This window comes from Mesocricetus auratus, unplaced genomic scaffold, assembly GCF_017639785.1.
Source record: "Mesocricetus auratus isolate SY011 unplaced genomic scaffold, BCM_Maur_2.0 Super-Scaffold_100006, whole genome shotgun sequence".
NCBI lineage: Eukaryota > Metazoa > Chordata > Mammalia > Rodentia > Cricetidae > Mesocricetus > Mesocricetus auratus.
Genome location: NW_024429190.1, coordinates 44,681,164 through 44,969,521, shown reverse-complemented (window position 1 = coordinate 44,969,521; position 288,358 = coordinate 44,681,164). Strand labels below are relative to the sequence as shown.

At 45.1% G+C, this 288,358-nt stretch overlaps 2 protein-coding genes, 4 long non-coding RNA genes and 2 pseudogenes across 12 annotated transcripts; 4 read left to right on the top strand and 4 right to left on the bottom strand.

Moving 5' to 3' along the window:
• The first annotated feature begins 2,775 nt into the window (after positions 1 to 2,775).
• LOC101825932 lies at positions 2,776 to 4,896 on the top strand (annotated as a pseudogene).
• A 17,111-nt stretch (positions 4,897 to 22,007) lies between these two features.
• Positions 22,008 to 37,089, top strand: LOC121140686. Its single transcript, XR_005877614.1, has 3 exons — positions 22,008 to 22,119; positions 35,727 to 35,811; positions 36,945 to 37,089. It is a non-coding gene; the product is annotated as an uncharacterized LOC121140686 (long non-coding RNA).
• Positions 37,090 to 62,101: 25,012 nt separating this feature from the next.
• On the bottom strand, positions 62,102 to 80,940 carry LOC110341694. Its single transcript, XR_002383673.2, has 3 exons — positions 80,499 to 80,940; positions 74,554 to 74,620; positions 62,102 to 62,545 (listed from the first exon to the last, which is right to left on the bottom strand). It is a non-coding gene; the product is annotated as an uncharacterized LOC110341694 (long non-coding RNA).
• On the top strand, positions 80,004 to 211,855 carry Rbm47 (RNA binding motif protein 47). Of its 7 annotated transcripts, XM_040747129.1 has the most exons (8): positions 80,004 to 80,127; positions 80,287 to 80,444; positions 138,051 to 138,133; positions 185,301 to 185,427; positions 201,985 to 203,147; positions 203,951 to 204,157; positions 206,217 to 206,425; positions 209,206 to 211,855. In XM_040747129.1, the coding sequence occupies exons 5-8, from the start codon at positions 202,016 to 202,018 to the stop codon at positions 209,434 to 209,436; spliced, it is 1,779 nt and encodes a 592-aa protein (XP_040603063.1). In that variant the 5' UTR covers positions 80,004 to 80,127; positions 80,287 to 80,444; positions 138,051 to 138,133; positions 185,301 to 185,427; positions 201,985 to 202,015; the 3' UTR covers positions 209,437 to 211,855. The 7 variants fall into 7 exon arrangements, with proteins under 7 accessions (XP_040603063.1, XP_040603067.1, XP_040603062.1 ...); XM_040747133.1 differs by lacking the exons at positions 80,004 to 80,127; positions 80,287 to 80,444 and adding an exon at positions 81,061 to 81,477 and having other exon boundaries at positions 203,954 to 204,157; XM_040747128.1 differs by lacking the exons at positions 80,004 to 80,127; positions 80,287 to 80,444 and adding an exon at positions 81,062 to 81,477.
• Positions 155,030 to 157,812, bottom strand: LOC121140829. The gene is made up of 3 exons (XR_005877757.1): positions 157,667 to 157,812; positions 155,273 to 155,626; positions 155,030 to 155,160 (listed from the first exon to the last, which is right to left on the bottom strand). It is a non-coding gene; the product is annotated as an uncharacterized LOC121140829 (long non-coding RNA).
• A 15,357-nt stretch (positions 211,856 to 227,212) lies between the features above and the next one.
• LOC110341695 lies at positions 227,213 to 266,017 on the top strand. The gene is made up of 8 exons (XR_002383675.2): positions 227,213 to 227,245; positions 230,599 to 230,767; positions 233,584 to 233,674; positions 235,411 to 236,165; positions 252,629 to 252,711; positions 253,065 to 253,120; positions 262,869 to 263,061; positions 264,345 to 266,017. It is a non-coding gene; the product is annotated as an uncharacterized LOC110341695 (long non-coding RNA).
• Positions 261,740 to 272,526, bottom strand: Chrna9 (cholinergic receptor nicotinic alpha 9 subunit). The gene is made up of 5 exons (XM_005074372.4): positions 272,382 to 272,526; positions 271,978 to 272,123; positions 270,677 to 270,831; positions 266,894 to 267,426; positions 261,740 to 263,113 (listed from the first exon to the last, which is right to left on the bottom strand). Exons 1-5 carry the CDS (start codon positions 272,524 to 272,526, stop codon positions 262,572 to 262,574), a joined length of 1,521 nt encoding a protein of 506 aa, XP_005074429.2. The 3' UTR covers positions 261,740 to 262,571.
• A 13,190-nt stretch (positions 272,527 to 285,716) lies between these two features.
• Positions 285,717 to 286,800, bottom strand: LOC101835691 (annotated as a pseudogene).
• Positions 286,801 to 288,358: the final 1,558 nt, after the last annotated feature.

Sequence of the window (288,358 nt, the reverse complement as noted above, 5' to 3'; positions counted from 1 at the left end):
TGAGTGGGGTCTGGTGCCCCTCCCACCATTTTGCCACTTCAATGCCTTTAGCCTTTAATTCACTAGCACATGCTCTTGGAAAAGAATTAACACCGCAGCCACCCCATACTATAGAGCAGAAGTGGGAAATACATCTGGATAAAGGCGTGGGTTTTACCAGCAGTGTCTTCCCGTGTTCAGACCAGAAGATGGTAGGACCGGCAATGGGAAGACAGAATGATCACCTGTTCAAGGAACCGGCCCCGGTGTAACCCAGTGGCTCAGCTGCGCGGTCACACCGCAGTTGTGGTTGTTTATAGTCCACGGAAAGGTCTTTCAGGTAAAAGTTCAGCTCGCTGTGTGGTGATTACTCCAGGTCTGTCTGGTATTTCTAGTTTGCTATGTTTATGGAATCAGAGTTTGAAGAGGGGGTGGGCACTTCCTTGTTTTTCTTACTTTGAACACAAATGCTGTAGATGAAAAGGAGTTGGCTTCCAAAGCCGGCACTACCTTTCTGATTAAATTTATTTTATATTTTTAACAGAAGAAATAATGAGTAAAAGGGAATTTTTAAAAAAAGAAGTCATGAGTTCTAACCCTGATACTTCATTCCAACCATCCACCACCACCCTGGATGGCCACTAAGTCGTGGCCTATCACTTGGTGTGTTGTGGTTTATTTTTGTAAATCATGAAGGGAAATAAAAGAAGTTGGATAGGAGAAAAAAAAAGCAAGCTGTTTTTTTTTAGTTTATTAAAGTTCAGTGGATATATTACTAGTGTTGAAAGTATTTTTTTAATTTATACTAATAACATCTTGACTTGAAAAGGGTCAGTGAATGATTTTCTGTATTTTCTTGATAGCTTCATCTCCCTATGTTGGGAGCACCTACTAAGAAAGGATCAGTTTTGGGTAGTGGTGGAGCATGCCTTTGATCCCAGCGTTGCCTTGGGAGGCAAAGGCAGGAGGATCTCTGTGAGTTCCAAGCCAGCCTGATCTACAGAGTGAGTTCCAGGACAGGCTCCAAAGCTACAGAGAAACCCGGTCTTGAAAAACCAAAATAATAATAATGATAGTAAATGAATAAAAAAAGAGAGAAAGAAAAGAGCATGATGCTAGCGGACTGTTGCCTGTGAGAACATGCTATTGTACTTTTCTCTGAAAGTGGGTATAATACTCCCTCTGTACCCTTAGGTTAAGCACCCAAAGTGCCAACTGATCAAAAACAGTTAAAAACATGGATCTGTGCTAAGCACGGATTGACTTTATTCTTGTTATCGTTCTCTGGAAAATATAACTATTCCCTGTATAATTCATTTTCCTGTCAGGTATTTTGAGTAACCTAGAGCTGATTTAAAGTACTGAATATGGCTGGGTGGTGGTGGCGCTCGCCTTTAATCCCAGCACTCGGGAAGCAGAGGCAGGCAGATCTCTGTGAGTTCGAGGCCGGGCTGGACCGACAGCCTCCAAAACAATACAGAGAAACCCTGTCTCATTAAAAAAACAAAAAACAAAACAAAGTACTGAATATGGGTACATGTGTATAGATTATAGGCAAATACTGTGTCATAAAAGACTTGGACATCCTTAGATCTTGGGACCTATCGTCCCCCATAGATGTCAGGAGGTTTGAATGAGAATGGCCACCATCCTCCTGCCTCCACTTCTCAAGTGCTGGGTTGTAAGTGTGTCAGCACACCCAGAGTTTGCATTACTAATGGTCTAAAATCATAGGCGGAGGGAAGGAAAGATTACTAATAACAAGTGTATTACATTTTTGCCACTTCATTATAACTAAGACAAAGTCACAATGGTAGATATTCCAACTTTCCTTTTGTTTAAAAATGTTTCAAAAATCAGGTGTGGTGGTACATGCTGGTAATCTCCGTACTGGGGTAGTGGAGCAGGAGGAGAATCAGGAGTTCAAGACCAATGGTGCCTGCATAGTGAGTTTAAGGCAATGACCACTGTCTCAAGAGGTAAAAATGTTCCAGTGTGATACCTTGTAACTATGCCAACAAAATGGGCCACCTCCAGAGTCACTGTCTTTACCCTGGATCAAGACTGTCAGTCAAATAAGCCTTTGTCTTTTTATTAAGGGAATGGGGGTGACAGGAGAGGCGACTCAGAGGGAAGATGTCTGTCGTTTGTGTAGAGGGCCCAGGTTCAGTCCCTAAAATTCCCATGGTGGCTTCCAAACATCAATAACTCCCTTCCAGGGATCCAAGGCCTCTTACGGCCTCCATAGGCACCAGGCACACAAGTGGTGCGCACACATACATGCCGGCAAACATACATGCAGGCAAACGTTCATACGTGTGAAATAAAAGGCATTTTAAAAATCATTTCATGAAAGCCCAAGTTCTTTACCTTACAATGCTCCTTCCCCAGAGATTGCTAAATTGACTTCGTATGGTTTTCCCTGTTCTCATTTCTTTAAAATAGCGTTAACCAAGTAAGCTGAAGAACCAAGAAGGAGGGAAAGGGAAGCCGGGTTCTTCATTCCTTAAGACTCTGATTTCACAGTCTAAGAACAGTGCTGACACACTGAGGACCAAACCCATTCTAGTCTCCATACCACAAGTTTTGATCTGACCATTTGCTTTAAAAAAAAGTTTCTTCATTTACTGTTGAAAAAAAATGACAATATTCTATCACATACAAATACATAAAATTCAGAGCTCCTCAAGGGACGCTCTCCGGGAAGGCCTCTCACTGTAGGGTGGCCTAAATGACCCAGGATGGAAGGAGGAGAGAAGAGTGGATGCTCCCCAGGGCTCTGGACCACCCTCGAGGATGACTTCTCGGCATCAGCTGGTGCAGCAGGTGCTGCGGGATCTGCAGGAGGCTGTGGAGTCCGAGGGCCTGGAAGATCTCCACGGTGCCGCCCTGGAGGCCAAGCAGGTCCTAGCTTCCTTCACCCTCCTGATCTGCCAGAAGGGTGGTCCTGGACCCCAGGTGCTGGAGGTGGACTCTGTGGCTCTGAGTCTATACCCAGAGGATGCTCCACAGAATATGCTGCCCCTGGTGTGCAAGGGTGAGGGTAGCCTGTTGTTTGAAGCAGCCAGCATGTTGTTGTGGGGGCACACGGGTCTCAGCCTGGAGCTGCGGGCCCGCACCGTGGTGGAGATGCTACTTCACAAGCACTATTATCTCCAGGGTATGATCGACTCCAAGGTGATGCTCCAGGCTGTGCGCTACTCCCTGTGCTCTGAGGAGTCCCCTGAGATGACCAACTTGTCCTCTGCCACACTGGAGGCCATCTTTGACGCAGATGTAAAGGCTACGTGCTTCCCCACCAGCTTCTCCAATGTACGCCCTTGCCTCCGTCCTTGAACGCAATATCTACTCCATCTACCCCATGCTCAATGTCAAGATCCGACCCTATTTTAACCGTGTTATCAGGCCTTGCCGCTGCACCCACGTGACCTCCATGTTGCACATCATGTGGGCTGGCCAGCCCCTCACCAGCTACCTCTTTCATCACCAGTATTTTGCTCCTGTGGTTGGGCTGGAAGAGATGGAGGCTGATGGTGCTGCTATCCTGGACCCCTCTCCTCCAATCCTGGGTCCTCTGCCACCAGCCAAAACCCTGGAGTTGCTCAACCGTGTACCTGGCCTCAGCTACTCCCACCTCTGTGACCGCCCCAACATCACCAAGAGCACCTTCTACCGCTGGCGGCGGCAGACCCAGGAGCACCGGCAGAAGGTGGCCACCTGTTTCTCGGCCAAACACTTCCTGCAGGACAGCTTCTACCGTGGGGGCCAGTTCCTACGAGATTCCCTGAGATCTCCCGTTCTACCTACTATGCCTGGAAGCATGAGCTGCTGGGCTCTGGTGCCCATCCAGCCTTGGTCCCTGCCACTCCACCCAGCGAGGCACTAATTGTGCCAGAGCTGGAGAACCTCCCAGGGAAGAAAGCTGCCGAGGACCTGGGGTGCTCCCCACCAGCAGTGGCGGTGTCTAGCCCTAGCATAGTCTTAATGCAGTGTGCCAAGTCGTACCTAGAACATTGCATCTCTCTGAACAAACTGGTACCCTATCGCTGCGTCAAAAGCAGCTTCTCTGGCATCTCAAGGTCCACCTAATACAATTGGAGGCGGAAGGCCCTCAGGAGGAGACCCAGTTGTAAGCTGGACCCAGTCCTTGCAACCACTGAGTCTCTGGCCCCAACAGATATTGGGGACAGGGCCCTACTCTCTTTGAAGGGTGAGGTGGGAGAAGAGGGGACAGGGAAAGCAGTAGGGGGAGACCCTCCTACTTCCCAGGGGCCCACATCTACAAGGATGCCCTTGTCTCGTTGGCAGAGGTGACAACACAGGGCTGCCTGCAAGCAGGTACTAAGTGGGCACCTGTCCTGTCGCTTCTGCCTCTGATACCTTAGCCTGTTACCTTCCACTTTTTGGGTGTGAAAAAGTCTTTCCCGGGGATGGCCCAGGATGCGGACCTTCTCTTTGGGCCAAAGGAGGCAGGAACCAAAGGAACAGCAGAAGCCAGCCGAATGGCAGGAGATGGAAGCTGTTGAGAATATAACCTCTGTGATGGATCCTCAGGTGGAAACGCTGCCAGTGACCACTTCTTCAGAAACGCCCCCAGTAGAGGCCCAAGGAGGGCCTTCTAGAGAGGGGGTCATTCAGGAGACAGCTATGACCCAGGGCCAACCCCACAGTGGATCCCTATCAAGCCATGCTGTGGCGTCGGCAGCAGGTGGCAGGGATGGCCAGGTGCTGGTCATGGACATGCTCACCACCACAAGGTTCACGGCCCAAGCCAAGCTGTTCCTACAGAAGCGCTTCCAGTCCAAGACTTTCCCCTCCTACAAGGAGTTCCAGTCTCTCTTCCCTCTGACTGTGCGCTCCACTTACTACATGTGGGAGCGGGCTCTCCTTGAAGGCCTCTCACTGGTTGATGGCTGATGGCTGAAGGGGAGGCCTGACTTGTCTCCTGACTTGGCCAGGATGCCCTTTATTCTGTCTTCCATAATGTCTCAGCTTGGGGTAGAGAAGTGGAAATAATGAAAGCTACAGGAGTGCCAATTGGCTCATTGTTGGATGGCCATGTATTTTTATTGTTTAGTTTTTTTTTCTGTTAAGGTGGGTTGGCAGGACCCCCTTGCCAGTGGTTGTGGAAGTTGTCATTGTGCCACGGATGCCTGAAGCTTTTCCTGGCCCACCAAATATTTTGGCATGGCCATTATCTTCTATCAGGCAGAATATGTCTTTACTTTTTTTTAAGGTGATGTCCTTTTTTCTCAAAGGTGATTTCCAAAGGGACAAGGGGACTGAATGTGAGGAAGGTGTGTGGCTGTCTCATGCTCCCAGTTGGAGAAGTTGCCAGGCTCTTCATGATCATAAGCTGGACTCCATAAAACAAACCTTGGTGGCCTCTAAGCCAGGGAAGGCCCTAAGCCCTGGAGACACTAGAGAGGAAGGCTTGCTCCCTCTGCTGGAGCTCTCTGGCTGGCTGTTGGGGACCTGCTTTTGGCAAGGCGTTACAAGTTTACAAAGCTGATGGGAGGCTAAATTTTCATTGTCCAACAGCAAAGTTCAAAAACCAAAGAAATAAAAGTGTTGTCTTGCTCACACACACAAAAAAATACATAAAATTCAAATTCCATACTTAATTTGAAAAAAAAACCTTTTTTGGGACATAGCCAGGGACATAGTCTTGCATTTTTGTTTTTCTAAGATAGGTTCTCCATATAAGGCCCAGACAGCCTTCAAACTCCTGATCCTCCTGCCTCAGCCTCCAAGTGAAATTACAGATACTTGTCACGAAGCTCGCTGTTAATGGAACTTGTTGTGTAGCTGTATTCATGGTACAGTGACATCAATGGATGCGTTGACAGAGACCATGTGACCCTTGAAGTCTGAAATATGTAGGAGAGCCTGGGGATGTGCTGAGCGGTGGAGCAGCTCGATGTTAATACACTCACCAGAGATGCTCAATAAAGGTTCTGGGTTCAGTCTCCAGCATCAGCACCCAGCGTGCAAAATTTACTGACTGGTGCCTTACAGAAAACACTCGCTGAGCCCCGTCATTCTATTCAACAGATGGAACGCCTTAGAAAGTGTCCAGAATGTGTGCCGGAGAGATGGCTCCGTGGTGAAGGCCGCCTGCTGCTCCTCCAGAGGACCTGAGTTCAGTTCCCAGCATCCATGTCAGCTCACAACCACTTGTAACTACAGTTTCAGGAGATCCAAAGCCCTCTTCTAGCTTCCATGACCACCCACATGACATGCCCACACATAAACGTAAGAATTTTAAATAAACATTTTTAAGATTGAAGTATGTCGAAAGTTTTAAATAAATAAAACCAATTGTAAGTATTTCCTGCAGGCCGATAATCCCTTAAAATAAACTTGGTAAGGCAAACACTCATTCTGATTCAAGAGCTGAACTACAGTCACGCAGCAAAAAGGCCTTGTGCTTTTTTGGGGCACTGTTTCCAGTTTTAAAATGGATATTCCTGCATTCTGATGACAATTATCTAGCTTCTTTACTATATTGTTTATTCTGCGTGGGGGATGCATGCACATGTGTGTGGCACGGAGTCTGTGTGTATATGTGTGAGTGTGTGTGTTTGTGTAGGTCATCTCTCTCTTTCTACCATGTGGGTCTCAGGGATCAGATTCAGGTTGTCAGACTTGGTGGCCAGTGACGTTGCCCACTGAGCCATCTTGCTAGCCCTATGTCCTGATTTCAATCAGTATTTCAACCAGCAAAAATTAAAGAAGAGTCCTAAGCAGTTCTGCCTGTAGTGAATGAGAATATAGTCCTTTTTTAATTAAATGAAATATTTTATTTTTATTTATAATAGTTCTTTTGTATTTTAATGGATACTCTCTGTGAATTGTCTTTTATAGCTCTAATAAGGTAAACAATATTCACCAAACATTGCCTATTGATATGATGTTATTTGATGAGTTTAACATACATGTTCATGTATGACAAAACTTATACTATCAAAAATATTAATATAAGGCCTGATATGGTAATAAACTTCTTTAATTCTAGCAATTGAGGATAGAGCAGGCAGAGATCTATTAGTTCTAGGCCAAATTGATTAATAGAGTGAATTCCAGACAAACCAGGGCTTCACAGAGAGTTTCTGTTTTGAAAAGATAAACAAAACAAATAAAAAACAGTTAATTTCTCATGACCTTACAATGACCTCCCCTTTACCTTTCCCGTGCATTGTTTTATGTTTTTCTTTTCTGAATTCTTCCCTTCAATCTCCCAATAAGTAAAGGAAAAACTAGAAAAACATCTATCCTTATAGGTTAATTTACACATTTAGAAATTTCAGAGAATATAGTCCTTTTTAAGTGATTTATTTTTACTTTATATGTTTGCCTGTGTGTACGTATGTAGGTTGTGTACATGCCTGGTGCCTGTGGAGGTCAGAAGAGAGCATTGGATCCCTGGAACTGGAGTTAGAGGTGGTTGTGAGCTACCAGGTGGGTGCTGGGATTCAAACCTGGGTTTTCTGGAAAAGCAGTCAGTGCTCTTAAACACTGAGCCATCTCTCCAGCCCTAAAGAATGTAGTTCATGAACCAATTAGGCTCAGGCTTCAATTCTGATAATTATGACTCAGAAAATACAGTGTCCAATTCTAGCTTTGTCATATATAAAATGGCAAAAGTCAGCTCTCTAAGGCCAAGCCCGGATGAGGGGGGCCACAAGTATTCATTAAATGACTTGCTTCAAACCACTATTCTTTCCAGATGAGTATTTGTGTAAAAATAAGGTCTTAGCCGGGCAGTGGTGGCGCACGCCTTTAATCCCAGCACTCGGGAGGCAGAGGCAGGCGAATCTCTGTGAGTTCGAGGCCAGGTTGGACCGACAGCCTCCAAAACAATACAGAGAAACCCTGTCTCGTAAAACCAAAAAAAAAAAAAAAAAAAAAAAAAAAAAAGGTCTTGCTTGGCAGTGGTGGCGCACGCCTTTATTCCCAGCACTCAGGAGACAAAGACAGGTGGATCTCTGTGAATTCGAGGCCAGCCTGTTCCAGGACAGGCTCCAAAGTTACACAGAGAAGCCCTGTCTTGAAACCACCAAAAAATAAAATAAATAAATAAATAAATAATGTCTCGCTGTGTGGCCCAGGCTGATCTTGAACTCCATCCTTTTTAACTCCACCCTCCCCAGTGCTGGGATCACAGGCCCGCACTACCACACCCAGCAGGAAGCATTCCCCTTACATCATCACTCATAATTTGTTAGTGGGAGTGAAGAGAAACTGCTTTTCTACCTACAGACCTGAATCCCTCATCATTTTCATGTTCAACATACTTCTTACATGGTGTCTTCGGTGCCTTTCCACTTTCTAGTTTTTCTCTATTTCACCTGTTCCTTTCAGATGCCAAAGGTTGAGTTAACTTGTAAGGATGTATTCATCAACTATAATTCAAATAACATTCTAAAGGTCTTTTTTTTTTCTATGTTATCAGAACATCCCCTGTCTTACTCCTTTCTATGTGTCTGTGTATAATTTTCTAAGCAGACCATTTCTTAGGAAATGAACTGGGGGAGGCTGGCTCAGTGGCTAAGAGAACAGAGACTGCTCCAGCTGAGGACCAGGATTCTGTTCCTAGAGCATCCCTACTGGGTGACTCACAACTGCCTGTAACTCCAGCTCCAGGCGGTCTGACAACCCTGCTCTAGAGCCTCTCAGGTACCTACAGTCTCACTCTCTCTCACACACACACACACACACACACACACACACACACACACACACACACACACAAATATACACATAATCGAAAGTAAAAACTAGTCAGGCAGTGGTGGTGCACACCTTTAGTCCAAGCACTCAGGAAGCAGAGACAGGTAGATCTCTGAGTTCAAGGACAGCATGGTCTACAGCCCAAGTTCTAGGACAGCCAGAGGTTAAAGGAAGTGAATTAAGGATTTTGTAATTTTATTGGTAAAGAATAAATTACTTTTCTTTGGAAAAGAACTCTATACCCAGACATTTTCTTGCCTCAAATTTCAAAATCCTCTGTCTTTAGGCCCTAGACTTAAATATCCTGTAGTGGAGGATGCATTTGAATGCACAACACTTCCAGACTCTGAAAAGACATTGTGCTCATCAATTTTTTATTATTACTGTTAAGTACCTAAGGCTGGGTATATTTGTCAGTTAATTAATTAGCTGTCAGTTCTAGAGGTTCAAGAGCGTGGCCTCCACTTCTGTTCCACTCTGATGAAAGCCTATGGCAGATAACATTGTGATGACAGGCTTGTGTGTAAGAAGGAAAGAGCATGTGGGGAGCAGGGGAGCCAAGGCTGGGGCATGGGAAAGAGGGCATCTAATCCTCTGGAACTGGAGTTACAGACAGTTGTGAGTCACCTGGGAACCAAACCGGGGCCCTCTTAACTGCTTAGTCATCTCTCCAGCCTCAGTAACAAATACATGTTTGCCAGGCATGGTGATCATGCCTGTAATCTCAGTACTTGGAGGCAGAGGCAGGTCAATCTCTGTGAGTTCGAGGCCAGCCTAGGCTACATAGCGAATTCCAGGACTATAAAGAGAGACCCTGCCTGGAGAAGAAAGAAAGAAAGAGAGAAAGAAAGAAAGAAAGAAAGAAAGGAAGGAAGGAAGGAAGGAAGGAAGGAAGGAAGGAAGGAAGGAAGGAAGGAAGGGAGGAAGGGAGGAAGGGAGAAAGAAGGAAGGAAGAGGAGAGGAGAGGAGAGGAGAGGAGAGGAGAGGAGAGGAGAGGATGAGAGAAGGAGAAAGAGATGACAACATCGAGAAAGGCATGAGATATGGCATATTCCACTCCCATCATTGTCAGTGTTTAATCAGTTCTTAGCCTTTGACTAAAGAAACATCACAGTGGTGTATTTTTTAAGACAGACAACCTGCTTTGACGTATTATCACGCAAAGTCCATAGTTTACATTAGGATTCCCTTGTGGTGGTGTGCGTTGTATTGGTTTGAGCAAATGAATACTAAGTTCACCATTATAGTATCCTATGGAGTATATTTTACAATCCTAAAAAGCTCCTGTGTGCTGTCTGTTCATCTCCCCCTCCCCAACCATATATGTAATCTTTCCAGATTTACTTCCCCTTTTAATTTGTACATTTATTTACTCGTGTGTGTGTGTGTGTGTGTGTGTGTGTATCTGTCATCTGCAGATATGTGGCACATGTGGAGGTGAAACAGAAACTTGCAGGAGTTGGCACTCTCCATTATGTGAGCTTTGGGGATTGAACTCAGCTGGCAGGCTTAGCTACAAGCACCCTTACCCACTGGGCCATCTCACTGGCCCCCAGATTGATATCTTTCCCTCATGAATATGCTTTTAATATTCCTCCACATCTTTTTTGGGAACCAGCTTATAGTGAATAAGAGTGCTCACATAATCTGTCATGACGCAGTAGTGTGAGAGGATGTGTTAGAACTAATGTGGTGATGTGTACCTTATGACCCCAAGCATTTGGGAAGCTGAGGTAGGAGCATTGTAAGTTCAAGACCAGTCTAGGCTACAAAGTAGCAAGACTGTGTCTCAAAAGTAAATGAAATCTCTGTGAGTTCGAGGCCAGCCTGGTCTACAGAGCGAGTTCCAGGACAGCCTCCAAAGCCACAAAGAAACCCTGTCTCGAAAAACCAAAAAAAAAAAAAAAAAAGGAAATGAATAGAGCCAGAGAGATTGCTCAACAGGTAAAAGCACTTGCCATATACCAGTCTGAGAGCCTGAGCTCAGGCTCTGGAGCTGGTGGTAGGAGAGAACTAACTTCTGAAAGTTGTTCTCTGATATCCATGCATGTGCCTATAAACACACACACACACACACACACACACACACACACACACACAGAGATAGAATCTAAAATAAGCAAACAAAAGCTGGGATATAGCTTAGTGGTAGAGTACTTGCCTAGCATTTACAAGGCCCAGGGTTTGAGCCCAAGCACCCTCCCCCCAAAACACAGAAACCACCAGTATTATAAACCGTAATTTATTGATATCATATATACTCATTACAAAAGCCATTGACATAATTTAAAAGAACACTGGGTAGAATTTCAGAATTATTCAAATCTGGTCTGTTTTCCAGAACATGTAACTCCAAATGGTGGATTCAGCAATAACTTCACTTTACCCACCACAGTTGATTGATGGAGTAGATCCAGCCGATTCCTAGAGCCTGTTCATCAAAGGAGAGTCAAGGCCGAGACACCTTGTCATGGGAAGAGCATACCAGGAAGGATCGTGGTCAGAGGAACGCTGTGTTCTAGGAAGACCTGAAAGACCTTGGCCCGGTGCCAAGGACTGGATGGAAAGAGGAAGACATGCAAAGCATGGTGGGAAACAGAGGTGGGCAAGGGCTAAGTCCCGGGCAGAAAAGGAACTGCGCTTTCTCTTTCGAGCAAGTAAAACCCATTAAAAAAATGTTTTTGGGCATTGGGAAAGAACAGTGCCGTGATGGGTTCCAACAGTTCGTTTTAAGCAACCTGATCATGAGTTGTAGGCAAACCGACTTGGAAAACACCAGGGTGATTGGGCCATGCAGGATCCTCCAAGAATAGGTTTTCATCAAAAGTGCATAATAAAGCCCCAAGGTGTTTTCCAACATGGTGGCCATCAGAATCTACCACTTCCCTGCTTAAAGTCCTCCAGTCCGCCCTGTGTCACCTGAGCCTAGTGTTGGCCCACAGGTCTGGTCCCATAATCTCTCCTACCTCTTCAGTTTCTGCCTCATGCCTTTTCAACGCTGTTGGTGTCCCTGAAAGGCACCATGCATTCCCTTGTGGTGAAGTCTTCACTTGCTGGTCTCTGTGCCTAGACCTCTGTGTCTTGCAAACATCCCCAAGGCTACTTCCCTCATTTCCAACATGTTTATATTCATATGGCTTCACCACACTAAGTAGCGAGATAGGCTCCTATCACCAGCCTTGCTATGGTGGACAGGGCTTGCCTTTGTCCCCCTAAAGACTCAGGCCCTGGAGATAGGCAGTGTTGGCAGGTGATGGGACATTGTGGGACTTGGTTTGGCTATTGGGGAAAGGGACCGGTGTCATTCTCTTGGGACTTGGAGTTCTGACAAATAATTCTTATAGAAGAGTAAGGCTAAACTGGGGGGTGGGGCTCAGTGACAGAAGACTAGCCTAGCATGCATAAAGCCCCTGGGTTCCAACCCCAGTAAGATATACATGGTCATAGCAATAGCAAGCTTCACCCTTGAATCACTCTCTGGCTCCTTCTCTTACCATGTGACCGCTCCTTCACACACATATGCTGGCCATTTTGATGTCAGCTATCATGAGGTTCATATTAAAAATGGCCTTTACCAGCTCTGTGACCTTCTGAAATATGAGCAAAACAAGTCCCTTTTATTTATTTGTTTGTTTTTATTTACTTATTTTTATTACTTATACAGTGTTCTGTCTGCATATTTGCCTGTATACCAGAAGAGGGCACCAGATCTCATGACAGATGGTTGTGAGTCACTATGTGGTTGCTGGGAATTGAACTCAGGACCTCTGGAAGAGCAGCCCAGTGCTCTTAACCTCTGAGCCATCTCTCCAGCCCACCCCTTTTATTTATAATGTTACTTATTTTTTAATATTTATTTAGTTTTTATTTTTATGTGCACTGGTGTTTTACTTGCATGCATGCTTGTGTGAAGGTGTTAGATTCCCTGGAATTGGAGTTACAGGCAGCTGTGAGCTGCCATGTGGGTGCTGGGAATTGAACCCCGGGTTCTCTGGAAGAGCAGCCATTGCTCTTAACTACGGAGCTATCTCTTCAGCCCCTATAAAGTTACTTATAAAGAAAACTACAGTATTGGAACATAGACTAGTATATGTCTCAGACACTCCCCTTTGTTCTACAGTGCTTGTCAACCACTGGTATAACATTTATTTTGATTTTATGTTTAATGCTTTTCTCTCCCCCCTAGAGTATGAACTCTGTGGAACAACAACCTTGATTGTATATCATCAATACTAGGTGTTCAATGATTGTTTGTTAAGTGAATGAATGAATGTCTTGATGGCCTCTCCAGGTTCCTCCTCACCTTACTGACTACAGTTTGCTGAACCAAGACTAGTACTTCGTGTCCTGGCACTGTTTGCAAAAGCTTCTTGGCTCCCTGCCTTGGGGCAAGTTCCAGGAATTGTGTCCAATCTCTCCCATCTTCTGCTTCTCTCTGCACCTCAAGTATCTACAAGGAGCTGTGCCAACCCTTCACCCCACAGCAGCTCTTCCCAGGCCACTCTTGTGTTCTGTCAGATAATAAGAACACGGCAAATACAGCCGGAGCCACAGGGCTGGACTGGAAGGAATATTTGGTGGCTGTGGCCCAACCACAGAGCTTTGGAGATTCTCCAAGCCAAGGAGAATGCACAGAGCAGCTACTGCCTCACTGTGAAATAGTGCCTCCCATAGCACATGGGCTCCTGCTGTCCGACATGCGGGGCCCACTGAAGAGGTACACACCACATTACCTGGTGAGCGACTTCGTTTTCTTTCAGAAAAGGAACCAGCAAATGTGCGTGTGGGCCTACCTTAAAGTACACTGGCATCTTCTTTTGTTTGGTTTTTGAAGTACAGTGTATAGACACGAGAGTGAATTAGGAAGAAGATATGAGTTTGTGTGTGCCACTACTGTGAATGAAAGCGTGGCAGGGAAGACAAGTCCTGCCCAGTGAGGCAAGGAAGCTCTTTGCACTTCGGAGCCTTTCTTTCCTATGGAAACCTTCAGTCCCTTGCCTGCTATCTCCAGACAGGGCTTCAATTACAGATGTGTTTCTATGGAGGGAACAAACTAACTACCAGAGTTGGGCAGTGGTGGAGCACACCTTTACTCCTAGGGAGGCAGGCAAATCTCTGAGTTTGAGGCCAGCCTATTCTACAGAGCAAGTCCCAGGACAGGCTCCAAAGCTACAGAGAAACCCTGTCTCAAAACAAAACAAAAAAATGTTCAATGCCAACTTGGAAGACAAACACTGTCTGGAAAAACCAAGTTGGGGGGTGATTACCAGAAATTATTTAAAGTTTCCTTTTAAAAAGGATTATTTTTAGTCTACGTATATGATTGTTTTACCCACTTTTATGTAAGTACACTGCATTGATACCTTGTGCCTGAAGAAAGTGCTGGACCTCTGCGACTTGGTTTCTAACAGTTGTAGCAGCCATATGATTGCTGGGAACCAAACCCAGGTCCTCTACAAGAACAGCAGCCTTTAACCCATAAGCCATCTCTTCAGTCCCTGAATTATCTTAATAATAGTAATAAACAAAAAGATGAATTCACAGATGTGATGACTACTCAAAGGTATCTCTAGACTGGGTGTGATTTCATATGCCTTTAATCCCAACACTCAGGAAGCAGAGGCAGGCAGATCTTTGTGAGTTTGGGGCCAGCCCAATCTACATAGCAAGTTCTAGGCCAGTAGGAACTATACAAACAAACAAACAATAACCAACTAACCAATCAACCAAACAAATTCCCAACAATGAAAATAATTTATTTGGGGGTCTAGGAATATGGCTCAAGGGTGGACTGCTTGCCTACCTTGCTTGAGACTTTGGGTTTGAACTCCAGCATTAATGAGTAAAATAAAATAACCGTTAAACGTGTAGCCTCTGAGATGCTCGGAGGTAAAAGCACCTGCTGCCAGGGCTGATGGCCTGAGTTTGATCCCCAGTGAGAGGAGGAAACCAATTCCCTCAAGTTGTTCTCTCTGCACACATATCATGGCATGATGTGCCCCACCCCCCATACACATACAGACACACACATACACAATACATAAATGGAAAATTTCTAAATACAAAAAAAAGAGATTGCTTTGTGTAATTCTGTGTATCCATCTGGGTATCTATCCACAAGCTGGGCATGGAGGCTCACCCCTGTAATCCCAACATGCAGGGGGATCACAAGTGTGAGCTACACAGCAAGACTCATTCACTCTCCCGCCTGTCTCTTCTCACATACATAACTGAGAATTGTGCCTAGGGGAGCTTGTCTAGCGACAAGCAAGCACTCTACCACTGAGCTAAATCCCAGCACAGCACCGTAGCAGGCTTTTTGGACCACCAGCCCCCAGTCATGACATGGAGACTTACTAGTTATGAATGCTCGACTTAGTTTAGACTTGTCCCACTAGCTCTTATAACTTAATTTAACCTGTTTCTCTTCATCTATGTCTCGCCTCGGGGGCTTTTTTCCTTTCTTTCATTCTGTATTTCTCCCCTGTTTTCTCCATGTCTGGCCATGCCCAGGCATCTCCCTTTCTTTCTCCCTTGTTGTCTCTCAATCCCAGATTTCTCCTCCTACTTATTCTCTCTGACAGCCCCACCTTTCCCTCTACTGCCTAGCTATTGGCCGTTCAGCTGTTTGTTAGACCAATCAAGTGCCTTAGGCAGGCAAGGTGAAACAAATGTAACACATGTTTACATAGTTAAACAAATGCAGCATAAACAAATGTAATACATCTTTACTTAGTTAAACAAATGTTCTATTCTACAGCACACCACGGCTCCCGCTACTCCACATAACTTTACTCTAAGGCAAATAAGTTAATTAAATTGATGTGATAAAGTACAATGTCATAAAAGAAAATGTCATCATCTTTGCTGAGGCGTATGAGCAAGACCGAATCCTAGTGCTTACTGGCCATTTGTAAGCATGGCATTGCTGTGTATATCTAGAGGAAGGCTGCAAACGCTCTGCTGCCTCTGGGTAAAAAAGTAGGTGGGCATGGGTGAAATCTGAGCTAAAAGCCCCACATGATCTGTGTCTCTTCCCTACGTGAAGACTCAAGACTATCAAGGGAAAGATCTGAGGTTACCTTGGGTGGTTGATTCTGAGAATTAGGAAAACCTGTCACCTGCGTGTCACAATAATGAAGCTTTCTGATGCACTCTGATGCCAGCTGTCAAATAATTATCCATCTGGAACCTGAACCATGGCCTTGGTATCTTCATTCCATGCTCCATGACTTAGTAGGTCTATTTGCAGGCTGTGGCTGGGGAAGGAGTTGTAACCTGCCTGGAAGGTAGCCCTTGGCTATGGGGTACATGGTTAACAGTTTTGGTGAAACCAATTTACTTCAACTAAATGGTTATCATAAAGACAAGGGGTTCTCTGAATCCAGATGCCAGCCTTATCTGCATAATGTGAAATGCCAGCATGGACTCATCACTGAAGCCAAGGCACTCACAGAGCTTTCTGAGAAACCAAAGAGATAGGAACTTCTTTCCTCCTGGGTAATGTTTGCAGTAGCTGGGAGTGACTGAAGCATAGCTCAGAGTCCTGCCTCTGTCACCTGAGGACATCATTCTGTCCTCAAGGGAACTGAAAATACCCTCAGACCTAAGCCTTGAGTCCTGATAACTCCTGTGTTTGGCATCTGGAAGCCTCTGTTGTCTTCCACGCATGTTTTGATCATACAACACACTAAGCCTATGAAATGGAACAACCACATTATATAAATCACAATAATCAGCCCTTGATAGATTTCTGCAAAATATTTGTTGATAACTTCCTTCAGTGTCCAGAGACATTTTACAAAGAATCATTGTCAGTGTTTCAGAGAGAAAGAAAAATGAGATAGTCATCTATAGTATTTCTCCACTCTAGTATTGCATGTGCTTGGAACCCAACCAGATTTCAAACAGGGCTTAAAATGTCAGCCAGAATGTACTGAATATATAGCGGAGGCCGGGATTAAATTTCCCTTGGCTTGCTAAAATAAGTTGAGCTTGGGGTTAGTGTGGGGGGAGGGGGAACAGTGACTGGTTTTAATAATATACTTCCTTGCCCTTCAATCTTTTCTTACTTTCTCCTTCTATTTGTACCCTTCTGTGCCTTTGTCCCCCTCTCCTATCCAGAGAGTTGGGCAATAATATTGTCTTGTTTGAAGTTCCTTTAAAAAAAACCATGAAAAGAAACCAGCTATCAAATCACATATATTTTTCTATACCATTAGGGGCTTGGGAGGAGGGGGGACCAAACAAAGTGATTCTCCTCATACCACAGTTCACTGTTGGAGATTTTTTTTTCTTGAAAATGAGCAAACATGTCAAATTCCCCCAACGAAACTAATTTGTTTGAATCATCTGTGAAAGCATTACTTTGGAACTTCAATGCACAGAAATATTTTCTTTTTGATGACTATGATTTCTGCTCTGAAGCTGGGGACAGAGCTGTAAAGCTAATGCATCTATCTTCCCCAGACCTACCCACCCACCCACCTGTGTATAGCTGCCTTCCAGGCACACGGAGCTCTTTTTTTTTTTTTTTTTTTTTTTTTTTTTGGCAGGGGGTGAGGGGTAGGGGGGAGTTCAAGACAGGGTTTCTTTGTGTAGCTTTGGAGGCTGTCCTGGTACTTTACTCTGTAGACCAGGCTGGCCTCAGACTCACAGAGATCCACCTGCCTCTGCCTCCCACTGGGATTAAAGGCATGCTCACACTGAGCTCTTAAGGCACTGAGAAGCACAGATATGGGTGCAGGGAGCCCAGGAAGCCTGGGGAGGGCCTCCCCCCACCCCCATCAGGCTGAAGGGACACTCAGAACTCTGTACCTGTCCTGCTGTTACAGTTAGCAGAACAGAGCTCTATGCTGCCGACTTTCTTCTTTTCCTTTCTTAAAAACAGAACAAAACTGTTAGCAGTTCTGGGGATCGAGCTGCACCATAAATATAGCCCTCTCTTTGCTTTGCTTTCTTCTTGATCTGCTGCTGAGAAATGCAGGGAGGAAGCTCAGCTGGTTGCCTGCGCCCCTTGCATGAAGCCCTGGGTTCAACAGTCAGCATTAGAAAACAAAACAATGACTGCTGGCTAAGTTGGGGCTCCCCTCTCTTTGCCAGGTGGCTTTCCAAAGTCTGGGAGCTCCCCTTCTTCTGCACTGGAACCAGGATTGAAACCCAGCCAACAGTGTGTTCGTGTTTCCTCAGCCAGCAAAAGATCACCATGGCCATATGCTTTTAACTGAGGAATTCCAAGCACCTTTAATATCCTTGGTTAATTTACAGGCAGAGTTTTATGTGTGGCTGAGCTGCTGCCACTATACTGCCATTACAGCTGATCATTGAATAGAATAAAAGGGTGTGAGGTTCATGGGCATAGGCTTACAGACTCCGGTGGGACACCAAAAGTAAGGTCCCACACCTCCGACCTGAGAAACATGTTAGCTGTCTTTCAGCGGCTTTAGGCGGATCCGGGAGATGGCATGAGGGCCTGAGTTCGAATCCTCAGTGCCTACATACAAAGCTGAGTGCATGCCTCAGTGCTGGAGTGTAGTGGTGGAGACAAAAGGATTGTTGGTTTCTAGTTAGATATTTCTGAAAGGACCTTTAAAGTCCAGTTAGCCAGAGAGAGGCAGAGCAGGACACACCACGTTCTCTTCTGGCCTCTACATATGCTTACATGGACAAGCACACAACGTGCACATACATCCATCACACACATACTAATCCATAAGTAAAAACAATATCTTAAAAACGTATTTATCTACCTGTACCAACTTTAGAAAAAATAAAAACAGACCCAAAATGGGACTTTAAACAAAAAGCTTTTTTTTTTCCTTTTTTGGTTCCTGTTTGCTGTTGAAGTGGGCCCTCCTGGGAAAACAAGGAGGTAGTTGCATTAGCTTTTGATGGAGACGAACCTGAAGATAAGTTAATCTGCATCAGCTTTTGAACACTCCTTCCCCTGGTGGAGACGAACCTGGAGATAAGTTGATCTGACCTCTGTTCCACAGAGGGGAAGGGGAGCCCACAGAGTTTCAAGAGTGAACATGCCCGTGTGTGATGAGGAGCGGAGTCTCTGTGGGCGGAGCCCAGATTTCTCCACACGAAATCTGCTTGGCACAGGAGCTATCCGAGGCTTACCTTACCTCGGGGCCACAGTAATGCCTGTCCCTCTCTACAGTATTGGACAAGGTGTACAGAGGCAAAAGCAGATTTCCCCCAGAATCCTTAGGGCATTTCTACACGTGAGGGAGGCTGTGGCCAGGAAGGAGGTAGGCTAGGGCAGTGGTTATCAAGTGCCTTCCTGGGCACACACAGTTGAACAAACAAAAACATTGCACGCCAGGGTCTACTTCCCATACGACCAAGCTATGAAAGTATTTGTATGTATATACATATGCACCTAAAAGTCAAAGGAAAAATCGTTTGCCCATCAGGTTGCAATGAATTCTGAGGTTTCATTAATAAATGCTAGTGACCCCTTGAATGGATTTTACTATCCTCTTTATGCATAGGACATGGTTCTGTGGCCTTCATGGCACTCTATCTGGACTGCCACCTCGTGTTCTCCTGCCCTTGTAATGCAGCTGCAAATCCCTGTTTCTTCACAGCAACACCCTACGGGATGCTTTACCAGAAATCAACACTGACATCACCCAGGGACGGTCTCGTGGGCCTACCCAGGATGTTTCCCACAAAAGTAGATGCTACTGGAAGACCAGGCTTGTATCTTCTCTCTCAAGACGGTAAATTGCCCCTATGAGTACCCTCTTTAATTCCCTTTTCAAATAGGAGTGGCCAATCAATGGTTACAAACCAACCCTTCTCCTCTGTGACCTCGGGCAAGTTGCTTACACTCTCTGATCCTCAGGCCTTGGATTTGTTAAGTTTTGTTTTGTTTTAACCCCTGCTGTTGTAAAATACAAAGAATGATAGTTAGATGCAGAGAAACTGTGAGAAGATAAAGGTGACATTTAAATGTGAAGCTGTCCTCTCAATTTTTTTTTTTTTTTTTTTTTTTTTTGGTTTTTACGAGACAGGGTTTCTCTGTATTGTTTTGGAGGCTGTCGGTCCAGCCTGGCCTCGAACTCACAGAGATCCGTCTGCCTCTGCCTCCCGAGTGCTGGGATTAAAGGCGTGCGCCAACAGCGCCCGGCTGTCCTCTCAATTTTAAAGTAATTGTTGGGTATAATTACACTTGTACTCACAACACTGTAATCCATGATGCAGTAGGATTAAAGGTACAAAAGACAAGTGAACAGAAGCTCTGGGTTCCAGATTCTTCTGTGACATCGATACTTGACAAACCAGCAAGCACATGAGTGCATTCTAAACGTGATTGCTAAACTTAGTGTTAAGTGATGTGCTGTTGCCTGGCAAACCACCTTCAAAGTGACTGACAAATTCGCAGAGACAGAAGTCGGGCAGTGGCCAGCAGGCTCCCGTGAGGGGCAATGGGGAGCTGTTGTTTCATGGGTACACAGCTTTAGTGTGGGATGATGGAGGGCTTTAAGATTGATGGATGTCGCTGTTGGTTGCAGGACAATATGAGTGCACCTGTTGCCACTCAATTGTAGAGATGCTTAAAACTGGGCTAGGGGATGCTCCGTGTTAGAGTGCATCTTTAGCAATGGTAAGAATTGTAAATTAAAAATGAAACGCTTTCAGAATCAAGTTGGGGGCAGAGCTCAGCAGGTTTAGCGCATCTCTGCCCTATGTGATGTCTTTTGGGACAGTGTGACAAGGAGTGGCCTTGTTTGTTCTGTTGGTGGGCACTCCTACCAGAAGGCCTCTCAGCCTCCAAGGCCCCTTGTCTACATGTGCTCTGTCTGTGGCTACATGACCTAGACACTTCTTTGTTTTCTTTTCCTGTGCAATGCTGGGAGCCGATCCAGGGCCTGGTATATGCCAGACAAATACTCTACTACTGAGCTACATTCTCATTCAGGTTTAGACTTCTTTACAAGGCAATGAGGATCTAAGAAAAATGGGCTTGAAGTCCCATAAAATTAATTTCACCTCATCTTCTTGGTTCAGTGTTGCCACAGATACTACATGGGAGCAAATGACCCAAGATATCAGAAGCCACTGGCTCCTTTATGGCCATTATATGATGATCTACACACACACAGAGTCTCTGCATCAATTTGTTATCCCGTCCCCTTACCTTGAATTCTGCCCTAATGCACCATCAAAGACTAGCAGGGTCATAACTATGAGGATGGACTCTGAGGCTTCAAACCTCAGCTCTGCCATTTGTTACAAAACCTGTATCGAGTGGTTCGTCCTCTCTGTGTTTCAGCTTCCTTGTTGAATTAAAAAAGAAAGAAAGAAAAGGAGGAAGGCATGACGACTCCTAAAGTAAGAAGGCTTTATTGCAGACATACCGGGAAAAGGAAGCAGAGGGAAGAGTCCAGGCTGACACGGCTGGCTGACTAAACTGGACCATGAGAGGAGAGACGGGGAGGGAGGGCTAGAGAGGACAGACTGACTGGGAAAGGTGGCCCAGGCCAAGAGACAGGCTTAACCAAAATGACTGAGTTATTATAGGGATCAGGCCTGGGGAAGGGCATGAAACCCAGGCCCTGGGAGGGAGTGGTTTAGGGTCTGGGATGGGTAAGAAGGGCTGGGAGGAGCCCGGATACTGAGAGAGACTGTCCCAGGTTTCTTGGAGAGTTAACACGTGTCTATAAAATGAAGCTGGCAATTGTATATATGTCATTGTGTTGCTGTGATGACTGATATGAATTAAAGACAAAACAACAAGACCTGAAAACAGCGCCCGAGTCAAGCATGGCGGTACAGCTCTGTAACTCCAGCACTCCGGAGAGTGAGGCAGAAGGATTGCCCCGAGTTTAAGACCAGCCTAGGCTACCCAGTGAACATCAGGCCAGGTACATATTAAGACCCCCTCTCAAAAACACAACAAAAGCCTGCCAGTAAGCATCCTCACTCCCCCGTGGCCTCTGCTTCATCTCCTGTCTCCAGGTTCCTGCCTCGAGTTCCTGCCTTGACTGCCCTGGATGATGGACTACAAACTGTAGGATGAAATAGACCCCACACAACACCACCAAATAACACAAAACTCTTACAAAACTGGTGCACAAAGAATGAACTATATAAGCCTTTGATATTATTATTGTTGTTGTCATTGTTGATGTTAATAAACACAGCCATCAGTGTGATCAGAAGGGAACTCTTAAGAACTGAGTAAGACAGGAAGTCTGGAAATTATCCAGGACCTCCCTGCCTCCCAGAGTTCTTACTTACTTTTAAATCTCCTGCTGACATTTAAGCCTCTTGCCTTTTGTTCTGCTCGCAGGAGACACAGAGACCAGCTGATCAACATCTCTGCAGGATAATCCTCCCAGCACCTGAAGACAGCTGTGGCAGCTTAAGGATCCGAGGCTAATCTGCACAGAGGTAATTGAGTTGACGCTATGTTCAAATGCATGTAAATCTTCACTGTCCTTGTGACTACACGGTTAGAAATGGGGGCAGCCCTTCCCTCCACCTCCATGGGTAGCTGCTGGAGTCTCGGGTCTTGTTTTCCTTGGGTCCCTAGGAAAGGGTCTTCCCTTTCTTTGACCTTAAACCGGAAATGGGCTTCTGAGGACCAGGGGCTCTGAGATGTGTGGTTCTCCTCTGACTCAAAATAGCTGGGGCAAAGAACCAGCCTTGCTGAGCAGCTCATTGGCACCTATTGTTTACTATGGAGTCAGTGGCTCTAAACTTTAGTTCAGCGAGCACCTTGCAAAGCTCAGCTTCCTGGGCTATCTGCAGTGCTAGCCTGTCCATTTGGAGGAAAGCTTTATGGAGTATTAGAGCCAGAGTACCTGGGTTCAAGTTCTGACTCTGCCTCTTACCACCCAGGTGACCTTGATGGAATCACTTAATTCTCAATTTCTTCATCTATAAAATGGTCTTGATAATAATATTATATTGTAGGGCTGATTGGAAATTTAAAAATACAAACATCTTGAGAGGGAATACACAAGTCTCAAAATATGTTTTCAAGAGGCTCCTGGAGGCCAGCACTATGGTTCAACAGGTAAATGGAGATTGATCCCGGGCAGAGAACTTACTCCTCGCATGAGCACACACACACACACACACACACACACTTCTGGGACACTTGGTTCCTTCCCTACCTCCTGGACCACTCCTGTGTCCATGAATTTGAGTCTTTGATCCCAAACTCTTCTTCATTTTATGTTGTTATAAGAACTCAGCCATAAGTCCTGACTCCGGGTCCAATCTCTCATCAACATTAATAGAGAAAGATCATCACACAAGAGAGATGGGAAAAATGAATTTATTTACAGTTTTAGTAAAAAGTGAGTAAAGAGAAACTCTCATCCCGTCTTCACCTTGTTACCGCAGTGTGAGAGATTACAGTAGAAGTGCCACAAAAGCCAGGAAATGCACATTTGTAGATAGTCTTTCTCCTGGGAGATACAAGATCTAGGGTCAGGGCTCCTGCGGGCAGCCCATTTTCACTCAGTGTGGAATTTTCCTAGAAGAATCCTAACTCCCCCCAGTTACAATATGACTTTTCATATGTTTCACACCCTTTGATTTAATTACCTACAAATCTCTATCTCTAAGCTATTTCTCCTTCTTCTCCTCATCTATACATTGATCTAGATGGTCCAAGTTTCCTATGTTTCAAAAGGCCCAAAACTTCTGCCTAGGATTTAATACTAATTTATGTAAGACTAGCTGCCCATCATTTAAAACCATCATTAGTTATCTCTTTGCACCAGGTTGGGGAAGGCAGGCAGGGAGAAGAGAGTGGTTGTGGAAGCAGCAGGGCAGGGGATGGGCTAGAGAAAGGGAGGGTGGACACAGTCTCACTAAATTGGACAGAATACCTGATTCAACACTTCAGGAACTGACCCATAGATAGGACAAGTCTGTGGTCCTTGAGAAGAGAAACTCACCCCAGCTTGTTGTCTGGGACAATTCCCTGACAGAAAAGCAATGAGTTGGAGGGAGAAGGGAACCTGCTGAACTCTAGATTAGGAGCCTTGTGGAAACTCCTTAGATGCCTGCTGCCCTTTGGAAGGATTATCAGCTGGAAGCTGAGCAGAGACACTGGAGTTAAGCATGGAGGAGCCCCTGGAAGTGTGGCTCAGGGAATGGAAAGACACATTAACACTTCACTGATAACAGCCTGGCATCCAGATATCAGAAAATGTTTGTCTTCGTGACTCCATTCCTGTTGCTGTGATAAAAGGACCCGACCAAAGCAGCTTCCCAATTGTAAGCTATTTGACTCCCAGTTCTTGGTTACAGCCCATCATAACCGGGAAGTCAAGACGGTAGGACCTGAAGCAGCTGGTCATGTTGTGTCCATAATCAAGAGCAGAGGGCAATGAACTCATGTGTGTGAGCTTATTGCCCATTTCCACTCAGCCCCGGGCCCATGAGATAATGCCAAACATTCTTGACGAGTCTTCCCACCCATGCCACGTGAGGTAGGGCCCATCTCTCAGAATCTGGTTTCAGTGAGTGGACAATTACTAACCTGCACGATGTTCTAGAGCAGTATCTCTTGCAGTGCTATCCCACCTGGAAATCTGTCAGACAGACTATTGGAAATGAAAACTCTAGGGCAAAGCTGAGCTCAGCACTGGCTGCTCCTGCAGAGGACCCTGGTTCAGTTCCTGACGCTCACATGTGCATTGAAACTATCCATAACTCCAGTTCCAGGAGCTCCAACACCCTCTTACCTTTGTGGGCACCAGGCATGCACACAATACACGAACATGTGTGTAGAGAAAACACTCAAACACATAAAAGTAAACAAATGTCTAAATTATCTTTTTTTAATTCAAGAACTCTACCTCAGACTCACTGAATCAGAAACTTAAAGAAAGAAGGCTGGGAATATATGCTGTAAAGAACTGTTTCTTGCAATTCTTTGGTGTTTTGTGAGATAGGTTCTCACTCTGTAGCCCTGGCTAACATGGAACTCACTAAATAGACTATGGTAACTTAAACTGACCCTCCTGCCTCAGCCTCCCAAGTGCTGGGATGACACTTGTGTGACACTATACCTGGCTTTCCTATTATAGTCCGACACAAACTGAAGTTTGAAAACCATTGCTCTAAGGAAAAGCCCACACTCGGTGCGATCAAAATCTAAAACAAAGCTTTGACAATATACAGAGAGCAGAGGCAGGTGTGGTAATAGCAACACTAGGAGACCAAGACAGGAGGGCCATGGTTTTGAAGTCAACAAGGCTGCATAACAAGACCCCACCCACCCACCCTTTAGAAAGAAAGGAAAAGGAAAGGTTCCTGGGACACTTGGCTTCTTTCCCACCTCCTGGACCACTCCTTCTGTGTCTCTTTTGTGCCTTGGCTTTCGTTCAGTCATGAATTTGGTGGTTTCCCCAAGAGTCTTTGATTCTGGACTCTGCTTCATTTTATGTTATTACAAGAGCCCAGCCGCAAGGCCTGGTTCTGGGTCCAAACTCTCATCAACATTAGTAGGGAAATAACATACTATATAGAAAGAAGAAAGGAAGAAAGGAAATGCAGAAAATGAGTCAGAGATTGGATTTAGTAGACAAGAACACTAAAAGCATCTATTGTACACATAGCCAATGACTTCAAGGAAAATATAATCTTACTGAACAAAGAGGCAGGGGTTTTGAACCATCACACTTAGCTTTGGGGAGGATTGAGGGTGATTGAAATAGAGTCTTGCCAGGCATTGGTGCACACACCTTTAATCCCAGCTCTTGGGAGGCAGAGGCAGGTGGATCTCTGTGAGTTCGAGGCCAGCCTGGTCTACAGAACGAGTTCCAAGACAGACTCCAAAGCAATACAGAGAAACCCTGTCTTAAAAAACCAAAAAGAGAGAGAGAGAGAGAGAGAGAGAGAGAGAGAGAGAGAGAGAGAGAGAGAAAGAAAGGAAGGAAGGAAGGAAGAAAGACAGGAAGGAAGGAAGGAAGGAAGGAAGAAAGAAAGAAAGAAAGAAAGAAAGAAAGAAAGAAAGAAAGAAAGAAGGAAAGAAAGAAAGAAAGAAAGAAATAGAGTCTCACTCTGTGGCCCAGGCTGGTCTTGAACTTGCACCAATCCTCCTACCTTAGCCTCCAAAGTGTGGGACTGTAGGCATGAGATACTATATCACTAACAGTTTCTCATGGGAACTCACTGCAGAGCTGTTGAGAACTCCAATCTGTCTGAAGGCAGCATCCCAGTGAGCTTAATTTCCTCCCACGAGGTCCCACCACTTCCCAACTCGGCTGCGCTGAGGACCGAGTGTTCAGTGCATGAGGCTTTGTGCACACACTCAGATCACATCTGTAAGCAGCCTCCTCATCTTCAGCGCATCAGTTTCTCCTGATGTTGAGCAGGGTCAGCTCTCCACAGCCTGGACTGGACTGTTTCTCTCGCTATCTTCCACTGATACCCAAAGGTCCGTAGGTTCCGCATCATTCAGTACCATTCTGCTCTTCTTGTGTTTGTTACATTTGTCATCAAAGGCTCTTCCTCTGTTGACAGCATCCTTTCTTCATCATTTGCCTGCCAGGTTGTCTTCAGAACTGCTCAAACAGGCTAGATAGCAGCTCAGTTTGTAGAGAGCTTGCCCAGCACGAGCCACAGAGCCCCTGGTTTGATCCTCATCGCCACATAAACCTGTGGCTGTCCCACACACCTGTGATCCCAGCACTAGGGATGTGGAGGCAGCATGAGGAGTCAGATGTTATCTTCATTACATAGCCAGTCCTCAGAGCCACATGTGAATGAGGCCCTGTCTCCAACAAAACCTCAGAAAAACAGCTCAAAGAGCACCTGCTTCGTGAGTCTACCCTAATGCTTTCCATGGGAGTAGGAAACACTCCCCAATTTTGTACTAATTATTTATTTGCCTGCCTGTTTTCATTAGGCTTTGGCCTTCAGTGGCAGGAACCCACCATGTGTCTTTGCATCCTCAGTGATTAGCATAAGCCAAACACAGCAGCAGCCAACCCTGTACTTAACCACTGTTTATTGAAAGAGTAGATAAACAAACACTTACTGAAATATCTATGTGGTAGGAGTTTCAAATTTTTCTTCTTATATACAACAAACCTAAAAGTAGAAAACAGCATCAAAAATAAAAGCAACGCACACTAAGATACTTTATAGCTCAGTATTCCTTATTTTGAAAATTACATCACTGACCCTAAAATGTAGACGTACAAGTAGTCATAACTGTCATTTAAGAGCAGCAAAATGAGGTAGGTGGGAGTTTGTAATCCCAGCACTTGGGAGGCAGAGGCAGGTGAATTACAGTAAATTCGTGGGTAGCCTAGGCTACATACTAAGTTCCAGGCAAACTTGGGTTATGTAGTTAGACTGCTTTAAAAGGCATACATGTACAAAGAGAGAGACACAGAGACAGACAGACACACAGACAGACAGACAGACAGACAGACAGACAGACAGACGGAGACAGCCATGACTAGAATACAATTTCGTTGATGGACTGGGGAATAAGTCAGTGGTGGAGTGCTTGGCTAAAGAAGGAGGACAGGGAGGAAAAGGAAAAGGAGGAGGAGGAGGGAGAAGGAGGAGAAAAGAGAACATGACTTGAAAAATTAAACATTTCTTCCCTTCCTCCCATCTCCAGCATTCTCAGAACTTCCTGTTGCATTCTCAGAACCTATTACCTCCACGGTCAGACTTAAGACTGGGGAAAAGACTAACTGCGATTTTTCCAATCAACTTTTCCTTCTTCACAACTTGATCAGTGTGGACCACAATAGCTTCTAAAATCTATATTGTCCACTGGTGCCAGATTACCATGATTCTACGTCTAATTATTAGCAGAACTTCTAAGTAAGGGGACTCAAGATCCCGAATGAGTGATAAATATATTCTCTAAGACTCTCAAAACCAGATGGAGATGAAGGGTGACCTGTAATAACTGAACCTGGAAACATGGTTTTAAATGGACCTGCTCACACCCTGTGCAGCAGAGCCCATGGGCTCACAGTGACATGGAGAAAAAAAGTCCACCCAGAAAACTGCCTGTGCTGGTTATAACTTCAGAACAAAAGCAATGAGGGCAGTGGCCAATCAAGAGTGCAGCTCCTAGCTGGCAGTTAGGGGAGACATGACTGTGTTCAACTTTGGAGACGACCAGATGGCTTGCTCCACGTTGGGCCAGTCCCTGGGCCTGGGAGAAGTCAGTAGCTGCAGTCAGCAGAGGGCACAGAGAGGCAGAACCTGCTTCTGGAAAGCAAAGATGCAAGATGACAGAGGCCTTTTTTTGGAGGGGGGGCAGGATTCTCAGTGACCTGAAACTTGTTATGCAGCCAGGCTGACCTTAAACTCACAGTGATCTGTCTCCTAAATACTAGGATCATAGGTGTGAATAGCCTTATTATTTTTTGAGATTATACTTTAATTATGTCACACCCTTCCATTCCCTCCCTCCAAGCCCTTCCTCTCTGCTCTCTTTCAGATTCATGCCTTTTCCCCGCATTGATTATTGTTTTCTTTTTTATTACTCCTTCCCCAAAGGCAAAGCCAGCTCCAGCCAATAGTGCAAAATACAAGATTTAAGATTACAAATAAGGAAGCTTGAGCAACCACACAGCCACGCTACTGTTGGTTGAGAAAACATGTCATATGATATGGCAAATGTACCTGTTTTAGGTTTGAATAGCTGTTCAACTATCCAGGAGATCTGGCCAGGGTTTAACATATTGTGTCTGTGGAAAACAAAACAAAACAAAAAAACAAAAACAAAACAAAAAACCCAACCAAATGCTCATTCCCAATAGAAAATGAGCTCGGAGTATGCTTTTCAATGGCAGTGACTTGAGTCAGGTGTGGCTGTACAGGCCTGTAATGCCAGCGCTTGGGAGGTAGAGACAGGAGGATCAGGCATTCAAGGTCATCTCCCACTACACAGTGAGTAGAATTCAGGTATGATTCAGTGTAGTTGTTTGTTTGTTTGTTTTTACTCTTTGGGGGCCACCACCCAGCTCCCAAATAAATACATGGAGACTTATTCTTATGAACACCCAACCTTAGCTTGACTTGTTTCTAGCCAGCTTTTCTAACTTAAATTATCCTGCTTCTCTTTAACTTCATTTTGCCTTTCTTTATACTATATATCTTTCTTTCTTCCTACATGGATGGCTGTGTGTCTGTGTGTCTGGTCCCTGGCATTCTCTTCTCCTTCTTCTGCTCCTTGATGTCCTCTTGAGTCTAGATTTCTCCTCCTATTTATTCTCTCTGCCTGGCAGGCTCTCTATCCCTCTCCTGCCTAACTATTGGCTGTTCAGCTCTTTATTAGATCAACCAGGTGTTTAAGATAGGCAAAGTAACACGGCTTTTCAGAGTTAAACAAATACAACATAAAAGAATGTAACACATCTTTACATTGTTAAAAAAATATTTCATAGCATAGACAAATGTACCACATCTTAAACTAATATTCCACAAAAACTCAGGTCATGCAAGCACCTTCCCTTGTTGAGTCATCTCACCAACCTCAAGATATGTATTGGGACAAGATGACTCAGTGTAAAAGTGCTTGGTGTGTGAGCCTAACAACCTGAAGTCTACCCTCAGAACAAAGGTAGGATAGAAGGAGAGAACCAACTCCACAAAGTTCTTTGAGCTTCACACAGACACCCCCTTCTCCTTACACATAGCACACATACATTAGTAATAAATACAATTTACCTTTTTTTGTTTTTTTGAGACAGGGTATCTTGATGTAATAGCCTGACTGTCCTGGACCTTTCTTTGTGGACCAGGCTGGCCTCAAACTCACAGAGATCTGTCTGCCTCTGCCTCCCAAGTGCTGGGATTAAAGATGTGTGCCACTATACATGGCACAATTTAACTTTTAACAAAAATGATACACGTTGAGAGCTGAGTATGTAGCTAATGGGTGCAGTGTTATGAGATATTTGCTCACTGTGAAGAGATATTGTTGTGATCGGTGTAATAAAGAGCTGGGGGATTTTCAGGCAGAAAGAGAGAATGAACCAGGTTCTCAGGAGATGGGCACACAGAATGAAAGAGAGGTAAAAGTCATGTGACAGAGCATAGCCTAACTAAATGAGTTAATTTAACTTATAAGAGCTCGTGGGACAAGCCTAAGCTAAGGTCAGCTTTCATAATTAATAATAAGTCTTCATGTCATTATTTTTGAGATGGCAGCCCAAAGGAAAACTAAACTAGCAGGTGATAGACATGTATCAGGCCTTGAGTTCAAACCCTAGCACCTCATTCAACCCAACTCTTTAAAAAGACTACTTTATTGTGTGTGTGTGTGTGTGTGTGTGAGAGAGAGAGAGAGAGAGAGAGAGAGAGAGAGAGAGAGAGAGAGAGAGAGAGAGAGAGAGAGAGAATATGTGTATGCTCACAAACATGTAGATGCCCTTGGGATCCAGAGGAAGGCATTGGCTCCCCTGGAGCTAGAATTATTGGCAGCTGTGAACTGCCCAATGTGGTGCTGGAAACTGTGCCAGGAACTGGTCTCTGTGAAAACAGAAAGTGCCCTTAACCCTTGAGATATCTCTACACACACACACACACACACACACACACACACACACACACACACCACTTATTGCCTCTAATCAATCATGTGCATTTTGAAGTTAAAACCTAATTGACTTTTTCCAGATTTAGAAAGAAATGAAAGATGATCTTTGTTCTGAGTTTTCCCCAGTGCTGAAGATCTCAGTTTTTTCAAAAATCATCTTGAATACCAAAAGCTGGAACCAATGGGCTACCTTAGCATTCAGAAATTCTCCGTGGTGCAGAACCAGGCCACCTTGAAATGCTGGTGTTGCTTGGTTTTAAAGAAAAGAACAAAAATAAAGGAAGTCCATCTTAAAAGTGTTGGACAATATTGTGCCTTTAGAGCAGGGGGAGGGGTCAGCGCAGCAGAGCACCAAGGGTAGCAACCACATAGCATGGCCTCTGAGTCAGTCATGGACACTCATGGGCTCAGCGTTTGCTTCTGTGACTCATCTGGGTCAAGCAGAGGGCAGGATATGGGGAGATGACGCTGGAGGGAACAGCATATAGTTATTAATGAGTATTTCTGAAATTATTATTGATTTTATGTACTTAAATATACAGTTGATCTTTAAATTTTCAATAATCAAGGCTAGAGAGACCTGGCTGCTCTTCCAGAGGAACCAGCTCTGATTCCTAGCACCCCAGGGTAGCTCACAATGCTCTATAAACCCAGAACCAGAGGCTCAGATGCACCCTGGCCCCTGCAGACACACCACACTTGCCCGTAGTACACAGGCATACATGCAGGCAAAACAATAAACTAAATTAAGTCTTTAAATAAAAAAGTAAAAAATTTCAAATAATAAGACATGAGGTCTTTCCATCTATTGAACGGATGAGTTGGTTAAAATGAACCACCTGTTATAGTTCAATTAGAATTTTATGCAAGATTCATGGTATCTATAATCATTTACAACTGTAATCTCAAGCCAGGGAGTGGCTCATGCCCATAACATTAACACTTAGGAGACTGAGGCAGGAGGATTGCAATGAGAGGCTAGCCTGAACTACAATGAGAGCTTATCTCAAAAACAAAAGAGAATAAAAAACCCTATGCTCTCAAGAGGAATAATAAGCATGCTCAGAGTATGCATATCCAACATTGTTTTCCTATTCAACTAATAATGAGCTTCAGTTTTTACTCTTAATCAAAGTAGTTACTATCTAGGCTAAGCTCAGTGATAAAGTGCTTATCTCAAATACACAAGAATCCGGTTTGATCCCGAATGTGTCACACACACACACACACACACACACACACACACACACACACACAAAATTACTTTAAAAACGAAGTTTTAGATTAATCATTTCATACAGTTCCCTTAATTATAATCTTCTTAGTAATTTCAACACATCTTTACTTCACTTGGACATTTAGTATTTATTGAGAAAATATGTAATGGAAAGAAGTCCTTATCAAGTATTAATTTATAACTTGTTAATTAATGATATTGTTAATAGTTAATGATTGTTGAAATTAACGATGTAATATTTTAAAAGATAATGGCTATATATGAGGCATGTTCAATCTCCTGCTTATAAACAGAGAACATTACCTAATGATCTTTTGGTTACAATAACAGAAATAGACTCTGGTCAGAATAAATAACAAGTAGCCAGGCATAGTGGTACTTTCCTGAGACTGAGGCAGGAGGATAGTATGTTTGAAGTCTGCCTGGCCTACATAATGAGTTTCAAGTCAACCTGGCCTGGGTGACAAGCTCCTGACTCTTGGAGTATAGCTTGGTGATAGAGCATATACATAGTATGCATCAGACCTTGGGTTTCAAATACCCCAAAGCAAAATAAAAAGTAAGAATTAAACACTAAATCTTGAGAATGGAAGGTCATGGTTATGTTGAAAGCCATGGCCGGGTGGTGGTGGTGCACGCTTTTAGTCCCAGCACTCAGGAAGCAGAGGCAGGTGGGTCTCCATGAATTTGAGACCAGCCTGGTCTATAGAGTGTTTCAGGACAGCCTTCAAAGCCACAGAGAAACCCTGTCTTGAAAAATAAAAAACAAAAAGAAAGAAAGAAAGCCATGAATATTGTCCTAGTTCCTGTACTCTCGGTCAACACCAGATTTCCTTAGGCTGAGAAGCCCATTGACTCAGCTCAAGTCAGTTATTAATTTGAGATCAGCCCATGCCAGAGGGGCAGTGAGCAGGCTACTGACATAATTGATAGGACATACTACACAGGATGCCTATGTAACTGCTGAAGACCACCTCTCCATTTGGGTTCAGTGTCTACATTTATTCATTTTTAATTACTTAATTAAATAATTAGACCTTACTGAGTAAGTCCCTCTGAGTAGGGACTCAAGACTGTCCTTTTGCTGGAAGGCTGGCTCAAATTGGCACTCAGAAAAGTTGAACCCCCTATTTCCTGTCCTGACACTTGTTCCTTGCTTATCCATTCTGCACATGTGGTCAAATTAGCAGAAGAACATGATTTCACCTCATGTGGTAGAACACTATATGGTGGAGAAACTTCCTTCTGAGAGATGAGAATGCCAGGACAATTGGCCGGGTATTTTAAAAGTAAATAATAAAGCCGGGTGGTGGTGGCACTCGGGAGGCAGAGGCAGGCAAATCTCTGTGAATTCGAGACCAGCCTGGTCTACAAGGGCTAGTTCCAGGACAGCCTCCAAAGACACAGAGAAACCCTGTCTCTAAACCACCTCCCCCAAAATAAATAAATAATAAAATAAAATAGAGGAATAACTTAGGGGTAAACCCTAACTGAATGCAGATAGCGCCATCCCATAAGCTGGTAGCTGGATAGGATAAAAGGGCAAAAAGACAGCGCTGGGGGGAACAGCCACAATAGCCCGAAATCACGAACAGAATAAACCCATCTCCCTTGAGTGGCTTGTGTCCGCTGTTTTGGCATAGTGGTGGGAAACCCATCTATGGCAGAAGACAGCATGCTATTCCTCTTGAACTGGCGTTTTTATAGTAAGTCCAAATCACCAACGCCCAATATTAGATGTGTGGTGAATACTGTAGATGCCTTGCCCAGATTCTCTTGATCTGCATGCGTGCATCCTGCCATCTGTTCAGAGTGTTGGCTCCTAATGGCTCAGACCTACTCCCTCTGCTGAAACTACCTTCAGTCAAATGTGGGTCAGCTCTCTCGGGTTACATCTTCTGACCAAGAGAAGATCTTTATGTTCAAAACATCAATACTTGGCACCGGTGGTGGCACACACCTATAACCTCAGGAAACAGTGGGGAGGACTGCCACAAGTTCCAGGCCAGCTTGGTCTATGTAGTGACTTCCAGGCCAGTTGGAGCTACACAATGAAACCCTGGATCAAGAACCAAAAATGTGACATTTGTACACACACACACACACACACACACACACACACACACACACACACATACACACACACACACGAGTGCACACAGATAAGTAATCGTAAGTTAGAAAATTAAAACAAAAACGGAGAGAGAAGGGAGTGACAGAGGGTATAGGAGTTGATGTGATCACAGTGCATTATACACAAGTAGGATACTGTCAAGAAAAAAGAGAGAGCAAATAAGGGGCTGGAGAGATGGTTCAGCAGTTAAGAGCACTGACTGCTCTTTCAAAGGGCCCGGTTCAATTCCCAGCACCCACATGGCAGCTCACGGCTGTCTGTAGCTCCTAGGGAGTCTGACACCCTCATGTAGACATGCATGAAGGCAAAACACCCATGCAAGTGAAATAAAAATAAATAACAATTTAAAAAAAATCAAACAACAGAAGATTGCTTTGCTAGAGATAACATAACAAAATGCCACAGTCTGGGTTGCTCCAACAGAAGAGGCATGCTTGTGACCCCTATGAATGTGTGTGGAGGTCAGAGGAGAATTCTGGGAGTCAGTTTCTCGACCACGCAGGTTTCAGGGCTTGAACTCAAATGCTCAGACTTGAAAACGAGTGCCTTTCCCTGCTGAGCTAAGTCAGTCTAATTATATAGTTGTTGTTTAAGACTTATTTCATTTTGTGTGTGAGAGTGTTTTCCCTGCATATATTAATTTATACCACGTGTATGCCTGATGCCTGCAGAAGAGGTCACAGGAAGGTGGCAGGTTCCCAGGAACTAGAGGTACAGGGTATGAGCGTTGGGAACGGAACCTGGGTCATCTGCAAGAACAAGATGTACTCTTAACCACTGTGCCATCTCTCCATCCCCTGAAAACAGTTCTGATGACTTGGAGTTGACAGTAAAACTCCAAACAAGCACTGACTTCAGAGCTTCCTGCTGCCCAGAAACACCGACCGGCAGAAGCGCTGCTTCAGCTGGCCCCTGATTTCCATGACTAGCAAACCAAGGCTGCCACGTGGTCACTTTCCCATCTGTGGGATCTTCCTGTAGGTTGTGCTGGCTGTCAGATGGGGCAGTTCATTTGTCATCCAAATCAGGAATAAGCAAGCAAACACTAGTGCACGTCTGGCTTCATCTAAATTCTCCCTATGCGTGACATGATATCAGTTCTTATAAGCTAAATGCCATCAATCATGAGAAGAAAGTTTGGAAAGTTTTATGTTATTTAATGAATGCTGGAGTAGACTCAAATCTCATCTGTAAAGGAAAAAAGAAATAGAGTTTTATTAAACTTCCATTCAAGTTAGATTAAGATTCAAAACAAAACAAAAAAAATATGAACTCTCAACTCAAAGAAAAATTTTCCAAATATTGATAAGCTCTTGCCGGCAAGGCTGGGAACAGGCTGTTGTGGCATCTGGGTATAATGAATACATCTATTTATAACACATGCATCTATATATAATGCATATATCTATGTGCGATGCATACATCTATATATGTAAAGCCAACATGGAAAAGCTATAATTTACACCTTGCAGCTTTTTACAAAGTGAACTTTAATCTGGCATCGCGTGTCTTTTTTTTCTTTTCTTTTTTAAAGCATGCTTTATTTTATGTATAGCAATAAAGTTTACACATTAAATGACACTTGTGGGTGGAGTTTCTCATCGGGGACCACTGGCTCCTCAAATAACCACACAGAGACTTATTAGTAATTATAAATTCTCGGCCACTAGCTTAGGCTTGTAACTAAATAGCTCTTTCAACTTAAATTAGCCCTTATTTTGTATCTACACTCTCCCCCACAGTGGTACCTTTTTTCAGCATGGCGTATTCATCGCCTACTACCTGTGCATTTGGCTGGCAACTCCACCCTTCTTCATCCCCACGCTCTTTTTGTCTGCAAGTGCCACCCAATGTCTACCTGATGTGCTAATTTGTTACATGGCAGTGATACACTGCAACAGCAAGCATTAGTACCGTGTCAGAGGAAGAAACTGTGGCTCAAATAACTGGTTAGATTAGGCAGATTAGCAGGAAGGAGCAGTTAGGGTAGGATGTGACACAGGTCGGCATCATTGCTAGCAAATGGTGAACGAGAAATAAAGCGCATCCTGACTGAAGAAGGGGAGACACATATTCCTACTTATTTTTAGATGCCAACATGAAACTATCGTGCACAATACCTTGGTTCTCTGCAAGGATGGGGATCTGTGGGCGTGGCCGTGTCGACTTGTTGAGGTGTGTGATTAGTCTCCCTTTTTAACTAAAGCACAAGGTTACTGGTTGTCCACACATGCCAAGCTAGATGGAGGCAGACAGATTAGCAGCAGGAAGCAGTTGGGGAAGCAAATGCCATGGCTTTATACACACACAAACACACCCAGAAAAGCCCTCTCCCCGAGGCCTCGCTGTGTCAATCTTGGGCTCCATGGAGACCTGTCAGTTTTAAAAGAGAGAACCTGCTACAGAGTTTGTCATCCCCACCCACTCCTGTGACCTTTCCTCCTTCAGGCTTACAGTCCTCCACTCCAGTCACATGGCCTCCCTGCTCTCCTTAAGTAGCCAAGCCTTACTAACCCAAGCCTGGAAGGAACACTCTTCCTCTAGTTTCTACCCTGCCTTCAATCTCTATTCAAGAGGCACCTTGGTTTTTTGTTTTGTTTTGGTTTGGTTTCTAGTTTTGGTTTTGTTTGTTTGTTTTTTAAGAGTGTGTAGCCTATGAATAGTGTTCCCTGCCTGTCTCTATCACCTCACCCTATTTTTAATGTGTGTGGGGTCTGGGGAGGGTGGTGCAAATGTATACGTTCATGAGTGCCCATGTGTGCCAAACAGGGTGACGATGGTGTCTTCCTCTATCCTCCACCAGGGTTTTTGAAACTGCTCTCACTGAGCCTAGAGGTTACCACTAGACTGGATGGCCGGTCAGCCCTGGATCCTCCAGTCTCCCCATCCTAGCGTTGGGGTAGCAGGCACTTTCTAGATGGGTCTGGACTCTGATCCTCTCTTTACTCCCTGAGCTGTCACCCTGTCCGATCTTTTTTATTATTATTATTACAGTGCTCTGCTGCTGAGATGTGTCCCCGACTCTCTGCTTGAGTTTTTCTTCCCTAGCACCTCGGCAGCCTGATATGCTTACATACAAAAGTGTACAGAGGCTAGGGCTTCATCCCCAGTACCAGAAGCTGCATATATTCATTATCAGTTAGGACAGCAGAGAGAACCTGTGTGTGTGTGTGTGTGTGCGCGCGCGAGCGTGCGTGCGTGCGTGAGTGGGTGTGTGGGGGGTATTTGTGTATATGGGTGGATGGGTGGACTGTGCACAGACCTGCATTTTTGATACTGGATTTCATTATGTTCCCTTTTGATCTCAGACTCCTGCCTCGGACTCTGGTTAACTGAGGCTGAAGGCGCACGCCACCACACCCACATTTCCTCTGTTCTCTTCATCGTTGTGTCTCCGGTGTCCAGAACAATGCACAGCTCACACTAGGGGCTCGGGACACACTGAATGAAGGAATGACTCAGAAACAATAAAAGCATTTGTATCTTTCCAAACAATTTATTTAATCTGAGCTATCCTCTGTTGTCTCTGCCCCCTACCCCCCAGTCCCATTTGGGGGGAGCAGTATTTACTAACCAGTGCAAAGTAGAAAAGTTCCTTTGCTTGGATGTATTTACAAAATTCAGACTAACAAGATTAAAATCTGGAGACAGCGTGGTACAGGAGTGAGGTCCCTTCTTGCCTTTAGCAGTCACGTGACAGGGAGAGGCCCAGACAGCTTGTCTTCCTGGGGAATGATGACTGGCCGTGTGTACGCAGCTGGGGCAGGGAGGTCTGGAGATTTCCTGTCCTCCAGTCCTTTGAGACTAGAGCCCAGTTGGTAAGGGAGTCAGGAAATATTGGTTTTAGCTATATTAAATGTACACTAGGTGTATATATCTAGGGAAGCCCTGTAAACATACCCATACCCCAGGCCTCCAGATAAACTGAAATCTCTTTGATGTCCCTCCTAGGTCAGATCTTAGCTCTCTGAAGGGCCGGAGTAGGAGCCAGGTTGGCTAACATCCTGGTGTTTGTGAGCCCTTACTTACTTAGTCCTGTTCTTTTAAGACCTGGACCCACCTGTTTTTCAATAGGGTGAGGCTTAAGACTAAAATACTGCTTTCAAAAATATTTTCAGAGCACTCTTTTAAAAATTTTACTTCTTTATTGACTCTTTGAGAGTTTCACATCACGAACCCCAATTCTGCTCACCTCCCGGTCCCTCCATATCCTCCCCTCAATCCTGCAGCACCGTCCCACCCAAAAGAAAAAATTTAAAAATCAAATCAAAGCCGGGTGGTGGTGGCACACACTTTTAGTGCCACCACTCAGGAGGCAGAGGCAGGTGGATCTCTGTGACTCTGAAACCAACCTGGTCTATGAGAGTGAGTTCCGGGTCAGCCTCCAAAGCCACAGAGACACCCTGTCTTGAAACTGCCCCCCCCCAAATCAAATGAAAGCAAAACAAAGCAAGCAAATAAAATAAAAACAAAACAAAGCAAGCAAATAAAATAAAAACAAAACAAACAAAAATAAAAACAACAACAAGAAGAACGAAAAAAACCCTCTTCACTTCTCCAACATTTCTTCATTTATCCTGGTGGCATTTGGAGTCACACGATGTTCACTCAGCTTTACATGGCAATGAGTCACTGGTCTGGTTCAAAGCCTCTGCTTCTGGTACACCATTCTCACCGGATCCTCCCTGAAACTCCTCTGGGACATCCTGTGGCCGGCCAGAGTCTTGGAGATCCGTCCGGTGTCATTCCACAGAACTTGTACCTTCATGAGTTCCATCAGGTCCTAGACGTGGTAGGTGCTAGGGTAGATCAACCCAAAGCTGGCCTATGAGCCTGGGTGGTAGCTGAGCTGGTCAGTCTGGGCCACTGGGCCACACCCACCTCAGGTGCGAAGCCCTCAGGGTCAGTTCACCCATGCCTGTAGTGAGGGGTGGGGCCATCTCTCCCAAGTGCAGGTGCCAACTCTCCTGTGCCGATCAGGGCCAACTCTTTGGCTGCAGTGTTCAGTCAGGGGCAAGTCCGGCTTTTCCAGGGCCAGTGGTGCTGGCTCAGCAAGACTCTCTGACTTCATCTGGTATGGTTCCTATGGGCCCCTGAGGTGACATGGGCCACAGACATCAACGCAGACCCCAGCTGCAGCTGGACCGTGGACCCAGATGTGGCCCTCGGCAGCAGCATCCTGGCTCTGGATGAAAGCAATGGCCACTCAGGTTGGGGTGGTTCTGATAGCAACATGGCCCCTGGACACCACCAAGTCCTCAAGTTGCAGCCCCAACCCTGGGATTCTATGTGACCTTTGCTGACAATACAGGACTCAGACTTCATCACAGACCCTAGCTGTAGTAGGTCTAATGACTTAGATATGGTCTTCAGCAGCAGCTGGGTCTGGATGTCACCATTGCCCCAGGTGGCAGTTCAGGTCACTCAGATCTGCCCTAGGGCCCCAGTGGTAGTGTGACCTCAGACCTCAGGTGTCTTTTTTTTTTTTTTTTTTTTTTTTTTTTTTTGGTTTTTCGAGACAGGGTTTCTCTGTAGCTTTGGAGGCTGTCCTGGAACTAGCTCTGTAGACCAGGCTGGCCTCGAACTCACAGAGATCCGCCTGCCTCTGCCTCCCCAGTGCTGGGATTAAAGGTGTGCGCCACCAACGCCCGGCTCCTCAGGTGTCTTCACAGCCTTCAATGGTGACAGGAGCCTCAGACATCAACACAGACCCTGACTGTAGTAAGTCCACAGACTCAGACATGGTCTTCAGCAGCAGCACTGGTCTGGACATCATCATGGTATTGGTAGCAGCACAGGCCACTCAGATCTGCCTGACCCCAGCTCTATCCTGGCCCTTGGACACCAATCTGGACTCAGGTGGCTGGTTGACCTGATCCTCACAGCCTGTAGTGGCAACAGGAGCCACATGCATCAAGCTAGACTCAGACATGGTCCTCGGCAGCAACCAGGACCTGGATGACATCATGACTCGGGCTGGCAGCACAGGTCACCCAGATGTGTATGGCCCCTGCTGCAGCATGGCCCCCAGACTCCAGCAAGGCCACAGTCTTTGGCTCAGATCCCAACCTGGGCCATAGACTTCAACACAGACCCCAGCTGTGGCTGAGCCATGGACCCCAGACATGGCCCCAGGTAATAGCTCAGCTCAGGCAACATCCTGAATCCAGGTGGAAACTCCAGTCACTCACTTCATAGCATTTTCTATGTACCATCTGCTGGAAACACACCCTCCTACATTCAAAAGAGATCATAAACTAAAAAATACAATAAATCAAGACCAGCAAGGTATTGTGATATATGAATTAGGTATAGAGGCTCATACCTGTAGGACCAGCACTTACAAGGTAAGGAAAGAGGATTGCAGTGAATTTGAAGTCAGCTTTGGCTACATGGTGAATTCCAAGCTAGCTGGGGCAACAAGGTAAGGCCTTGTCTCTAAGGAAGGAAGGAAAAGAGGGATGGATGGATAGAGGGAGGGAGAGAGGGAGGGAGGGACAGAGACTTGTTTTTTGTTGTTGCTTTAAAATTTATTGATTTATTTGTTATGTGCGTTGATGTTTTGCCTGCATGTATATCAGTGTTGGAGTGTCAGATCCCCTAGAACTGGAGTTACACAGTTGTGGGCTGCCCTGTGAGTGCTGGGTATTGAACTTGGGTCCTCCGGAAGAGTAGCCAGTGCTCTTAACCCTTGAGCCTTCTCTCCAGTCCTGAGAAGATTCGTAATCTTAGCATTGAGGACGTAGAAGCATGAGAACTGTGAGTTTAAGGCCAGGTTGGGCTATATAACAGAACTCTGTCCATATAAAACAAAGAAAAGAGGAGAGACAAAGGGAGAGACAGACAGAGAGAAGATGAGTGGTAATGATAGGCTTGGTCTGTAGCTCAGTGATAGACTGTTTGCATAGGTGTTCAAGGCCCAGGTTTGAACTTCAATGTTGCAAGAAACAAAAACAAGAAGGAAGGAACCCCACAACCAGATGTGGTGGAACACTCCTGCAGTCCTGGTACTCAGGAGGCTGAGGCAGAAGGATCACAAATTGGAGGGCAGCCTGTGCTACAAAATGCGAATCTTAGGGTTTCTACTGTTGTGAAGAGACACCTTGACCATGACAACTCTTATAAAGGAAAACATTTGCTTGGTACTGGCTTACAGTTTAGAGGTTTAGTCCATTGTCATCATGGCAGAAATCTCGGCAGGTAAGCATGGTTCTGGAGAAGGAGCCGAGAGTTCTACATCTGGATTGGCAGGCAGCAGGAAGAGAGAGAGAGAGAGAGAGAGAGAGAGAGAGAGAGAGAGAGAGAGAGAGAGAGAGAGAGAGAGAGAGAGAGAGAGAGAGAGAGAGAGAAGAGAGAGAACCTTTGGGCCTGGCTTGAGCTTCTGAAACCTCAAAGCCCACCCCCAGTGCCACACTTCCTACAACAAGGCCACACCTCCTAAAAGTGCCTCTCTCTGTGAGCCTGTGAGAGCCATTGTCATCCAAGCCACCACAGCGCATTTCAGGACAGTCTGGACTTTATGATGAGACCTGGTCTTAGGAAGACAGGAAGAAAAGTTACCACTGGGAGAGATTGGCCAGCAAAAGTAAGCCAAAGGGGAACCCCACACATCTGGTGTCAGATGTGTCCCTTCTGTGAGACATGAACAGGTGTTTTTCTTTCTACTGGTGATAAGAAATAGAAGAATTTGAAGGACAGAGGTTAGGAAACAGAGTTAACCTTTACCAGGGAAGACCTTTCTGAAGCATTTAAAACCGGTCCTTAGAAGATGAGACAAAGCCAGCCAGGGACAGACCAATCCCGGCAAAGGAAAGGGACAGCGATTAAGACCTCCGCTTGGGAAAGGCCAGGGTACTGTAGCTCCTGGCAAAGGTGGTGGGGGTAGCTACCAAGGAGACAGATGCATGCTTGTGCACTCACACACACAAAATAGGAAAAAAAAGAAAAGCAAAACCAAAAAACAAATAATCAAGTTAGCTGGCAGCAGCATGGCACATGCCTTTAATCCCAGCACTCAGGAGGCAGAGGCAGACCGAGCTCTGTGAGTTCGAGGCCAGCCTGGTCTACAGAGTAAGTTCCAGGACAGCCAGGACTACACAGAGAAACCCTGTCTCAAAAAAACAGACAAGAAATAGTAGTGGTGGTGCTGGGGACAGCAGATGGTCCCTAAGGGCATGTCCTCCAGGACCCATTCTTACCAATTGGTTTCAACCTTCTAAATTTCAGCTGCCTCCCAGTAGCCCATCAAACCTTGACACAGAGCCCTGGATCTGCCCAACATCCCATCTCTGAACCTGCCTCTTCAAGTTAAGCCTGGGAGCCCTGGGGAACATTCCCCACCCAAAACCTAACACTGGTGATCAGAGCACTTTGCAAGCAGCTAATTAGTCTTTATAATGATTGTTCTGTGTTAATTGCCTGAATCATGGTTAAAGGGGCTGAGAAGAGCAGGTGTCCACTGTTTGCCTAGAGCTGTAGCAAATTGTAGAACTAACAGCATCACCAATTAATTCCTGGAGTCTCACTCTGCCAGCCTTTAAAAGAATACTTACTTCGAGACCAGCCTGGTCTACAGAGCGAGTTCCGGGACAGCCTCCAAAGCCACAGAGAAACCCTGTCTCGAAAAAAAAAAAAAGAATACTTACTTACTATGTGTATGTGTGTGTTGTGTGTGCTGTGAGTGGGCAGATGCTCTCGGAGGGTAGACCGAGTGAGCTCCCCTGGAATTGGGGTCATGGGTCGTTGTGAGCTGTATGCTGTGGTGCTGGGAACTGAACTGTCGTTTGCTGCAAGAGCAGTCAGGGCTCTTAAGCTCTGAGCCGTCTCTCTAGCCCATCCACTCCCACCTTTTTATTTATTTATTTATTTTTGACAAAAATTTCCTTATGTAGTCCTGGCTAGCCTGGAACTCTCTGAGATCTGACTGCCCGTCTCCTTACACTGGTAATAAAGGTGTGTGGGTTTTTTGGTGGTGGTAATGATGTTGGTGATTTTCAAGTGAGATAGGGTCTCCTTTTGTAGCTCAGGGTATCTTTGAACTCACCATCCTCCTGTCTCAACTCTTGGGGGCTGCAATTACAGGCATGCCCTACCACGTCCAGCTCTGGTTAGAAAGGGGAAACCGAACAGCATTTTAGGTGAGAGTAAGGCGTGGATGTACAGGTTCGTTGACCTGGAGTCATGTTTGACATTGCCTCTTACTGTGTATGAGACACGGGCACCCACCGTAAATAAAAACATTCCTAAGACCTGAAATGAGAGTCAGTGGCAGAGTACCTGTCTAACAAGCACCCGGCCCTAGAGAGGATTTCAGCACCAAAAAGGGGGAATACTCTGGAGCCTCAGTTTCATTACTTACAAAATATTCTTTTCTAAAAGTTGTTTGTGGATTTTGTTGCCTGTGTTTTTGAAGAAGGGTCTCACTATGTAATCCTAGCTGGCCTGGAACTGGCTACGTGGAACAGGCTGGCCTCAGATGCGCAGAGACCTGCCCCCATCTGCGACCTGAGTGCTGGGATTAAAGGTCACTGTGCCTGACCCCTTAAAGGTTTGCCTCGTTATTTATCCATGTTGTGTGTGTTCGAGTGCCCACGTGAGTATGCACGTGGCATGCAGATGTGGATGGGAGCCAGCAAAGGGTATCAGATCTCCTGGCACCGAGTTGTGGTGGAGCAGCCGGAAATGGGTACTAGAAACTGAATCCCCGTCCTCTGGAAGATCAGCAAGCCCTGAGCCATCTGGAAAAGGCATGGGGGCTGGCAAGATGGCCTGGTAGGAAAAGCACTTGTCTGGTAAGGCTGATGACCTCAGTTGACCCCCAAACGCATGTAAGGGTGGAAAGAGAGAACTGACCCCACAAACCTGTCCCTCTGACCCCCACATAAGTGTTGACCTGCGCATGCCTGCATTTCATATACACATACATAAACACAGTATTAAAACATTAGAATTTGAAATATACATTTTTATTTTATTATATATGTATACGCTTATTTATTTATTTAACTATATCTAAAGGCCAGGCACAGTGGTAAATGCCTTTAATTCAATATTCAGGAAGCAGAGGCAGGTAGATCTCCATGACTTCCAGACCAGCCTGATCTACACCACCACATTACAGACCAGTCAAGCCTACACAGTGAGACCATATCTCAAAAAAGTAAAATTAAAATATATGATCTGGGCATAGTGATGCACACCTTTAATCCCAGCACTTAGGAGGCAAAGGCAGGTTGATCTCTGTGAGTCTGAGGCTAGCCTTGTCTACATAGTCAGTTCCAGGACAACCAGGCTACACAGGGAGACCCTATGTCAAAAAATAAACATAAAAATAAAGAGGAGCCAAACAGATGGCTTAGCAGTTAAGAATGCTTGCTGTTCTTCCCAGAGGACCTGAGTTCAATTCCTAGCACCCATGTCCTGTTGCTCACAACCACCTATTAGCTTCAGTTCATGTGCAAACACACACACACACACACACACACACACACACACACGGGGAGGGGGAATTTTAAAAAATATATAAATAAAACAAAAGGACATTGAAAGCTGGCTAATAATTATGAACTATTTTCTAGGACAGGCATAAATCTAGAATATCATAGAGGTTTGCTTATGTAAAAGAACATTTTTATGTTCTAATCTTACTAGCAATAAGAAATATGAACTAAGTAATCAATACAAATATGATCATTAATAAATGTCTTTTGGGGGGGTTCAAGAAGGTTTCTCTGTGGTTTTGGAGGCTGTCCTGGAACTAGCTCTTATAGACCAGGCTGGTCTCAAACTCACAGAGATCCGCCTGCCTCTGCCTCCAGAGTGCTGGGACTAAAGGCGTGCGCCACCACCTCCCGGCCCCAATACATGTCTTAGTTACTTTTCTATTCTCGTGACCAAACACCATTACCAAGGCTACTAAAAAAAAGTCTTTAATTTGAGGTTCATGACTCCAGTGGGGTAGCCACCATGACCATCATGAGAGGAGCATGACAGCAGGCAGGCATAGCCATGGAGCAGTAGCTTAGAACTTATATCTGGATTCACACACAGGAAGCAGAGAATTAACAGGAAATGGCATGGGCTTTTGAAACCTCAAAGCATGCCCCCCTCAGTGACCTGCCTCCTCCAACAAGGCCACATATCCTAATGCTGCCTAAATAATTCCACTTGGTGGCGCATGCCTTTAATCCCAGCACTCAGGAGGCAGAGGCAGCTGGATCTCTGAAAATTCGAGGCCAGCCTGGTCTACGGAGCGAGTTCTAGGACTGGCTCCATAACTACTGGGAAACCCTGTCTTGAAAACCAAAATAATAATAATAATGATAATAATAACAATAACAATAACAACAACAACAATAATAATAATGCAACAATAATAATTCCACCACCTGGGGACCAAAGATTCAAGTGTGTGAGCCCGTGGACGCCATTCTCATTTGGGCCATCACAATGAGATACCGACATCTAGCTTATTATCTTCTATTGCTATGATAAGACACCGAGACCAAGGTAATTTCTCAAAGAAAGTGTTTAACTGACTTTACCATTCCAGAAGGTTAAAGTCTATGATGGCAGAGCAAAGGCATGGCAACAGCTGGGGAAACGGCTCAGAAATCACATCTTGACCCACATCCACGAGACAGAGAGAGACACACACACTGGGAATGGCATGAGTCTTTTGAAATCTCAAAGCCCTTCCCTACTGACACACCTCCTCCAAGAAGGCCACACCTCCTAATCCTTCCTGAACAGTTCTACCATCTGGAAACCCAGTATTCAATCATATGAGCTTATGAGGGCCATTCTCGTTCAAATTACCATACTTATCCCTAAATGCTGTCCCCAAACTCAACCTCATTGCCAGGTCGGTGAACTTCAGTCTGCAGTAAGGACCAGACACCCCAACTGTGAGACTTCTATAGAACAATGTGCTGTTACTTACCACTAGCATCATGGTCACAAAGCCAAATAACAGGCTGATGCAACAACACTAGACACAGTGGGGTCAGTACCAGAAACTGACGAAATAAAGTTTATAGTTCACCTGAGAAACTTGTGTCTATGCTGACTTCCTGGCTTTCATCATCAAACTATAGTCATATATAGTGTGGACATTAGGGAAAGGCGGCTAGAGAGGACTCTTTGATCAGTTTGTACTGCGTTTTTGCACCTCTAATTGCTTAAAGGAGATCAGTGAGAGTGCAGGGTGTCAGGAGAGAGTGATGGGGTGAACATGGTCAGCATGTATATATTCATATATATGCATGAAAATGTCATGATGAAACCTGTTATTAATGTCATGATGAGACCTGTTATTATTGATGCTCTTATCATTTTGAAACACAACTTGCTCTATAGCCCAGTCAGACCTTGAAATTTCAGCCATTCTACCTCAGCCTCCCAAGTGACAGCCAGGGCGAGCCTTCGGTTTAACACCTGTAACCCAAGAACTAGTATGACAGACATGTGTCCCCAAATCCAGCTAGACATGGATTCTTCAGGCCCTAGGAAACCGTGGCTGTCTGGTAAGCAGTTCAAGCTCACTCAGTGCCTTGGATCTATGAAAAGGCACTTGAGACTTCGGCTTGCTTGGCTCACTGCCTTTGCCCCAGAAACCTGGGGAGGAAAAAACTCCTTTTCCAAGCCAGGGCTCAATTCTCTGTTTCAGGAATGGGTTTCTTTTTCTCTAAGCAGAAACAGAGGCAAATGTATGTTATGCAATCAGCGAGGGTGCAGAGCAGGGACCCCAAAGCGGGGACCCCAGCTTCCTGTCAGAAGGAAACTTGCAAACGGAGTATTGGTGAGTCTACTCAGCTAGAAAAGCAGAAAATATGCGAGAGGGGGAGGGGAACTAGATGTCTATTCATAAAGTCGGATTCATTTGAAAAAGAAAGTCACGTGCTACCAGACTGGGATTTGTGCTCGCCCGGGCTGAGCAGAGCCCAGAGCCTCTGTAGTCTCAGGGGTGACTAAGCCATTATTTCACTGCGAACACAAAGAACTCTTGCTTCACATGCCTCTCACTGTAATTAACTCAAGCAGAAGACGAAGAATTGAACCTGAGAGGTCTTTGGCTACCAGCCAAGCACTCCGGGTTATTTATTTTATTTTGGTTAAGGAAATGGAGAAGAGGGCCATGCCTGCTAGGCTTCTGCTTTGTGGGTCACTTGTACTGACTGAAGGGCAAGGAGATGGCACATTTTTCTGTTGGACGGCAAAGGGACTTTTCACTCAAGAGACATGGGGATGGCACATACTGTCGTAGCCCGTGGTGTGATGGTAAACACTTAACCGGCAGCTTGGGGGCATGGAAGGGATGATTTTCATGGTGTTTGTGGATTTCTGTGGTGAGACTATTGCTCTGCTCCCATCCACAGCCAATTCTAGGCTCCTCTCCCACCACCCCGGCACACAATTTCACAGTATTCCCACTCACATACAATGGAAAGCAGGTGACTGTGGTATAATAATAGGAGGTGGAAACAATAAACTGTTTTTCACTTCATTTTAAATGTAATTTATCTAACTGAAATTCGTATAATCTTGTTTTCATAATTACTGTGTTTAATTACTGGCTCATCAAATTCTTGGAAAATGTGAGAGCCAGCTATTATTCACAGACTGTCAGAGCTAATACCAGCCAGGTATAGTGTCACTACACATAGTTACAATTCCAGATAACAGAATGATGAGTTTGGGGTCATCTTGGGCTACATAGCAATTTCCAGGCTAGCCAGAAAAAGAGTGAGACCCAGTGAGTTAGTTACTCTCCTCACTGCTGTGATGATATATCTGACCAGAAGGGCCTGAACCAGGAAGGTGTCGTTTTGCTCACAGCTTGAGGGCAAAGCCAGACCATCAGAGAGGGACCTGCACTGTGGCAGGAACACCCAGAAGTGGTTACATTGTTTCTGACTCTGGGAAGCAAAGGCGATGAATGCTGGGGCTCAGCTGTCTTCTTTTTGTTCTGTTCAGGTCCCCAGTCCACAGGACGGTGTGACCCACATTAAGGGTGTGACCTTCCTGCTCAGTTAAACCTCCTGGAAATACCCTCATAGATACACTCAGAGGTATGCTTGCATGGTGCTCTGGTTTCCTTCAGTTGCTGTGATAAAATAGCCTGACCAAAAGCAACTGAAGGGAAGAATGGATTCATTTGACTTTCTCTTCCAGGTCAGAGTCCACCACTGAGGGAAGTCAGACAGGACCTGAGCTGCTTGTGATTTTATGCAGGACTATTACCTCAGATGAGGGAATTCATAGTTAAGGAAGCATAGCAGAAACCATGGAGGAACACTGCTTGACAGCTCAATCTCTGGCTTGCTCAAGCTCAGCTACCTTCGTTTTACAACCTAGGATTATGTGCCAAGGGAATGATACCACCTGGAGTGGGCTATGTCCATCATCAATTGGGAAGACAATTCCCTAAAGACAGGCACATAGGCTAACCCGAACTGTGCAATTCTCAGTGAAGACTTTCCTCTCCAGTGACTCCAGGCTGTGTGAAGATGACAATTAAGGCTAACCAGGACATGAGATGAATCTAAATCCAGTCAAGAGACAATGAAATTCACCACCGCCACCACCCTCACAAAAAGATCCAGCACAAGGAGGTTTAGCACATAACTGCTGTGAAGTCTGGGGGCAAGGAAGAGCTCAGCGGGAATGTGCTTCCAAACAGAACCCAGAGTTTTCATCAGTGTTGTCACTGATTATAGCCATCCATTATTCTCTAGTCAAAAGAGAAGACCACACCCACTACCCTGTAGGCTATCCCCCCCCAGGTGTCTGATTTTGTAAAGGAGGACTGGAAACCAGGACAGCCACATAGCAGCAGCAGCAGACAGTGAGAAACACCTACTACATGCAGCTGTTGAACCTCAAAACAATCAGATGCATATGGGCTATTATTAATATTCTCACTTGTTTTCCCTTTGATAAAACAGTTTATTTTATATTATGTTTATGTGGCTGTGGGTGTGTATGTGGGTAGTGATGCCCAGGGAGGTCAGAAGAGAATGTTGGTCCCCTGGAGCTAGAGGTTGTGAGCTGATGAACAAGGGTGCTGGGAACTGAAGTCTGGTCCTCTGGAAGAGCAGCCAATGCTCTTCACCTCTGAGTCACTTCTCCAGCCCCGTTTTTGTTTTGTTTTGTTTTCCAGATAGGATATTATGCAGCTCAGACTGACACTAAGTCACTGTGTGGTTTAGAATGGCCTTGATCTTCTAACGTTTCTGCTTCCACCCCTCCCCGAGGGCACTGGAATTACATACCATCTTTTGCCAGCGTGCCTCATTTATGTAGTGCTGGATGCTGTGCCCAGGGTGTTGTGCATGGCAGGTGACCACCTTGCCAACTGAAGTTCTCAGCACTAACATTCTCATTTTAGACATAAAGAAATCAACACACACCCCAGACTGACGGCTGGGAGGACAGCATGGGACTGATCCAGACCCCCTGAATGTGGGTGTCAGTGAGGAGGACTTGGCAATCTATGGGGCCTTGGGTAGAATTTATCCCTGACATACAAATGGACTTTGGCTGCCCATCCCACAGTAAGGGATGCTCTCTCAGCCTAGACTCTTGTTCCTGCCCTGGATGAAATGACAGCCTCACCCTCCCTGGGGATTGGAGTGGGGTCTGGGAGGCCTGGGGGGGCAGGGGAGGAGAGGAGGGAGAGGGAGCTGGTTTTGACATGTGAAGTAAGCTTGTTTCTAATTTAAATTTAAAAAAAGGAAAAAATGCCAAAAAAAAAGAAAGAAAGAGAGAAAGAAATCAATACAAATAGCTCTGAATCATTTTCTGGTTGTACTTCTACAAAAAAAAAAAAAATCACGGAATGGGAGCTCTGGCAGTTTGAGCAAATGCCGGTGCTCAGCACTGTGGTGATTGTGAGGATGGTTTGCAGCTGAGGCTGAGATGGGGTAAGAGACGTGTCAGACACCCATTTCCCAGCTCTCTGGCACAACTACTGAGAAAATGTAAAACGCTGGGCATGGAGGTATAAGGCGGTAATTCCAACCCTTGAGTGGGTGAGGCAGGAGATGGTGAATTTAAGATCAAGTTGAGCCTCATAGTAAGTTGTAAGCCAGTCTGGTTTAGATAGGCTGACAAAATCCTGTCTTGAAAACAAACACAAACCAAGAAAATATTTAAGTGGGGAAAAAAAATCAACGATTTTGGAAGCTAACCTATCATTCTAATTCCTGTTTCATCTGTGGCAAATAAAAGTTTTAGTTGTACATGGTGGCACATGCCTCCAATCCCAGCACTTAGGAGGCTGATTCAAGAGGACTGGGAAAAGTTTGAGGCTAGATTCAGCTAGCTACATAACGAATTCAAAGTCAGTCTGGGCAGTATAATAAGACCTTGACTCCCTCAGGAAAATAGAAATCAGTCTACCATAAGATCCAGCAATTTCACTGTGAGGCATATACCCAAAATATGTACACTCATACAATAAGGACATCTGCTCAACTATGCTCATAGCAGCATTATTTATAATAGCCAGAACCTGGAAGCAACCTAGATGTCCCTCAACTGAAGAGTGGATAGAGAAAATGTGGTACATTTACACAATGGAGTACTGTTCAGTGGAAAAAACAATGGAATCTTGAAATTCGCAGGTAAATGGATGGCACTAGAAAAAACCATCCTGAGTGAGGTAACCCAGTCACAAAAGGACAAACATGGTATGTACCCACTCATATATGGATTTTAGACATGGAGCAAGGGATTGCCAGCCTACAATCTCACTGCCAGAGAGTCTGGGAAGCAGGGAGGACCCTAAGAGAGATATGCATGGTAACCCAGAGAAGAGTTATGGGACGAGATCTCCTAATTGGATGGGGGGGGGCAGAATGAGATGGGAAAAAGAGACGGGGAAAAGAGGAGGGGAGAGGAGGACATGGGAGAGCAGGAAGGTTGAGCCAGGGTAAGAATAGAGGAGAAAAGAATGGGAGATACCATAATAGAGGGAGCCATTGTAAGTTGGAGGAGAGGTCTGGCACTAGTAAGATCTTCACATATCTACAAGAATGATACCAACTGGCATTAAGGCTACCTAAATGCCCTCCCATGACAATGAGATTGATGACTACCTTATGTGCCATCCTAAAACCCTCATTCAGTGGCTGACGGAAGCAGAGGCAGACACCCACAGCTAAAAACTGAGCTGAACTCCTGGAACCCAGTTGCAAAGAGGAGTGATGGCCAAAGGAATCAAGATCAGCCTGGCAAACCCACAGAGGTAGCTGACCTAAACAAGGGAAAATGCATGGACCGGTGACTGATGCCTAAGAGGCCAGCATGGGACTGATCCAGACACCCCCCCCCCCAACCTGGGTGTAGAGAAGAGGCCTCAGCAATCTGTGGGACCTTGGAGAGTAGAGCAGTATTGATTCCTGGCATACAAATAGACTCTGGGAGCCCATTCCACATGGAGAGATGCTCTCTCAGCCTGGACACATGGGGGAGGACCTAGGCCCTGCCTGGGATGATATGACATGCTCTGAAAATCCCTCATGGAAGCCCTTGCCCTCCCTGGGGAGTGGAGGGGGGATGGAGTGGGATGGGGGTTCAGGGGAGGAGGGGAGGGAGAGGGAACTGAGAGTAACATGTGTAAAAAGCAAAAAAAAAAAAAAAATAAGACCTTGACTGAAAACAAATATATTCTGGGGATGGGGTGGAGCTCAGTGGTAGAATTCTTGCTTAACATTCATGAGGTCTTGGGTTCCATCTCCAATACTATGTAAACAAATAATAAATTAACTAATTAATATTTAGAAGGCTGAGCATATACTCAGTGGTAGACTATTTGCCTAGCATGCACTAAGGGTCTGGGTTTAATCTCCAGTGTACACACACACACTCTCTCTCTCTCTATATATATATATACATATATATATATTAATATATAATGCATGTATATTCTTTGAAGAATTGAGTCACATTTTCAAATGGAAATGAGTGGCATAATCAGGAACCATGGACTTCTCATAGGAAAACAGAGACGCTTCCAGGTCCAGGCAACCTGACTATAACAAACACAATTACCGCCCCCCCATTTTTTTGTTTGTTTTTCAATTGTTTTCTTTCCTCTCTCTTTCTCTCTCTCTCTCTCTCTCTCTCTCTCTCTGTCTCTGTCTCTCTCTCCTTCCCCCCCTCCCTCCCTCCCTCCCTCCCTCCTTTCCTTCCTTCCTTCCTTCTGGTTTTTCAAGACAAGGTTTCTCTCTGTAGCTTCAGAGCCTGTCTTGGAACTCATTCTTTAGACCAGGCTGTCCCCCTGCCTCTGCTTCCCAAGTGCTGGGATTAAAGATGTGTACCAACAATACCCTGCAGTTGTTCCCTTTTTTAAACAGAGTAATATACTTCATGTTCATGATTAAGTAATTTGTAAATATCATCATTTCCAAAAGATGGTTTTCAAAGCTCATTTACAGCGTATATCCAAAGATGCTAGGTGCCCCATTAAACGCTACATGGCCAATAGGAGGGAAACCGATTAAACAAATTTTAACAAATTCACGAATGGATAGTAACAGCCTTTTGAAAGGCTGCATCATATGTACACACAGAAGTGAGTTACATCTTCAAGTTCTACTGTAACTGCAGAAAAGCAAGGACAAGTGTGTATGATGATACTTCCCTGCTTATGTGAAAGAGACAGCAGCTAAGTATACACGTCATTTGCTTGCTGAACGGTTTGAAGCAGCACACATGTCCCAGCACTGGCCACAGGTACTTACTTACCTCTAGAAGCCTGGGGGACTGCAGTGGAAGGAAGATGACTTTTTTTACAGGGTTACATTGTATACTTATTGAACTCCACCCTATGTGTGTATTACATATTCAAATGCAATCTTGAAAAAATCCCACTGACCCATGTTCTTGCCCACACCTGTAATTCTAGGACTAGCCAGGCTATAGCAGGTGGATGGAGGGTTTGAGGCCAGTCTGGGATGTATAATGTGACTTTATATTTTCAAACGAAAGTAAATTTCAAAAGAAAATCATGGTGGGGCTGGAGAGATGGCTCAGCGATTAGTAGCACTTGTTCTTGTAGAAGACTTGGGTTCTATTCCCAGCACCCACATGGAGGCTTACAACCATCTGTAACTTCAGTTCCAAGGGTTCGATGCCCTTTCCAACTTCTGAGGGCACCAGCCACTCCCCATAATGCACAAACATTCATGTAATCAAACACTCATACACATAAGAATTTTAAAAATATATATAAAAAGAGTTTTTTTAATAAAGAAAATAGGCTGGGGAGTAGTGCCACATACCTTTAGTCCCAGTACTCAGGAGGCATAGTCAGGCGAATCCCTGTGAGTTCGAGACCAGCATGAGCTAGTTCCAGGACAGCTTCTTTTTTTATATATATATTTTATTTTCCAGTTTAAATTTAGATAAGAAACGAGGTTGCTTCACAAGTCAGTTCCAGGTCCCTCTCCCATTCCCTCCCCTCCTCCCGTGCCCTCCCCTCAACCCCCCCCGTTATCCCCTCATTCCCCCAGGGAGGGTGAGGCCCTCCATGGGGGTGTCCATAGTCTGTCATTTCATATAGGGCAGGGCCTAGACCCTTCCCCAAGAGTTCAGGGTGAGAGTGCACCTCACATTGTTCTATGGGAGTCCAAAGTCCGTGTGTATACTTGGGATGGGTACTGATCTGCTGCCCAAGGCTCAATAGATTCCCTAGGCCTCCTCACTGACACCCAGATTCAGCGGGTCTTGATCAGTCCCATGCTGGATTCCCAGGCTGCTTCTAAAGCCACAGAGAAATCCTGCTTTGAAAAATCCCCCAAAAAGAAAAAAGAAAATAACCTTTTCATATATATATATATATATATATATATATATATATATATATATTTTACTTTTTGAATGGAGCAAATACAGTGTTTTGCTTTAAGACAGGGTCTCAACTATGTAGTACTGGCTGGCAAGCCTGGAATTCACTCTGTAGACCAGGCAAGCCTCAATTTCACAGAGATCTCCCAAGTGCTGGGATTAGAGGAGTGTGCCAGTATATATGTTGTTGTTGTTGGTTTTCTTTGTTTTTTTGTTTGTTTGTTTTTGTTTTTCGAGACAGGGTTTCTCTGTGGCTTTGGAGGCTGTCCTGGAACTAGCTCTCGCAGACCAGGCTGGTCTTGAACTCACAATGATCCACATGCCTCTGCCTCCCTCCCGAGGGCTGGGATTAAAGGCATGTTCCACCACCGCCCAGTGATGTTGTTGTTTTTAATAATGTAGATTTATTAGGAAAAAGTGGAGCAGGGTGGTGGTGGCTCTCGCCTTTAATTCCAGCACTTGGGAGGCAGAGGCAGGAGGATCTCTGAGTTTGAGGACACCCTGGTCTGCAGAATGAGTTCCAGGACAGGCTCCAAGGCTACAGAGAAACCCTGTCTCAAAAAAAAAGAAAGAAAGAAAGAAAGAAAGAAAGAAAGAAAGAAAGAAAGAAAGAAAGAAAGAAAGAAAGAAAGAAAGAAAGAGGGAGGGAGGGAGGGAGGGAAGGAAGGAAAGAAAGAAAGAAGGAAGGAAGGAAGGAAAGAAAGAGAGAAAGAAGGAAGGAAAGAAGAATGAAAAGAAAAAGTGAGGGGCCTGAGAGACGACTCAGTGATTAAGAGCACCTGTTCACCTGTTGCTCTTCCAGAGGCCCTGGGTTTGATTCCCATGTGGCAGCTCACAACTGTCTGCAATAACAGTTCCAAGGGGCTAGACACCCTCTTCTGACCTCCTTGGACACCAGTCAAGCATGTGGTACGCACATATACTGGCAAGCAAAACACTCAGACACATAAAGTAAAATAAATTATTTATGAATAAAAATGAAGGCAGTCATTGTGGTGCACGCCTTTAATCCCAGCACTCAGGAAGCAGAGGCAGGTGGATTTCTGAGTTAGAGGCCAGTCTGGTCTACAGAGTGAGTTCCAGGACAGTCAAGGTTACACAGAGAAGCCTGCCTGGGCAGGGGTGGAGGGACGGTGGAGGTTGGGAGGACGTTGGGGGGGAGTAGGGGTGGGAATGAAAAGAAAGGAAAAGGAAGAGTGAGGGGGCAGAGTGATATGGATCAGGGGTTAGGAGCCCGTGATTTTACAGATCTGGGTTTGGTTCCCATCACCTCTGTGGCAGCTCACAGTTGGCTGTAACTGACAGGGCAACTGACACCCTATTTTAGCTACCAGAGGCACCAGGCAAGCATTCAGACAAACACTCATACACAAAAAATACAATTTTAAACATCTTAAATTTTTTATGTTGGCTTTTTTTTTTTGAGACAGAGTTTCTCTGTGTAATAGCCCCAGCTGTCCTAGAACTCCCTATGTAGACCAGGCTGGCCTTGAACTCACAGAGATTCACCTGCTTCTGACTCCCGAATGCTGAGATTAAATTCGGGCACCACCACTGCCCAGCAAGAATCTTAAATTTAAAAAAATAATATGCCTTTAATCCCATAATTTGGGAGGCAGATATTTTCGAGTTCACGGTCAGCCTGGTCTACAAGGCGAGTTCAGGACAGAGAAAGCAGAAGGAGGAGGAGGAGGAGGAGGAGGGAAGAAGAAGGTCCGTGCACATCTGTCTCTCACATCTTCACTTGCTACAGAGTGGGCAGATAAGTTTTATTTCCAGTTAAGTAGGAGGGAAATAGAAGATCAGAAAAAAATAATTGGGCTCAGTGAGCACATGGTCATGGTCAGGTAGAAACTGCCTGTAGCTGTTAAGAGTAGGTAGGGCTGCATTCTGGAGGATTCCAGTCTTAGCCTCTTGTGACTTTCCCTCAGCTGATCTTTGATTAGTAAACATGGAAGTTACCCTATCACAAGCAGAAACTGTGGAATCAGGTGGACCTCATGTGAATCTGGCCAAACTACCTCACCTCACTGGGGCTCAGGCTGCATAGACCACCAGATAGACCAGCCATGGTGGTCTATACCTATAATCCTAGCTCTAGAGAGGCTGGCGCGGAAGGATCACTACATTTACAGCCAGACTTGGCTACACAGAGAGACTGTTTCAACAGTAAAGTAAAACAAACACAAAACAAAAGGAAGGGGGGGAAAAAAGGAGAGGGGGGGGGAGGGAAAAAGAAGGATGGATGAGGTGTAGGATGTAGACCACCATATCAACAAAGGAAAACCCTAGGTTTTGTTCTAGTTGGGTTTCTTTTTCTTCCCCTCTAATGAGTGGCATGGAACCCCACCATGCACATACCACAAGCTATGGCCCCAGACCAGCTCTTATGTACTTTACTGATTCCTATACAGGGCATTATATCCAATAAGCACACAATAAATGTTTATTTAAACTAGCTTCAAATATTTACTCCAGACCCAAACACACTGAGGTGCTGGAAAACACTGTCCCAATATTTTCTGTCAATTGCAGTAGGCTTTTAGGACTGTATCTCTTTCTCCCTTCCTCCCTTTTGATAGTGAAACACACATAATAAAAAATGACTGCTGGGAGGTGGTGGTGCACGCCTTTACATTCAGGAGGCAGAGGCAGGCAGGTAGATGTCTGAGTTCAAGGTCAGTCTGGTCTACAGTCTGAGTTTCAGGACAGTCAGGACTATACAGAGAAACCCTGTCTCAATGAAAAACAAAACAAAACAAACAAACAAACAAACAAACAAACAAAGCAAAATTACCGGGTGCTGGAGGGATCGCACTTGCTGTTCCTGCAGTGGACCAGTGTTCAGTTCCCAGCCTCCACATGGTGGCTCTTAACAGCCTCTAACTCTAGCTCTAGGAGGTTTGATATCCACTTCTTGAAGCCAGGGCCCTGCATGTGATCAGCAGGGAAGCACTCTTAGGAGCTGCAACCTCAACCCCGTAAAGGAATTAAGAATGGTTAAGGGTCTCTCTGTCTCTACCTGCTTTGGAAAGCATCAGGGTTTCTTCGCCAACCCATCCTGTCTCCCCAAGAATGTCTGCAATCATTTTTGCTGTAGCATGTATAGACATCACATGACGTCTGTGTGTCCCAAGATGGAATCTAGGGCCTTGTGAATGCCATGCAAAAGCTTTATAACTAGGCTATTATGTTCCTGTCTTAGTTAGGATTTCTGTTGCTTTCATGAAATTCCTTGACCAAAAAGCAAGTTGGGGGAGGAAAGGGTGTATTTTGTTTACACTTCCACATCACTGTTCATCATTGAAGGAAGTCAAGAACTCACACAGGGCAGGATCCTGGATACTGGATCTGATGCAGAGGCCATGGAGGAGCACTGCTTACTGGCTTGCTCCCCATGGCTTGCTCAGCCTGCTTTTCTATAGAACCTAGGACCACAAGCCCAGGGATTGCACCACCCACAGCTGGCTGGGCCCTCCCCGTATTATTCACTAATTAAGAAATGCCTAGCTGGGATTTAGTGGTGCACGCCTTTAGTCCCAGCACATGGGAAGCAGGTGGATCTCTGTGAGTTCGAGGCCAGCCTGGTCTACAGAGCAAGTGTCAGGATAGGTTCCAAAGCTACACAGCGAAACCCTATCTTGAAAGAAACCAACAAACAAAAAAAGAAAGGAAGGAAGGAAGAAAGGAATAAAGAAAGAAAATGCCTTATAGATTGTCTACAACCTGATGTTATAGAGGCATTGTTTTCATTAAGGTTCCCTTCTCTTAAATGACTTTAGCTAGTGTCAGGTTGATTATAAAACTATCTGGCACAGTTCTCTAGTGTAGAGCCAGAATTTTTTTTAAAGGAAACTTAAGAAATTGGAATAAGGTTGAGAGTAAACATCAAACTAAGGTCCTGGAGTCCATCCCCAACACCAAATAAGCAAATGAAAGTGGAGTCACCACCAGGGGTGGGAGGACTCATCAGCCGTGCTCTGATGCCTGGGTGAGGCCACACCTCCCAGGCTTGAGTCGGGTTCCCCACACCCTTGTTTTGCTTTCAGACCGGGTCCTCTATAACCCAGGCTGGCTTCAAACTCACTGTGTTTCCTTCACTGTGTGGGAGCCAGGGAATGAACTCAGGTCATCGGGCTATCAGGCTTGGTAGCAGGCATCTCAACCCATACTGGCCTCCTCCTGTGTGTGTGTGTGTGTGTGTGTGTGTGTGTGTGTGTGCGTGTGTGTGTGTGTGTGTGTGTGCGTGTGTGTGTGTTTAAAATTTTTTATGTTTTAAATTTTGTTTTTATTTTGTGTATGTATCTACCCCTGGAGGTCAAAGGACAACTTCTGGGAGTCAGTTCTCTTGGGTGATAAAACCCAAGTTGTTAGTTGTTGGGAGATGTCATTCTGTAAATATGTGTCTGATTGGTTTGAATAAAGCACTTTGGCCAATAGGGAAACAAGATAGGTGGGACTAGGAGTCTAGGAGGATTCTGGGAATTGTAGTGAGGAGAGCTCTCAGCATGTGATCTCTCAGGAGCAATGGGCTCTCAGGAGTGTGCCCTCAAAAAGATAAGTTCTTATAAAATATATATTAGTAGTTATAGGTTAATAATCAAGTCAGAGCTACCCAATAAGAAACCAAGAAAACAGCCAACAGCTTCATAATTATAGTGTTCTGTGTGTTATTTGGTGGCTGAAAGCAGCATCAGGAACTAGGCGGCTGCAGGAAGACTAAACGGTACATACAGTTAGTAGCCTTACTTGCACAACCATTTGCTGTCCCTCCCCATCCTACTCCTCTGCCCTAACTCTCAACATCATATTAACAAACTCAGTTCCCAAAAGACCAGAAGGCCGAGCATGATGCCTCACACCTGAATCCCAGCACTTGGGAAGCAGAGGCAGGAGGGTCTCTTGTGAGTTCCAGGCCAGCCTGGTCTACATAATGAATTCCAGGCAAGGCAGGGCTGCATAGAGAGACCAGTTTCAAAAACAAACTAAGAGGGAGTGAGGGCAGTAGGATTCTTTTTCAGCCTCGATGACTCATAAGGACAGCTTACGACTTGTTTATTTTTTTCTGACTACAACCCAGGTCACACTGATGGGTAAGTCAGTACATTGCTTGGTTTCCTGAAGTACAACTTGCCAGTTGCTAATATCTGGTAGTTTTCTGATTGGCTTAGCCAGATGTCACTTTCAGTGACAGAATTGTTCAAATGGATTTCTATGTATTCTCTCTACTGTTTCTCATGTATGTACATTTCTGCTTATGAACACACACACACACACACACACACACACACACACACTAAAACATAGACCTTCTATGATGGAAACCGATGTGGTCACTGCCAAAATCAGAATAACCGGGAATCATCATGTGGACCCCTTTAAGCAGACACTCAAATACAATTATATATCTTTTCCTTGGCCATGCTCACATTTTGGGGGGAAGAGGGTGAGAAAGGGCCTCACTATGTAGAACTCACTATGTAGACCAGGCTAGCCAAAAACTCAGGACTGATTTTAGGAGAAAAGGGACAGCCAAAGAAACACACCCTGTGCAGAGTCAAAGAAACACACTTTGGCCCTGCAACCAGAACCAAAGAAATGCACCCTGATCTTAAAACCAGTGCCAAAGAAACACACTTTGGCCCTGGAATCAGACAGTGAAAGAAATACACCCTGGCCCTAAAACTAGAGCCAAAAGACTAAAAAGGACCAGTAACAGAAACACACCTTGGCCCTGAAACCAGAGCCAAATCTGACCCTAAAGCTGTGCAGAAAACTAACCAATCCCTAAGCAGATCTAGTCATCCTAAATTCAGGGATTGAAATCTGACCCAATCCCCACCCTGGAAAAACCCCACCCCCTAAGAATCCCTATATAAACCCTGTGTCTGTTCTGCTTCTGGCTGTTCCAGTTGCCCGGCTATTCTCTGCTACCATGGCAAAAGGCAGCCGCTCTCCTGGATTCTTCCCTCCCAATAAATCCCTTGAATGAGGTTTGGGCGAGACCTTCTTTTGCCAGAGCAGAGACCACCCAGAGCAGAGTGGAGCAGGACTGTAACACTTTTCGCTGGGGAAACCTTCCCTGGTGAAGTGAAGTTGTTACACTCTGCTCTCTGGGGGACTGGAGCCCAACTGTAACAACTGTGCAGGGGAAACCCTCTTCTGCAGGAGCAGAGTTCATACACTAGGGGAGCCTTTCCCTGAAGCGAGGCTGTAAGCTGCTAGGCTTACTGTGACCTGTGGTATTCCTTGACTTCCAAGTGCCAGAATACCTTTCCATCCAAGCTGTAACACTCAGTATTCTTTGGCTCCCGAGTGCCATAATCCATCCCTGTCCATCCCATCCAATCCATCAAAATGCTGTAGCTGTTGGAAAGTCAGTGTGGAAGCACACATCTGTAATCCAGTGGTTTTACGGTGAGGTGGGAGGCAGAGTTCAAATCCAGCCTCAGACATCTATCAAATTTGAGGCTGGCCTGTGCTATGTGAGCCCCCATCATGGTAGTGGTGGTGAGGTGTATGTACCTAGCTGGATGAAACTGCCCCTCTGGTCTTCCCCGTGGACCTTCAAGTTGTCAAGCCTCAAGGTCCCCATCTATAAGATGGGAATTGCCATGTGTGAGTCACAATGTTGGGAATGAATCTACAGACAGCATGCTCAGTGCCTGACGCATAAGGTGCCCTGGGAAGCCCAGTGCAGTGAGCCTACATCTGGTTCAGATCCAGTGGGTTGAATACAAAGATTACAATTTTGCTCTTGTTTTTCTTCTATATTCCAAGCTAACTGCAAACTTGAATTCCTGATCCTTCTGCCTCTACTTCCAGAGTGCTAAGTTTACAGGCAGAGGATGCAATGCTGGGGATTGAACCCAGGATAAGCACTTTGCCAACTGGGCTACACTGTCAGCCTTTTTGTTTGTTTGTTTGAGACAGGGTCTCACTAATCGGTTTTAATATCAGCAGGTCACATAATGTGACCCTTGAAACTGTACAGTCCTATAACTCAGTAACAGGGCCTCTTTGGAAATCATTGCTTTCAAGACAGGAGTCTCCTCCCACGTTTCTGTGTGGGTCTTAGGACAGCAATAAGAGGCTTTCTTGTGACATAGCTAAGCCTTCCTGATTCAGACCTCAGAACTTAAAGTAGGGTGGTACTGTCACCCTCGATGCCTCTCACTGTGTCTTTATGGTCCTAACCAAGTATAGAAGTATGAGCCATCCTTATCCTCATTCCCCCTCCCTTCCTCTCTTCTTTTTGGAGATTTCCCCAGAGTTAAGTTTCAAGTCTATTCTTGTGTGCGTGTGTGATTCTGGGGCAGGAACCCAAGGCACTCTACCACTGAACTATAACCTGCCCTAAACCTGGCTCTGACAGATCGTCCTCTAGAGTTGTAGTGACTACCTTACAGCACACCCAAGGGCAGTGAGCTTCAGAAGCAAAGGGAGAAAATATATGTGCCCAGAGTTGAGTCAGGATCTTAGACACATGACCTAAATCAAACAGTGAGAGCTATCACGTGTTTTGTTTTGAACTGCATATGAACCATTTTGACTTAGGTTTCATTAGCTGGGAGGCCTGGGACAGGCCATTTAGCCTCTCTGAGTCTCTCTTTTTTCATTTGTAGGATAACTGTAAGAGCTCAAAGGCTTGACTTGGAGGACGGATGGCTGCTACCTGCTTGTCACATGGCAGCTCCTAAATGCCAGCCCCTCTTCCCTCCTAGTCACTTGCTCTGCTCCACTCTGCATGATTGCCTCCACCGACTCATTCTGCCTCTTCTAGTCCGCCCTGGTTCTTCCTTCACGTCTCCCACCAGCATGGCTGAACTCTGGCCGCCTCCCTCTGGCTGCCCATTTCATAGGCTTCAGGCTGTTTGTTCATTTCCATTTCTGCCCAGCAGGGAAGGCCAACTTTTCCTTCTCCGGGCTCTGGAGGCATGGTTTTGTTTGTTTGTTTGAAGTCTCCTGTTGCAGGGATGGGCCTATGCCATCCATCCCTACTGCTGGAAGTCTGCAGAGGGCGTCAGGTCTCCCTTGGCAGCAAACATTTAAAACAAGCCCCAGGCAAAGTTCAGAAAGTCAGCTGAAACCAGTGTGCGAACCTCCAGCTGCGGCTCCACCAACTGCTTTGGATTCCTCTCCAGGATTGCATCCCCTTGGGGCTATTTACCCAGCCTTCAGCTGATACCAAGAATGGGTTTTACCACCATCCAGTGATAAAAACTACAAATACAGCAGCTCCCTTGAGGACTGATGGCATCTAGAGATGCCTGAGTCTTATCTACAGTCATTTTCATAATGTGGGCCCACTGAGTTTGTACTAGCCCTCAGGCCTAGCTTCTCGTACCCTTACAATTTACTCCCTGGATTCTTGGGCAAGGCAGCCTGGAGACCCTCCCTGCAAGGAAGGGCAGGTCCTCACCCACTAAGATCATAGTGGCAGGCCCTGTGGGCGGATCAGCAGAGTTTGCTTAACCTCTTTTCCAGGCATGAGAAGAATTCCCCTGGCCCAGGTCTGTGGATCAGGAATATGGCTTCTGACTTCATTCTATGAGCATAAGGGTTGTCCAGGAAATCAGTGACGTTAGAGGAGGCCATTTATTCATTCATCAAATATTTATTAGGCTTCCACTCTGTATAAAGCACCCCTCTGAGGCTTTGGTTTACAAAGATGAGTAAGTCACAGTTTCTAGTGAGAGCAAAATCAAATCTGCCCACAGACAACTGCAGCTAAAAGGCTGGATGAAGGCCAGGACCTCAGGGGAAGGAGGTTCTCCTGCAAGGATGCTGGAACTTGATGGGTGGGATGTGATGTCACAGAAAAGGGGACATTTACAAACCTTCCAGAAGGAGATGCTCAGGAGGCAAACGGCATAAGGGCCAAACTGTGGAGAAAAGGCTGCTGGTTTGGAACCCCTGAAGAAGGTCTGGGAACAGGGATTTGAGTGCAGCGGCTCATTCAGAGATGGTCCCCGGAAGCAGCAGCTGAGAGTCACCACGGGGGAGGTGACAGGAGGTCACAGTCGGCAGGCTTTTGGGGAGTCATTGTAGAACACACCTAAGGATCACCAGGAGGGCAAAGAAAGCTGGGTGTGGAGTTGCTCCCAAGGGCGCTTCGCAAAGAAAGGCCGCAGGAAGAGCATGGGGACACCTCTGGCATTTCTTCTCTTTTGTGTGGAATGTATGTGTGCGCATGTGTGTGAAAGGAGGCCAGAGGTCACCACGTTTTCCTCCGGGCACATCCACCTTATTTCTTTTTTAAGATTTTTTTTTTTTTAGTTGGGTGGTGGTGGCACACACCGTTAATACCAGCATTTAGGAGGCAGATTTCTGTGAGTTCAAGGCCAGCCTGTTCTACACAGCTGGTTCCAGGACAGCCAAGGCTTGTTACATATAGAAACACTGTCTCATAAAAAGCGGTTTTTTTTTTTATGTGTATGTTTGTATGCTGATGTGAGTTCATGTGCACACACCAAGTATGTGTCTGCACAGGCCAGAGTCCCCCAGGCCTGGACTTAAAGTTGATTGTGGCTACTGGAAACTGATACTTTGCAAAAAACAAGGAGCCATTGCCCCAGTCCTCCCTCTGCTTCATCTTTTTGAGTCAGGTTTTTTGTTTGTTTGTTTGTTTGTTTGTTTTTGTTAGATTGATTGTCAGGAAGTCTCTGGGATCCTCTTCGTCTAGACCCCGGGATTAGAGTAACAATCACATGTGGAAATTCCCAGCTCTCTCTCTCTCTCTCTCTCTCTCTCTCTCTCTCTCTCTCTCTCTCTCTCTCTCTCTCTCTCTCTCTCTCTCTCTCTCTCTCTACCCCCCCCCCCCTCCACAGGTTCTCTGTGTAGCACTGGCTGTTCTGGAACTCTTTGTGCAGACCAGACTGGCCTCTTGAACTCACGGAAACCCACCTGTCTCTGCCTCCGGAGTGCTGGGATTAAAGGTGTGCGCCACCGCCGCCCATCCACCGCTGCCCATGCAGTTGCCTGCCTTTATGTGGGTGCCGAGGATCTGAACTCAGGACCTCGTGCTTGCACAGCGAGCACTTTCCTAAGTGAGTGCCTTCCTAGCCACTCTCAGCCCCCAAAGCGTGGTTTAAAGTGTAAAAGTATAAATGCAGCCAGATGTCAGAGAGGCTGCCACACTGACTGCTCCTAAGGAGAGCAAATGGCCTGTAGATGAGCGAGGGCACCATAAATTATGGGTTGGCCATTGAAGTGACAAGAGATAAAACTCTGAGGGAATGAAGGAACCTGGGAACCAAGCTACTAGACTTGCTAAGGAGCTGGATTTGTTTGTTTGTTTGTTTGTTCCTTTGTTTTATTATTTTTTTGAGACAGGTTTTCTCTTTGTAACAGTCCTGGCTCTCCTGGAACTCGCTTTGCAGACCAGCCCGGCCTCAAACTTCATAGTGAAGTAACAGCCCCTTGCTGCTCCTGTCCTGGTCACTAAGAGGTCAGACGCCCTCCTTGTAACAAGGAATCAACCAGAAGTTAGCTGGTGGGGCTATGCTTTACAGGCAAGAGCACAACAGTGACTTGCAGAGTGTAGCAACCGCCCTGGGAGGGCCTATGGGCCATAACAACCAGTTGACCAATCAACACAGGGCAGGTCATCCAAACCTGGAAGTGCACCAATCCTGAAGCTGTTTCATCCCCTAGACACTCCCCTTTGCTGCTCTTTAAGATTCCTCCTCACTGTTTCTCAGGATCTTTCTCCAGCCCCAGTGAATGAATGAAACGCCCCAGCTAATGGTAACCCGTTAAACAACTACAATAAAAGACTCTTTGCTTTTGCATTGAAATGGGCCTCTTGGTGATTTTGGGGTTCAGAATTTGAGCATAGCAATAGCAGGTAGTTGTTACTAAGGGATCTATGCAGCAGAGTGCCAAGTTCAGAAACACATAGGCTGTGTCTGGCAATGCAGAATACACACAGGCATTATCCCCACCAACACACAGGATGGACCAGTCGGTAGCATTTATAATATGTAAATGCTTTAGGAGTTCAGAAATCTCGGGCACTATCACTTGTCTGTGTTTATCCAACCAGAACAAGTGCTTATAAACTGTGATTTCTGGGTTGCTGTTGTTTTATTTTCTCCCTTGTTTTTATTGTTATTATTATTATTTTGTACTTATTTTGAGACAGAGTCTCACTATGGAGTTGCAACTAGCCTGAAACTCTCTATGTAGACCAGACTGCCCTTGAGTTCACAGAGATCTGCCTGCCTCTGCCTCCCAAGTCCTGGGAATAAAAGTGTGTGCCACTACACTCTGCTCTTTCTTGTTTTTAATTTTAACTTTGGTTTTTTGTTTTTTTTTTCTTTTTAGACAGGCTATGCTGGTCTTGACCTCACCAGAATCCTCCTGCGTCTGGAGTGTTAGCATCCCAGATATGTACCGTCACACTTAGTTTGGATTTTGATTACATTTTCCTGAGCCCAGCCTGCATTGAAGGGACTAGGGAAATTGCTGATAGGTCCCTGCTCCACGTGGGGTCCCTCACTGTGCACCTTGAAGGATTACCACTATGCCAAAGAGCACTAGATTACCTAATGTATGTGCATTTTGGAAGCGTCCTGGAAGGGCAGGGCTGACAGGAAGCAGTGCTGTGTAGCTCCTGTCCTTAAGCTGGTCACAGAGGGCCTTCCCTTTCCTCATGTAACGCCAGCAAGCCCTCAGTGGAGCTCTGCCTGACTGTCAGCTCCCTGCAAGGCCCTGTGCTATAGCTCTGGCATCATCAGAGGTGCCTGGACTTTCCCTCTGGCCTTGGCCAACTGAGTGACTTAGCCCCCTCTCTTCGTAGATGGATAATAGTTTGCTCTGGCTGCCAATGAGCCTAAGAAGCTATTGGTGTCGTTCAACAACAGGACGGTTTTCTGAAGTGGTTGTGTGGCTTTTCCAAAAAATCCCCATGGAAAAGGAAATATCCTAATGGTAAACAAGGGAACACTAGCATCCAGAGCACACAGATCCTTCCTAGAATGGAGCTACACACCCAGTGATTCTGGACACAGATCTCAAGGCCAGGGGATCTGGTAACAGGATTTTACTGTCAGAGTCCATGAACTCTGTGGGGGTGAGGGTTCCTGTAGGCACAACCAAACTTAACTCATTGAGTAGTTTTGGGGTTTTTGTTGTTGTTGTTGTTTTTGTTTGTGTTTTCATGATAGTGTTTCTCTGTGTAATGGCCCTGGCTGTCTTGGAACTCACTCTGTAGACCAGGCTGGTCTACCTGCCTCTGCCTCCTGGGTGCCCGAGATCAAAGGTGTGTGCCATCAACAACCACCAGTGACTGACGACATTGAGTGTCTGTACTCAATGATTTTAGGAAGAGATTCATCAGTTCTTGTGTAGGATCAAAAATGTCTTCAGGTTTGACGTCTTAGAAAAAACAGAACCTATGTCCCGGGAGTTCATTTCACAAGTGAGGAAACAGAGTCAGAGTCAGGACTTAAATGTGTCACGTGACCCTACTTCAGAAACTTTCTCAGTCATTCATCAAGCATTCCTTTGATGCTTACCCCACGGGTCATTGTTTGGAGCTGAATAGAAACAGCTTGATAAGACAGCGTCTGGACCCTAGGAAGGACCTTAATCTAATTCTGCAGAAATACTGCCTTTTAATTAACTAGAATCCAGGTCACCGGTGTTACAACAAAGGCATATTCAAAAAGTCTGACCTTTTTTTTTTTTTTAACAAACAAACAAGTAAAACAAAATACGGCACTAGGGCTGGTCTGTAGCTCAGTGCAGAATGCCTTCATAGCTTGTATGACATCCTGGGTTTGATCCCCAGTACCTCTATCAACAAGAATTGTAAATGCTAGCTGGGCATTGGTGGCACACGCCTTTAATCCCAGCACTCGGGAGGCAGAGGCAGGCGGATCTCTGTGAGTTTGAGGCCAGCCTGGTCTACAGAGAGAGTTCTAGGACCGCCTCTAAAACAAAACAGAGAAACCCTGTCTCAAAAAACAAACAAACAACAACAACTAAAAAAGAATTGCAAATGCTGCTTCTGCTTCTATCTTCAGCTTGCTACCCCAGGACTATTAAGAAAAGTATCTACTTAGGCATGTACTTGAGGATGTAGAGTGAATCCCTGAATTTTATTGTAGAAGCAGAAAACATTTGTGGCCACTGCAGAGCTCTGCTGCCATTCCAAAAAGTCTAAGGAGAAGACTGAGGCCCATCCCCCCCTTTCTGCTCCTGCAACCTTGGAAACACGGACACCAGGCTGCTGTCCCATGGAACTAGCCACCTTATGAAGAGAGAGGAATACAGAGAAGGAAGCTAACTATTTATTCAAGTCTGTTGTAAAAACAAACCCGCGATATTAATATTTTTTGAGAGGTGGGCAAATGAGTCACTGACTCATGGATGCTTGTCACTGCTTGGGTAATCAGTTGGGTTTAGAGTGCAAGATCTGAGAGGAAAGTGACCCTCACTATAGACAACAGTGAGAATAAATTCCACTAGTGCCACCGTGGCTGCTTCAAATTCTTCGTTCAAAAATTGGATTTGGGTCCCAGGCGGGATAAATCACACCCGTGATTACAACACAACAGGGAAGCTGAAGCTAGAGGACTGCCTTAAACTCAAGCTAGTGTAGTTATATAGTAAGTTCTAGGCCAGCCTGGACTACAGCACAGTGAGATCCTGTGGGGCAAAATAAATAAGTTAAATTGGGGTTTGGGTCAGTTGCAGTAGCTCATACTTGTAATGCTGCTATTCAAAAGGCAATGGAAGGAGATTGCCTCAAGTTAGGGGTCAAGGAGACCCTGAAAAACAACACCAACAACTCTCCTTCTCTCTCTCTCTCTCTCTCTCTCTCTCTCTCTCTCTCTCTCTCTCTCTCTCTCTCTCTCTCTCTCTCTCTCTCTCTCCCCCTCTCTCCCTACCTCTCCCTCCCCATCCCTCCCTCCCTCCCTCTCTGGAAAGGGCTGGGCATGTAGCTCAGTTAGCAGAGTGCTTGTCTAGCATGCAACTCATACAAATGAGTGTGGTGTTCCATGTGTGGTGTTCCATGCCTGTAATACACAAGAAATGGAGCCAGGAGGACGGGGAGTTCAAGGTCATCCTCAGCTGCATAGAAAGTTTGAGGTCAACCTGAGCTACATGAAACCCTATCTTAAAAGAAAAAGGAAAAGAAAGAAAGGAAGGAATTAAGAAAGCAGAGAGAGAGAGAGAGAGAGAGAGAGAGAGAGAGAGAGAGAGAGAGAGAAGAGAGAGAGAGAGAGAGAACTGGCCTTGGGGACCGAGGGTGGGTGTAGCTGAGGGTATAGCTCACAGCTTGCCTGCCATGACTGGGGCCCTGATTTTGAGCTTTAGAAGTTGGGAGGAGAATCGGACTTGAGTTGGTGGTGGCCCAGGCCTCAAATCTCAGGATTTGAAGTGGTGATGCCACCATCTCTGGCTACTCTCCGTGTATGTGTGTAGGTGGGTGGGTTTGTTTGTTTGTCTTGTTTTTTGAGACAGGATGTTATTATGTAACCATGGCTGGCCTGGAACTCCCTTTGTAGACCCGGATAGCCTTGAATCACAAAAACCCATCTGCCTCTGCCTCATGAGTGCTGGGATTAAGAGCATTTGTCACCATGCCTGGTTATTCTGTGTGTTTGTGACTATACTTATGGAAGAAATAGCAGAAGCATCCAGAAACCTGGTCTCTTTATCACTTTTATCTCCCAAACCTTTAACAAATGGGTCAACTCCTCAGAAGCCACACTACAGGAGGAACTCTAACAGCAAGGGCTTCTGGGAAATGTAGTTTTTGCTTTCCAGTATTCCCAAGGAAGGCTTGTGGAAGTGAAGTAGATAACTTATGATAACTATCACCTCCAGCATTTCTCTCTCTCATTTTATTTTGTTTTGTTTGTGTGTGTGCTCGCTTGAGTGCATGTATGTGTACCATGTGTGTACAAGAAGAATCTTTGGAAGTTAGAAGAGGTATGGATCCTCTGACACTGGAGTTACAGGCAGTTGTGAACTCCCGTGTGGGTGCTGGGAACCAAACCTGGGTCCTCTGCAAAGATCAGTAAGTACTCTTAACTGCTGAGCCATCTCTCCAGCCCTACCTCTCTTTTTTACAACTACATTTATGTATCCTATGTGTGTGTAAGTTCATGCACCTACCTGGGCCACAGTGTGCATGGAGGTTGGAGGACAAATTGGAGTAGCCCATTTTTTCCCTCCATCCTGTGGGTCCCAGGAATCCAACCCAAGTCATCAGAGTTGGCAGCATGTGCCTCCACATGGTGAACTATCTTGCCTGCTCCGTCTACTGTCCCCTGAGTATCTGTGGCCTTGTCATCCATCTCTTGCAAGACTCTGAGGGCAGGCCATCTGCCTGGAATAAGCAGAAACCAGCTGGGCTGCCTGGAAGAAATTTAGACCTGAGTCGCTGAGGAAGGACACTCTCCAGTCTGTGCAGTGTGCTCCAGGTCCTCAGCTTTTGTGAGCTGTCACCCACGCTGGGGTGGGCCTTGGAGATGCAGCAGCTGTCTTCGAGTCATTTCTGCTGCTGTCAGTAACCCCTCCCCCACACTCCTGTAAATATCCCCAGTAAAACTCATTGCTTCCCTTTGGTGGCTTGGTCTGTCTTCGGTCTGTCTTGGGCTCCCTGTCCTAGGGGTGAGTAGATGTATGTGTCACATCTCCCCAGTAAAAGTTTTGTCATACAGCCGTTGTGTTTGAGTTTTCTTTAGAAAACACACTTTTTTTTTTTTTTTTTTTTTTTTTTTGGTTTTTCGAGACAGGGTTTCTCAGTAGCTTTGGAGGCTGTCCTGGAACTCACTTTGTAGACCAGGCTGGCCTCGAACTCACAGAGATCCACTTGCCTCTGCCTCCCGAGTGCTGGGATTCAAGGCATGCGCCACCAACACCTGGCTAGAAAACACACTCTTCATCATGCGACTTCATAATCAACATCTTGTCACTCATAAGGATCACTGTCCTTTCAAATCTGACAATTGTCTGGTCCCTACCCAACTCTGCCTGCCAATCCTGTCACTTCCTCACACTGTCAAGCTTCTGTCACAGAAGATAGTCACTGCCTTTTAATGCTGCCCTGCCTGCTTCTTGTTCATGAGTTCCCTGGCTAGAATGTCTTGAGGCTCTTTGCTTTCTCATTTTGAATTCCCAGTCCACATGTTTCCACCTCAGCTGGGAGGGGTGATGTGGACTTGTAATTGCTGCACTCAAAAAGATGAGACAGGAGAATTGAGAGTTTGAGGCTGGCTTGGGCTGTGTGTTTAGATCCTGTCTCAAAAAACAAAAGCACAAGTCTAAGAAATTCAGCTCACTTTCCTTTCCCCCAAAGGCAGAATTGGCGAATTCCTCCTGGCATTTTGTAGCCACTACTACGGTCTCCTAACTTTGTATGATGGGCAGTTACGTGTGTCTTCCACTATGAAGATAATGGATCTTGCTTCTCTAATCATCTGTGTCTCCTCAGTGCTTGACTCAGTAGACAATAAAAACACGCTGAATAAATAGATGGTGGGGTGAACTAATGAATCGTCCTGTGTCTTAGGGACCTCAGGTCTTACTTTGCTTTGAGGCCCAGCCTGGCCTCAAGCTCACTATGTCACTAAGGGTGCTTTGGACTCCTAATTCTCCTGCTTCCACCCTCCAAGTGCTAGGATTACCAGTGTGCACTACCCTGCTTGCCTGGGCCAGCTTTTTCCTTCCATATACACACGGCCTGAAGTTCTCACTTCACAAAGTACCATGTAGGCTGGATGTTCTGGGTCATGCCCATAAAACTCGTACAAGAGAAGTGGCGGCAGGAGGCCCAGGAGCTCAAGTGACCCTGCACTGCACGTCAAGCAAGCCTGTGTGAGGAAGAAGACAGAGGAAAAAGAGGAGGAGGAGGAGGAAGGGGAGCATGACAGTAAATGATACAACATTTCTACTTTTACCTCGTCCCTCCTCCATGATCTGCCTGGTCACTAAGCCTTATGACGTTTACCACCAAATATATCTTGAATCCTTAACCATTGAGCCATCTCTCTAGCCCCCTACATCTCGAATCTTTCTTCTTCATCTAGTTTGACACGACTGTGGACTCACGCCGATATGCTCATTTTATTTTGTTTTCTTTTGGACACTGGGTGTCGCTATATAGCCCAGGCTGACCCCAAAGCCCATGTCTTCTTGACTTGGTGTTCTGAGTCCTGGGATTGATACCATGCCCTGTACCCAGCATGACATGAAAACCTCAGGGCTGCTGCGTAAGCCGGAGGAATCAATTCCAGATTCCTAGCACCCATGTTTAAGGAGGGGGGAGCTGGAGAGGTAAGCTCAAAGGACCTGGGTTCAATTCCCAGTGCCCACATATTGGCTTACAACCGTCTGTAACCCCAGTTCCCCCAGTCCATGGTATGTATACATGCATGTGAACAAAATGTTCATACACACAAAATAAATAAATAACGTCAGGTACCTTTATCTGTGTACCTTTAACTCTAACAGTGAACAGTGAGGGTAGGATGGGGTAGCAATGAATAGACTGCCATGTGTGTACTCATATGCACATCTCTCCTACACAGGTATACACATATACAATCATGTATATGCCACATACACATACACTCACACAAAAGAAAACCTTTCTGCAGACAGGCATGTTGCTGTGTACTTGTAGTCCCAGCACCTGGGAGGCAGAGGTAGAAGGATGACAGATTTGAAGGCAGCCTTGGCTACAATAGTGAGACTCTGCCCCCAAAACAAACAAGGATTAAACCCTTCTGAATCCCCACTTATGACAGACAAGATTCCTTATGGCCACCAATCCATCAGCTCATAATTTCCTCTCCTACAGCCTTCATCTCCTCCTCTAGCCCCAGAGAATGCCTCCCTGCACTCACATCCTGCCTCTCTTTGGTTTCTTGGTGACTTGATGAAGGGTACTCCCTCCCCTCACCTTTTATTTTTTAACCCGGCTAACTCCTAGGCAGTTTTAGCTCTGCCTCCATCTCCCCAAATTAGCTCTTTAGAATGTATGAGTCCTCTCATCGCCTCCTGGGCTTCCAAACTGTAAGGTCTGTCAGGTGGTTATTTCCCTGTCTCCGTACATACTAGATCCTCGAGGATGAGAACCTAGTCTCATTTTTCCTTTTTATCTTTAGGATGGTGCACAGAATCTGACACATAGCAACGCCTGATAAATATTGGGGGAATAAAAGAATAGATGGAGCCGGGCGTGGTGGTGTGCTTTTGTAATCTCGGCATTTGAGATGAGTGGAGGCAAGAAGATGAGAATTCAAGGGCTCAAGGTGATCCCTCATTCTCTGAAGCTGGTCCAGACTACCTGAGACTCTGTCTCAGAACAAGAGACAAAGATTCCTCAGTGCAAAAACAAAACAAATCATAGGATTTAAGGTCAAACAATCGCAGGCCTGGCATTGGAGGCACATGCCTTTAATCCTAGCACTCGGGAGGCAGAGCAGGCTGATCTCTGTGAGTTCGAGGCCAGCCTGTTCTACAGAGCGAGTTCCAGGACAGCCTCCAAAACAATACAGAGAAACCCTGTTGTCTTGAAAAACCAAACCAAAAAAAAAAAAAAAAAAAAAGGGTCAAACAATCGCAATACAAAATGCCAAGATGGAGCTTGAGCTATTTCTGTTTGCAGCACCCTGTATACCACACATGGGGCCTCCCTAATGAAGTGGGTAGCAATGAGGAGTCTAAAGACCCTAGTGCTCAAGATACGTGCTCATAGGCCTTTGGGACAGGATCCAGGTTTGGCAGTTGGCTTCAGACTGTTCTTTTGGAGGGAAGGTCAAGTGGTGGGGTTTCAAGTAACTGGGGCTGGCTTGAACTCTTAATCTTCCTGCCTCTCCCTTCCAATCTGGGATTACAGGTGTGTGACCCCACTCTTGGCCGAATGTGTTCTTAACTATTGTGCTTACCCTGCTGTGGATGGATGGATGGATGGATGGATGGATGGATGGATGGATGGATGGAGTGTGCCCTACTGATGGATGGAGTGTACCCTGTGGATGGATGGGTGGATGGATGGATGGATGGATGGATGGATGGAGTATACCCTGCTGATGAATGAATGGATGGAGTGTACCCTGCTGATGGATGGATAGATTATGAAAACAAAGATATTCCAAGCAGAGGAACAATAGAAATAAAGATAAGAATGTTCACTTTGTGGGCTACTGAGATGGCTCTGTGGGTAACGGCACATGTGGTTAAGCCCCATGACCCTAATTTGACCCCTGGGTCCCACATAGAGAAAGGAGAAAGAAAACTCCCTCAAGATGTCTCCCCCACTCCCACATGTGCCCACACACATGCACGCACACACTAAGTAAATAAAAGTGATAAAACTAAAGAGCATTTGTTTTTACATTTTTTGTTATTATTTATGTATGTACATAGATATGTATACGTGTATGCAGGAATGCATTATGCGTGCTCACTAAAGCCAGGGGAGGATATGCGTTCCTTGGAACTAAAGCTGAAGGTGGCTGTGAGCCACTTGACATGGGTGCTGGGAACTGAACTTGGGTGGCCTAGAAGAGCAGTGAGCGCTTTTCACCACTGAGCCATCTCTGTAGCTCCGTTTTTGAAAACTTTGAAACAGACGCTCTGCTTTGTAGACAAGGCTAGCCTTCAAACAAGCTCCCAGTCTTCCTGCCTCAGTGTGTGAGCGCTAGAATTATAGGCATAGGCCACCATGCCTGGTAGTGTTTACACATCATTGTAATGTGGTTTTTTAATGGCCATATGTGCAGTTAATTCCTTTCTGTAAAGTGGTCATTCCCTACAGTACACTTCAGATGATGAAAACCTTTGAGAACATACTCCTCAACCTTTGGAAGCTTTTCTTTTTGAGTTGGTGGAAACTGAACCAAAGACTTGAGCCAACACTACTAGCCAAGCGTTTTATTTCTAAGTTACAGCTGGTGCCTTGAAATCATCCTTCAGTCATTTTCACATGTGACCCTAAGCCTGTCTTGAGCTGAGCCAGACTCCACTTTCCCTGGTACACTGCTCTGAATATTTGGGACCCTAATATTTAGATGTATATCTACACTGACTACTAAGTGTTAGGCACTGTCTTTGTCATGACCTGCCCTGCCTCCCCTCCCATCCCTCCCCAGCAAGCCAAATCAATACATGGAGACTTACTATTGGTTGTAAATGCTCGGCCTTAGCCTAGGCTTGTTTTTTTTTTTTTTTTTTTTTTGGTGTTTTTGGAGACAGGGTTTCTCTGTAGCTTTGGAGGCTGTCTTGGAACTCACTTTGTAGACCAGGCTGGCCTCGAACTCACAGAGATCCGCCTGCCTCTGCCTCCCGAGTGCTGGGATAAAAGGCGTGCGCCACCAACGCCCGGCGCTAGGCTTGTTTCTTGCTAGCTCTTACAATTTAAATTAACCTGTTTCTCTTCATCTATGTTTTGCCTCAGGGCTTTTTACCTTTCCTTCATTCTGAATGTCCTATTCCGTGTCTTCCTGACTTCTGGCTGCCTGGCTGGCCCCAGGTATCTCCCTCCTTCTCCCTTGTTTTCTCTTCCCTCATTCTCCCTCAGCCTAGATTCCTTCTTCTACTCATTCTCTCTGCCCACCAGCCCCGCCTATCCCTCTCCTGACTAGCTATTGGCTGTTCAGCTTTTTATTAGACCAATCAGATGCCTTAGGCAGGCAAAGCAGTACTTCTTTACATTCTTAAACAAATGCAGCACAAACGAATGTAACTCATCTTTACATAGTCAAAGTCATATTCCACAACACTCCCCCACCCCCAACAGTCTTGCTAGATACCTGGTCTTGAACTTCAATGTAGCCCAGGCTAGCCTCTATCTTGAGACAAGTCTCTTGTCTCAGCTTCCTAAGAATTAGGATTACAAGCAGGTGCCACCACACTCATTCAGGCGCTCTTCTGGGCCCCATTGGATATAGGCAGGAGCATAGCTACCCAGATTCATATAAAGTAGTTGTAGACAAATATGACATCCTGTGATAGGCCATGGGATGTCATGGTTAGGATCGCAAAGCCAGACTGCCTAGTTCTGCCACAGTCTATCTGTGGGTTCTTTGCTGGGTCACCTACCTGCTCTGCATGTTAATCTCTTCATCAATAACAGGAGCATCACAGTGGTCTCTGTCTCATGGCATTCCTGTAAAGTTAGCACAGTTAATATATGTGAAGCATGTGATACTGTCTGGCGAACAGTCTAACAAGCGGCTAATAAATATTAGCAAATCCACGTTGACAGTCTCTTCTGGTAAGTTCTGCTGGCTGATCGAGTTCTTGTGTGTGGTTGTTTCCATTATAAAATAAGCAGAAATCTGGAGACCTGGTGGGGGAACAAGTCTTAAAGAGATACAAAGGAATTAATAGCATTTGTTGCCATAACAAATCACTTCTTGGTCTTGAGTGAGCCTTTAAGGGCCTATAGTTTACATGGGAGCTCCCTCCCTCTCAGTAGGGCTGTCTTTGGCAGAGCTGTTTGTGCAAGAGGGACCAAGGTCAAGGGACTCCTGTATTGAAGGTCTTTTGCAAAATGAAGGATTTGGCTTCTGAGATTAATGTTCAGAGGGAACCCCTGCTATACTTAATTCTCTTTTCTGTGAACTCAGTACATTTTTAAAATTCAGTTAGAGGCCCTCCTACAGTGTGGCATGGAAACTGCCAAGCCAGATGCCTTCTAATAGATTTCTGAATGGCCCTACTCACGCTATGGGCAGCGACTGTGGTCTGGGTTTGGCCACTGATTTTAATCCTTTGGATTAGAGTGCTGGGGGGAGGGGTCTTGTATTTGCAATACAGAATGTCTTCTATTTGCACGAATTAGATCCAGTGGGGATTTAGTGTTAAAGTTGTAAATGAAGTGGGTTTTCTTGGTTTGTTTGTTTTTAAGTCTTATATGAGTGCTGTCCTCAGACACAGAAAAGCAGGAGGCTGTAAAAACGATGGGGACAACAGGACTTTGAGTCTGGTTGCATGTTCTGGATTAAAGATGGATTCAGTTCTGTCGTTTTTAATTTTTTTGGGGGGGGGGGAGACAGGGTTTCTCTGTGTAACAGCCCTACCTGTCCTGGAACTCACTCTGTAGACCAGGCAGGCATGAGATATTGGCTCACAGAGACCCACTTGCCTCTGCCTCCAGAGTGCTGGGATTACAGTATGCACCACCACTGCCTGGCCCAGATTCAGTTTTTGAAGACTTTCTGATCAGGAAAATATCACTAGTCTCCATAGACTTTAGGGCCCAGGTGGGTGATTTTATCTCATCTACCATAACTTGCTCTGGTACAGATAAAACTGAAAGAAATGAAAGTGAGAAGAAAATAAAATTACTGAAATGATATTGTCAGCTCCCATGAGAAATAAAAAACAAGTGTCCCTACCCTACCACAACCAATAAACTCAGTCATTTATCATGACTTCACGTGATCATGGCAAAACATTGATATGTAGAAAAACAAGAGCACTGATAGACACTGTGTTCCAGGCAATGGCTTAAACTCTGCACACAGTCCCAGAGTCACCCCATGGGCCACTGAGGAGAAATAACTTTTCGGTATTGAAAAGGTAGTAGGCCTGAGGGGTGTTTGTCCAGCATGTAAGGAATCCTGGATTTCATTCCCCAATAGTAAGAGAAAAGAAAAAAAAATGATTGGTGAGTAAAAACGCTCTTTTCCTCTTCCTCTGTGTCTGTGAATGCTTTCGTGTGTGTGTGTGTATGTGTGTGTGTGTGTGTGTGTGTGTGTGTGTGTGTGTGTGTGTGTGTATTACCATTCAGACCTCACAATGAGCAAACGGGTACTGCCATCAGCCCTACGGTGAGGTTTGGAGAAGAAAATAACTTATAACTAGACAAGTACTCACTATGTACCCCTCCCTGGCTGTCCTGGAGCTTGCTGTTTAGACTGGATAGACCAGGCCAACCTTGAACTCCTAAATATCCTCCTGCCTCTGCCTTCAGAGTCCTGGGATTAAAGACATTGGCCACCACACCTGGCCAAAAGCCATCATTTTTAGCTCCTCTAATCAGTTCCTCAATTGGCTTCAGGAAAGCAACCATAGCTTCAGTGTTGCAGAATAGTGAGAAGCCACAAAAACTCTGCCTCTGTCATATATTAGAAGCTTGGAGAAATGGCTGCCAGCCTTAGTCTTCTAATCTGAGCTATGGGGTAATGCACATGATTTCTGCCTTACTCATCTTAATACATACAGCTGTGATGGTTGGTAATGTGTCTTTGGAAATGTTGCATGCACGAGCAGTTCTTATTATATTGTGGTTCTTTACAAAGGTCTGAGGCTTGCCTCTTTCAATGAGAATGCCTTGGCATAGCATTGAGCTGAGATTTAAATAGAGGAAAGACAACTCTTTTAAAAGCCTTGGAGTAGGTGTTTTCCAGGTACCAAGGGAAATACCATTTCCTGTGTATTTTCTAAGTGCCAGGAACCATGCTGAGAATTCATCTTTTGTTTAACTCCTAAAAAGCCAGAAGGTAGATGTTTTTTAGCAAGTGAGGGCACTGTAGCTCAGAGTACCTAAGCAGCTGTGTGACATCATTCAGGTAATAAGCTAAATTGAGATCAAATCTCTCCATGTGTATGTGCATCTGATATACATACACGAACGGTATGTATGACCAAGCATGCGTGTGTGTGTGTGTGTGTGTGTGTGTGTGTTCATGAGCGTGTGTGGAGGCCTGAGGACACCCCTGGGTGTTGGGCCTTGCCTTCCAACTCCTTTGGGACAGAGTCTCTGTTGTTTGCCACTCCGTATGACAGGCCAGCTGGCCCACAGGCCTCTGGGGATGGTCCCAGTCCCGCCTCCTCTCTCATCATAGGAGCACTGGCTCTTTGTGGGTTTTGTGTGTTCTAACTCAGCTTGCCACACTTGTGCAACAAGTGTTTACCCACTGAGTCAACTCCCCAGCCCAAGATCCAAAACTCTTCATGTTCTTTGTAGTCTTCCTGGAATGTGGCCTCTGAGGTGGAATAGGGCAGAAGCAGAAGGTCCACCCAAGTCAGGGTCTCAAGCACTAAAATAACACGCGAGTGGGACTTAGCTGACACGAAGGCCAGCCATAGGACAGGAATAACAAAAGCTTACATTTGTTTTTTCATAGTCTGTCAGTTTTAGAAGTTTGTTTTAACCAGGTGTGGTGGCTCACGTATGTGAGTTCAAGACCAGCATGGGCAACATAGTGAAAAATAGTCTTTAAAAAAACAAAAACAACAACAACAACAACAAAAAAAAAACCGTGAGCTGAGATTGACATGTGAAACAAGCTTGTTTCTAACTTAAATAAAAGAAAGAAAGGAAGGAAGGAAGGAAGGAAGGAAGGAAGGAAGGAAGGAAGAAAAGAACCTGTGGTATCTTTACCATATTCCTAGGGAGAGAAATGGAAAGCGGGATAAAGAATTTACCTGTTTTGCTTGGCCAGCCTGGGCTACATGACTCTGTTTTGCTTGGCCAGACTGGACTACATGAAATCTTGTCTCAGCCCCCTCCTTGCCCTCACTACTCCCCCAGAAAACAACTCTCGAAAGAATTGTGCCAACTTGGAAGCGCGTGCATGCAACCCCAGCACTCGGGTACTGAAGTAGGAAGACAGCAAGTTCCAGGCTAGCCTGGACTGCTCAACACTCTGTTACACAGACAACAGAACTGCGGCATGCCCAGCTTGCTGTGCCATGGGTAGAACAGAAAAGCAGGCGTGCAAATGCAGGCTGCCGTTGGGCTTTTGAGGGCAAGTGACAGACTCAGAAACACTTACGAAGACTTTCCCAGGGCTCAGCTCCCAGGGGCAGCTAGCTCTAGGTCAGCAGCTCCCACACACTCACATTCATCCTAGGCAAGTGCTCAACCACGGAGCTACAGCACCTCAAGTCCCCTTCCCTTCCTATGCCTTCCTTTCTTGTTGACACAGGGTCTGGCTGTGTGTATTCTGCTGACTTTAAAAGCCACTTTGCTGGACTTCACCCCAGTGCTTCTCAACCTTCCTAACGCCATGACCCTTTAACGAAATTCTTCATGTCACGGTCACCCAAACACAACATTTTTTCGTTGTTGCTACTTCATAACTGTAAATTTGCTGCTGTCATGAATCGCAATGTAAATATCTGATATTCAGGGGATCTGATGTGCGACCCCCCCAAGGGGTCTCGATCTTCAGGTTGAGGACCATTGATCTAGTCTATTATTTGTAGTCCTTGCTCCCAGGGCTTAAACCTATTCTGAAGCAGACAGCTGTTCCTCAGGCTCAGAGAGTCCCTGACACTAAGGTGTCTCTTCAGGCTGAGCTCTAGACGGAGAGGCAAGGACAGTGAGGTTGGTGGGGAGCTGGCTTTCCAAGCTGTCACAGCTGTATCCAGGTTCCTGCCTGCCTGTATCAACCCTTAGGAACAGTGCAGGAACTGGGGGTTTTCTACAGTCAGAGAGTCCAAGTACACACCACACACACACACACACACACACACACACACACACACACACACACACACACACACACACAGAGGCACCTATTGACAAAGCCTTGCTCTGGCTTGAGTTTTGCTGCCTAAAATGATAAAAGATCAAAAGGATCTAAAACTTCAGAATTCCTGTCTGGCTTCAGGAATTACTTTTGCTAATGGTGCCAAGATGTTGCTTTTTGATTAGACTGGAAGGGTCAGCACTCAGGGAGCAGTTGGACTGATCACCTAACCTCTGTATGGACCGTGTCTTCACCTCCAGAGTTGGGGCAGACCCGAGGGTCAGATGAGGTAAAGGGGGTGAAAGTGCACCTGAGCCAGAAAGGCATCAGCAGGAGATTAGGGTCCTCACTTACACGTCAAGTTAATGGGAGGACAAAGGGCAGAGACATCCATTCCCTGTTAGCCTCCAGTATTACTTGGTATTGATGATATTTATGAGTTTTCGAATCACTTTCTGAATTGCACACATTTTCAGACTGCATGGTCCACTGTTATCTAGCACTGACTTTTAACCAATAGAGTAACTTGCAGGATGACCCTGCAGGTCAAGTGACTAAATCCAAATCAGGACCCTGCACTGTGACGGACATTCGATCCCAGAGTCCCCTAGTGCTCTTCGTGGAACGCCGGACAGATGTAGTGTTTGTACACCCCTTTACAAAGACTCGGTTTTCCCTTCTAGCTGAGACTGTCCACAATGAATGCAAAACTCCCATCCTTAGAATCTTCCAGAAACTCGGGGTTGGCTGTTAAATAACTTGCTCGTATCCTCACAGATAGTGAAGTGCAGCGTGTTGGGCCGGAGCTTCCCTTTAATCTCCCTTATCCTTCTCTACTGAAAAAAAAATCCATAATACACAATAATAATATCACTAACAATGGCGGCTAATGCTGTATACCATACTCTACTAAGCTTCGTGTTAACTCATTTAACTAGAGGGGGGAAAAGGTTTTGGAGTATTCCTTTAATTAAAGTACTCCACTGCGAAACAGTAGTTTTTTTCTCTTTCTCAGTTGCATGACATTGCAACCCAAAATCACAACTTTAGGTTCCTGGTGGTGCCCGCTTCCTCTTCTAGTTAGTTTGTTTAGTCACAGAATTCGATTCCTGTTGGCCGATTCCGTGCCTCCAAACAGGCTTAGCGCTCCATTGAAATGCGGGAGGCTCCTTAATTCTTGTATAAACAGGTAACCCGAGGGGTGGGGCGGGGATCGCCGCCCTTGGGTGGGTTTCGTGGGAGTGGGGCTGGGGGTCGGAGCCGGAGCCGGCTTCCCAGTGACTAGAGGCAAGGTTACGAGAGGGCTTGGCTGCAGTTTCTCCACGCACTGTTTTTGTTCCCTTTCTAGAAACCAGCTGTAACACTAGGTCAGAGCGCATTAAGAATGAGCCACTTTGAACGAGCGGCGCCCAGGCCCCAGGCCCTGCTGTGAAGGCCCCGGCAAAGGTCAGGGCTTGGGCCCCGTGACGTGCCTGCTTGTGCTCTCCGAGCCATGCTCGGCCCCAGGTAAGGAGGTCCTGGCTTCCTGCAGGCCCGCGGCGGGGCTCGCTGCCGCCCTACCTGCTCAGCGCCTTCCTGCCCTGCCAGGCCGGGCGTGGGGTGGGGTGGCACTGCTCGCCTGGGATTCAGGCGCTGGGTCTTTAGTCCTCGGTACAGGCTCAGGGTTGCTTACTCTGAACAGCCCCAGGCGGCCGGAAGCCACTCTCCCAGATGTCCCCAGGTGGGGCAGGTGCCTCTTCTGGGGTCCCTTCTGGATGTCTGAAATAGATGTGTCTTTTTTGAGCGGTCAAAGTTCCTAAAGCGGTCAAAGTTCCTAAATCCTTCCATCGTGCCGGTTCGATATGATTTTTTTCTTTATTTGAAAAACCTTCAGCTAAGGTATCCGCACTCCTAAAACAACAGGAATGTTGCACTGGCCTTCGGCCAGTGGAGGCTCAGCGAGCAGGATAAAATTTCAGTACAGATTTACGGGAAGTTACCGGTGTTGGGAGTAAAAATCTGGTTTGGTGAGTTTAAGGGAAGGGAGTATACTAGACAACCTTGCTACTGTGAGGCGAATGGCCTCGGCTGGGGGAGGGCAGGAGGCGGAGGGAGGGAACCGGGAAGAGCCAGGATTGCAGAGGCAGGGATTGGTGCCGGACTCCGCCGCGCTCCGCGGGATCCGACCCCGCGCCGCTCACTCCCGGGCCACAGCCGCCACGCAGCCCGCTCGTACAACACAGCCCCGCCGCTCGCCGAGAGCTCGGACCCCGAAAAGCCAGGCTCTGGGTTGGGGAGTTTCTCTCCGCAGGTCGTCCAGGTTAAGAAATTGTGACAAACTGGAATTCCCAGAGCCCGAGAGAGTTAAAGCCTAGAGCGAGCGATCTGTTGCTTTAAGCTACACGGTGGGAAGGAGCTTGGAGACTCCTTAATTTGGTTTTCTGTTTAAAAGAGGGCGGACAGAGAAGATGTTGTAGGTGGCTTCCTAGTCTTGTAGATTGCTACCGGGCTGTGGATGGTGTTAATTTCTGAAGTGGGCGACGCCAAGTACTTACCAAAGGTAAGGTGGACTTTGGGCAGTCCTGACGACTGTCCCCAAATCTTCCATAGGGCCCTGCCTTTTGCAAAAAGATTTCTCTCTTTTTCTTTCCTCTTTAGTACTTATCATTTGACCGCCTTCCTTCTTTAGTGGGAAGTTAAAGGGTTTATAAAAAGATTTTTAAAGCGTCAGCTTTTGGAAAAGCAGATAATCACACAGTCAGCCGCATCATATTTCCTGTAGAGACGAAGTCTTTTTCCATAGAAAAAAAAAAGATTTTTTTTCTCCCTTGAGAAAACATGACCGACTGCTTTGAGGCACAGGTGACTGGATGGCGGGTTATTAGCATGAGATTTCGGAATTTTAGGTGACTGGGGCGTCTGATTTAAGTGTTAACCAAAGCAGAGGGGGGTCTTCCTGGGGACGTTTACCTCTGAAGGCTCCAGCTTTGCTGTTGTTTCCAGCGGAAAATTCAATCTGGGGAAAAAGAGTCTACCAAGTATGACAGCTGATAGCTTTCTGCCGTCCCTGGTGTTCAAGAAATCCGTAGAAATGAATGGAAGTGGAATTTTTTCAGATAAAAGACTCTCTAATTAGGTAAAAGTTGACTGGCACTCCAGTACTGTCCTATGGCACTTAGGGATGTGGCTTCCTTATTAAGTCTTATCAAAGAGATAAAAAGATACTGTCTTCTAGGTACATAGGCCATTGTTGATTTGTTTTTGTTTTTTCCATTACTTATTTGAGCCAAAAGTCAAGCTCCTTTCCCCTCCAGTTAGCATGTTAGTGACTCACTTAGGAGTTTTCCTTAGGAGGATTACAAATTAAAACTGTGTTCTTCAGGCCGATGAGGTCTGAGGCCCCGAGTTCTATCCTCCCCACACGGCGGTGGAAGGAGAAAACAGCTCATCCAAATTGTCCTTGGATTTCCACTCACAAAAATCAATCAATTAATGAATGTAATTAAGTAGATCAAATAAAAATGTATTCTTAGGTCAGGCATGGTGGCTCGTGCCTTTTATTCTAGCAATAAGGGGATTGATACAGCAGGGGCTTGGAGGGTTTAGATCAGCTGGAAAGCAGGGCATGGTAGTTCACACCTTTAACTCCAGCACTTGGAAGGTAGGGCCAGGAGGATCTGAGTTCAAAGCCAGCCTGGCGTACAAAGCAAGTTCCAGGCTAGCTAGGACAGGGAAGTCAAACTTTGTCGGAAAAAAAAAAAAGCCAAACAATCAATAAGAGTCTTACTGTCTTGCTGTGGAGTCTGACAGATTAGGAAAGCAAAGAGTGGATGAAACACACAGCATGCATGCATGGGTGGGAGTTTTGACCACCACAGAAGGGTGGTCCTTAGATCAAAGAAAGGTCTTTGAGAATTGCAGATGTAATGACCAACCACAAAATTATTTCGTTGCTACTTTGTAACTGTAATTTTGCTACTGTATCTGATATGGGGCCCCTGTGAAAGTGTCATTTGACCCCCAAAGGGCTCGCAGCCCACAGGTTGAGAACTACTGCTCTATCTGGGCCAAAGCCCCCAGCCAAGAGAAGATAGCACTTTGTGTGTTTCAGGCTGCCATTCATTGACACGTTGGCCTCTCAGACCCATATGTGGTGACTTCAGGGACACTGCTGATAAAGCAGCTGTCAGAGGGAAACTAATGGAAGGCGGGAAAGTTAATTAGGGTTTTTGTATTTTCTTTTAAAGATTTAATTTAATTTTTAAATTTTTTTGTTCATTCATGTTTTGTCCGCATTCGTGTCTGTGTGAGAGTGTTGGATCTCCTGCAGCTGGAGTTACAGACAGTTGTGACCTGCCGTGTGGGTGCTGGGAATTGAACCTGGGTCTTCTGGAAGAGCAGCCAATGCTCTTAACCACTGAGCCATCTTTCCAGCCCCTGGGTTTTTGTATTTTTTTGGGAGGGTCGTATTTTTCATATTCACCTTGACCTTCCCCTTGCTCTCATGTGGACACTGGAGGCCTCTGACTTTGCAGGGTGCTATTTCCTGGGAGAATGGAGAATCAAAATTTTCACTGGTGCCAGCTCCATGATTAGCTACATCAGAAGAAGATAAGTTGGCATAGCCATGCCTCTGGCTTACCTTCACCTGACTAGAGAGAATACACTCATTTCTTCTAGAGTGTTTGCAGTGTGAGCTCCAGTACCACACAGGAAACTGTTTCATCTGTCCCTATCTGAGACTTGAACTCGAGGTGTTTTGCATGCTAGGCAAGTGTGCTACCACTGAACTACATTCCCAGCTATCTTAATTTCATTATAGATTTATTGTTGAATAGGTGGATTTATAAATGTGTACTATTGTATTGTGCCAGCATGTTTTTTTTTTTTTTTTTTTCTGAGACAGGGTTTCTCTGTGGCTTTGGAAGCTGTCCTGGAACTAGCTCTTGTAGACCAGGCTGGTCTTGAACTCACAGAGATCCACCTGCCTCTGCTTCCTGAGTGCTGGAATCAAAGGCATGCCCCACCACTGCCCAGCAGCAAGTGTTTTTTTTATTTTTCTTTTAATCCAAATTCTTATTATGATTATCTTTCTGTCCATTATTGCATCATCAGAAATGTGTAGGGTTCAGAATTCAGCAGCATGATTTTATAACAATTCCCATAGTTTTTAAAGATTTTCTTAAATATAAAATTTATAATTTTTATTATTATCTTATTTGCATTGGTGTTTAACCTGCATATATGTCTATATAAGAGTGTCAGGTCTTGGAGTTATAGACAGTTACTAGCTGCCATGTGGGTGCTGGGAATTGAACCCAGGTCCTCTGGAAAAGCAGTCAATGCTCTTAACCACTGAGCCATCTCTCCAGCCCCTTTATTATTATTTTATGTGTGAGTTTTTGCCTGAGTGTCTGGTGCTTTCAAAGGCCAGAAGAGGAGTTGAGTCCCCTGGAACTGGAATTGCAGATGGTTGTGAACCTCCATGTGGGTTCTAGAAATTGAACCCAGGTCCTCTGGAAGAGCAGCCAGTGCTCTTAAACACTGAACCATCCATCCAGCCCCAAGACTTAGATTACGTGTGTGTGTGTGTGTGTGTGTGTGTGTGTGTGTGTGTGCATGAACACTGCATGTGTGTGGGAGTCTAAGGAGGCCAGAAGGAGTCACTTGTGAGCCTACCTGATGTGGGCTCTGTGATCTGAACTCTTTAGAAGTTCTTTGCAAGAGCTGTTAACCCCTGAGCCTCCTCTTCAGCTGTGTGGTGTTTTGCTTTGTTTGTGTGTGTATATGAGCAAGAGTGCAGCTACTCAAGGAGAACAGAAGAATCAGTCAGATTCTCTCTGGCTGAAGTTACAGGCAGTTGTGGGTGCTGGGAACTGAACTTGGGGTCCTGATAATGCTCTTAACCCCTTAGCCATCTCTCCAGAACGCTCAACAGTTTCCTTTGAAATAATTTATAATTTCTGTGTGTGTGTGTGCATGCGTGTGTGTGTGTGTGTGTGTGTGTGTGTGTGTGACATGAAAGCATTATGAAGTTAATTCTCTCTTTTACCTTTTTGTGAGTTCTGAAAATTGAACCTTTATTGACAGGACTGCACAGTGAGTGCCTTTACCTGCTGAGCCATCTCTCCACCTCTCTAGTTTTTCAATAGTCAGCAGATTGACTTTTTGAGACAGAGTCTCATGGTCTAGGCCATGCTGGCTTGCAATGTCTGGTTCTCCTGCCTCAACCACACAACTGCTAGAATTATAGGCATGTACAACCATGCTGGACTATTTAGTTTTTAAGACTATACTATTTGTTTATCAATTTGTCTCTATTTGGGAGACAGAGTTCTACTTTGTTGCTAAAGTACTTGATGGTACTGAGGATTTAAAAAAAATCAAGGAAACAATGTTTTTTGATTCGTTTTCTCTATACTTACTGAGTATTTAGTGCTTAGTCTCTTTACCTCCTGAGTACTTAGGACTTAGTCTCTTTACCTCCTGAGTACTTAGGACTTAGTCTCTACACTTACTGTGTACTTAGGACTGAGAGTTTTAGCCTGGGCTACATAGTAGTAGCAAAACAGCACATAAAAGATTACTTTCACTTTTCTTATTTGACAAGAACATAGTGGTTAAACTCTTTCATTTACTAGTACAACCTGCTTCAAGTAATAATTTTTAAAAAGGTTAATGGGAATGAAATTTCTCTTACATAATGATTGGATTTGCTCTCCGGGTTCTATGCTCCTAACTCCCAGGTGCTGGGGATCCAAGCCAGGGCCTTATAGACTGTAGGCAAGTCATTCCACCATGGAACCACCCCTCCCGCTAACCTTAAAACTGTCCTTTCTTTGTGTTTCTTTATCTTTTGAAATAAGTTCTCACTATGTAACTGAGGTTGGCCACAGATTGTTGTCAGTCTCCTTCCTTAGTCAAGGCTAGCCCGGTTCCCCAGAATTATATTCATAAGCTCAAGATCAAAAGTAAAATCATATTCCATGTAATTGAGCTTCCCCTGCCATGGAAGAACATCTGTTTGTTTGAGACTGCTCTGCTCAAGACTTCTGGCTTTTCTGGACTGTCCAAGGGTTAGTATTTGGATGTTGGTGAGGGAAAGGAACTTCCCTTAAAATTGGACCTAAGTTTATGTTTCTATGGTAGGTTATAATCATACGGGGGGAAAAACCTTACTCGGAGGGTAATTCATAAGACTTTGAAAATACATATATTTATTTTGCCTGAGTGTAGAATGCACGCGGCAGGCTTTTATGAATCTACAATGGAGACATTAAACACATCCTGAAGGACTTGTCAGAACGATTCTAAGGCAAAGGTTATATTGGAGCCCTTGGATTTCTGGCCTGAGAGAGAGAGAGAGAGAGAGAGAGAGAGAGAGAGAGAGAGAGAGAGAGAGAGAGAGAGAGAGAGAGGGGTTCCTCTTGGGAGTAGTGTGTGTGTCTTATGAAAATGTGGACTTCCTGGTTTAGTATCATACAAGGTGTGTGTTAGCCGAGACAACCACTTGCGGAGACTAACTGCTTCAGAGAACAGTTAGCTAGTTAAGGATTTCCCATGGCAGCAATGTTTATATGACTTGGGTTCCAAGATAGGAGGCCTGGGGGTGGGGGTGGGGAGGACCCCTCCCCAGAAATCGGTGTAGAAATGAGCTTGATAGCTCACCTCAAGTTGTTGGAAACACACCCTGACTGAGAGACTAGGGTGGAAACGGTACCCTGCCACCTTCTCTGTGTGGTCCTGAATCCCCATGTCAGTAAAACACTCCCGAAATAACCTGAGCTTGCTTTCTCATTGGTTCTGTTTCTCTGATAGCTGCTTCTCTTGTCAGCCTCCATGTAGGGGAGGGGAGAGGAGGGGAAGGGAGGGGAGGGAGGGACAGGAGATAGCAGCCCCGGGGCCTTGCATACGCCAGACACACACTTTGCCACCTGAGGTGTACTCTCCAGCTTGCTCTCATTTTATTTGGAAAGGGGTCCCAGTGAATTTCCCAGGTCGGCCTTGAACTCACAACTCTCATTTTATTTGAAAAGGGGTCCCAGTGAATTTCCCAGGTCGGCCTTGAACTCACAACTCTGCATAGCCTTTAAAGCTGAGGTTATGAGGTTATGAACCCGCAGGTCTTATAGTCTTTAAAAAAAAAAACAAACCGTGGAGGAGTGGAATTTTCCACTAAGAGTAGAAAAGGAAAGTCTCTGGAGAATTAAGTGGCCGAGAAACAGGTGATTTGTGAGTGTGCCAGTCATGCGGCATTTACCAGGAGCTCACCTGGAGATCACCAATGCCGTCAACAACTACAGGCAAACCGGCCACTGTGAGGAATCGGAACTGGACTCTCCCTTCTCCCTCTCCATTTGTCTGTCTGTATCTGTTCCTCCCCTTGTCCTTGTCTGTTTTTGTGGACTTTTTCTTCTTCCTTTGTTTTGACTTTTGAGACAGAGTCTCACTCTGTGGCCCAGACTGGTGTCCTTAAGATCACTGCCGAGCTCCTGTGTTAGCCTTGGAGTACTGGGATTACAGGCGTGGGCTGCTATCCCTGGCTTCCCGCCCCTCTCTCCTGCAGTGTGGACGTTCCTAGCGTGCTGCCATAGACAGTACTTTGGATGAGTTCAAGTTACAGCCAAAGAACTGGTTGCAAAAGACACAAGTCCTTCTACAACAATTGCTCCTTATAGGAACTAAGATTGTATAAAAATGGCTTGTGGGTGGGTTTAAATGTATATGACGTACATGTTTATCAAACAGTGTAAGGTAAGTATGCAGGTAGGAGAGAACGGGCAGAAACTCAGCCCGGTGGTGGCGCATGCCTTTAATTCCAGCACTAGGAAGGCAGAGACAGGCAGATCTCTGGGTTCGAGGTCAGCCTGGTCTACAGATCAAGTTCCAGGACAGCCTGGGGACTGGGGGGACCAGAAGCACAATCACTGTCTTGTGGAAGAACCATCAAGACCAGTTGTCTGTCATTAGAAGACAATATGCCCCAAACCCCGTATGTAGGAAATGTAGCAGTCCTTTGCTTCCTATTTTTAAAATGTGTACTTTATTTTGAGATTATTGTCAGGCCCATTAGTCAAGAAAACAGTATTCATCTATTCTCCCCGGCTCACAATGTTTGTCTTTGGGGATACTGTATGCATGTAGTTTTTAATATGAGGTACTGAGTATGATGAGTATCTGGATGACAGGGCTCCCTGGCATCTCTAGCTTCCTACTAGGGCCTTACTTTGTCTCGGCCAGTTTTGGTAACATACCCAGAGTTTGGATAGAAGACAACCCGTTCCCAGAAGGGATGGGCGATCCTTGCATGGGTGCAGCAAAATGGGGACAAGGTGCTTCTACCCGACAAGGAAATGCCAGCCTGTAAAACTCATCACAAACATATCATTTACCACGGGGGTGGGGGTGCAGCTTGCTGGTAGGACATGTGCTTCACATGTGGGAAGCTCTGGGTTCAGGCCTCTGTGCATGGGTACAGACATGCACACACACACGTAAACGGTGTCTGCAGGTCTGTTTCTGAGCACTGTGATCTGGTTTAGTCCTCTGTGTGTGAGTGTGTGTGAGTGTGTGTGTGCGCGTGCGCACGTGAACATATACACACTTGAGCACTTGCGTGTGGTGTGTTTCTGTATACGTGTCCGTATGTATGTGTGTGTTGTATGTGTTTTTGTATATGTGTATGTGTGTGTTGTGTGTATTTCTGTATATGTGTGTGTGTTTCTGTATGTGTGTGTGTGTGTGTGTGTGTACACATGCATATGGAGGTCTCAATCTGATGTCAGATGTCTTATTCCAATAATCTCCACCTTGGGTTTTGAGACAGGGTCTCTCGCTGAACCTGGAGCTTACTAATTCAGCTAGACGAGCTGACCAGCCGAGTCCAGGGACCTGCTGTGTCCATCCTCCTGGTGCTGCCGTTCCTGGGATACTAGGGATCCAAACTCAGGTCTTCATGTAGCTAGCACTACACCAACTGAGCCTTTCCTCAGTCTTTGGCTCAGTCATTTCAAAAAGCATTTCACAGGTCAAAAGAAAAGAAAAATACCTCCAGGAGTGACTGCAGGGCTGTAAATCTCAGCATTCAGGACACAGAGGCACAGGGATGGCCATCAGAAGCCAGTCTGGTTTATATAGCTAGTTTGGGGGCAGCCAGGCCTATATAGCAAGACCCTGTCTCAAACAAAGTATGCCCCCTCCCACCAAAAATAACCACAACAAAGAACAACCTTAAGCAATGAAACAGAATTTTAGTGTTTTGAGACAGACTTGCCACCTTAGCTACCCTGAACTTACTATCAGACTGGACTGGAATGAGCAGGGATCCACCTGTCCAGAGTTGGGTTTACAGGTGTGTGCTACCACACTGGGCAAGTTTTTTTTTTTTTTAATAATACTTTCCTCGGGTCATCTGAATTCCTGCTAAAATAATATTTCCTTTTGTTGTTCTTTATTTTAAAAATAACGACATGGTTCAGGACAGGAAGCCCTTGCCAAGGGTAGGCCCATCTTCTCAAGACAAAGCTGCCTTTGTGTAAGCACAGCTAGGAGGATTTGGTGACAGAAAACTCAGTGGGGCGCTGCAACTGTATTGACAGAGGATCCCATGCCTAACGTTGTCTTTTTGTTTTATGTTTTACCAGCTAAGATTTGCAAGATGTTTCTCCACGTACGCAGATAATCCTACTGCTATAGACCTGCCCAGGGAAGGAGCCCTTGGTTGTTGATTTACTACGCTGGGGTTGTCTAGATGACAAACAGCCACCAGGCCTTGAACTGGACTGAGAGCCTGGGCTTGCACCACCAGGCCTGACACACAGCTTTTGTATTCTTATCTCACTATTCTCCTCTGAGAAAGATCTTTCTTCTGAGGTCTCTTCTAGTCGGACTCATGATTCCCTTCCCAGCATCGGAAACACCTTTGCCAATGCATGCAGACCCTGCTGTTGTGTGTCTAAATTTACCCCCACATAGGGAGCCCACAACAGACCACAGTATGGGTACCACCAAAGTCCAACTTGGCCAACCCATGAGTTTCATTGGGGTAACTTACAGGAGCAGAGGTGACTGACTCAAAGACAACTGTATCACAAAGGCCACCCCCATCACGGTGACAACACACAAATCTGGGAACCTGGAGCACACAGCCTGTACAGCCTGCAGGCAGCTCAGTAGGGTGGAGAGTGTCCCTTACAAATGACTCCACTGGTCTAAATCTCACCCAGATGATTCTGCTGGTTTCTTTTTCTTCCAGGCAAATTGTCTGGTCTTAGAGTCTTTGTAACTCAGCTTCATTCAGTCTGAGGTGGACTTTCAACTTTTATTCCTTATTCTTGCAGGGAAGGGGCTGGTCAATTCGGTCAGTTTTAGGGACTTCCTGAGGCTATTTTGAGTTGTTTAAGTAGCTTCATGTTTCAATTTTGGAGGAAACTGTTACACAACAGCTTTCCCCCATTACTTTTTAGTATTGTAATTGTGCTACTTATGAAGGAAGCATTGCTTAGAAATCACCAAGGGGCAGAGGAATGACACTGTTATCTGTTAGTGTACCATTGAAAATGGACTCTGTTCCGGAGATGGCTAATATGATTTAGAAGTTGTGTGTATATAAGACTACTTCACACTTGTACAGTTTGTATTGGACCTTATTGCCTAGTATTAACTAGTCATGATCATTATATAGGACTTAGCATGCCATATCACAGATTATCTTTTTTTTTTTCCGAGACAGGGTTTCTCTGTATTGTTTTGGAGCTTGTTCTGGAACTCACTCTGTAGACCAAGCTGATCTCAAACTCACAGAGATTTGCCTGCTTCTGCCTCCGGAGTGCTGGGATTAAAGGTGTGTGCCACCAATGCCTGGCGTATCTTTTTTTTTTTTTTTTTGAGACAAGGTGTCACTGTGTAGCACCGGCTGACCTGGAACTCATCATGTAGACCAGATTGGCCTTCAACTCACAGCTATATGCCTGCCTTTCTCTCCAAGTTCTGGGGGTAAGGTGTGGACCACTATTTACTTTTACATATGCTATTTTCCCTGGAATACAGAGTAAGTTCCTTGGAAGCAGACAGCATTTGTGCCTAAGTAAGGTTCACATCCCTCAGGTATTGTGAATGGCCTGATAGAAAAAGCAGGTTCTTCCTCCAAATACCCTAGCATCTAAAATAATTTTTTTTTTGCATTTCGTAGGTATATGCTATATATAAATATGTACTTACTTGGATAGCACCCTCTATTTTCTTCTAAAAGCAGTTTACCAAAAGCTATCAGAGATGAGTTAGGATGATGTAGTGAACACCGGCAGGAAGGAGCCAGAGGTCGTCCTGTAGCGGCTAAGCCTTGGATACACGGCGTGATGGGGTGTGGTGGGGACTGTCACGGAGCTCAGCTCAAGTACCCATCACCCTATTCTGAAGTAGTAGCATTCTTAAAATCTCAACTTGCGGAGTTTTGTTCCTGTTGCTTTGTTTTCTATTCTTTGTTTTTTTTTTAGCACTCAGTGCTTGGCAGCGAAGCCTCCACACATTCCCTCCCCCTCAGCCATACTTGCTCATAAACAGTTAAGAAAAGGAGAAAAAGACATTTCCTCATAATTAGGAAATGCTCCTTAGATAATTATTAGGAGAGAGGTAAGTTTTTCTCAAAGTTAAGTTGACAAAAGAGGAAGGTCACTATCCGGTGACTGTCCCAGATCAGGAGGCTGGGTACCCGTGTGGCCTTTCTGGTGGCTGGAGGTGTGACTCTCAGCAGAAGAGAGATGAGGAAGGAGGGCAGGTTGTGGGAAGTCGTGGGAGCTGCCTCTAGTGCCGTGGGCAGAGCAAAGAGAAGCCAGTGGGGGCCTCTCCCCTCCTCCTGTAAGCGGCAGTTCTGCCGAGGAATCCTCCTTGCCTTTTGCTCCATACAGTGGGTTCCGAATCTACCTCGAGGGACATGGAGATTTTTTTCAGTGAGTAACAGAAACCACTAGTTCAGCTGGTGTTAAGGAGTCATGTAGGAAGTGAGCCTGTTGGAACCTTCATAGCACCTGGGCCCTGAAATGAAGTGGCATGACCTGTGTTCTCACACATGCCACAGACGGGCTCTTTCCACTCTGACTGAATCTAATCAGTGCACTCCACCCCTGCCTCCTCCTCTGTCCTCTCCCCTGTCCTGGTCCATCAATCACCCCTCAGCCTTCTGAGGTATGTGCCACCAAGTCCATTTTTGTGTGGTGCTGGGGCTTGAACTCAGGACTTCACACATGCTAGTCAAGTTTGTAGTCTCACTGTGTTGCTCAGGCTTGCTTCAAATCCCTGGCTTCCAGCAATCGCTCTAGCCCAGTTGCCTAAGTTGCCGGCACCTTCCCTGAACTCATCGCCTGTTTAAAATAGCAGTTTTGTCTTCCATGTTGGCTCTCGCCTCTCTTCCTCCTCCAGTACCCTGATTCCACTTAAAAATTTTTGTTTTAATTATGTGTGGATGAATCTGTGTGGATGTCTGTGCACAGGAGTGCAGGTGCCTGTAGAGTCTAGAAGTATTGCATCCCCAAGAGCTGAAGTGGTTATGAGCTGCTTGATGTGGGCGCTAGGGACCAAACGGGCCTTCTGCAAAAGCAGTATGCATTCTTAACCACTGAGAGATTCATCCAGACCTTACTTGTCACTTTTTATTAGCATGCTGTATGATCGTGTGGCTTATCGTCTCTCTCTCTCTCTCTCTCTCTCTCTCTCTCTCTCTCTCTCTCTCTCTCTCTCTCTCTCTCTCTCTCTCTCTTCCCCCCCCTCCCCGCTGGAATGCCTACTTCATTTCTTGGTGTGTCCCAAGCACATTAGGAGTGACTTCTGCCGCAGAGTAGGTGATCCATAAATACTCATCGAATGAATGAGTAAAACAGCCGGGCTTTTACACAGCAGAAAGCATGGCCCCTGAAAGTATTGTACCTTGTTTGTAGTAATCAAACCATCGCCGTGGGTACTTCTCTACGAACATGGTTTTTCTACTGGACCTCTCTTAAGCTGCCATGTTTTCTGTGGTTTCATTATTTTCTGTATCCAGCCCTTGATAGAGCCTCGTAACTAAATAGCGTCCTAGGCAGAGCCGAGAGCTGGGCTGTCACAATCTTGTCAGCACTTCCCCATTTCCAAAGCAAAGCCCCTCTTTGGCAGTCTTCCTGTGATTTCCATCTAAGTCTCATATATTTGAGCCGGTCTTGTGAATTGCCATGTCCCACAGTTAATTGCACTTAACTAATTCTTGTTGCTGTACTGTTTATCACTTTTTTTCTGTTGTTTAATTTTAACGAATGATTCTTCAGAAAGTTAACTGTTGACAATGTTCTTCATTATCTCTTTTGGCCTCTGAGTTATTGCCAACTGCTGCTAATGGGTTTTCTCCATTATAGTGTGTGTGTGTGTGTGTGTGTGTGTGTGTGTGTGTGTGTGTGTGTGTGTGTGGTGCTGGGATTTGAACCCCTGTATATGCTCTACCACAGCTACCCCAACCCGCCCCCTTCGGCCCTTTAGTTAGATATTTTGCTTTGACCTGGCATGCAACAGAAGTGCTGGTATCTGCAATCTTGCCAGAGAACGTCTGCACGGGACCTTGGGGATTACCTTTTACTGATGAGTCGCAAACATCTTTCTGGTTTGTCATAACCATGAAAACCATTTGTCAGCTCTGCTCTTCCCTCCTTTGTAGAATTACTCTGGTCACTTTCTCTGCTTTTTTGTTTGTTTGTTTGTTTTATTTTGTTTTTCGAGACAGGATTTCTCTGTGTAGCTGTGGCTGTCCTGGAACTCGCTCTGTAGACCAGGCTGGCTTTAAACTCACAGAGATCTGCCTGCCTCTGCCTCCCGAGTGCTGGGATTAAAGGTGTGCGCCACATGCCTGGCTATTTTCTCTGCTTTTTGAGGGTCCAGCTCTCCTTATTTTCACTGAAGAGGGCTTCTCCAGTGACTGGTAGAAGCCTGTGGTTACTAGCTAATTCCTGTGGTTCCTAGCTAATATTTATAGTTTTGTCATTGCTATTGTTTTGAAACAGGGTTTTGCTGTGTCACCCAATCAGGCAGTCCTCTTACCTCAGCTCTCCAGTGCTGAGATTATGGGTGTAAATCTTCATACCTAGTTTATATTTTCAATTTTTTCTGCCAGTTATTTTATTTCTTATCATGCATATTGAATAGGATGATAGAGATAAATAGCTTATAAATATGAAATTAAATATTTCTTTAATAAAATACTATGTAAAGACTATCTTACACAACAAACACAAAACTAAAATACCGTGTAAAGGGGACCTCTGGTAATGGTTTGCAACAAACAGAATAGGTATCAAACTAGCTTAAACAAGATACATTGAAGGCACCTGTTTTTCTTGGGTAGAGAGAACCTCAGCTTTGTCTTTTTTGAGGTACAACCCCATATAGCCCAGACTAGCCTTGATCTCCTGATCTACTTGCTTCTACTTCCCAACTTCTGGGATTACAGACTTGCACTGCTACCCTCTGCTTTGGATCCAAAACTTTTCATTTGAAGCTGTGTGCCCTACTATAGCCACCAGGTACACAGTGGTGCATGAACAGTGTCTGTCTGGAAGAAACTGTGTTTCATGGTGGAGATGATGACTAAATGTTCTGAAGGAATCAACCAGTTCCTGAAAATAGAGAACTCATAGCTGGGATAGCCAGAAAAGGGTGTTCCGGCTGGGCCTGGTGACTCCCATCTGTAACACCAGCACTTGGGAGACTGAGGCAGGAGGATGGTGAGTATGAGGGAGTCTTAAGAGGAGTGCTGGCAGGCTGGCTCAGCCAGCAGTTACGAGTACTTGCTGCTCTTCTAGAGGACCCAAGTTTAGTTTCTAGCAGCCACATCAGGCATTCACAACAATTTTCAGTTCCATGGGATCCAACGGCCATGTGCATATGCCCACATGTGCAAGTGCACGTGTGTGCATGCACTCATGCACACACACACACACACAATTAGAACTAATGAAAATAAATTTAAAAAGAATGGCTGGGTAGCTTCTTTGCTAGTGTGCTGACTTAGCATGCACAAAGCTCTGTGTTAGATCCCGGCCTGCACAAACTAGAAGTGGTGGCTCACACTTGCAATGAGGTAGAAAGAGGAGGACCAGAGGTTCAAGGAGGTCCTTGCCTACTGAATGAGTTCTAGGCCAGCCTGGGCTATATGAGATAATCACATGCATTTATTAAAAATTTAATATTTATATTATACTTATACGTGCTGGTTAGTGTCAAATGCCAGGTAATCACAACCAATATTCATCTTATTGAGGAACTTTCTACATCATGTTAGCCTGCGGGCATGTGTGTGAGGAACTGTCTTGTTTGCTAACTGATGTGGGAAGACCCAGTCCATCATGGACCATGCTATTATGTGGAAGCCCTGAACAGTGTCTATTGAGAGCTAGCAAGCAGAAAGCCAGACTGCATGCATTTGTGTCTTGCTGCTCTTACCCATGGATGTGGTGCGACCTGTTTCTGGTTCCTGCCTTGATTTCCCCTCACTGATAGATACTGAATATTACTTTAGAATATGCATTATTTTATATTGCCTAGTGTGCTATTTACTTAATTTACTGTATTAAATAACAGTTCAAAAGCAGGGAAAGTTAAGAATTAATAGTTACATAAGCAAAAAACACCTATCCAACTTTACAAAAATGCAAGAAGATATTGTGGCACGGAGTGGTGAGTTCTCTTGTTAGTTACAATTAATCAAAGGCACGCAGGTTTATGCTGTAAATATTGATGTCATATAGGAGATACACTTAGGACATGTAAACACATGTGTTGCCTTTCCTTTACGAACTTTAAGGTCTGCACACACATGCATGTTCCGGGTAAAAACCGAGACCAGTCCAACATGCTTAGTTGTGAGAGACTGGCGTGTGGCTCTGACAAAACCAGGTTTTGTCATTGTTCTTGCAAGACAGGGTTTCATGAAGTCCAGGCTGGCCTTGAACTCACTATGTGGTTGAAGCTGACCTTGAGCCCCTGATCCACCTCCCTAGTTCTCAGCTCACAGGTACATGCTACCATGCCAGACAGCAGTCATTCTAAAAGAAAAAGCCAAACACTTATGTTTCCAAATCCATGGGGCTACAGATTTTAAGATGTTCCCAGCTATTAGAGCTGGATGGGAGTAGGAGAGAGGTTAGGGATGGACGTGGTTTTGCAATCACAGCTATAGAAACCCTGGGTAGTTGCAGCATATTCTGTGTCAGTGCCAGTGTGGCCTGTGTAGCGATTGAGTTTATTATTGCTTAATTGGGTCAAGTGGTGCAGGTTTTGCCTTTGTCCATTTCCAAAGGGGTTGATAGTGCCCAGAGTTTTCACTGGACTTATTTCAAGTCTGTCCTTAACAGTTTGGGGTAAAAAGGGTGGGCTAGTGAGTACCTACAGCAAGCACATGCAAAAGTGAGGAGGCTGCATCTGAGGTCTGAGGAACAGTGATTGGTGGGAGGTTAATGACACAGGCTGGCTCAATGATGCATAACTCTAATGCCAACACTTGGTCAAGAGTCTGCCTCAAAAACAAAAAAAAAAAAAAAGGAAGAGAAAGTTTGAAAAGAAAGTTAAGAACAAATAGTAACATTTGTTAAGCACCTGTTGTATACAGGTTATTACCTAACTTGATTAGCAAAATGACCCTTAATGAGTTGCTTATACTCTTCACGCCGTGTGTCAAGCGTGGGAACGAAGCATGGATGTGTTGGGTAACTTGCCCACTGTAGATGCTGGCCAGAACTCAGGCTGCTTGTAAGGCCTCCTAAACCAGGTCAGGTATGGGAAAACTTCCTTGGAGCAAGACCAGGTCTTCTCACCTAGATCCTGTAATCACACAGCTCTGAAGGTTTCTTATCAAAAATCTTCTTGTTTTCATGGTTCAAATATGTGTCGTTCGTGTGTCCCCGAGGGGAAGTTCAGGAGAGGATGGAGTCAGGGAACTGTTAGGTTAGCTGGCTGGTTCTAAATCTCACAAACTTCTTTCAGAGTTGGGTACTGGAACCCTAATCCTATGTGAGGCATTGCTGGTGTTTGGAGTGGGGTGACGCCAGTCACTGGTTTTCCACAGGGTGTTTTGTCTCCCAGAGTACCTTTGACAAAGTCTGGAGATGGTTTGATTCCGTGTTCTTAGGGCAAGTGAGGACTGAGGTTTCCTCCTCACTGAGTTGGTAGAGGTTGGACATGCTGCTAAATGTCAATACTACGTAGAGTGTGCCCAGGAGCCACCCGCAGCAAAGGATTCTGCTTTGAATAGTGCTGAGAGTGAGAGCCTGCCTTCTAGGTAAGCCTTCACTGGGGCCACTGCTACGCACACGCTTCCTTCATTTAAAAAACCTTTTTAGCTGTTTATTTGAGACAGGGTTTCTCTGTGTAATAGCCCTGGCTGTCTTGGAAGTCACCCTGTAGACCAGGCTGGCCTCGAAATCACAGAGTTCTGCCTACCTTTGCCTCCCATGTGCTGGGATTAAAGGTGTGGTGTGTGCCACTACTACCCGACTTTAAAATATTTTTTAATTGGGGAGGGGGGGTTGGAAATTTTTTAAAAAATTTGTGTGTGTGTGTGTGTGAGTGTCTATGGGAGCCAGAAGAGGGAGTCAGATTCCCTGGAGCTGGAATTAAAGGAATCTGTGAGCATATCAAACTTGTGCAAGAACAGTATGTGCTGCTGACTACTGAGCCATCGCTCCAGCCTGTTTTATGTTTATTTATTTTTTTACATTGCTGAGGATAAGCACAGAGCATCACACATGCTACCCCTGCCCCAAGTCCCACCTTAGTTGCTACCCCCTCCCTCTCCCTTCTTCCCTTATTTTCTCCACTGAAATCTGTTTAATTCACTGTGTAGCTCAATTTGACTCTGAGTTTCTGCCTTCTGCCCAACGGCTTTACTTTGCATTTACCAAAATGTGTTTTGTTTTGTTTTTCAAGACAGGATTTCTCTGTGTAGCCTTGGCTGTCCTGGAACTCGCTCTGTAGACCAGGCTGGCCTTGAACTCAGAGATCCACCTGACTTTACCTTCTGAGTTCTGGGACTAAAGGTATATGTCATCATGACTGACTTTCTTTTTTCTTCTTTCTTTCTTTCTTTCTTTCTTTCTTTCTTTCTTTCTTTCTTTCTTTCTTTCTTTCTTTCTTTCTTTCTTTCTTTCTACAAATCCTGAAGGGAGCTAGGCTTTAAGAAAGTGTTAGTATCTTTTCAGACTTAAAGATACTTGAAGCTTTTAGGTTTGGGTGAAGTAGAATGAAGTTGTCCTAGCAAAGTTGATGATGACATCATGCAAAATGAAAAATATTTGTATAGCACTGTCAACCCCGGGGGAGAAGAGCTCCAGTAGATAGGTGCCCAGATGTAGCTGTATTGTCAACATCTTTACAAAAACAGCAGACATTCAAGGATAGCTAGAAACAAACTCTGTGGACGAAGCAGGTGATTTTCCTTTGAAGAAACATTTCTGGTCAATATTTGATGTCCTATATAGATTTGGAACAGAGAGATAAATACATTTATTCTTGGCTGTTGACCTAGTGTCCATAAAAAATTAATTACAGCTAGCCCTGCCATATTCCCAGTCCTTGAGATTCCCTACCCAGCAGAGGCAGGAGGATGGAAACAAATCTGAAACAAGTCTGATCTACACACGGAATTCTAGACTAGCTAGGGGCTGTAGTGAGACCCTCTCTCCTAAACCAAAATGGAACTAGTGAGATGACTGAATTGGCAAAGGCCACTGTCCCCACACCTAAATGGAAGCCACAAGGTAGAAGGAGAGCGCTGACTTCCCCAACTTGCCCTTTGTCCACAGCACAGAGATGTATACACATAATAAGTATGTGTAATAAAACAATAGCAACACAAATTTAATTATTATCAAATATGGGAACCCAAAAGCCTGGGGGATGGGCATCGTGGGGGAATGAGTGAGAGCTCCTCTGAAGATTATCACAGATTCAGCTTTGCTTTCCTTGTGATGGAAATGAAACACAGTTCTATGAGCTTTTATTGTGCTCTGTGCATAAAATACCTCGTGCATGTGTGTGTGTGTGTGTGTGTGTGTGTGTGTGTGTGTGTGTGTACACCCATTTGGGTTTGTGCACAGGCGTATGTGGAGATAAGAGGTTGAATTTTGGTCTTCCCGAATGGAGGGCCACCTTAGCTTTTGAGACAGGGTCTCTCTCTGAACCTAGAGTTAACAGGTTTTGTTAGTCTGGCCAGTCAATGAGCTCCTGGGGTCTGCCTATGTCTACTCCCACTAGCATTAGGGTTACAGTTGTATGCTGTGTCCCGGTGCTGGGAATTTGAACTCAGGTTCTCATGCTTTTGTGGCAGACAGCTTACAAACTGAGCCATTTCCCTAGTGCCCCTTTAAACTGAATAGATGGGAAAACAGTGTGTACTGAGATTCTGAGAAATTCTCTCATAACTTTTTGTGTTGTGCCAAGTCACTGAAGGTCAGAGCAGTGTTACAGACTCCTCACTGGATCAGATTAAAGAACGGTTCGTCTTTTTTGTTGTTGTTGTTGTTGTTTTGTTTTGTTTTTCAAGACAGGGTTTCTCTGTATTGTTTTGGAGGCTGTCCTAGTCCTCGCTCTGTAGATCAGGCTGACCTCGAAATCACAGAGATCCGCCTGCCTCTGCCTCCCGAATGCTGGGATTAAAGGTGTGCGCCACCAACGCCCAGTTGAATGGATCGTCTTGGTGGGTGCCTTCAGCAGGGTTTACAGTATATATATATATATATATATATATATATATATATATATATATATATATGGATGCTGTCATTCATTGAGGTTTTAGCTATGCAAAATTTTTTGTTTGTTTTTTTTGGGGGGGGGTCTGGGTTTCTTCTCTGTGTAGCCTTAGCTGTTCCGGAACTCTATCTGTGGACCAGGCTGTCCTCAGAACTCAATAAACCCTGTTGTTTGAGACAGTCTTAGTGTGTAGCCCCTGGCTAGCCTGGAACTTGGCTATGTAGACCAGATTTACCTCAAACTCACAGAGATCCTCCTGCCTCTTCTTCCTAGATGTTGGAATAAAGACGTGGGCCATCACAGACAGCATTAATATCTTAATATCTTTCATAAAATGTGACACTTCGTCCAGTTAATCTAGGATGCTCTGTGGTTTTGCCCAGATCTTTTGCACCAAAATTGGAGAGGATTCTTGAGTGAGTCTTGAAATAGATTCAGAGATGTGTTTAAAAAATAAAAAGTCCCTCCATCTGTGGGGAATCCCTGGACTTCGTAGAGCAACAAGCCTAAAAACACAGGGAGAAACTTGATTATTAAGCTCTCATACTCTGGAAAAGACACTGTATAGACAGCAAAGAAAAATGGAAGCTTTAAAAACTATCAGGGAAGAGCCGGGCAGTGGTAGCGCACGTCTTTAATCCCATCTCTCAGGAGGCAGAGGCAGGTATCAAAACAAAACATAATCTTTCTGCTCCCTCTTCTGCAGTGTTCCCCAAGTCTTAGGTATAGGAGTTACTTTGTAGGTGTACATTGGGGCTGGGCTGGGCCCACCATCATTTGCTCTCTGTGTTTTGGTTGGCTGTGATTTTCTCTAATGGTCTCCATCTGTCACAAAGAGAAGTTTCTTTGATGAGAGGTGATAACTACACTTATATGTGAGTAATGCATATGTATTTAGAATACAGCAAGAAATTATGGTGCTTTAGTTAAGTGGCAGCAGTAGGTTCTGTAAGATCCATGATCTCTGTAGCCCCAGTGATTGGTTAGGTTTCTAATACCAGGCATGATTATCCTCTTGTTGAGTAGATTTTTAAAAAAGTTTATTTATTTATTGTATTTTATGTATGAGTGCTCTTCATGTATGCCTGAATGACAGAAGAGGGCACCAGATACCATTTTTTTTTTTTTTTTTGGTTTTACGAGACAGGGTTTCTCTGTATTGTTTTAGAGGCTGTCGGTCCAGCCTGGCCTCGAACTCACAGAGATCCGCCTGTCTCTGCCGGGATTAAAGGCATGCGCCACCACTGCCCAGCCGGCATCAGATACTATTGTAGATGGTTGTGAGCCACCATGTGGCTGCTGGGAATTGAACTCAGGATCTCTGGAAGAGCAGCTAGTGCTCTTAACCTCTGAGCCATTTCTCCAACATTGAGTAGATCTTAAGCCTAATCAGAGAGCTGTTGGTTACCACCAAAATATGAATGCCACTATTGCGCCCTAGGGTTATCATGGCATGCTGGTTGCCATGATACATAGGCGTTTCAGCTGGGTAGGTTTATTGGCTGCTTCCTTCCTTTGGAAGCATGGTACCACAGTACCAGAAGGTGCTGCTATGAAGCTAGTGGAGGGTTCATTCCTATCCTTACTCTCTGGACAAGGAAACTAAAACCTACAGAACATTGTTTTCTCTAGTTCAGGTAATACCTGAATTAAGACAATCTCCTCTAAGTCTTGCTCTTTTTGTTGTAACTCAGGGTCACATTGGGTCCTGGGAACTGAGAGCAGTAGAAAGAGGCTGTCATTTAAGGTGGAGAACAATAGTAAGTGGTGTATATAACCCTAGAGGAAGCTTCGTAACTTACTACACCCACCACCAATATGCAAGCTGGAGAAATTTGCTTAGTATATGAGTTCAACCTTTCCTTTTCTCTCTATCTCTCTCTCTCCCTCCCTCCTTTCCTCCCTCCTTCCCTCCCTCCGTCCCTCCTTCCCTCCCTCCCTCCTTCCCTTCCTCCCTCCCTCCCTCCTTCCCTCCCTCCGTCCCTCCCTCCCTCCCTTCCTTCCTTCCTTTCTTTTTTCCTTAGGTAGTTAAGGGTCTTAAGTACAAATTAAGTGCCATTGACTTGATTAAGATGTGGTCAGAAGGACTTCGGGCTGCTGTCAGCCTTGGGTAAGCCCCAGCTTCCCCGAATGGCTGTGGAGTCAGAGGGCACGGTTTGCAGTTGGACAGGACCACAGGGGATTTCTGATTTGACATTTTATCTTGGGTAGACAAGTATCTCCAGCATTAGTGATACTCAGATCTGGTACCTGTGTGCACAGCTCCTTGACAATGCTGTTCTAGTGCCTTTATTTTACAGAAATGCAAATAGACTCAGAGAAATTCAGCAACTTTACCCTAAAGCAAGCATCCAGTTAGATCCAAACAGACCGAGACTACGGGGCTATCTATCTATCTATCTATCTATCTATCTATCTATCTATCTATCTATCTATCTATCTATGTGTTTATTTATAGGCAGGTTCTTACTACGTAACCCTTGCTGACCTGATACTTGATATGTAGACTAGGATCTGCTTCTGTCTCCCAAGAGCTAGGATTAAAGGCTTGTTCCCCTCATCCCCTTAAAAAAATAAGGTCTTGCTTTGTAGTCCAGTTATGATCTTTCTGCCCAGTTTCCTAAATTTTGGGATTATAGATATGCCACCATCATCCAGGCTGGAATTTTCTTTTATATAACTTTGATCTGTGGAGCCTGGTTCTGCCCTCAAGAATAATGCCACAGAAGATCTCTTTTGGGTTGAAGGACATCCTTCCAGGAAGGTGAAGGGTTATATTGGTTTAGTTTCCAGAATGATTCCGGGGCTCCAGTGATCCCCAGTGTCACCAAGCCACCTATTTGGTGGGATGGACAGCCACAATCTGTTGTCTCCTGATGTGACCTCTCCATAACATTGTCCCTGCAAGGTAGATGGACTTACAAAAAATGTTTGTTGTTTGTTTGTTTTTATTTTAAGGCTGTTTGTGTAGGCTTACCCCTTTAATTCTTTTTTTTTATTTATTATTCCGAGACAGGGTTTCTCTGTATTGTTTTTGGAGGCTGTCCTGGAACTCATTCTGTAGACCAGGTTGGCCTCAAACTCACTGAGATCCGCCTGCCTCTGCCTCCCGAGTGCTGGGATTAAAGGCTAAAGGCCTGTGCCACCAACGCTCACCCCTTTAATTCTTATCACTTAGGAGGTAGTAGGCTCCAGATCTCTATGAGTTTCAGGCCAGCCTGGTCTACATAGTGAGTTCCAGTACAGCCAAGGCTAAAGAAACCCTGTCTCAAAAAACTGGGAGAAAGAGAAAAAGAAAAGAATGAAAGATAGTAGATCAGTGCTATTTTCAGGTCAAAGCAGTCTCAGTTTGCCTAGGTTCACTGGAGGGTCCCTGGGAGAAACAGCAGAATTTGCCACACACTGAGGAGCACACTAGACATGCCTTTCTTAATGCCATTTTCCTGGTTGTGAGGAGTAAATGTCTGGGGTTTTTTTTGTTTGTTTGTTTGTTTTGTTTTTTATCTGAAAGTTGTCTTAGTGAACTATTTTGGGGCATTTGGACTTTAGAGATTTCTTTTTAAACTTTCTTTTTAGTTATATAGAACAATTTTTGTCAGCGTCAATTGTTTGCAGAAGGATAATGTATCCATTCTCCAAGGACAGGTTTTCCACCTGTCCATACTAGGGTATCCTGAATTAGGCAGGTGCTCTACCACAGAACAAACATCTCCAGGCTTTTAAAAGTTCGCCTTCAATAGGGTCTGGATAACTTGCTCTGGGTGTCCTTAAACTCACTGGGTGTCCTCAGTCTCCAAGTAGCCAAGTGGCTGGGATTATATCTGTGCATCGCCCTGGCAGACCTTGTGCTAATGCTTTATAGCAAAAACAGAAACAGAAGGAGGACAGAGTGGGGTGTGATAGCATTTGCCCTTAATCCCAGCACTCCAGAAACAGAGGCAGGAGGATCATTGTGAGTCTTGGTCTACCTAGTGAGCTCCAGGTCATCCAGGCTACATAGCAAAGAGAGAATGATTGGATGCCATGAAATATAGGATGCAAATACCCATATCAATGATATTTTTAAAGTTTATTTTTTAATTTTAATTATTCATTATTGTAAAGCACTTGTGATACTTTAATCTTTCCTCTGTTTTAAAAAGATCTTTTTAATTACATTTATTTGTTTAGTGTGTGTGTGCATAACCTATGTGTATGGAGATCACAACTTTCAGGAGTTGACTCTTTTCCCCCATGTGGGTCTCTGAGATGGAACTCAAGTCGTCAGGTTCAGTAGCAAGCACTTTTACCCCCGAGCCATCTGTTGGTTCTCTGTCTCTCGGGGATAGGATCTCGTCATATAGCCCTGGCTAACTTGGAACTTGCTATGTAGAACAGCATAGCCTTGAATTTGTACCTCTCCCTCCCTAGTGCTGGGGTCTCAGGCTTGAGTCACCACCTCTGGCCTTGATTCTCTAAAAAAGCTTTTTCAAGTGTGATTTTGGTCAGGAATGAATCTCCCGTAGGCGTGGTTTATGTCTCCTTAGAAACGGCAGCTAGGCTCAGTGGCGGTCCTCTAGCTGTGTCAGCTGAAGGGGTTAACTTGTGTCTAATCTTTTGATCCCGGTCATACCACTCTGCTAGGCCATAATACACTGAAGAATTTCCAGAAACTGTTGGGGACTCCGTGGAGCTCTCTGTCTTAAAATCCATCATGTGGAGTTCAGCTGGGCTTTGGTGTCCACACTGGCCCCAAAGGTCTGTTTTTAAAAAACAAAAGCTGGTGCTGTATGCTGACGGAAAATCGACTTCTTTGCACAGGAGATGGGAACCTGTGTTTTGCTGGGCACCTCGCTCCTTACTGCTCGAAATACCGAGGAAAAATGTTCGTGATAAGGTGATGATTCAAAAGTCTGAACTAAGAGCCTTTCCTGAGCAGGCATGGTTGCTTTGTTTATTTGATTTTTTACTAAGTCATTTTTGCAAACAACAAAAACAACAAAAAAAATTCTACATCTTATTTGCACCCATATGCAACTTTCGGGCTTCTATATTCTTTTTCTTTCCTTTTAACTCTTGTGGTTCCAGGGATAGAATCTAGGGCTCACCTAGTGAACAGGCTAGGTGAGCTCTACCACTGAGCTATAGCCACAGCCCTACTTTTTACTTTTTATTTTAGCTACCTTAAAAAAAAGATTTTAAAATTAAAATTTTTCATTTGATTTTGATTTAAAATACTTTTTATTTGTGTGTGTTGGTGTGTGTGGGAGTGGAGTTCCACAAAGAGGTTGCCGCGTCCCTTGGAATGGGCGTAGTTCTGAGTGGCCTGATATGGATACTGGGAACGGAACTGCCATCCTCCGGAAGAGGGGTGTGTGGTACATACCACTGAGTGATCACTTTTTGCACTCTAAGATGGGATTTTGCTGTTTAGCCAAGGCTAGCCACAGCAGTCTTTCTTTGACTGCTTTAGTATTAAGATTGTAGCCGGCTGGGCGTTGGTGGCGCACGCTTTTAATCCCAGCACTCGGGAGGCAGAGGCAGGCAGATCTCTGTGAGTTCAAGGCCAGCCTGGTCTACAGAGCGAGTGCCAGGACAGCTTCCAAAGCCACAGAGAAACCCTGTCTCGAAAAAACCACACACACAAAAAAAAGATTGTAGCCGTGTACCGCCACCGTTCCCAACTTTTCAGTATTTGGACTTAATTTTATTTCTCCTTTGAGCTGTTTTGGACTTCTTGTTGCTGGAAATAGAACAGCAAGCCCCTGTCTCCAGCCAGCATGAGAGATGAAGCACTAGAGAGATCACTGAAGTCCTCTGGAACCATCTCTGGAGTGGCCGACCCCTACCCACGATGACTGTCCCCATGCTTGTCTTTTTGCTCAGACTATAGCTTATTTGCACCCATATACAACTTGAAGGACTCTATGTTCTTTTTCTTTTGTTTTAACTCTTATGGTTCCGGGGATTGAACCTAGGGCTGCGAACAGACTAGGTGAAACTCTACCACTGAGCTACAGCCACAGTCCTACTTTTTACTTTTTATTTTGAGGCAGGTTCTCACTAAGTTTCCCAGGTGGCTTTGAACTCACTCTATATCCCGGGCTAGCCTTGAACTTGTATGTGGTGCCAGGAGGAGCTAGGATTACAGGCCTGTATGACTAGGCCCAACCTTTTTATTTTATTTTATTTTATTTTATTTTATTTGGTTGTTTGAGACAGGGTTTCTCTGTGGCTTTGGAGGCTGTCCTGGAACCAGCTCTTGTAGACCAGGCTGGCCTCAAACTCACAGAGATCCTCCTGCCTCTGTCTCCTGAGTGCTGGGATTAAAGGCGCGTGACACCACTGCCCGGCCCAACCTTTTCTTTTTATGTATGAATGTATGGATATATGTATTTATTTGATTTTTTTGAGACAGGGTTTCTCTATGTAGCCTTGATTGTCCTAGAACTCTCTCTCTGTAGACCCGGCTGGCCTCGAACTCACAGAGATCCTCCTGCCTCTTCTCCTGAGCTGCATGATTAAAGGCGGTGCCACCACTGCCCACTTTTCATTCTTAGTTGGAAAAGTAGATCTAAAGAACCATCTTTTGTGACTTAAAAACTACGTGAAATTCACATTTCCGTGACCATAAGTAATCTTTCTCCCATGAGGAGGAGTAAAGGGCTCACATAACCCAGCAGATCGGAGTAGCTCTGGTGGAAACTGTATGGCTCCAAAAAGCCTAAACTGTCTCTTGCTGGCACAGGGACATATATCTAAACTGTCTCTTGCTGGCACAGGGACATATATCTAAGTAGTAGTAATCGGGTTAGGGGATGTGTGCTATGCAGTCTGGGCCAGGAGGAAGCCGAAATGGACAAAACTTTATTTTTAAAAACCAGGAATTCTCCTGTCATTTTCTTCCATCTCAGGAGATGAGGACTCACTGACGTGTCCCTTTCCGACATCTGTCCCCAGAACACCACCCTCTCACAAGTCAGCTAATTCCATCTGTCCCATGATAGAAAGGCTGGCTCCCAGGACAGTTAGCCGCCCCTCCTGGAGTCTCTGTGGGCTTTGCCTGTGTCTCCTGTCAGATTCCGTCATGCACACTGTGTCCCGTGCATTTGTGTTGGCCTCTGTCTCCTAAGCTTCTAGCTTATTTGCTGGCAGAAACTGTCCACACTGGCTGCGCACAGAGCCGCGTGGAGTAACTGAGCAAATAAACTTTCACATAGAGAATGCTGGAACCAGGCCTAAAAGGCTCACACCTTTAATCCCAGCATTTGGGAGGCAGTGGCAAGAGAATCTCTGTGAGTTCGAGGTCAACCTGGTCTGCATAGTGTGTTCTAGGACAGCTAGAGCTACATAGTGAGACCCTGTCTGGAACAAACCAAAAACCAAAACGAAATGGAAAAAAAGGTGGTTTCATTTCTTTTGCAAGTAAATCAGAAGACAGACTCGAAGTCATAAATATCCTTCCTGTTTCTTAGCTGAGAGTTTTCTGCTTCCCCCAGTGAGAATTCTGCAGCTGTGGTTATGATGATTTCATCTTCCAAGGTTAGCTGAGGAATGTGTCGTGATAAGTCCCAGCGATAAGCCACTGGTGAGGTTCATGGGCTCTGGGGCCAGGCTGCACATCTGTGAGCTCTGAGAAGCCAAGAAGAGGGCAATGGCTCTTGCAGGGACCGCCGAGGTGCCTGCCAGAAAAGAGAGCACACAAAGATTAGTCATACAATAATTCTCAGTTATCAACCTCGAAGCATTTCTAAGTGACGTCAGCCAGTGGACACAGAACGTGATCGATGCTACAAGATGAACCCTCAAGGTCCAGAGTGATAGAAGGGTTACTAGGATGGAGGCAAAGGAGGGGCAACCTGGAGGGCTTCCTGAAGGGAGGAGGTGGCAACGAAACCACAGGGATTCATTCAGAGCACGATGAAATGTACAGTGGAAATGGAATGTTCTAGGCTCCAGACAGCCTGAGCAGAGGCTCTAAAACAGAGGTTCATCCGACTGTTCAGGGGAAGCAGAGAGCTGAGAATGACTGACTAACCACCTGCAGAAGGAAGGAGAGAGAGAGAAGGATGGAATGGGTTTGAGGTCTGCCTTGGCCAGGCTGCTGCTGGACGAGTCTGTGTGCCCACGCCCAGAGAGCTCTCCGGGCTGAGCTCTGACCTCGGTTCTGCAGGACTGCTGGGTGACAGAGGCCTTGACTTTTGGTGTCCTGGTCCAGTGTCCCTCCAGGCAGATTTGCTATCTCATTACAAAAGATGTCTTACAAAACAGGCAGAAAGAACCACATTGTGCTACGGCTTTTGTCACTTCCAAGTCAAGAGCGGCATCCTCGGTGCTAGCAGGACGTGTTCTCTTCTGAGCTTGTGAGTTTTACCCAGTGGAAGAAAGAGGCCACCGTGGAAGCTGACCACAACAGCTTCCACGGTGAGCAGGAGTGGTGGGGTGGAGAGTGATTTCCCAAGCTGTTTCTTTGACCCGCTAGCGAAGAGATTTGATGGCTGCCCGGGCATCTGTGACGTAGCTTCTGTGGAGCCTTCCCTCCCTCAGGTACTTTTCCTTTGTACAGCTTGAGCATGGAGGGAAACGCTATTTAATATGTATGGTATAAAGTGTGCCCCAGCTCGTTTTCATTGACACTAAGTTGAGTAGCAACTAGGGTTGAGAATGTTATTTGGGAATCCACATAAAGGAACAGGAAGGTCTCACGGTGAAACCTGAACCTTATCCCAGCATCCCAGACCTGCAAAATGGGGATCTGGTTGCAAAGCCTTGGAAGGGTGTGTGTGTGTGTGTGTGTGTGTGTGGGTGTGTGTGTGGGTGGGTGGGTGGGTGAGAGAGAGAAAGAGAGAGAGAGAGAAGCACACACACACACACACACACACACACACACACACGGACAGACAGACAGACGGACGGACGGACGGACGGACGGACAGAAGATTAGGGACTGAACCTAGGGCCTTGTGTATCGTAGGTAAAATGATCAGCCACTGAGTTATACCCCGAATCTCTTTTTATGTTTTATTTCGAGACAGAGATGTACTTTCTCCAGCAAGGCTATCCCTTCTCCCAAACAGTGCCACCTACCAGAAAGAACCAAGTGTTCTGATACCTGACCCTATAGGGAGACAGTTTCATTTGAACCACTACACTTGGGCAGTGATCCTGGGATTCTCCTGCCTCAACTTTCAGAGTAGTTGAGATTATAGGTGTATGCTACCAGCTTTCAGACATGGCTAGGGGAAATTTGTATTCTGACTGCCACCTCAGGGGAAAATGGTTCTTTTGAAAAAGGTTTTCTATTGTGGTAAAATATACATAGCAGAAAATTTACCACTTACATTTTGTTTGCCTCCTTCCCCATTGTAGGATAGAAGCCAGGGTCTCTACCATGCCAGGCAAGTCCTCTACCACTGAGCTATAGTCCCAACTCTCTAGACTTTTGTTTCATTTTGTTTTTTCCAGACAGGCTTTCTTTGTGTAACACTCCTGGCTGTCCTGGAACTCGCTTTGTAAACCAAGCTGGAATCGAACTCACTGAGGTCTGCCTGCTCCTGCTTTCCGAGTGCTGGGACTAAAGGTATACGTTACCACCGCCCAGCTCTCAAGACATTTTTAATGTTTTTATCAGCATATGTTAGCATACATCAGTAAAATTATACAAATTTCTGGTGCTGGAGAGATGTCTCAGTGATTAAGAGTACCGTCTGCTTTTCCAGGTTCAATTCCCAGAGCCTACAAGGCAGTTCACAACTGTCTGTAACTCCAATTCCAGGGGACCCAACACCCTTACACAGACATACATGCCGGCAAAACATCAAAGCACATAAAAATAAATAAATCTTTTAAAAATTAGAAAAAGTATCTATTCTATATTTTTATTTGCGTGTGGGCAAGTGTCATAGTGCACTTGTGAAAGATAACCTTCAAGAGTTAGTAATCTGCTTCTGCCATGTGGGTTAGGACATCAGATTTAGTGTTTGATGCACTTGTGAAAGATAACCTACAGGAGTTAGTAATCTGCTTCTGCATCAGATTTAGTGTTTGATGCTTTTCTACGCGAAGCTGTCACGCTTCCCCTCCCACTTAACATTTTAAAGAGTAAAGTTCAAGAGTAACAAACCGGTTCACGGTGTTACCTGGCCATCACGGCCATCCAGCCCCAGAGCGCTTTCATTTCCCAGACTGAGCTCATTAAACCCATTCCATGGCCATGCTGCTTCTTGTCTTGAGGAGTCTGCATCTCTGGTACCTTGTAAGTAGTCATACTTATTTATCTTTTTCTCTCTCTTTTGCCCAGGGTGTGGTACTGGGATTACAGGTTTGGGCCACCAAGCTCAGTTTAGTATTTAATCTTTTTGTGACTGGCTTATATTTCACTTAACATCAGGCCCTCAAAGATCATTACTTCTCTGAGGCTCTGCTTCTGCTTGTGCTGGCTTTAATGCTTTTGAATTTTTTGAGAGGTGACAATGTCATTTTCTGCAGTGATTGTACCGCTTCATGTTACCCCTAGCAGTGACCTGCTAAGGGCTCTTAATTTCTAGGTATCTTTGCCAGCATAGCTTTCATATGTCTCTGTGGTTTGGGTTGACATGGTTGGCCTTGCTTTTATAAATAGGAAATTTGATAAGAAAATGTTAATTTGCTAAAGTTGTCTGTCTAAGAAAGGTCAAACAAGCAGACGTGTTCAGTGGGTATGAGCCAGGATGCATTATCAAGTAATAACTTAAGGACATGCTATGTTGACACAAAAGCGTGGATGAGAGGAAAACAAGTTAGTGTTCTGAAGGAAGCTGCCAATGCAATTGATATGGGTGGTCCTGAAGGATGCTGCCAATGCATTGGTGTTGGTGGTTGTGAAGGTGCTGCCAATGCAGTTGATATTGGTGTTACATCTGGGAGAGTCCCTTCACTAAAGTTTACTCCGTCTAGGGGAGAGTTAAGAATAAAAAAAAAACACAACAACAATGGGAGGATGGGCCTTTTAATATGAATCAAAGATTCTGAATTGGGAAATGAGAAATGGTGGAGAAACATAATAACTGAGTGTATTTATTTAGCTGTTCATTCATTTTTGGTTTTTTGAGATAGAGTTTCTTTGTGTAGCAGCCCTGCCTGTCCTGGAACTCTCTCTGTAGATCAGACTGGCCCCAACTCAGAGACCTTTCTGTCTGTGTCTCCCAAGTGCTGGGAGTAAAGGTGTGAGCCACCACACTTGGTCTTTCTTTTCATTTCTTTTTTTCAAAGACAGGGTCTCACTTGTAGCCTTGTTTGGCCTGAAACTTACTATGTAGGTCAGGCTGCCTTTAAACTCACAGATATTCATCTGCTACTGCCTCCTGAGTGTTGGCTGAGTATTGGGATTAATTTTATTTATTATTGTGTGTGTGTGTGTGTGTGTGTGTGTGTGTGTGTGTGTGTGTGTGTGCATAATGTAGGGTGTTAGATCCCCTGGAACTGGAGTTACATGTAGCTGTGAGCCACCTTGTGGATGTTGGAATCTGAACCCAGGTCCTCTGGAAGAGCAATAGTGCTCTCAATCACAGATTTATTATCACAGGGGATCTTTACTCCTAGGCATTCAGGACGGCTATAGCTTCTGGAGATTGAGTTGTTATACAAAGTTACTCAAACTGAGTTCTTCCCACTTCTGGACACAATGGGTTTTCCACTGCAAGTGTTTTCACTGGACGTGTCTTGAGCACCTCCCTGCATGGGGATCCCTTGAAACTGATCCATCCTTTAGGAACCTTGGTATTCCAGAAGAACCCACAACTTGTCAAGCCTGACAGTCTGAGTCCCAAGGTGACTGTGAAATTGTTCCCACGTACATGACATTCTTGATTCTAGTCCTCCCTCCCCCCTCCCTATTTCCTTCCTTTTATAATATAGACCACTTTACAAGTTGACCAGTCATCCTTGAGAAAGGCCATGCTAAAGTTCAAGTGAAGCCAGGTGTGGTGGTGCATGCCCTTAATCCTGGCACTCTAGTGGCAGAGGCAGGCAGATCTCTGGGTTGATGCTAGCCTTGTCTGTATATCAAGACCCAGTATCGGGAGGGGAGGGAGAGAGGGAGAAAAGGAGGAAGTTCAAGTGACATTCATATGATAGAAAGGTTTGTTTTTTTTTTTAAAGTTTCTTTACTCTGTGAATGTGCATGCATATACCGAAGTCATAGGACAGTAAGTGAATGTGCAGGCATCTTCCACCATGTAGATCCCGGAGATTTAGATTTAGGTATCAGGTTGTTCAAGTACCTTTACATACTGAGCCAAGTTGTGGGCCCAAAATGAACATTTTGAAGTGTACAAATTCATGAGCATTTAGTACATCAACAAGGTTGTGCAAGTGTCACTTCTATTTAGTTCTAGCACTCTTTTAATTGTTCAAAATGGCATCTAATCTATTTGCGTATGTGTGGAGTGGGGGCCGGTGGTTGTGTGCCGCCACGATGCATGTGTGGAGTTTAAAGGGAACCTTGAGGGACGGCTTCTCTCCTTCCACTATGTGGGTCACGAGAAGCTCTCTGCCTGCATTGGATACTTTATGTCAGTAGAATCATGCAATCTGTGACCCTGTGTGTCTGACCTTCGGATTACACTTATTGGGTTTGTGGTGCGTGCAGTGGTGCATGTGTGGCTGTCAGAGGACAACCTGTAGGACTTGATCTCTCAGATCATCAGGCTTGGAGGCAAATGCCTTCACCTGCCAAACCATCCCACCAACCACGTGCCTGTCCTTTTAGATCTAGCATCAGGTCTTCAAGTTCATCCATGTTATGGCAGGCTAGTCCCTCATTGATACTTCCCGCCATCCTCTCCCTCTCTGGACATAGTACAGCCTGGTCAAAAGCCCTCAATCCTACTTCAGCTTCTCAAATGCTGGGATTACAGATCTGGGCCATACCTGGCTCTAATTCGTTGATTTTGGATGTTTTTGTTTAGTTACTTAATTTTTTGAGAAAGGCTTGGTATGTAGTTGAGGATGACTGAGAACTCTTGATCATTCTGCTTCTATCTCCCAAATGCTGGAGTTAATTGGTGTGTGTTACCATGTCTGGCCCCAATAAGTAAATAATAACAAATATATTACTATGATATATTAATATCATGTTATTATTGTTGCTGTTGTTTTTAGTTGTTGTCACTATCATTATTGAGATGGGTTCTCTGTACATGGAAGACTGTCTTGAAACATGCCTGTAGCCCAGATCCTGTCTTTTATTTGGCAATCTTCCTTGGCCACTCTCCTGCCCCTCTTGTGACTTTCTGTATGCTGTGCCTTTGGTCCTTGGAATTGTAGGTTCTCAGCTGCAGGTCTAGAAGGCCTGAATACACCTTCCAAAGAAGTGGGAATTCAGTGAGGCTGGTACCCACTTCCTTGACATTGGCATACACAGGCTCCCAGAACTGGCCAGACAAGGGTAAGATTTTGGCAAGTTATTGATTAAATAGAACAAGGTTGTAAACCGTAGTGCCACTTATGAGGCTGTTAAGTCTGCTTGTCTAATTTAATGAGCTGGCATCTCTTCCCACCTCAACATCTCATTTGATTTTCATACAGGATACCATGCTCATTATAGAGAGAAAGAAACCAAGGTCCAGGAGATGATGAGCAGTGCCAAAAGTGTGGGTATGACGCTGCATTGATACAATAGCAACACTTAGCGGCTAAGGCAGGAGCTTCCAGAGTTCAAGGACATCCTCAGCTACATACTGAGTTGGAGGCCAGCCTGGGTTGCGTCGGACTCTTTCAACAACAGAGTTGTTAGATCTTTGAGTCTGAAGGATTAGAGAATTCTCAGTCCTACCCCATTTGTTATTTGTTGGAATCAAATTAAGATAAACCTTAAAACACATTTTGGGGGAAAAAAGAACCATGTTTGGAAGGGAAGGACAATTCCACTTACTTTAACTTCATGTTTCTAGTGTCTTCTTGCGGTTTTTCTGTGTGGCATTCTCTCTCCCACCTCTGGAGCACAGAGCACGCCTGTCAGACAGTATAGACTCGAAGTTTACTGAACAGCCGAGTTCTTGGGACAATGGGAAAGGTTGAGAGGAGTTGGGGTCTTGTGGTCTCCTTCTTGCTGTATACATCATCCCTGCCCCCATTCTCCTCCTGAAGGAACTGCCTGTGACCCTGGACTCAGCCTCAGGCCTAGTCTCTGCCATCCTGACTCTATCCTCCCAACCAGCAGTGTGAGGCCTTCCCAACACACCCTACAGACCTACCAATGCTAGCCTCTGTCTTTGCTCTGAGTTTTCTTTCTCCTCTCTGGGGAGTCCAATCTAGGAGCCTCTACAGGTAGATTCCTCCTTTGAGTGTTAGCCCACATGATATATTTGAATATTTAGGTTGGTAGCTGTTGACAAGGCAGAAACTCTTGCTAATGTAAATTCCAAATCTGCTCTTGGAGTTAGTAATATAGCTAACCTGGGGATGGAGAATGGGTGGGGCTTTGAGTACATTAAGAACATATGGGCTCTGGGTCCCATCCCCAGCACTACTAAAACCACACAATAGATCCCCTATTTTATAGGTGGGGGAAAAAAAACCCCAAGCTCTAAGAAAGTCATGCAATCAGCACAAAATTATGCATGATGTTATCTAGAATATATGTCTTTTGTTTGCACACAGCCATTTAAATCCCCTCTGTTTACCTCACCATTCTGGCATCTGCCTTAAACTCTTGGGAGTGGAGACAGTCGCCAGTGGGTGGCCTGGTCTGCTTAGCAGCTACCCTTGATTCGAAAGGCCCAGTTCTCCTGGGATGGCTCCCTCAGTTGCCAGCCCTCACCACTTGCCTGCCTTTGGAATGATGCTGCAGGGTACCTGAGGAGATGGAGCCAGCCCTGAACGTGATGGGAGCTAGAGATGGGTTAATGGCATGAGCTCTTTCCATCTTTGCTTGTGCTGATTCTGTGGCATTCTTTACACAGCCATCCAGAGCACAGTGCAGCTGTGTCCTGTTCAACACAGGCTTTAGAGGAGAGGGATCAGCACATCCCTGGCCTCCCTTAAACGAGCTAACTTTTTTGTTTTTGTTTTTGTGTTTGTGTTTCGAGACAGGGCTTCCCTGTAGCTTTGGAGGTTGTCCCGGCACTCTGTAGACCAGGCTGGCCTCAAACTCACAGAGATACACCTGCCTCTGCCTCCCGAGTGCTGGGATTAAAGGCGTGCGCCGCCACCACCCGGCAGCATGCTAAAATTTTAAGACATTCACTTCTTTTAGGCATTTAGCACAGGGCTCTAGCGGTGTGAAAAGAAAGGAAAGAATGCCACCTTGCCTGTCACTTTTCACCCCACCAAAGGACACCCATGCTCCTTCTCCCTGGAATATTCATTTACTCGTTCAACATGTGTTTCTAGAGTGCCTGCTGGTTGCCGGACTTTACATTTGGTTTTGGACACTGGCAACCAACGAGCATCTGCCCTCCCCGTGTCATGCTTGAATGATGACCCATCGGGATCTCTGGTGTCACAGGAGGTGGTTAATGACTTTGTGGAATGGTGTGCTCTGATTTTGATGTGGAGTGTGGGTGCTGAGTCGAGTTTGGACCTGACAAGCAACACCATTGTGGTTACTCTGGCTGAGCAAGACTGCCATATGAGGTAAGGTGATCCCAGGCAGGGGGATGCAGAGACCTTTTCATTATAGGTCTTTCAAGGTCAGTTTATTGAAGCCTAATGAGACAATTAGAGATGAATCTGGAGTAATTGTGCTACTTTCTAACTTGTGCAATAAAACTTGTAGTTCCTGATAATTGCAGCCCAGCTCTGGTGCTCTGTGGAGCACTGAGGAACTCCGTCCTGATCCCCTCTTTCTTTTTCATCTGGCACATGAATTCCATTCCATACCAACCTCTCCCCTGATGTAGGCAGCTAAGTTTTAAAGTAAACACAAGAAACTCCATTTCCCCTAGCTTAACTAACATGGAAACGCCTAATCCTCTTAGTTTTCATGATTTTGCAAGCCAAGATTTGTTGGGATAAAAATCTTTTAAGTAGTCAATCATGTAGGCTAGGTATTCATTTAGTGACCCTCTAGTGAAATCTGCTAGCACAGCAAATCAATGGCTTAAGGCTGTCTCTCACACTCGTTTGCTCGGCTAATTTTCAACTACAGGTTGAGCAACTTTAATGGAAACTGTGAATGTGGATAATTAATCTTCATACAGAGGGAACAGGCACTTCACGTTATTACCTAATGGCCACTCAACTTTCATATCCCTCTATTTTTAGCCTGCAAGAGAAAATAAACCCAAAAACCCACAGGTTGTAACTGGTCCAGTACAATAGCCACATGTCATTGTGACTATGGGAATATACCTCAGTATGGCTAGTGTGACTGGGCCAGTTTAAATTTATATTAATCTCCATTTAAGAACAAAAGCAATGGGCTGAGTATAGTCGAACATATCTGGAGGTAGAGGCAGGGGATCTTTGTGAATTCTAGGCCAATCTGGCCTACACAGGGAGCTCCAGGACATCTAAAGCTACATAGTGAGGCTGTTTCTCAAGGAAAAAAAACCAAACAAACAAGCAAACAAAATCTACGATGGTTTAGCTATTTTATGCTATTAGCACCCTGTTAGCTTTAAAAGCTAGGATTAAAATCAAGCACCCTTGTGCTTAGCCGTCAGACTTTCTGTTTTCTATATTTGACCTTGGACCAATGTTTTCAATTTGTGAAACTTTGAGCTAAGAGTACTGCTCTTCTAAAGGGCCCAGGTTCGATTCTCAGCACTTACATAGTAGGATCCAACCGTAACTCTAGTTTCAGGGACTCCAATGCCTTCTCCTACAAGCTTCAATGGACTCTAGGCACAAAATTACACATACATGTAGACAATACACCCATACAGAAAAGGGGGGGGGAATGGTACAATAAGTAGAATCTAGTTTATAATATTTGAATGAAGATGGAAGTATATAACATGTAAAATGCCTGACCCTCCAGAAACTTGTTTTGTCATGATTGCTGTCCAGATGATGTAGAGTTTTGTCACTGTAGTTTTTCTTTGTATAGTTCTGGGGACTGAATTCAGGGCCTCATACCTCTTAGGTAGAGTACTCTATAGATGTATCTCGCACCCCACACTGTTGATGGGATTGGCATTTGCATTGTGTGTTTAGTGTTAAAAGTACTTGTAAGCTGGGGCTGGAGAGATGACTCAGCAGTTTGACAGTGTGCTGCTCTTCCAGAGGACTGGATTCTGCTGCACCCAGGTCAGGGAGCTAGCAACTGCCTGTAACTCCAGCTCTCTTCTGTCTGGCTTCCTGGTTCACCCATACTCACAAGTCATACCACCCACGTAGTCATACATTTTAAGAAAAAAAATCACTAAAAAATTATTAGTGTATGTTCTTGTGGCCAAGCCTAATAATCTGAATTTACCTTGCTTTAATCCCCTTTGTCATTCTTTGTCTCCATTCCGCCATTAGCCTATACTGCAGAATTTTCTTCATTTTTTCCCCCTCTATACTTGGTGTAGTCTGTGTAATTTACAAGGTTTTATTTGTCAGTGGGTATAAATAAAGCACCTGCCATGTGCCAGGACCTCTGATTTGTGCTAGGAATGTACAATCAATCCCCAGCTTCCAGGAGCTTGCTAACCAGGAAAGAGTCTACAATCAAGGCACTCAGGTGTCATAGGTACCCTGTTGGTTGTGGGGAGAGGGTGTGGGACAGTGTGGGCAGGGACAGGAAGGAAGCAGTGGCCTGTAGCAGGCAGGTGAGAAGAAGGTTGCAGAGGATGTGACAACTGAGCTGTTTTTGATGAATGAATCGGGACTTCGAGTAGGACGCTGGTTGAAGAAGATCAGGCCCCATTGTAGACACCTGAAAGAGCTGGAATGTGTTTAAGAAGAGTGGGGTCACGTAGGAATTGGGGCCATGTTGACAAGAGGCAGACTACAGAGGTCAGAGAGGATTGTCACACCATGCTTTACTAATAGTGAGTGGCACACCAGATCTCGGTTTGGGAAAGATTTCTCTGGCCACAAGGACTGTAGCTGGCGATGAGAGCTCTTTTACAGCTGTTGAGAGCCTGGTTGCTGAGCCTCAACTGTGGTGTTTGTGGTGGGGAGAGAGAATGAAGTGAAGGGGGCCGAGCCTAGCATCAGTGTTTTGGTATCCATTGCCGCTTCCTTTCCTCCACTCAGGTCTGGTGTCCTGTGGCGAGCTCCCTGGCTTACACATGTACCCACTGAATGCTCTCAGAGCTCTCCCACAGAGTGTGAACTCCTGTGTGCCCAGCGCCTCATACTTAGTACTTGCAAGCGTGCTCTCACGTGTTCGATACTCACTAGATACTTACTCTAAAGCTTTGGGGAAACGACCTTCAACAACGAAGGTGACGGTCCGCAATTCCGAGCAGTAGCTGTTTGGTTACTTTGGGAGGTTGGGTGTGAGGGAGAAAACCCATTCTGTCTCCTCCCACATCTTCCATTTCCCTCTCTCTGCCTCACTTTCTGCAGTGCTGGGGCTTGAACCCAGAGCCTCACACACACCACACGTTGTACTCCCAGTGCCAGACTCTCAGTGAGAAACAGATGTACACTCAAGCAGGGTAATTGATGGGAGCTAAATAAAACAATTCTCAGGCCAGGAACTCCAAGGAAGGGATGAAAAGGACTGCTAAGAACCCAGCAAAGGCGCTGTAGAGATTGCTTGGCCATTAAGAATGCTTGCTGCGCTGGGCGGTGGTGGCGCACACCTTTAATCCCAGCACTCAGGAGGCAGAGGCAGGTGGATCTCTGAGTTTGAGACCAGCCTGGTCTACAAAGTGAGTTCCAGGGCAACTCCAAATCAATACAGTGAAACCCTACCTCAAACAAACAAACAAACAAACAAACAAACAAAGAATGCTTGCTGCCCTAACAGAGGACATGGGTTTGGTTCCCAGTAGCTACATCACATGGCTCACAACTGCCTGTAACTCTAGCTCTTTTGGCCTCCGAGGGCACTGGAACACATGGGCACACACCTCCAGCCCCATACACGCACAAATAAAAATAAATATTAAAAACAAATAAAAAAAAACGAAGGAACAAAAAAAATAGCTAGCTATAGCCACCCTGTTGTCAGCCAGAAGGGAGGGAACCTGGGAATAAACAATGGACCCTCTTTACTTCCAACTACTCCTGCTTGGGTCTCCACTGACTGAACTTGTGCTCCAGGGCGGGAGATCTGCCTCTGCAGGGATTGACCTGCAGATGCAGACAAGAGAACAGTGAAGAACAGGAGTCGTCCATTCAACATCTTCGCGTCTGCACGGGTACCTAGAGTGTCCTGGGAGGGATCTGTTCTCTGTGCGTGCGAACCTAACTGAATGGTGTGTGGAAGCTTGCTAAGTGATACGTTCTGAAACCAGTGTTTTATGTGAATCTTAGCAAAGAAAAGGGATTTAGCCTTCCACAAGAGTGTCCCTGCACTGCCCAGGTGTCCAGGATGCACTGTAACATAGGGTCTTTGTGTGTGTTGCTTTAGCTTTTAAAATTATTTGCATATATGAATTGTATAGGGAGATATCATTATGTCATTTCCATACATAGAGTTTATAACACCGATCTACCTCTTTTACCCTGTCTTATCTCCCCATTAGTGTCCCTAATAGTCCTGTTCTACCTTCCCGCTTTGTGTTTTAAAGATAGGTTTTCACTGTGTAGCATTGGCTAGTCTGGAACTCCCTATCTAGCTCAGGCTGGCCTGGAATTAATGGCGTGCTTCTACATGCCTGACTTTTTGCGACAGTGTCTAGGATAGTCCAGGCAGGAGCCGTCTTTAGCGGCCTGAGGTGGGTTGAATGCAGGGTTATGGAACTGCTTTATCGGGAGAATGAAGGCTGTCCCAATGAGTCATACTTACATTGCGGTGCTGGGTATAATATAGACAGGGCAAGAGGGAACAATGTCCCTGCCAGAGGATGCCAGTGAGGGCAGTTCTCAGTTGACCAGTGAGAGGCTAGTGCCTTCTTCTCCCCGAGCTTGTAGGCCTGTTGCCACTGTGGTGACATCTGTGGGCCTCGACTGCAGCGTCTCTCCTAACTATCTAACCCAACCTTGTGCCCGGGAGTCCTGATCTAGTGTCTACAAGGCTATCCTTGTGTTTGAGGAATTCTCAGAGCCTTGCAACCAGAGAAAAAGTGAGTGTAGGTTCCAGATGGAGACACCAATGTCACTTGTTTGATATGAATATGTTTTTTTAAAGTTGTATTTATTTATTTAATGTGCCCTGATGCTTTGCCTGTATATACTCTGTGATATGATTGTCCTTTACAACAAAAAGTTATAATAGTCATTTGGATCTGAAACATGGGGGAGAAAAGGATTTGGGCAGAGAAAGTCACTTAGATTCTAAATTCAACTTTTTACTTGTTTGTATGTTTGTAGTTTGTGTGTACACATACATACACATGTGTGATGGTGCCATGGCACACGTGTGAACATCAGAGGGCGATCTGGGGCAGTCAGCTCTCTGTATCATGTGGGTCCTAGGAATTGAATTCCGGTCGTCACACTTGGAGGCCAGTGCCTTTACCTGCTGAGTCATCTCACCAGGCCGAGCATCATTCCTTCAATTTTTGTTACGTAAAGTAGTAGGAAATACATTTTTCAAATCTGTGTGGAGTGGAATCCTGTGACTTCATTAATTAAACCAAGTTCAGTAGGAACTTGAGTTTGTCAGAAGCCAGGTACATTAGACTGAATTAGAATTTGGGAATCCTATAAAAGCATTTCTGGGTTCAAAAACTGATACATTGGGCTTTGAGTACCATTTTTTATGTAGGAATGATCAGTTTGGGGAGAAAATGTTCTGAGCTCTGCTGGCCAATAATTACCCTAAAGTCCTCTTTCCCAACTGAGCCATGATTCCAAGATGGCTGGGAAGACGTCGTCAAAGAAAGACCCGCAGGGAAGAATGTTTTTCAGGTTCCTACCAGAGCTCCTTGTAAACCGTGGCTTTATGAATGGGAGTGGGGGTGCTCTGGTGTGTGTGGGGGAGTGGTTTTCCTCAGGTATCTTAAGTTATGTAGGCCAGGTCTCCCTAAAGGCACATTATTTTAGCAAGTTATACACAGAATTATACTTACATTGAGAATCTGAACCAGTGGCTTCTACATCTAATGTAGGGTGTGATCCATCCCTCTACCCCCTTTTTTAAATTTTGAGTTAGTATCTATGCAGCCCAGGCTAGCAGCTGACTCACAGCAATCCTCCTGCTTCAGCCTCTCAAGTGCTGGGATTGCAGTCTGCACCACTAAGCCCATCTGCTTTAGGACTGAGTCCAGTTATTATGTTTAGTGTGCCATATGTTTTGTTGAAACACTTTTAAAATTCTGAGGCAGGGTCTCATGAGTAGCTTTGGTTGGTCTGGAACTCACAGCGTAGATCAAGCTGACTTTAACTCACAGGGAGATGCCTGCCTCTGCTGCTTCCCAAGTGCTTGGGCTAACGGGGTGCACCACCACCAGGCCCTGTGGTAAGCACTTTGCATACTGTCAAAGCCAGATGGGGAATGGAGGCCGGGAGGACTCACCGGATGTGAGGGCAGGAGAGACAGAAAAGGACCCCAAGGATGTTTACAGGGCAGAGTAATTTAAATTGCTATGCCAGATGAGGATGTGGAAGTCAATGAAGAAGTAGAAATCCAGGTAGAAGAAGACCATGCAAGCTACAGAATTTCCTAAGCTCCAGCGTGTAGAGTTCTACACGCATGACTTTGGTTTCTTCACACAGTGGTACCTCTGTCTCATCATCACCTGTGGGGGAGCCAAATGCTGAGTTTGAAACTTGGTGGGAAGACTTTTTTAAAAAAATCTGACTCTAGTGTTTTTCTTTTCTTAAAAGGTTATAATATTTTTTAATCTGAAATGCAAAAAAAAGATGACCAAGAAAAAGAAAACAGGATTTTAAATTTAAAAATATTTATTTGAGATAGGATCTCACTGCCCAGCTATGACTGCCTTAGAACTCACTGTATAAACTAGGATGGAATTAAAGGCATGTACCACCACACACAGCTCATGAAAACAAGACTTGCAAAAATTGAGACCAGCCATGTACCACGGTGCACACCTTTAACGTCCTGTGGCCAGAGGCAGGCAGATCTCTGAGTTTGAGACCAGGGTATACAGTGAGAACCTGTCTCAAAAATAACAAACGGGTGCATGGATGGTTGAATAGATAAATATAAACCCTTTTCCCGTCATTGTTCTGTCGTGGGCTGTTTTCTAGAGTCCCATTCTTACAGAATTAACTCCTGGGGCCACGGGATGTTGAGTGTGCACACAGCTGCTGAGGACCATCATGAGTCGGAGCTATTTGAGGAAGTGCCACGGGTTGGCTGAGGGCGTGCAGGGAGCTGCATGTGGGCTCAGAAACCAGAGTCTTTCCCAGAACTGAAGCTACTGCGGGTCCCCGGCTCAGTTCTGCTCTAGGAAGCTGTTCTCGAAAGTGAGCCAGCCCATAAGGAACTGAGCGGTCACGTGTTCATGAATGATCCGCTTAAGGCGGCTTCCCTGTCACGTGACTCTCGGTTCACTAAATGTGCAGTAAGCTGGGAGTCAGCGATTCATGACCTTTCCAGGGACACTGATTTGAGGAACTTCTGTTTTGTTTTGTTTTTTCTTGGTAAAACCTAGTATAGACAGTCTGAACCTAATAGCCACCAGTTAGTTCTCTGAGGCTGGCTGCTTGCCTTGTTTCTCCTTCTGTAGATGGGTACAATATTCCCTATAGGATTAAGACTTCTTAGTTACCATTATTATTGTGTGTGCCTGTGTGTACGTGTGGGCACATGTGGTGTCAGAGAACTCTTGTGGCGTCAATTTTCTCCACCTTACCCAAGCTTCAGGGATTAAACCCAGGTTGCCAACCTCCTGTGGTGAATGCCTTTTATTTGCTGAGCCATTTTTCTAGCCCCTTCCAAGGTTTCGTGTGAATATTATGTGATAACGCATTCTAACCGCGTATGATAGTGCCTGTCATATAGTAACCACAAATGTTTAGCAAAATAAGGTTAGGGCTGAGGCTGTAGATCCAGGCCCTGAATTCCATCCTGGCAACAGCAAAATAAGTTAAATAAATAAAATAATTGCTGGCTTGAAAGATATATGGTTCTCATTACATTACTATGTTGGCATTTAGGGGGTACTTTACCATTTGAGAAATGCATTCCTATTTATTGTGTTGTTATTATATTCCTGTTTTTTTGTTTGCTGGTCAGAGGATAGAGAGGCCTTGGAGAGTTTTGAGTTAATAAGAAACAAATTAAGAATGTAATCTGGGGAAAAAAATAGAGATCACAAGTTACGGCCTGAGCTTCCAGAAGGAATACATCCATTGCCTACGGCTGCACTCTCTAAGGCTCAGCCTCTCAGCCAGGTGCCTTCTCCCTGCCCTTCTACTAGGGCCCTGGGGCGAGCCTAGCAAGAGAAACTGCTGACTACACCCTTTCCAGGGGCACAACACCCTTCCCAGGGGAACACCCTTCCCAGGGCCTGTTGGTCAGGGGAGGCCGCCAACCTGTGCTGCCCCAGCTCTGCTGTTCCTTTCCCTTCTGGACAAGACTCCAGGAACTTGGTGCCCGGAGCAGAGCACAGAGAAAACCAGGAGGAACCAGGTGTGTCAACTCACGTGATCAGACGGCTTCATTTGTCACTTTGGAGCTAAACCCTAACAATCCTAGGGCAGCTGGTCTGGATTGACCCTTGGACACAAAGGAGCCTTGATCCAAGTGATCCGAGGAGGGGGGACTAAGGACAAAGCCATTGACCACTGAAATCCTAAGGCGGGTGGCACTTCTTGAGAGAGAGCGTTGGGTGGTGCCTCCTTGCAGGTAGCTCTGGTAAAACGTTCCCCTTGTGAGCTGTGGTACAGGTGAGCATCAATGCTTGGTTGGGATCGTCCAGTCTCAGCAGGGCACAGCTGATGTTCTGGATTTTCAGGGTTGTCTGGCATTATAGGAAGTGGAGCTCCATCCCTTGCCATCACCTCAAGGTGCCATCAACACCCACCACCAAAAATGTCTTCAGGCATCACCAAGTCACTTCCTGGAGTCCCCTGTGGGATCTATTTTAAGTTTTCAATTTGTCTCCTTAGTTCCTCTTTAATCAAATGTCCTCATTTCTTAGAAAAACTGTAATTAAACTTGATCTTCTTACTAGAAATTTCCTTTCCTTTCATGGTGCTAGCTTTGCCCAGGCTATTTATGAAATAATGAATTTGTCATTTATGTAAAAAAAATATTAATTTCTTCTTGAAGAATATCTTAAGCCCTAAAAGTTTAATAACCTACAGACGCCACAAAGAGGCTGAAGAACCTGGATTTGTCACTGTTATCTTTCCCATTTATGTGAAAAACATTCTGAACACTGCTATGGGTATGTGGCCGACCATACCATTTAGCTTTGAACAAATGAACATTTTAAGCTCAAAATGTCCAATAATATTTTGATGTTTTACAGAAACAAGAAGTCTGTGTTTCTGTAAATTTCTCAATTTTTTTTACAAAAAGATTGTTACTTGAGTTTCTTTTTATGTGTGTGAATATTTTGTTTGTATTTATGTGCACCAAGTGTGTGAATGGTGCCCACAGAGGCCAGAAGAGGGTGTCAGATCCCCTGGAAGTGGAGTTATAGACAATTGAGACCTGTCGTGTGGGTGTCAGGAATTGAACTGTGGTCCTACAGAAGAGCAGCCAGTGTTTTTAATGTCTGAGCCATCTCTCTAGCCCTCTTCTCCAATTTTTAACATTCTTACCTGTTCTTCCTTTGCTCAAGCACTGAAGACAATTCTCTTTACATTTATATCTTTGTTACAACAAATTCTAATCTAATTATAAAAACCATGGGGCACAAAGGAGAAAACAGAACTCATCTGAGGTAACTGTTTGGAGGAATTATTTAGTTTTGTTTGTTTGCCCACTAGTAATTTCTTCAGTGTTCCAGCAAACAGTGAGTTACTAAGGTATGCTAACTCAGAGGTACTCTGATTGCTCATTGAAGAAAATCAAGTACAGAGGCGGGCCCCGTGGCTCACACTTTAATCCCAGCACTGGGGAGGCAGGGGCAGGCCAGTCTCTGTGAGTTCAAGGCCAGCCTGGTCTATAGATTGAGCTCCAGGACAGCCAGGGCTACACAGAGAAACCCTGTCTTGAAAAATAAAGAGATAAAAGAAGACAGACAGACAGAAAGACTGTCTTGAAAACTAAAGAAAAAAAAAAAAACAGGCTCTTGAAAAATAATGAAATAAAAAAACAAAGACAGACAGAAAGAAAGAAAGAAAGAAAGAAAGAAAGAAAGAAAGAAAGGGGAAGGAAGGAGAGAGAATCAAGTGTGAAAAGGCTAAATGATTTGCATTCACTAACTCTGAAGTGACAGATCATAACTAATGTCTTAGTGATATCCTTACCGCCAGCCACAGTTTTCCTAACGCAATGCAGAGCTCCCATAGGTCCAAGTATGAGTCCCACTTGACGCCCAGACCTAGTTTTGGCCAGTGATTTATATCTTTAGAGGCCTTGAGTGCTAGGTGGCAGGTGTGTCCCCGCAGGCTCAGCCTTGTCTTCTTCAGCACAGTATGTTCATGTCTGTGGAAAGACTGCCCTGCAGCTGAGAGACAACAGCCCAGAGGAGTGGGCACGGCAGTGTTCTATGGGCCAGGTGACATCCCGTCACAGTGGGGCACATCACTTCCTCCGCCCCACCGCTCGAGCAAAAGCCAGCCCTGGCTGGGATGTGTAGCTGTGGCCTAGCCACAAAAGAGGTGACCTCTACACCTTGTGTTTCCAACAACTTTCAAGTATTTGGGGCAGTTGTCCCTTCTACAGTTCCCTTATGAAGGGCATGTCCATGTGCTTCCTTCTTTTTCAATTTTAAGAGGTAGCCTTGGAGGTGGGCAGAGATTAAAGAAAAGACACCGGAACACATACCCACAGGAACAAGTATACACCATGCATACATACAGCACTACACACACACACACACACACACACACACACACATACACACACACACACACTTTTTTGTGGTAAGACAGGGTCTTTCTGTGTAGGCCTGGAACTTCCTACATAGACCAGGATAGCCTTCTACTCACAGAGATATGCCTGTGCCACCTGTCCAGCACACATTTTTTAAAAACAGAAACAAAATAAAAAGGGTGGGGCATTTGTGGCTCACGCCTTTAATCCCAACACTGGGGAGGCAGAGGCAGGTGGATCTCTATGAGTTCAAAGCCAGCCTGGTCTGCAGAATATGTTCCAGAACAGCCAGGGATACACAGAGAAACCCTGTGTGGGAAAACAGAAAAACAAAAAACAAAAAAAACAAAACAAACAAAAAAACAAAACCACAAAAAAAACAAAAACAAAACAAAAACCCAGCCAATTTCTATGGGTCACATTAGTTGGATGGTGAGCAACCTAGAGGTTGTTGGCTGCACCAAATGCACCTCTGGTTTTAAAAAAGACTGCAATGCAGATGGCTCATTCTGAGTCATTTTATTTAGTTCTATGTTTGTTTTTACTGTGGCACTGAGGCTCAAAACCAGGGTCTTACACCACTGAGTCATGACTCCAGCTCCTTGGCTCCGTCTAGGCAGTTTGTTCATTTGTCCTTGAGCCTTCTGGTACAGCTCTCATTGCTCAGGGTGATTCTTCACCGCTGTCATTTCTGCTAGGAAAATGTGTTTTAGCAGTTCCATGTTTTTGTTGTCAGGGAATTAAGTTTCTAGGAAGTATTAGTCATGCATAGGAAGGAAATCTTTTATGGACAAGATGTGTGTATCTATGGTGATATGTTATTTATGATTTAATAAAGATTGCTGGAAGTATCAGAAAGCAAAGCCAGCCACACTAGTTAAGTGTAGAAGCTAGGCAGTGCTGGCACACACCTTTAATCCCAGGAATCTGGAGACAGGCAGATAGATCTCTGTGAGTTCAAGGCCACCCTGGCCCACACGAGCGAAGAGTAACAGAGCTCGTGCCTTTAGTCCTAGCCCTTGGGGTCACACGCCTTTAATTCCAGCCATATATACATATATATATATATATGAGTCTAGTCTCTCAGGCTGCACTCTGAGATTTATTCCCCAGCCACCTTGAGGAGAGGCAGCAGTCTGAGGCTAGGTGAGAGCTCATAGAGACAGGATCAGCCTTTTCAGACTGAGGTAAGAGCTAGTGGCTTGGCTGCTTTGCTTCTCTGATCTTCATCTCGAAGTTTGATCCCCAATGTCAGTCTCTGGGTTTTTATTATTTGTGTTACATGTATCTGTGCCTATTACCTGGAAAACAGTGCATCTTGTACATAAACTTATCTGTAGAATCCGACTGGGGAAGACCCAAGGTAAGCTGTTGGAAAAGCACTGCATGTCCATTCACTTAAGGTACTCAATGCACTGAGGATGGTTTAGTATTTAATTATCGGCATTCAACATGGCTCCCTGATATTAATTGAGCTTCCCAACTGCTGTGTCACATGAGGTGTCGGTGAATCAGGAATTGAGGTTCTGGGACTTTACTGGGTGGGCTGTGTTTTATTTTGAGAGACAGATCTCACTTAGCCCAGACTGGCGTTGAACTAGCTATGTAGCTGAGGATAACCTTGATCTCTTGATCTTCCTGTCTCCATCCTCACCCTATCTACCTTGGAGGTGGATTTGGAGGATCAGGAGCTTGAGGTCAGCATCAGCTGTAAACTAAGTTTGAGGCTAACCTGAGCTACACGAGGCCCTGTCCCTAACATAGCACAATACAAAATAAAAAGAAGAGAAACTCACTTTGGGGTCATGGACTTGCGATCTCCATAGAGGTAGCCTTGGAATGGTGTGCTGGCTAGCTTTACATCAACTTGACACAAACTTAACTTATCTCAACTGAGAAAATGCCTCCATAAGTTGGGCTGTAGGCAAGCTTGTAGGGCATTTTCTTAAATGGTGGTTGATTGGGGGGAGGGTGGCCCAGTCAACTGTGTGTGGTTCTATAATAAAGCAGGCTGAGCAACCCATGAGGAGCAAGCCAGTAAGCAGCACCCCACCGTGGCCTCAACTCCTTTCTCCAGGTTCCTGCCCAGTTAGAATTCCTGCCTTGGCTTCCCTCAGTGGTCTGTTATCCAGATGTGTAAGTCAAATAAACCCTTTCATCCCCAAGTTGCTTTTGGTCATGGTGTCTTATCACAGCAATGGTGAGCCTGACTAAGACAGATGGGAAGAGCCAAGAACCCTACTGTGTGAAAACAGAATTAATCCTGGGAAGGAGAGGGCCCTGTAACTGTACCTGCTTCAGGAGCCTGAACTAACTCCCTAGTTCACAGTAGAGGGATCTTGTTTCTGGCACGGAAACTTCTGAAGGCTTCTCCTGTAGGCTGGCACTTCTTTTTCTGTTCTGCTTCTCAGGTTGGAGCTCCCCATTCATTTTCTTAATCACCTTAATACCACAGTCCAATTGCTCTCCTTTCCCTTTGGTCCTAGGGCCAGGTAGTCAAGGTGACCTTTCTATTGATTGAGCATATCTTTAAATATAGGGCATTTTTTGCAGATTATCTTTCAAGGGTGTTGGTTACAGTGTCAAACATGCTGGTGACTTAATGATAGCTTTAAAAATGAGTAAACAAACCATGGGTTTTTTAGAAATATTAAAATGTGTAACTGGGTGTGTTGTAGATTAGAAGAAATGGATTTATTTTTGTTTATTTATTGCTGTGATTAAAAAGGGATTCTTAGAGGTTGGCTGCACTTAGATATTTCTAGCATTATTCCATTGTATTTTGTTGTTGTTTTTGAGACAGAGTTTCTTTCTGTAGTGCTGGCCATTTTGGAACTCTCTATAGATCAGGCTGGTCTCAAACTCATAGAGATCTGCCTGTCTCTGCCTCCTGAGTGCTGGGATTAAAGGTGTGCACCATCTCTGCCCGACTCCTTTGTCTTAAAATAAGGAATCCTGCCAGGCGGTGGTGGCACATGCCTTTAATCCTAGCAGTCAGAGGCAGGCAAATGAGTTTGAGGCCAGCTTGGTTTATAGAGAGAGTTCCAGGACATCCAGGGATACACAGAGAAATCATGTCTTAAAAACCAAAAAAAAAAAAAAAATAGTTTAAAAAAATCCTACCTTCAGACACTTGTCCCTCAGAGAACAGTTAATAGATTTACTCAGTGCTGGCGTGGGAGATGGCTCTGTCTGTAAAATGTCTACCATGTAAACAATCTGTGTTTGGATCCCTTGAACCCACATAAAAAGCCAGGCATGGGGGCATGTGCCTCTAACCCCCTTTGGGAGGTAAAGGGACAGAGACAGGTAGATTCGTGGCTCACTGGCCAACCAGCCTATCTGAACCAATGAACTTCAGGCTCAGGGACATACTCTGTCTCAACAAATGAAAATGTGGGGAGTGAGGAATGGTACTCAGCATTGACCTCCAGCTTGCACACACACACTGCAAATAAAACACACACTGGATTATCAGGTTGATGCGGGGAGAGCAGGGAGAGCCAGCCCACCACCCTCCAGAGATCTGTTGCCTTCTGAGTTCTGGTTAGCTTATTTTTGACATGGAGCTTGTTGAGGGTGGGTGGAATTCTGCTAGGGTCTGGGAGGAGACAAAAGTCCCAGACAGGGGGAAGGGACTGCAGTTCAGAACCTCTACATTTTTGGTCTCCTGTGTAGCCCGTACTGACTACCAGCTGATGCTCATCCTTCCTCAGGCTGCAGTGATAGAACTAGTCCTGAGCCACATGCCTGGCTGCATTGCTCCTGCATTGTAAACACGGATCATAGGAAGCTCTGGATGCTTTAGAGGGAATACAGACCTCTGCACTTTCCCGTCCTCTCTTTCGCTTCCCTCCTCTTCTTCCTTCTCCTTCTCTCCTTTTCCCCCCTCCCCACATTTGACAAAGAGCCCAAGCTGGCCTTGAACTCACTACCTAGTTGTGTAGGTTCTGTGTCATGCTGGGTTAGAACCCAGGACCTTTCGCACTCTATGGACAGAGAGCTACGTTCTGAGCCCAGTCCTGCATTGTCCACGTAGTGAGTCCAGATTGTCTTATGCTGGTGAAACTTGTGTCAGATGCCGGCCCTGTTAGGAAATTCCTGGGGATTGTGCAAACTTCAAGTGCTTTGGGTGTTTGGACAACAGGAGTTTGGCTGACTCATCATGGTCTTAACTCTCTGTGCCTCTCTGAGAGTCTGCTGGAAAATTAGAGAGAAGGTAATGTTCCCAAAGCAAGCACGTGGTTGTGAGCTACTGGGTGGGTAGTGTTCCCAAAGTAAGTGGGTGGCTGTGAGTGAGTGATTTCACAGGCCGGATTCTCATGGCTGTCCAGTTGTAAGTAATCTGGAGGGGAAAAGAAAGGAAAGGTAAATATGGAAATTCACTTAAAATCAGAAAGGTCACATGCTTATCTGTTTAATTTGTGGTTTGTTGTGTACTGGCGTCAGCTTGGGGGTTGCTTTGAGCCTCCCGACACTGAGGAGTCACAGGCAAACCTCCTCTCTACCCCATGATAACCGCTGACTTCGCAGAACACAGAACCTCCCTTCAATCTTCCTGATTTGGGTGGGGCCCTGAAAGATGGTGGGGTGATAGCTAACGAACCTCAGAATTCTGCTGAGTCAGGACTTTGCCTGCGATGTTGCTGGTCTCCCCTGGTGAACTGCCAAATAGGATTGCCTGGGCACAGCATCTACAATTCAGAGGTAGGAGATGTCTGTGTGACCCCTGGGTCAGTGCTAGCCCAACACCTGGCTTTCCTTGTTTTGTTTTGGTACTTGATAATTATAACCAAATTTTATGATATGATTTCTGTTTTCATTTTCCTCTTTCGTTTTCTTTTTTCTTTAGTGTCCAAAACATTGTTGCTTTTCCTTTCTGTAGATGCAATCTCCTCCTGTCTATCCTGGACTTGAACTCTTGATCTTCTTGCCTCTACCTCTCAAATGCCAGGATTATAGGGGTGTATGACCATGTCTGGCAATATAGGTTTCCTGCAACATTTTCATACATACATACATACATACATACATACATACATACATGTCATTGTACTCCAGTTCCATCCACTCTTCTGCAAATGGCATTTGGCTCTTTCTCCATTGCATCTATGCATGTTCTTTTCTTTATCTGTGGATGGGTGTCTAGGCTGTTGTCTAGAGCAGTACAACAAACACAGATGTGCAAGACTCTCTATAGCATGTTGACTTAGAGGCCTTCTGTACAGCCAAGAATGTCCCACTGGGATCATGTGGTCATTCTGCTTTCCACAGTGGCCACACCACTTTGCATTCCCAGCTGGCTCTCTCTTGTGATCTTATTGAGTTCCTAGGCTGTGTCAAGTGCTGAGCCTCCCTGGGATGCTATGGTGAACAGAGACATCAGTGCTGATTCCATGGTGACCACTTCTGGGGGCAGCTGAGTATTAATCCAACTTGGCTAGTGTGATAAGTCCTGTGAGAAAGCTTATCTGCAATGTGGGGCAGGAGAAGGGGTGGGAAAGGGATGTGGGGAGACTACCTGATTTAGGCTGGGAGGAAAGGCTTCTTGGGGCCATTGCATTTGACTGAATGAGCCTGGAAGAGTGGAGTTAGCTCTAGCTACTGGTGAAACAAGTACTGCTGGCCCCAATTAAGCAGCATCTTTCATTTCTTCTACAAATGATTAGCTTAGGGGATAGAAATAAAAAATAAAACTTGAGTCACAAACTGGCATTTCTCTACATACTGAAGAGCAGTGGACAGCAGTCTCTCCTTTGGTCTCCCTTCTCTCCTCGATTCCCTTTTCCTCCCTCTGGTTTTTTTTTTTTTTTTGGTTTGTTTGTTTTACCAGAGGCTTTCTGGTTCATCTAGACTCTCCATCCTCCTGTCTCTACCTCCTAAGTGCTGAGATTTCAGGCATGTATCACAACACTCTGCATTTTCCCAAGTAGTTTCAACGTGGGGCTATTTGAGTCATGTCAGAATCCAACCAATGCCCAGATACACTTATTGTGCCTGGTATGTTGTCAAATTGCTTCCCAAGGAAGAAGTCACAAGCTGGATTTGACAGTCGCTGCCTGCAACTCTTGGGCAGTTGAGGTAGAAGGATCAGGAATTCAAGATCATCCTGCTACGTACACATCAAGGTAGAAGGCGGTCTTGGCCACACAGGCAATGTTGTCTCAGAAGGATAAGACATGTACCAGCACTCACCAGTAGCAAAGAGGGAAGCAGGATAGGAAGTGAGTTCTGGGAGTGGCTGTCAGATTGTCAGGCCATCATCCCTGGGGTGATGACAAGAGGGATCATGGGACATTCAAGGTGGGTCTGAGGTCCCCAGCACATTTCTCAGATTTTTTTTTTTTTTTTTTTTTTTGCACGGCAAACCTTGCTGGTCCTTACCCTGCAAAGAAGCACCTTTATTTTGTTTTTTCGACACAAGGTCTGGTGGTGTAACCTGGTCCCCAGCTCTGCACTTCCCCACTGAGCTTTCCATGCCCATGGATTGCACTGTGTGCCACTGCGCCTGCTCAGATGTGAACCTCTAAGCTGTTGGAACAGCTCTCTGAAATCCATTGTCTCTGTGTGAATACGGAGACACCAGATCCCTCATACACCTGCTTTCTCAGCGTCAGAACAATAGGCCCCCTGGTTCACCACCCCTCTCTTGGTACTTGGAAGGTAGAGACACAGGATCAGGGAGGGTTTGAAGGCAAATTTCAGCCACAGAACCAATTCAGGGACAGCCTAGGCTGCATAATGAGACCTTTTATTTTGGGTTTATCTTTTGTTTTATTTATTTTTTGTGGAGTTCGTTTAGGATGTATTTTCCAGAAGGATGAGCAATTTGGCCCTCCCTCCTTCCTCCCCCCCCCCTCTATTTGTGTGCGTATATTTGTTTTGTTTTAGGAGACTAGGGTCTCCTGTCGCCTAGGCTGGTCTCAAACTCTGTAGCTGAGGATAAACCTGAACTCCTGGTCTGTTTCCACCTTCTAAATGCTGGGGCTAGAGACCTGGGACTTCCATCTTTTGCATCTTAAACAAGTGCCAAGTATTTCTTGAGACACCTGGATCCCCTGTGTCAGTGTTATTTCAAAAACAAAGTTGAGTGCTGTTTGGTTACTTTTGTTTTCTTGGTGCAGAGACACGCTGGGACTCCTGAGTCACACTCACAAATGGCAGAATGGGAACTTGTAATTCTGCTTTCTTGGCACAGACTCCATCTGTGCTCATTTCTGATAGGCTGTCTGGCTCCTATCTGCTGAAGTGGAAGCGGCTATTCAAATATTCAAATTCATTAGCAGTTAACAATGAGATTAAATCGTCTATTCAATTTGTCAGCCTCAAACCATATTATTTTGTGACAACCCAGTTTTCATAGTGACTTAGAGCTGTGCCCCAGCCCAGGATAGTGCGTGTCTCTCTCACATGGAGACACGTGGCATGCCACCCTCAGGTGTCCTGATGGGCTTGCTGCCTGCTTTTGTGTTCAGGAACCACAAGAGGGCAGCTTGCCCAGAGAAGCCAGGTAAGAAAGTACTGTTCTTCCAAGGCGGGAGACTTGGGACTTCTTCAAAACAGTTCTGCATCAGGAAGCCTTTTTACATCCCAAGCCAGTTTTGTCCACACAAAGAGAGGATGCACCAAGGAAAAGTTCAAGAAGAGTTCTTTCCCGCACATACTTCCCCTTTCTTTGGAATCTAAATACCCATCTCCTCAGTTGGCATTCTCCCCTCCATCTTTGTTGCCTTCAGTCTTTATTGCAGTACCATTTATACTTAATACATTCCAGTGCGTGCGTGCGTGTGTGCGTGCATGTTTCTGAGTGCTTGTACCTGAAAGCTAGGTGTCTTACCTTTGGAGACTAATACTGCGTACAGCACATTTTTTGAGGTCTCTCAGTGCACTCCCCCACCTCCCTTCACCCCCGTCTCACGTTTTAAGGTTACTAGTGTGTGGTTTTTATATAGGTGCTGGGAGTTGAAACTGTCGACTTGTAGCTTCTGCTTTGCCTGGCGCTCTGGGTAGCCCAGGCTGGTCTCAAATTTGCTGTCTCCTTCCTGACTCGGCCTTCCAATGCTTGGCTGGCAGATGCAACTTTCCATGCCCACTTTCTCTTCCATCTGAAAATTCTACTGCTCATTCACAAATATTATTTTTCTACACGTGATCTTACCCCCAATGTGAGAAGGTGTTTATTGTGGTCCTTTCTTGAAGGCTGTGTGAGAGCCTGGAAGAGAGCCAAGAAAACCAAACCCATGGTATCCCTAGACCACATCTAGGCTCTTAACCCTTTGTAACCCTGTTTATTGTTTTAGTCTGGCTTGTGCTCACTGAGAAGGAGAACAACCTGTAGTTACACAATCATTAGTTTCTCATTTGTTTTTTAACGTTTATTTCTGCTTTAATTAGCATCCACCGCACTTACCTGTTTAGACTAATTAACTCAAGGAGCCCTTCCTATTAGAGAAGTGCTGCTCTTAGTTAGCCCCGCAGATACGTGAGGAAAGTGGCTATAATCACAATTGGGTGATAGGATATTTGTTTTTCTGATGGCTAAAACGGTTTTTAAATAAATACATTTTCTCACATGGGTAAATGACTAAAATCCCAGCATTTAAGAGGTGGGGGCAGAGAGAACAGGCGTTCAAGGTCAGCCTCAATGCTGGCTTGGGCTAATAATAATCAAAGTAGTCCCCGTGTTTGTCTTCTCTGTGTTCCTCCTTCCCGTCTTTCTCCCCTCCTTACGCCAATACTCCACCCCATCCCTGTCTGTCTGTGGCCCCCTCGGGCAGTGTCTGCGCTGCTTGGTTGGACACACTGACCATTCCAGTTCCACGTCTCTGACTTTGACCCTGAGCATCCCTGCACCTATGTCCTCAGCCCTCCTCCGCATTGTGGTCAGGGTGCTCCTCCATGCGATTCCAGGACGCCTTCCTTCCTGGTCAGAAGTCTTCAGTGGCTCCCTGGGCCATCAGATACAAACTCTGGTTCCCCTGCTCATTTCAGCCTCAGGCACTGCCCACTGCCCATCTCAGTTGCCCAACTGGAGCCTATTCTCCTCCTGCCCTGCCCTCCCCCAGGAACTCTGGAAAGTATCTTCTTTCCACCCTTCATCCCTGTCCGTTGGACACATCAACTCGTCCTTTAGGACTCGACTCTCATCTTCCTTGGTTAGTCTAGATAGAGAAATTCCCACCTCCCTAGTTTCTGTTGCTCCTCGCACACGCCAGCTGGCACCCCCAGAGTTTTATAATGATCTCCCTGCAAGTCTTTGTCCTACTAATCTGCTCCCACCCACAGAGCAGTGGCTTTGTCTTTCCAACTCAGTATTTCTAGCCTAGGACCTGGATCATAAGTGCCATGGTGGCAGAAAATGTATCCATTTGATCCAGCATTGCCAATCCCTGCAGCTGGCAAAAGGGCCTGGTGTGTGGTACGTGTTCGTTTAATTTGTGTTGAAAGCATGAGTGGTGGATGCTTTTAAATGTCCTGCAATGGTTTGTTTAGCCATTGTAAATTGAAGAGCCATCACTGTAATCAAGTCAAGGTCATACATATCTTATGTGGTCTTATGGTACCATAGAGTTTCTAAATTTAATAGTTGTAGATAGAGTGTATGCTCTTCCACTTCCTGCTGTCCACTCCAGTCCTTTAATTATCGTGCACTTAGCTCCCTCTGCTCATCTTTGTCCTGCTGATCCTGAGACATGGTGCTGGGTGTGGGAAGTTGGCGTTGATGAGCAGCTTCTGCTGTAGCATAGCAGTTGATGTCCCTATAGTTGTAGAAGCTCCAGATTCAAGACCAGAGTGTCCACAAATTGGGGTCTCCAGAGGCCTCTCTTCAGCTTGCAGATGGCTACCTTCTTTAATATTTTTTGCTGGGCGTTGGTGGTGCATGCCTTTAATCCCAGCTCTTGGGAGGCAGAGGCAGGCAGATCTCTGTGAGTTCGAAGCCAGCCTGGTCTACAGATCGAGTTCCAGGACAGCCTCCAAAACAATACAGAGAAACCCTGTCTCGAAAAACCATATATATATGGCTCTCTCTCTCTCAATATATATATATATTGTTGTTGTTGGGTGCAGGCCATGCATGGAGGTCAGAGGACAGCCTGTGGGAGTCCAGTTCTCTCCTGCCACCATGTAGGTCCCAGGGATCAGACTCAATACTGGTGGCAAGGCCTTTACTTGATGAACCATCTCAATGGCCCAAGATGGCTGTCTTGCTGTGCCATCTTGTGGTCTTTGTCCTCATCGCTTCTTCTTCTAAGGGCTCCAAACACGTCAGGACCCATCCATGATCTCGTTTAACTAGAATCTGATCTCCAAATACATTCCCCTTCTGAGCCACCGAGGGCTGGGGCTTCAGCCAATGAGGCAGCAGGACTGTGAATCCTGTATGAGATAGGGAGGGGCTTCAGCCAATGAGGCAGCAGGACTGTGAATCCTGTATAGACAGGGAGGGGCTTCAGCCAATGAGGCAGCAGGACTGTGAATCCTGTATGAGATAGGGAGAGGCTTCAGCCAATGAGGCAGCAGGACTGTGAATCCTGTATGAGACAGGGAGAGGCTTCAGCCAATGAGGCAGCAGGACTGTGAATCCTGTATAGACAGGGAGGGGCTTCAGCCAATGAGGCAGCAGGACTGTGAATCCTGTATGAGACAGGGAGAGGCTTCAGCCAATGAGGCAGCAGGACTGTGAATCCTGTATAGACAGGGAGGGGCTTCAGCCAATGAGGCAGCAGGACTGTGAATCCTGTATAGACAGGGAGGGGCTTCAGCCAATGAGGCAGCAGGACTGTGAATCTTGTATGAGACAGGGAGAGGCGTCAGCCAATGAGGCAGCAGGACTGTGTATCCTGTAGGAGGCAGGGGTAGGGTTTCAGCCAATGAGGCAGCAGGACTGTGTATCCTGTAGGAGGCAGGGGTGGGGTTTCAGCCAATGAGGCAGCAGGACTGTCTATCCTGTAAAGGGAGGTCGGGCTCTCAGCATCTGTGGTTGCTTCCTTGTATCCAATTCCTGTTTTATACCATGTCAATAAAGAGGAGCCCAGAAATCTTCAGGGCGAGCACAGAGCCTTCCACTCAAATCATCTCCACTTCAAGTGTTTTGATCTTGGGACCACGAGTATATATCTTAAGAAGCTAGTGTTTTTCTAGAAACTTTGGTGTTTTTCTGTCTAGAAGTGTCTGTCCTCTTTCATTTGATCTTTTGGAAAGCTGGCCTGTGGGCTGTACACTCCCTTTGTCGAGGCTTTGGTGGACTAGGAGATAAAAGTCAGGTAATGACATGGCACCACCTCCATTTGCTTTAAGCAAACAGTCGGGTTCTTTATTACCCTTGAAATGGGCACTCGTGACACAGGTTGGACTCAGAGAAGCGAGGCAATGCCAAGTATCTGTGGGTCAAAGTTCCTCCAAGCGCTGTATGTTAATCAAAAGTTCAAGCTTAGTTAGCCTGGCCACTGCGCTGGGGAGAACTTTGGAATAAATGATTACTGAGTTGGATTCAGGAATTACCACACTTCATAACTCCTTTTTAAGAGGCAGGCTGCAGTCTTCCTTGGTAGGGGCAGGAGTGAGGCTTTTGTCACAGTTTGATCCATTCTCTGTGGAGTAGTATTATAAAATAAAATCTGCTGTATAGAAGAACCTAGCTCCTGAAAGTGTTTTAGTAGCCATAAAAATGCTGAACAGTCAGGGAGGCCTATCTGTGTGAGCAGAAGACCAGCTGTGAAGAGCTCCCGAAGTTGAAGAGAAACAAAGAGCCTTATTACTTAAATCCATCACGGGGTCTCATATGCAATCACAGCACTTGAAAGCGGGAGGCTGGAATATCGGGAGTTCAAGGCCAGCCTCAACACATAGTATGTTAGAGGCCAGCCTGGACTACCTGAGACCCTCTCACAAAGCAAATGCCTAAGATGACCCAGCCTGCGGGCAGTAGAACTGAGTTTTGTCACCTGGTTGAATCTCTCCTCCATTTGACCTCTCCTCGTCAGAGTGAGACATTCTCCCCTTTCACTGTCATATAGCTAACACGAGTAGCAATGTAAAACCATCAAGAGGACGTCATCTCTTTTCTTGGGGGAAATTTCTCACAATGCTTGGTTATATTTCCTTGTGTGAGAGGGAAAACACCGTGGTTTTCTTCTCGTCTCTCCTCTGCCATTCTTATAAATTTCTATTGCATTTATTCATTTTGCTTGTGTATGTGTGGGGGTGGATGGGGCTAGGGAGGGTGCGTGCACCGTTGCCCACACGCTTGTAGGTGTCAGTTCTCTCCATCTGTGGCATCAGGACTGACGGTGAGCGCCTTCACCGACTGAGCTGTCTTGCTGGCCTCGTTAGTGGTTCTTTATAGCAGACCCCTTCCTCATTAGCATTTTTGGGTTACTAATGCCATCTTTTCCATTTCACAGCTCAGGTGATAAAGAAATTAGAAGGACAACGTGCCCTTGGTCACCCAGCCTCACTCAGCCATTCCCCCGCTCACGGAAGTTTGGTAAGTTAAGGTGGCTTCGTCTTGACCACTGCTCAGATGAACATAGTGCAGGTGTCCTGCCAACATTGCCTCAGCTGCTGCCTCAGCCGCTTTCACACCGAGAGCCACATGCTGGTTTTTATTTTTTATTTATTTTTGGGGGGGGAAAGGGGTTCGAGACAGGGTTTCTCTGTGGCTTTGGAGGCTGTCCTGGAACTAACTCATAGATCAGGCTGGTCTCAAACTCACAGAGATCCGCCTGCCTCTGCCTCCCGAGTGCTGGCACTAAAGGCGTGCACCACCACTGCCCAGCACAAATGCTGCTTTTTAGCAAAGTCTCTACTGTTTGCTTTTATCAATAAAGACTCCAGAGCCCGATGCTGGGGTGAAAACCTGCTAGCTCACAGAGGCGGAGAAGGCACCCAGCCGACCTTCCTCCTTCACCATCGTCCCAGAAAGAGGGCTCTCCTATGCCATCTGAAACAAAACTTCAACCTGATGTCCCTCCCTTCTACTTCCTGTGCCCCCCTTCCTCCCCGCCTCCCCACCTCCCAACTTCCCCTTACTCTCTATGGTTACTTCCATTCAACTGGTTGCTTACTCTGCCTCTTGACCTATGGTTGATTTTATTTAAATAATAGAATCTTTCTTGGATTATCCTTAACTCTGCAATGCCACTCCCAGCACGCACCTGTCAATCACCAGTGACCTAAGAAGTCTGCCAATGGGATGTATCTCATGGAGACAGATTCTGGTAGTCCTTAAATAACCCACATGAAATGTTCACAGGGGTACTGAAATTTTGAGAGGAGATGATTGTGTGCTGACTGAATAAATGGGAACTCTGTGCTTACCAAGTGAACAATTTAGGCTCCTAGTACTAGAAGAGAAACCTATGCTATAGGTGTAGAAAATGGCAGCTGAGTTGTGATGTAAGATAAGCAGGCCCTTCTAGATCACATGGCCTCTCACACATGTACACACAGGGACCTACCTATGCACCCACATAATGAGCCCACAAAAACATGTTCATACATGGCTGCAGACTACAGACACAGACACACACACACACACACACACACACACACACACACACACACACACACACCACAGCGCACAAACACAGAGAAAGAAAGAAAACAAATGAGGCTCTGATGATGTCTAGAGCCAGAGGGTGACTGTTCGGGAAGATCTGGAACTTAAATGACATTTCAGCAGACTCAGAGGCAAAGGAATGGCTTAGTAGGGAGAGAGGGGCTGGGGACAGGTGGCACTGATTGGGGCCAGTCATGTGAGGGTTCCAGCACAACAGAGCAGTAACAAGGACTAGCACTAACCTGAAGGGTCCAGGTGAAGAAACAAGAGTGGCTTCAGGTGTAGAACAGGGGCTTGATTAACATTCTGGAAGAATCTTTGACGTCCTTGAAAAGGTAGATTTCAAGTCAAGGGTCAGATGTTGTTGCTGTTATGTTTGGGGTTCAGACAGAGCTCTTTCCATGTTGGTCAGCATTATTCCTGGAGCGGGGTCCCACGTCTGGTTTTCCTGTGAATTCTCTGGATGTCTCACGCTCATCTCTCACGACGATGACCAGCATCTAGTGAGCGGCAGCTCACAAATGCTCCTTTTTCTGTTTTACTCCATTTTAATGGAGTCAGGCAAAGGTGATTATTAGCTTCGTCGTTTATCCCCTACCAAAGGCTGAACATAGGGAAAATAAATCGTGAGGGTGGAGGATCCATCCTCAGCCCCTTGACTCTGCCTTGTGGGTTAGTTTTCCGCCTTAGTTTTATGTGCTGATACCCTTGATCAAAAGTACTGTTGAAGCCGGGCGTTGGTGGCGGCGCACGCCTTTAATCCCAGCACTCAGGAGGCAGATGCAGGCGGATCTCTGTAAGTTCGAGACCAGCCTGGACTACCAAGCAAGTTCCAGGACAGCCTCCAAAGCCACAGAGAAAAACCCTGTCTCGAAAAAAAAACCAAAAAAAAAAAAAAAAAGTACTGTTGAAGTCAATGTTGTGGCATATATATGTAATCTCAGATCTTAAGAGATGGAGGTGGGAGTTCAAAGCCATCCTCATTTACATAACCAGTATGAGCTGTGTTTGTCTGTCTGTCTATCTATCTATCTATCTATCATATTTCTATCTACCTCTATTTCTATCATCTATGTATCTATCTACCTACTATCTATCTATCTACCTACCTATCTATTATCTATCTATCTATCTATCTATCTATCTATCTATCTATCTATCTCTGAATTGGCCATCTTGAGCTTGACAGTTTTTAAGTCAGTGATGGACTGAGGGTTCAGTTGCTCTTAAGAACCAATCAAAGCTAGATCTTTTCAACATGTTTATAATCTCCTTCCACCACCCCCCTCTGAAAATTTTGCTTAATCTAAGATCAGAGTCATCAGGTTCCCAGCAGAAGAAACATGAACTTTTTGTTTCTTCTTCTGCTAAAACTTAAAAAAAAAGTATGTGTCTGTCTGTCTACCTGTCTGCCTGCCTGTCTGTTTGTCTGATGCAAAAGAGTCAGAGATCCTAATGGGAACTTCAGATTAGTCGGACATCTTGAGTCCTGATGCTTTCTGACTAAATGTCCTTTATACTCCATTCCAGTGGAATTCGTGGGCTAGGAGGTAGGTAAACTAGTTGAAGTCAGAGGAAAATTTTGGGGAGTGGTTGTCTCCTACCCAGGTCCTCTGGTTTTGCGGCAAGCACTCTAAGCTGCTGAGCCACCTTGCCAGGTCAAACAGGATTTTTGTTGTTGTGGTGGTGCTTGTTAAGTGGCTGGTCATGTTCCAGAAGTAAAGCTCAAAGAAATGACGAAGTTCTTAGGAACAGCTTTCCATGCAGCCCTAAACTTCACTGGAGAATGAGTCTTCAGAGAACAATCCTCTTTTTATTTCAAGAAGGCACCTGCAGTTGAGGGCCTTCGAGCTGCACAATTCGTGTGGCCTATACCAGGGAACATGGTAAAGAGCAAACATACCCAAAGGTCGCACAGACTGTCCTTTGTTTAGTCATGCCCTAGTAGGGGCCCCTCACAAATTGTCCCTGGGTTGCTAGGACAATCCCAGAAGAGAGGCACTAGAACCAAATTTTCTGCTTCTTCTATTTTAACAAAACAGTTGTTAGCTTAACACACAATAGTAGTATTTACTATATACAATGTAACATTAGTACAAAGAAGGGGGGGCGACTCAGTTCAACTTGAAACCTGCCCAGGGTCACTGAAGGGAAGAATTCCAGGGACTGTGAATGAGGGGTGCTAAAATTATCCCAGAACAACGAGGTCTCAGCAGCAGAGTCCAAGAAAAACCACAAGTTAATAGTAAATACTAGCATTAGTATTAACATCGCCCCAAAGCAACTATTCAGAGCACTCACAGTTCGTTTCTTTGAGTGAGGAAGCAGCTCCATTAGTTAAGTGTTTGCATGGCACCTATGAAGCCCTGTGCACCATCCCCAGCATCTCATAAAGCTGCATGTGGCGGTACGTTGTAATCCCAGCACCTGGGAGGTTGGAGGCCAGAGAGTCAGAAGTACAATGTCATCCTCAGCTACATATGGTGTTTGAGACTAGCCTGGGATGTAGGGACCCTGCTTTTTAAAAAAAGTGACCCTCGAAAGTTTCCTAGCTTCCATAATTCCTTTAGCCACCTCTTCTCCGATGACTTGCTTGTCGCCAGGTGAGATAACCCACTTTCAAAATGAAAATGGTAGGAAGGTAGAGAGGGGAGCCACGGCTTACCCAGTCACGTGGCAGACAAGTGGATGTTGGCCTACAAGGGAGGTCTGTCTTCTACGAGGAAGAGGTTTATTCCACTCTGCACAGTAAAAGGAAAATGGGGCACACACAAAAAACGTGTGTCCCTTGGCAGAGTAACAGGTTGGTGGTGGCTCCATGCTTCGTAGAAGTGCTTTTTTTTTTTTTTTTTTCTTTTTGGTATTTACGAGACAGCTCTGTATTGTTTTGGAGGCTGTCGGTCCAGCCCGGCCTCGAACTCACAGAGATCCGCCTGCCTCTGCCTCCCGAGTGCTGGGATTAAAGGCGTGCGCCACCACCGCCCGGCCGTAGAAGCGCATTTAATGGTTTCGAAAATAGAAAAACAACTCCCAAGTTCTGAGGCTGAATTATTTGGTTAAGGTCAGCAGCAACCCTTTAGGCACATTTCATGGATGACACTCAAATGTCAGCAGGGGGCTTGGGAACTTAGCTAAGTAATACAGAACTTGCCTAGTAGGTGGCAGGCTCTGGGTTCAATTCCCACTACCACAGATATCAGCTTCTGAGAGCTGAGTATTTGTGCCAGTCATTAGATGTGCCCGTCATTAGATGAGCATCCGAGTCAAGGCTTCCCCAAAGGTTCTGCCGTATCTGAAGCAGGTTACTCTGGGATGTGTTTGTGGATGCCTCACTAAGGACAGACAAACAGAACTCCCGACCTTCACCTCAGCCACACTCACCTGTATCAATGCTGGGATTAGAATGGGAAATTAAATGACAGTAACAGGACAGTCACACAGATTTCAGCCAGAATGACAAAATTTCTGTGTCCTAGAAACAGATGAGGTACTCTTGAAACTGAGACCAAGGTCATCGGCACCTAAGGCACATTGAAGCAAAGTGAGCTGGCCAGCCTCAGGTGCCCGCAGAGTGCCTGTTTCACCAAGATGAGCCTTTAGACCTAACTCTGTCAGTGCTTGCTGAGTGCGTTTTTGTTTGTTTGCATTTGTTTTGTTTTTGTTTTTGTTTTTGTTTTTTTTGAGACAGGGTTTCTCTGTATTGCTTTAGAGGTTGTCCTGGAACTCGCTCTGTAGACCAGGCTGGCCTCAAACTCACAGAGATCCACCCAAGTGCTGGGATTAAAGGTGTCTGCCACTACATGGTGGCTCCCAACTGTAACCCCACTTCCAGGGGGATCCAACAACCTCTCCTGCTCTTTGAAGGTACCAGTGCACTTGGTGCACATAAATAGATGCAGGAAAAATGCTCAGATGCATAAAAGTAAATAAATAGAAAACACCCGGTTGGGCGGTGGTGGTGCACGCCTTTAATCACAACACTGGGGAGGCAGAGGCAGGTTGATCTCTGTGAATTTGAGGCTAGTCTGGTCTACAAGAGCTAGTTCCAGGACAGCCACCTCCAAAGCCACAGAGAAACCTGTCTCGGAAAAAGAAAAACAACAACAACAACAAAAAACCAACCAACCAAACAAAAATACCCTTACAATGTTGCTCAGAACGTACAACTAGTTACTTTCTATCTAAACTCTGCAGATTGCAAGGAGCTGTATGATATTGCAACATCCTATATGTGATGTTCACTTGAAATACATCAAGATTCCAGTGAGTGGTACACATTTGTAATAACAGCATTCAGGAGGAAGACGTAGGCAGGAAGACCAGGAATTCCAGGCTAGCTTAGTTCACACATTGAGTTTGAGATTAGCCTTGGGTATATATGACAGTCTCATAAACAAACAAACAACAACAAAAAAGAATGTATCTTCCTCCCTCCAAAAAAAAATCCCACAACACAAGCACACACAAATTTGCACCCTAGGCTAGGTTTGGGGGAGAGATAACTCTTAGATTCTGTCTTAGTTAGGTTTCTATTGCTGTGAAGAGACACCATGACCAGGGCAACTCTTATAAAGAAAACATTTAGTTGGGACGGGTGACTTCTAATTTCATAAGAGAGCATGGCAGCATGCAGGCAGACATAGTACTGGAGAAATAGCTGAGAGTCCCACATCCTGCAGGCAATAGGAAGTTGACTGAGTGCAACACTGGGCGGTACCCTGAGCATAGAAAACCTCAAAGCCTGTTCCCAGAGTAGTACACTTCCTCCAACAAGGCCATTCCCACTCCAAGAAAGCCACACCTCCTAACAGTGCCATTCCCTATGAGATTATGGGGGCCAATTATATTCATACTACCACAGATTCCATCTTACTTTTGATTAAATATCAGGAGAAAAGGTTAAGACTTTTGTGTAGACCGGCTCATTGATCTAAAATCAAGAAACTAAGGTCAAGGTCCAGTGGACTAGCCAAGCTTTGAACTTAGGTCTCTTGATGCTATAATCACCTCCATAGCTCGTTACAGTTTTAGTGTCACATTACAGCAGTAGACATTAAAGGGGAAAAACTGAAAGACCATGCATCTAAATATCAACATTCTAGCGGAGTTTAGATGGTTGTCATCTGCCTTCAATATCTATGGACATATCTATGTTTAAGATTGGATTTGATTTATCATTACTGGGTGTGTGCACACAGGGCTGTGCATGCCTGTGTGAGTGAAGTCTAAAAGAGTTTATTCCGAAGCTCCCCTATCACTTAACGCCTTATTCCTTTGAGTCAGAAGCTGGAACTCCGGGTCTTTAGCTAGGTTGGCAGTCAACAAGTCCCAGTGATCCTCCTATCTCGGCCCCACACAGCACTGGGGTTCACAGTAACCCAGGTCCTCCTGGTTGTGCATCAAACACTCTCAACCACAGAGCCATCTTTCTAGTCCCCTGGCTTGTTTTTGTTTGTTTGTTTTACTTAAAGGATTATTTTGTGTATATGTGTATGTTTGAATGTTCATGTGGGAGTGCTGGCGTGTGTGTGTGTGTGTGTGTGTGTGTGTGTGTGTGTGTGTAGGTCAGATTCTGTGCTGATTTCATCTTCCACCTTGCTTGAGACAGGGTCTGCTTTGTGTGCAGCTAGTTGTCCCTCAAGCTTCTGGGGACTCTTCTGCTCCCTCCCAAATATGACTGTGGGAGTTCTGGGGCTCTAGAGGGTGCTACTGTGCCCAGATTTACCTGGGTTCTGGGGTTTTGAACTCAGGTCCTAAAATTTGTGTAGCAAGTCCTTCACCCACTGAACTATCTCCCTAGCCTGTTTTATATTTTTGGTTGAGCTGGGAGAAAAGGGAGAAAATTATATAAGAGAAACTGTGTGACCTGCAAAAATCTAATCTGTTTACCATTTGGCTCTTAGCAGAGAAAACAGTGCCTGCCTTGTTACCCTTGTTCTTATTATCAAAGGCCCCATTGATTAGCTCAGGCTAGCTTGGAACCCATTATGTAGCCCAGGTTGGCCTCAAATTTGTGGCAGTCCTCTTGCCTCTGCTTCCTGAGTGCTGGGGTTACAGGAATGGACTACCACACTAGCCTGATACTGGCCTCTTTCCAGACAGCTCTGTCTTTTGGGGGGAGTGGCACAACAGCTTAAGCTCTGTTCTTTGTGCCTTAGACAACACTGGCAGCAGGCTAAGGCAACTGTCCTGGGTGAGTGCAGGCACACTGGGCCCTGTCACTCTGCTTGTGAAGTCTAGAGAGCAGGCAGGATGCTGGGACTGAAACTGATGCTCAGAGACTCTTGGCTTGGGAGTTGGATGAGTCACAGTTTCTGGCTGTGTCTGTGATATTCGGCAGCCCCAAGAATCGATTCTGAAGGCATCTCGAAGGAGAAAGATGAGAAATAACACCTGAATGTACAAAGCCACCAAAGAGGGAACTCAGTGTGTCCCATTCCTTCCCAGCTCTGATCCAGGTTCAGTGAGCCGCTAAGGGGCCTGTCCGGGCCGTGCCGAGCCAGGGGCTGCACTCAGGCAGCAACACTGCCCGTCTGGCCCAGGTGACTTCTCTTAATGACTTGCACTTTTCTCTCTGGTACCCACTGGCCAGGTGTGCAGGCCCTTGGGTGTTCCCAGACTCCCCCGCCCCCCCCCACTGGTTCTTCTGTGGTACCAGTGTTCCCTTCTAAAATGTTCTTCTGTGTTAAGACTCCAGTTTGGGCCTCTGCTCCCCACAAGCTTTTTTCTCCCATCCTTGTCCCGCCTAACTAGGCTTCTGTGTACACAACTGTGTACGGTGCACACTTCTGTATACACAACTTGCTTCCCCTCTGATAGAACCACCTCACAGCTACAATAAACCAAACAAAACCAGAAACACACCCAAAGAAGGAAGAAGGAAAGAAAGAACAGGGGAGGGAGGGAGGGAAGAAAGAAGGAAGGAAGGAAAGGGTTCAGAGATCAGAGACAGCTTAGTGGTTAAGAGTCTATGGCTCTTGCCGAGGACCCAGGTTCGGTTCCCAGCACCCACATGGTGGCTCACAACTGTCTGTAACTTCACACCCTCTCCTGACCTCCTGGAGCACTCATATGGTGTATGTGCATGTGCGAACACACACACACACACATACATACACACACACACACACACACACACACACACACGCGCGGCAGAATGCTCACACATATAAAACAAAGCTGAGAAGAGAGCCGATTTGCCTTTGCTAGAGAAAACCTTTCTCAAGAAAGAGGGGTGGCCTCACCCTGTTTGCTATTGTCTGCATTATATCCTAGTGGTTGGTCACTGAAGGCAGCTCCTTTCCTTGGCTTCTGCCAAATCCATTTTTTGGATTTTGCTGATTAAGTAACAGTGGCATGCATATCCTTCCTTCCCCTTTTACTGGGTCATTAAGAAAATAGCCGGGGGGTGGGGGGTGGCGCACTTGGGAAGCAGAGGCAGGCGGATCTCTGTGAGTTCAAGGCCAGCCTGGTCTACAGAGCGAGTTCAAGGACAGTCTCCAAAACAATACGGAGAAACCCTGTCTCGAAAAACCAAAAAAGACAAACAAACAAAAAACAAGCCTCGCCCTCCCGGCTTTTTCCTCTATGAAGCCCAAGCTTATTAAGTATGCTCAGAAGCTGGGACCACAGTGACGTTAAAAAAAAAAAAAAAAGCAGGACTTTGGTTTATAACAATGCTTGTGTTTGCTTTGGTTGGTCCATACCAACCAATTCCCAACGCGCTGCCAAGGCTGATTGATTCTAGGCTCAGCTTAGGTTCCTAGTGGCTTCCCATCAATAGTGAGGAGTGGCATCATTGCACCGCTCTCCGTTGTGGGACTCCCAGCCCAGAAAAAGATAGTCATCACGCACAGGGAAGCATTGGTTAGGAAAGTCTGCCCTGAGTCTAAACACTCGTGGCAGCTTTGAGTAGCAAGTTACACACACCTTCTTGGCTTTCCCTGTTGCTCGCAGCAGAAAGCACAGCCGTGAGATAACAGGTGAGCAACAGGGGTTGATTTGATGAAATTTGAGATGCAAATAACTCAGAAAAGCCAACCATTTTGGGGAACCTGCATTATTCAAAGGACAGTGGAAGGAAGCCGGTAGCTCCAAGCTTTCCTTTCCCAGTCAATGGCTTCACTTGGCTTCTTTGGGGTTTAGTTTTCTCATTTGGATGAGGAAATCAGAGTTAGAAGTGGACCTGGCACATAAGAGTTAGCAGAAGACGGCATTTGTCTAGGATTTACTGCTAGGCATGGTGGGTCATTCCTGTAATCCCAGCACTCAGGAGCCTGAGGCAGGAGGAGATCACCAGGAATTCCAGGCCAGCCTGGACTACAGAGGGAAGCTGAGCCCCCAAAACCAAACAATAAAACTCAGCCCAGCCCAAACTAAAATAATTAAGTAAATGAAAAGGAACTATACCAAATGGTCAGCCCTGAAAACCTATGCATGTTGTATTTATATATTTAGGAATATATGCATTCCTAGCACACACACACACACACACACACACACACCAATAATTAATGAAAAAGAGGCCATGATCTGAAAATTAGTGAGGGCTTGGGGTGTGGGGATTGTTGCTTGGGAGGTTTGAATGGAGGAAAAGAAAGGGGGAAGTGATTGTATTCTCAAAAATAAAATTATTTTAAAAACTAAGAAAAGAAAAACTAGCATCCCTCTAATCCCAGCACTTCGGAGGTAGAGGCAGGAAGATTAGTAGTTCAGGGGCATCCTTGGCCAAGTAGCAAGTTCTAGACTATTCTGTACTACAAAAGTGTTTTAGCATATGTTTGAGAAGCATAGTAAGACAGCACTTCTCAAAGTTTTTGTCCTTACACATCTTTTTTTTTTTTTTTTTTGGTTTTTCGAGACAGGGTTTCTTTGTGGCTTTGGAAGCTGTCCTGGAACTCACTTTGTAGACCAGGCTGGCCTCGAACTCACAGAGATCCACCTGCTTCTGCCTCCCGAGTGCTGGGATTAAAGGCGTGCGCCACTAACGCCCGGCTAGTCCTTACACATCTTAAAAATGGGTAAAATGTAGTAGGATGGCCAGTTCTATACAAAGCTCACACAAGTAGAAAATTTGTAGTATAAATATGTTCCAAATATTGCACAGAATGTATTATACTAAAATAACATTTTTATTTGCTAAATCTGCTAACTCCATGTCCTTAAAAATGATGATCATCAAACACGCTTGTTGTTGTTATTGTTTGCTTTTGAGACAGTATCTTGCTGTATAGCCCAAACTTTTCAGAAACCTGTGAAGATTTTTGGGTTTTGCCCTATTAGGATTCAGTACTAGGCAGGTACTCAACCCTCATTCAACAGGTTTTTTTTTTTTCTTTAAAAGACTCAGTTTTACTCATGTTTCTGTGTGTATCTGGGGACTGGGCGAGTATGTGCCCTTGAATGCGGGTGTCTGTAGAGTCCGGAAGGAAGAGGGCTTCCGATTACTTGAGCTGGGGTTATGGGGTCTTGGGAACTCTGCTCTTGTGGAGGGGTAGTTGTACTCTTAAGCACTGAGCCAGTTCCCCAGCCCCTTCTTTTAACTTAAAAGAGAGAAAAAAAATGGAATCAGTCTCACCAAGTTGCTGGCTTTGAAGTCCCGCTAGCCCAGACTGACCCTGACTCTTTCCTGAGTAGTTGGGATTATAGACCTAAATTAGGAGCCTCCTGTGTGAAGTGTGGTGTGTGTGTGTGTATGTACGTGTTCCTAGGAACTGAACCCAGAAATTTGAGCATTCTAGACAAGTGCTCTGCTGTTGACCTACACCCCCAGCCTGATGATAAGGAGTGGTTTCCTAACAGTTAGTTGCATTATGGAATCTCTAAACACATCAATGACATGTTTCATGCCTTGCTACATTGAAGTTCTTGGTCTAGTTTGAACTCTCATAGGATGATGCTGAATGATCATGGTCATTTGGAAAATATCGGTCCACTTGTTTGTAAAACATTGACATATGTTTTATGATACAATACACATTGAGACTTGTTACTGTCACAGCTGATCTTCCCAAAGCAGCCTGTAATTATTGACAAGCTGTCAAGCCCATGTTAGCAATGCAAGTCCCTTCCCCCATCCCTACTTTTAACTTTACTTTGACAGCTAGAATTAGAAACAGCTGTGGTCTGTGAAGTGCCAGCCTCAGTTTTCATTTGCTAGAAAGTGTCTGCCAATAGCCCAAAGCTGAAGAGCTGTATAGTTCTGGGAGGGAAGTGGCAAGTCTGTGGTGCATCTCAGTCACAGGTGATCCCCCCTGAGACGGCCGTCACCATCTGGTGCCCAAAATAAGCACTTTTCTGGGTGAGCTTCCTGGGGTTTCTGGGACCTCACTTTGAGAATTGTGGGTCTAATGACTGAAGTCTCAGTGGAAGCCCAGTCCCAGATGGCGTAGCTTCATCATGGACTCTCTCCCGTTGCAGCCTTATGTTTCTTGGATAATCTGGGAAAACACCCAAAGCCACTGCGGCCTTCTTTTGGGTGTAGATTGATGCCAGGGTGGTTGATAGGCAGGTTCCAAGGCCATATGCACCCCACTACTTGAGCCCTTTTCTGAGGTTTGAAGGGATTGGAACGATAGGGACTTCATTCTTCTATATTAAATCTCTACCCCTCCTTCTTCTCTTTGCCCCCACGTTCCAGAACTCAAAACTCCTTTCAAAAATCTGAAACCATTCTATAGGCTAAATATACACAGAGGTCACAGGTGTCCAGGGCAGAATTGGGCTACCAAAGTACGCAGGTGTTTTGGAAGTGAGCAGCATCCAGTCCAGATGGAGTATTCTGCCTTTCAGAACTCTGTAGTTCCTCTATCTCTGCTAGCTCTTCAGAGGTAGAGGAAAGAGGGTCTCTGAAATGTCAAGGCCAGCCTGGTCTACACATCAAGGCCATGTCTCAAAAATACAAAACAAAACGAACCCAAGGGACCCCTGGCATACTGGTGCCTACAAAGCAAAACCCTGACCTGGAAGTCTTAGGAATAGAGGTTTGGAATGGGGAGATAGGAAGTGTGAGGCTAGCTAGAGATGCGAAGTGGGACCCTACCTCAACAAATCAAAGCAAAAAGCCTTAAATCCCAGCGCTGCGTAGGCAGCGGCAACTGGGTCTTTGTGAGTTCAAGGCCAGCCTACAGGGCTACAGAGACAGTTCCAAAGCTACACAGAGAAACCCTGCCTTGAAAAAGAAGAAAGGGGAGGAAAAAGAAAAAGAAAAAGAAAAAAAACCCAACCAACCCCCACCCCTGAAAAACAAGAAAACATGTACTATGTGGAAGACATTGACCTCTCTCAGGGACACAAGTCAATCTGTGACCAGCATGACACAGCATATTTAAATCATAGCATGCCAAGTGCTAGGCAGATCTCTCCAAAGCCAGCCGGCAGGGTTTAAACATCAAATTTGTAAATGCAAGGAACAAGAAAAAAAAAACACAACAGAAGAAGGGTTTTGGTTGGATTTTTTGGTCAAACGTAGGCCCTTCTCATCATGGGTGAGATCTTATGATGAGTAGGAAAGGTGTCAGGGGTGGGGACAGGCAAGAGAAAGGGACGAAGAGCAGGGCCCGATGGGTTCTGAATATAGAGAGGAGGTAGACCTCCATGCAGCAGTCGGCGGGCTGCTAGCAGGGCGGCTGGAGTGTACACCGAGTGTGAGTGGGACTCGGGCCAGAGCAAGGACACAAACTGAGCCTGGCCGTTCTCAGCTCTGCCATCAGCACAGTGGTGTGGCCCACGCTGCCACTCTGCCTGTCCTCCCAAAAGTCACATAGCCAAGTGCCTGGAACTGTCGACAGTTAATAGACAATGCTTAGTGAGATCCTGTGGCCGAATGAGGGAGCAATACTATGTCTTTTTTAATTAACATGTTGATTATTGTTGTGCTTGTTTTTGTTGATTGACTAACTGTATGGGCATGTGTGTGTGCACGAGGGCATGCACGCCACAGAACACGTGGAGATGTGGAGATTAGAGAGCAACTTGGGAGTCGGCTCTCTTTTGGGACTAAACACTGGTTGGGTTATGGTAGCAAGCACCTTTGCCTCCTGAGCCATCTGTCTAGCCTAAGACTATGTCCTTAAAAAATAACTTTTAGAGACTGGGAAAAATTGGCTCAGTGTTTTAAGAGTGCTTGCTTTCCCAGAGAACCCGGATTTGATACCCAGCACCCACATGATCGCTCACAGCCATCTGTAATACAGCCCTGTGGGATCTAATGCACCCTCTCTGGCCATGTTAGGTACACACACACACACACACACACACACACACACACACACACACACACACACACAGTGTACTTAACACATAGCAGGGGAAACATCCATAAAATGAGGCTTGGTTTTAGTTTTCCTTTCTTTAAGACTGAGTCCTGTTATATAGCTCAGTCTCATTTCACTCCTAGCAATCCTTCTGCTTCAGCTTTTTGAGTGCTGGCATTCCAGACATAACCCACTATACCTCACTTCGGATGTGTGCTTTTTGGTTTTTGAGACGAGGTCTCAAAGCCAGGCTAGACTTAGATTGGCAATGATCCTCCTACCTCAGCCTACTGTGCCTGGCTCGATGCTTGGTTTTGATGGCTGTTTCATTTGCTATAATTCCTTCCCAGTTTACTTTTGGCATGCATATATTTATAAGACAATATATGAAAAGAAATTACATTCTTCTTACCAAGTGTGGCCTTTTCTTTTCTTTTTTTTGGGGTGGCGGGGTTCCAGGTAGAGTTTTTCTGTGGCTTTGGAGGCTGTACTGGAGCTAGCTCTTGTAGACCAGGCTGGTCTCAAACTCACAGAGTTTGCCTGCCTCTGCCTCCCGAGTGCTGGGATTCAAGGCATATGCCATCACCACCTGTCAAACTTGGTTTTTTGTTTTGCTTTGGTTTGGTTTTTGGTTTTCACTTGTTTGTTTTTGGCTTTTCAAGACAGTTTCTATTGTAGCCGTGACTATCTTAGAACTGGCTCTATAAAGCAGGCTGGCCTTGAACTCAGAGATCCATCTGCTCTGCCTCCTAAGCGATGGGACTGCTTTTTTTTTTTTAAACAAACAAGCACGTTATTAATTGCTTTTGTTTGTTTTTTGTTTGCTTTGTTTTTCAAGACAGGGTTTCTCTGTATTGTATTTTGGAGGCTGTCCTGGAACTTGCTCTATAGACCAGGCTGGCCTTGAACTCACAGAGACCCGCCTGCCTCTGCCTCCCGAGTGCTGGGATTAAAGGCATGCGCCACCACCGCCCGGCCTGTGGCTTTTTCTTAGACTGGAATTTAACCAACAAAGTATTCCTTTGTCGTTAGCCGTTTCCACGTTTTACTCCTCAGAATCCAAGTATAGTGAGGCACAGTCATGGCGCAGGGGGAGCCTGATCAGAGGATTGGTGAGAGATGGAGTTAGTCTGGCTTGGCTATTTAACTGAAATCTAGGCTAGTGTGGGCTCCAGACTGAGACCCTACATAGAAAACAAAAGTATATTCCCACACAGTCAAACCCAGAACAGGCTCCAGTCAGGGCTGCAGGAGCATGCGTTCCTCTGGAATCCATGAACACCAGACTGGAAAGGGCTACCTTATGTAGGAAAGACACTGTGAGGTTTGGCCCTTTATCGATTTGGTTTCATGGGGATGCCTGAAGAATGTCCAGGAGAAGGCTCTTATAGGTCACGAGAAACAGGGAAACTGAGGCTGAGAGCCCAGAGCGAGAACAGAAAGATGAAAACACCCATCAGAGAGAGAACAGAGAGATGAAAACACCCGCCAGGCAGAAACAAAACAAAACGCCACAGCTGGAGGCTGAGGCAGAAAGATCACCGGTTCCAGGCCTCCCTGAGCTGGAGAATCAGTGTTCCCCAACACAGCACAGCCTGCTTAGGGTGCTGAGGTAGGAAAGGGGGTGGGGAGCGGTTGTGAGCGCTGATTAGCTAATTGTGTTAGAGGGCAGCGTGCACACTACTGTTGTGAAAGCTAGAGAAGACTGCCCTGGGCTGGCCAGCCCTGTTGCCACACCCCTGAGCAGGCTGATAAAGGGTCATTTGTGAAACCCACCCAGAACAGATTAGTCATTCCAACCCCAGAGAAGGAAGCTTACAGCTAAACTGAAGCCTCTGTGACCAGCAGTGGGAAATAAGATGGGGTTCTTGAACATGGGGTGTGAGGGGACAGTTGCCACAGTCCTTCCAACCCTGTTTGGGAGCTCCTAGGTGGAGAACTGTCAGTTCTTTGAGCTACCTTCCTTGGCTCTAGAAGGTTGTTTGTTTGATAGTTATCAAAAACAGTCTCGGGAAGGCGGAGATAGTAGCCCAAGGTCACACAGCCAGAGTATAGAAAAGCCGGCCTTCCAGTCAGTTTTCCATACCTCAGTGCAAGGCACCGAATTCTGAGTACTCGTGGAGACTGGTGTGGGGGTGGGGATTAAAAAAAAAAAAACGTTTTTCTTTTCTATTTGCCTAACCTGTCTGCCAAAGCAAACTTGCTCCTCTAGGCGGATTTGCTCTCCTTTTAGGCTTGTAGGTAGCGAAATAGTCATCCCTTCTCACTGTTCAACTCAGAGCGCCGAGAGCAGGTAGGTGTGTGTGTGTGTCGCCCACATGGACTCAGGACAGAGTCTGGACCAGGCTGCCCCAGGAGCTCGCAGTTCCTTCTCTCCCTGGTTAACCCAGGTTCTGGGAGGCATTGGACAAGCTGTGGGTGCTGGTCGCTCAGTGCCAGTTTCTGCTGTCCTTCCCTCTAATTGTTAACCAGAATGGAATGCCAAACTTCTGGTTCAGGGCAAAGTTGCTGTTTAACTGACTGACTTCTGGGCTATGGAAAATGGGGAGCGAGTTTGTTATTGAGGGAGATGCTTGTTCCAGGTGCCTTCCCCCAGTAAGTACCAATGCTGCCCCACACATGAACGCAGTGGTTGCTCCTGCGTCTGCACGTGTGCCCGGAAACTCTACCCTCTGTGTCCCCTTTATTAACTCTTAATTTAGGCACCTTTTCAGTTTGACAAGCCAAGACTTGCTGGGGGATTAGAACGAGGTGATCATAATGCCACCTTCAAAACACAGAAAAAAAAAAAAACCTCTGAGGTCCCTAGTGTCAAGTTCTATTTCTGGAAGCTTTGTCTGCTAACTCCTCCAACTTCACATTTGGGTTTATTTCCCCTTCTGAGAGGGAAGTGTGGAAACTTGCCTGTTCATTGACATTATTGTACATCGCAAGATATCTTTGCTACCATTATATTGTGTTCTCTCAATGGTGTTTGCTCTGAGGGTGGGACGAAAGGCTGTTTAGTGTCTCGTAAAACATTTACCAAAGCACTGAGCCATGGTTTTGAAGGGCATTCCGTTGCCAGAGCGTGGGAGGCGAGGGCGAGCAGGGAAAGAGAGCGCCAGGTGTTTGGCAGGTACTGGTTTCATACTTTGGTATTTATTAATATTTAAAACCATGAATTGGGTTGGCCTCAGCCCCCTTCTTCTGTGGGGATGGTGAGTGGGGAAATACGTGGGGTGGGCAGGAGGAAAGAATTTCTTGGTAAATTCTAGTTTGCTGGTGACTGGGAGTCCCTGCAAACTCGTAACCCTCTGCTGTTTTCCATTTTACTGGAGGGTTGAGCCTGTCCTGGGGAGAGGGTTGAGAGCTCCTGGTGCCCTGAGCCTTGGTGTGGGCTTCAGCCAGGCCCGGGGACTCTGGGAGGCCAACCAAGTGTCACCTTGTGCCTTGTGTCTGGTGACTCATCCTATTGAAAGCTTTTGTAAATGGCGGCTCTGATTTCATGAAAATACTTGAAAATTTTCTTCTCCCCACCCCGTCCCTCTTGTGTTAAATTTAGACAAGATAAGTACAAACTAAAGGCCAATGTGGAGACAGGCTTTATCTTCAGATCTAGACTTGTAGGCTCAGCAAGTTCAGAGTCTCTTTATATTGCTGGCAATGGACTTGGGAGACTCCTGGGTTAATACGCCTTGGGAATACGTAATCTTTATACTGTAAAAATTTGGGGGGGGGTAGAGAATTTGAGTTCGTGTGATCAAGAGGGACACGAACTGTATACTTTTGATTGATTGTCATTGCGATTATGGTGGACACCGATACTTACAGTTGTGGCTAAAATCCAAACAGGAAATAGGAAATCTTGAAAAATACAGCTCCAAAAAAGCAGGTGCCAACTCTTGGGGAGCAGTGTCCCAGTATAATATACGAAGTACAGTCGGCATATGGGGCCTTCGCGGTAGCAGACGGAAGTGTGAGGTTGGTATTAATGGCTGAGAATTCCATCGGTTCTGCTGGAAGGTGATCTGAGTCGGCTTTTTTTCATACTTGGCAGGATGAAACCAGGGGCCTTTGAACAGTTTCTGGTCACGGTAAAGAAGCTGGGAGAGTTGCCTGCTCCCTCTGCGAAAGCTTCCGGGTTAGCTCTGTGCGTCTGGGCAGGTAGAACTCCACCTAAAACCTGTGGAGGTCAGAAGACACAGTTCCAGGGAGAGACGGCACATGGTTAGCTCTGGAGCCCAGTAGCCAGTCATTAAACTGCTTTGACCACGGAGAAGTTATGTAACTTTCAAAAAGTGGATTAACCTTTTCTATCCCCTTAAGATTTCAAAACTAGCTGGGTGTGGTGGCGCATGCCTTTGATATCAGCAGAGGCAGGTGATCTCTAAGTTCAAGGCCAGCCTGGAGAAACCCTTTCTCAGACCCCCCCCCCCACAGGGATGGGGGGGTGGCCCACGCCTTTATTCCTAGCACTTGGGAGGCAGAGACAGGTGGATCTCTGAGTTTGAGGTCAGCCTGGTCTACAGAGCGAGTTCCAGGAAAGCTAGGGAAAACAAAACAAAACAAAAAAAGAAAAAATGTTTTTCAAGGCATGTATGAAAACTGTCACATAGGTGCGTGCAGTCTGCACAGCATGTGCAGCTAGACCATCTGAGGCACCGATAAACCCGAAGTGGACACTTTGGCCAGTGGAGGGGTCTGTGTACTCATCAGACGCTCTGAAGGAGGTTAATGTTGGTCAAGTCTGGGAAGTGATGGGGAGGATGGGGCAGGGTGGGGCGGGGTGGGGGGGGGCAGGACAGAAGAGCTCTGGGAAAGGGCCTGAACACCAGCTGGGTCTTGCTTTTGCCTGTGTCACCAGGGAAGTTCCTTTCAGTTTTTCTAGATGTGTGGCAGTAAGATCACCAGAGGTTGGTCACCAGTGGTTATTTCACACCCCACTGGGGGTCTTACAGTTTCATTGATGTGCTGAGTGACAAATTTTGCTGTTACTAAATGGGGTGATGGTGTTTTCTGTCAAGCTGGCCATGAATACCTGCCCTTTCTACATAAGGTTGGTAGTACTCATTTTTTCTCACCAGCTGAGTCTCAGTAGCTGGGGCTGACCTTGAACTCCTGCACCAGCCTCTGGATTGCTAGAATTGTAGGTGTCTGCCACCATGCATGTCTTCTTCCATGATGTGTTCTCACTGTATGTAGCCGTGGTTGGCCTGGGGTTTACTATGTAGTTTAGGCTGGCCTGGACCTCAGGAGACCCACCTACCTCTGCCTCCTAAATGATGGTTTTAAAGGTGTAGGAAACCACACCCAGATTTTTTTTTTTTTAGAGATGTGGTGTCACACTAAGTGCCAGCTGGCCTACAGATTACTGTGTAGTGCAGGCTCACTTCCAACTTCATCAAGCTGCCTACCTTTGACTCCCAAGTATTTGGGATTACAAAAATGAGTAATCAGCCACTTTTCTACCGTATTTAATCTCACCCTATGAGATGGACCCCATACCGCACACTAAAGTGGCTAAGACCCGAAAACTAGATAGGTCCCGAGCACTAGGGGAAAACCTGCCATTGTTCTACTAAAGTAACATGGCTATGAAATGACTTAATGACTTGTTCCTATACCCATAGATCAGTGCATTTGCTCATCCCCATCACTTAATGTTTTCTCATAGTTAGCTTTCAATAACATTTCTGGTTGTCAGTAATACATCTGTTCCAGGCTCACCCACCCACCCATTCACCTCCCCCTCCCCCACCCATTCATCCCCCTCCCAATCCCCACCCATTCCCATCCATCCATTCATCCATCCATTCACCCACCCATCCATCCACCCACACATCTACCTATCCACCCCCCCACTCACCCATCCACCCACCCATCCCCCACCCACCCATCCATTCATCCATCCATTCACCCACCCACCCATCTATCCTTTAACTGTTTATTAAAGGTCCGTTCTAGGATGTTTTCTCATCTCTCAGTTCTTTTGTTTAGTTTTGAGGCAGGGTTTCACTGTGTACACAGACTGGCTTTGAACTAGTGGCGGTCTTCGTTAGTCCCCCAAATTCTGAGACTACAGGTGTTCGCCCCTTGCCTGGTTTCAGTTCTTAAGTATTACTCCTAGGAGTTTCTCATCTCACCCCTCTCACCATCATCTACCACCATAGTTTCGCTTTGGCTGTATTTTGCAGTCTATGATCTTGTGTCTGTGTCCACTCACTTGGCCTTCTAGCTGTGATCGTCACCCATGCAGTTACATGCAGCTCTAATTTATTCTCTCATTTGCTACCTAGTGTAGCTCTGGAGGGACAGACCCCGATTTTAAATTATTTCAGGAGTTCAAAGAAAACATGAGTGTGTGAGCTGAAAGCCATCCCTGTGTGCCAGCTCTTCAAAGTCAGGTGACCTCATAAAGGGTGGGATGGAAATGTTATCTCCTGAAAGGGCAGAAGGAGAGCCTGTTTCAGGGAGTGTGTTTGCTAAGTGCTCTGCACGGGCCATTTATTTAACCGAAGCAGTCCCCCCAGGAGCAACTGCCGCCGTTTTATATGAGGAGCCCAGCCTGAGATACTGCGTGAGTTTACAGTGGAGCCCAATTCAATGTGAAAATTAATTGTCCTCCACACTAGAAAGCAACCCTGTCCTGGAAAAGACCATTGGGGCCCTGCTACCGCAATGACTCCCCCACCCAATTCAGTGCTCGGGGTTGAATCCAGGGCTCCTTTCCTGCTTGGCGAGGAGCTATGCCCCAGCCCAACTCAACCTTTTACGTGGTAGCACGGGATATGCAGGCCCTCTGCTGGAAAGCCAGCCCCTGGTTTTCCTCTGTCTCTTTGTAAGTCATGTGTTTTGAAGATGAGATTTTTCTGGGTTCTAACTTGTTTGTTTTGCTTATGAATTTTTCTGTGAGATTTTTTTAAAACTGCATTTATTGTGGGGTGGGGGCACAGGCACATGCCACAGCACATGTGTGGAGGTCAAAGGGCAACGTGATAGTTGAGTCCTTCCACCACATGGGTCCAGGGAATCGATGTCAGGCCATCAGGCTTAGCTGCAAGTACCTTCATGTGCTGAGTCATCTCACCAGCTTAGGACTTTCTCATATGCACTCTATATATTCTGAACCCCGTATTCAGCAGCCTTAATGTCCCCCCACCCCCAGATTAAGTTTTGCTTTGCATGGATAAAGAGTAACCATCATAAGAAAGTTAAGGGAATTAAGTCCAGGTTGCAGATAACTTTCCTGGGAGTCAAAGGTCCCATGTTTTAAAGGAACCCAGAGGAAGGGTTTACAATACTAGCTCACAAAGGCTCTGCTTGCTGGGCTCAGTCTCAGGGAACATCTCAGTGAGACATATGCGTTCTAGGAAAGAAGTCCCAGACTTGCCCAGGGGTTCTTTTGTTTACAATAACAAAAGATGACATGCTCCTCCACGGTATTGTTTTTTCCTAGCTCGGATGATAAGGGTTATGTTGTGAACGGTTCATTAATCTAGTTTATGTGATGGGGTGGTCTTTCGGTGCGGCCCTGACAATGCCTTCGTTGAATATTTCAAGTGACTTCTAGAAAGGGCAAGGGCACCCACATCCCCTGCAACAGAAAGAAAGCCTTTCATGGGCACTACTTAAAAAAATAATCATCAACTTGCCTTGAATAAATCTTCTTTAACTTTATGAACAACCACAGGAATAACATCTTGTAGTTGTACAGTTTTTTTTTTTTTAAATCACTTTCTCAGCCTGGAGAGATGGCTTAGTGTTTCTTTTAAAGGGTCCAAGTTCAGTTCTCAGCATTTTCATCAAGGGGCTCCCGGCAGCCTGTAACTCCAGCTCCAGGAGACCCACCACCCTCTTCTGGCCTCCAGGCAACTTCACTCATACACAGATACCCCACACACAGATACACGTGTAAACCCAAGTTTTAAAAATCACTTTCTCAAATAATTTCCACATTTACCTTTTGTTTTTATTCCTGCAATATGAAACACATCCATCTTTAGCCTGAGAAAGCTGAAATACAGATGCCCAGATCATGTTTCTGACCAGGAATAAGGCTGACATGCAGACTTTCTATCTCCACGGAGCCCAGCTCTTGTCAATGCCCCCCCCCTTCCACCCACACAGTGTGTGGTGAACTGTGTCAACATTACCATGAGTCTACAGTAGCCTCTCCCAGATCACACAACTCATTGTGTGCTTACCATGTATGAGACTGCACTAAATAGTTTATGTGTCTCATTCCCAATACCCACACATCTCTGCTAGGTAGAGATCATTCACCTCTTCTCACCCCAGGGGAATCCAAGGCACTGTGCAGTCAGGTGATTTCCACAAAGCCGTGTGGTTGGTTCCCTGCCTTCCCCACAAGTGCGCTCATGCTCACCATGGCACCTGCTTCGGGTCTGACAGCAGCATCTTTCATTATCTTCATCATTACAACTGAGGTCAGTGCAGGAGGCCTGATACACTTTTCTTTCCTCATGCCTTACCTTGTCCACCCCACACACGCCTGATGAAGAGACGTGGTGCTGGGTTGGGTTCAGTTTTAAAATTAACCTTTAACTTGCAGGGTTATAAGAAAACCAGGGTCAGTGGCTATGAGACCAGAGGGCCTGCTCATCAACTGGATTGGTTTTTGAGGGGAGCCTGGAAAAGACAGCTCCTTGGGCAGGAAATTGGTCAGATGGTGTGTGTGTGTGTGTCTGTGTGTGTGTCTGTGTGTGTGTGTGTGTGTGTGTGTGTGTGTCTGTGTACCCAGAGGTTGTGGTGGTGAAGACATGACAAGAGACAGGTATGGTGGCAAAAGCAGGAAACTGCCTGCTCACATTTCATCCTCACACAGGAAGCAGAGAGAGAGGGAACAGGAAGTGGAGCCAGGCTGAAAACCTCAAACCCAGGCTGAGGAAATGGCTCAGTGGTTAAGAGCACTTGCTGCTCTTGCAGAGGACTTTGTGCCGTATGATGGCTCGCAAGTGCCTTTAACTATAGTTCCAGGGCATCCAACACCCTCCTGGCCTCCACAAATAAATACCAGGTATCCTTATGGAACACATATTCAGGGAAAACAGTTCTTTCTGGCAGACGGGACACAACAGCCCTCAGAGTCCACCCCCTAGTGACATACTTCCTCTTTAGAGTTTCACATTGAGACAGGGCCACCAACCAGGAACTGAATGTTCAACTACATGAGACTATAGGTGACATTTCTAATTCAAACCACACAGAGTTTCTCACTGGGGCCTGCGCGAGTCTTGCTGAAAACGCTAAACTAGTAGACCTCCTGTCTCTACTCCAGCACTAGGACTACAAATACGTTCTTTTAGCATGGGTTCTGGAGGAGCCTTGTCCTCATGCACAGTCAGCATCATTTTACTGAGCTGTCTGCCTGTGCCTCATTTTGTTACGATTTATTTTTATTTTATATGCATGAGTGTTTGGCCTGCATGAATGTCTGTGCACCATGGGTATTCTTGGTTCGGGAGGAGGCCCGAGGAAGTCATCAGATTCTCTGGAACTGGAGCTGCAATGTGGGTGCTGGAAATAGAGCTCTGTGAGAGCCCTCTGAGAGCAGCACCCAACCAACCTCTTAATTGTTGAGCCATCTCCAGCCCCCTGGGTTTGATATTGTGAGACAAGTTCTTGCTATGTAGTTCTGCTGGCCTGGTACCTGCTTTGCACTTGAGGCGTGCCTTGAACTTGCAGCAGTCCTTCTGCCTCCCGAAAGCTGGGGTTACAGGTGTACACCACCATACCGGGCCCTCAAGAGCTCTTTTACTCTGTGTTCTTGTGAAGGAAATGGCAGGGGCACATCCAAATTGTTTCTCGTTCATCTCTGTGAGTCCCGTTTGGGATAACTGGGTGGGTTTGTGGGGCATTGCTGAGGCAGTGTTTGGTGTGTCATAGTCTGGCACCCTGTTGGAGTCCAGTGACTTTTGCTGGCCTTCCTTTCCAACAGGATTCCTAGAAGGAAGTTTTAGGAGACTGGCTTGGCCTGTGTGACTCCCCCATTAATGATTATGAAACCCTAACATTTAAATTAACCACTGTTAAATGCACGCCTCGCCCATGTCAGCTGCTCATGCAAACTCTGGGAAGAAACCAAACAAAGATTTCATTCTGCTTTTCCAGCAATGACTTTTTACTGTAAGAACATAGGAAACACCTGCCTACCCGCACTTCAGTTGTTCAAGGCAGAACCTCACTCGCCCTACAACTCAGGAACTCATGTAGCCCAGGGTGTCTTCAAACTCTAAAGTGATCCTCCTGCCTTAGCTCCCCAAGTGCTGGGGTTAGAGAGATGGTTATCTTTTATTACCTTGTGTAGCCCTTTATGTAAATGGCAGACAGAAGGACACCCACCCTTGACTAGAGTTTCACTTGTATGATTTTTGTGCTACATAAGAATTTGAACAAAGAAATAGCCAGGGAGTGGCTTCTGTTCGCGGCCAGTGATTTAGAGAAACTTCTCTCCATTCTTGCCTGCCCTCTTAGCTGGTGTGTGGCTTAAGCTTCTTGGGAACACTCTATTATCTGTACCTCAGGAAGAAAATAAAGAGATGTGTTTTGTTTTCGTTGTAGGAAATAGTGATTTGGAGAGTCTGTTTTTAATGAAGAAATTAAATATCCGGAGTGCAGGATTACAAATAGTAGTGGAATATCTTTTCCTCAGCACCCCATTAGACGGGGGTCTCACTATGTAGACCAGGCTAGCCTTGAACTCACAGAGATCCACCAGCCTCTTCCTGGATACTGGAATTAAAGGCATGTGCCACCATATCTGGCAGTCCAGTATCCTTTAAAAATAGAGCCCTAGCCAGGCTTGGTGCTCATGCCTGTAATCCCAGCATTTAGGAGGCTGAAGCATAATAGGATTAGTTTCTATAATATTGAGGCCAGCCTTCAGGTAAAAACAAACAAACAAACAAACAAACAAAAACAAGGAAGAAAGAGGAAGGAGGAGGGGGATGGGAAGGAATTGTTATTTTATTCTGAAACGCAAAGATATAAAGAATGTATAGAGAGCGATTTCCATTTTCACACTTTCCATTTAGAAATAAGCACTCCTGCTCATCCCTAAGTAGTCTGGGGCGAAGAAGTTGCTATTGATGTACAATGTACACATGACTATTTCTGAGTCACATGCAAATTTTCAGCAATGGGACTAGAGAGATAGAGCAGTGGTAAAGAACACTGATTGCTCTTGCAGAGGACCCAGGTTCGATTCCCACCACCCACATGGTGGCTCACAGCTCTCTGTTTCCCGGCATCTGTGGGTAATAGGCACACATGTGATATGCATACATACATGCAGACATTCACACATGCACATAAAATAATAAATCAATTTTTAAAAATTGGGATGAAAATGAGGAATTTGAATGAAATGTGTGCCAGTTAAATCAGTGGCAATATTTTGGGTGGGGGAGATTTTCAAAATGATTCATTTAGTAATCTAATCCTACTAATTTGTTAGAGGTTTTGTTTGTTTGTTTTAGTCAGTTTTGTTTTGTTTTGAGACAGGGTCTCTCTATGTAGTCCTGGGTGGATCTGGATCTCTCTTTGTAGACCAGGCTAGCCTCCAACTCAGACATCTGCTTGTCTTTGCTGCCCAAGTGCTGGGATCAAAAGCCTGCACCAGCATGCCCAACCTGATTTGTTTTCTGCCAAGACCTTATCATAAAATTGGAGGGGGAGAGGCAGAGGAGGAAGTATAAACAGTCTAATTCACTAAATAAAAATTGTGGCTGTAACTTAAGGAAGAAAATAGCTGCTGAGACACTGCTTCCTCCTGCAGATTGTTTTGTCCCCTGTGCCTGGCTCTCTATGGAGAGTACATATGAGGCAGTGGATGCTATAGTCTTAAAAGTGGGGGCTGGAGAGCTGGCTCTGTGGTTAAGAACGCTGCACTCTTCGGAGGACCCTGGTTCAATCCCAGCACCCATATGGCAGCTCACAGCCATCTGTAAGGTCTCGGGGATCTGACACCCACTTTTGACCTGTGGGCATCAGGCAGGAAAGAGTTGCCTAGACAGTGCTTGCCTAGCTTGACTGGGAGATGATGCTGGCCTGTGATTCCCAGCAATGGAGAGGCAGGGCGGGAGGATAGGACGATCAGCCTCCCCACACTCCGAGTTTGAACTTGGTTAGGGATCAAAAAGGCAACAGAGTATTGGAATTGTTTTATTTCTGTCTTAAAACAGAAAAGTATTGCCGGGCGTTGGTGGCACACGCCTTTAATCCCAGCACTTGGGAGGCAGAGGCAGGCGGATCTCTGTGAGTTCAAGGCCAGCCTGGTCTACAGAGCGAATTCCAGGACAGCCTCCAAAGCCACAGAGAAACCCTGTCTCAAAAAAACCAAAAAACAAAAAACAAAACAAAAACAAAAGCAAAACAAACAAACAAAAAAACAGAAAAGTATTAAGGTCTGTTAAATAAGGCAAAAGTGTGAACATTTATGGTTCTCTGAGCTATTCTCTGTTTCTAACCTCAAAAAGGAAAAAAAAAAACTCCCCTTCTCCAGTTCTATTCCTGTTCCTAACAGTTTTCATTAGTACTGCTACTACTAATAAAAAAAATTTTAAAAACAGAAAAAAAACCAAGAAGCCCCTTTTGGTAAAGACTTGGGAACGTGAAAGCACAACACCCCTACACATAAAAATAAAATAAAAAATAAGATTAAAAAGGGAGGAAAAACTTAGTGTTTGACCTAAGAATCCTATTAATGGGATTGTGCTCTAAAAATAGAATGCAAAATCACAGGACACATTCAAAGAATCTAGACACCTGAATTCCATCCATCACAAGATGGTCACAGCATGAGATTTTCAAATATCCCTGTTTCCATCTCTTTCAGTAGTTTATAAGAAAGTGTGTGCGTGCATGAATGTGTGTGTGTGTGTGTGTGTGTGTGTGTGTGTGTGTGTGTGTGTGCATGATATCCTGCCACTGTATTTTGGCTTTTCTTGAGTTCTTTGGTTTATACAGATTTCCAGTATATTCAAAACAACATATAATGTATTATTTAAGTGAAATTTCCAACATTATTAAAATACTCCTGGCTGTAAATCTGTAAGACAGTCACTAAGCCAGAGCTGAAGGACAAGAGGAGAGTAGTGACTCAGTAGAATTTTATTATTGTCCTTTTGTTGTCAATTTATTTTATATGCATAGATGTTTTACCTGCATAATGTCTTTGGACCACATGTATGTCTGGTGCCCTTGGGAGGCAGAAAAGGACATCAGATTCGCTAGAACTAAGCTACAGATGGTTATGAGCTACCAAGTGGGTGCTGGGAATAGAATTTGAGTCCTCTGGAAAAACCACCAGTGTTCTTAACTGCTGAGTCACCTCTCTGACAACGCTGGTAGGACTTTTTTTCCTTAGAGACAAGGTTTCTCTTTGTAGCTTTAGAGCCTGTCCTGGAACTTGCTCTGTAGATCAGGCTGGCCTGGAGCTCACAGAGATCCGCCTGTGTCTCCTCCAGAGTGCTGGAATTAAAGTCTCGTGCCACCACCACATGGCTGGCAGGACTTTTCAACCCCTTGAATTCTCTTTAGCTTTCCTGGACTCACCTGCCCTGGACCCTCCTTCAAAGGCAAAGCTTTGTCACTGTTCATCAGTAAGCCTCACCTTTAGCGGAATATTTCCTCTTCACGACACCCATCAGCGTAAGCACCAACAGAACCTCTGTGACCACCTTCTGTCTTGAGTGCACACTTGGGGAAAGATCCCCTGCCCTAGAAAGACCCACATTACTCTATTATCTTTGTTCGCCCCTCTCTGATTTTTAGTTACTTAAAGTGCATATTTCAAAACTGGAGAGGTTAGAAGAAGGCATGGGGGAGATAAAAACACCAGACTTTAACCACTGGGTCTACCTCTATGGATAAAACCCCACCCTATGTCCAGGCTTACCGAATTCTAGCTTTGTCAAGTTCCGTGCCGTCAAAGGTTTCTGATTCAGGTGCAGTAATTGGTCTCTCCTCACTCCACCCTCCCAGCCAGTCACTTGGAAAAAGCACATCCTTAGCTGGGTCAAACATTTCTTAGCAACACTGGGGATGGGGGTGGGGGTGGGGTTCGGTTCACTTCCTCCTCATGCTTGACTTCTGCTCAATTCAGAGCAGGCTTGACTCATCCAGTGAGGTTCTGTACTCCTTTCTGTGGGCAAAGCAGTGAGGACATATCGTTTGCCATGGGAAATGTGTCAGCGAGATTACAGTACAACAGGTGTTGTGTCCAACGTCGCCTGTTGACCTCTGTAGCCCACGAAACAAGGCAGCAGCCTCGCCTCCCGTGATGTCGGAAACTCTTAGGAAATGCACTTGACCGTGGCGTAAAGTCACTGTGGTGTGCTGACTGGACGGAGTCAGGGTTTTGCTGTGGACCATGCTGAAGATTGGACAGATGGAAACGAAGCTAGGGGAAGCAGAGGTGGGGTGGAGAGACGGGGAGAGGGAGAGGGGATGTGTGCGTCCACTCTTGTGTGTGTGTGGCACGTGGGGGTGCCGTTGTGGTTGAGTAATGAGAAGATCTGAAAGTGCACACTGCCCCTGGATAGGAAGAGCTAAAAGACTGAAAAAAAAGTCATTGTACTACTGTCATTTGATTCTCATGTGACCATTAATTGAATCTTTTAAAACATCCTTTGAATATCTATCTATCTATCTATCTACCTACCTATCTACCTATCTATCTATCTCTATCTATCTATCTATCTACCTATCTCTATCTATCCATCCATCCATCCATCTATCTATCTACCTATCTCTATCTATCTACCTATCTCTATCCATCCATCCATCCATCCATCCATCCATCCATCCATCTATCTAGTTTTTTTCCAAGGCAGGGTTTCTCAGTAGCTATGAAGCCAGTCCTGGAACTTGCTTGTAGACCAGGCTGGCGTTGAACTCAGAGATCTGTGTGCTTCTACCTCCTCAAGTGGTGGGATTAAAGGTGGGAGACACTACCACCTGGCACTTTATTTTTAATTGCATGTATGTGTGTACTTGAACCTGTGAGTGTAGGTGCTAGGAGAGGCCAGAAGAGGGCGTCAGATCCACCCCATCCCGCCCCCCCCGGAGCTAGGGTTACAGGTAGTTGTGAGCTGTCTAATGCGGGGGCTGGGAACAGAACTTGAGTTCCATGTAAGAGCAGAACACTCTGCACTCTTAACCACGGAGCCACCTTGAATCTTAAGAAAAGCCAACTATTTAAGAGTGTGCTAAACGGCACTGGAGACCTGTTCTTCCCTCGCAAATGGTAGACATTGATTACTCCAGCTTCTCTACCAGAACAGGTGTAGTATTTCAAGGTTTATGAATCTAACTCTGCCCAGAATCTTCTGTCAAGGGTCCACCTGTGAAGTGTCTGATGTGGTGGCCAGTATTCATATGCAGTGTTCCTACTGTCACCGCACTAGATAGTACTAGATACTAGTTTTATTTCGTCTGCTACTGACAAGTACTAGGTAGGTGGCCAGCAGGAAGTGGGGGAGATCTTAAATGTGCTATTCGGTCCTAACATTTACATAAGCTGTGGGGCCACAGCAGGAATGAGTCACAGCTTTAGGCCTGCAGGATAAACCCAGCACGGGTGGTGGTCCCAGCTATGGAGTTCACATGCTGATTTATATCGGTCTCTTATTGGGTGCCATCAGATGGAGAAATTGAAGCAATGAGTGAGTGAGCAGAGAGTCCTGGGTTTCAAGAACATGGCAATCCTACCACAGCCACCGACGTGTCTGCAGCCAGCTGTAATGGAAGCACAGTGTGTTTTGGAACAGCGGAGCGAATCAACCAAGCAGGGTGACATTCTTAGGTTTCCTCCCAGACTCTGGAGGGAAACCTCTGCTTGTTGTCTTCATACAGACCTGAAAATCCAAGCAAATGGTGCAAGCCGCCTTGTTTATGTGCCGGATTCCTGTGCGTCTCAGTTTTGTTTTCTTTTCTTTAAACCGCGTTTGTGGTGGTGGTAGTGTGAAGCAGCTTTTCCCCTTAGTCTTGGCATCACAGCCCCCATCCCTTAGTGTATTCATTATTAGGTACTTATGGGATACATTAAGGTGTGAAATGTTAATACCACAGAGTGATATAAACCAAGTGGAAGAGGACTTAATCTGAGACTTATTGGATACATTAAGGTGTGAAATGTTAATACCACAGAGTGATATAAACCAAGTGGAAGAGGACTTAATCTGAGATTGAAGTTATAATAAATTTATACCCCGTATTAAAATGAAAATCTGTTTTTTTTTATGTTTTGTTTTGTTTTTTAGTACAATGTAGTACAGATAGATGAACCTTGGGCCTCATGAATGCTAGGCAAGTGACCCCTGCTATCTGCATTCTCAGGCCTTAGAACAACCTGGTAGGTTTTGTTTGTTTGCTTGCTTGCTTGTCTTTGTTATCGATTTTGTTTTGTTTTGAAACAGGGTTGCTGTGCAGTCCTGGCTGTCTTAGAACCCACTATGTAGCCCAGGCTGGCCTCAAACTCACAGAGATCTACCGCCTCTGCTGGCAGTAAAGGTGTGCACCACTACAGCTGGCCATTTGCTTGCTTTTTGGTATGGAGTTTAGCTGTATTACCTAGGCAGGCTCTGAACTCCAGTTTTCCTGCCTCAGCCTCCCAAACAGCTGGATGACAAGGACTTGCTGCGTGGCCAGCATTATCCTGAGTGTTTGCTGTACTCCAGCTCACTGGCTCAGGTTCACCAAGAGGAGGCCCAGGTCTACTGGAAGTCTCAGAATCTTCATCAATTTTTAGGAAACTTGTATCCTGGCGTATAGAGTGTTCACTTTCGAGTTTTGTGGCCCCACTATATATTACCAGACTAAGCAAAACTAATTTAGTAGAGTTTGGAGGGGAGTTCTTGACTTTGATTTGTACTTTCTATAATCACATTTACAAATTAGTAAGTACTTACATTTCTTACACAAAAATGGAACCTTATTTTTCATTTTTAATGTTTTTTATTTGTTTGCTTAATGTGTGTGTGTGTGTCTGTCTGTCTGTCTGTCATAGGTTACGTGTGCATAGAAGCCAATACAAACCTGCCCTCCCTTAAGTTGTTTCTTGTCACATGTTATTTGATCACAGCGACTAGAAAAATAACCAATACATCCACCAAGGTCCATGTACATGCTCATGTAGGCCAAATGATGGGAAGAGGCCTGGGGACCTTGAGGTAGGGAGGTAGAGGCCTTCTGTCTCCTAAACATGTTTCATAAGCATGGATGTATTACAATATCGATTTATATCATGAGGTCTTCTTTCACAGAGTATACTATTTTCTTTCTTTTAAAGATACATATTTTAAAATTTTTATTAATATTTTTCTTAAGTACAATATAATGATCATTTCCCTCACCTCCCCCCAGATCCTCCTCACTTGTCCATCCACCCCAAAATGTTTAGTTTTCTGTTTGTGTGTACATTGCAGTGGGGTGGGCAGGAGCATGAAGGCCAGAGAAGATGCTGAATCTCCTGGGAAAGCAACAACTGCTCTTGAACACTGAGCCATTTCTCCAGCCCCTAGAGCAATATTTTGAAGATCCTACTATATTATAGCATGTATTAATACTAGTTTACTTTTTATTGCAAAGCAGTATTCAATAATTTGGGTACATTTGATGGGTTCCCCTCCCTGTTTTTTTTGTTTTTTTTTATATTCTAATAGTGCTGTGACTTCACAGATATCGTGATTGTGTGTGTGTGGGTTCATGAATAGGCCGGAAGTCAGCTTCCTCACTCACTTGGAGACAGTCTGTCACTGAACCTGGAGTTTCCCATTTCGGCTTGGCTGGCTAGACAGGGAGAACCCCACCCCCACAATCAGCCTGCCTCAGTTCCCCCACCCCCACGCCCCTGCCAGGTGCTGGGATCACAGGTGTATATACCATGTGTGGCTTTTACTAGAGTCCTGAGGATCTAAACTTACACAAGCACTTTATCTGAGGGCCATCTCCCCAAGCCGTTTTCAAACTTTTGTGAAGTCATGGCTCTTTATCTTTCCTGGGTATATATTTATGATGGGATTTCTGGATCAGGTGGTGACCTTCTTTTCAACATTTGAAGGAGTCATCAGCAATTTCCATCTGACAACTCCACCAGAGAGCACCGTGTGCACGGCTGTGTGTGTCCCAGAGGCAGCATGTGCACGGCTGTGTGTACCCAGAGGCAGAGTGTGCATGGCCGTGCATATGACAGCTGCAGTGGTTGTGTGTGAAGGTTACTCAACATATGTTGTTTTTGTCTTTTAGCCATTGCAGTAGGTATAGAGGGTAAATTTTATTGTGATCTTAATTTCCATTTCCCTAATAACCATTATCCAACCTCATGTGCTTCTTGACCTTGAATGAATCTTTGGAGAAAAGTGTATTCAGTTCCTTTACCTATATTTCAATCAGTTTCTTTGTCTTTTTGTTTTTAATTTATGGTAGCTCTTTACATATTCTAGATAAGAGCTATTTTCAGAAATATGCTTTGCAAATGTTTTCTCCCATTTTAAAGCTTGCCTTTTTTAATTAGTTACTTGGGGTTTTTTGTTTCTTTGCTTTTTTTTTTCCTTCAGCACAGGGCCTTATATTAGTGCTGTACTACTGAACTGCAACCCCAAGCCATAGTTTTTATGTGTATACATTTATAGGGGGCAGGGTGACGTACCTCACTTGTTTGGAGGTCAGAGGACAACTTGCAGGAGCTGGCTCTCCCCTTCAATCATCATGCTACTTACTCTCTTACTTTAGATTGTTTATTAAGTGTGTGCACACACCACTGCTGGTGGTGTGGGGACTAGTTTTGTGTCCTGCATGGTGTAGAGCACACTGGTTTTCTCCCTATGCTGGTCATGTCATCTATGAATAGTTTTACTTCTGCGTCTCCTCTGGTGCTTTTTCTTCCTTTCTTTCTTTCTTTCTTTCTTTCTTTCTTTCTTTCTTTCTTTCTCTCTTTCTTTCTTTTGTTCTTTTTTTCTTTGCCTAATTGCCTTGGTTGGAGCCTCTAGTACAGTGTTGAATAAAATGCAATTTCTCATTTTGTTCCTGGTCTTGGGGCAGTGGAGTGAGTCTTTTACAATTAAACTGTTGGTTGTCAGCTTTTATTTTATTTTTTTTAATCAGATGGAAGAAGTTTCTTCTGTTTTAGTTTACTCATTATTTGAATTATGAAACTTTGTTGATTTGTGTCATGCTTTTTCATGTTTATTTAGATTATCTTTGTTAATATTGTGTGTTTTTATTGGTTGATTTTCATCAAGTAAGCCCATGAGAAGTCATGATTGATCATGGTGCATAATACTTTTTTTTAAAAATTGGTTTGACTTCAATTTTTTAAGTGTGTGTGTGTAGGTCAGAGGTCAATCTAAAGATGTCAGTTTTCTCCTTCCAACAGATGGGTTCTGGTCTTCTACTCATGTCAGAATCTCTTACCCACTCAACCACCTAGCCAACCTTCTTTGTTGGTTTGAGACACAATGGTCTCATGTAGCTTAAGCTGGCCTTGAACTCTTGATCTGCCTGCTTTGTATGAGTCACTTTTCATTGTGATGATGAGATATTGAAAGCAAAGGTGACTTAAGGGAGGGTTCATGTTGGCTTATGGTTCTTACGGGAGAGTGCGTAATTGCAGGGGAGGCACAGAAAATGGCGGCCAGAGCCGGACACTGGCTGATCTCAGGTGCCTGAAGATGCCGGGTGAGGGTGGCAGATCTCCTGGGGTCACATGGGTCTTGTGAGCTGCTGGATGTGGATGCTGAGTCACCTTTCTAGTTCTACTGAGTTAACAGGCATTCACTGTTCACAGCTTTTCTTTCTAATCCTTCCACGTCTTCCAAACACTAGTGATGTCTCCTCTTTTCCTGAGTTTAGTAGGTCTAGTTTTTTCTCTTCCTTGTCACTTTAGTTACAGGTTTGTCAATGTGGTCATTTTCTAAAATTAAACAAACTAACTAATTTTGTTAATTTCAATGTTTTTTCATTTTTGCATTTTTTAGTTGTTTGAAAATTTTGCATAGTGTGTTTTGATCGTGTTCACTATTAACTCCCTCCAACTCCTCCCATATCTGCCCCTCCTCCCCTACCCATCCAATCTTGTGCCAACGTCTTCTGTTTCTTTCTCACTCATCAAGTCCTACTTGTGGTCTCCGCCTGGCGCTTGATGTTTCGTTGTGATAAGGTCTTGCTATGTACCCTTGGTTGGCCTGGCACTTGCTGTTTTGCCCAGAGTGTCCTTGAACTCTCAACAGTCCTCTTGCCTTCACCTCCCAGGTGCTGGCATTACAGGTCTGTGCCTCGGAACCCAGCTTTTTTTGGTTTTCTAACCATCTTTATTTTCCCTTTAATCTCTATCATTTCCTTCCATGTGGGGCCCATGATCTGGTCGCCCTTCTTTTTCTGTAAGCAGAAGCTTAGATTGTCACACAGTCCACTGTTGTCTCCACTCGCCATTGCATAGGACTGTGAGTGAACAGCTGATGCTGACACTGAGTGGGAGTCCGTGGACGGTTGGAGAACTGAACGCACCAAAGCAGCGCACGGAGTAACCGCCCATCACTCCACTGTGATGGAGTCTGTGCAGCTTAGTGGTTCTAGGACCAAAGCGTAGGTTCTGGGGCCTTGTTGCCTGGGCATGAATTCTCCATTGCCACCTACAGCTGGGCAACATTGAGCAACACATTGAAGTCGTCTGAATCCCCTTTTTCATGTGTGTAGAATAAGGTAGTCAGCGTCATTGGGAGGATTAAATGATATAACACATGTGATGCATTTAGTCCAAAAACGTAGGCTAAATGTTTAATATTGGCTAGCTGTCCCTAACTTAGGTCACTGTGAACTACATGAGCCTATGCTGCACTGGCTCCACAGGCTGCCGAGTCTGGAGTTGTGATTCCATTGGTTTCTACACCTCTGTCACCATCCGTGATGTCCATTTACGACCTGGCTGCTGCCTGGAAGCCCTCTAAGCGCCTGCTACTCCTGCTTATTCCCTTCCATAGTGTAAGCGTGATGGAACAAAAGCAGGAAATGGATTTTCCTAAGCAAATCTAGAACACGATGAGGGGCAAGGTCCATAAACTATGAAAATGGTGCTCACCAAAAAAAAAAAAAAAAAAAAATCTAAGTCAGGTCTCTAGTGCCTGGAGTTCCCTTTATGAGATGGCTGAAAATGCCCTTCTGAGCTCACCAAGCAGCTGATGTTGAAGTCCCATTGTCTGAGAGTACGCAACTGGAGCTGCTCTATGCTTTTGGGGAATTGCTTAAAAACATAATTTTTACAGTCAAACAATGACCACACTATTACAACGAGAAAACACAAAAGTATCTGGATTATTTCTTTTTGTGGAACTTTCAGATAAAATTAAAATGTGCCTAGGTTTGATATGTGCACACACGATCCTGCCACGCAGGGGGATGTGACAGGGAAGTGGTGAGTTTAGGCCAGCCTGGGCTACATAGAGCATACCCCTGTCTCAAAAGTCTAGTCACAAGCAAAAGACTTTGTTAGTTACCAGGTCAAAACCATCAGTTCCCTGAGCCATGGTATGCGTATAAAGATTTAGGTTTGGAGGGTGGGATTCCCTTTTCTGAAAGATGAAATTCAGAATACATTGTCAAAAGTAAATCATTCGCTCTTGAGCCACTCCCCCTACTCCCCACTCCCTCCCACCCCCCCACCAGCCTCCTGGATATCATCTCCTAGTGCAGCTAGGATGGATACTGCCTTACATGTGTCCACACTGGATAGTTAGTTCCTACCATGTAAACAGCAATATGCTTAGACGAACAGCACATTCCATGAGGAGATTAATGTAGTCACGTTCGCATTGTATGTTCAATATTGTTCATGGTTGTGAGACAGGACCTCATACTTTAGTTTAGGCTTCAGCACTCACTATATAGCCCAGGCTTGCCTCAAACTTGTAGCAATCCTCCTGCCTCCCAAGTTTTGTCTGGCACACATTCTTAATTTGTATAAGTAGTAGCTCGTATATATTCTTTCCCATGTAAATTTGAGGACTTGGTGACACACTCTGGTCCCCACTGCTGCTGTTTTTCCCTCTGACCTTGCACAGCCCAATGTAACTATGATGCTATGAACTCATTCACTGTTTTCCCCGTGAGATTATAAGGTTCATGAGAGTGAGCGTTTGACATTTTACTCAACACTATAGCCCTGGTACCTAGAATTATTTCTTCCATTTATATGAAAGAACTATGTAAATGGTAGTTGTTAGTTGCTATTCTACCCTTTAGAGAAGTGAATGTCATTTTTGTTTAATTTTAAAATTGTCTTAAGTATGGGGGCTTTTCACTCGAATGATTGGTTTTGTTTCTGTCAGATTTTGAGATAGGGTCTCATGTACAGGCTTGCTTTAACTCCATTTGTAGCCCAGGATGACCTTGAACTCTTGATCCTCCTGCCTTCACCTTCCAAGTACTTAGATTCCAGGTATATGCGACCATGCTGGGTAGATTTTGTCAATTTGACACAAACCTGAGGAGAGAGAAATGGAGGAATTATCTCCATCAGACTGGCCTGTGGACGTCTCTGGGGGCTTTTCTTCATCCTTGACAGCCTTAAGTTACATTTCTATTGCTGTGAAGAGACGCCATCTCCAAGGCAATTTATACAAAAAGGAAGCATTTAACTGGGGGCTTACTTACAGTTTCAGAGGGTCACCAGTTCATTTTCACGACCATGGCAGGGAGCGCGGCGGCAGGCAGGCAGCAAGCAAGGTGCCAGAGCAGGGGCTGACAGCTCACTTCTGATCCGTAAGCACCACGAGAGAGAACGGAGAGAGCTAACCGGTAATCGTGTGGGCTTTTGAAGCCTCAGAATCCACCCTGAAGTGACCACCACCTCCCAAGGCCACACTATCTTCCAAGGCCACACCTAATCCTCCCTAAACAGTTCCACCAACCAGGGACTGAGCATTCAAACATGTGAGCCTGTGGGGGCCATACTCAGTCAAACCACACAATGGTGGTGGGGCCCAACCAGCAAGGGCGGTGCCACTTGTGGGCTGGTGGTCCTGGACTGTGTAAGAAAGCAGGTTGAGTGAGCAAGCGTGGGGAACATGCCAATAAGCAGCACTCCTCCATAGTCTCCGCCTTAGTGTCTGCTCCTAGATTCTACTCAAGTAGTTCTTACACCGACTTCCCTCAATAATGGATGGAGGAAAGGGTTTATTTGGCTTACACTCCCGCATCTCCCAAGTTAATTGTGGTGTTTATCACAGCAACAGAAGGCAAACTAGATTAGTTACTGTGCCTGGCTTGGGTTTTAGTTTTTATGTAAGTCCAGGCAGTGTGGTGTAATGGCTTAGAGCAGCATTTTGGAGGTTAAAGCTCACCTTTGTGCTTTTATTTGTTTGTTTGCTTGGTTTGTTGGTTCTTAACTTTGGTGTGCTGAGGCTCTTAAACCAAGACTTTGATCATGCTAGGCAAGTACTGTACCCCTGAACTATCCTTCTGAACCCCACTTTTAAGATGAAATACCTCATGGTTTACTTATACCTTACTCCAATATATGCTAAGTTGGTGCTATAATTTGTTGTTTGACAATCTAACTCTAGGAAAAATAATATGGTGTCTTGTTCATTCAGGTCTGTGGGAACTCCCATATATCCCGTCTCCTTTCCAGCCATTTATAATTAGTTTCATGGCCAACTGCTGCTAACACTATTAACACAATTTTGTGGCTTCAATGCCAATGGTTGATACAGGCTACTACTTCAATGCTGTTCAATGTACACACACACACACACACACACACATACACACACACACAGTGCCTGCACATGAACAATTTCTTCCTCTTATACTTAATTCATGCGCTGACACAAACAGTAATTTTTAGCAAAGTTTTTAGAATTCAAAATAGTACCAAATGGGCTGATGGGGTGGCTTAGTGGATAAAGGCATTTGTCACCAAGCTTGCCCTGACAGAGATCCCTGGAAACCCCAGGATAGAAGGAGAGAACTAACTTCAAGTTGTCTCCTGATCTCTACAGGTTTATGCCCCAAATAGTTAAATATTACCAAATGTATTTCTAGAAACAAAAGCAAATACATACTGGCATGGTCTTTACATTGGTTCTATTTTAGCCTATATATATTAATCAAAATTTAAAAATAATTCTCTTAGTAGGGTTTGATTTGGACTGGTCAGATACCACCTGTATTTAAAATAATAAATAGTCTTTGAAGGGCTGGGACTACAGCTCTGTGGGTAGAGTGCAGAAAGTCCCGTGTTCAGTTCTCTGCAACTGGACATGGTACACACGCCTAGATCCTAGCTCTTGTAAGACAGAGAGAGGAGGTGTTCAAGATCATCTTCAACTACATAGAAAGTCGGAAGCCAGCTTTGGATATATTAAATCTGGTCTCAGGAAAACAACAGAGAGTAAAATGATTGCCACCCAAGCCTGCTGACCCAAGTTTAAGTCCCAGGACCCACATAAACATCCACAGAGAGAATAAGCTCAATACATTTGTCCTCCGACACCACCCCCCATGGCTCACACATGTGTCATACATGTACACCCCATAATAAATACAGAATAGATCAAAATAGCTCACGTCACTTCTTATCATGTCTACGCTTTCTCTCCCCAGACCAGGCTCAGTTTTGTTTCTTTCCTTTGGGTAGCCGAGTCTATCTACCTCAGGGCTTCCATACTGCTCCTGTGTCTTCTCCTTCTCTTCAGACAGGGCTTAACTGCTTGCTGCAGGCCGGCTGGAACCGGAGTGGCTAGCATCCATGGTCTCCAGGGGACCCTTGAGTGTTTTTAACCATTTGCTCACATAGAGGGCTGCGCAGGGCTGGGGACCAATGCCCATGAGAGGCCTAACTTCTGCGCTTTTCTGTGCTTTTTTCCCCTGTTGTTTGAGTTTATTTATGAAAGACGCTTTGTTCACCGCCAAAGCCTGAGGATTTGACTTGTTTTCATGTTGAAGGCAGGCTGTAATTGTCATCGTAATTACTGCTTTGAAGTATTTATTCTGTGAAAAGCTGCTTGTTCCTACCACCTAACTCTTTTATAAAGCCAGGGTCCTGCACATGCTGAGTAAGCATTCTAGGCTACATTCAGGCTCCACCCTACCTTGTACTTGACCATCCTCAAATATTTTTCCCCAAAGTCTTGCATTTTAGGGCAGTGTTTATTAATATGCATATTTACTCATAAATATACACGTTTTCATTTAAAAAATTCAAACCCAAAATATTATCTAATGTTTTAAACAACCTGTAAACACGGGGCTTTATTATACAATGTACTAATTTTTAAGATGTATTTTTTTCTTTTATGTGTATGGGCATTTGGCTTGCATGTATGTCTTTTGTAGCATGTGCATGCAGTACCCACCGCAGCCAGAAGGGGCATCAGATTCTCTGGAGCTGGAGGTAGGGTTGGAGCCTCCATCCCAGGTGCTGGGAATTTAACCTTAACTGCTGAGCCATCCCATCTCTCTGACACCTAGGGTACGCTTATATATATATTAAAAAAACAGATTCTGAGTTCAAGAGAGAACTCGGTGGGCAACATTCCTGCCACCAAGTCTGCTAACCTGAGTTTGATTCCTGGGATCCATATGGTGGAAGGAAATGATTGACTCCTACAAGGTGCCCTCTGACCTCATGCTCACTGTGGTGCATGAGACACCTTAAATAAATAGATGTTAAAAATAAGTTTCTCAGTCTTATTTGTAGTTAAGGAATTTAAAAAATCTTTAAATATATTTTTTAAAAATACTGGCTTAGTTACTAAGTCCTTCCTTTAGCCTAGGAATTTGGTTTCGTGTCATATTTGACACTTTATTCTTATTTATTTTATCATATTTTTATTGAATATTTGGGAATCTCAAATCATGCACCCCAATCACACACACACTGGGATTTGAACTGTGTGTCACCCTGTCCAGTGTCCCAGAGACAGTGTCATTTTGAGTGCTTCTATTTGCCAGAACCCTTCTGCTCACTTAAATGTATTTATTTACTTAATCCCCACAACACTCCACGGGAGATGAGAATTACTATTTTTTTCCTTTTTTTTTTTTGTATTGAGGAGTGCAAGGGCATGGACACCCACATGATTCTCCCAAGGGTGATTGGATAGGAAATCATTAGATTCTTTTTAGTCATGATTGGAGCTTGGGTAAAATATTTTGGTTAAATTTACTTTCTATGAAACGCCAGTGTTTCTGTTTTCTTGGGCTTTGTAGGTTTCGAACTAATTTTCATTCGGTTATTAAGCATTTCCACGTGACAGCTGTGACCCCTCCCCACGTTCTGAACCCCGCCTTCAAACTCATTCCAGGTGTCCTTAGCAAATGACTCCCAGGGCCAAAACCCATTGGCCAGTGCAGAGCCAGGAACCACGTAGAGCAGAGTCACGATGTTCCTGGGGCTAGGGACAAAGGTTGCTGAAGCCTGGCTGTGGTTACAATCAGCCCGTGCATCCACATTTCAAGACTGGAAGGTAGGGAAACCTTACTTATTTTCATTGAGGTATAAAATACATAGTTCAATTGAGGCAATTTATATCAGGTTTTCCAAACAATCGGTTGTGGTTTTGTTTTAATTTAAAAGTTCTATATATGGCTTAACTTAAGAATTTTAAGCACTACCTTGTTTGCCTTACCGTTGGTAAAACTCCAGTTTTCTAGTTAGGGGTGTTATTTGAAAGACGTTATTTGGTTTTAGAGCTTTTTATTTCATATACTTGAAAAAAATCTAGATCTTCATGAGTATATTTTTATAGTTTCCAATTTAAACCATACAGCTTAAGCAATTATTTGTTAATGATATCTCAGACAGTCTTTAGAAAAGAAACTATGATAAGTAAAAATAAATTGGGAATTAGCAGTATGATGATATAGAAAACTGTAGCAGTGGTATTTCCTCTTGGACACTCTTGTTTGAGTCATTCTGTTTTAAACTGGTATTTAAGAAATCATTTAACTGTAGGCTCTATGCTTTTTACTTTAACACTTTGGTTATACTTTATATGCTCCATTCTAATATTAATCACAGGGACCAGAGAAGAGGTGACTTTTTCACCTTTCTACTTAAAAACAGTTTGAATAGCACTTGTCATGAAAGCTAATCGTCAAGAGGAACATCTTTCTGGTCCTAATGAGCCCTCCTCCATCGTCATGGGAAACTCTTCCTGTGATTAGGCAGTACAGACACAGAGTACCCATCAGTCCTCTCATCAGCTGGAGTGTCAACTGTATTCACAGCTACTCTATTGTCACTACCAAAGACAAACTTTTTTTTGTAATATTTGTAACTGGTTTTCCATAACTATTTGTTCTGAAAGTGGCTCAAAATGGGTTTGTATTTTGTAACAGAATAGACAGTGCATTTATCTAAATTAGCCTGAGACATGGTACTATTTGATAAAAACATTACATTACAAAGCATTTAGTATGTGTTATTTTCATCGAATTTGTAGAGAGAACATTGGTGTGCTTATCACTGGATATTAAAAGTGTATGTGTATGTGTGCGCGCGCACGCGCAAGCGTGCATGTGTGCATTCATGTGTGTATGTGTGTGTTCGTACCATGGGGCCCTGTATAGGTCAGAGGACAACTTCTATGGAGTTGGTTCTCTCCTTCTACCTGTACGTGGGCTCTGGAGATCAGCCAGGTTGTCAGGATTGCAAAACAAGAGCTTTACCGATGGTGCCTTCATTCTGGCCCCAGATTCCCCCTTTCTTAATTTGTATTTAAGGAGGATTTCATCCTGAAGTATACTACTTTTACTAGGTCTGACCAAATGCCATGTTTTCGAAGCTTGCTGTCAATGTCGCCTTCCGTGACTCTCTTGCTCTCACTGATCTTTCAGGGAGTGGTTGGGGCTGGGGGACAAGCAACAGTCACAGTGTTAACCATTTACTTGGCTTTGGAGAATACTTGGTAACCATCTTCTTGCTGTTTCTCAACTGCAAGCTGAGGTTCAGAGGTTCAAAGGTTCAGATGAGCCTCGCAGATCAGAGGTCAGACACGAATTGCTGCAATTTGAAGCTGAATTCTGCCGATATGACAGAATTTCATAGCTATGGCTAGCTCTCATCCACTCCCGCACACAGGCTGGGCTGGGCAGGTTAACAGTGTGATTTGTACAAGTCAGCCTTTGGCACCCACGTTTAATAAGTAACTAGCTGGTGGTGCCTTAGGTTTCACTGGTACAAGGTGCATGTTATAAAAAGGGTCAGATGTCACCATGCAAAGATGAAGGAGGTAGGAGGTGACAATCTCGTAGCTGCCACCTAGGAGCCGTAGATAGAGAGTCAGTAGTCTGTGTTTAATTTGTATTTCTACAGTGTAAATTTTGACATTCATTTTCTTGGTATTCAAGAGTTGGGTCCTTTTGTAAAATGTTAACAAGAAAGATGTCTGATTAGGGATTATTAGCCAAGAAATAGGAAGCGAAGTTGCAGATGTCACTTAATTAGTTCATGAGATCTTTGACTTCTCAAAAGCTTTCCAAAATGTTATGGCTTTTTTAAGAATTTAGGGAACAAGGAGGTGTAATTCCAGCACTCTGAAAGCTGAGATACAAAGATTGCCAAGTTTTGGGTCAGTCTGAGCTACAGGGTGAGACCCACCTTTAATAAAGAGGACAGGATTGTTTTGCCTTGGTCTTTTAGAAGTTACAGTTCATAACTGACTGATTGGTTCTGTTACTTTGGGTCTGTGGTGAAGACGCATTATGATGCATGATGGAACCAAGCAGCTTCCCTCATAGCCAAGAAGTACAGAAGTAGGGTCTAGAGTCCCACCATCTCTGTCAGGGCACACTCAAGCAGAGGGAAATCTTACTGCCTCCCAATCCTTTTACACATGGACCTTTAGGTTTACATTGAAGTTCTAAAACTATAGCAGCCTCTCTCTCACTTTTTAAAGAACACAATTGTAGTTTTCAACTCTCCCATCCTGGGCCAATTGGACTCTTAGAGAACATACTAATTGAGAGTTCAGGTTCTCTGACCCTCTGTGTTCAAATCTCAGCTTTGCCGGGTTCATTAATAAACCTTGCTCTTTGGTCAGTCTCTCTGTACTGTTCCCCCATCTCTCAAACAAAGTAGGACCATAGTTCTTGCTTCCTTATTGTATGTATGAGCAAGTAAGATGGTGTCTATGGGATGCTTAACACAATGATGTACAATGAGGATTTAAGGACAGAGCTGCTGCTGTCCTCATTGGTTCTTAGCTGCTGACTTAGCCTTGCCCACCCTACGTGCCTTCTCCTTGGTCTCTTCATTTCAGGAGGGGTAGACACAGAAGTGTATGGTTGGATTAGGTGCTGTGGGAGGTCTCAGGAGGTGTTCTCTTACTGACAGGCAGAAGGACGCTTTAAAATGCCCATTTCAGGTCTACCATTCTTTGGATGCTATATTCCCTTAACTGATCACTAAATCCAAATCATCTCATTTCCATTGCAAGCTCTTTTTGTGCTGCCAAGCAGTGAGAAGCATTTGAGTTCATATAAGTTCATAAATAATGCCATATGGATAGGTTGAATCCTATCCTTGAGAATATACATTACAGTGTTACATTTACTGATTTCATATTTTGTACAAATGCCAGATGTGAAATGTTACCTTGAATTTATTCATTCTGTTTCTTTATGCTTAACAAGTATAGTGACTTGGATAAAAAAATATGATTTTTAACTACCAGAGACAATATTAAAATTAAATACTTAGCATTTAAAAAGTCGGAATAACGTCTCACATTAATTAAAGTTAAACACCTGCTCTGGGCCAACACTGAGAATGGGCATTGGGGTCTAGATGTGAGTCAGACCCAGATTCTGCCCTAGTGAAGTTTTTATTTAGTGGAAGATGAACTCAGTTCTCACAGTTACCGTAAGCTTAAGCCATCTACCAAAATGCTACCATGATTGTCCTTCAGTATGACAATTTCCTATGGCTCAATCTAGTGTCAGAAAGAGTGCTAGATGACACTGGGCATGTGTCTCAGGAGCCTCCCTGGATGGCTTCACTGGAGGAACGATATAGGGTTGAGTTCAGCCTGGCCAGGCAGATGATCTGAGAGGATCTGAAGAATTAGGAATGACCTGTAAGAGGCAGGGCATGAAACTGGATGAGGACTGAAACTCTTCACATCTTAGGAGGATATTGACTTTATCCTAAAGACAGCACCAAGGAATGTAGAAGATCCCACAAGAGGCTGAGGGCACCACATGGTGTGATTTTTAAAAGCCACTGTCTGCTGTGAGAGCTGAATTGGTTGAGGCTACTAGGGGCTGGCCGTTTGCAGTATGCTTCCAAATGTAAGATCTTTGTGATGATACAGAAGTTCAGGAAATACTCGAGAAAGCTGAGGTCTACACCCTTGAGAGCATGTCTGAGGTCAAGACTCCTTGAGAGTAGACAAGAGTACCAGACCTTCCTTCAAGGTCATCCTGAGCTTTGTAGTAAGTTTGAGGCTAACCTGGGCTACATAAGACACACCCACCCCCATCTTATAAAATGAAAGATGTAAGTGGTTACTACTAATTAATTTTAATTAGTATATGAAGTAGCTTATTTCTTTATGACAACATGTATCGTGCCTGCTTTGGGTTGATTCTTACCCCGACCCCCCCACACACACACACACGCACGCACGCACACACTCCTCTCTGCTGCCTCTCCCCACTGTACCTTCCTACCCCAGTTTCCTCCCTCCCCCTCTCTGCATGTGTTCTTTTGCCCCACCCCTATTCCCGTCTCCCTTAAAATCTCTTTTCTTCCCTCTCAGCTCACAAGCGCCTTTGTCATTTCGCGGCATCCATTCACACATATACCTTCTAAGTACAATATTTAGGAGCTGGTAGAGAGTAGGGGTGGAAATTTTATTTTTAGCTTAAGCGTGTGACTGAGGGTTAAAGTAGCACAGAGCATGTCATGACATTAGACCAATAAATGTATTAGGGTATAAGGTTTGTTTGTTTTAATGTTAGTGTATCCTGCCTTCATTCCAAAAAGTGAATTTGAGACAACCTTAAAAGCCACATGTACAGCTGGGCGGTGGTGGCTCACGCCTTTAATCCCAGCACTCGGGAGGCAGAGACAGACGGATCTCTGTAAGTTCGAAGCTGGGCTGGACCGTCAGCCTCCAAAACAATACAGAGAAACCCTGTCTCGTAAAAACAACAACAACAAAAAAAAACCCACATGTACATGGCTCATCATTTAATGCTTTTGTGGAAGACCTGGGTTCAGTTCCCAGCACCCGTGGGGCCACTCACTACCATCTCTGATTATAGTTCTCTTATTTCCAGCGCTCTCCGCTGTTCTCTGTGGGTACTGCATGAACGTAATGCTCTTATGTACGGCAGCAGACACAGAAAATGAAAAACTATAGTAATGAAATCTTTTTTTTTTTTTTTGGTTTTTCTTCAAAGGCAAAGAGCAGTTGCAATGCTTTCGTTTATTTGGTTAGGTTCTTTTGCTTTTGTTGTTGTTTTTGCTTTAATGTGTGGGTGTGTGCTGTAGCTCAGCAGGTAATTGTTCCTGCTGACTGATGGAGCCCATATGGAGGTGGAAGGAGAGAATTGCACAAAGTACCACACATGGGCACATCACACGCACACTCCTCAAAAACAAAATCCAACCAACAACTACCACCAAACCAACCAAAAACTGTGTGTACGCAGACAAGATACAGAAAGAATATGAGTCAAAATGGAATCAGGGTAAGCATCCAGCATCAGCCAAAGGAACATCCCACAACATTTGCTGGGAGCCCTGCGAAGCTCCAATGCTCACTCCATGCAAAAATAAAAAAGAATGTGTGTGTATGTATATGTGCATGCATATATGTGTATGCATGTGTGTATGTATATGTACATGTATGTCTGTGTATGTGTGTGAATGTATATATGTATGCTTATGTGGTGTTATGTGTGTATATATGAAGTCAAACTTGTTGGTTTTATTTGGAGATTTTTGTGAGCAATCAGAATAGCAAATATTGAGGTTTTTATGAAATAAAGTCTATTTAATTCATTGTGGAAAATCAGAATTTTCTGGGAATGTACAATTGAGCCTACATGTTATACTTTCCTTAAATAGCTATTACTCCTCCCTCCGGTTTAGTATAAAACTGTGAATCCCAAATTTCGGTATATATTAATAATTTGCTTTCATATTACAGAGTTTACATGTCCACAACTGAGACATTACATTGCTGAGGGGGAACTTTTACTATTACACAAAGTGGGAAACTTCAAAGTCCTGTGCAAATATATAGCTTTATAACTATTTCTTAGCTCAGGAGAGCTGAGCACACCAGGAAACATAGCGTAGGAGTCTGCATCTCATTCTGTTGACTTGACGCTGCAACTAAGTTTAAGACACAGCTTATAATGTGCACTTTAATACCCAAGGTTTTATCAAGCTGTGACTTTGGATTGGTTGTTATTCAGTGTGCAACACACACACACGTCCATTTTTTTTTCAGGGTTCGGTAAAGACTAAATAGATCGAGAGGTCACGTGTTAAACATCTGCTACCTTCTAATTTAAGGCTGCGGACTTCCCCTTTGAGGAAATCCTTGATGATAAGAATTTGACCTAGGACCTGGCTGAGGTTATTGCTTATGCTCTGATAAAACCATGGGTACTACAGAACACCAGTCATTCCAATGGAAATGGTTAGACAGTTTTGCGTTTTAACTCACTTTGGAGACCACTTAATCCAGGAGATTCCAAACTGCTCTGTAGAGCTCTAAATATCCTACACACCATTGCCCTGGCTCTTGTTTTTTTATTTGGCTAAATACATATTGCAACCAAAAAATAACCACAAAGAAACCAAAAACAAACAACAGTGGCAAAAACAGCTATTTAAAACCTAGCAATTCAACTATATTTTGCACTTCAAACAAGTGAAGGGATTTGCCTGAAATTGAAGACAGAGGAGTCAGTCAAGGCATGGTGGCTTGTGTCTATAACCCCCAGAGTTAAAAGGCAGAGGCAGGAGAAATGCAAATTTCAAGCCATTTTGGGATATGTAGCATGCCTCTGCCTCAGACCAGGATGTGGTCATGATGACATTAAAAAAAAACTTCTAGTCTAGATTTGCAGCCATGGCTCCATACTGAATTTAAAAATGTGAACATATACATCATTTGGATCTTTTTGGTCAGGTCTGGTGGTAGTTGTAGAGGCTGTGTAGAGTATATCTCTAGATATTGAATAAAGGTAGGATATACTGTAATACTTTTATCTAATATGTCTGTGTTTCTTGAACAGTTTAGTTGAACTTTACATACTACGACTTCCAAGATAAACTCTGAATTAATACTTTCCATTCTTCATAACACTTTTCTTAAAAGAAAAAAATCAAAAAAAATTTTTGACTGTGATTTTAGGAGAGAGTAAGCCACTCTCATTGGAGGTGGATCCCAAGTACCTTTTCCTGTGCTCCTGGGGGCCTGCTATGGGATGGTTTAATGGTGTGCCGCGTAACTCCACAGACCAGGCAGGAGGCACCCAGCTAGATAGTTTTATGTATATATAAGGAGGTGTGTCTTTTTTGAGTCTCTGGGCTGCATCTGTATTCTTCCAAGGCAGTACGTCTATCTTTAAGTCATAGCAGCTCTAAAGGTCAAAGCACACCAACGAAAAAAACTGTAATGTTCCTGTCCCAATTCCCCACTTCTTCAGGGGTGAGATAATGAGTTACATTTCTTGCTTTCTTGAGAACATAAGAGTAATGGTTTATTTTCTGAAAAAAGCAACCTTAATTTCCTGGCACATGTGAAACTTACATTGAAATAGAGCTAGACGAAACATTTTCTAATTTTTTTTTCTTTCCTTCAACCCTTTAGGATCTGCCTCAAAGGACATTTCAAGAATTGAACAGAGAAATCCCAAGCAAGCTGCCTGAATCTGCTTTCATTTTCTTGCTCTGCCTTCAATCTGGAGAACCAGGACCAATTGAACTGGTGACCTTTAGTGAGTGCACTTCCTGGAACCCTTTCCTTTCCTACCTAAGTAAAAATATAATTTCCCTTCCTATCAAACAGGACACCTGCTGTTAGGCAATGTAGGCGCCATGTGTGTTTACATGGTGAATTAGTGGTATATTACACATGACGATGAGTCGCTTTGAGCCTGTGCTGCAAACCCTTACCTTTGTACACGTCACATCTTTGTGGCTTGAGAGGGCGTATCTTTTCCTGTCTGCCTGTGGGAAGAGACCCAGGGCAACTCAGGCTGCTTACAATCCACTTCTGACTTCTCAGAGGGGATCAGCATTTCCTTCCTTCCTCCCTCCCTCCCTCCCTCCCTCCCTCCCTCCCTCCCTCCCTCCCTCCCTCCCTCCCTCCCTCCCTCCCTCCCTCCCTTCCTTCCTTCCTTCCTTCCTCCCTTCCTTCCTTCCTGCCTTCCTGCCTTCCTTCCTTCCTGCCTTCCTCCCTTCCTTCCTCCCTCCCTCCCTTCTCTCCCTCCCTCCCTCCCCATTTCTTCTTGCTTTGTTTCTTTGTTTGAGACAGTCTCTTGTTGTTCAGAGTTAAGTGTGAACTCTTGATCCTCTTGCCTCCACCCAGCCTGCAGTTACCAGTCTTTTGACATCTTTTAATGTGTGGTACACTAGAAAGGCTCTCTGTACAAGACAGATAGAAGACTCAGTGTGATGGTATTTGTGATGTTGGAGTCATCCTCATATGCTCTGCACACTGGCCTTCTTGCCTCTTATATAAAGCAGAAACAGCTGTCACGTCACTTTCCAGTTTGTGGCATGTTGTCCTTTCTTTTGTACCCAGATTATTTCACAAAGCATACCTTCAAGGTTCATACAATGCTCAGTCTTTGTAAGACTGAATAATATTCTATTGTAAGGCATAGATGGTTTTGTTAAACCTTTATTCATTAGCAGAAATCTGGGGTGTTTCTAGATTTTGGCTACTGTAAATAACACTCCCAACATCTCTCAGTCCTGCTTTTACTTTGGATTTACATCTAGCAATGATGTAAATTTGGTAAATTCAAAGTATTTGTTATGGTGGAAGCTTCACCCCAGGCCCTGGCATCCATATACCCAAAGAGTCTGGGATGTTATGGTGGAGGTTCCACCCAAGCCCCTCCCCTATCTCTCCTGCTGCATCTCAGAAAGCCTGTCAAATGATGGCCCCTCCCCCAGAGATGCTCAAGACCACTCTCACAGGTTATTTAAACTGCCTCCCAGATAATAGACTCATGGTTTTCCCGGACTCTTTCCAATCTCCTCTCTGGGGTGCTAGAAGGCCATCCAGGAGCATAGTAACCATCAAATGTGGTTTGGTCTGATTTGGATTGCTGCATTGCCAGAGAGGCTTATCGGGTTGTAGAAACTTTTCAGTATTTATAGGTTTTCTTTTTTTTTTCTCCTGAAAAATAAAAAAATCTATAAATGTATTTTCCACCATGTTTTTACAATGTCACCATCATTGTACAAAGAGGTCTAGTTTGCCCATTTAACTGGCTATGGTAAGGGGTTTGTTTGATGATTGCCATTATAGTGAGTATAAAACGGTGTAGCACACTGGCTTTGATTCTCTCATCCCTAACAATGTATGATGCTCAATGGTTTTTCATGCTTCCATTGTATCTTGGAGAAATGTGTGTTCAAATCCCCTGTCCGTTTGTTAATCAAGTTGCTTGCTTGCTTTATGTTGAGTTTGTGGTTCTTCTTTATGGCTTCTGGGCATTAGTTCTTCACAGAATATGATTAGCAAATATTTCCTCCTGCACCCTGGGTACCTTTCATCTCTGTATATGGTGTTAATCTTGATGGACAGGATTTGGGTATTTTTTCTTTTGCAGTCCTGGGGATGGAACCCAGGACCTTGTGCATGCTAGGCAGGTGCTCTGCCACCGAGATACATCCCAGCCAAGTTGTAAAGGTTCTTTTGTTTGGTTTGTTTTGGTTTTGGTTTTCTTTTGATTTCCTTTTCTTTTTTGTTGTGTTTTTGTTTTTGTTTGATTGCTTTTTGTGGGTTTTTTTGTTTTTGTTTTGTTTTGTTTTTGAGATAGGGTTTCTCTGTATAGTCCTGGCTGTCCTAGAGTTCAGACTGTAGACCAGACTGGCCTTGCCACCTGATCCCCTTCCCTCCATCTCCAGTGTTGGGATTACAGGAGTATATATATATATATCCCAATACATTTCTACGCCTGGCTCAATTTTTTTATTTTGATGAAATTCATCTATTTCTTCTTTTGATACATATGGTTCTGCGTCAAATTCATGAGGCTGCGCTCCCATTTTCCTTTTCAGTTTGGGGCCTTAGGTTTACATCCTTGGTCTCTGTTAAGCTAGTTTTTGCATATTGTTTAGGGCTAGGGTTCTTTGTAAACAGGTACTTTTTAATCCCAGCAAATCTTGGGTGAAGGTGTTCACACTCACCATTCATGTGCATTATTTTCCTAGTAGGCTTGGTTGTTTGTCCCGAAGTTAGATGAGAGAAGGGTTAGGGAAACAGCTAGCACATGTTACTAGCATATAGTCGTGACAGCAGCATTTTTGCTTGATAAAATCCCCAGCAAAGTGACACCAGAAGCTGGTAGTGTTTTAGGCATGCTTTGCACACACGTGTGTGTACGTGATATACGGATGTGTATTTGGCAGTGGAGGGAAGGAGAGAGGACATACTCAACATGATTGTGGTCATGAGGTGTAGGTGGATGACTGCACATCTGCACAAAAGTCAATTGTTCTTCATGCTGCATCAGAGAAACTAAACTCACCTACCCACAATATCATGGGCAAACTGTTTCCAGAAGTTTTCCTGGTCCTGTTTTACTGTGGGTAGAATATACATATGCTTCCAATATAAAATGTGAAGTCCATCCAGCACCTTCCCTTCCTGGCACAATTTTGAGGAAGAAACTCGTGGTTGTGTACCCTGCCCCTCCTAGTATCAAAGGTCTGCAGGGAGCTGACTGCTCTCTGTTGGGCTTGAGATAACAGCAGGACTGCGTTTGCAACCCAGTTACAGGATTCTCTGTCGGAACAAGATTCAATTAAACTTTCAACATCAGAACACTTGGCATGGGGAGTCAGTGTCCAAATTCCAAATCAGTTAGTGTTAAATCTATTAAGGTAGTCTCTGGGACAGTTTACCAGCCCTCCCCCCTTCTGATTTTTTACTGTGATTGGTCTACAAGGGGCAAACTCTTTTGGCCATTGTAGGTTCTCATTCTCACTTTGCCATAAAATGGGGTTTTGGAAAATGAAGAAATAACTGAGAAGATTACATTTTCTGATTTTGGATAGCATAAGATGACCTGTGCTTTCTAAAAACGATTTATGAGACTAGCATAGTGCGTTTCCCTTGAAAGTCTTTTCACATGTGACAAACTCATGTGAGCTTCAGAATAGAATAAATGATTAGCTCATATGGAAGGTGTTTTTATTTGTGTGTTAGGTTTTCAACTAAAATATTAACTCCGAGTGTGCACGGTGGAAGTAGGGAGTACACAAGTCTTGCAGCCAATCGACCCCAACACCAGCTCCTAGAGCTTAACATCCCTGACAGACCACTCAGTGTGTCATGTTTCTGCTTGCTTTCACCCTTATACTAAGTGGTATTTCGTGGCAGTGGCATTCTTTAGTATTGCTTTACTTTCTAGAACTGTTAGTATAGGCAGTCCCTATATTGCAGTCCCTGCAAGTTTTACTGCCTAGGTAAGTTGTATAGACTGCAAAATGGTTCTCCTTGACCCTCTCTTGTCTTCACTCCTCCTTCGGAGGCAAACAAAGCTAGTTGTTTGTTCCAAATAACAAGCTCATTTCACCTTCAATACTCATGTATAGATAAACGAACTTTCAGTTTTTCGTAGCAGAGCTCTCCTCGGCTGTACTGGCCGTGAGCCGTGTATCCTCGGCTGTACTGGTCGTGAACCGTGTATGACCAAACTGGAGGAAATTATTTCAACAAGCACTGGAAGCGAGGAGCAGTCAGATAGCCACATAGCTCGATTCCCACTTGTTACTCTGGGTACTTATTAACCAAGGCGATTACAGTTGGAAGCTGGAGAATAGCACATGAGGGTGTAAGAGGAGAGAAAAACATGTGAACAGGAAAAGGAAAGCGGGGACAAATGAGGAGGAAATGATGGATGCATGAGAAAGTGGCCGTCCCACCAGCTTCCCCCAGCTTGGTCCTGTGTGTTGTCCCCTGTATGGAGAGAGCACTGCGTGACTGATGCCGGGCTGGGGAGCTCGGGTTTCGTGTCCTGGTACACAGGGATCTTTGTGAGCTTCTTGCATGGTTAGTGTCAGATTAACCTGGGAGCCGCTCTCGGCAAGACCCCCCACGATGCGGCTGAGAACTCCAAGACCCCCCACGATGCGGCAGAGAACTCCAGCAGCCATAGTCCAAGGAAAGGTTGCTCCAACTCCATCCCAGGATATCCCCATCTCTTCTTTGTCTTTCGCCAGAACATTTTTCTTTTTACAGAGACTACAATTGTAGTGCCCTTTAATACAGTGGCAGAATTTGAAAATAGATAGTTTTAGAATTATTTGACGTGTATGAGTGTTTTGCCTGTACACATGTATGTACATCATATGTGTCTGGTGCCCATGGAGGTCATGAGTGTCTTGGGTCGCCTGGAGCTGGAGTAAAGGATGGTTTTGAGCCTTATGTGCAAGGATTGTGTCATAGGTGTAACCCCACCATCACTTAGTCTCTGTGCTTTGGCTAGCGATAGATCTCTGTACTAGTCTCCATCTGCTGTTTTTTGTTTTGGTTTTAATTAATCCCTGGTTTATTCTCCATCTTGTGGAAAGTTCCTGGGGAAATTCTCTTTCACTGGGACACTAGTCTCCATTCAAGTCATTGAAATACTAGGGCATCCCCATCAGACAGGATCTCTGTCACCCCTGCTCCAATGGGAGCAGGTCTTATTTCACCATTAGAGCTGCAATGACTAATGCTAACCAAACAAAACCTAGACACACCTAAACTGGGGCTAATGTTTGACTGTGTCGATGTAGCCCAGAGCCTTTGTTACAGGACGGGCCGGTGGTCATGTTTCTTACAAAGAATCCTGTGAGATTCGTGTAAACTACTATTTCACATGTCCCACACAAGGCCAAGGTCATACTAGGACACGCTCCAAGGAGCACGTGCTCGTAGACCGTAGGACTGTAACAGGATTCCATGTTTTTACTGTGTAACCACTAGTAAGTAGTTCAGAGTGGGAGGACAGAATTGTGTTGACACATCCTCACAGTGACTATCAGTTTGTATTTGGGGAAGTTCTTTTTCTGTATCTCTTGAAAGATCATTTCAAAAAACTAAAATAATATTTACTTTTTTCTTTTGCGTGTATTGTTTCTATAAATACATTTTATACACCAGTTTTAAAAATTTTAAAAAGAAATCTGAGTCTATTGCTTTTGGACTGTCTGGTTTTTGTTTTAAATATAAAAAGACATTACTGCCAAAAGTTAGGCATCTTTATTAAATTATAATCCCCAATTTAGTTGTGTGGCTCAGGGGTAGAATGTTTGCCTGCTGTGATTAAGAGCCTGGGTTCTCCCCGCCTCAACACCATGTAAAAACTTTTTTTTCAGCTTAGCCAGGACCCATTCATGACTTCCCAGGAAGATTATGATCACTCATATTTCATAACTTCTTTAGTTAATACTATTATTATCACCATTTTATAGTGAAACTGCCGTCTGGGTTGGGGGAGTACTGAGTGACTGTGTGAGGATGTTTGTTTTCCAAGGATGGAACAAGGTGGTGAAGACATGTAGCTCAGAGCCTACGTGTGCAGCCAGCAACCCCACTCTGAAATTTAAGTCGTATGGATTCTGTTTAAATCAGAGTCAGTGACATCTGTGCCCCGGCACTCAGGAAGTAGAGGAAAGAAGATCAGGAGTTCAGCACCACCCTTGGTGAGTTCAAGGCCAACCTGGACTACTTGAGACTCTGCAATTAAAAAAAAAAACTCCATGGGTTAATTTTAGAATACAGTTTGGATATATTAACTACTTTACACGGGCCTAGGCGTAGCTATGGTACATTGTTCAGAACTCTGAGGGCTGGTAGGCAAAGTGGGCTATGGTAGTGAGGAATAACTTCCCAACTGCTTTAGCATGGAGCTGTGGTTTTAGTTTCATTCATCTGTGTTGATTGTGATTTTATTACGTTGACACTGGCCGGAACTAGCACCGTATGTGAGAAAGAAGCAAAGAAAAAATGTCCTGGTAGAGTGAGCATGAATTTTGTCATCAGCTCTACACCTCAAGTCGGTCTGGTCTGTATGCAGGCTGTTTGATTGTCTCCGCCTCAATCTTCCATCCTTGAGGAAGGAGCAGCATCTCATGCTTATCAGACTCAGTGTGGGTGTAGGCACATGGTGTCTCCTTCGTTACTCTTTGAGAGATTGATCGCTGTTGGCACTGCTCCTTTGGTAGGTTAGAGTAATGAGGAACCAAGACTCTCGATAAATTAATGGCATCACTCAGCAATATTGTTGGGGGAAAACTGATCTCAAACTCAAGGAATTGGGGTTTCTAGCATTTGGCAGATTTTTACAGGAACTTACACTCTCTGCTACCATGATTTACCCCTACCTTTGTTGCATAAAAGCAGCCACAGACAGTGTTAATGCCACTGCTCATGGCTGTATTGCTATAAAACTGTAAAAATAGCCAGAAAGGAAAATTTGGCTTCATGGCCCTGGTTTGTTGACTGTTTTTCTAAAGCACACTTTTTAGATGGCTACTCACAGAAATTTAAGAACTAAGGAAATTCCATTAGATGTCTTATACTTACGAATTCAAGAACTGTAAACTCACTGACCAGATCCTTGAGTCGGGCTGCTGTTGAGATAATTCTCCAGGAGATTATTTCCAGTCCATCTCCTTTCTTGCAGGAAGGATTACCTGTAAGCCGTCTATTCTCTTTTATTGTTGTCCTGACCTCCACACATAAACTAAGGACACTCTACAGTCACTTTTCCAGAAATGCTAGCTGTATGGAAGGAGAGCATGGTCCCCTGAGGTCTCACGGGGCTAAATGATGTGGTCACAAAACAGGATTTGCTTTTTATGGTTTTAATGAATTCTATAGAGTCCTTACAAGTACATTAATAGTGATATAGTATGTAATAACATAGTTTTAAGGATAAAAGAATAAGGAAGACATTTGAATCTGTAATCAGTCAGAGGTATGGAGGACTCTAGTTATTTCCACATGCCATAGCTGGATGGTTCCTTGGGTTTGACTTGTGGCCCACTGTTGGTTATCTGCATTATTAAACCAGCCTTAGCTGCCAACACAGTAAAGTTTGCTCAATGGATATGTGTGACCTCCTGGCTCTGAGTATCCATGGGCTTGTGTGAGCTTCCACCTGACCCCGTTGTGCTGTCCCCAGTACAACGCTTTGTACAAAAACAGGTGTTGATACTGGTGAGCTTGTTGAGATGGAAATTATAACCACTTCCTTTAACAAATAGGCATTGTTCTTTAAGTGCCAAACTTGGAGGGTCAGAAACAGGCAAAGCCTGTGTCCACTTGGAGTTGATGTTTAAGTGTTGGAGGGCAGTGACAGTGAGCCGTCTGCCTGATGGTAACTGTAACTGACAAGACACAGAGACCTTTGGGTTTATCTTGTGCCATTCATTCTGTGGTATAAATGCTGCTCATATCTCCTGGGTCCTTGACAGAGTACTCCCTAAAAGCATTGGCCAAATCCTGAGCAAAACCATTGTGCAAGAACCACTCCTTTTTTCCCTCAAGGATTCAGCTGAGGCCTTCTAGCCATGCCAAAGCTTCATAGCCTTTGGTTTCCCATTGTCTCCACACAAAATAAGGGGTGTGTTTCAACGCAGTCACCATCCTGCTCTATTGCCTTCCCTAGGCCTCTTCCATCACCATGTGGTTGCTGGGAATTGAACTCAGTACCTCTGGAAGAGCAGGGAGTGCTCTTATCCACTGAGCCATCCCTCCAGCTCCCAACATTTGCTCATCTTTGCTTATGTGTTCCCTCTGCTCTTCCCTCTTTTTTCAGTTCTGGAAATAGGAACCAGATCAAGGGTTGTCCTGGTAGGGTGGTACATGCCTATCATCCTAGCTACTCAAGAAACAGAGGCAGGGAGATCAGTGAGTTCTAGTCCAGCATGGACTACTAAGCCAGCTTGGACTACGACCCTTTGTTGTCTCAAGGAGGACTTGGAGGTGGGTGGGTAGAGAAGAGTTCAAAGGAAAGAAGACAAGACATCAGACTGAAGTCGAGGGTAGAAGTATATAAAATAACGACTTCTACTACTTTTATACACACAGTCTCAGAGGCTCCAAGACAGATTCCATAGCACTTCTCCAACAAAGAACAATTTCGTGTATTCCCTACCCTACAAACTTTTACTGTGACACTTTGGTTGTCACAACATTGTAAGTCCACATGTTTGTGTATCTAGTGGGTAAAGGTCATGGATGTTTCCAAACTTCCTACAATGCCAACACAATAACCAAAATGTTGATAGACCTACAGAAGGATCAAACTCTGCATTAGATGAGACCTGTGCATCTCAGAGTCCCTGTGCAGCTCAGAGTCTGGGACTCTGTAAAATGAGACCACGCTTGGGGAGAAAAAAATCACCGCGTCTCTTCAGGCTATCCCATCTGATTGAAACAGCAGCAGCGTCTTTCTCTCTTCTGGTACCTGCCTACCAGTCTAAGCTTGCCAAATCTCAGTTACTCAGGTGTGTAGAGCTAAAATAAGGAGGGAAAAGATACCCCCCTACACACACACACACACACACACACACACACACACACACACACACTAGCCCAGGAGGCACATGTGTGTTGCATGTTTGTTTATTTGTTTGGTTTTGGCATCACCCAATGAACTTAAGAACAAGTGTCAAGTGTGTAATGCCTATAAAGAATAAATTCCTAGCAGATATTTGTGTGCTTTCAAATTCTGGGGTAGAAAACCCCCCTACTTCGCCCTTTCTTTCTGGCAAGTAGCTTCACTCCTCTTGGGACATACAGCTGGGGTCCCTAGGAACCCACAGCAAAATGCCTCCTTTTCAGGACTGTGTTGATAGAAGTGCCTGGGAAAATTGAGCCTCTTGGCTTTGCTTCTGTTTATCAAACACAGCTATTCACTGAATGATGTCCTTTACCATAACAGATTCTGTACCAGCATCAACATGGCCAAGCCCTAGGGACGTGAGCTATCCCTCAGTCAGAGGCAACTAAAAGGGGCCAGAATGTTGCAGTCTCTGGTCTCTTCATTCTTTCATATTTGGCTTACAGCAAGGAGGCTCAGAAATTTTTTATGTGTGCGGAGGGCAATTAGTGGGGGTGGGAGATGAACCTGTTGCATTGTTAGGGCCCCTAGGTAAATTCTTACTCTGTGATCTGGTTTTGAGTGGGACTCTTAGTCTTAGGATTGATAGACACACCCTGAAGTCAGAGCCCTGGAAGTGGGTGTGGCCTCCCTGATGTTTATTCCAGTGGGTAGTGGTGATTTGGCACTGAGCAAAAGGCTAAGTGCCATATGTCAGAACCCCTCTGCAGTGGCTAATCTTTCCTTCCTGGTTTCCCCTGTTTTGAGGTGCCCTCCCTCGTTCTCCACAGAGCATCTCTGTAAGTCACAGGGTTATTTACAACTTTAGTGACCAAACCCTCCCTAAAATTTGAATTCTGGCTTTAAAGTGGTTCCCCATTTTTTCTCTGGTCTCTCTTTCCCTCTCAACCTCACCCCCTCACACACACACCATCTCTTAGTTCTCCTCCCTCAGCCTCTTGAGTCCTGGGCTTAGAAACATGGACTGCTTCATCCAGTTTAAGTGACTAAAGAAACAATAGCAGTCGCTAACCTTTCTAGCGTGCTGTGAGTCAGGTGATGATTCTAACTCAGAAAGTACACGTCCATAGTTTAAACCTCCCCAACACCCACAAACCCCTCACAGAGCTATGAACCAAAGTTAACTGTCAATCCAAGTAATTCTATAATAAACTCATTTAATCATAAAGACTGGTTTCTGAACATTAGAAATATTTCTAAGTATATTGGCGACATTTGCTGGGCCAGTTAAAAGCTAAAATCGGAATGATAGATACTCTGAACGGCACTAAAACTGTAATTCAAGTCTTTGAAGATTTTTGCCATGAGTTTGCCTTCTAAGTGCAAATGTGATGTAGGACAAAAATTCTTAGCAGAATCCAGAATAACAATAGCTTAATTTGAAATATATCTTCATGCAGTTGCAGATGCTAAGGTGAGCGAATGAATTCCTTCAGGTATCCTACCATGCTCTCTCGATGCTGGCCCCGCCCCTTCCCCTGTGTTTTTAGCATGCACCAAGAGAGCACTTGTTGGGTGAGTTCTGCCTCCCTGGGAATCTGGGCATCCACCAGGATGCTCCGACCATTTGCATCCAGTGTGGCAAGTCTCTTCAGGTTCTTTCTGGAACAGCCTTGGCAAAGTGCACTAGCCAAGGGTTAGATGAGAAACAGAGTTACCCTTGGTTGCCTGAGCCACATCGCCAGCGGAGAATGACACAGGCAGCCAGCTTACCTGTGACGAATGGCTCCTGGGAGGCTGAAACACCAGCCTCCACCAGAACTCACAGGCTAGGCTTCTCACGTTGACTGGTTTAGAGCCGGCTCTGGGAACCTTTTGCTTGCTTTCCTGTAAACACTAGAATCTTGCATAGGGCCAGCGTTCTCACCTCACATTCAAGTTCAGTTTTATGGTTTTTTTTTTTTTAGCTATCTTTATTTACTTATTTATTTATGCGCATTGGTATTTTGCCATGGGAGTTGGGTCCCCTGGAACTGGAATTACAGTTGGGAGTTGCCATGTGGGTGCTGGGAATTGAACCCAGATCCTCTAAAAGAGCAGTCAGCATTCTTAGTCACTGAGCCATCTCTCCAGTCCCCAAATTCAAGTTTTTATGGTGATATTCCTTGACACCTCCCGCCCCTTTATGAGGCTCTGCCCTAGGAGCCCCTCACATACCATCTCATTGGATCCTTGCCCTATAATAACAATCTTTTGGAGCACCTGTAGTGTGAACTCTGAACCAGGCCGACACCATTTCTCATGCTCATTACCTGAGAACCTACTACTTAATTGCTCTGTGCCTCAGTTTCTTCATCTGTAGGGTAGGGACCCTGATAGTATCCCCATGTAGACATGAAGACTGCAGTGAGCTAGTCTGCATTCACATAGTATGTATCCACCGAGCACAACACTCCACCTGCTTGCTGCATAGTAGGCTTTAAAGACGAGCCTGTGAGTTTACAGAGAAAGTTTACAGGGTTCCCCCATTGATGCCACAGGAGGAGCCAGGATGGACCTTGCTCTCTGACTCCCATGATTGTGCTCTGAAATTGCTCTGCCTGGTCCTCTGAAAACTTGTTCCCTGCCATGTGAATGAACTTGAGAAAGTCTGCACTATTTATCTAGAATCTGGACTCTAGATGTTAGTTTTACTCATAGCCCAGGGTCAGATCCTGAAGTCTGTTACTGTGTCCATACCTCTGCCTTAAGCAGGGGTCTTGCCATCGTTCAACATTCAGTATTTGTCTCAGACACTTCCCTCTCTACACAGCGTGCCGTCGTGTGTTCTTTTCTAAAGAGAATATTCTAGGCTATTTTTGTTGTGTTGTTTGTAGACAGGCTAGTCTAGAAGGCATGACCCTCAGCCTCCTGAGTGCTGGGATTAAAGGTGTGCACTAATACCGCCAGGCCCAAGGCTAATTTTTAGTTTCTTTCTCTTTTTTTCTTAATGGTGTTAGTAATTGACTTGCTATGCTAGCCAAGTACTCTACCACTGAACTACATTCCTTAGGATTTCTGTTTTGTTTTCTCAAGATAGAGGCTAGCCTGCAACTTGATATATTTCTGGGAATGACCTTGAACTCCTGATCCTTCTGCCTCTGCTTCCCAAATGTGATGACAGGCTTGTGACATCATACTGGGTCTCCACAGCTAATTGTGTGTGTGTGTGTTTCTGTATGAGTGGATATATCCCTACGTGTTTACAGGCTAGAAGGAGGTGTGAGCATCCTTGGATCTGGAGTTACAAATGTTTACAGGACACATAGCTTGTGTGTGCCCCTGAACTCACATGACTGTGTAGCAAGCACTGTTAACTATTGAGCCACCTCTCCAGCTCCCCAGGGCTAGTTTTTCTATTTCTTCCCCCCACCATGATTATTTTTTCCTTTTTTAAAATTAATATTTTAAGACACGATTACTCTGTGTAGCCCTGGCTGTGTGGGAACTCACTCTGTAGAACCAGGGTGGCCTCAAACTCACAGAGATCTACCTGTTTCTGCCTTCCGGGTGCTGGAATTAAAGGTGTGAGACATCACCACCCAGCTTAAATATAATTTTTAATTAAAATATGATTACACCATCTTCCCTCTTTCCTTCTTTCCTTCTAATCCCTCCCATGTACCTTGCTCACCCTCAAATTCATGACTAATTTTTCAAAGCAAATTTCTGAAGTGGTTGGGCTTTGGCCTTGAGGACTGTAACCTTATTTGAAACAAATTGTTAAGAATATTAAAGTCTGACCCTTTTGAAGCAGTTCCTGGTCAGTGAGTGTGAGTGCAAACTACGGTAGACTTTAGCTTCCTTATGTCTAAACCTAATTCAGTTAGCCGGGAGGTGAGATCCTTGAGGATAGGGTAACTCTTCCATGGCAGTCATCAACATTACTTTCTCTCCCCCCAGTCCACATTGAGGATGTAGTTTTATTAAGAGGGTTTTAGCTTAAGTAAGTGGTAGACAATCATCTCACAACCATCTATAACTCCAGTTTGGGGAGGGGGGTCTGACACCCTCTTCCATCATCCAGGCACCCACATGCACAGGCACATACACACACACACAGACACATACATACACACAATAATAAAGAATAAAGTATATACATTTTAAAGGCGTATCATTTTTTTAAAGGGCCTCTGTCGAAATCCCAATTTTGTTGTCTTTTGTTTTTCTTTTTGCCTCTGCAACTTCTCATTTTTTTTAAGGGTGTGTGCGTGTGCATACTAAGGCTTGAGTTCTATTCCTGTGATCATGTTTTCTGTATTGTAAACACATAGAATCTCCCTCTTGATCATACCTATGTGTGTGTATGTGTTTGGCATCCTCCATTGCAGGCCACTGATTTTAAAGGATCCCCTAAACTACATGTGCTCATCTTCCATTTGGAAGGAGAGAGATCTTCGCGTTGCTATTAGAGGAACCCATATCATTCCAAATGTGCACTAAGAAAACCTTTATGATAAGGAGCTGGTGTCAAGCTAACTTGCAAGCATTGAAGCACAAAGAAAACAAGATTAATAGACAGAAACACTATCTAAAGATACATGAATTCTTTATGACAGTTATTTAAATAGATAAGGGAGCAGGCATGTGTGTAGGGGGGAGGGGACAGCTTGCAAGGTTTGGTCTCTACCCTATAGGTCCCAGGGATCAAACTCAGGTCTTCAGGCTTGGTGACAAGTGCCTTTACCCACTGAACCATCTCACCAGTCCCCCAAAGATATCTTTAAGAACTGAGAAAAATGTGTCTTTAAAATTACTAAAATTCAAATACAAATTGGTCTGAGTTTTCACCAGGATTTGAATCAAAGATAATATTGCATTTCTTGAGCTTTTGCAATGTTCTGGGCATAGGTCAAAGTTCCTTATTCAAGATGGCCTTAGTGTGGTGCGTGCCTGTGTAATCTCAGCACTGAGGAGGTTGAGGCAGATGGAATATGAGCTCAAAGCCATTCTGGGCTCCAGGTGATAGTGTCTGTGATAAGATAACATTACCAAGACAACTTGGGAAAAATATATTTGGGCTTACAGTTCCAGAGGGTTAGAACCTGTGATGTCTGGGACTTTGTGGCAGCAATCTAGGAGACTGAGAGGTCACGTCTTGAGCCATAAACACTAAGCAGAGAGGGACTGGAAGTAGGGCAAGACTTGAAGCTCTCAAAGCCCTTTCCTGGAGGAAACCACAACTTCCGCCAGCAAGGCTACACCTCACACACTGCCCAACACAACCCCAGCTGGGGACCAAGACTGTGAGGACGTTTTTCACTCACACTGCCATAGTGTCTTGTATATATTGGCTCATTTATTGCACTAAAATTAATACTATCATTGGGATTCCCATTTACAGGTAGGGAAGGTGATTCGTGTAATAACTAAGTGTCCTCCTTCTAAGTCATACAACTAGGAAGGGTTAACTAGGACTCAACCATGTTGTCTTACTACAGGGACCCCCTCCATCTCTGAACACCCCACTGCTCTTGTTACAGCAAATAAGCCAAAAGAGGACTGTTTTGGTTAAGTTGGAAATACATATCTCTGTTTTGTGTGTGTCAGTATAGATGTTAGGTTCTTTCTTTTTTTTTTTCTTTTTGAGACCAGGTCTCATTCTGTATGTTGACCCTAAACCCACAATCCTTTTGCCTCTGCCTTATGAGTACTGGCATTATAGATGTGTGATATCATACTTAGCTTTCTTTTTTCTTTCTCCTTTTTAATTTGTGATACTGGGTATTGTCAAGGGCCTCTCACACCTGCTAGCCAAGCACTGTCTGATGACCTGTACATCCTCAGCCACTTTAATTATTCTTGAACTTTGCCTGCATAGTCTCATTCACAAGTCAGAGGTCAACATTTTAAAAATAGTGTTCCTGGTTCTAGTTAAATTGTGGAACCTGGGCATGAGAATATGTCAGAATGTGTCTTAAGTGAAGCAGCAAAGAGGAAGAAACCACGACTCAGACACTAGGCCACAAGATAAGAAAAGGGTGGAGACTCAGCCATGACGCTTGTTTCTTTTTTGGTATTATTTTATTTTATGTGTATGGGTGTTTTGCCTGCATGTGTGTCTGTGTACCGTGTGTGTGCCTGGTGCCCATAGAGGTCAGAAGGGGCTTTGAATATCCTAGAACTGGAGCCACCATGTGGGCTCTGAGAATCAAATCTGGGTCCTTTAGAAGAGCAGCCAGTGCTTTTAACTGATGAGCCATCTCTCCAGCAATCTCGAGATCTTTCTATAGAATTCATGTGTCCCATAATGCGATAGATTTCACTCTTTCAAAAGTTCAGTCAGAGCCAGTGGTGGTGACACACTTAATCCCGGCACTGGGGAGTCAGAGGCCAGCTGACCATTGTGAGTTCCAGGCCAGTCTGGTCTACAAAGTGAGTTCCAGGACAGCCAGGGTTGCATAACCTTTCATTACTCAAGCATTGTATGCAACTTTTAATGACATCATTACAGTATGCTCCCTGACACCATTCATACCACCCATGGCTACTTGATTTAAATAAAACATTTAATTTGATTTAATAATTCTTACCCCCATTTAAGCTCTATTAGTCACAGGTGGTTAGTGACAGCTTTCCTATCATTTCCTCCAAAATTGTATTGAATCAGAACTTGGGAAGCTGAGGCAGGAAGGTTCAAGGCTACACTTGGCTACTTATGGAGGTTTGGTCTTTAAAGAGAACAAAATAAAACCAAAAGTTGGTCGTGGTTGATAGCACACATCTGTAACCCCCCAGCACTCAGGAGGCTGGGTGGAATTGCCATGAGATTCCGAGCAGCCCGGGCTACAGAATGAGTTCCGGGTCATCTAGGGCTAGCATGAGTGAGAGACCCTGCTTAAAGAAATAAATGCTGTTTTGTACAGCACAGCTCTGAAGAAAGGATATAGAATCTGGAGCCAAACGCCTAGGTGCCTGTGTAAACCTGAGTCTCTTTCCCCACAAGAGACTCAGCTTTGAGGTGAATGTCGGGTACTGTGTACAAGGGCTGGGAAGATGAACTGAGAATGCAGGAAGATGATGATTTCTTTGGCCCCTGTGGTGTCTTTCCACGTAGAAAGATTACTTGACAGCATCCTGAGTTAACCTGACTGTTTAGGTACTGAATCCAGGTCTGCAAATGATTCATACCAAGGTTTTGCCTGAATATTTAAAAAATCTGACCAACTCCACAACAGTGGGAACATCATTTCCTGTTGACAACTTCAGTACACAGTTCAGTAACACCTTGTAGGGAACACATCTCCTTGAAGTTTAATGATCACATTGCTCTACATCTGGAGGCATAGCATGCGCAAGGGGTTCCATCCCCAGCAACTCAAGCGCTATAATGGGGGACAATTATGTCATTCAGTTTCTGTTAGTGCAGTGAAAAAGTCTGCCTTTGAAAAAATAAAAACTCTGTGTACACCAAAGAAATGAAGGAAATTTGGAAAGTGCTATAGTGAAACGAAATCAGACTTGACGGTGCAGGGGTGAAACGGAAGTCATTGCTTGCTGCAAGAACTAAGATTTTCCCCCTAAGATGACAGCAGGTTCTCACAGATTGACTATTTTAAAACCCCCTGAATTTCCATAGCGACCTCCGCCGCGGCCTCCCCCATCTAATATCTCAAGTCAGCACCCCGTGACCTGCCTGTGAGCCGAAACAAAAGCGAGTTCAGGGCGAAGTCCTTTCGGGGCTACCCAGTCACACCCCTCCTTTCTCTTTTGTAGGTTTCCTCCAGCCGTGGATGCCTTTGACAGCATGACCGCAGAGGATTCCACCACAGCCATGAACAGCGATCCGACAGTGGGGTCCTCCTCCAAGGTGCCAGAGGGCGTGGCGGGCGCGCCCAATGAGGCTGCACTGTTGGCACTGATGGAGCGCACCGGCTACAACATGGTACAGGAGAACGGGCAACGCAAGTATGGTGGGCCCCCTCCTGGCTGGGAGGGCCCGCATCCCCAGCGAGGCTGCGAGGTCTTCGTGGGCAAGATCCCGCGGGATGTGTACGAAGATGAGCTGGTTCCTGTGTTCGAGACCGTAGGCCGCATCTACGAGCTGCGCCTCATGATGGATTTCGACGGCAAGAACCGCGGCTATGCCTTCGTCATGTACTGCCACAAGCACGAGGCCAAGCGAGCCGTTCGTGAGCTCAACAACTATGAGATCCGCCCGGGCCGCCTGCTGGGCGTGTGCTGCAGCGTGGACAACTGCCGCCTCTTCATCGGTGGCATCCCCAAGATGAAGAAGCGCGGGGAGATCCTGGAGGAGATCGCCAAGGTCACCGAGGGCGTGCTCAACGTGATCGTGTATGCCAGCGCCGCAGACAAGATGAAAAACCGAGGCTTCGCCTTCGTGGAGTATGAGAGCCATCGCGCTGCAGCAATGGCGCGCCGCAAGCTCATGCCGGGTCGCATCCAGCTGTGGGGCCACCAGATCGCTGTGGATTGGGCCGAGCCCGAGATCGATGTAGACGAGGACGTGATGCAGACAGTGAAGATCCTCTACGTGCGCAACCTCATGATCGAGACCACCGAGGAGACCATCAAGAGGAGCTTTGGCCAGTTCAACCCAGGCTGCGTGGAACGCGTCAAGAAGATCCGCGACTACGCCTTCGTGCACTTCACTAGCCGCGAGGACGCCGTGCACGCCATGAACAACCTCAATGGCACAGAGCTGGAGGGCTCCTGCTTGGAAGTCACGCTGGCCAAGCCTGTGGACAAGGAGCAGTACTCCCGCTACCAGAAGGCAGCCAAGGGTGGTAGTGGTGGCTCAGCAGAGGTGGTAGCCCAGCAGCCCAGCTATGTGTACTCCTGTGACCCCTACACGTTAGCCTACTATGGCTACCCCTACAACGCGCTCATCGGACCCAACAGGGACTACTTCGTGAAAAGTTAGTGGAGACTCTTCTCTTGAGGGCCCCTTGGGTGTCCCAATTCCCCCACCCTTGCGCGGGCACACACGTGGGTGCACACACAGGCACTAGTGTCAGATTGAGTGTGGTTCCAATTTGCTAGGCCCTACCCTTTTAGGTTGAGGTTCTAAGCGCTGACTCGTAGTGACTATTGTGGTATTGAGAGAAGTATCCCTCTAGGTGAGCAATCGAGTCATTGGGATGCTTTGTCCCTTGCTGTGACCTAACCCATGTGGAACAGGTCTGCCTACCCCTTGGAGTTTAAGTTAAACTCTGCTTTTGAGCCCAGGCATGGTGGTGCCGGACTTGTAATCCCAGCATTCTAAAGGGTGAGGCAAGGGGATTCCTAGATGGAGGTCAGCCTGGGTTACTGATTCTGAAGTATAATCTTAAGGTGTTGGTTGACGAGGTCACGGTCACTGAGTATAGAAGACCAAGCATGACACTAGAAAACATAACATGGGCTCAAGGGCCCGCTGTCCATTCACTGGGTCTGAATTAACTCCCTTTGCCTTTTTTTCTTAAGCACAAAACAAGGAGGGAGGGCAGGCATATCCCTTTCCAGATCTGTTTTACCCCTCTCTCACTGAAGTTGCAATCACAACCCTGGGAACTCCCTTGCACTAAACAAGCAGATGGGAATGACGAAGTACACCTATACAGAGCATCTTATTAGCCCCAGTAGTCCAGAGTTGTGGCCACCTGCCGCTTAGACAGAGGGCGGACCACAGGCCCTAACCGTCACTGTTGCCGGCTCATCCTTTTTTGTGTTGTATTATAAGCAGGCAGCATAAGAGGCCGAGGGCGAGGTGCCGCTGGAAACAGAGCCCCAGGGCCCAGGGGTTCCTACCTTGGAGGATATTCTGCTGGCCGTGGTATATATAGCCGATATCATGAAGGCAAAGGCAAACAGCAAGAAAAAGGATATGAACTTATGCCAAATTTGGAAATTTCTACTGTCAATCCAGTTGCCATTAAACCTGGTGCAGGTCAGTATAAACCAGCGCAAATGCATCATTTGGCCCTAAACTCCAACCCTTTCTTTCAAGTGAGTCCAGTCTTCCTGGCTCTTTAACCCATCTGCATACGGATTCTTCTCCCCTTCTGCAGAAAGAAGGTCTGTGTGTCATACCCCCCACCCTCCCACGCACGGACCCTCTAGAATTTAGGAGACTGGTCTAGTCCAGGCCACATTCACATTCGGCTGTCAGGCGGTTTTCAGACAGGTGTTACCTGCCAATCATCTGGCTGTTTCTCTGTCTGTGACTGTCAAGAGTGAGGTGTGGAAAGATCAGAAGGGAATGAGGCTCCCTGTTTCTTGGGTCACCTAGAACCTGTCTTTTCCTTGTGAATGTACCTAGCACTCCATCACTGAGCTGCGTCCGACCCATGCCTCAGCCACCAGAAAGCAGGGGCCATGGGTATTACCAGTTCTCAGAGAAAGAAGCTTCTTCTCCAGAGCCTATAGTTCCAGTTTTCCTGCGAGATGGTCTGGCAGATGCCAACAATTGTGGACTAGGCAGAGGTGAAGGTTTTAAGCTGGATCCAAAGACTTAGAATTGAGATGCTGGATCCATTGAGCCAGGGGCTTTGTTTGCCTTTACTACCAACAAACTTATTTTCCAACACTGCTGGCCCCTTGGTCACCCACTGTGAGGAAGGGTAAGCTTTAACTGTGTTTAGTGAGTTTGGTAGGCCTGTTCTACTCAGACTCTCCATCCACTAACCTCTGAACCTATGGAGAGTCCCTTCCGTGGGTAACCAGAATGAATTTCTCCCTGGCTTCTTGGCCTCACTGAGGGTAGGAGGAAGACTTTTGAAGGTCACCTTCTCCCTTGCTGATTGCACACTTCTTTTCCTAGTAAGAGGCAAGGAATTGGTATGTTTGGAACACAGGTTTAACATGTTGAAGGAATCCAATGGTAACTAGGGAAAAAGCCTTGCAATCTTCGCAATACAGTAGCTTCCAGCATCAGGATGCCTTAGAGATGCCATTGGCACCGAACAGTCTTTAGCCATGTGGCAGTCCTGCGTCCTGGAATAGAGAGTTTTGTAGGCTGGTAGCCGAAACAATGCAGTGTTAGTTATTCTGTACAGCCCCTAGGTGGCTTCATCTAGTAGCCTTTCTTATCACTTGAAAGGTTCCCTTTCTTATCACTTGAAAGGTTCATCTTTGTCCTTCTGAGGGATACCAGGGCAGTGCTAACATATTTGGGCATAAGACTGGTGAAAGATTTGTTTGGAAGGTCAGGTAAAGATATTTGGTTAAGTTTTTAGATTTTTTTTAATGGACAAGCCATTGTTTACCTTATGGCCATTTTGTCTCTATGCCTTTGATCATAACCATCTATCTCTGTAGAAAACAGAGCGTGCTTACAGTTGGAGGGAAGACAGACATGAAAGGACTCTATGTGTACATTTCATATTTCTTTTTCTTTCAGCACACACAGCATGTACATACACATCCCCCCCCCCCCGCATCGGGGCTAGTGTCTCTGCCTTTTGATCTCCTGATATTGCACATCGACATTCAGTAACTCTATCTGTTTGAATCTCTGCTTGAAGCCGTTCCTTTGGACTCTGCTCACAGAAATTATTTGAGTTGGCAGGTTCAAGTGAAAAACCAATTACCCACTGCTTCACTACGATAAATGGATATTAGCACATTGGAGCTTTTTCCATTTCCTACTCAAACCCCCTCCAACTGGATCCGTAATACTAATGTGAAATGAAAGGTGGAGAGGATGTACTCACGTCTCCAAGCAGTCAGAATGATATCTTACCTCCACCTACTTCTTAAAACACTGTGAAAGTGCAAAGGGCTTTGGGGGAGGGGTGAGCAATGTAAGAGAGACTAACCAGGGCGCACACTCACACTCATCAGGAAATGTCAGGGCAGAGGCCTCACTCTAAACACTCCTTAACTCCATCCCAACGCAAAAGCAGAGCACGTGATTATGCAGAGGCGCATGACCGTGAACCTGGATCTTAAATACCTCCTCCATGACAGCAAGTAACAAATCTGTCTTCTTCCTGCCTCTTTTGCAGTGGCCATCCCTGCCATCGGTGCCCAATACTCCATGTTCCAGGCAGCCCCAGCCCCTAAAATAATTGAAGATGGCAAGATCCACACAATGGAACACATGATCAGCCCCATTGCTGTGCAACCTGACCCCGCCACTGCTGCCGCCGCCGCTGCCGCCGCCGCCGCCCATGCTGCTGTTATTCCTGCTGTGTCCACACCGCCACCATTCCAGGTAGAGGTCTTTGCCATGGCCACTGTCATTTATTTATGGAGCTCCTCTCAATCGTAGACTCATTAGTATTCAGCACTGAGAATATGCTCTGTGCAATGTTTAATGTGAAATAACAGGAAAGAAATGTTTAGCTCAATGAAAATTACACATACACACACACACACACACACACACTCACGTGCGCACTCGTGACAAGTATGGCTCAGCAGATAAAGGTGCTTGATTCCAAACCTGATGGCCTGAGTTCAATCCCCAGGACCCACCTGGTGGAAGGAGAGAGACAGCTCTGAACCCCCTCTACTTGTGCCCTGTGACGCACAACCTCCCCACCATGCACATACACGTGTGTACAAAATATGTCCATATGGACATGAAATTCCTCATTTTCATTCTTTGATTCATTCATTCATTTTCAAGGCAGGGCTTTTCTGAGTGCAGCTCTGGCTGTTCTGGAACTTCCTCTGTAGATCAGGCTGGCCTTGAACTCACAGAGATTCTACTGCCTCTGTCTCCCAATTGCTGGGATTAAAGGCGTGCGTCACTACTGCCCAGCAATCCATGAGATTTTTAGAAACTGGAGTAGATATAGAAAAGCCTGCTCTCCTCCAGGAATGTCGCACTGTGATTGCCCTCTATTTTCCAGACCAATCTTACCTTTTTGCCCTTTTCCCTAGTTAGCTCATAGTATGTGACCCTTCCCTTCCTCTCTCCTGTCTCACTCGGTCTACCCAAATACCCTCTCATGGACCTCTCATTAATACAATATTCCATATTCTGGCTGCCCATTTGTTCTTGCTGCCCTCCTGATGGAAGCTTCTTCATTGTGCACATGAAGAAGGCATCTGTTAAGTAGGGAAAAAAATCTTAAAACTATTGCCCTGAATGAGTGAATCATAAGTGCGAACGCCATGGGTCTCTCATCTCACTGAACGAGAAGTATCCATGATGTGAGCTTTGAGTGACAGAAATTCATATCTGTGCTAAAGTTGTACAAAGTGCCTGCCATTGGAGCTGGGCTGGGGTACAAGTGTCTCAGTGGTTTTCGAATGGCCGGGCGTCTGAATCACCACTGCCATTTCCCACTCTGAACTAAGCCTTGCCTGCTTTATCCAGGAAGGGTCAATCTAGTTGGAACTATTCAACCATCAGCATGTTAGTAAGTAAAAATTGTTTTAACTTATGGCCTTTTTGTTTTGTTTTTGAGATAGGATCAAAATATACAGCCCAAACACGCCCCACAACTCAAGACCTCTTTAAAAGCATTTTTAAAGATGTCTCACATTTTATAAGAGTTAGGTTTAGAAGTGGCTCTACAGTGTGTACTGCTCTTTCAAAGGAGTTCCAGGTTGAGACACACTGTCACTGTGTAGTCCAGCCTGGCCTGGAATTCCTAGAGATCTGCCTGCTTCTGCCTCCTGGGTGCGGAATAAAGGTGTGCACCACCACACCGGGCCTTGACAAAGGGTTTTGATGACTTCATAAAATCATACAAATAAGCCACTAAGAACAGTGCCTGGAAGACCAGAGCCTCGCAGTTATGCTCATCGTTACTGTAGCTATTTTTATTATAGTTAGAAAACAGTTCTTAAATTAGAAGTTCTTTTGAACGTAATTTTGTGAGTCTGGTTTCTAGATTTTGTGACAGCCATGGCTAGGTCTGTTAGAAGAGTCTAGGAATTCCAGCAGTTGGGAGGTGGAGGCAGGGAGGTCAGGACTTGGGGATCACCACTGAGGTACAGTTCATTGGAGATCCTGTCTCAGAAAAAACAGGAGGAAAAAAGGACCAAGGAAGCAGCCATACCCGGTGGCACAGGCTTATGACATAGTCACTTGGGAGCCAAAGCAGGAGGATTAAAAGTTCAAAGCTTGCCTGGACTCGGACTGCAGGGCAAGTTCAAAGCTAGTCTGAATGAGTCAGATTCCCAAAGCAAAAGGTTACATAATGATTAATAATATAAATAAAGCAGATGAGCTGTAGCTCATTTCCCTAGTGTGTATGAGGTGTCCTAGGTTCAACCTACAATATGGAAAGGGAAAACCTAGGAAGAGTTGCTTTTAAAATGTATTTTTTCCCATTTCCTGTATCTTAGATTACACATTCTGAAGGTAGAGTAAGGCTCAGAGAAGAAACCAGCATTGAGTTCAGGTCATTCTGTGGAACATGAGGGACACCAAGTACTTTAGCCACTGTGTGGTGGTTTATTTTTACCCTAAATCCATGACAAACCTTAGGTAAATGTTGGCCCTCACAGTCCCGTCCTCCCCTGTTTGTTATGGACACTCGGGCATATTGTACTTTTAAACAGGAGGGTTATCCCAGGACCACCCGTTAGAATCAGTGCTCTGCAGGTAGAACATTAATCCCAGCACTCAGAGGCAGGCAGATGTCCGTGAGCTCGAGGCCAGCCTGGTCTACAGAGCAAGTGCCAGGATAGGCTCCAAAGCCACAGAGAAACCCTGTCTAGAAAAACCAACCCCCCCCCACCCTCAAAAAAGGAAGAAGAAGAAAACCCCAGTGTATTACAGCTCTGGTGCAGCCTCGGCCTCCCCCCTTCACCCAGGTCTGAACACTGAATCTGAACACATCAAGTCCCTCCAAGATGACATTTTGCTCTGTCTAATCTCTTTTTCCTTTGGCAAATGTCACTGTCCTTTCTGCTTCCCTACCTAGACTCCCGGGGGGGGGGGTGCAATCTTCTCTCCCTCCCCGCCGCGTGCTCATTGTTAGAGATGATGAACTTGCTCATGCATTCAGGAAGGATTTTTTTTTGTCCCCTCAGGGCCGTCCAATAACTCCTGTGTATACCGTGGCACCAAATGTTCAGAGAATTCCCACCGCCGGCATCTATGGGGCCAGCTACGTCCCCTTCGCGGCTCCGGCCACTGCCACGATCGCCACACTACAGAAGAACGCTGCGGCCGCCGTGTACGGGGGCTACGCCGGCTACATACCTCAGGCCTTCCCCGCTGCTCTCCAGGTGCCCATCCACGATGTCTACCAGACTTACTGAGACCAGGGACCAGAGCCAAGGCAAGCCACCAAACACCGCTGAAGGAACACTTTGTTATTTATGAAGAAAGAACGTGTCGGATTAGCACACGTGCAAAACCTGCAAGTGAAGAATGTTAGCGAATATCACACTGAAATATTTTATAACCATGAAGTTTTCACTCTTTTTTTTTAAAGACTTTTCAACTTAGCAGGCCCGCGTTCATACATTTCTAAGAGACTTGCAACGCCTCACGCCTTAATACCATCTTTTAAAATTTGTACGCTCTACTGCATTTGTACAGAGGTTTGGTTTTGTTTTTTAAGGATATATTTTCAGTATGAAGGTTATTTTCTTAACTTCTGCACTCCAGAGATTTCTATTTTGTAGAACCTTTCGAAATATATCAGCTATATATTAAATATATACATATATTTTAAAAAAGCACATCCAAGCATCTAGGGAACTATTTTTAAGCTATATTCAATATTTAAAGATACAAACTGTAGTGCTTTGAAATGCTACATAAAACCTTATTTTTTAAAGGTGATGCTGGAAAGTGCAATTTCAAAATGAGTAGAAATTTCTGCTGTATTTCCCTGGCATTAAGGGTTGAGGGTATTGCCATGATCATGGTTTCTGGTTTGGGGTTTTTGTTTTGTTTTAGTAACAATCTCATCTCCCCCAGAGTCCCAACACTGGAAAACTCTCACCTGCCCTGATTACCTTGGGCTCACTCTGTGTCTTTGTTAACTATCCCACCCCTGCACCCCTTCCCCACCCCCTGCCTCCAGTGCACCTTTTATTCTGAGAGGACAACTGGTGCCTTTTGTACTTCTTCCTGGGGTTTTGTTGGGCTCTTTTTTTTTTTTTTAAGTTTGTTTGGAGGTGTTACCCTCTTCTATGTGTCTTCAGTAGCAGAGTACATGTATGGACAAGATTTTACCATGTTCTCGTAAGACACCTTTGCATAGCTATTTAATTGTTCATTATGAGACTTTAACTTTCTAATGCTTTGGTTTTTGAAGTCTGAGTTTTTAGAGACCAAGAATGTATATGATTATAGACAAGGCCTTCAGGATTGGCTAACAGGAAGTTCAGCTTCTAGCTGCCTTCTTGTAGAGTGTCTGCCTTCGTCAGGGCTGTTGGAAGCATTGTTTGTCAACAAGGCTCCCCTAGGTTGCCCTGTGTCTGGCAGATCAACGTGGGGCATATGGATTCAGGAGGCGAGTGAGCTGTAGGAGTTACAGGAGAGCTCGTGAGTCACTTCTGACGCTTGCTTGTAGTCTTCTGCGTTGCCCAAGCCCATGGTGTGTAGTGCAAAGCAAAACGCAGCCATTTTATTTCAACATTATTAAAGTGTTTGTTATCTTGTTTTGTTTTTAGGAATTAAACACACAGATGCAGTGTTCTGTGCCTGTTTAAACGCTTCTCTTCGGCAGAGTGAATGTAAAATACAGTAAAATGCTAATATCGTCATCTGTTGAATGAATTACATCAACTCTCTTTTTAAAAGGCTCGGTCAAGGACGTGGGGTGTGCGATTAGGTGCACAATAAGATACACAGTTGAATTTTATGTCATAACAAAATCCATCAAATCTTTCTTCCCACCAGAGTTTGCTAATGGGCTTAACTCTTATTTGTGGATTAGTTCTAGGATCGTGCCCATAGCCAATGCTCTTAGATAGATAGTTGTTTAATTTTTTTTCTCTTCTTTTAAATTAAGAGATTCCCAAATATCTTTCCCCCCCTTCTTTTGATGAGATGGATTTTTATATAAGGAGTATTTATTAAACTATTCTACAAATGGTTGAATGCCTGCTGAGGCCTTTTACCTCTCCTCTCCATCCTGGTTGAATGGCATAAAGTAGCTGTGCAATGCTCTAAGGGTTCACCCAGGAAGTTGCACGCACACCAATATGTTGGGATGAGTGACTCTGTAAAAGGCACCTCCTACCGGGTCCTCCTCCCTTGACTTGTGGGAAAGAAGTGCCCAGGACGGTCACAGAGGTCCTCCGATGGAACATTGGCCCTGTGTTCTTACTGTATTTTACAAGTGTCGAGAAAACATTTGAAAAAAAACCCAAAAACTAATAATAATAATAATAAAAGGAAAAAATGCACTATTTTAGTGTGGCAACTGCCCTAACAACAAGCCTTGGTGGCATCCAGGTAAGCCTCAGTGACCCTGCTGTCTGTGGTCCCCATTGTCCCACAACCATTTCATGTACACTACTGAGGTGAGTTTATAACTTGAAATGTGAACTTTTTTTTTAGGATTAAGAACAAACTAATATAAATGTTTTTAAATGTTTTAAAGTTTTAGACATGCTACTAGTTTAGTTTTTAGCTTGGTATTTGAAAAGCTTTTTAGATCTCGCTGCATTTCCAGAATACATTCTTAGGATGTATGTGGTAAATAAAGCTTTCTTTAAAGCAGTTTCCAGACTTTCTTTTCCTTTAAAAGAAATGGACAAATTCAGTATTTTCAGCTGGGGAGATTCACAACTGCCTATCACTGCAGCTCCAGGGAATAAAACACTGGTCTTGAACTCAGAAATCTGCCTGCCTCTGCCTTCCTAGTGCTGGGATTAAAGGTGTGTGCTGCCACTACCTGGCTAGTTATTTATTTTTATTGTATGTGCATTGGTACTTTGTCTGCATGTATGTCTGTGTAAGGGTGTTGGATCCTGGAGTTACAGACAGTTGTGAGCTGCCATGTGGGTGCTGGGAACTGAACCCAGGTCCTCTGGAAGAGCAGTCAGTGCTCTTCGCTTCTAAGCCATCTCTCCAGCCCCCTTGTTTTGTTTTTGAGGTCAGGTCTGGTTGTGTGCAGCCAAGGCCAGTCTCAAATTCTTCGAATTCCTCCAATCTTAGTTTCTCAATTGTCGGGCCACCATGCCAAGTTTTAATTTTTACCTTCGTAATTTGACCTAGGGTCATGACCTCCCACGGCCCCTTTCCTGGATTCCCAGCTTCCTCAATGATATATAAAAGCCTTTCGGGGGTAGAAGAGGGTTGGCTACTTCTCAAGAAAACAGACCCTTAGGCAATGGGGAATTCTTTTCTTGTCTTGATTTGGTGTGTGTGTGTGTGTGTGTGTGTGTGTGTGTGTGTGTGTGTGTGTGTGTGTGTTCATTCAAAGCCTACCACATGTATGCCCACAGAAGCCAGAAGAAGGCATCTTATCCCCTGGAGCTGGAGTGATGGCAGTTGTGAGCCTCTCAATGTGGGTGCTGGGAACTGAACTCTGAAAATGAAGCCCTCACTCTTATCTCTCAAGTCATCTCTTAGCCCCATTGCTATTAAAAAAAAATTGGCTTGTTTTAACCAAAGCTGGCTTGAACCCCAGATACTGTGCCTTCTGCTTCCTTGGGACTGAGATTAACATCACACTTGGTTTAGCGGTGTTTTTAAAGACAAGACCTACTGTCCTCGTTCAAGGAGAAAGGTGCTCATACCCTCAGAGTCACGCTCAGGTTCCTAGTGACCTGCCAGGGACAGGCATTCAGACCCATGATGGCAGCACTGTGCCTCTCCTAGCTGTGACAGACAGACTTGGCTACGGCAGCTTCAGCCTTACTCCATTACACTGTGAAGCTGCCCTTCCGAGGGACAGAACACAGACCGCGGGCCACATCTGGTGAGGGTATGATTATGAACCCCAGACTCCAGCTTCCAATGTCTTTGGTTGACCAAAAGATAAACACTGAGCTGGGTGCGACAGACGGTGACCAGCTGAGGTCACAGAGCTTTGCTAGTGAGCAGCCTAGACTCCATTCCAGGCCCAGGTTTTACTGACAGCACTCGGGAAACGAGTCCAGGGAGTCTATAGGGAAAAGGAAACCTTGTCTGTTTTGCCCTGCACTGTGTTTCCATGTACAGCTTGGTGAGTGGGGCAGAAGGGTGGGATGTTTGGAACTTCCTGTTGTCCATGGAAGAAGAGCATAAGGCAGGCTAGTAAAGATTCAAGGACTTCTAGACACAAGCTATTCCACAGATTACGACAGAGATGCACCACAGTATCACAGGGAATCAGCTACACTCCCCCGTGCTTACCTGGTTGTCTGATACTAATAATCAAACCCAGGGCCATGCATACACTAAGCACACATTGTAACTCTTTAAGCCAGTCTTCGACTATGTCGTGATTGGTGGTTGTTCTGGTTGGGCACTTGGGGGTTAAAGACATTGTTTTTTAAGACATAGTCTCAAGAGGTAGACCAAGTTGACCTGCATAAACCTAGGCTGCCCTCAGACTTGTCCTCCTGCCTCAGCCTCCTGTGCTCTGGGATCGCAGCTGAGGACCACCAGGTGATCCTTCTGGGCTGGAGAGATGGTTCAGCATTAGGAGCTTTTCCTGCTCTTCCAGAGGACCTGAGTTCAATTCCCAGCACCCATGTTTGGTGGTTCACAAACACCTGTAACTCCAGTTCTCAGGATTCTGTATTCTCTTCTGGCCTCTAAGGGCACTTATACACAGGTGACATACATTCACACAGATGCAAACTTTTTTAAAAAAACAGAGAGCCAGAGTGATAGTTCAATGGTAGGAACATAAATAAATCCTTTAAAAAAAAGAATAATGTTTTCAGGACACCCAATTTTTCTATCAAAATTATTTTTATTTTATTTAATTTTGGGGGTGGTGGTGGTTTGAGACAGGGTTTCTCTGTGTAGCCCTGGATTTCCTGGAACTCACTCTGTAGTCCAGGCTGGCCTCAAACTCCTTCTACCACCTAGTGCTGGTGCTGGGATTAAAGTGTGCACCACTACCATCTGCCTTAACTTTATCTTTTTTTTCCGTGATGGTGACATTTTGGCACGGCTGATCGAAGAAATGACATCTTAATTTTTTTTATTTTCTATGTATGGTATTTTGCCTGCATGTATGTCTGTGCACCACTCTCATGCCGGGTACCTATGAGGTACAGAAGAGGATGTCAAATCCCTCAGAAATCAAGTTACGGGCAGTGTGAGCTGCCATGTGGTTGCTGGGAATTGAACCCAGGACTTCTGGAAGAGCAGCCAGTGCTCTAAACTGCTGAGCCACCTCTATAGCCTGGAGTGATATTTTTAAAAAGATTTACTTTTATTATATGTGTATAAGTGTTTGTATTCATATCTGCACACCACGTGCTTGCCTGATGCTGGAGGAGACCAAAAGAGGGCTTTTTTTTTCTTTTCGGTTTTTCGAGACAGGGTTCTCTGTGGCTTTGGAGGCTGTCCTAAAACTCGCTCTTGTAAACCAGGCTGGTCTTGAACTCACAGCGATTCGCCTGCCTCTGCCTCCCAAGTGCTGAGATTAAAGGCATGCACCACCACCACCCAGCTTGTCACCACCTTTTTTAAAAAGACATATCTTCAGCTTTTTCAAGAATCACCAAATAAGAGGACACGAACGTACGCCCCATGTCCTACTCTTTGATATAGGTCCCATTTCTAAGCCCCAAAGCCAAAGGGAAGTTTGTGTTTTATAAGGAAAAAGACTCCCAATATCTACAGACTGCTTTCCTTCGATTCCAAGGTCTAAAGCAGTGGTTCTCAACCTGTGAGTCAAGACCCCTGCAGCAACCCTCTATCTCCAAATATATTTAAGTAGCCAAGTTACAGTTATGAAGTAGCAATGAAAATCATTTTATGGTTGGGGTCACCACAACATGAGGGACCGTATTTAAGGGTTGCAACATTAGGAAGGTTGGGAGCAAGGCATCACACTACGTAGGGTCCTTTCTCTGCCCTCCCTTGCCAAGTGCCCAGGGCTGCTCCGTTTTCCAAGTCCTGGTGCTACTAAGCACAGAAAACAATTACTCAGACACTTCCCTCTACAAGCATGCTGAGTGTCCCTCAGAACAGCTTGAGTTTCTAATCAGAACGCCTCGGGAACTCCCAGTGTTGCTTCTTACCAGTCACATGACTTTGAAGGAAAAAAAGTCATGTGATCTTAGAAGGTTACCTGACTTCATAAGGTTATAATGAGTTCACGAATCTTAAAAGCCCGATAAGTTGTAGGCATATTTTCATATGACTATTTTCATCCTTGACCCCATCTACCCCCGCTTCATACACACCCCCCACCCCCAGCACTGGGCCTTGAACCTAGGGCCTCACGCACTAAGCAAGTGCTCAGCCACTGGACTAAACAGCCCCAGATCTTACCATGTTCTAAGAAGACAGTCTCTAGTTTGCACAGGCTGGCCTTGAACTTGCTCAGTAGTCCAGACAGGTCTTGGATTCTCAGTTCCCCTGCCAAAGCCTTCCCAGTAGCTAGGGTTACAGACTCCCTTACACGTCTGAGCCCTAAAACACATTCCTCTGTTAGCAACACTAAGCATTTCCATTTGAAGCTTAAGTGGTGTGTTTGTTGCCTCCTTCAGAGCTTCAGGGTTGTGGCCCCTGAGGAGGGAGAACAGGAGTGAGGCCCACCCTCTTCCCTAACGAGGAGGAAGCTGTCAACCTGGCAGCTGTTGCAAGGAGGCTGGGGTCCAATAATAATGTGGGAAGAACGCTGACATTCCTTCTGTTCGGGATTTTGTTGTTGTTTTAAAGACCGGTGGCCCTTGGGCCAGGTATGGTGGCTTTGTAATCCTAGCACTCAGGAGGACAAGGCAGAAGGATGGCTAAGAGTCTAAGGTCAGAGAGCAGTGAGCTCAGGGTCAACCTGGAGTATAGTGAGACCCTGACTCTGTGCACCCCCTGCCTCCCCAAACAGGAAGTGTCCACATCGGTCAACAGGCAGGTGTGATTTTTAGCTGCTTCCCGCTTGACTCTTTCAGGCCCCCGGTGAACATCAGTCAACCCTGACCTTTTCAAGCACAGCCAAGGTTCTGGGAATCCTCTTCCTGGTCCAGACCTTAGCCTCTAGGATCTTCCATCCTCTCCAATCTGGTCCATAGCAGCTGCTTGCACCCAGCAGGGCATCCCCACCCCAGCCATGGGACAGGAATGCAGGCCTCTGCAGAGGCGGTGAAGGCCTTCATCGACTCTGCCCTCAACATGGCTGAAGGAAGGAGAGTCCCGAGAAGAATCTTGAGGCACACGGGCTTCCCCAGTAGGACTGTTCCGTGACTTCTCCGAGACACACTTACGCACATATTTGAAAGCAGGACTACATTCTGTATTTGCAAGAAATACGACCTTTCCAAGCTAATTTTCAGCCACCCTTATTTCTTGACTTGCCCTATTTTGTTTGTCAGAAAAGCTCTATTACTGATTAACCAACCATGAGGTTTAAATAGGCCTTAGTCATTCTGAGGCAGGAAGGACGTGTCTCTGGAGCCTAATTGTTCCTGAAAGGACTGTACTAGAGGTGCAGGGGTCAAGACATGTTGAGCTCTGGGATTACGATAACACAAGGTCATGCCAGTTTGGTTTGGCTGGATTTTTCCTCTCCTTTCTGGGACTTTGATTCCAAACTCTGGTGGCACCAGGGGACAAAGCTATCATTCCCATTTCCATCTCACCACCTCCATCTCTACCTTCATCTGGCTATTGGACACATCCTTAATTGTATATAAAATGTTATGCTGACTCAGTACACACACAGGCATATGTGCTCACATACACGAATACAAACATACACACACACACAGACACAGACATTCTAGAGATGAAACCTGATTCTAAACATAATCCAGCCTTTTAGAGAAATTTTCCAAGAATAAGTTACAAGGACAAAAATAACCTATTTAGCATAACTTCCCAGCCTTTCAGTAGAATTACCCAAAGGATTGAGAGGCTTAGTCAAGGCCTCCCTTAGGAACATTTCTTCTTGTTCCTTTTCCCCCATATGTTTGGAAGTAATGTTAAAATCTTGAGAAGGTAGACATTCACAATCATCCCTGGTTCATAGTGACTACTATGCCCGTAGAATACTTGCTTCTTACTTACATATACTTACTTCTTACTTACACACACTTGCTTCTTACATATACTTATTCTTACATATACTTACTTCTTACATATTCTTACTTCTTACTTACATATACTTACCACATATACTTATTACTTACATATACTTATTACTTACATATACTTCTTACTTACACACACTTGCTTCTTACATATACTTATTCTTACATATACTTACTTATTACTTACATCTACTTATTATTACATATATTTGCTTCTTATATACTTATTTTTTACATATACTTACTTATTACTTATTACTTATATATACTTATTCTTACATATACTTACTTTTTTTTTTTTGGTTTTACGAGACAGGGTTTCTCTGTATTGTTTTGGAGGCTGTCGGTCCAGCCCAGCCTCAAACTCACAGAGATTTGCCTGCCTCTGCCTCCCGAGTGCTGGGATTAAAGGCGTGCACCACCACCGCCCGGCATACTTACTCTTATATATACTTACTTCTTACATATACTTACTTCTTACATATACTTACATACAAAATCCAATAGTGTTTTATATAAATGATTTTATAGGAATGATTTTTAAACTTTAAAAATGTATTTCGTGTGTGTGTGTGTGTGTCTGTCTGTCTGACTACACATGTAAGTGTCAGAGGACAACTCTTTAATTCATGTGGATCAAACCCAAGTCAAGACTTGGTGGCAGGCACCTTGCTTGCTAAATGGTCTCATTGGCCCTGCTTTAAAATGTGTTTTTATTAAGAAATAAATCGGCCAGGTGGTGGTGGCGCACGCCTTTAGTCCCAGCACTCGGGAGGCAGAGGCAGGCAGATCTCGGTGAGTTTGAGACCAGCCTGGTCTACAAGAGCTAGTTCCAAGACAGCCTCCAAAGCCACAGACAAACCCTGTCTCCACAAACCAAAAACAAACAAACAAAACAAAACAAGAAATAACAAATCAGAGATTGGAGGGATGTCCCGCGCTACCGTCTCGCCAGCAAGAACGACGCAGGGCACTCGGATCCTTCTGCAGTAAAGCTTTGATACATCTTGAGAGATAGATGATCAGCTTCTGAAAGGGAGACCCCAAGCTAAGAAACCCAGCCCCTTATATAAGCCTAGGAGCTCCGAGTGAGACGTGTAGAGCCGGGATTGGTGGTTTGCTCATCACCCCAGATGACGGGTGAGGCACAGCTTAAACGGTAAACTCCAACTGACAGCAGATGTCAGCGCCATCTTCTAATGGCGATAGGGATAGCGAGGGCGGCTCCTCACATCTCCCCCTATTCATTTATTTTTGAAGCCATAGGACACCCACAACTTTGGAGTGGAGATAGAGGTCAAATCCCCATGTGCAAATTTGGAACATGTACAAAGCTCCTCTCCAGGGTCTTATCCCCAGAGGGAGCCCTGACCAGTCCCGATGTCGTTTTTCTGGGGGAAGGAGATCATGACATAGAACCTTCATGCAAGATGACTTATCTCCCAGGAGAAAGTCGTTATACCGCAGACCTCTCCTGTGCAGTGCTTAGCCTTGCAACTCCTTGGGCTGCTGAAGCCTACCCACTCTATCCCGTGCAATGAGACTAGCCTCGTGGGGTGCAAGAGCCGGGAGGCCAGCGACCTATTGCTTTAACATGGTTAACCAAATGTCAGGGGAGGCTCCGTGTTCTAAGGCAGCAAGTGCTTGTGCCACCACCACTTTGTCTCTTTTTGTTTGGGCTCTGAGGTTACACACCATCCAAAGCATCAACACTATTCCACAGCAGAGAACTAGGCTAAATGATCCCACCCTCTCCCATTCCTTAAAATAAGAAAATGCAGATGAAATCCAGGAGGAGAGGCCTTCCATCAGAGAAAGATCCAGACGCGTCGAGTTCACTTGCAGGATCGCCATTCTCAACTCACGGAGTGTCTGCTCAAACTCAAAAGTCCAATTCTGTAATAAACGTTGAGACAGAGCTTTTGACAGGTTAGCTGCTCTTGTAAAATTCTCATATTGTACTGAAGTGACACAAAGGCCAGGCAACTTTTGTTCACATCCCAATTGGGCCATCTGCCACAATATATCCAATTGTTCCTGAACCAAATTAATCTGTTGGTTTACCAACATCAGGCCTCCTTGTATCTGAGAATTGGCAGTGGCCTGTTTATCTAGGGCCATGGTCACAGTGGCCGATAGTTCATTAATGGTTTGAGTTGTCTGCACAGTGGTGGAAAGTGCAAGGGCCGAGGCGGTAACCGAAGCAGTAACCGCGGCGGCGGCTATCAGGCCCACAATAATAGCAGAGATCCCAAAAATCTCGCTTTTCCCTAAACAAACTCAAACTACTTGGCACCTCAACAGGAACTGGAACAAATCGAGGCATGCACATTACCAAAGCAAAAGGGTGCTTAATAGCATCCCAGCATAATGCATAAAAACAATTCTAAGCAGAGCAATTTATTTCTTTCTGATTCTTACCTAAGGTATCATTACTCACAACCCAAATAAAGGGCAGCCAAACACAAATTGGAACAGCTGAATAATTAGTTCTCTTAAAAGGGGTATACTTAACATTGGAGGAGGACCAATCAGATGATCCAGAGCTCTGTCCCTCACTCAGACTGTTGCCTAATGCCCCTTTCCAATCAAAAGCAATCTGTCCCTTCTCTCTATATCCTCCAGCAATCATTGCCATAGGAGAAAGATCAGTACAGCTTCCATTAATTCAAAAGGATTAGCATTAGATCTTTCTGGATCCATATGAATAAAATTATCCTTTAATGAAGAAATCACAGTAAAGCACAAGCTTCCTACCAATGACAAGGTTCTCTCATCCTGAAAACTCTGTATCTGAGGATCTAAAGGCAAAAAGGCAAGCCCCAACTCTCTATTAGTTGTGAAAAATCTAGGGAACTCCTGGGCATTCTGCATCACTGGCATCGGTAGGGGGAAGGTAGACATGATGGCCCACCGTAACTCTCCCATCATACTAGGAACCATCATCCCGAGTAGGAGAGTCTTCATCACCCACTTGGCCTCCATCCTTCTTATTCTGGAGTTGTGAAGGAGCTCTTCGAGTGAGTCTTTCAGGGATCCACAGGGGGTTTTCTTCCTCCTGTGGAAAAACACACACAGCTCCCCTGGATCTTATAAGAATAGGATCCGGGCCTTTCCAGAGATCAGTCAAGACATCTTTCCATTTTACCATTTCTTTTGGCCTATCAGGCTCTAAACTGTGGCGATCGGCCGCAGTGTGGCCTTGGGCATCAGAGTTCAAGAAATTAAGGGTAAAAAGTGCCATGGACACAGCAACTCTTGGTACCGAGGGTAGAACATCCTCAATACTCCCCTTTTGTTTAATCAGATATGATTTGAGTGTACGATGGGCACGTTCCACAATGCCCTGTCCTTGAGGGTTATAAGGTAGGCCAGTTAGATGGGTAACATCCATTTGTCACATCTGCAATGGTCTAATGCCACATGGGTTTATTCCCACGTGGGGAGCAGGTAAGAATTCGCAGCAATTCTGGCATTGAGTAACAATTTCCCTAGCCTCTTTCCTGGATAGAGCAAAACGACGGCGCAAGGTCTCAGCCGTCACATGAAAGCGCTGATGGAACTCTTTTGCTGCTTGTGCGTGGGTAGACAAGGCAGCGGCCACCAGCTTTGTAGCCTTGTCCGCTAAGTCATTCCCTAAGGACATGGGACCTGGGAGTCCAGAATGTGCTCGGACATGGGTAATGAAAACAGGAAATCTCCTATTTAACAAGGCAGCTTGTATCTTCTGAAAGATGTTAGCAACTCTGCTGGAGGATCTTATTATTCCAGCTATCTCAAGGAGATTAACTGCATTAACCACATAAGAGGAATCTGATACAATATTGAGGGGTCCTGGAAAAGCCTCAAGAACCTCCAGTACTATCAGACATTCTACAACTTGAGGTGAAGTTTCATTATATTGTTTAGATATAACCCTATCCTTGACCACATAAGCTCCCATACCAGTTTTCGATCCATCAGTGTACACCACAGTCCCATCTGGGAGTGGGTCTTTAGCTGTCACTTGTGGAAACACTATAGCCTGGTTTAGGGCAAACTGTAAAATTGGATGCTTTGGAAAATGATTATCAATTTGTCCTGAAAAGGAAGTAACTAAAACTGCCCAATCACTAGATGTGGCTGCCAAGGTCTGAACTTGTGCAGCAGTATAAGGCACAATCAAGGAATCAGGATCCCTGCCAAAATGCGTAACAGCTGCTTTTATTCCGCGAAGCGCGAGCTGTGCAACAGCATCAGGGTACCAGTCAATAATCTTAGCAGGGGAAGCATTTGGATGAATCCAAAGTAATGATCCATGTTGCCACAGGACTGCAGTTGGCAATTGAGCTGTCTTAAAAACACACAGATTAAAAGGTAGTGACTCCTCAATACGTTGTAATTGTGCTTCCTGTAAGGCCTCTTCCACCATCTGTAAGGCTCGGTGGGCGGCAGGGGTAAATTTTCTGGGTGAGGAGATATGAGGCTCACCCTCCAGGAGATCGAAGAGGGGTTTTAGATCAGCAGATGGAATTTTTAAAAAGGGCCTCAACCAATTTATATCTCCCAGAAGTTTCTGAAAATCATTTAATGTTTGTAAGTGGTCTTTGCGAATTTCTATTTTCTGAGGAACTATATTTTTGGGAGTAATCATTGAGCCCAAAAAGAGGCCTGTATCTGCAATTTGAACCTTTTCTGAGGCAATCTCTAATCCCCACTGTTTTAATTCAGCCACCAGCATGGGAAAAGCCTTTTGTAAAACATCTAACTCTTTGTGACAAATAAGAATATCGTCCATATAATGGATCATGATTAAAGATGTAAATTGCTTCCTAATTGGCTCCAAAGCCTCCTGCACATACAGCTGACATATTGTTGGGCTATTGGCCATGCCTTGCGGCAGTACCTTCCACTGAAATCTCTTGTCTGGTTCCATATGATTAAGAGAAGGGATAGTGAAGGCAAACCTTGGTCTATCCCGTGGGTAAAGTGGAATAGAGAAGAAACAATCCTTAATATCTATAATAATAAGCTTCCAATCTTGAGGAAGTGCAGAAAGCAAAGGAAGTCCTCTTTGAACAGGGCCAAAAAGATGCATCTGATTGTTAATGGCCCGCAGGTCATGGAGTAATCTCCACTTCCCAGATTTCTTCTTAATAACAAAAATTGGTGTATTCCATGGGGAGGTAGAAGGCTCTAGATGCCCCAGCCGTTCCTGTTCTTGCACTAATCTTGTGACAGCCTCTAATTTTTCAGAGGATAGAGGCCATTGAGAGACCCATAACGGCTCCTCTGTTTTCCACGGTATGGGTCGTGAAGCCTCAACGGCCCCTAAATAAAACCCAGTCCTTTTCTACCCCGATTTCCATGTTGCGTAATGGGTTTTATTCTGCCTTGTTCTTGCCTACCCAAGCCTCTACCCTTTGTATACCCCATCTTTGCCATAATGGCTGATGCCTGGGGGGAGTATTCATTAGTTAGGGTCATGCCCATGGTTTGTAACACATCCCGTCCCCATAAATTTACAGGGAGTGGCAACACATAGGGGGTAAAACATCCCTGTTTGCCCTCAGCGTTCCGCCAGGTTAAGGCTGAGGCACTGATGGCAGGAGAGGACTGGTATCCAAGACCTTGTAGAGAATGAGATGAAACAACAGTGGGCCAAGACTTCGGCCACCAATGGAGTGAAATAATGCTTTTGTCTGCTCCCGTATCCATTATCCCTTCAAATTCTTTTCCATTAATTAACAATTTTATTGTAGGTCTCTCATTTAGGGGTATAGCCAGATAGGCTGAATCACTTCCAGAAGATCCCATAGCCCTTTTTTGTAAAGTGTAGGTTTCTCCATCCCCGAGGGAGGGCAGCAACACCAGTTGTGCAATTCTATCTCCCTGCTTTATAGAAAATACACCCCGAGGGCTAGAACAGAGAACTTGAATCTCCTCTTTATGATACGGGTCAACAATCCCAGGATATATAATGAGTCCCTGTAAAGTTAAGGAGCCACGGCCCAGAATAAGCCCAATGGTGGCAGGGGGCAAAGGTCCAGGGGAATGGACTGGGACCGGTTGAACATTCATTTGGGGCATGAGTAAGAAGTCGGAGGCGGCACGCAAGTCCATTCCGGGGGTTCCTCGGAAGCCTCTACTTCCTCTTGATTGCTTTTCTGAAATCGGTTCCCATATTTCTGAGGGCCCTGGGACCATGGGCCCCGTGACCCGTTTTTTGATTGGGGTACCTTGGGTTCTTCAATAGGGGGCAGAAGCCTCCCTTTCATATCCCGGACTGACCTGCATTCACTAGCCCTATGATAACCTTTACCACAACGACGGCAAAGCTCCAGTTCTCTTGTTCTTTCAGGGGCTTGACAATCTTTCTTAAGGTGCCCCATTTTCCCACAATTAAAACAAGCTTTTCGACTAGATAAATCTCTACGCCTGTGCGTTTGTAAAATGGCGGCAGCTAGTCCTGCATTGGTTAGGGGACCCCCAGCTCCCTGCACACTCTGAGCCAATCTTGTAAACCTTTGCTTTTGCGAGGGGCGATAGCCGCTCGACATTCCTGGGTTGCTTGTTCATAGACAAGTTGCTCAATTAGGGGCATAGCTTGTTCTGAATCACCAAAGATGCGACCGGCGGCCTCGGTCATTCTGGCCACAAAGTCTGAAAATGGCTCTTGGGGTCCTTGGACAATCTTTGTAAGGTGTCCACTGGATTCTCCCCCTTTTTGTGAGGGCCTTCCATGCTTTAATAGCGGCGGCCGACACCTGACCATAGACGCCCCAGATGTAGTTGGTTTGATTAAGGGCATGTTGACCCTGACCTGTCAGCATTTCAAATGTCCACTGCCTCTGATTCTCATCTTCAGCTGTGGCATTAACTCTAGCTTGCACCTGGGCTGCATCATACCAGAGAGCCTTCCATTCCATGTATTGTCCCATATTGGGAAGCACTGCTTTCACTGTCGTCTGCCAGTCAGTGGGAGTCATGGAAAAATTAGCAAGCCTTTCCACCTGTATTGTGGTAAAGTTAGCATTGACCCCATAATTACGAACGGATTCGGCCAATTCTTTGATTTGATTGTAAATTGTAATCTACGGGGGTATGTACTCTTCCGCCTTCCGCATTCTTGAATACTGGAAAAGCCATTTGTATTTTTCTCCGTTCCTCTAAAGGTAAAAAGGAGTCAGTACCAGTATTCAGCTGAAGCTCATACTGCGGAGGCGCCGAGGGGCGTGAGCCCGCCGGATTTATAGGCGGTGGCCTCACATTCATTTTTGTTTTCAGCGGCCGGTGTCTATCAGGGTGATATCTTTCTTCCTCATACTGTGCCACCTCCTCCTCTAGACCACCTTCTTCACTAGAATCCAGAGTGTCAGAATCGGAATTATCTAGCTCCAAGGCTTCTAGCTCTACCGTAGGGTATAGGCTAGATTCTGGCTTTTTCTTTTTCTTAGATTTGTTAGGGGGTGAATGATCACTCCCTTCTTTCTCTCCCCCCTTTCTTAACTTCTTGGGGAGGGCCTTTTTTCTTAGACATGTCTTTCCTTTTGCGAGCTCCCATTCTCTCACTCCGTTCAGTTTCTGACATGCTATCCTGAACTTCCTCTAAGGTTCCCTGACTTTCTACTATAGCAGGGTGACAGGCCTCATCCTCCAAGCAGTTTTTAACTAGCTTCCAAATGGCTTTGGTACCTAAGCGGAGATCTCCTTCTGCATGCTTCCTGTCTAGTTCTTTACCTAGCTTGTTCCATGAGGCCACAGTGAGGGATCCGGAACAAGCATACCATGGTGCCACTCTATCTACCTCCTTCACAAAATTTGGAAGTGTTCGTGGTGCAATTTTGAGATCTCTTTGTTTTAGCACAGTCTGTAGGGCAGTAACCACTGACTGTGACAATCCCATCGTGCTAGCGGCTTATCTAAAAAAACGGCGCTCGACTCCTTTACCAGACTGACAGCACCGTTCTGTCAGCACCAGCCACGATGAAGAAGAAGGACAAACAGGACTAGCACCAAAGCCTCCACTGACCCGTCCCACGGTGATGACAAACTAAGGCCAAAGTCGAGAAAAGGGGTGTTCAGGATCAAGCATACCTCTCTGAACTTACATCCCTGCAGTTCTGAATCCGCCCCGTCTTCCGAGGGGTCTCCCGCGCCGCCGGCGAAGTTGAAGAGTTTCCGGGTTTCGGCACCAGATGTCCCGCGCTACCGTCTCGCCAGCAAGAACGACGCAGGGCACTCGGATCCTTCTGCAGTAAAGCTTTGATACATCTTGAGAGATAGATGATCAGCTTCTGAAAGGGAGACCCCAAGCTAAGAAACCCAGCCCCTTATATAAGCCTAGGAGCTCCGAGTGAGACGTGTAGAGCCGGGATTGGTGGTTTGCTCATCACCCCAGATGACGGGTGAGGCACAGCTTAAACGGTAAACTCCAACTGACAGCAGATGTCAGCGCCATCTTCTAATGGCGATAGGGATAGCGAGGGCGGCTCCTCACAGAGGGATGGCTCAGTGATTAAGAGCACTGGCTGTTCTTCCAGAGGATCTGGGTTCAATTTCCAGTACCCATGTGGCAACTCACAATCAACTCCAATTACAAATGATCTGATATACTTTTGACCTCCTTGGGCACCTGGAATGCACATAGTATACAGATATACATGCAGGCAAAATATATAATTTTTTAAAATCCAAAATAATGGATTTCCACAAACTAAGCACTTAATGGATTTCCACAAACTAAGCGATGTGTAACCAGAGAGTTTATTCCAGCTTATACCTGGCTTCTGTACCTACTTCTGATCTGATGTGGGGGGGAAAATGTTATCCTTTCTGTAAGAAGTGGTTTCATGGGTGAAGTAAGGAGTTTGATAAATAAGACTCTAGGCCTCTCTCTGCCACTTTCCCCTTTCACTCCTAATGGTTCATGCCTGGCTGATGAATTTGGGAATACCCAAATCCGTTGCTCACCTTTCCCGTCTCTACGACAAAGATGCCCAATCAAAGGGGTCTTATTTTGGGTGACAGTCCATCATGGTCTTGAAGGTGCGGTGTCAAGAGCATGAGGCGGCTGGTCATACTGTGTCAGGAGCAGAGAGAGACAAGTGCTAGTCCCCGCCACACTTTCTCTTCTGCATTTGGCTCAGGACCCCGCCCTATTGATGACAGTATTGTCCACATTTAGGGCATGCCTTCCCCCTTCAGTTAATTCTTTCTGAAAATTCCATTACTGATACACCCAGGAGTGTGGATTCACATCACTATAAACGTAGTCACACCGACAGTGAAGATTGACCTGTCACTGGGCATCCTTGATTACTCATCTCCCTCCTCCCTTGAGAGAAAGCCTCACAATGGGCTGGTTCTGCCCCTAAGGTCTTCCCAGGTCCTGCATTTTCTGTGACAAGGTGAAGTACCTCTGCCTAATTTTGGGACTCACTGTCTATCACAGCCCTCCAATCTTCTTCATAACTGATAGACACCATAGTTTAACCTTCATTTTTATTGAAGTAAAAGTAACACAAATTTTACTGTCTTAACAGTTTTGTTGAAAGTATACCCCCAAAAAGAAAGTACACAATTCAGTCATTTTTATTTATTTTTGTGTATAACTACCATCACCATATACATCCAGAACATTTTTATCATTGTCCCCCCCCCAAACCCACACCCACTGTGGTGGTTTGAAAGAAAATGGCCCCCGAAGGAAATGGAACTATTAGATGTAGCTTTGTTGGGGTAGGTGTAGCCTTACAGGAAGAAGTATGTCACTGTGGAGGTGGGCTTTGCTCAAGCTACGTTCAGTGTGGCAAACAGTTCACTTCCTGTTGCCTTTGTATCAAGATGTAGGACTCTCAGCTCCTTTTCCAGCACCGTGTCTGCCTGCATGCCACCATGTTCCGCTGTGATGACAATGGACTGAACCTCTGAAACTGTAAGCCAGCCCCAATTAAATGTTTTTCCTTTACAAGAGTTGCTTTTATCATGGCATTTCTTCACAGCAATTGAAACCCCCTTAAGCATTCACCCCTAGAGCCTCTCCACCCATGGCTGCTGGTGCCTGCTTATTTGTGTTCTGTCGCTATAGACTTGCCTAGCAGGACATTCACATAAACAGACTAAATGCACAAGCCTGTGTGACTAGAGTCTCTCACTTACTGAGACTCTCTAACGACTAGTGATGTGCTGGACAAGCTCTGGACCCCTGAGACGTACTCCCAGGCCCTATTTGAACTAATTTTTGCATATGGTGTGAGATTGGTGCCTGTCTTAACCTGTTTTGTGTTGCTAATGACACGATATCGCCGACCAGATGAATTATATAGGGGTTTATCTTGGCTCACAGTTCTGGCCCACGATGAAGGAGCCAAACCTCCCCATGGCCTTCTTGCTGGCAGAGTCCTGAGTCAGCTCAGGGCATCCCATGATAGGAAGTACGCATGTCTAGGTCTGTTTTCTGGTCTTTTTACAAAGCCACCAAGATTCAGTCATTGGGGTGTGTGGGGATGCCTCACCCTAAAGGTCTTAACTAATCATAAACACACTTCAGATGCCCACTTCTTTACAATGTAGTAAGATTAAGTTTCCACCCTCAGAAGGCCTCACAATTGGAGGAACTCCAGCCTGCGCTGCAGTGACGGCAAATCAAGCTCAGGCCCTACTAGGGCTCAGCTTCATATTTGTAGGGACTTCATTGAGTCAACACATGTTGTTGAAGATGATTCTTTCCCTCCTAAATGGTCTTGTCACCGTTTCCTCGGATGGAACGACCACAGAACTTGGTTTGTTTCTGGTCACTGGCGTTTGCTTGGCACCGTCCTGATCACCACAGCCTAGCTCAAACCTCAATCAGGAAGGTTGCACTCTCTAACTCTGTCCTTTTACAAAACTGTTCTGTGTGGAGGGCACTGCAAGTCTGTATGGATTTTAGGATCAGCTTTGCCATTTCTGTAGAAAAGGCTGTTAAGGTTTTCCTGCTTGGGCTCTATCTGTCAATCACATTGGTGAGCCTGGCCACTGAGTTCAGTGAAATCAAGTCTTGCACCCTGCGGGAGCTAAACACCTTTTAGACTCAGGTCTTTGTGTCAGCACTGTTTATTAGGATCAAAGCTAGGTATTTTGTTCTTCCTGGTGTGGTTATAAATGCAGCTGTAAACTTCAGTTTTGATTTATCCACTCCGAAAGTGGAGGAGCACATCTGGTTTCTGGATGTTTTCAGTGTCCATTTCAAGTTCTTGTTTGTTTGTCAGAATACCCAAAAAGAAAATGAGGTGCTGTTTATTGGGCTCTTAGAGAAACTACGTGTGTGTGTGCGCGCGCGCGCGCGCGCGCGTTCAGTGGGTGAGGCTGTGGCATGAAAGAAACCAGACAGGAAGCACTGCACAGTGATGGGGGGTGGGGCAAGAATAGAACATTAGAGGACGCCAGCGATTAGCAAGAAAGGCAACTGACCATGCAGATCAGAGTAGCAGGAACTATTTACTGGCCCACTGTACTGGGAAATTTCTGTTCTTTGGCCTTGTTCATTTTACTTAGGTGAGTTTGGACACTTGCCTGGTATGCATGAGGCTTTGGGTTCTAGCCCCAGTACCATAGAGAGAAATCTTCACCAAAGTCAAAAAAAGTTAAGATGTGACCAGCTCCACCATCTCACATATAAGCTGCTGCCCGACATTTGACAAAAACAGTTCACTTGGGTTTCCCAGAAACTTGTGCATGGTAAGCAAGGGAGCAGCAAGCATTGTACCACTGAACCACAGCCCCATCCCCTCCCACTGCCCGACCATGTGGACCTTCTGCGTATATAAAATGTCTCAAGGTTGAAAGCTGGGTGTCTATGAAGTAGAAACCATGGCTTAGAGCAACACTCCCAGGTAAACCCTTAACTAGCCTTCAAAGAGATAAGCCCTGATGCCTTAGCATTTGTTCATTTCTGTGGAGCAAATGTGTCCTCATGACTGATTCCAGGTTTCCAAAATGCCTTCATTGAGTAGGTGTAGAGCTAACACATGCACACTGGTCCATCACAGCCAGAGTTTCTACCAAGCGGATGAAAATGACCTTAGCATCATAGATCATAGTGGTGAATTTAAAGTATTTATTACCTCATTTTAAATATATTTCCTTTAATGTAAAGTTTATATAGCTTGGATTTTTCTTAGATGTATTTTGATGTATGTATGCTGTCTGCATGTATGGACATGTGGACATATGCTCTCAGAGGTCAGATGAGGGTATCGGTCAGATATTTTGGAACTGGAGTTACCCAACATGAGTGCTGAGAACAAAACTCCTGTCCTCTGCAATAGCAATGAACACTCTTTGTGTGTGTGTGTGTGTGTTTTGTTTTTGTTTTGTTTTGTTTTGTTTTTCTCTGTGTCTTTGGAGGCTGTCCTGGAACTCGCTCTATAGACCAGGCTGGCCTCGAATTCACAGAGATCCCCCTGCCTCTGCCTCCCGAGTGCTGGGATTAAAAGAGTGCGCTACCAACGCCAGGCAGCAGCGAACACTCTTAACAATTGAGCCATCCAGCTCCCTGTCCCTTATCGCTTGATTTTTAATCACTGATATGTTTAATAACTAACCTGATGATTTCTGGAAGTTTACCATTCCTCATGAAGCAGCCCAGGCCAGTGGCAGACTGGGAGCTGGGTTGTGACAAAGGAAGAGGCTGAGCAATGAGACGGGTAGACCTCTCTCAGATGTCCTGTGTGAGAACTCAGTCAAGCCAGTAGAATGTACTGACAGTCATCTCTCCAGGTGTTTATGAAGACCAGAGAGAAGGGCACAGAATCTCATGCAGGATCGGTGACCAAAAACGCTGGTTTACAGATACTGCCTTGCCACTGTGGCGGGACCACTGTTAACTTCAGGGGCTAGTAAGATGTCTTGGCAGGAAAAAGTACTTGTGTTTGGTCCCTGGAATCCATGCGATGGATGGAAAGAACCCCTAAACACACACGCACACACACACACACTTTTTTTAAAAAAGAAAAAAGTTAACATATAAAAGTTGGCACAAGACTGGGAACCCCTCCTCCTCTGAACTGCACACAACAAGCACAGTGTACATGACAAACACACACACAGTGTACAATACACACACACATACTCACACTCACACACAGGAGAGGCGGGTCCTATGCAAATGACCTAATGGAGGATCAAGAGCCTGCTCAGGGAGGAGGGTCTCGTGGAGCACAGTTTGGTGCTCACTAACCCACTCCCACTCTCCGGGTTGCTTTGCGTTTCTGGATCAACCGTTTCTCTTTATGCTGCCTTTCCTAGTGTGTCCGGTACAACGTTTTGTCATGGAACAGAAGAACCTGGAATCTTTCGAGTCATGGGTCCTCACCCCACCCCCAGTCTGCCTAAAGCACCATAGCTTTAATCAGGACTTCAGTCTTTCTGTGTTGAGACAGGAGCGGGCGATTGGGAGTTATCCAATGTCCAGCAGGTATGGCATTGGTTTGAGGACAATATGCAAATAAGTTTCGCATGTATACTTTGCATGGGCAGAACCCTGGAAGCCTCACTCCTCGGGCTGTGGAAGGAGGAGCAGAGACACCCTACAACCTTAGAAACAGGGAAATCAGCCTGGTTTAGTGTAACCTCCTTCCTGGCTTGGAAATTTGGCGATTTGACCGTTAAATGTCAGCTGTGCTACCTAAAGGGAGTAAGAGGATTTCCTGAGAGAGCTGTGCATGAATCAACTCACCAGGCAGCCTCTGGGGCAGGGTGCTGTCTGCAGAAAGAACATTTCGTGGTACAGAGGGAAGAGGGCCTGGCCAAGAGTCTGCTGTGACATAGGGGGTTGGCAGACATCCGGGAGACGGAAGGGGCGGGGAAGAGTGACCCCTGTTCTACCCCAGTCCTCAGAGCTGTGTAGCCTCTGATTTCACACCATTTTGTGAGAAAGATCACATCCTCTTGACCGTTCTGTGTCCTCCACCACAAAACGCCAGGGATGTGGTGAACCAGGAAGTAAATGCACCGGTGCTTGGCACCCGATCCAGCCTCAACTGGTCTGTCGACATCTTCAGCCCCCTTGGAGAGGCCTATGGAAAGATGAGTCAGGCAACATAATCCTTTTGCCCTGGGGAGCCCAGGTGTCGTACCCTCCCCCTCCCCGTGGACTGGTCACTTATGAAACACCAGTTACCTCCTGCCAATCATGTTTTAGACACAGACAGTTCAGTATGCTCACAACTTTTGTGGTGCAGGCTCATATTCACAGAGGGGTTGCTAAGAGTGTGTTGGAAACCTGGCTTGGAACTTAACTGGGGAGGGGGGTACCTGAACAAGTCACCTGGCTTCTGTTTCTGTGAGTCAGAGATTATGGTATCTATCATGCAAGATTGTTGTGGGGGAGAATCATACAGGAAAAGCATTGCCTAATACTAGGTAGCATGGTAGCTTAATTATTTAATAGTTGAGTAACTGCGGGTGACCTCGGGCAATCGATTTACTCTCTCTGGGTCTCAGTTTCCCCCTTTGTGTATGTTGGGCGGGATAATCTTGGAGGCATTTGGTTCTCCCACTCCAGTTTTTCTATGACAAATAAGAGTCTTTGCCTCCTTCTGGCCCTGCCTGTCTACATAGAGATTAGGCCATTTGCTTTTGCAATGCTCAGATAGCAAAGACCTTTGACAGCCGAGAAGGCTCAGTTACTCCCTCCCCTCGAACTGAGTTCCAAAGCTGTGGGACAAGGGGCACAGGATTAGAAAAGGAGGCTGTGTACTGGCTGGTAAGACCGGGATGTGGTAAAAACTGCCTGGGGAGAAAGAAGAGATCCAAGGTGAGGACTATGCTTCCTGGAATCCAAGCCCCAAACAGAGAGGACTGGGAGCATGAGGCAGACCCCCGCTTTCAGAAGATATTTCTTTTTCTTCTGAACTTTGGTTGCATGAAGCAAATGCCTCTTTTTAAAAAGGAAGGGGCCCTATAAATGGTTATTCTAATGTAAGATATGGAGATGGGCGATTCAAGATGGTACAGAGATTGAAGCCTCTGGGAATAACTCTTCATGTTGTCCTGATGTCCCTGATTCAGTAACGGTATATAAGCCAAATATCATACTTATAATACACTAGACTTTAGTCAAAAGCCTGAGGAGATTCTCTCTGACCTGGGTCCTGGAGCAGATAGAAAACACGTGAGACTGATTAAATGCCAGAAACTTCTCTTCTCTTCTCTTCTCTTCTCTTCTCTTCTCTTCTCTTCTCTTCTCTTCTCTTCTCTTCTCTTCTCTTCTCTTCTCTTCCCTTCTCTTCTCTTCTCTTCCCTTCCCTTCCCTTCCCTTCACTCCCCCTCCCCTCCCCTCCCCTCCTCTTTTCTCCCCTCTTCTCTTTTCTTTGTGAGGCAGGGTCTTACTATGTAGCCCTGGCTGTCCTGGAAGACACTATACAGACTGGTTAACCTTGAACTCACAGAGATCCGCCTGCCTGTGCCTCACAAGTACTGGGATTAATGGTGTGAACCACCATATGTGGTTCCATAGAATCTTAGGTCAATGCATCTATATATATATATATTTAACGGAAAAGTTGGGATTCTATATAGGGCTCATTTTCTACAATGTGTGACTTTTTTTGGTGTTTGACTTATTTGGGCGCACTTCCAATTTCCCACAGTAATTTTTTTTTTAATGTCAGTTGAGGAACTACTTTGCAGTTGGGAGAACACATTGCTCATTAAGAAGAGTCTAAGACCCCAGGCTTTTGAATATCAATCCCTGAGGTTTGGGTCCCTTTCCCAGTTGGAATGTCTCTGCTAAATGACAAACTGCCTGGCATTTTCCCCAATCCAGCTTGCCCCGTGATAAATGCTCGAGATTACATTTCCTTGTTGGTGTGTGCAAGAAATTCTACGCCTCCCCTTCAGCACAATGGCAGCAAGCTTTCCTGCCTTTCTGTGTTTGTTGTTGCTGGCTTAAGAGAAAGAAGAGAAATTCTCAGCTTCAAAGGCTGTCAGCTAGAAACAAGAATGTGAAAAAAAGGAAGGCTGAAAGAATGGAAATCCCTGGGCCTGGCATAGGAAAGGCTGGTTTGGTCTGGAAGGGGGGGGGCGTAGTTCTGCTGGTAAGATGCCTCCTGTGGAAACATGGGGACCCCATGTTTGATCCACAGAACCTAAGGAAAGCAGGATTACAGGCTGCCTGTAATCCCAAGTACTAGGGAGGCAGAGGCATGTGGGTCTTGGGTATGTGCTGGCCAGCAACCTACACCCAAGTGCCCAGCACCCAGCCACTAAGAGACCCTTTCTTCAAAACAGGGTAGATGGACTCGCAGCACTCTGGAGGCAGAGGCAGGTGGAACCCTGTTCATTGAGGCCAGCCTGGTTTGCACAACAAGGTCCAGGCCAGGTAAGACTGCATGTGAAACCCCACCACGAACAAGAAAACCAGGGTACATGGTTCCTGAAGAACAACACTCAAGGATGACCTATGACTCCGTATGCACCTACACACAACACACACACACACACACACACACACACACACACACACGGAGCTCCCTCAGTTATTGCCCCACATGACAGCTCATATACTCAGCAATGAGCAAGCCCACTTCTTTAATTTATTTTTAAGAGAAAAGAAGGAACTTAATATTTTAGGGATAAGAACTTATTATTCCCTCTTCTTCAGAGTAGGAAAAAAAAAAGAAACGTGGTTTAACTGAAACAGTGCTGGGTGTGGTGGCTCATGCCTGTAAGCCCAGCACTTGGAGGCTAAGTTAGGAGGATTGCTTCACATTGAAAGCCAGTGCATTCTTTTAGGTGATAAGCTTCAGGCCTACATAGTGAGGACCCCATATCAACACAAAATCAATAAAAGAGAAGAAAAGGAGATTTTTAAGCAGTGTGAGAGTGAGCTTGTGACCAGTCAATCATACTTGGGAAGCAGAAAGGGGAACAGTAGCCGTTCCGCAGATGAAGGGATGGAGTCGGGGAACTCTGCAGTTCTCTTCCATTGCCTACTCCTAGTCTGCCCCAGGAAGGCCAGAGATGGCAACGAGCACTCTTTTCTGGAGTCTGGTGTGGGCCCGTGGTCAACCCGATCATGAGGGCACACCTGGTTTGTGGTCTACATGACCAACAGTCCGATGCTGAGGAGTCCCTGGCTGCTTAGTATCTCCAACCCTCGGCAACACTGCCCACAGACTCCTGACTCTGAGTTTCTAGAGAGAAGAAAGTTCAACCCCTGGGGACATTCCTTAGCCTCTGGTAATACAGAAGCTGTGAAAGCTGAAGGCACTGGGGAGAGTGGGCTGGGCCTACCAGGAGGCTACTTGTCATTTGGAGAGTCTGACAGGCCTTTTCCTTAAGAAGAAAGTCAGTAGGCCTCTTCAAGCGTCTGCATCCTTCTCTGTGGAAAGAAGCTGTCAGCTCCTCCCTCTTAGGTCTGCTGAGGGGGAGATTGCACACGTGCAGCATAGAGCCTGCCACCTAGCACGTTGGAGATAAATTGTGTCCGTTTTTATGAGTCCCATCTTAACACCGAAAGCCCCAGAGAAACATAACAACCCAGAGAACCAACGCTGAAAACCCTGTGAGAGGCCCCTTTGGTGTAGACTTTCAACAAAAGATGGCTTTGTGTGACCCTTTCCTCCTCCTGGGAAAAAGTCGGAGCAAAGGTACAGTTCTGAAATTGCAGCCCACACCATCAGAAAGGATGACTAGTGAACAGATCACCTGGGTTGGATCTTTGACCACCCACCTCCGTAGTGTGGGGATCAAATGCTTACAGTCCAGCCCAGATATTGGCTCTTCTGGTGCCAGAGAAGTCTGGTTTTGGGCTGAGTGATTTAAGACAATATGTACGTCGATGCTGAGTGTGTGTGTGTGTGTGTGTGTGTGTGTGTGTGTGTGTGTGTGTGTGTGTGTGTAGGGGGGTGGCTTACTGAGCAGAGTGGAAATTTTCTATTCTTACCTTGGTTCCCTGGCTAGTATGTTTGAATGAACAAAAGAGATAGAATAAGGCAGGCCAGAATCAGGCATTGAACAGCCATGGGACCAAGAATCAGAGTGGAATTAAAATCTTGATCATTTGGGGTTCCAAAGTTAGGGAAATCATGACTGATATACCCTTCCTCCTTCCAGATAAAGACCCGGTTGGGTCATGAAGGCATATTCTTGCCTGTATCCCCAGCTGATGAATCCAGCTCTCCTAGCTCCTATTAATCCCTCTTTCTACACCAAGGGACTAGCAAGCGGAGAAGAGTCCAGCAGAGAGAAAAAGAAAAAGTCATTTCTATCCAAGTCTCAAGAGCTGCGATTGGCTTAGCTAGTCCTGGGGTGATTTGTGAAATGAAAGGAAACCTGACTCCAAGAACTGCTGCCAGGAGAAGCCTTGGGGATGGAGGCCAAGCACTCAAACAAGAGGTTGAGGTTGAGCAATAGATGGCAGAACTCCAGGCTCCGGAAGGGGCCAGATGCACCTGCCTAGGCACTGAAGCATGACGGGACTCGGGAAGGCCCCACCTAACCAGAGAGGAGTGGGAGGAAGGCAAAGCAAGTGGCCTGACTGGAGAAGTTGGCCATGATCTAATCCCCTCCTGACTTGGTCACAGCAGTTCTTCCTGCGTCAGAACCTCAAGAACAAGGTTCGTGGTCCTGCTCCTACACGCACGCCTCCCATTTGTTTTCCAACATAAACAATCGAGAAGCTGAAAGGCAGAAATCTTCGCCCCTTCTTCTCCATGGCTGACAATGAGCCCGTGCAGGTTTTCAGGACATCACCTCCCTGATTCTGAGCCGTGCAGAATGACAGACACGCATGAGAGACTGGAGTGCTCTGTCACTAAGAGGATCAACGGCCGCTGGCCCGGCCTAGGTCAAAAATAAAAAGTAAACCAGTGAGTAAAGATGGGGACTGTGGTGGGCGGTGGTGGACACATTGTGTCCCACCCTCCTTCTTTGGTTTCTAAGTTAGCTTCTGTGTTTTCTCACTGATTCTGGAAACAATCTTTAAATAATTTCTCCTAATATAATTATTAGCCAACAACAGCTCCCTGGCTGACAGGGTCTTACCTGCAGCAGAAGAAGCCGAGGCCTTTTAGAAGGCTAGCACTCACCTTGACTGGAAACACACTCAATGGATAGTGAAAAGGTTCACACATCCCATGTTGAGAAGCACATTTGATAAATCACTTGTCACACTTGCCAGCACAGCTTGTGCCACGCAGGGAGGGAGACTGGCCGGGTACTAATGGCTGCAGCTCTGATGCCGCTGTGGTTCACTGAGTTCAGGCCTACGATCAAGTTGGAGGGTTAGAACCAAGACCAGGGACACCTGGCTAGCCCGGTAGCAGATGTTCAGAAGTGGTAGAGTAGGTTACGTCTTCAAAAGTTGAGAAGCAAAGGAGCTTTGGTTCCTTTTGAGCAGCCTTGGATGCTAAAGGTCTAGCTTGGACTATGAAATTTGCACCTAGGACTTCCTGAATAAACAATGGAGCACTGAGAGCTCGAGCTTCGTACTGCTCTTGCGCCAACATAAGAGCAATGCAATATAAGAGCAAGCTTCCTTCTGATCAGAACATGGGAAGCAAGCAAGCCTGAGATTTACAAACAATGCTGAGATAGGTACAGTCATATTCCCTAGTATCCCCCAATAAACATAATCATAAAAGATGGTGGGTTTGGGAAACGTCTGTGGGTCTGTTTTCTAGCACTAGGATTCCCTTTCCCTCTTTGCAATAGCCAGGGATTCATTCTATTTCTGGTTTCTCCCATCTATACTGTGCATTTCTTTCTTTCCTCCCTCACTCCCTCACTCCCCCCCTCTTTCCTCCCTTCCCTCCCTCCCTCCCTCCTTCTCTCCCCCCCTTTCTTTCCTCCTTTGTTTCTGTCTGCCTTTCTTCTCTCTTTTTTTATAAGACAGGGCCTCACTATACACCTCTGCCTGGCCTGGATCCTCTTGAATAGAACAGGTGGGCCTTGAACTCATGGCGTTCTGTGATCAGAGGTGTGTGCCGCACTCTAGATTTCTTGTTGCTCCTCTATCCTATTCCAAATAGTTGCAGAGTAAGAACTCATTCTATCTACCCCCCCAAGGACAAGTCCACCTTCACTCCTAAGGATTCCTTTCTTAAGAATTCAAGAAAATGGACTGGACAGATGTCTCAGCAATTAAGAGGCCAACATCACCTAGGCAGTCTCTCATTCAAGTGTTCTTCCCTTGGGGGACTCTAAGTTGTGGCAAGTTGACATTTGAAACTAACCATCATACCACTTATGGGTGGAAAAAAAGTTGACAAAGCTAACTTCTGGCCACTGGTATCCCTGTGGTGTGTCTAGAATCAGCCATGGGAACATAATGACCCAGAAATACATCAGAGTAGCAGTATAGAAGATGGCCTCTTGGCATCTCATGTTCATGGGGACTCAGTCCTACCTCTGCTAACGACTTTGTAAGACTAATGAAGCTTCCCTGAGAGAGTAACAAGAAAGGGTCCTGGCTGTTTCATTTGCTGGGCCTTTGTTGTCATGTTTTTTGGAAATAGTCTTGTGCAGCCCAGCATTACCTGGAACTCACTGTGTAGCTCAGGCTGGCCTCAAATCTGTGATCCTCCTGTCTCAGCCTCCCAAGTAAAGGACTGTAAGCATTTGTCAGTCTATTTGGTTTAAGGATCATGTTTCAAAGTAGACGTAGTCTCATAGCCAAGGATGGCCTTGAACTCCTGATCCTCCTGTTTCTACCTCCCAAATGCTGGGATTACAGTTGAGTATGATTGTGTCCAGTCTCTTGCTGCTGAGCAAGCGTCTCCAGCCTGGACTTGAGTTTTATTTTTCCCAATAAAGATGCAATCTGTTTACAAACAAACAATAAAAACAGGAAAGCTAGACGACAAAGGCTTTCAATACTGTCTAGAACTTTGAGATGGCTTCTCAAATGATTGCAACCATTAGACATTAGAAAACACAAATGTGAATAAATGAGAAGTTTCTCCAGCTGGAGTTCAGCTCACTTGGTAGAGTACTTATCTAGTCCTGAGTTCAAATCCTCAAATCCTGTAAACCAGGCATGCTGGCACAGACCTGTAACTCCAGCACCCCGGAGGCGGAGGTATGAACATCAAAGATTTAGGATCATCTTTGGCTTCTTAAGGAGTTTAAGGTCAGACTGGATAGAAACGTGGTCTTCAGTGAAAAACAAGTTTCTCAAACATGAAAGATAAATCAGGAAGTCTAGCAACAAGTGATGCCCTCTGGCCAAGTCTTCTCGAAGAGACCTAGATAAAGACACAAAGTCCTGGAATGAAGAAAACAGAGTGGGAGCTGTAGACACGCACAGTGGTCAAATAGTTCCTGAGCAGCATGACGACCTGCATCCCAGCACATAAAAGCAGGGCGTGGAAAAACGTGCCTGTAACCCACCTCTGGTGCAGGGTGTGCAGGAAACAGGTAGAATCCTGGAACTCACTGGCCTAGCTGAAATGGCAAGCCCCAGCTTCAGGGAGGAAATAAGGTAAACAGTGATAGACGACATCTATCTGATCTTAACCTCGGGCCTCTCTTCATATGCATAAGCATTCAGATCCACACACACACCTACAACATACATGCATACAACGTCCCCACACCCCAATGTGCATTTCTGCCCTTGTCCACATCTCTCAGATAATTTCAGCAGATGTACAATGTAGTTCATAAGTGGAGCCGGCAGCATAGGCCTACGGTCCCAGGGGAGGATGGACCAAGAGGCTGCACCTGTAGGGAGGGCGTGAAGCTCATCCCCAGGGGCTGTGTTCACTCCACAGAGCTCAGCCTCTCCTCCTGGTTCCTGTGCCTGTCTCCCAACATGGCGGCAGTGCCTCCCGTCTGCAAAAGAGAATGTGGTCTTTACAGTATTCTTCCAGAACTACCCACCACTGAAAAAGAACCAGGAACCAGGAAGTGAGGCGCTGAAGAATCCTCCATTGTGGGCTTCCTTCTCGTGTTACTATGTTTTTCCTTCAGCTTTTTCAGTGTGTCAGAGACGGGAGTGTTTTTTTGTTTGTTTTGCATTACAGTACAAGAGTCTCTCTGGGATCTGAAACACCTCACATTTACTATGGTGCTTAAGGGTTCCCACTCCCCAATGTACTCTCAGTATACAGATGGGGAAATGCAGGCCCAGGAGGACAGGGCACCTTCTCAGAGGTCACAGAGCTGAAATGAAGCTCAACCCCAGAGGTGTCAACTCCAAGCTCAGTATTCTCTACTCAGAGACTGTCTCTTCTATCTTCTCAGCCATGGTCATGGTCACACAGACCTTGTCACTACTAATGAAAGACCTCGGCATCAAAGCGCTGGGCACTGAACCGAACCCTCTGCCCAAGAACTGGGGCCAGACCACTGGCTGCAAATGCACGAGGTGATTTATTGAGTACACAGGCGCCTGCAGATGCTACTGCAACTCGGGTGCAGAGCATACCAGGCTTGCAGGGAGCACAGTATTTATAGAGTTTTAATGGTTACATAAGTAACAGGCATTTCATTGGCTCATCTTAGGGGCAGGGGTAGTTCCCACGGACTAAGTTTCCTGGTATTACTTTATGAAAGACCCCGGCACACTTCAGCAATTATTATCCGGGTCCCATGACTACTATGGTGATCATAGACACAAGTGGGGGCAGGGGTAGTTGCCAAGGACTAGGTGTCCTGGTATTGCCACATAAAAGACCCTGGCACCCTTCAGCAATTATTATCTGGGTCCCATGACTGCTCTGGTGACCACAGATCCTGTTTGGCATCCTGCCAGCTGGGCGAGGCACCTGGTCTGGGTTTTTTCATTAGGCAACGGCCTGGCCTTGCTTTTCTTTTCCTAGGGGGTCCTGGGTAGGGGTCTTTCACAAACAACATATCTATAGTCTTCAGGCTTTGGGGGTGGTGGTGAGGAGGTCAAGACAGGGTTTCTCTGTGTAGCTGGCTGTCCAGAACTAGATATGTAGACTAGGATGGCCTTGGAACTCACAGAGCTCTGCCTGCCTCTGGCTCCCGGGAGCTGGGAATAAAGGTGTGTGCCCCATTGCCCGGCTTACAGTCTGGACTTTTAAGCATCTCTGTAATCAGCCTCCCTATCCAACCTTGACCCCAGTGATTCCTTTCTTTCCTTAGCTATCTTGGGGTAAAGTTTGACTGAGAATTCTGTGACCTCATGTTGTGGTTTGAATCTGAGATGTCCCCACCATGTGCTGGGATTCCAGGCAGGCATCACATTAGTTTTCTGAAGTACCAGGAAGGGAGCCTAGGGCTTTGTGAATAAGAGACTACTCTGCTAACTGAGTTACATTCTCAGCCCCACCTCCTAAGTCTTTTTGAATGCTTTTTGTTACCCACATAAATAAAAACAATGATACTGCATAAAACAGTGCTATCAGTCAGATGTGATAGCCCAAGCTTGTAATCCCAGCACTCAGGAGATGGAGGCAAAAGGATCTGAGTTTGAAGCTAGCCTGGACTACATAGTGAGTTCTTATCTCAAAAAGCTTAAACACAAAACCCAACGATATCAAGCACCACCTTAAATTTCCCAATGAGGTGAGACACCCTCTTGGTTTGACAGTATACTTCAGACCTTGGTGTTCTGTGACCACAGCTAACCTCTGCCCCAAATCTCATCACCTCAGTGGATAGCCAAGCCCTTGCCCTTCTCCCTGAGCTAACCTAAGCATTTTCTTCTCAGAGTATGACTTCCTGTATTAACCCCCAGGACCCTTCCGTGCTTACGTTGACTGTCATCCTGTCCAAGACGGCTTTCTGTTGGCCCCTTTTCTGTTCCGAGTGCCCCGTGTCAGAAACAGGTGGTTGCACATGTGTCTTTTCACAAAGTTGGGATAATAGCAACAAATTCACAAGTGACATCCATTTTCTCGGCTGTGACCCACTGAACACTTGTACTTTCATTTGGTTGGAGTGGTCAGTGGCAGTCACAGCATCTCCTGTTCCAAACCTAAGCGGATACTAATTCTCATGTCACACATTACACATCAGTTTGGGTGACAACGGCCGCAAAGGGGTTAAAGAGGTTGCAGAGTTCAAAGTGGCTTTGCTGAAGGCAGAGAGGTGATTCTGGTACTGGCAGAGGCCCTGCAGGGGCCTCGGTGAAGGACATGGGGGAGCCTAGGACTCAAACAAGAGGAGTAACAGGAAGAGGGAAGAGGTGAAGGGGGGAGTCCTGTGGACTTCTGGGAAAAAGACTTCTCAGCTGAACTGCCAGGAAGTGCAGAGGCCCCTAAAGCAAAACTGTGGTCGCTGAGGTTTAGGAAAGATACTTTGTAGCTGGGCCAGAATGAGCAAGGCTGAGGGGAGCAGGAGGTGAGGCTAGCAAGGGAGGAAGCTAGACAGCACGTGCTTAAGGAAGGAAGCAGAACAGGGTGGGAAGTAGGTATCATCTGACGGACTGTTTGTCAGAGCTGTCAGGACTCAACGTCACACCCTTACAAGACAGCCATTTCTCACAGTTCTGAAACCCAAGACCAAGATGTTAGGAAGTTTGCTCCTTCCGGGCTCTCCCTAGCCTGCAGCTTTCTCTGCTGGCTTGCCTGCTCTGCTGTGGTCTTTCCCCGGGTTCCTGAACCCCTGGTTTCTTGTAGTGGTACTGAGGTTTAAACCCGGGGCCTCCAGCATGCTCTGCAAAGTGTTCTACTACTGAGCTACTGATGCGGAGGATTACTATACACAGGACAGGGATGTCGTATGCCATTTTATTAGGGAGAAATCACTTATGTAAGAAGCCAAGAACTGAGGCCAGCGCTCTGATGGTCTCCGACCTCAACTGGAACCCCAAGAAAGTGACCCCTCCTTCCTTGACCTTATCTCTGCCTTCCCCCACTTGTGATTCAGGTATGTGAGATCTCTACCTATAATTCCCCTTTTAGTCTAAAGAAAAGATTTAGACTTGAAACAAACTAAATTGTCTCAAACATATATAAAGCATATATACATAGAAGGTGATAAAAAATTATAATCTACCTGTATCCTTTCCTAAGCATATCTATCCCATCTAAACTTTAAACTTATCTGAAAGAGATGCCCAAGTCTGAACACCTCCTTCCAATCCCAACCCTAAATAATTGAAAACTAACCCTAGCAGATGTAAATTATCCTGTAATATCAACAGTAGGGAAAGGGGGCATAGTATTCTCAAAATTACTTCCTGCTGAAATGGGATGACAATAACCTCATAGAATCCTGTTAGAAAATATTAGTGTAGTGAAAGTCTCAAGTGGACTAGCTACAACATTAGTATTCTGTTTATTTGGCAGGAGATGCTTGTTTGAAGTTCTTGACTGAAGTTCTAATGTTGATTGAAGCTCTTGTCTGAGGCTTTGTCCAGAGTGTAGAAGATGCACCATATCAGTCAATTAGTCTGGAGTTGTCTAGAGTGATGCAGTCCCAAACCATTTTCAGGATGATAATTGTCAGTTCAGATGCATCAAGCCGGATCAGGTGGAATCGATGAAGTGGGGCCCCATTTTCTTTCTGAAGTGTTGAAGATTGCTGTTAGGAAATTCTTTGTCCTCTGTGGAAAACTCAAATGTTAATGTCAACAAGGACATTTCAATGTTTATATGTATGTATACTGGGAAAGGCAACAATAAGGAATAGAGTAAATGTGAGGGAAATTAGACTTTCAGAGAAAAACCAAATAACCAGATGACAGTTCCCAGATTTTGTTCTCTTCTTATGTCTTACATCAATTAGCTCCTTGATATAATACAGAAACTCTGAATTTTATTTTAACAACATGCTTGGATTTAGAGAAAAGTCAAATCCAACTTCAAAGTCAGCTTTGGTTTAAGTGAATTGGGACCAAAGGAGCATTAAGAAGTAAAGAGAAATAGATTTTATAAGGACAAGAGTTAAGAGAATTAGACATTGATACCAAACGTTAGATTCTTCTTTGTTTGATGGTTCTTTGGGTAGCCATCCTCCCTTCTTTAGGTATCCACGTGTTCCGTATCTTCTCGCTGTTTGGAGATGGGTTTTCCTGTGAATACAAGAGCAAAACACTTTCCTTTCCTCCTGTGAGGTCTCCATATACCTCGTGGAATATGACTCTGTGAATGAGCTGTCATCTGTCCTCCTCTAGAGGTTTCTCCTGTTCTGATTGAATCTTGATCAATTTTGATGGAATCCAAAGCTTTTCTTCTCCTGCAGAAACAAAGGCAAAACCCCTTCCCCAACGTAACACATAACCTGGTTTCCAAACTGAGGTCATTACATCTTTGAAATGCACCGGCTAATTTAATTCAGAAGTTTTTTTTTTCTGTAGTCCACTGTCTTTCTGCAGCTGTTTGTCCTTTCTCATTAGCATTAAGAAAGTTTAAAGTTAATAAGGCATTATATAATCTGTGTTTGGGGGTCTTTGTTCCCCCTGGCTGTTTATGGAGAATTTTTTTTAAAGTGTCGTGAGATTTCTCAACCAGTGCTTGTCCTGTGGGATTATATGGTATACCAGTTAAGTGCTTTATGTTATAATGTTTGAAAAACTATTCCAATTTGCTGGAGACATATGTTGGAGCATTGTTAGTTTTTATTTCTGCAGGTATATCCATAACAGCCATCACCTCTAAGAGGTGTGTGATAACAGAATCAGCCTTTTCAGAACTAAGAGCAATAGCCCATTGGAACCCTGAAAATGTGTCTATTGTATGGTGCACATATTTTAAACTTCCAGATTCTGGAGAGTAAAACACATTTATTTGCTAAATTTCATTTCTGCAAATACCTTTGGGATTACTGCCTGCTGGAAATCTGGTAATTGAGTTTGATTATAGAATTAACAGGTGGGGGCAGTTTCTTATTATTTCCTTGGCTTATTGCCAAGTGATAGAAAATCCTTCTTTAAGCCTTTGCTATTAACATGGTGTTTTTAATGAAATTCTGACGCTTCTAGCCACTTCCTATTAATAAACAATCAATCTCATCATTACCTTGTGCTAGAGGACCTGGCAGACCTGTGTGGGATCTGATGTGTGTAATATATATATAGGATGACTTCTATTTCTGATGGTTTTCTGTAATTGGATAAACAATGAGGTTAATTCCATATCATCAGGAACAAATTCAGCAGTCTCATTGTGTAAGACAACTCTCTCTGCATATCAAGAGTCAGTAACTATATTGAGAGGCTCCGTAAAATCCATAAGTACCTTGAGAATGGCATACAATCCTGCCTTTTGTACAGAGTTGTAAGGGCTTTGAACTACTTTACTTATATTTCCTGATTTATAACTTGCCTTACCTGACTTGTTTGCATCAGTATAGAATGTAGGGACTCAAGAGATTGGCGTTTTTCTTGCAATACATAGAAGGATCCAAATTGTTTTCTTTAAGAATTTGATTCTCTCTGTTTTGGGATAATTGTTACTAGTAGTTCCCCCCAAAGTTACCACAAGCCCTTTGCCATATTTATTATCCTTCCATAAGGAGGAAATTTCTTCATTAGCTAAAGGTACAATAATTTCTGTTGGGTCTCTTCCAGTTAGTTGATGAAGCCTTAATTTACCTTTAAAAATCAAATCAGAAATCTTTTCTATATGCCTTTAGATTTTTATTCTGTTTATGTGGCAGAAATATCCATTCTAGTATGATGTCTTCCCTCTGCATCAAAATCCCTGAGGGGTTTTTTCTGCAGTCTTGTTTTGGATCTACATGGTACACATGTGCTTCTAGTATTCTTTTTTCTACCCATTCTAATTCTTTTTCAGCCTCAGTTGATAATATTTGTGGACTACTTAAGTCCTTGTCTACTTCTAGGGCCATTTTTAGGTTTTTAAATCATGCCTTTCTACTCCAATAGTTGTCTGTAGTTGAGAAATTTCTCCTAGTTGTTTTTGAAGATCATTAAGAGTCTGGTAACAATCTCTCCTGATCTGTACTTTTTGTGATCTAATTTTTTGTAGATATATTTTATAACCTAAATAATTAATAGAATCTCCTCTTTGTATTTTTTTCAGGAGCAATCTGTAATCCCCAGGGAGGTAAAATTTCCTTTGCTACCTCAAACATCTTTTCCAATGTTCCTTCTTTCAAGTCAGCCAGAAGACGGTTTCCATATAATGGTAAATTATATATTGTGGAAATTGTTTGTGAATTATTTCCAGAGGTTTTTGCACAAAATACCAGTACAAAATAGGACTATTTAACATTCCCTGTGGCAAAACCTTCCATTGAAATCTCCTATCTGGCTGAGAATTGTTATTGGTAGGCACTGTGAAGGCAAATTTCTCCCTATCTTTTTCTTGTAAAAGTATAGTGAAGAAGCACTCTTTTAGATCAATTACTACAATTGGCATGCTTTGTCCTGACCTGCGGGACATTCAACGTAGGTCTGGGGGGCACCTAGGAGAGAGATGAAGGACAAGAAATACAAGAAAGGACAACAAGACAGGATTCTGATCAAGTCAACAAACTTTATTCATCCCAAAGGGATTTATATAGGGGAAGGAGTGGGGGGTGTACTGCAGCTGCAGGAAGCTGGCAGGGCAAGAGGTCAGTGGGAGGTGTAGAGCATTCTGTATTGCTGGTAACCTGACAGCAGGATCTGATACTATCTATTACAATTTATTGTCTTTGTTTAGGCCTATCTCTTAATGGACTAGGGAGTCTTCATTAAGCTAATCTTTAACTGACAGATAAACCGCCGGCCTATTTCTTGCAATTTACTTTATGTCCTAAGGGGTGGCAGGGTAGTCTGGAGTCACATCCTCCCTATGAGGGCGTGATGCTGATAACTCTGGATTATGGCAGAGGTCCCTGACAATCCTTTAGGTATCAGAGAAAGCAATGGTATCCTAGGTTGTAGAGAGGCCACAGGCTGGATTACTTTATGATGGCTCTCAGATCAGTAAGCAACCTCCATTTGCCAGACTTCTTTTTGATCATAAATACAGGAGAATCCACGGACTGGTAGATTCTTCAATATGTCCATCACTTAGCTGTTCCTGAACCACCTTTTCTAAAGCCTCTAGCTTCTCAGAGGTCATAGGCCATTGACCTACCTAGACAGGTTCATCTGTTAGCCATTTTGGTTCCTCTGTAGATTTGGCTCTAACATCCTGTTTCTGTACAGCCTGTATGTCTGGCATCTGTTTCCATAGTGCCTTAAGATATTTTTTCTACCACTAAGAGGTTGTTTATGATTCATATCTGATAAGGGAGGAATGTTAATCTGGGTATTCCATTGTTGCAATAGATCACAACCCCAGAGATTTATAGCGATGTCTGCAACATATGGCCTCAGTCTTCCTCTTTGTCTTTCTGGCCCTATATAGTCAACCCATCTTGTTCTTTGTTTTACTTGAGATATGGTTTCAATCCCTAAAAACTGAACGTTTACTTCTTGCATGGGAAGGCAGAGATTTTTGAGTTATGATGATGGTGACATCAGTATCCATGTCCCCAAGGCCAATAATGTCCTTATTATTTATTTTAACTGGTCATTTGGGTCTTCAGTAGCTAATTTATCATCCAGAGCAGTATTATATTTTACAACATACATTGGATCTTCTAATCATCCTGAGAGAGATTGTCCTCCGCAGTGCCTTTGCCACACCTCCTACAGGTTGTGGCCTTCTGCATGAATCACTCCTAGGAGCAGCATTATCTCTAGGAATGCTTTCCCTACAATTTCTTCTCAGATGTCCTGCTCTACCACAGCTAAAACATCTGGTATTTCAATGTCTTTTTTAAACCTTTGGAGATTGCTTCTTCTACCCAAGTTTCTATATCCTCACGGTTAAGACATTGGGCATCTTGGTGCCTCTTCAAGCCTTTAGAAATTGCCTCTCCTACCCAAGCTTCTGTATCATGATCTTTGTACTTAATATTAGCCATACACAAGACCCATTTGTTCAATGGTGCTGATCTGATTTTTAATGGCCGAAGTACCTGTTTGCATTGTGGATTTGCATTCTCATTAGCTAGAGATTCTATAAGTGTTTGCCTAGAATCTGTGTCAGTTACCTGTAATTCTACTGCTCTGTACAGTCTTTCCAAAAATTCAGTGAACTTTTCTTGTGGACCCCGTACCACCTTGGTATTAGATTCTGTTTTTTCTCCTGGTTTGTGAACCTTATCCAAAGCATTCAGAGCTGCTCTGTGGCATAAAGTCAATATGTGTTCGTCACACGCAGCCTGAACCTGTGGGTCAGCATAAGCACCTCACAAAGAATCTTATCTTGAGGAGCTTCACAACCTTTCTTTAGGCTTTGAAGCTGGAGGGCTTTTTCGTCTTCCCCTCCATAAAGATCTCCATTGTATTTGAGATGAATTTTCTAGCACCACTGAGATCAATCAACTCCAATCCTTTGGGGTCACCCTATTCACACTCACCCAAGAATTCAGTAACTCCCTGACATAACGGGAGTGAATACCATAAGAAACAATGGCTTGTTTGATTCCCTTCAGGCCCTTCTTCTGTATCCGTTCCCACTGGTAAGCAAGGAAACCATCTGGATGCTTCTTTGTTGATAGTTTTTCAGTCCTAGATACTGGGAAGACCATAGGAGATGGCATAACAACCTTAGGAAAATCTTCCTGGCATTTGAGAAGTGTAGGTAAACCTCTGTCATAACCTGTTGCTTGTATTTCAAACTCTGATGTATCAGATTGGAGATTATCTAAGACCTGTAGCCTATAGACCATTGTTTCTCTGATGCTTGAACTTCCTGGGTCAAAAAAAAATCTAAGGACGTCATACAGTCTGTCAGTTTCTTGAATTCACCATCTATATGCAATTCCGAGCATTTAATATTCTCATCCTTAGATATTATCTGAATGGCATGTAAGTTGCCTTCTTGGAACAGTGTTCTATCTGATAGCCGGTCATTATCCTCAGACATGGAATGAATTGTTTCAGTAAGTTTACCAATCTGATGTTCCAGTCTTTGAGTTCTATTAATCAAGTCATCAGACATGGAATGAATGAGCTGTTTCTGCCAGTATGATAATGTCCTCCTGAATGGATTATATTTTGGCTATTAGGACAGTAGTCATGGAACCAATACCATCTTGTAGGTGGTTATTTTTAAGTTCTAAGTTATCGACTTTGTTAGATATTTCCCTGTTGATCTCGAGATTTTGAATTTTTTACTTTAATTTTTCAATAGTTTGCACAATTTCCCTGCTTTCTGCCCTGATATTAAGGCTTCTCTTGCAGAATAGTATATGTATTATGAGGCTATCGTTAACATTAGACACAAATATATTTGGGGCATATCATAATTCTCTCTCAGGATGTCATTCATATAAAAAGCAATGAGATCCTTAACGTTCTGCATGTTAAGATTATCCGCCATGGTAGAGTAGGTAATTTTATCACCAGCTCAAAGTACCAGAATACAAGGCTTATTACCTCTAATTATCTTGGGTTGAGGTAAGGATTTTTACCTGCAGTAACTATGCTTGGCCAGCAGGTGGCACACGTGTACTGCCAAACACAGCTCCATCGCAAAAGCTCAGTTTCCTCAAGGAAAATCTGAAAAATTCTAAGCAGCTTTTACAGATTTATTAAAAGGGAGCCAGATTTATTAAAAGAAGGGAAAATAGCCCGGGTAGGGACAGCCACCGAACCTTACGGTGGGGAAGGAAAACAAACGCTGGGCAGCACGGCTTTCACGCAGCTTTCAGGACACTCGTTTCTGCAGCAGGAATCAAGGTAGAGCAGCAGAGCCGGGGTTGCACAGAAGGGCCGGTCTCTAGAGTGGGAGCACGCACAATGGTGAAGAAACAGCGTGGCTTCTCAGGGGCACTCGTTCTGCAAGCTCCGTGGGTTTGTTGGGCTAGCGTGGCAGGAGTGTTAATTTCTGCAACCACGCTGATGGGAAAACAGGACTGAGTTGGGAAAATCCTGGTAACCCAGGAGAGACTCCTGAGACGTGGCTAGGCGCTGCAGTTGCTGCAGCGGTAAGCTGCGGCTGGTCGGGGAAACCAACACGTTCTGACACCAGATGATGCGGAGGATCACCATACACAGGCTAGGGATGTCCTATGTTATTTTGTTAGGGAGAAATCACTTACATTGGAAGTCGAGAACTAAGGTCAGTGCTCTGCTGGTCTCCGACCTCGACTGGAGCCCCAAGAGAGAGTGACACCCTCCTTCCTTGACCTTTATCTCTGCCTTTCCCCACATACCTGTGACCATGCAAAAACGGGCGTGGTCAGTGCTTCAGGTACGTGAGATCTCTACCTACAAACTACAGCCCCAGATGATCCCCACTCCCGCTTTTTCTTTGGGGGGATAGCATCTCACCATGTAGGTCTGGCTGTCCTGGAACTCGCTCTGTAGACCAGGCTGACCTTGAACTCACAGAGACCCACCTGCCTCTGCCTCCTAAATTCTGGGATTAAAGACATACTCTCCCACACCTAGCCTGTTCTCCCTTTTTATAAGGGCCGAGCCCTAGTGGATTAAGATCCCACTGTTAATGACATTATTGAGCCTTCTTCTTTTATACCTTTCAATATAGTCACATTGGTGGAGTGGGGATGCAGTTGAGCTCATAGCGATGTCTGCTAGCAGCTCCCCCACTGCTGGGTTAAGAATAAATTCTAGATTTTCAGTGAGTCTCCTGGAAACTCCATGTAGCCAGGAACTGAAGGCTGATTGAATATGTGAGTGAATAAGGCAACTGTGGTGCATGCCTCTAAACCCAGAACTCAGGAAAGTTAAGACACAAGTTCAAGACCTCTCTGAGCTCCATAGCAAATTCAAGACCAGCTGGAGTTACAAATTAAAGATCCTGTTTCTTAAAAACAAAGGAACAGAGAGTAAATAATACATTTGGGCACAAATATATATGCAGAGGAGAAAAGAAAGAAAATATCTAAAATTAATATCCATCATGACTAATTAATCACTATGAGTGATTAATTTTAAGTGTCTAGCATCCCACACTTTTTTCCTGACTTATTTCATCGTGAATTGTAGCACAGTCATACAATGCATAAATGAAGAACTCAGTGGAATATTACCAACTCAGTTTCTACACAATCACCACCTAGGACAAGGAATAGACTCTTGCCTGCACTGACAAGTAAGGGAGTACTTTTTTATATAAAATTATTTTATCTTATCTACTTTTTTAACACGTATGTATGGTGCATGTGGTGGCGGGGTACCTGGAGAGGCTGCAAGGGGCCTCAGACACCCTGAAGCTGTGACTGTGAGCCTCCTGGTGTGGACGCTGGGAACTGAACTTTGGCCCTGTGGAAGAGCAGGAAGTGCTCTTAACAAGTGAGTTTCTTCTGCAGCTGTTGTCCATTGCGCCCCCCCCACCTTTTAATATGACTGTTGCACTCAAACCTCGGGCATGTTCCTGGTAAGCACAGGAAGATAGGCTAGGGATAACACAATACCCCCACAGCCTGCCTGCACCTCCCCACTAGCCCGGGAATCAGGCTGTGAGCCTGAATCCTTACAGCCATCGTCAGATTGCTGAGGGCTTGATCCCAAGTGAAGCCCTTGATGAGTAACCGTTCATTTGACCCTCAGAGATGGATGGGATTGGGGCAGATAATGAGGCACAGGGAAGTCTCCTAATTTGTTCAAGTTCATGCCGATAGGAGATGCCGAGCCAGTTTCACCCAGGCCATGAGGCCCGGCCCTTGTTCCTCCTCAGTGATTTCCAGACGAGAGGACACATGACAATCCAGGAGGGTCTCTTAAAACTCCGAATGCTGGTTCCCCTTAGGGTCTCTGCTCATCATGTCTGGGTGAGAGTCCCAGCATTTGTATGTTGCTGCTAGTTTGGGGACAAAGGTTTGAAAGCAAACTTCAGGCTAGTATCCTGTGTCAGTGGCTAGGACCCTGCATCTATGTTACCCTGTGTCAGTGGCTAGTACCCTGTATCCATGGTACCCTGTGTCAGTGGCTAGTACCCTGCATCCGTGGTACCCTGTGCCAGTGGCTAGTACCCTGCATCCGTGGTACCCTGTGCCAGTGGCTAGTACCCTGCATCTATGTTACCCTGTGCCAGTGGCTAGTACCCTGTATCCATGGTACCCTGTGTCAGTGGCTAGTACCCTGCATCTATGGTACCCTGTGTCAGTGGCTAGTACCCTGTATCGGGGTACCCTGTGTCTATGACAAAATAAGCACAGACAACAAGCTAGGAAAGATGGTTTCCATTTATAACCAAACACTGGAGAACTGAAAATAGGAAGAAGTCAATTAAGTTCACAGGGGACAAGGGCTGGGCTGCGGTCGAGGCGGACTTGAACTTCAGTACCTCAGTCATTTGCACCCACCAGCTCTGACACTTCAAGACTGGAGGCTCTCTCACGCACACGCTGGGAGTCAAAGCCACGTTCAGCCACGTTCATTTATTTGGTGGGGGCAGGAGAAACAAATTTATCTTTTTGAGACAGTCTCTGTGTACTGATGGGTCAGACTCAATCTTAAGGTGGTCCTCCTGCCTCAACTTCCCCAGTGCTGGGATTGTAGGCATAGACCAGCATGCCTAGCTTAATGGATTGCCGATTACTAAGATGACATATCATACACATACCTGTTTCTGTTCAAAATGAGAACGAACCCCAAGCTCTTTACACAGGCCACCATTTCACCCTCTGCAGGGTGCCTTCCGCCTTATCCCTGCCTCTCTTCTCCAGAGAGTATGCGATCTCTCACGGTCATTAGCTGTGACGAAGTGTGTGTCGTTTCAGAGCCCCCTGCAGACTTCACTGCATCTGCTCTGTTCTCTCTATTGCTCCAGTTGCTGTGTTTCTTTGAATTTAGCTGTTCTTTCCCCTTCTTTGTGCCCTTTTACAGTTTTCAAAACTGGGACTTTCTGGGGGGAAATAGTAAAGAGTTGAAGTTTGTGGCTCTCGGCCTGCCCGAGGAACCAGCTTTCTGTTCCTCCTGGTTGACTGACCTCAGAGTTGATGGTCAGGCCAAGGGCTGGGCCTCTTGCAACATACGTGAACCCAGAGAAGGCTTTTGCTTCTCATGCAAGGTTGTGCCTGCGTGGGGGAAATGTTCTTTGCTTTGATGCAGGAAGAGCCGCGGCCGCTGCTTGAGACGGTTGCTCTGCTGTTGCAATCTTCTCCACTGCGGCCAGCATCCTACATCTCCCATGCCCATTGTGGTCCAGCACAGCAGCGAGGTAAGGTAAAGGATGCTTGCTCTCCCTCAACTCCAACCTCACCGTGCTAGTTAAGTAATGGCAATCCTACGTCTCTGCCAGTGATTGGTACAGGAGTGTGCGTGAATAAACTCTAGCTGATGAGACAGAAAAGGAACACTGAAGGAGTCTCTGAGACAGTTTGTTTCTTGGTTAACGTAGGAAGAATTTATATGCTCCTTCGCATAACTTTTTCTTTTTTTAAGACAGGGTCTCACGGTGCCATGGTTCAGACTCACCTCAGACTTACGAATCTCCCGCCTCAGCTTCCGGTATGCTGCTATTACAGGTGTGTACTACCCCGGCTTGAAATACCGTTGAATTTTTATTTCATTGTTTGTGTACTTATTTTGGGACTCAGTTCTCACATTCTACCTCATTGAGGCAGACTCGCTATCATTTCTCCTGTGGCTATGCATACTATAGGCCCTCGGTTTACAGATGGTTCTCCTATTTATTCTCCCATCTCACAGGAGGGGTGGTGGGATCATAGCTACATGCCAACACAAGTGACGTTTTATGTTCTGGGGATTGAACTTGGGCTCTCCGGCCTGTGTAGCTAGGATGAACCATTGCCCTGACCCACATTTTTTTAAAATAAAATTTGCAAATATTTCTAACTATTGTATAATTCTCTTTAAGAATATAGCCGGATGGTGGTGGCACATGCCTTTTGTCCCAGTACTCAGGAGTCAGAGGTAGGTGGATCTCTGTGAGCTTGAAACCAGCCTGGCTTACAAAGCTACACAGAGAAACCCTGTCTCGGAAAAAAAAATATTGAGCCAACTGTTAAGTTCTTGCAGAAGGACAGAACTCCAGGGGTCTTAGCTGCCATAGCTGTTACCCAACCTGGAGCAGGAATTAGATTGCTCAGGGTCCACGCCTGGGGACAAGGAACACCTGGATGCTGGCCATCTCCCTTGATGATCCTTGACCCAGTAATCAGATGTGCTGCCTGTTCTACAACCATATTGGGTTTGAAGGGCCAGATATGCTTGTGGTTTAAATTACTTCTCTCTAAACCAGACATTAAGAATTCAACATAGCTGGCACAGAGCAAGGAAAATGAATTCCTTTCTGCAGGTAGGTTTTCTGCATTATGGGAACTCCCATGGGCTGTATCTGAACCTTTGCAAATGTTCGGTTGTGCACTACTTATTAATCCAAAGAGGGCAGCACCCACTGAGCTGGGAATTCTTTTCACCTTGGTCCAAGACTCTCAGGGTTCAGGTCTCAGAGAGCCCCACTTCAGAGGCCCAAGATTTCAAACAAGGCAGTTATTCGCTTTGGTTTCTGTATCAACCTTCTACCTTAGGACCCGCGGTGTCATTACTAACCTGTAAATGGGTGACAGAGCAAGGCAGCTTTCCCTGCACACTTCAGGACAGAAACAGCATGAGAAACACCCTTCCTCCTGCCACAACCAAAAATGGAAGCTTCTCCTATAGGAAGCACTTCCTTTCTGACTTGAGAATGGTAAAGCCCCGCCCGGGTAGTCTCGATCCTTGTCCTTACAGTCTGTGGCGAGTCATTTGTTTCTAAATAAAACTAAGGTACAAAGCATGGGAAGTAGAAGTCTTATTATATTTATGTTTCTGTGACTTGAAGAAGGAAATATGTAAAAGAGGAGAAAAATTCCATTGTTCCTCTCATTATTCCATCCCTACATCATCATACGTAGTTTTGTTTGTTTCCATCAGCACGTTACTTAATATAATAGCGGGCTCGCTGTTATATGTCATACATGTATGTAATGTATTTTGACCATAGTCACCTCCCTTGACCTATGTTGTCCTCACACATACACGGATCGCCTTCTGCTCCTCAGTTTCCCCTCTAATTCCACATACTTCCTTTTTCTTTGGATGACCCAGTAGGTTTCAGTAGGGTTGCTTCCCTGAGCATGGATTCGGGGTTATTTATAGGTAGCTACATCACTGAGGACCATGTCTTCATTCTGCCATCAACCACTAAGTCTCAGAGGAGGATGGGGCCTCATGAGCCCCTCCCTACTCCAAAACACCATGTTGATGGGTCCAGTCTCGTGCCAGTGAAGATCGCCAGAGTGATTGTGAATTCAAGTGCAACATTCATCTCGTGCCAGAAGATGGTGTTCTACAGCACCCCGCCCTGTCCTCTGGCTCTTACGCTCTTCCCACCCTATCTTCTGCAGTGTTCCCGAGACTTGGGGGTGGCGGTACAGCCTTCACTTTATTCTCGTCCCTTTGAGCGGTTATGAGTCTCTGCAGTTATCACCGCTCACGGCAAAGAGAAGCTCTTTGACCAAAGCTAAGAGCAGCACTAGCCTATGGATAGAAATGCAATTAGTTAGAAGCAGTTTGATGGGCACATCATGTCCATTTAACAAAACAGCAGCAGCAGCTTCTCCAGTTTCTCCCCAGCCATGAACTTCTGACCAGCTTTACAATACTAGATGTAAATTCCTTCCTTAGGAGCAGGCTTCAGATCACATCAGAAAGTAGTTTATTATTTAGTAAATAGTCTACTATTGCACCACTGGGCACATCCCACTTGGCTAACTTACCTATATTATTCATTATTATTATTATTATTATTATTATTATTAATTCCACTATCCCAATTGAATTGCTATGAATAATTACATTTTGCTTTTACTACATTTTTTCAGATCATAAAGATTTCATTGTTCAAATTTCTGCGATTTTTTAAATGAAGGTTCTGTGAATTCAATTAAATTTTTAAAAAGTCATTTCATCAGGTACTGCCTATCTGATATGAATTGAACTGTGTCCTCTGTTATGGTTAACTTTAATTAACTTTTATCAACTTGATAAAACCTAGAACTACCTGGGAAGATAGTCTCAATGAGGGATAGTCTACACTGGGTAGGCCTGTGGGCATGTCTGTGAGAGACTGCCCTAATTAATTGGTGCAGGAAGACCCAGACCACTATGGGCTGATACTGGCCGGACCCAGCAGCATCCATTTCTCTCTTGGCTGTGGATGTAATGTGACCTACCTTCATACACTCTTGCACCTGTCACCTCCCTGAAGAAATAGATTGTACCCTGAGCTAAAATAATACCTGTTTCCCCGAAGTTGCTTTTGGTCAGGGTATTTTCTCATAGCAACAGGAATGAAACTAGAAATCACCAAAAAAGATATGTTGAAGGCCTAACTCCTGACATCTATGAATGTAATTTTATTCAGAAATAGGGTCTTTCAGGATGCAGTCAGTTAGAATAAGGTCATGCTGAAGTCTTTGTGTCCTTAATGAGAAGAGATTTTGTAAACACATGGAGAGAAAACTAAGGAGCCCACAGGATGAGTATGTGAGAGACCAGAGTGAGAGAGCTACAAACTAAGGAATGCAAAGGATTGTGGGAAACTACTGGGAGCTAGGCAAAGCAAGGGCTCTTCCCTGGAAACTTAAGACAGTTGCTTCCTGCCGGCAACTTCTTTCTGATTTTCTAGACTCCGGAACCATGAGAAAATAAACTGTAATTGCTCTAAGCCACTGGTTAGTAGCACTTGGTCATAACAACCATCAAGTAAAGCCTAGTGCGAAGACTCAATGTGAAGACAAAAACCAAAACAAAACAAATCTGCACTATCCCTACCAGAGAGGTGGACGCAGTCTAAGAGAAGATACAGCTGTGACACTTTAAAAGGACAAGTAGTATGTTCTAAATATGAATATTGAGGTCTACACACCCTGCAGACAATCCCTTGGAAGTACCATGTAGCATATTTGTCAAAAAAAGTTGAAATTTTAAGTTCCTTACATTGTTTTCTTTCTGCTTGTTGAATAATGTCATCTCTTTTTGCTTAGTTTCCTGTTATCTTCTCTCTTAGCCTGCATCAGTCAGTATCTCTTTCTTATTTTTCCCCATTTTTTTCTAGTAATCGGTGATATTTGTATGTGTGCGTTGTCATTATTCACTTCTGTTTTCCAATCAGCGGATTCATCATTGCTCTCTTTTGGTGACTAAGTGACAGTCCATCCTGTGACTCTAACGTATTTCACTCAGCCATTTCCTCTCCACACCGGTACACAGCCTTGGTCATGTATTTCTCAGTAGTCTGTCTCTATAAAAAGAGACCCTCGCAGAACCTGCTGCACACCGGCTGGGCTAGGCTGGCTGGTCACTTTCAGGACTGCATCCATCTCTGCAACCCTTTCCCCTTCCAGCTCCGGGAGTACACGTGTATATAACCACTGTTACCTGGGGTCTGGGGGCCTGAAGTCATGTCTTCATGCTTGCACAGCAGGGACTTTCAGATGAAGCCATCTCCCCAGCCCCCAAGGTCTTGATTTTTACAGTTGAAACTTTAGAACAATGGTTCTCAACCTGTGGGTCTCGACCCCTTTGGGGACTAAACAACCTTTTCACAGGAGTAGCGTAGCAGATATTTACATTCCAATTCATAACAGTAGAAAATTACAGCTATGAAGTAGCAACAAAAATAACTTTATGGGTGGAGGTCATGAGCAGCTAGCTGTATTAAAAAGGACTGCAGTGTTAGGAAGGTTGAGAACCCCTGCCTTAGAGAATCCTAAGTTAATTTTTGTATATTATATAAACAAAGGCCTGGTTTTATTCTATTTTCTGGTAGGTAGCCTACCTTTATTGATTTAAATGACTCCCATTTTCATAATTAAATGTTTGCACAGACTGAGATTCGTTTCTGCTTTCTCTATTCAAGTCTATTGAATTTGGCAGGGGTAGGAGCGTAATATTTGCAGTCCAATTCCAATTTTTTGTTTGTTTTTGAGACAAGGTCTTGATGTGTAGCCCAAGCTGGTCTCCAACTCACAACTTTATTCTGCCTCAGTTTCCCCGGTGCTCACACAGTGTGAGCCACCAGGCCTGGCCTTGATTTCACTTTAATTTTCTTGCCATCATCTCCAGGTTCTTCTGGCACAAGAGGCTTTGCAGTCACCTTTTTCGTATCTTTCTCGCCTTTTCCTCTTTGATTCTCCTTTGTCTATGCACACTTCAAGATTTGGAGTCATGGGTGAGTTTATGTGTCTAGCTCAACCTGAGTTACAAACCCAGATTTGGAAGCCAGGCTGCTTCTTTCTCTTTCACTAGCAAACAGCAAGAATTACAAAGACCCTAATGGCTTTCCCAGGTGTCTCAGAACCTCAAAGGGCAAGAGAAGCCCTAAGAAGATGGGCATCTTCTACGCCAAGAAGACAATTTACACCTGTGGGGTGAACGCAAGGACACTTCTTGCAGAGGCAGAAAACAAAACCTGCCTTTTCAATCTCTATCCCTTTAAGGAAGTTGGCTTTTATCCTGTAAGCATTCCGTTTGCCATGTAAAAGTTTTAAGTGGAAGAGTCCCAAGATGAGTTTGGCAGTAGTGAGGAAGACGGAGCAGAAAGAGGGGTAAAAACCAGTGCAACCACTCAAAGACGACTAAGGCCTGAAATGAGGCCATTGTTGGAGGCTTACAGAGAGCCAGACAGACATGCAAAGGACCAGTGACTGGTTCCATGTTGGTTGGATGAGAATCCATAGTGACTGGCTACTTGACTTTTAGCCTGGATAATGGAGGATGAAGGGGATGTGTATCCCTCTAAGTCTTTTCATATGGGTTCAGGCGCTTCAGATGACCGCAGATTGCCATCTCCTCTAGAGCTAAACACCAAGAATGGAGGAGGAGGGATAGACTTGGGCTTCAGTGTAGACTATGAGCCTTGTTTGGGATATGTTGAACATGAAGACCATGAGATGTTTAAGTTGTAGGGAGGGGTGTCCCAGATGACATAAAGATTGTCTGGGGGTTGATGGTAGTAGGAGACCAGGACTGGACAGAGAGATTTAGAGTGACTGGGAGAGCTGTAATGGTCAAACATGGGATGTGGAGGAGAGAACCAAGGATGGAGCACTGAAGGGTCCTAATCAGTAGCAGCAGGAGGGGACCTGAAGACAGTCAGGAAACCAGCCACTTAAGAAACCAGCCACACAGAGGGTGAGAGGAGAGTGTTCTGAGAAGGAAGCAGTGGACTGTGACACAGGCCTCAGAGGTCTCCAGGGCATCCAGCAACACCAAGCCTGCTGTAAACTCCAGTAGGGAGAAATGCCAAGTCCTAAATGTACAGGGAAGGCAGAGCGTGAGGGGCTGGCCCAGGTGCTGCCCAGAATCACTCACTCTCTGCCTGTCCTTGCTCAGCTCTCTGTCCCAAGGACACGGTGGCATCATTCACAGGCTTCTTGGACTGTTGTATTTGACCCTGGTAGGTCATGAGAGGAGCTCGTAGCAGGGACGGGGAGTGGTGTATAGTTCTCAAGTCCTTTCACATGGGATGGGGCTTGCGCTCAGTCAGAACTCCCTGCTCTCAGTCCAGGCTTCGGGTGATGATGGCCTCCAGCCTCCTCTCTGCCCCAGCAGCAATTACTCTGCCAGGCCTATGATTCGCCTCTGCTCTCCTGTCTGTACCCCTGCAGACAGCCCTTTGTTCAACCCTCTTTGGGTTATCCTATTTGGAACATGGCATCTGTCTGTCGGAGCCCTACATGTCCAGGGGAACGTTGGCTAAGAGGAAGAGAGAGGTACACAAAAGCCAGGAAAGCTTCGTCCCAGCTTTATTTTCGAAGGGCTGGGAAGGATTAGATCTATTGACAAGCTCATGAACTTCTAGATCCTATTTCAAAGGCATGACCTGGAAGGAAGAATAAAGAGATGCCCAGCTCCTTGCTGGCCCTGTCCTCTGTGACATTACGAGTGGCCTCACTCCCATTGCTTCAGGGATCCTAGAACTTGTGTTTCCAGTTTGCCTAAGACAGTCTGCTTGCCAGGTTTGCCCATGGCTGTGTTGGCGAAGGTTGGTCTGAGCCTCAGTGGATGAAACAGCAGACACAGAGGCAGCAGAGGAGAAAGAACAAAGAGCAGGACCTCAGGAGGCCCCAGCGCACTTCACCAAGCAACGTGGCTGGTGGCATTTTAAGTCTTGCCAGGCTGTGAGCAGACCCGTTCACCTTGCCAGGCTTGACTCGGGTCTCTGCTTTGATGGCACGGCCCTGCCTTTCCCCTTTGAGCCTGGGTTCCAGCCTGCCGCTGAGCAGTTTCCTCAACACTCAACTTGGGCTCGTTTCTTCTCTTCCTCAGATCTCTTTCAAACTCATTTCCTAGGCAGTTCTGTAAGTGGACTTTTCTCTGTCCCGCCAGTCAGCTCCCAAATCACAACACATGAAAGCTCGGCTGATAGCTTAGATTTGTTTTTAGCTAGCCCTTAAAACTTAAATTAAACCACTTCTATTAGTCCGTGTGCTGCCCCGAGGCTCGTTTAGCTGGTCTACGTACTGTCCAACCTGCTTCCTCTGTGTCTCCACTCGACTCCACCCTTCTCCTTCCCAGTGTCCTCTCTGCCTCCAAAATCCTGCATAGCTATTGGCCATTCACCTTTTTACTAAACCAATCTGAGTAACACGTCTTCACAGTGTACACAAGATTACTCCACGTTACAGTCCGGAGCCAACGGGTCACCAAGCTTATGTATTCTCGGTCACTTTATTTGTGATCTCTGATCTGTCTTCATGTCTCTCTGGTGTCAAAGCCGTCATTACAACCTCTCGGCCTTGGTAAGGACAGTCTTGACAGTTCTCCCTGCCTCTTCTCTCTACAGTCCTTGAGTTATGACCTCAGGGTCACTCCTGAAACATGAGCGTCAGTCACCCCTTGCTTAAAATTCTTTTGTAGTCCCCAATGCTTCTTAGGTAAAATTCTTTAAAGAAAAAAAAAAAGAGCATGGCTCAGCAAGATCCCCTCAATCTGACTACAGACAAATCTATCCCAAGTAAATAATGTAAATATGGAGAAAGAACACAAGGTAGTTTTGCGTTAGTACGATGAAATGCCTGGAGCAGGCACTTTTTTATGGAAGAGGTTTATTTAGCTCAGGGTTTTAAAGGCTTATGGATCAAACCCCACAGCACAGGTTCTGATGAGAGTCCCTTTGGCTCCCTCGCCTCACGGCAGATTCAGTGAGAAGAGCATGGTAGGGGATCAAGAGAACACATCTCCCAGCAGGAGGCTAGAGAGACTGGGGTCCCACAATTCCTTTTGTGCTATTACCCTCAATTGACTTAAGGTTCTCCCACTAGGCCTCCCCTTTTAAAGGTTCCATCAGCTCCCAATATCACCACCCTGGAAGCCAAGCCACCAACAAATGAACCTTGATAAAACACATGTAAACCACTTCTAAACCTCAGAACATGGGTAGCACGCGTTGGCCAGTGTAGTGGGTTTCTATACCAGGTCATCGCAAACTTTTGCCTACTCACCATCTTAGAGCTGTGGAGGGGCTGGAGTTTGCATGAGTCTTGGTGTGCTCAACAGGTGGGGCAACCAGTGCCCGTGGCTTTTCAAGCTTCTAGATGCTGGACATGGGAGGCCCAGGGTTCCCAGTTCTCGAGACCTGCAGCACTGCCTGAGCCCTTCTTACCTGCCATCTCTTGGGTTCGTTCCCTTTCGCCTCCTCTTCTGTTTAAAACGTCCTTTGTGACTATACTGGGTAACCCAAGAAAAATCTGGTCTGGGGTTGTTTGATCAGTGAGCTGGCAAATTCTGAGGATTAGGGCATGGACATCTTTGAAGACACGTTTGATTAAAACTAGAGGAGCAGTTGAGATGTGTAGAAAGTAAGTTAAGCAGCTGGTGAGATGACTCAGTAGGTAAAGATGTTTTTTTGTGTGTGTGAGCTTTTTGGTTTTTGTTTTTAAAACAATAGTTTTAAAAGTGGGTTTTTGTTTTGTTTTGTTTTTAAGGAATGCGAATTAAGGCAGAAAGTCTAGAATTAAGAATGAGAAGCTAGGTGTGGTGGCACATGCCTACAATCTCAGCACTTGGGAGGTAGAGTCAGTGTTCAAGGTCAACACAGGCAACAAAGTACGTTTGAGAGTAGCCTGGGCTACATAGGACCCTGTCCCAGAAACACTAAATAAAAACCAAACAAACAAGAAACAAAAGAGTAAGAATCTCTCGGTCTCTCTTATTCTTCTATACTCTCTCATGACCTTAGCAGGCCTGGTCCAACTTAGACCCATAGTATTGAGAGTGGAATTTCAGCCCACATGTCACTCAGCTGGGCAAAACAGTAACAACCGCCTTCCTAAACCCCAGTTTCTTCCCCTGAGAAGGAAGAGCCAATGCCTGCCTGTCTAGGTCACAGGATTGTCATCATCAGAGCTGACCTGCTTCTGCAGAGCTTAGCTTTGACACCCATACAAATGTAAGTCATACCCTTATTTTGTGCAGGTAGTGGGAGTGGGGGGGAGGCAGAGTGACTGACAGACAATGAATGAGTGAGCTCAGATGGCTGATTCCTTGGTTTGACCACAGACTTATTACAAGCACAACCTCAACTATCTTATTTTAATTAAAGACTTAATATAGCAATGACCTTATCTTTAGAGTACAAAGTAACATTCATGGGATCACTGTTATGAAAACAAACTCTTTCCCTTTAATATCTGACACCAGACTTTCTGTGGGACAAAAATCTTGCTGTTGTTATTGTTGTGTCTATTTATTTATTTATTAATTAATTTATTTTTGAGATAGGATCTTGTTATGTAGCCTTCATATAGACCAGGCCGGCCTTGCACTTGGGTGGTCCTCAGGCTCTGCCTCCCCAGTGCTAGAATTACAGGTGTGGTGTACTCACCATAAACTAGCCAGAACAAAATCTTTAATTTGCCATCTGAGACCTGGATTACAAGATGCCCTGAGGCATCTATCATGCGAAGTATATGCAACTCTTTCCTTTTGCAAAAAAAAAATGTTTTATTAAGGACTTAGAGAAAATTTGTTTGTTTTGTCTTTTCTTGCTTTAAATTTTAAGCAGAAATGGACTGCTTTATTGTGTACAATGATAGAGAGATAAAGAATTATGTAAATTTGAGGCCTGCTACTCACCATTGTGGAGGCTATGAAAAGGGTCCTTTCATTTCCTTCATCTCTGTACCCTTGAAAGTCTGGATCCCCTGACACACAGCTATGATATTGATCGAAGTTAAAAATAAAAGCATATGCAACATATCCCCTCAATTACATATGAATAGCAACCAGACTCAAACATTGGAATAGTTCACAGGGGAATTTTATAGATTTTTCCCAAGTATCTAATGCCCACCAACCCACTCCTTTCTCTTTGGTCCTAATCTGCCCTTGCTATGATCAAAATGGTCATGACAAACACCATAACAAAAAAAATCCACATGAAAAACCGGTCTATGACTCTGGCAACCTTCTTCCACTCACTGCCCTTGGAGTTGGTGGCCTTGTGGTCTTTGAGGCACTTGGCAATGTACTCAATATTTCTCGTCAGCACTTCGTAGCGAGCACAGGAGCTATCAGTGTTCTGAGGGGTTCCACCCTGGTACCCTAGGTCATTCTTTAAGAGTTTGTTCATTTCCTTCTTTCTGGAAAGGTCTTTGTTTCTGGATGTTTTCAGGTTGGACCCTGGGAGTGTGTTATAAACCTTCATGATTTGTTCTGGCTCCTGGCTGTGTCGGGGGCTGAGGCAGCTCTCACCCACATCGTAGACAAACAAGATCCTGGACATGTACTTCAGGATGACCACCTTGGCCCAGTGTGGCACTGGCCGGGCCTCGGCCCCACAGAAGTGGATGTTCATGACCATGATGGTAAGGGCTGTGGAGGCCGTGATCAAGGCCATGGTGGCTATGTAGTATTTGCCTGGAATGACAGTGGCACCAAATAAGTTCATTTTCATACCCTCTTCATAGTTGATGAAAAAGAAACAAACACCTTTCCTACACAAACTGGTCTACCCTAATGGTCAGCAGTAGAGACTTTTGAATCTGAAGTCCAGTGTTCGCCACCCATGAAACTCAGAACTAACCATAAAAGCCTGTTGAACTCCAACTTTAAACTCTATAAAGCAAATGTTAACAATAGTGTCCAACTTACAATATGGTAAGATATACCATAAATGATATCTGTAAAGTATTCAGTGCCATCCTTGACTCTAATTCAAAAGGTTCACATGTTTACCAGGATGTGAAAAAAAAAAAAGCAGTCAGTCTCACCAGATCAGCAACGAATGGCCTTTGACCTGTTCTCAGAATACCTCCAGGCCTCATTGTCATGGGACACAATCACTACTGCCCAAGAAATGGGCATTTAAATGTTCATGAAAAGGGGACACGAGGAAAGACATGGAAAGGGTACAGATTGGTGAAACAAATATTGAACAACAGTACAAACAAACAAACAAGCTAGCAGTTAGAGCCCAGAGTTGAGGAGATGACTCAGTGGGTAAGATCACCTGCTGTGCCAAGTGTGAGGGCCTGAGTTTGAGTCTCCAGCATCCATGTAAAAAGCCACCTATGACTCTTTGTGCCTATAATCCCAGCATTGGAGGGCAGTAGCAGGTAGAGCCCCAAACCTCACTGACCAGCCAACCTAGCTTAAATGGACAACTTCATTTAAGGGAAAGTCCCTGCCTCAGTGCAGTAAGATGGAGAGCAAAACGGGGAGTGGGCCTGCTCCTGCCTCAGCATGACCTCAAATGTGAGTGCACGGGCATGAGCACCCACCCACCCCACCCTCATTCCCCACAAATAAAAACAAGGGCAAGCTTTTGGAGAGAGGAATAAGATGAGCACGGTGATTGACACCTGTAATCCCAGCTTCTCAGGTGGGTGGAGGTGGGCGCTTGTGCCCAGAAGGTAAAGGTTAGCCTGCCCAACAGACAAAGAGGCCCTCTCTAAAAGACTAACACAATTGGCAAATCTTTAATAAGGTCACTCACGGGGAGAGGAGAGGAAGAGAGCAGGCCTTAATCCTAAAAGATGGCAGGAAAGGAAATAGTAACTCATCTCTCTTACAGACATACTTGGAAAAGCTTTTTTTTTTGTAATGGAACTTTTAAATATCTTTCTATTTATTTATCTGTTTCTTTCAGATAGAGTTTCATGTTGGCCGGGGCTGATCAAGGCTGATCGTGAAATTCTAATCCTTAAACTTCCACCTTCTAAGTGCTGAGGATTACGGACATGATTCACCATGTCTGGGTTCCTGAGGTGACCCTTCATGCTAGGCAAGCGCCCTACTGACCGAGCTGTACCCGCATCTCCCTGCTGTCTTTTTATTTACTTATTTTTTGGTGCTCAGGGTTGAATTTAGGGCTTCCTGCCTGTTAGCAAGTGCTCTTCCACTGACATACATCACCAGTCCCCAGAGCATCTTGATATATCGAGAAAAAGGAGGCTCTGGTTGAGGAGTCCAAAATTTGATACGGGAAAGCCTATTGATGTAATTCACCACGTTAATGGGTGAAAGGGAAACCTCATGCAGTTATCTTACAGATGGAGACAAGATGCTTGGCAATTGCCTTGCCTGGGACAGCGTCGGCAGGCCTGTCACAAAGGAGCTGTGAATGAATTTACTAACAACGGAAGACAGAGTGGAGCTTGTTCCATACACTGCGCGACAGCTGCAGTGAGCAAGACAGAGAGAGAAGCTACACAGAGGAGGGCCAGCGGTGGCTTCTGAGTGGTGGGGAGTTGCAGGGACACTCATGGGGAGTTTCCCGGACAGTTAGGCAGTGTTGCAGTGCCGTGGAGTCCCAGGTTTATTATGATTGGCAATAACCTGGCCTTGATGTAATTCTGGTCTTGGCCTGAGTCAGAAATGACTCGGTGTGACCTCCATCCCAAACTCTAAACCAGTGCCTGGAGTTTGCAGTCATGGCTTGTTACGATGAATTTTTCCTGATGTTCTGCTGGGAGGCACCTGCGGCCTTGACCTCAGTCCAGTCTGATCTGAAGCAAAGGTTCTAAGGTTAGGATGGCTCAGCACAGCTATCCATCCCGGAACGTCACCCGTAATAACGTTTAACATTCACTTATTATTTATTAAAAGCTCCTGATTGTCTATAAAGGGAGTATAGGCCAGAAACATGCATGAAATGCTGCTTGTCCTTCAGAACATGTAAACATGTTTGTGTACTGTAAGAGCGAAAGGGCTGGGTTTGTAGCTCTTGCCTAGCACGCGTAGGCCCTGGGTTCAGTCTCCAAGCACAGGGCAGGGTGGAGTTGGGGGGAGAGACTGGGAGCCTAAAGGTAGGCATGGTGGCTCTTAGCTCTTGGGAAACTGATGCAGGAGAAATGAAAACCCAAGACCAAGGCCAGCCTGGTTGCATGGTGAGATGCTGTCTCCAATAACAATGATAACCAAAGGCGCACACTTCACAGGTGCTGCAAATAAAACGCTGTGATTTTTAACACAGGTTCTCAAAAATCCGTGTATACACATTCTAAAAGACAGATCCCACATAACCATAGAAACGATTAATGCTCCCCAAATTCTTGTGAGTCATCTCTCTTTAGAAACGTACCAACTTGTGATTGAATGTCACTGCTAAGGAAGAGAGGGACCTGTCCACGATTCCACTTCAGACAGAGTTATCATTTATGGCTTGGATCTCGGTTTTGTTTGAGGTAGTCCTTGAACTCTCTCCTTCTGCCCCCAAGTGCTAGGTGGCAGGTGTCTGTCTCCATTCCTAACCAGTGTCACTCATTTCTGTCTCCAGAGAAGTAATAAAAGTACCAGGACACCTATGCCTTTCTTTACTAATGGAGAAGAAAACCTGTGTTCATTTTAGGGAGGTGTGTGTGTGTGTGTGTGTGTGTGTGTGTGTGTATCTGTGTGTTTCTATTTGTGTGTCTGTGTTTTTTCAAAGAGACATAAAAGGGAAAACCGCCGGGCGGTGGTGGCGCATGCCTTTAATCCCAGCACTCGGGAGGCTGAGGCAGGGCTGGACCGACAGCCTCCAAAACAATACAGAGAAACCCTGTCTCATAACCCCCCCCAAAAAAAACATAAAAGGGAAAACCATCCAGGTGTGGTGGTACCACCTGTAATCCTAGAACTTGGGAGATGGAGGCAGAAATTCAAGACCAGCCTGGGCCACATGAGACCCTGTCCCCCAGAAAATAAAAATAAAAAAGGAATATGTCTATAAAAACCAATGCATCACTGCCTGAATACTGGGTAAGTGGGTTCTGTAGTGAACAGATGGTCACACAGCACCTGCTGACTATTGTTCTCCATGACCCCGAGTTCTAAAACTTTACCTGTGCCTTATTTTAAGGAACTAAAACTTAAGTTTACTTTGGGTTCCAGTAAGCATCTTTTATAGCAGCATATCGAGGTGTCGGATTGAAGGGGTCCCCTTGGTGGCCGTGGCGGGAGGTGTTAAAGACAGTGGAGGGGTCTCAGAACAGCATAGAAGCAGGCATGGCAGCCTCAGCCTCCACTTCAACCCTTGGTTACAGGTTATATTACTGCAGTATTTAGTGGACCATTCAATTCAAACAGCCATGCCTATAGGCAAAGATGCCATCCGCAGGCACTGAATGGATTTTGTGAAAACATTAGACCAGTTGTTTCAGTTTGAGGCACGCACACCATCCCAGCTGCTGCAAAGCTAAGCTCCGAGTATATACTCACCTATCAGAGGCACATTTTCTGAGGCCGGCATGATCTCTGCCACCATTAGCTGAAATACAGTCATAGCCAATAGGATGGTCACTCCCAGAGAGACCTTCTCCCCTGAGGCTGCTGGGAGATAAAAACTCAAAGGAGCGAGAAATGATATGAGGACACAGGGGATGAGGAGGTTGACGATGTAGAAGGAGGACCTCCTCTTGAGAAGGAGAGTGAAGGTCACGTCTGGGTATGGCTCCGAGCAGCAGCCATAGGAGATGACATTCTTCACTGCAGGCATGCCATGGACCTCCCATTCCACATCTTCAATGAAGTCGGAGAGGTCGCCACTGTCCAGGGCATTGAATAAGTCCACCTGGTTGCCGTTGTAGGTCCAGGAACCAAATGTCAGGTTGCACTGCTGGCTGTCGAAGGGGAAATAGGTGACATCGACCACACAGGAGCTTTTGGTGATGGCTGGTGAATCCCAGGTGATGAGCCCATCATACCGCAGGACCACATTGGTGTTTACAGGTTCTGAAGACTCGTCGTCAGCTCTGGAGAGCAAATGGGGACCATGACAAGCACTTGCTAAGGAACCTTACTGACTTGCCCCTGAACACCTCACCACCCATGTCTGTCACTTCAGCATCTTTGGCAGTGGGCCCCATTTCTCTGTCCCTCTGGCATGCGAGTTTGGAATCACTTCCAAGGCATCTTTCTCTCTCCTCTACCTCCTGAGACCCATCTGGACCACTTCCCTTACCATCTTTATAAAGCATCTCTGCTGTGTTCCTTCCAAACCTGAGCCAATGCTACCCATGATCTGAACATCCAGAAAAAAAGGGAGTCTGTCACGGCTAAAATTCAATTCTCTGGTTTTGTTGCTGTCATCAGCGTTGAGTGTGTTTATTTAGAAAACACATAGGAAAAAGTCGTGCATCTGTAATATTACAGAGGTCCACTATTGCTGACTTTTAATTATTTGCTCTTTGGTGGGTCCACCACCTAGTTCCCATATAAATACACAGAGACTTACCCTTACTTACGAATGCTGGGCCTTAGTCTGACTTGTTTATAGTCAGCTCTTCTTATCGTAAATTCCCTTCTACCTTTTGCCTCTGGGCTTTTACCTTTCTCTATTTCTGTATATCTTTCCTTTCCTTCTTATTATGTGTCTGGCTCTGTGGCTGGGTGACTGACCCCTGGAGTCCCCTCTCCTCTTCTCTTGCCCCTACCTTTCTCCTCCCTATTTATTCTCTCTGCCTGGCAGCCCTGCCTATTTCTCTCTCCTGCCTAGCTATTGACCATTCAGCTCTTAGTAGGCCAATCAGGTGTTTTAGACAGGCAAAGTAACACAGCTTTACAGAGTTAAGCAAATGCAACATAAAAGAATGCAACACATCTTTGCATCATTTAACAAATGTTCCGCAGCATAAAAGACTGTAACACATCTTTAACTAGTTACTTGTTTTTGAGTTTTTAAAGATTTTACTTTATTCAAGTTGTGGTTTCACAAGCACTTAATGCCTTGCAATAGTGATATTCTATCATGAACTATTTCTCAGGATATCTTCTCTTATTTTGTCAATCTGCCCCTGCTATTTCTAGGTATGAAAACTCTATTTTCTTTAGGGAATTAGTCTTCCTCCACTGCCATTACAAGACAGGGGCACTGTCAGCATGAGCTTATGAGCACATAGCTTGCTTCTCTAATACACAGTCGCTGGTGGGGTTTAGTTTAGTGGCTGTGTATGCTTGCAAAGAAGCATTTCGGTAATGCTGGTGGGGAGAACCCTGTTTATTCCATTTGCTCCCCAGAGAGAATTGGTGGAACCCACAGAAAACGCTGAGAGATCATCTATGTCAACTGAATTCTCAGCTCTCCCTTTGTGGGTGAAAGTGGCAATGGATTCTGTGACTCATCTTCTTGAAGGCAGGGTGGAGAGTGAGGGAGAAGAGGGGGAGATGGAGAAGGAGGAGAAGGGGTAGATTAGAGTAATAAAAATCTCAGTTCTTAAATGTCAGCTTGCTTGGAAGGTGCATGGAACATCCCCCTGGGCACTTAAAATGGGGAATGGATAGCAGCAGGTCATGCCTTTGGGTGGGCTATGCGTATGGAATGAGTAAACTCAAGGCTGCCACCCATCACTGTTGCTTCTTTAAGGGGTCTTCATGTCCACTAGGAGGTTCTGCCCAAGGAGCCCTCCCCCAATAGCCTCCATTTTTATCTGAACCACAGAAGAATCCCTCTGAGTCCACAAGAGTTTAGGTCACATAGAGAGAGGGGAGGTTCCACGACAACAGGCAGGAGATGGAGACATTGAGCTTGAGTTGGAGCCAGAGATCTGGCTCCTTCTGGATGTGTAACCAGTGGGCTAGCAGCACCCAGTGCCCTCTGGAGCCTGCAGGAATGCAGAACTGCGGGCCCACCCTACTACTACCGAACTCAAGTCTGAGTTTTGTCAAAAGCTGTAGGTGATTCCAAGTATACTTTACAGTCTGAGAAATACGAACCGTGCCTACACACACAAGGCCCCTTGCTCTGAGAAGAGCCAAAAAAGTTCCAAGATGCCATCCTCCCTCGATTCCATTCTATGGTCTGAAATCCACAGGACAGATTCTACGTGGCACATTCTATCTCATCTTAGTGGCGTTTCTGTCACATAATCTTTGGACCATGAGCAGGTTAAGTTGTATCTCCAGAAATTCTTGCATTGAAGTCCTAGCTTTCCAGCATCTGAGAATGTGGCCTTATGGAAGAACAGAGCTAGGTTGGAACTTGGGAGGATGAGGCAGAAGGACTGTCAGACCCAGGACAGCTTGAGCAAAACAGCAAGATCCTCTCTTTAAAAACCAAGCAACAACAACAAACAAAACCATGTGAGATGAAGAGGAGACGGAAAGGGGGAGGAGCAGAAGGGCTATGGTAGATACAGCAAGTTAAGATGTAGCTCATGCGGGAACAGGGTGGCCACCTCAGTCTGGACTGCAAGTCCACTTACAAGAGAAGGGATTTGGGCATGGAACATACAGAGGGAGAACCCCCTGTGAAGATGAAGCCAAAGATCAGAGTGGAACTTCTACAACTCAAGGGACCTGGGGGATAGCAAATGCTAGAAGCTGGGGGAGAGGCATGGAATAAGTTCCTGTTAGCAGCCTACCGACACCTTTGTTCTCCAGTGAACTGACAAGTGCCTCTTCTTCAGGTCACCAAGCCTGCGCTTATAGTTTATTCCTTAAAAAACTAACACGACCTCCAATTTTGCACCTGAAAAGGGGAATATAAAATTTGATAGTCATCTTTCAACTCTAGGCTTTTAGGAGCTGATACCCTATCATCTGAGATTTGGACTAGGTACACAGACTCATACTCTGCATGTGTTTTAAATGCCTCTTGACATCATGTAGGTTTCCACTACATCAGTAGGTTCACTGCTGGGAATCGTCTGGTCTGAGTTGCTTACTTGTTGGGGAAGTCTTATGTCAATAAAGCACTGTTGAGCCAATAGGAATCTAGATAGGTGGGACTAGGAGTCCAGGAGGACTCTGGGAAGAAGAAACACAAGGGAGTCGAGATGTAATGCCATGGGGTAGGAAGCCCGGAAACTTCTCCGGTAAGAGACATACTCAGATTAATAATTATGGGGTAATTACTTAAGTCAGAGCTAGCCAGTAAGAAACAAGCAAGGCCAACAGCTTCATAATTAATACAGCCTCCTGTGTGTTTAATTGGGACTGATGCGGCTCTAGAACCAGGCTGGCGGGAAGGCTTCTCTCAAGGAAAAAGCTTCTCTTTACACTTACTTGTTGTACAGGACAATGTCCGGCCTCCACACTAGGTCACTGGGGATCCTGATGGAGTCCAACCCATCGTATTGGTCTCGGTCCCACGTGAGATATGCGTCGTGCCAGGTTTGGCGGATCCACAGATAGGCTGTCAGAATCTGGTTTCTCTCGTCCTGAGCAATGAATCCAAATGTCACTTTATCCAGCACATGCTTTCAGCTTTGGGACACTTAGTCTTGATAGCAGGAATCTCAAGAATGCCCATCTATTTTCAACCCACAAGCAAGACATTCCAAAATTCTATGTGGTTGATTGATTAGCAAGGCTGCATCTAATGCCTCCTTGATGTAGTGAGCAGAATGTAAAAGAGACAGGTATTTAAGACTTCATATCTTTCCATGAACCAATTGTTCAGTTTTCTCTGAAATTGGATCAGCTAATGATACACTTGAGCCAGGAAGTCAGGAAATATCTACCATTTGCAAAAGAAAACATCATTCAAATCTCATAGCATTGTATAGTTAAATATTTATGTACAGGAAATCAGCCATGCCATTTTAAAACACCTTTCTTTTTTAAAATTGTGATTAAATCCACATAACATCTAAGACTTATTTTTAGAGACTGGAGTTAAATGTGTGTACTGCTCTTTCAGGGGACTTAAGGTAAATTCCCAGCACCCATGTCAGGGGGCTCCCAACTGCCTGTAATTCTAGCTCCAGGGGATCTCTTCTGGCCTCTGCAGTTACTGCACTAACATGCACAAATGAACACACAGGCACACATATACACACAGTTAAAATGAAATATTAAAAGCTCCATTTTAGTCATTTTATAATTGTCAGTGGCTTCCAGTAATTTACCACACTGTATGATCATCTCAATTATCTAACTCAAGGACATTTTCATCACACCTAGAAGAAACCCCGTAGCCATTAAACAGTCACTGGTCCCTCCCCAAGCCCCTGGCTACCAATGCTCTGTTTTCTGTCTCAATGGACAGACCTATTTTGGACACTTTATGAACAGAACCATACCACATGCAACACTGTTTCTTTCGATTGCCTTAGACTGTTAGTGTCCATGGCCAGACTGTAGGTGACATCAGTGACAGCAGCATTGGTGACATTAGCATTTAGTGAAATGACTCATTCAGCAGAAAGTTTCCTTTTCCCTGCTCCTTTTCCTCCTGCAAGCTGGTACCCAGAACAATCTATGTCACTCTGTCCCAAGGTCCCCTTAAGACATTCCCTTTAGCAGCAAATGCTTGTTTTCACTGTGGTCCTCCTTCCAAAGTGCCATCATCAAACGTTACCCACCATATCCTTGATCTGAGAAAGCGTGATCTGCAGTGTGACATTCAGGACTGTGTCTGTATCTTCTACTGGACGCAGGGCATTGGAGTAATCTTCAAAAAGGTCACTGAACAATTTCTGAGCATATTTCCCATCTGCTGTTTCTACAGCTGCTCAAAGAAAGCACCGGGGTCAGTATTTCAAAACAAGAACATCACTGGGATAGAAATGGGGGACAGCTCCACATCAGCTAAAGATGGGGTCCTTTTCTGGCTGGTCCTACCTACTCCCATCATCATGAGTCAGCGAGAGGTTTGATCATGTCCCTGTACTCATGTCCGCTCTTCTGTCTTTCAGACCTTACCCCATCTCCTACCAAAGAAAAGGTTCTAGAGGCATCCATATGGAGCATGGACCTAGACTCTCACCTCTGAGTCCAGAAGCAGCCAAATACACCCAGCAAAAGGAGATGTAGGAATGGGGCCGGTTCATCTTTTCCCAGCCTCTGGAATGCCCCCAGCGAGATAACAAGGACTTCCACTTCCGTCTGGGAAGGACACACAGCACCCTCATCACTGTAGTCACGCAACAGATGGAGACTGCCTGTCCTGCCTCTGGTAAGCTGAGACTGCAGCTCCGGTAACTGGGATGCCAGGAGCTAGGGAGGGGGTTGGTTGGGCAGCGCCACTCATGGGGAGGATTCTAAGAGCATAGCTACCCTCTATCCAGACCAAAGAAAAGGTAGAACAGGAACAAGGGCACACCTGCCAGCTAGAGACTGCATGTAAGCAGAAGCGGGGCTTGCTACACCTGCCACAATTGGATTCAGCTTGGGTGCAGAGTCCAACGGACGCTGAATGACTATAGACTCAGAGTGGACATCCAGAGACCACCCTGCCCTTCTAACAGCATTTGAAGGGGGAGGGTAAATGACTATCCGGTCTCTAGAATAAGTAGATATTGAGTTTCTTTGCTCCCTGCTTCTGATCACCTCTTTCATTGTCCCACTGGGTGCGGATCTCGCAGAGTAGATGGGTAGGAATGTATGTGTGACAGGGTCTGCTAGATGGGAAGAAATTTGTCCCCAGAGGGAGTGGCGGTGTTTCCAATTAGAGTTGGAGTCAAATGCCTGGGCGTGGTGGCACCTATTCAAACTTTTACTGGCCCCACAACTCTGGACAAGCTTCCTGGCCCTTCTGAGTGTCCCTGAGCAAACTGACTAGGGAAAATAATAATCCCTGCCCCCAAAGCTAGCAGTCCACACCTGTGTAAGCAGGATGGTATTGACGGCATGCTAGTGACTTTCACCTCTGCTCGGTTTTGCTTATTTAGAGTGTCTTCATTTACCAAGTCAACCAGGCTTCCAACACTAACCAGATCCTATGAGACTAACTTCTAACCATCATGGTATCACCATACTGCTTCTCCTTTTCACCGAAATGATATTTTATATAGTTTCATTCACTTTTCACATAACTAATTTTACACACACACACACACCAATTTCCAATTGCAGCTGCAGTCTGGGAGCTCATGGCTGTTCTCCTGTCTAGAAACACTGCCATGGAAACCAAATGAAGATAATTTGGTTGCCTAGGATCAAAGCAAGGAAACTGGATAGCTCTATTCGATCAGGTTACAGGTAGCTAATGACTCACCCCATCCCTCTTCAGGAATATATCTCCCACATGGAACAGACATCCAAGTCGTCAGCTGAATGTGTTTCTAATTGTCCACCCACCTCTGTTCTTTGAGAAGACATTATTTTCCCCTCACCCCAATCTTAGTCATCCAGTGACAAGTCCTCAGCCCTGGGACCATGCTTCCTTCAGCAAACAACTGCTCTCCAGTGTCCAAGACTGCGGGTGCCTTCAGAGTTTTGTTTAACACTTCATTTTCCTGTGGGTAAGCCAAGGTCCAGCAGCTAGTGGCCAGTGAAGGGATCCAGGCCACCTACTCCAAACGAGTATGCTCCCAACATGAGCATGGCTGTCCTGTTTTGGACAGTATGGCTTTGGATGCGGGGAAGTGACAGTAGGCTTGCAGGCTAAAACTCGTTCTGTCTTTTCTTCCCACAGTGCTCTGAGCAGGCTCTGGGGAGAGCCCCGAGAACATGGACCTAGCTGTCCTAGTGGCTGCTTTTGGTTTCTTGTGCTCAACTCTGTCCATTCAGTGGTTCCCTTAGAATTAAAAAAAGAAAAAGAAAAATGAGAAAGCTGATGATCACTTCTTATGCTAACTAAGTGTAATTAAATCAAGGCTTAACTAATTAATCAATTAATGGGGGGGTGCCTTGAGTCCAAGATGCCAGCAAATACAAAGCAACCTTTTAAATTCTACATGGACTCTGTCTCTTGACTAAGATTAAGTGTAAATTCCTTCCAAGAATCACCATGGGAGGGCTGGGGAAGTGGCTCAGCTGGTAATCCATGTGCCTCAAGCTCAAGGACCAGAGTTCAAATTCCCAGAACCCACAGAGCCAGGCGATGTAATGTGCGTCTGTGTCTTTGTGCTCCTAAGAGGTGGGAGCAGGAGGACTCCCTGGAGCTCATGGGATAGCGGAGAAGAGCAGAGACCCTGTCTCAAGGTAGGAGGAGCAGCACCCAAGGATGTCCTCCGACTTCCAAAAGTGTGCCGTGATGTACACACACACACACACACACACACACACACACACACACACACACGCATGCACATGTGTTGCCGTGTCCATCCCCACCCACACTGTTTTCTCTCCAACCCCCCCCCCCAACACACACCAGGCAGGGGGAGGAGGAGATATAGCTGCTAAATATTTTCCAAGACTTGCTATTTTCCAGCTAAACTGCTATCTCTCTGCCCAAGTCATAACAACAACAAAGAGAGACCTGGAACTCTGTCTTCCAGGACATTAAGTAGCAGGAGAAATTAGTTGAATTTACTGTGTAAGGTTCAATAAGGCTTGAAAAGTAGGCAGATGGCCTTAGAGAGGATTTTTTTTAATGTGGACTTCCTATATAGCTGAGGCTAGAAGTTCTGGCCCCCCGCCTCTACCTCCTTAATTCAGCAATTAAAAGCATATACCACCTTGCCTGACAGGTTAGCTGAGGAACTCTGAGTAGATTACTTAGTCTCTCCATGCCTCAGTTTTTTCATCTATAAAATGGGGATGATTATGAATGCTTCATGGGAAACCATTCCAAAACCATTACTTGATTATACAACTGTTAAATAAGTAAGCATTGCTGGGAAAAGCACACCATGTATCTATATCTGGATAGATAGATGGATGGATGGATGGATGGATGGATGGATGGATGGATGGATGGATGGATAGACAGATAGATGCTGTAGCTAAAGGTTATTTGATTAATTTTCTTCTCCCTCCAAAAAGACCTCTTTTCTCTCTTTCTGTCTGTCTGTCTGTCTCTTTTTCCTTCCCTCTCTCCCTCCCTCCCCCTACCCTAACTGTCTCAATAGACCTGATTAAAGAACACTTGCTTTATTTGACAAATAGCTTGTACTTTGGGTGAGAGAATTAGAATTTCATTCCTGCTATTTTCTTGTTGCCCTTTTAAAAGACTATTATTTTTGTTTATGTGAACGTGTGTGTGTGTGTGTGTGTGTGTGTGTGTGTGAGAGAGAGAGAGACAGAGAGACAGAGAGAGAGAAAGAGAGAGAGACAGAGAGAGAGAGAGAGAGAGAGAGAGAGCATGTGTATGTGAGTTCCTCAAGGCATTCCAGGAAGCTGTGAGCCATCTGACTGACTGGGGTGCTGGGAATCAAACCCTGGTCCCTGGAAGAGCATCAGGTGCTTTTACCTGATGAGCCCTCCCTCCAGACCCTGGTTGTCCTTTTTATACAACAATGTTAATATTATTGTCAGCCCACAGTAGAGTTGTTTTGTAATAATATTTGAGAGTGGGTAGGATGTATTGAGGCATGGTATTCTGGAGCTCCAGGTCAACCTTGAACTCCTTTGTAAACAAAGTAGCAGGTATGAGCCAGCACACCTAGTGGTATTCGTCTGTTTGTGTATTGTGAGTTACCCAGTCTAAACCTATCACAGAGATGAGCAAATCCTTCCTTTAAAGCCCTAACAGCCAGTATTTTCAGCTTTCTGGTCTCTTTGACACGCGCTCTTCCTGAAAGTTACACTGTGAAAGCAGATGAGCAGCAAAATGAATGAGTGCCTGAGTCCTGAGAAAATCTTACTTACAGCCGGCACAGTGACTCACACGTCTGTGATCTCAGCATTCAGGAGGCTGAGGCAGGAGGATTTCTGGATTGCAGAAGGTGCCAGACTAGACATGTTTCAAAACAATCAAACAAACAAACAGATAAACAGGCAAAAAAAGAAAGAAAGAGAACAAATCTTATTTACAAAAATAGGTGGTGGGTCATGGTTCACTGACCCCTGGGGTACAGGTCACTGAATTCATGAATCCACATAACTGCAGTCAGGCGGAGAGTGCTGGGGTGTAGTGCCCCGTGAAGACCGGGCATTGCCTGCAGGTAGAAGAGAGTTACAGTGTCCACACTGGCATGGGAAGGTGCAGGGCTGAGCCAGGGTAGAAACTCAGCATCTCTCAGCCCTTACTCAGACCGTCTTCCACACAGACTCCAAATACAGGAAACTTTCTAACGGGGAGTTGGAAACGCATGGGACCAAAGCTCCCATGTGCCATGTGGAGGCTTCTAGGGTCACTAGGCAGATTAGGTTTGAAACGCCTGGCCTGTGCCCTCCTGCCTGGCTCAGACCTCCTGGTTCCCTCACTTTGAGGTGTTTTTTTTTAAATCTTACAATGAGTCTCAGGTAGCCCAGGCTGATCTCCTCCATAGCTGCTGCTACCTCAGACTCTTAATCTTCTGCCTCTACCTCCCAAATGTTGGGATCACAGGTGTGTGCCACCACACCCAGCTCCATTTAACCCTAATTTCCTCTTTAAAGAGGGTCCCCACTATAGTCATATGCATTTGTGGGTACACAGTTCAGCACCTAACACTCATATCCAATCGTCAACAGATGCTGGCTGCCCTGCCTGTATAATGTGTCTAGCTGAAATCCAGTCACCTCTCACCCTCTTCACCACTCCTTCTGGTCCAAGGCAGTGCCCAGTAACTCCCACAAGTCCCTCCACACGTACTGTAACAGTCACGAAGTCTCCACAGTGCTGTTCCACCACCATCCACTGGGATGCCTCAGCTCAGCGACTTTTCATCTGAGTAGAACCCTCCCTCCACCGCACACTCTCCCTCACCTCCTCCACTCACCTCGATGGTCTCCCTGGTGCCCCACAGACACACAATACCACCCCTGTTCCAGCCTTGGCTCTTTCTGTCCCCCTCTGTCAGTCAAGGGTATCCTTAGCCACACCCTTCCTGTCTGCCTTGCCTCCGGTTGCCATGCCTCCTTGTAAGAAGTCCCTTCCGGAGGTCGCTGTACTGCACAGCATCCTCTTCCTCCATTGTCCTACTTTTCTTTTCCCCGACACCCGAGAGCCAAGGAAGTGTGTGCCGCATCCATGCACTTGCTCATTTTTCATCCGTCTCCATACTAGAAATTAAGTTCCAGGACAGCAGGGACCATGCTGCCTTCTATGCTGATCAGATGTCTATGGAGTATGCAAATGAATCATGTAGAGTAAGAAAAGGAAACTAAGGAGTTAACAAATGGAGGGACAGATGAAAAATAGCAGACACATTTCTTATCATCTATAACATTACCTGAGGATATCAACTTCCTCCTTTTCTTCACCTATAATATTACTTCCTCTTCTCCTCCTCATCCTTCTCTCCCTCCTCCCCTTCCTTTCCTCCTCCTCTTCTTCCTCCTTGACTTCCTCTTCCTCCTCTTCATCCCTCCTCCTCCTTCTCACTTACACTAAGATGTTATTTAGCATTATACTCTCAGTATACTTCTGTGTTATATTTTAACCTATTTCAGGCAAATTCCCTTGAGAACATGAACATAGATAGATTTTACTTTTCTGTATGTAGCCATGCATCATAGATAGTCCTACCTCAAGGGTAGCCACCACCAAGGTCAATGCCATTGCTGCTGAATTGGGCCCAGAAGCATCTCCCCGATATCTTTGTGGATCCTAATGCAGTAGAAAGAACATTAGGACATAGCAGGATCCTGTGACCCAAGATCAAGGCACAGACCCATCATCTATTAGCTGTGTGAGTAATAAGTCCTGAGTCTCATTTGTAGATTTGTAAGAGTGAGACATAACACTCACTTAGAGGGGTTATTGTGAGGAGTCAAGAGAAAACAGATGAACTGCCCAACACATAGTTGACATATGGCAAGTTGCCGACAAAAGTTAAAATGATGTCCCCTGCTAAGCCACACGGGCTCCAGGAGCCAGGAAAAAACCCCATTTAGTTACTAACAAGAACCAAGCTCACAAAGAGATGTGAGCAGGTGTGAAGGGCCAGGCAGTTTCTGGGTCAGGAGAATGGTGGATACATGATCCCGGGCATCTGATCTAGCCAGGTGAGTGATCCGGGGGACGGCTGCAGGCTCTGATGTCTGTGCTTTGTCAGAAGACACACACTGTTCAACCCGAAGTCTCCTAAAGGAATAGAGCTGTGCAAGGGCAGTGCCTCTGGTTTCCTCATACAGTCTTGGGTCTCTCCTCACTGTGGGCTGAGAAGGGGCTTCTCCTTGGGAACATTCTGGCTGCCTCATTAGGTGTTCTTGGATATCCGATCTTTTTTTACCCAACTGGCTCTACTTCCTCTTTCCACAGCAGACTGTGTGGTCACAGTTACATCACCGTCTCTCTGATGACCATGCAAGAGTTGGGTGAATGACATGTCTAGACGAGACAGACCCTCCTATCTTGTTCACCTGATCACTGGTCACTTGAGTAGACCAGGCTACTCAAAGTTGCTAATTCTGGGGAAGAGAAATAAGAAAACACAAGACAGTATCAGGCAAAGGACACTGATCTCCTCCCAGGATATTTTGTAACTAGCTCTCAATCCCTTTCTCAACTATATATTCCCTAATGTAGTTGTTTGAATAGGCTCATATATTTGAATACCTAGTCTTCAGGGAGTAGCACAACTTAGAAGGACTAGGAGGTGTTGTTTTGTTGGAGGAAGTGTGTCACTGGGGGTGGGCTTTGAGATTTCAAGAGTTCAAGACAGATCCTGGCATTTAAAATGGCTTAGGGTTTTTCATGGCAAAGAGACACAGCTGCTCCTGGCAACACCAACTATGTCAGAAAGGAGGGTGGGCATTGAAGAAACTCAATATGGAGTTGCTTTCAATATGGTGAGACTAGCCATTTGGGCAAGAAACTGCTCTTGCCTAGACTGTTTGACTGTACGATGTGTAAATTGGACATGCAGGACCTACAGGAAAGTGACTGCTGAACTTGAAAACACATGATGGGACAGTCCTTCAGGGTTCCTGCTTCATGGAAGAGTCTGCCAGACATTCTGCAGGACACAGAGAAAAATGACTGACAAACTGCCAATACAAGTGGACAGTTTACAATTTCTTGCTTCACTGAGAAGTCTGCCAGACACACTATGGCCTATGGATTGAAGATGGATACTCCAACATTACAGAGAAATTTTGGGTGACTGTCCAGGCAGTGAGATGTCTCTGTCAATTCTAGAGTTTATATAGAGACCTCAAAAGAGATGCCATTTAGAGACCAGGAAGACAGGACACACCAGACATTCTCTGATAAGATAAGGCCATGTGGAAATACATAGATTAGTAGTTATGGGTTAATAATTAAGAGAGAGTTAGCCAATAAGAAGCCCTAACTATTGCTCAACAGTTTTATAATTAACAAAATGGCTCCAGCAACAAATTTCCACATAAAACCTGACAAAGGCTTAAAAAGGGATTCTAAAAACAAAAGATGAAAGTCAAGAACTGCTTTTTGGTAATGTGTTTAAAAATATACATAGGGTAGGGAGAGAAAAGAAAAAGGATAAAGTAGTTTAAAAAGAAATAAAGTAGCTGGGTGTGGTACCACACACCTTTAGCCCCAGCACTTGAGAGGCAGAGGCAAGCAGATCTCTGTGATTTCAAGGCCAGCCTGGCGTACAGGCAAAAGTTACATAGAGAAACCCCCGTCTCAAAAAAGGAAAAAATAAAAGCAAAATAAATAGAATAATAAAAAAGCCATGTAATGATGGAAAGTACACAAGAGGTTGGATACTGTGTTATTGTGTTGTATTTAAATTGTTTAATTGCTGAGGAAGGAGCAACAATTACTAAAAGACATTTGATTATAAATGCTGCTGGATTAATCCAACTTATATATTTTGAAAATTCCTTGAATTCTTAATTTAAGTCTAAGTTACTTTGGAAAATAGATTTTGTTTTTGTTTCCACAGAAAATGAAAATCTGTGAATTCCTTCCAGATTAATATGGTTTGATCAATCAAGACCCCCTGAAGCAGTGGCCCAGGTGATCCAACATCCAAAACAGCTGAAATGATGCAGCCTCAGACTACTACAGCCAGGATTTGGCCAGGTTTTTGGGTTTTCTCAGGATCCCCGTGACATTGACAGCACCCTCAAACAGCAGGAAGCAATTTGGAGAGAACTATGCCCAAGTTCCCAAATATTGTTTATAAATGTTTGTTTTCATTTAGATAAGTTGGTAATAAATGGTTAATGGTCACAGTCAATCTCTTTCTAAAAAGGGGGGATATGATAAAGAAATGAATACATTGCACTGGTATGGATTTTGGTTTATTGATACAAATTTAAGGTCAGTCTTGTTAAGTGTGTATTTCTCCTCTTGTTTAGGTATTGTGCTTGTACAGCTCATTTAAAAATGTAATGCATAATTAAATACAGATTAGATATAGTCAGCTATAATAGTCAAAACTTATGTTAGGTTTTCTAGATATACAGAGATATATTTGAGATGGATAGTCTTCAAACCTTTTTAAGACCTGGCATTTAAAATGGTTTACTAGGATTTTTCATGACAATGAGACACAACTACTCCTGGCAACGCCAATTGCTTCAGAGAGAAAAAATGGGAACAAAGATTGTAATTCTCAACCAACAAAACAAACTATAGAAGTAATTTCAAATTCATGATGGTCTAACAAAGCTGAGGTCCTTCGCCTTGCCAACCACCAGGTGTCACTGTACACTCCCTGCAGAGCTCTGCACAGGGCACAGGCAACTGTCCTCAGTGAAATCTGCTGTTTTAAATCTACCTAAGAAACAGCTTCCGCTCGACACATAATCATTTGAAATATCATGTCTACAACAATGCATCCATTTACCTAGGACTTCTGACTAATAATCAAATGCTTCTGAGAATAAAATCTGTCAATTGTTTTAAGCTAAGAAATAGGTTGGAGTCTATTCATCCTAAGCAATATATTTTCTATAATATTCCTGTTTTCTCTTTCCTCATCCTCAGCCACATGTCTATCCAAGCACAATTATGTTAGATGGGAACAGAGTATTCCAGGAGAGTCTCAGAGGACCAGCTGTCCCCCAGCTTTGGAGGATTGAATCTCAACTACTTCTTAGGGTAGAATTTAAATGTAGTGTGTGTGTGTGTGTGTCTGTGTATCTGTGTGTGTGTGTCTGTGTCTGTGTCTCTGTGTCTCTGTGTCTCTGTGTGTGTCTGTGTGTGTGTGTCTGTGTGTGTGTCTGTGTCTCTGTGTCTGTGTGTGTGTCTGTGTCTGTGTGTGTGTGTCTCTGTGTCTCTGTGTGTGTCTGTGTCTGTGTGTGTGTCTCTGTGTCTCTGTGTGTGTCTGTGTCTGTGTGTGTCTGTGTCTGTGTCTCTGTGTGTGTCTGTGTCTGTGTCTCTGTGTGTGTCTGTGTCTGTGTCTCTGTGTGTGTCTGTGTCTGTGTCTCTGTGTGTGTCTGTGTCTGTGTCTGTGTCTCTGTGTGTCTACTCTTAGGCATGGCTAAGCAAATTCCTCTGAATTGAAATATTCCCTTCACAAGAAAGAGGGAGGCTCATGAGACTCCAGAGGTAAACAAAACGTCACATATCAGGTAAAGTATAAACTTAGAAGATTCTGGAAGGCACCTCTCCAGCTTTGTAGAGCAGCAAACAACTGCTTGGGGAGAAGATGAAGACCAGCCAAGCTGCAGAGGAATTTCTCTGGTCTGTCAAGATCTGTCAAGCTGCCTGCCAACTGTGCAGTGTCTGCTCTTGCAGCTTTTATGAGTCATTGACTTTGCTGGGGGAGGACTTTTCAGTGAGGCAGCTGCATTTTGGAGTCATCTTTGCTCCTTCAGGTAACCCTCCCTCACACTTTTATGAACAACCCAGTAAAAACTCATGGTTCACCAAAACATAGATTCACCAAACTAGATGGTACTTGGATCTTCCATGGCTTCCGTTGGTGGGGAGAGTAGACTTATATGTGTGTGTTGCGTCACCCTGGGAAACTTTCTCACACAGCAGAAGGTGCCAGGGATTGAACTCAGGTCTCCAGGATTGTCTAGTAGATGCCTTTACGCACTGAGCCATCCTCTTATCAGCTCTAGGGTTGGGAAATTTTGAAAACGCTATGCAAATCATTTGCCTGGTAAATGCACGCCTTGCAAGAGCAAAGGGAAGAATACAAAGCACTGGAAACGCTGTGCTGACCACTACCTTCAGTATACTAGGCTGGTTGTTATCATCTACTACCCTCACATCTTGTCTAGCCCCTACAAGACACATTACTTCAGCTAACGGTTTCCTTGACCTAAAGTTTTTCTGTATTCATTCTGCAAACAAGCCCTTCCCTGGTCAACACTCTTGTGGTTGTTTGAGTGAGAATGGCCCCCAAAGGCACATATGTTTAAACACTTTATCCCCATTTAGTAGAACCAGGTGGGAAGGATTAGGAGGTGTGGCTTTGTTGGAGGAGATGTGTCACTGGGGGTGGCAGGAGACCTTGACATTTCAAAAGACTCCCGCCATCCCCAGTGATGGGGAAAGTCCTTCGGTATGCTGTGAATAAATATTTCTCTTATTGGTTGATGAATTAAGCTGTTTTGGTCAATGTAGCCAGGCAGGAAGTAAAGGAGGGGCTACCAGACTAGGAGAAGGCCAGGAGGAGGAATGCAGAGGGGCATCTCAGGGAGATGCCATGTAGCCGCTGAAAGGGTAACATCATGGCAATACATAGTTTAGTAGAAATGGGTTAATCATTAAGAGAGAGCTAGCCAAAAAAGAAGCCTGAGCCATTGGTCAAACAGTTTATAATTAACATAAGCCTATGTGTGTTTATTTGGGCTAAACGGCTGCGGGACCAGGCAGGACAGAAACTCTGTCTACAGCCCAGTGTCTCTCTTTCCCTTGTGCATGTGGATCAAGATGGGAGTTCTCAGCTACTGCTCTAGGGTCATGCCTGCTACCTTGCTCCCTGCCATACGGTCATGAACTCTACTACCCTTTGGAACTGTGAGCCCAGGTTGACATCTCTTCACAGCAATAGAAAAGTAACTAAGACAACCCTTCCTGCAAGGGATCTTGGGAAAGGGCAGCGACAATATCCCTTCTGTTTCTCCAGCTTGCCCAAGCCAATGTCCTTCTTACTTTAAGAATCTCTGTTCCAAATGAACCATAGAAGCAAAGACTGGTCTTGGTCACAGAATACTTGCAGTGGCTTCCTGAGCCTACCAAGGGAACATGCTAGAAACTGTCCTCGTGTGGTCATCTCTCTGGGTTTCCATGCCAGTAAAATCTCTTCAGGTTTTCTCCTAACTTTTCAGGCAAATCTTCCTTGTCTCTGCGCCCCTCGATGTTGGGTTTCTCAGGAGCGAGTGCCATAGAAAGAAACTCTTAATAGTTCTGATGGGACATGCAGTGAAGAGACGAGAGTAAGAGCTGGCTCCAAGGTGACAGATGGATGGCGTGATAAAACTAATTTATACCATTATTTCTACAGTTATGATAAGCAATATCTCCTCTCAGACTTTTACAGTACCTCATTCATTTAAAGTCCAATGGGCATGTGTTGTGGCTTTTAACTAAATAGAATTTGAGGCTTCCACTGGATGCCCAATCATTTGAGGGGAAGTTATTTTTAAAAATCTTAAATCCCACTTTACCAGTTACATTTGTACAGTGCAGATGGAAAGATACTGCTTAGAAAAATGCAGTTGCTTAATAGATTCGTGAGAAAAATCACGTTGATCTTGTAGCAGACACATCATTTCCTGCCCATTCAAAATTTAAGTTCCCTTTTCCTAGAATACACTTCCCCCATCTCCGATGCCACGTGCTTAGTGACTTCCATGATAGCAAGGGCAGTTTTCCACCATAATCTTTCTACCTGTGTGACATTCCCAGGGTTTCAACAGTTGCAGGAAGCAGGCATGGAGAGCTGTAAGTAACCCGTCCACACCACAGGACAGGGCCAGCAAGGTATCTCTTTTTGTGAGCCCTTAAAGGCAGAGGTGCTAAGTTCCATGGAGTCCTCTACAATGCTGATGGCATCACTGCTCAGGCCCTCTCAGGAACTCTCAGAACTAAGAAGAGTCGGGACAGGTATTTCCACACTGCTTCCTTGAAGGTCCAATCTTAAGAGGGACCCGAGGGGGAACACACATCTATAGCTGAGGCCTCAATATAAATAATGCTGCTTGCCCATTGCAAAATCTGTAGGCTGCTAAGAAAGCAAAAGGCCTCTGGGAGTGAACCTAATAACAGTGGTTAAGAGGAATCTAGATGTACACTACCTGGATTCAAATCTTAGAACTGTCATGTTTTGCCAGGATCAGTTTACTTGTCCCTAAAGGACTCATAATAAAAGACACACTGTGAGGTAGTTCTGAGGACTGAATTCATGGATATACATAAAGATCTTAAATAGCGACAGTGTCTCAAGACAGTAACAAACATTCATTTGCTGTGCATAGATAACCTATTAGACACCCAGTTTGCACTTGAACCCAAGACATCAGGTTTGCATCTCCCCCACCAGCCAGACCACCCATCACTCTGCTGCTGCTGGCTGGAACTTGCTAGCATGTCCACCCTGCGGGCATAACATGGCTTCTCCAGAGCCCTCTTTCCCGTTTCCATGGCTACGCTTCCTCTTCTCTGTGTTACCGAAAGCCCCGACTGCAGAGGCAGGTTTATTTATAGCTGAAAAATTAGTGTTATTTGGCTTGAGCTTTTCTGCAGCCATCAGCCCATTACTCTAAGAGCATCCACACTCACAGGCGGCACTGTTCTGTTTCCCCAGAGCCCTGGAATCATTAATTAGTGGCTCAAAAGAATGTTTATTGAATGTCTGTGAAGAGAGCAGCTCGACCCAGCAGCCTTTCTCTATCAGAAAACAGTGTCTTCCCTGAGCTCCGACTCCCACAGACCAACCACTGAAGACACAACTCTACTTGGATGTCCCCACTTGAGATATGGCCAAAATTTAACCCACTGTACTCCATCTTCTCCTGCCTGGTGTGTCTGATTTTCATGGAGTCGCCATCATCCGGTCTCCAGGCCAGAACCTGAGAGATGTCTCATTCCCACCCCATCTTACTACCACATTCCCATCAGCATGTCTCCAGACTTTGCTGGTCTCATCCACCAGTCTTCATCTTCATTGACAATGAGTACAGTGTGCCCCTGGCTTGGAGACTTCTCTGTGGAACTGACAGCTTTTCAGTATTTTCCTCTAATCCCTCCATCACATCCTCATTGCACAGATCTTTTTGTTGTTGCTGCCGCTGCTGCTGTTTTCTCTCTTGAATATATTTTTATTTAGATCGCAGCACAAACAGCATGACTGGCATTCACAAGTCTGAATCACAAAGCATGTAATATTTAAGATATGTTGCCGTTCACAGTTTGAATATAGTGTTATTACTGTTTGGGACTAGACTCAGAGACAACACTTGGATTCCCCAGCTTTGGGGTATTTGTTGATATCAACATGGTTGTCTAGTCATGCAGAGATGTTCAAAAGCAGTGTCTTTTTCTTCTGTCAGCTCCTTTGAAGCAAGGTCTGTTTTCTCACAGGAGAAATCATGAACAGGGAGGTTTTCAACAGCCCCCAGGACTTATTCTTGATCACGACAGGGAACGAGTAGCGTAGGAGGTCATGAGGGACACCATAGGAGTTGCCATCAGAGATAACACTCATTGACAAGCACTCTCCCTCAGGGATTCCAAACCGCATGCCTCTGATGTGGTCAGAGATGGCTTTCCCAGCAGACGTTGCACTGGACAGTTTCTGAGTCTTGATGACAGTGGCAGCACACTGTTGCACAGCCGTGATGAACCCTCCCTTGAGCCAGCTGTCATCTTTTAGGGCTTCATACACCCCCGCTTCCTTTCCTTGCAATTTCACCTTAGCATGGTTGACGTCTGGATACTGAGTTGATAAATGATTTCCCCCAGATAATAACATCCTTTACACCATCACCAGTTACACCATGTTTAAGAGCAATTAGAGATTTTGTTCTGTTGTGGTCAAACGAGTCAGCTGTCCTTGGGGATCCGGGGCTCACTTGGAGGCCACTGGACAGTTGGTGCTGACTGGGTTTCCTGCTACAATGACCTTAGCTGATTTCTTGGCATATTTCTTCAGGGCCGCACCCTGAACTTTGAAGGTTTTCACATTTGCTTTGAGTAGGCCTTTCCTCTCCATGCTGCCCCTTCTTGGTGTGGAGCCCACAAGGACAGCCACATCCAGGTCTTTGAAGGCAACTTCTTTGTCTGTTGCAATGATGTCTTTCAGAAGGGGAAGGGAAGTCTTGCAGTTCCATCAGGACACCATCCGGAACATTCATCTTGGGGGGTTGATATCCAGCAACGCTGGAATGATAGGCTGGTTCATTTCCAGTACTGTACAACAGTGAACTGCCATTTGACCATCTGCTCTAGTTACAAGGACTCTGATTGGTTCAGACATTCTTGGGACTGCAAGACAAATTTCTGCATTTGCAAAGGTCTTCTCCTGTTGTTGTTGTTAGCACATTTACTAATTACCCTTCCCATTGCTGTAACAATCCCTTGTGCAGGCTGTCACACACTCTGAGTTCAAATGTAAAACTACCCTGTTTTGTTCAGAAAAAAAAAATACCTTTTGACTTGATATCTGTATTATACCTCATTTTCCACCTGGAATCTTCCTCTGTTCCCATACTCTCATAGAGTCATAGGGTAAGCTTCTCTACTTGAAAATACAAAGTCCTGTTTTTACCTTTGTCTTCTTCCAGGGATTCACTTCCTGCTATCCAACATAGATTGTCTAGCCAGAGGGACGAGCTGCCGCTTTCATGCCTCTGTGTTGTATCTGTTGTCCCTTAACCGAGAACAGGAACCCTTCCCTTCCCCGGGAGCTGAGCCACTTCTCTTTCCAGACTCATTTTGAAAATCGAGTCCATGAGGACGCCTTTTCCCAGCCCCGCCCCCAACAGAATCCCCCCCCCCTCCGTTCACTATGTTCTTGAAGTTTCTGGTACTTCTATCTAGTGTTTCTGTCCTCTTTAATCCTGTTGTTGCCTGACGTCTCTCCCCCGACCCAGACCAAACCACTTCAAATGCTGTTTGTTCATAACTCCTTGACTGGAATACAAGAGCTACCCAATAAACACTCATGAAATATAGGACAGTTATAGCTAGAGCCAGGCCTGCCAGGGCCTTCCTGAGTACCAGCAGATTCTCTCCCACAATACACCTCCTCAAGCAGTCTTGGCCACCTCCCCTGAGCAGGGGGGGGGCTGCCTTGTGTCCACCGTGGCAGACACAGTAGCTAGCCTTTGGGACTCAAACTTCATTGCACTTGTATCTGTTGGGAACACAGCTCCCTAAAAGGCAATCTTGAGAGGCCAGGCCCACAGCGAGTGCAGGCCCTGGTAGAGACACCAGCCACTGGTTCCCTACAGTGTCACAACTTGTCAGTGCATATCCCTGTTTGGCCCTGGAGCTGACTGGTTCCAGTCAGAATGGAAGCGGCTAAACGAATTTGGGCTCCACCCTAGATCCAAACCCAACAAAACAGCGGTGTCAATGTGTACACCAGCCTGCAAGCTCTGGGCAGAAGATCCCAGATTTGTCTTCCCTTAAGCTGAAGCACCTCAGGGAATCAAGGACTGTGGTGATCCTTTCTAATAAGAATAAACATTTGGCATAGGAAGGGTGGTTAGAGTGGTTTACAAGCGTGAACAGACACTAGGAAGAAAGTTCTGAGGCCGAACCAGACTTAGTGGCAGAGGCCTGTAATCCCAGCATTTAAGAGGCCGAGGCAGGGGGATTGTGAGTCCTAGACCAGCCTGGGCTACATGGTAAGAGGCCATCTACAAAAACTAACCTCTTTTACTCAATTTATACTGAACACATTTGTTGAAAGCAGAGCACAGAGCACATAAAAGAGTCCTTGCCTTGCCAAGGTGCTTATGGACTGGAGAAAAAGACACACTTCCAAGCTGAGTAATAATAAATGCGTTAAGTGAGTAAAGTCAGGAGAA

Excerpts from the sequence above, each read along its gene's own strand:
- Chrna9 (XM_005074372.4), bottom strand. The coding sequence starts at position 272,526 with ATGAGGGTGCTGTGTGTCCTTCCCAGACGGAAGTGGAAGTCCTTGTTA. Across the intron at positions 270,832-271,977 it reads TTTCTCAGATCAAGGATATG|GACGAGAGAAACCAGATTCT; the intron begins GTGGGTAACGTT and ends TTCATTGCTCAG. Across the intron at positions 263,114-266,893 it reads AGAAAATGTGCCTCTGATAG|GCAAATACTACATAGCCACC; the intron begins GTGAGTATATAC and ends CTGTCATTCCAG.
- Rbm47 (XM_040747129.1), top strand. The coding sequence starts at position 202,016 with ATGACCGCAGAGGATTCCACCACAGCCATGAACAGCGATCCGACAGTG. Across the intron at positions 203,148-203,950 it reads CAGGGACTACTTCGTGAAAA|CAGGCAGCATAAGAGGCCGA; the intron begins GTTAGTGGAGAC and ends TTGTATTATAAG. Across the intron at positions 206,426-209,205 it reads CCACACCGCCACCATTCCAG|GGCCGTCCAATAACTCCTGT; the intron begins GTAGAGGTCTTT and ends TTGTCCCCTCAG.